The 288358-nt window shown below is 40.4% G+C and overlaps 4 protein-coding genes across 5 annotated transcripts; 2 read left to right on the top strand and 2 right to left on the bottom strand.

The window, feature by feature from the left end:
* Positions 1-70999: 70999 nt before the first annotated feature.
* On the bottom strand, positions 71000-113926 carry LOC139444704 (protein O-linked-mannose beta-1,2-N-acetylglucosaminyltransferase 1-like). Its single transcript, XM_071225633.1, has 26 exons — positions 113847-113926; positions 111312-111457; positions 110215-110292; positions 109449-109490; positions 107821-107923; positions 106997-107055; positions 106353-106403; positions 106035-106116; positions 105267-105393; positions 104723-104792; positions 101628-101811; positions 100241-100350; positions 99361-99445; positions 97590-97716; positions 95973-96042; positions 95241-95339; positions 94582-94677; positions 93802-93878; positions 92017-92110; positions 91246-91295; positions 90814-90940; positions 88866-88998; positions 87369-87518; positions 81358-81522; positions 79496-79627; positions 71000-79049 (listed from the first exon to the last, which is right to left on the bottom strand). Exons 2-26 carry the CDS (start codon positions 111415-111417, stop codon positions 78941-78943), a joined length of 2526 nt encoding a protein of 841 aa, XP_071081734.1. The 5' UTR covers positions 111418-111457; positions 113847-113926; the 3' UTR covers positions 71000-78940.
* A 10657-nt stretch (positions 113927-124583) lies between these two features.
* LOC139444811 (dual serine/threonine and tyrosine protein kinase-like) lies at positions 124584-169699 on the top strand. Its single transcript, XM_071225775.1, has 13 exons — positions 124584-124869; positions 127234-127751; positions 143781-144462; positions 144997-145149; positions 157036-157121; positions 161187-161270; positions 162091-162188; positions 163719-163927; positions 164240-164396; positions 164848-165003; positions 165426-165516; positions 166983-167232; positions 167762-169699. The coding sequence occupies exons 1-13, from the start codon at positions 124740-124742 to the stop codon at positions 167986-167988; spliced, it is 2841 nt and encodes a 946-aa protein (XP_071081876.1). The 5' UTR covers positions 124584-124739; the 3' UTR covers positions 167989-169699.
* A 50245-nt stretch (positions 169700-219944) lies between these two features.
* On the bottom strand, positions 219945-237459 carry LOC139445599 (non-structural maintenance of chromosomes element 3 homolog). Its single transcript, XM_071226759.1, has 9 exons — positions 237312-237459; positions 235101-235295; positions 233192-233255; positions 231911-231990; positions 230721-230821; positions 229329-229411; positions 226143-226185; positions 223993-224170; positions 219945-221632 (listed from the first exon to the last, which is right to left on the bottom strand). Exons 1-9 carry the CDS (start codon positions 237357-237359, stop codon positions 221549-221551), a joined length of 876 nt encoding a protein of 291 aa, XP_071082860.1. The 5' UTR covers positions 237360-237459; the 3' UTR covers positions 219945-221548.
* Positions 237460-237829: 370 nt separating this feature from the next.
* On the top strand, positions 237830-266893 carry LOC139445200 (man(5)GlcNAc(2)-PP-dolichol translocation protein RFT1-like). Of its 2 annotated transcripts, XM_071226330.1 has the most exons (15): positions 237830-238027; positions 239257-239352; positions 240359-240444; positions 243438-243554; positions 246301-246490; positions 249455-249556; positions 249800-249928; positions 251817-251895; positions 252601-252651; positions 254455-254585; positions 256569-256713; positions 259751-259856; positions 261051-261179; positions 262033-262153; positions 265760-266893. In XM_071226330.1, the coding sequence occupies exons 2-15, from the start codon at positions 239287-239289 to the stop codon at positions 265934-265936; spliced, it is 1629 nt and encodes a 542-aa protein (XP_071082431.1). In that variant the 5' UTR covers positions 237830-238027; positions 239257-239286; the 3' UTR covers positions 265937-266893. The 2 variants fall into 2 exon arrangements, with proteins under 2 accessions (XP_071082431.1, XP_071082432.1); XM_071226331.1 differs by lacking the exons at positions 249455-249556; positions 249800-249928.
* The last annotated feature ends 21465 nt before the right edge of the window (positions 266894-288358 follow it).

Genomic DNA, 288358 nt, shown 5'->3' with positions numbered 1-288358 from the left:
TTCTGGTCATACATAAATATATGTAAGTTACGTACATGGGGAGGCTAGATTATTTACAGCTTACAGCAATATAGTGCAAATATATGTTCAATAAAAGAAAACGTTGATAGATCTATAACACACTTTTTGTACTTTTAAACAAACTGTGGACTTTTAAGACATTTTCGCTTATTGTAATAACATCTAGCTAACCAATCATGTCTATCTATGAAATCTACAAGCATAGTTGCTGTCAAACCTAAAAAACATATACAGGGAGGTAAGTTTTGACTTGCCAAGCACCTTAAGGTGAGTTTACTTTTAAACTGTCAAAAGCTATTGTCCCTTCAATACTAGTATAAGTCTGGAAGCTGTCTCTCGGACTGTTATGAGTTATGATGTATTTTATGATATAACTGGGGAATGTTCAAATTAGTTACTGTCATTTAATCCAACGTTCTAACTGTCTCAACAGGATCATAGGTTTGGTTATATATCTCCTCTCTGTCTCTATGTCTTAAGTTGTTAATCGGTAACTGCGGTCCAAATGTATCAACTTATTCATCTATTGTTGCAAACTTGACTGATTTAAACATATCTTATTGATCATGAACTACTCAGTCAGTCAAGCACCTGTATCAGAAATGTAAAACCAGCCATGTTTCATGTAGTCCCAATATCACTGAAAAATGCCGATGTAACGTGACATATAAATTTATTCACAGACAATATATTTTTCGTGAGAGTGAAGCACAATTTTATTAAAGTTTTATTAACAATTTCATAAACTATAATAATATTAATATTAAAATTCATCATCACTTGCCAAGTTTTTGAAAATGTCCCCATTTGGGAGATGTCACATATAAACAAGGATTCGAACTAAATTTGATCGTACTTACTTACTTACTTACTTTGGAGATTTAACGTGCGCTTTCCGACTGACGCGTATTTCGCACACGGGCCCGGCCAGGCCATTTAATGTGTTTCCGAAAGGGGCGAGGGTGGTCTGTGCAACCCAAGAGGGGGCTTTAGGGGTTGCTTATATAGAATTTGGGAATTTTGAGATTTGGAATAGATGCTGATGGGGTTGGGGAGGAGAACTAAGGGAGCTGGGTATGGTGGATGATTGTTTGTTTATGTGATTTTGATTTGGTAGGTTATTATGGTTTTAGATGCGTTTTATTAGTTCCGTTTTTATTAAGAATACGCCTAAGGCCTTGAAGTTTTCTAGTTTATTTTGTGGGTTTAGTATTGCTTCTAGAGTGAGAGCCTTGTTTAGATTGAGGGTGGTTTGTAATGCGGTTCGATGTGTTAGGTAGTGTGTGCAGTGGATGAGTGCGTGTTCTGGGGTTTCTGGTTGTTTGCAGTGTGGGCAGTTACCTGTAGTGTGTTTTTTAAAAATTTTTAGGTGGTTATTTAGGTTGGTGTGTCCTGTTTGGAGTTTAGTGATTACTCTGTCGATTTTTTTTGATGGATGGAGAATTTTTGGTTTGGTTAGTGGTTTGCTGAGCACTCTTTTGATTTTGCTATTTGAGTTTAGATATAGGTTATGCCATTTTTGTGTGATTTTTTGTTTGTTTACACTTTTAATTTCTGTTTTTGAGATGGGTAAGTTTAAGCTTATTTCTGGGATTTTAAGGGATAGTTTAGCTGCTTTATCGGCGTTTTCATTACCGTATATTCCTACGTGGGCGGGTATCCACAAGAAGGTTATTTGTTTGCCTGCTTTTGTTAGGTCGTTGGAGCTTTTAAGTATTTGATTTATTAATTTAGGTCGGTTTTTGGTATTTTTGTTTTGTAGGGCTTGTAGTCCACTTAGGGAGTCAGTAAGTATTAGGATTTTTTGGTTGTTTTTGGATTCTTGATTGTGGAGGGCTGAGGCCATGCCCATTAGTTCGGCCGTGAATATTGATTGGTTATTTGGGAGTCGGAAGGATTGTGTGGTTTTAGTTGGTTGTGTGGTATGGACTCCGAAACCTGTGTGTTTGGAGGTCGGATCTGAGGATCCGTCCGTGTAAATGTGACACCAATTTGGCCAATTTTTGTGTATGTATGCTAGTGTGGTAGTTTTAGCTATGTTTGGGTCGGTTTGTTTATTTATTTGGCTAGCTAGTGTTGTGTCTATTTTGGGTATTTTAAGTTTAGGGGTGAAGATATTTGATTGTTTGCAGTTTTGTTTAAGATTTTTAATTTGGTGTTCATTTAGGTAGTTTGTTATTCTTTGGGATATTGGGGTAAGTAAGGGGTGTTTACGAGCTAGAGCTTGGTTTTTAGGGCTGATGTTTTGGTTTATTAAGTTTTGGATGAGAGGGTTTGATTGGGACGCGGCCCAGAAATTTAAGCTTAGCTGTTCCCTGCGTAGACTTAGTGGCATTTCTCCTGTTAAGGCCTGAAGTGAGGTGTAGGAGGTGCCATGTTGGGTGCGTGTAATGAGTTTGAGAGCCTGATATTGTATTGAGTCAAGTTTTTTGGATAGAGAGTTGTTTAGGGTGTTGTATATGGCGCAACCGTAGTCTAGTTTTGATCTAATTAGGGATATGTTCTAATTTGATCGTCTTTGACACTGAGGTTTATCCCCACTTTGCCAGCAAACTGCAGAAGATTAACAGTGAGTGAGTGAGCATCGTTTCTATGTTTATACAATAAAAGATGTCATGCCAAAAACGCTCACAGTAGTTAGTGAGTAAACTCACGACCTGTCATGACCTGGTTGAGTGACTTCCTCCAATCAACATGAAAGGATTACCCACAGAGAAAGAAAGGATTAAAGTCACCCATAAATCTTCTCCTAACGTAGTACTCCAACTTCTAAATGCCTCTCAAAGAAGGATTAAAATCCTAAAGATATCCTATCTACGTGGTATAGGTACTTACAACCTCTAATAATAAACTGTTACGTTTGGTATCCCCAGCAATACTCACCATGGTCATTGGGCAAATGTAAAAATCACAAACCCTAACGAGATTCTGTCAACATGGTCACACCCGGTGATTGTGAAGATCTCAAATTCTATCAACTGTCAGACAGCATGGCTGTTCATATTCATTTACAACATCCTCTTATAATTAGTATAAAAGTGTCCCACACAAAACCTTCTTTTATTTATTGTTTCAAAATACAACACAGAAAGTGGGGTGTGGGGAAATGGGACATATTCCTACGTGAAATAATGAGACATTAGTAGTGGTGACGGCTATATCATAATTGTACTGTCTAAAGCATAAATTTGGCGAACGAAAAACGTTATATTTGCAATCAAATGGAATGACTCGTGTGGGCAAATGAATATGTTCGCAATCCACAAACAATCATTTTATTAATGGCGAACATTTACCAACCCGCGACAATCGTGTCAACACGGGGGTTCCCCTAGCAATAAACTCGCATCTAAATTCACTACTGTTCTACTGTCGGTTAGCCACAATGGCTAGACTGGACCCTAGTGGAATGGTTCATGCCATAAAAGTCTAGCAACCGAACACTAATTAAGATGGGCCGACCTTGTATTTACGGTCTGGTGAGCACAGCTCAATGGCCGCTCATTAACTCAAATTTCACATCTCACTGTTTTGTTTTATCTCACTATTCATTTGATAAATTTGTCAACTTCAACTGGAACCCGGTCCCGTGTTACACGCGTGGCACACGCGTGTGCAACGGGTTGCACACGCGACGCACACCCGTTGCACACCCGTGTCCAACGGGTGCTCACCCCGTGTGCAACCCGTTGAGCACCCGTGTCACATGCGTGTTACACGCGTTCTCAACGCGTGTTAGGGGAATGAACTTTTAGGCAGTAGTGTACATTACTATTGATATATGAGTCTATCTCAAAATACAACATGGAGACAGGACACGCTACCTAAATCTACTGACGCGTAATATAAGAAACGATACCAGTACATTTAAGCACCTGGTACATTAAAGCACCCAGAATAGTTCTGGTATATGACATTTCATAATCTGTTTCAAATAGCAAGCTAAGAGTCGGATGCTGGCTTCTATTGTTTCTCCTTCTGATGTATAAATCCTCCATACTTTTTCCGCTACTCTTCCGTCATAAAACTAGCTTGTTCGATGATTTTATTGCAAAATATGAAATAAATTGTTTTGACCAAATTGTTTTTCCTTTGAGTCCCCCTGAAAGGCAAAAATCTGTAACCGACGGAGTAGGGTGAGAACAATACTTGACATAAATATGTAACGTCAGCATCAACAAACCTTTCAATCATAAAGAGTCAATTGTATTACCCCGATTATATCATGAGCATGATTCACTATCAAATAAGGATGATACCATGTGTTCGCGAAAAGGTGAGGATATCCTGCCCACCAGTGGCACTCATCACAAACACATGAAAATGCAAGCCAATTTTCAGCTGAAAAAACACAGGAACATATGGTACAAGTGAAATTTGGGAGTTGCATCAGACATCAGTTTTTATCACTAGTGCGTCATGTCCTTCCACAATATACATATTTGGCACATTAAATCCGAGTTTGATTTGTTGTACATTGAAGAAATTCAATAAATAGGTAACTGTTAGTTTTGAACTAAGAATACAACCAATGTCTTTTATTCGGCAAAATCTCATTGGCTAAATGTACTGATCGCAAACTTTACTGATGTACATATAATGATTACTGTCTAATAGATAATAGACGAAGAATAGAACAACCAATTCATCTTTTATATTTCGTAGTCATTATTAATGTAAAAACGAACAGAAACAAAATAATACCATAGGCTCATAAAAACAATTAAAAAATTACATGCGAATTTGTAATAAAAATGAAATTTATTACTCTTTCAAAACACTCATTTCGGTATGCAATGTGGTGTTTGTTAACGTCGGCATAGGGTGAAAGTGATAACGCGATTTTAAAAGTACATGCTATGGAGGGTATCTTCCACATGTTACACATAAGAGGGGAAAACCCTTCAAATATCGACATGTATATTATTTAACAGCCTATGAAATTATCCTTACTGCTTTATAAACAAATGGCACATATAATTGCACACACAACACACACACACGCACGCACGCACGCACGCACGCACGCACGCACGCACGCACACACACACATCAAAAAGCTAAATACAATTAATTTCCCAGATGACAGAGAAACTTATCTTGCCAAATCGTTTAAAATCACATCATATTCTGGGCCCCGTTCCACACAGCGATCTTCGTGCTACGTTGATTGTAAGCTTAAGGTAAGTAAGGGAGTTACGACCAACTTAGCACTAAGATCGCTTTGTGGAACGGGGCCCAGGGTCGTAACACGGATGGTCGTCTGAGCCAAATACACAAGCATAGAGAAGACGATAAAATAATGCTACATACCTCTTAAGATACAGTGTTTTTGCCAAAGCTGGTCATCTACTCTAATTAAATTAATTATATATAATACACTTCATATTTACATTATGATGCAAAATCCCACATTGACAGTTTCGAGTGAGAAGTGCCGTGCTGAACATCAACGCCTTCTGTTTCACTTTTCAGGCCAGCCGAATTCATCCGAGCTAAAGACTATACAGAGTTGCTGTACTTTTCAAGTCACTGTAAATGAACTCTATGCAGTGATCGTTCAGAAAACCACCCCTTGAAAAACTGAGCCTGGGCAGATTTGATATTGCACTCCGTTTGGTTGACACTCATTTTCCGTCCAGCAGTACAGCACTATCAACAAAACCATCACTAACACTGAGATTCAGTCCCACACTCTTGTCTCCTTTGAGACAACTGTGGAATGACTTCAAGGGATTATTCAAAAGAAGATTATCAGATAAATAAATGCACAGTAAAATTCTAATAAGTATCATGAAGAGCCTCCACATTAATCCCCCCCCCCCCCCCCCTCCCTTTGATTCACAAGGATTATATATACTCTCCTAAAAAGGAAACGCACAGGTGGTTTTCTCAATACACATTCTGCACCTTTCGCCTAAAATGTTTGATATAGTTACTATTTCACAAATGTTTTTGTACAGTATTTTCCGATTTGGATTACATCGCCTAAACGCACAGTTTGGTAATTTATTGGCATTTAATACGGATTTTTCGAATTTGTCACGACAAAAGCGTGAAATCAAATCTGCATGCATGCGTTTTTTCGGGAAATAGAGGCTGGGGCGTTTGGTATAAAAGCGTAGTCTTCTTTCGGTAAACTGTCTACTGTTGCCTTCTATATTCCACGTTTAGACCCTGCAACTCAAAATAACGCCATCGTATCTGTAGAGGTACACTCAGTCAACCACGTCACCAACACTGCACACTCCTTCCATTGAGTCGCCTCATACACCAAGTATGGGTTTATGTGTGAAGTCCATGTCACACAGTCTTGTGGATACACATCACTCTGAATCTGTATGTACCCGTGAAGATTCCGGGGTAGACTAGGTCTTCAGCAACCCATACTTACCGTAAAAGACGACTATGCTTGTCGTAAAAGACGACTAACGGGATCGGGTGGTCAGGCTCGCTGACTTGGTTGATGCATGTCATCGATCCCAATTGCGTGGATCGATGCTCATGATACCAATCACTGGATTGTGTGGTCCAGACTCGATTATTTACAGACCGCCGTCACATAGCTGTAATATTGCTGAGTCGCGTTAAACAACAAACCAACCAAACCAAACATTAGACAGGTTTTGAAGGCCTACTATTAGACGTAGTCAGCTTAATGTGGCCCGAAAGCCCAAATAGACGCAGCACAAGACGTTTACAATTTTGGTGAAACAAAGAAAGGGTCTTCTTCTAAGGACAAAATATCATCTTATCAAATCTTTGAACACGGTGAATTTACTTTTTATTATTATTTTTTATATCTATATATAGATACATGTTAGCATATGCAACTTCTATTCTATGGAGGGTTTGGCATTCAATGCAAGTTTGGAAAACTGTGAAATGTTACATTGAACATCACGATCGCATTAATGTCAACATGAATATGATATGAAGCTCCACCGAGCAACGGAAGCCAAACAGCCTGTCATCACTCGGGTCAATAAAACGCCTACTGTTCTTGATGAAGATATGGAAAGCAGTGTCTGTACTCCTTCTTTTTCGTGTGTAAGCACAGTCTTTTCCTTTCATCAGGCCACTCGGGGTTAAACCGCATACGTCGCTAAGTGACCAAAATGTCGGAGATCACTCTCATCGAACTGTGATAATGTTCAACTGACAAGGCTTACTGCAACTGAGACAGTCGTCGGTTACACAGACGTCATGTATCGCATGCCTGAAGCTTAGACCGAGATCAGTCACGTGACCTGTTGGATACCTCCGTCTGAAATACCTATCTGGATGGAACAACTGCAATGAGTCTTCTCCCACTAGAATCACGTATAAGTCTGTGTGAACGTTCTTGTTTGTGAGGGAATGGATAGATAGCGTTGGTATCTAGTTAACACTACATTCCCGATTTCCTGAAAAGTGAATAGTAAGCCAAAGCCAAATAAAATATATGAGTGAAGTTTATGTCCTAAAACTACTTAAATCTTATATGAGGTCTAAAATGACGCTTCCTCTGAAGAACATCAATTACTATTTGCATTTTTTAATCCAGCACAGTTTTGGTATTTGACGATTTTTTATTTGTTTCGGATTACATATTATTAAAAATAAATTGATTGTCAATGCGGGAGAATAACTAGTCTCGATTATCAACCGAAACAGTTTCCATTTAGCCTAAGGGGCAACATAGTGGTGAAAAGTATAGGAAAGGACCACTGGAAATTAGTGAGGACATCGGGTGTTCGAGAAGAAGGTAAGCATGTCCTGCCCACCGAGAGCACCTGCTGTTCACACAATTTGTATCTAAAAAGTACGTATTTATTGCCTGACGCGGTACAGCAGTACAGTCCCGTTTGCATGGCCTGTGTGTCGATGTTTTCTCTTTCAGGACGACAACGCCCGTGCTCACCGTTTTAGAATCGTTAATGCTCACCTCCAGCAGCACAACATAGATCGAATGCCATTACCAGCAATGAGGTCTGACCCTTCCCCCATTGAGCACGTCTGGGACATGATAGAGACACCTGTACGTCAACGTCAAAGGCCGCCACTGCTGAACGTTGGCAAGGCGCTGCAAGAGAAGTTTAACAGAATCCCTCAAATCGCTATTTGGAGACCCGACAGATTCCCTCAAATCGCCATTTGTAGTTTCTTCTCTACCTTGGGACCCGCTCGTCGCCTGCCTCATACTGTACTTGTAGTGTCGCGTTGCTCTTCGGGGATGAAACAAAGTCGTTCAGACCGCAATGTGCCATAGATAAGGTTTTCTTCAGACGTCTGTGTCAGCTTTTAATAGTTTGTTGTATTGTTTTCAATATTGTATAAAGAGCAATAATTATAGTCATTTATTTTACGATTTTTATCACAATTTAAACCAAATTCACATTCACAAGAAATAAAGACAGATACTTATTAGTGTATCTCATCATAAACTACAATTTACACTCAACCTGAAACATTTTGTTAAAATATATTTTTATAAATGGTTGCGCTGTGATGTCATTCAATTTCGATAATTGGGTAGGGCAGATCTTGAACATGCACTGCTAAGACTTCCACGCTTGTTTTGCAGGAAACCTCCGAAGCCCAATATTCTGCCTCCAGTTATATTCCGATAACTGTAGAAAAAAAACTTGCGCTCCAGAACTACTTTCTCAGAAGGTATTCCCGTACATCGTGTCAGTGCAGCCAACTTGCAACATTTGAAATAATGTCTAACGTAGTATCGGGAACGCCCATGAACCGGACTGCCATACAATTATTAGAGCCCCGTATGTTATGCACTGTCCATAAATCAATGAAACTGTTCAGAGGACATTATTTTATTGAGGTAAGAGCTTTTTGCACCAAACTGTACATGATATCCTCCGAACAGCACTCAGTGTCGTCGCTCGGTCTAACCTCGATCAGCTCGATTGTTCGTTTGTGTAAATCTGGGGTAAAACATGAGACCGCGTTTTCTAATACATGTATATGTGTCCAGGAAAAGAAATGATTCTTTGACATGGCTAATGACATGTGGAGCTTTGACGTACTGTACGCATAGAATGCTGTCCCTCATTTTTCATTGCCTTTCTTTCGGGTTACCTTTATAACTGATTTTCATTACAGTAATTTACATTTCTAAATACATTCACCTTTAATGTTTATAATTACCACACATTAAAACGAGCGCCACAATAGTAAGACTGACTAATTTAGCCTTGTTGGATGTATCCCATCACGACATAGGTTTACAGTGTTTACAAAAATAACTGAAACCTCACGTTCCGTTCATCCTTCGAATGGCTTCACATGTTAAATAAGTGTAATAATATCCAATGGAACGTCTCATTCAATTCATGCATGTTACAGTCACACCATTTCCAGAAAATTCTGCATACGCCAACAGTTGATGGTTGGCATAGCAAGCTTCCTTCAACGAGGTCTTGAGGGATACTAACGTCAAGGGAAGGTATACGCTGCAGCGTAATGGACAAGGTCCGGGTTCTTCATTTGGGGACACAGTCCACATTTTCAAAGCTTTCATTAATTTTGCTAAGATCTTGTTCAAGCATTACTGAAGTAAGATCAATTGATTATTAATACATGTACGACCTTGATTTGATTAAGGTTTGACATTCTCGGGGAAAGGTTGCCTCTCTATATGAGAAGTGACACATATGAGTGGCACGGCGTAGGCTGACAGTGAACATCATATACCCTTACGCCGTTTATGTACAAACACACCCACTTGTCCGACGCATTTTTTCTGAATATCTACAAAAGGAAGATTAACGTTGTAATTAATAGCATTTTTGTCCATTATTGAAGAATAAAATTAACAAATTGTATAAATCACGTGGCGTTACCCTGATGTATCATTATAAGTTTCATGCCAATTCATTTAGATTAACCCTCATGTCATGTAAACTGTAAATATTCTTAGAGATCCGATTTGTTTAGGTAACTTCAACTAAACGTTGTGTACATACGATAATTATTCAAACGCTGACCTTTCATGGGCGTCAGTGGTAAAGTGATTGTGGAATCAAACGCTGCAAACACTATACTAGAGGTATTTGACTGCTGACTTTTCTTAACATTTACATTTACATGTTACCAGATCTCAGCACTTAAATACCTACCTTTTGATCATAATGGATGGTAAAGACGAGTTTGGATAAGAGTAATATATAATAGCCGTGGTTTACGGAAAAAGCGAAAATTGTGAAGACACCACTGACAATAAACATACATGTACAACACACACAAAATGAACACACCATATATTAAAGTGTTAGACTGAAAAGACCGGCTTCATTAACACTAAAGTTTTAATATATGCAAATGACTTCCCAAAGAACAAAATATGAAAGAACAATTAATCATATTTCTGGTGCATTTAGCTATCGATCGCAGTGCAGGGCTGTTTCATTGTTCATAGAGATGTTTTATTGTTACAGAGCTGTTTTATTGTTACAGAGATGTTTTATTGTTACAGAGATGTTTTATTGTTACAGAGCTGTTTTATTGTTACAGAGATGTTTTAATTCTATAAAGGTAGCCTTTGCTTGCACGATCAATTGGAAACAATAAACATCTACTTTACATATCCGGATATGGGAATTCGGTATAGACATCTGACATACTCCAGGCTTTCCTGCATGTCGGGTATGGATTACACTTGATATTCGGCTTGATTGTGTGTTGGAAGATGAGAATCATCCCCCAACATGAGAAGGGTGATTCTTGAAACAAGGCCATGTTGCCTTCAGCGCCATGCAGCTTATGTGTGTTTACAAGGTGATATCGGTGTTACTGCAGCGTGGGAGTGGTGTCTGGTCTAACATGAGAATGATGCAAGACACGAGTAAAAGGACACTAGCAGAAGTCCAGATTCGCCGCCACAAGTCTTCTGTCAACAGAGAGCAAGGTTATTTCATCCCGCCCGCCTACTCTGAACTCTTCAAGCAATAGTTTGTTTTTTTCTAATCACCCCACCTTGTAATTAAATCCGAATTAAGTGGCTTCCCTGCGTTTCATGTCCGTTATGTTGTTACAATCTTATCCTTTTGTTGTCTTTTGTTAACCTAGACATGTTAATTCCTTTAATGTCTGAATCTTTCATCAACCATATATAATTCTGAATTATGTTCATTATTCATTCAGACGGCCTCCGTGGTCTAGTGGATGAGCGTCCGCCCGGAGAGCGGAAGTCCCGGCCGCGTGATACCAAAGGACGTTAAAAGATGGGACTTGTTGTCACCATGCCTGGCGATCGGCATCAAGGGGCTAAAACAAGGACCGGTCGGCTCGGAATCAGTGTACTGTGTCTGAGAAGGGTGTTAATGTTAAACTTCGGCATGGTTTCTCAGTGGGCTAGGACTATAAATCGGCATCAGTCCGGACTAGTACAAGCAGCACACGCACACACAGCCACACGTGCATGCAGATCGCTGTATAAGTGCAATTATCTTTGACGCGACGTTAAACCCCATTTCACCTCACCTCATTATTCATTATCTATATTGAATCGTCGCTATTACAGTATAATAAAGAAGTTGTTATCCACAAACCCTTTGTCTACTTTGTCATCCGTTACCTTGTAAGAAATGCTCATCAAACAATTCAAGAGTGATCTTCTTTCGACGTGAGAATGGTGCATTTTGTAGCTTACTACCGTTTTCGCTTGCAATCTGTCAATGATACCTATTATGAGGGTAACGCTAGTTTTTTCAGGGCATTATCATTTATAGAAGCCCCGTGCTTTTGATTGAAATGAATTAGTATCACATATGTTTGGCTAATAGTAATTTATCATGAGTGAAAACAAGCATTTAATTATGAATAATGCCAATGAAGCATTTTTTTTTATTAGTTGATCATTCTTTCAATAGAATCGGGTTTCCAATTGACAGTTATGCATTGTTCTTGCTGCTGATTTATATATAATGTATTCACAATTTGTTGTCTTAACTGACAATATGGCATAAGTGTGACATATTAGTGGTGCATTACCGTAATATTTCAAATAATATCTTTGTGTTGAACATGTGATTTGTTACTGTATTTTTTTATCTTAACTGTCACTTAATAAATCTAATTTCTCTTTCACTGACATTCATTTTCTTGCTGTAAGGGAAAAAATCACTTAATCAAATTAAATATGATCTCTATCAATGCTTGAGCTGAAAGTGAATGAAGAAGTTTTACATTTCACAATCATGTTTTAACATAATCAACTTGTAGGCTCTGAACACTGTCACATACTTCCAAAATGAAGCATCTGCTAAATTCTACATGGATAAACACGATCGCATTATAATGTCAACATGATGAGACATGAAGCTCAACCGACCAATGGAGATTATAAAAGGTTTTGCCAGTCACCCGCTACTGTCAACAAAACGTTTTCTCTCGTTGTTTGCGCTTTTTTCCACGTCCCTTCACCGCCCGCCCTTTACATCGGACAGCTCGGGGATTAAAAGCGTTGGTAAATGTATGACCCCCTGGAATCCGTTTCATCGGAAAATACTAACGTTCAGTTAGCAAGGTTAACTGCAACCGAGATCGTGTAACCGAGATCATGATGCATCACATATACACAAGGATCAATCGCAAGAACAGATTGATATGTACTCATTAAACCCCCTCCCCTATAATCTCTGTGCTATGTATAAGCGAACGCAGATCACCAGGTTTACGCATTGGTTTGGCATTAACTCGCAGGTTTCTGCAAATTGTATATATGTACACTACCAGGGTCGCTGCCAAGCCGGTAATGTCCGCTTGTAGTGAAGGACTGGGTCATTTAAATGTTTGTGTCATAGTCCAATTCCAGGTCATATTTGATGAGGAGGCACAGGAGTCCCAGACTCAGAGGAGCCACAAGTCGCTGCGCAGAGTCGCGTCCCTGGGCCACGCCAGAAAGCTACGATTGTGGGTTCTAATCCCAGTTCGCCCGAATATGTTTATAGGTTTGACAGCTCGTGCTCGTGGGTTTCACCGAAGTGGTAAACGTCTGAGACCTGCATCACTCTCCTCCCACATTAACTGGAATTCTGTTCAAAGCGGCCTTAAACCCAATCACTCATTAGTGATGAAAGCGACATTTCACTGTATGTAAAGCAAATCATTCAATGTTCCAGTACAGAAACTGGTAGATTGCCAGAGGTCCATGTACAATGATACTCCATGACGTATGCGTCAAGCCCCAGCACCATGCCACAACCCCATTCTTACTGAAAGATAGTCTGTCATTCAATTGATGGTGTTTTATCACCTTATATGTCACTGAGGATTACACAACGTAGAGTTTATTAAGTATAAAGCAGGCAACAAACAGACGGACCAATACCCATGCTCAGGTTTCAAAATGAGGGACCATGCAACAGTCTATATTTACACTATCATTTGTTATCGTACAGTATGTACTTTATGAATGATTGGCAATGGCACCAAGAACAGTAAACGGACGGGCAAAGGAACGTATACTTCCTTGTTTGATGGCGGTTAAAATTGAAACAAGCAAGAAATAGTTACTCGATGGTAAAACATTTGATTCGGGTATCATAGATGTGTTTTAGACATTACGTTGGTAGTGTTTCGGCGACTGAGTTCAGGCTAGTGAGTGAGTGAGTTGGGTTTAACGCCGCTTTTAAGAGTATTCCAGTTATATCACGGCGTGTCAGCTTAATGTGGGAGGAAAGCCCTAAGTGATGCAGGTCTCAGACGTTTACCACTTCTCTGAAACCCGGGAGCACGGGTATGGTGCTGACAAACCTAGAAACATAATCGGGGCGAGCCGGCATTCGAACCCACAATCATAGGTTCCTGGCGAATTTCGGCTCCTTAGACGACAGGGTTACTCGTGCTCCCCATTTGCAATAAGAATTAATCTGCCCGCGTCATTGAAAGCGACGAAACTCTGCACAGCGAATCGCGGCGCCTTAGACGACTGGGCCACCCGTGCCCCTTCAGACTAGTAACGTTTTGATAACAATAGTAGTTGTTTCGTTAAATCCAATTGTCAAGTGCATACTTCTTTTCGTTCGGCTGTTTAGTTTGTGTACACTGTAAATAAAAGCGACAAAATGTATGTACGCTATTATAAGCGTGTGTTTATAAATCACGATCAGTGATAATAACAGATGGCAGCCGACACAAACACAAGGAAATGCAAGTGAAAAGTTCACCTGCATAAGCACTAGGAATGCATGAAATTCAAAGGTTCATCTGTACAAACACATACATTCAATAGCCTAATGTCTTGTCCTCAGGACAGCCTCCGTGGCCTAGTGGTAGAGCGTCCGCCCGTAGACCGGAAGGTCCGAGGTTCGGTCCCCGACCGCGTCACATAGAAAGACCTTAAGAGATGGTTCTTGTTGTTACCCTTTCTGACGCTCGGCATTAAGAGGCTAAAACAAGGACTGGTCAGCTCGGAGTCAGTATACTGTGTCTGAGTGGGGTGCTCATGTTAAACTGCGGCATGGTATCTCTGTGAGCTAGCACTATAAATCGGCATCAGTCCGGACTAGTACAAACAGCCACAGACACACATGCACGTAGCTATATAAGTGCAATAATCCTGGACGCGACGTTAAACCCAATTTACCTCATCTCGCCTTGTCCTCAGATCCTCAAATCATCAAATACCATGGTCACCTAAACTAGACGGATGTTATATGTCACAGATTATTGAAGTACTGAATCTTGTACATTGCTATTTGGACACATGACACTACCGATGAGAAACTTAGGATGCATTCCATATATTATCCTGAATAAGTATTCTATTTGACCCTTTTTAATTTGTTTCCAATAACAAATTGCCTATGGGTTGGGCGTCTTCTTGAGAGAGTGCTTGCACGTTTAGATTGTTTACCAAACACGCTCATGTTTCGCTGCTGACACTCGACGCTGTGTGTTTATTTATCTTGTATCAATATGGCAAATCGAAATCTAATGTCATATGAAACATAGTTTAAGAAAGGATCTATACTAAAAATTATTCTGTGTGAAAATGAGATTCACAATCGGTTTTGGGTTAAGTTTACACCACTAAGAGTGTCAAAGTAATAAGAAAGAGAATTGCTTGAGAATTTTATGGCATTTTAGGTCATAATACACGTCCAATAAAAAATCAAATAGTTCACCGCGAGTGTCCTTCTTTTATAAAGTATGCTAAAACATTTTCTTATTTGAAGACAAAACTTTTTTTTCTGAAATCTACAAATGGGCAATAAAACCTACTATTCGTCTTTAATAGATACGTTTGTACCATACACCATAACACGAATAATTATGTTATCAACAGTGCTGTAAGCAGCACTAAATCCAGCATGCGAGTTAGGAAATTTATCTTATGCATCGTATAGATATAGAATACTAAACGAGCTCCTGTGTAATACCAATTTTATGACACGAGTGAATAGTTCTGGTATCTGACGAGCGAAAGCCACAACTATTCACGAGTTTTATTGAATTGGTTTTACACGGGCGCGAGTTTAGTATTCTATTTATTACTTGCCATTCATAACGTTTTTCGAATTATACTGTTGAGTATGAATAGGCTGACACCTACACGATCCACGGCATAATCCAATTGAGCTTCAAACAGAATAATACTTCAAACACGTCAAAAGTTGAAACGTACAAATTTTATATCATACAACGGTGCAGCTTTAGAATTCAGGGGTCCGTTGCACAAAATTATCGTAGCGCTAAGGTTATTGCAACTCACATACTTCAACTTAGACTAACGACTGTCGTTGCGCTACAATACGATCCCCTTTTCGAACGGGGCCTTGCACCTCAAAGTTTACAATCACGTCACAATATCCGATGACTTTATTTGTGGGATTTTGCTGCGAAACAATGCCATGTGACGTCAGCCTAGCACCAAGGTTACTGGGGTCATCGAGTGTGCATAAGCTTCTCTCAGTGATCTATCATCTCCACACGTAATGTCGTTGAATAAGCCTTGGTACGTCAGTGATACTAAGTATTTCAAACGTAATAGAAACCAATGATCGGAGGTGATATTTTATAACCAGCACGATGTGTAGTACAATTATTAATAATATCTCTCTAGGTCCCTTCCATGGGGCTGATTACATGAGTGAGTGAGTATGCTTTTACGCCGCTCTTATTCCAGCAGTATCATGGTGGAGAACACCAGAAATGGGCTTCACATATTGTACCCATGTAAGGAATCGAACACAGGTCTTCGACGTGACAAGTGAAGCTGTTAATATGACACACTGTTATACGACAGAAATACATGCATACACGGAAATCAAACAGTTTTCAAAATGATAAATAATGAACGTTATTGTCAGTCCAAAAGACCTAGGGAATACATCATCAATGGATTGTTAATTATATTTCATACAACTACAGTGGAGGCATATCCTTGGTCACGGACAGAAATTAGGTTAATCCCGATGGTGCACCGAATGTCAGTTTATACACAAATGGGATTGTACATTTCACTCTTGGTCCGTGCCACACATTTACATGCAATCACTGACGCCAATGAAGATGGTAATCCCGCTATTGTCTCGTGGATATATATGGAAAGAGTACATGTCTGGCTGATATATGTCTGACGCGATCAGACATTTAATCGATCCTTTTATTCACCGACAAATTCAGATCAAATATCCCTCTGACAGTCACGTTACTCGTGTCTCGTGTATTTTGAAATCAATATCTTCAGTGGTTTAATTACTTCTTTCGTTACTATCGTCATGAATGTTTCATGAAAACATCCTCTTTCACATGTCAATTGAGATTTGAGAAATGACATCTTGTGTCCTAGTACTTATTCATTTCAGTAATCATTTGCATTAAAGAGAGTAAATGAGTTGAGTTGAACGCCGCTTTGAACAGTATTCCAGTTCAGCTTGATGAGGGGGGAAAGCCTGAAGTGATGCAGGTCTCAGAAGTTTACCACTTTGGTGAAACCCACGAACACAGGTATAGTGCTGACAGACCTAGAAACATAATAGGGGCGAACCGGGATTGGAACTCACGATTTAAACAATACTAGTAACGAAGTAAAATGACATGCCCCACTTTTATCAGTTCATCTGGAAACCAGAACGCTCTTTCTCAACAGCTCATCAACCCCGTGGCCAAATAAAAACCATCATGAATATGATTATAATATGAATGTGTATTGACTAACGGACAGTATAACATGCGTTAGGCTGTCATCTTCCCTTGTCAATAAAACGTTTGCACTCCTTGGTGCGGACTTGAAAGCAGTGACCGTACACTTTCACCTTCACGTCTCATCCCAGTGTTGACGTGACACCAGACCGTTGGGGGTATACCATGTCAGATGGTAAGTGACTAAAACGTCGGAGATCAATCTCGCCGAATAGTGATAAAGTTCAACTTCCCACGCTTATTGCAACTAAGACAGGTATCGTTTACACACAGAGCGATTTGTGCGCATATTCCTTATATTGATCATTCCTATAAGCTCTTTGATACCTCTGTCGAATCAGGATGATAGCTCACCTTGCTCGTTCTAGAAGAAACATACATGCCACGCAAATTTTCTACGAAGCTCACGGTCATCCTCGATCGATTACCCAGGGTATCACATATCCATTCTTCTATAATATATACCCTAGATCTATTCGCCGTTATAGCTTCTTTTTGGTAACATCATCATCCTCCATACCTAGAATTTACTGTAGACTGACAACCCATTTTTCACATACAGTTTCTGTTGTTGGTTCGTGGGAAGGCATAAAACCTGAGGCCAAAGTATTTTGGCTTATGTTCTATCTAGCGTCCTCTTCAGACAATACAATTTTAGTTCCTCTCTATATAACCCTACGCATTGAATGTCTTTAGGATCTTATGATTAATGAAAGGGTTTTGTCGTTTCTATTTCCTACATACCATTTGTGATGGAGTAATTATTGCTTCCTGTAAAGTCAACATATTAGTTCTCGCAATTCAAAGCGACATTTGATGAAAGAAGGAGCTAACATGAAGGTCACCACGGGGAGCCTTGTCTTACTGTCAGTCAAACAAAATAAGGATTAGGGCAGATGCTCGGCTATCTAGGTTATGTCCTCTAACACTAACCAATCACATGACAGCACTGACGTTCCCAATAGATAGTATTCTTACATCCTATTTACTCTCACACATTGCTAGCTCATTTTCACCATCCACCTTTCAATCAGCCTCTGAAGAGAGTGGATGCTTTAACTGGACACACGACAAAAAGTATATTCAAATGAATGTTTGCAAGAAACAAGAAGAAACAAGGATACCTTGCAAATTTGCATTTAACAAGAAATGTTTACTTAATCAGATTGAAATGGTGAAATTGTAATAGTGGCATTCGATGTCATCGGAGTGTCGACTACGTCTTGTTATCAAAAAACAAAAGGTTCTGCATATAATGTTCCATGTGCACAGATAAACAAATAAATGTCACTTGGTATAGGTCCTTTTGAAACTGATATATGCGTCTTCATACACGAATAAGAATGATACTATCTTGTAAAGTGAACTCGATAGGATGCTGTAAAAGATATATACATATATTGATATTGAGTGTTTAGTGTTTGGCATGCCATAATGAAACACGTACTAGTATATACTCTTAAGAAAGTAGGGGAAACTCGGAAATAACTAATACTTTCCAAACTTTTAAGAAATATTGGTTTCTTGTAAGAGCTGTATGATCATAATGAACGCTTTTGGAACACATTTCAACTGGTAGTGAAGTATGACAGAACATTTAGATATTATGGTCGCCAACGATCTAGAATTACCACAAGGGTACAACCAGGAGTGTTTGGGTCTGTTGTGCTGGCGCCACGATTTGTCCAACATTCATGCACTTGAAGTATACTGCGTATGTGATTTGGTGATTTGAAAGACTCTGTCCCACTCTTCTTGCAGAGCATGGTCAAGTTCAGCCAACATGCTCGGCGGCCTATGACGTTGACGCACAGGTTTCCTTATCATGTCCCAGGAGTGAGGGAAAGTCCTCATTGTTGGTAATGGCATTCTAAAGATGGTGTGCTGCTGGAGTCCCTAAAGTAGAGAAGAAACTGCAAAAGAAGGCCACATTCCAACTCCTGAAATCCCAAGTTCAGATAGACTAGCTGACACTGGTAGAGCTGATGAAACTGCCTGTGTGCTATCCAATGAGAATAGACTTTTTATATGCCTTCCAATATATACCCTTCGCCCAATGCGTGCCTCTGGTTTCTTTAGAGACGCTCCTCTTAGCTCCCTATTGTTCCCTTCTAAGAATACATTGGTCAAAAGGACTACCAGTTTCACCAGAGCGACATTTTTCTACTTGATTTCAGTTATTTTTGTAAACACTGTAAACCTATGTCGAGATGGGATACATCCTACAAGGTCAGTCCTACTAATGTGGCGCGCGTTTTAATATGTAGTAATTCTACATCTAATTACTATGGAATACTGTAAGGGACATTCTCGCGATCTCGCATTCTCGCGATCTCGACCTGTGGAAACGAGGTAAATATGCCAAAAACACGAGAATGCGAGATCGCCAAAAACACGAGAATGCGAGATCGCGAGAACGCGAGATTTTGGCCAAATCTCGCGTTCTTGCGATCTCGCATTCTCGTGTTTTTGGCATATTTACCTCGTTTCCACAGGTCGAGATCGCGAGAATGCGAGAACGCGAGAATGTCCCTTACAGTATTCCATAAATTACAGGTGAATGTATTTAGAAATGTAAATTACGGTAATGAAAATCTGTAATAAAGGTAACCTGAAAGAAAGGCAAACAAAAATGGAGGCAGCATTCTATGCGTAGAGTACGTCAAAACTCCACATGTTACTAGAAGACCAACCTGTAGGTCCCGTGACCAAATCATGGAAACAAACGTTTGAAAGTGTTTTTGAGTTTCCTGATGTACACTGAACAATTTTGACTTGGGCTGCCCGGTTGAAAATCCCGGGCATTTTGGGGAAGGGTCAACAAAGGTCAAACAGGGGTCAAAATTCAAATTTGTGTCGATATGCATATCAAATTACTCGTCCGGTCATAAGGAACCTAGAATTATATAGTTTGTTATACTTCCGACCTTAAATGGGGGAGCTATGGCCAAAAACGTTGAATGGTCAACGCACTTTTGGCAGTCGGTGAAATTCACAAACACTGTTAACATTGTCCGATAGTCATGATTTTAGTGTCTAATAATATGTTTTCTGACATGACAAATTCAACCAAGCAACTTTTAAAAGTTAAAAGAGTTACCTTGACCTTGAAAATCGCAGTGCAGTGTTTTAGAAGTATTTATGGCTTATGTTCATTGATAGTTTGACATACACTCGCTTAAAGGTGAAGCATTGAGCGTCGAAACACACCAGTAATGGCAAAGGCCTGTTAATACTGTACATGCATCTCCTAAGAAAATGGACTGGGTCTAACAGAAAAAGAATCTGCAATAGAAATTCAAGGAAGTCGTACCTTCGCAAGAATCATGTCGTACAATAAATCCAACCACCATCATTCGCTTATATTTACCCACTGGCTGAATGAGTCGTTGAAGTCGATCCTGAATTATTCAATTCAAGCCCATTCAAGTGGGGGTTCGGATGGGGGGGGGGGGGGGGGGGGGGGTTAGCTCTTAGTCACGCCGGGTTGGATTTAGATAGAGCGATCTTGATGGTCATGGAAGCACAGTAATGTTCTGATTCTGTAGAAAATCCATAGTTACCCGGATGAACTTGTCTTGAGCTGCTTGTGAGTTGTGATCCTTGCTCTGCCAGATTCTTGGGAGATATCGCGTAGGCCCATACCGTTTATATCTGTCCCAAAGAAAGACATAAAATTGTGCTACTGTGGTCGTTAAAATTACAAGCAACTGACGACTGAGAATTTCAAGCCTCTATACGTCCGAGTTGCAGGGTCCAGTCGTGGCATACCGAAAATTACTCAGTTCAAGCAACAGTAGACAGCTAACCGAAAGAACATCACCCTTATACCCAAACATTTTGGCGAAATATGCAGAATGTTTACAAAGAAAATCACCTGTGCGTTTTGGGGAGAGAATATATAATACCTATGAATCAAATCGGGAGAGGCGTGGATTAACGTGGACGCTCTTCATGTTAGAATTTTATTGTGCATTTTTTGCACGCATTTATTTGTCTGATATTCCTCTTTTGAAACACCCCTTGAAGCATTTAAAAACATAAAACTCAATACTCAAGTCATTCCTCATTTTTCGTAAACGAGCCAAGGGTGTGGGGCAGAATCCTTCGCTTGGATGAAATCAGTCACTTCCCGCTAGAAACCTTCAATGTGTGATTTTGCATCAAAATGTAAAGATGAAGTGTAGATTATGTAGTGTATTTAATGAGACTTAATGAGACATGATCCTTTTGTTACCGTCTTCTTGTGATTTTTCGCTTAGAGGTCCATCCATGTTAAAACCCAGACAGTGATGTGAATTAAATCGATTTTTCAAGATAACGTTCCCTATTATCTGGGTAATGCTTTTAGCTTTGGAATTTTGGATTTTTGAAAATTCGCATGACTGATTGCTGCAATTATATTAAACTATTGTTATGAACCCATGGCATTATTTTGTTTTCTCTTTGCATTTACATTAATAAAGACAAAGTAGGAAAGATGTGTTTCAAATTTCAGGGTTGTTCGAATCCTCGTCTATTATCTCAATAAGACAGAAAGCATAATATAGTAGTATGTCGGTATACGGGGCGGTCGGGTAGCCTGGTGGTTAAAGCGTTCGCTCGTCACGCCGAAGACCCGGGTTCGATTCCCGACATGGGTACAATGTGTGAAGCCCATTTCTGGTGTCCCCCGCGGTGATATTGCTGGAATATTGCTAAAAGCGGCGTAAAACCATACCCACACACACACTTCCTCATATAAATACAACTTGCGATGAACACATGTAGCCGATGAGATGTTGCCGAATTGGTTGCATTCACAGTTCTAAACCAACAACTCCCTATTTGTTTAATTTCTTCAATGTACACATCAAACTCGGATTTAATGTGCAAAATATGACGCATCAATGTCAAAAATTATATCTGATGCAATTCCCTATTTTGAATTGTACCTTATATTCCCGTGTGTTTCTTTGAGATGAACAATGGACTTGTCTTTGCGTGTGTTTGTGATGAGTTCCACCCCCGGTACAGGATACACTCACTTTTCTCAAATACATGATGTCATCACTATTTGATAGTGAATCATAAACGCATGCTTATTCTGTAGTGGGAATCATTCAGTCGATTCTATTTTTGGCAGATATGTCTAGTGGATATGGAAAGTGTTTTGTCGCTTTTATTTAGATATGTGTTTTTGGAAAATACATACACGAATACATATTTGGATGTTCACCACACATAATTGTTTTTGACATGTACTTGATAGTGACTATAAACATTATACATAAGGTGCTATCGTTTTGCGCAGTACCTAACGTGCTTTTGTTGGAAGTGTCATTGCTGCTGTAAACAATTTTCATGGTGAACTATAACGCTCGGTAGGACAATATTGTCGCTTCTAATGACTTCCCACTCCACTTGCTAAGGGCAAATTGACAAGCCTAAAATACGAACAGGGTTCAAAGCATGTGATCGTCACACACACATATGTTCAAGAACCTTTTGTATTTTAAAACTGTTCTTCTCCTTATGCTCATTTGAGATAATGTCAAGTACTTACAAAAAATTATAAAGTTTCAGATAAAAATATGACATTATCTAACTTAGTATAGATGGTGGGAGTTATACAGATCCACAAGAAAAGTATGCTTGCAAATCTCTTCCTGCTTCAAATCTGTTTCCGACATTAACAAGCGACAAACTGAAGATTTGAAAGGATGAACCTACCTACGACATTACTTGATTTATACGTCCAAAAGCCTATCGTTGTTTTTGACACTACATTGCGCAAGAATGATGGCTGTAATCAATTCAGCGTATTATTATAGTTGTAGTCTGTGTTATGTTTTGTGCTGATAATTGCAATGCCAATTACTAGGTTGTATGAAGATGCCTAGTCTTTAATCTCAGTGTGACGCAAATGTTTAATTGTGGACCATGAGCTAGGGGAACAAAAAGCATCTTAATAGTCATGTTCTCTTGTATTACAATCTTGGTATCAAATCAGATTACCCGCACAAATTCTACTAATTTAATTTGTAATTTGTATATCATCTTGCACTCGCCTCCGTATGACAGTTACAATGTATCGCTGTCGAGCTCAGGGAGATAGGCATATCCATACTGATACTGACAAAGACGTATATAGACAAGGCGCACTCTAGTCTGAAGGTTCTGTCGATCATGAATAATATGAATATGTACAGTATATTTACTTGTGTTATCATAATGAAATGGAAAAGACAGAATGGTTAGTTCTCTTTGATAAAAAAAGTGGACGGTCGCCTACAGTTAGTGAATTCAAAATATACAGATAATGAAAACTTGACAGTGACAGTTGGGTAATTGAGAGGGAGGACAGTTTCAACCTACACTGCATTAGCGGGAACCTTGTCAAGTCAGACTGCCACTTTCATTGCAATAAACTGTCAAGCATAATTATGTGGGGAGGCTTTGTAGGAAACAGAGTTGTTTCCACTAAGCGTTCTTTGATTATCATACAGAACAATCTAGGTAAATGTATTTCTTATTTACTTTGGGTTGGTAAAGACTTGCGTATATTACTGAGACTGACATAAGATATATGTGTGTCTCCGTTTTCTGCGATATCATAAGAAAGTGCATCAAACACAATCTGGACTTCATAAAATGTTTTTTACTAATCCCTGTCATTAATATGATTGATTTTCTCTCAAGCAGGATATTCATTTATTTCCCAAATCACCAACAGAAAGACGAGGGGATCAAACAACCATATCTCTCTGAAAAAGCATCAATTTGTGATTTCATTTTTCCACTCCTAGGACAAAAACGAACAGGTGTAATAATATTTTCACAAATAAAGTTTCAGAGATGGAAAGTATTCTATGTCATACTGCTTCATGAAAATAATGTCTGCAGTATCCTTTTCACTGTCAAAGTCTTTTATTGTCTTTGATAGGGTTAACATTGACATTTGCATTATTCGTATTCTTTGGAAAATTGAAAAGTCGTTTTCTTTGACGAGGATTTTCTCAATGTTGTCCAGACCACAGCTGATGGATTTGGGGCACCGTCAGAGATCGTGCAAGATCAGTCCATGATCGCTAAGCCCGTGCCCTTCACTCTCGAAGCAGGGCTTTAACTACAACGTACACTGCAACAAATTCCTGGTTCACGTCTCATATCTGCCAAGACTGTATGTAACGGCTTTCGAACTGAGAAATCTCTTCATGGGCGCTATATTATCTCAACATAATCGTCTTCAGCAGAGTGGTCTACTCGGTTTAAACATAAGTGTCTTCGCGAAAGTTGACGTTGCTCTTGGTCAATGAAGATTCTTCTTGAAATGAGAGATAGGTGGACAGACTCAGTGGAAAGAAGTGTGATGACATCGGAAGATGACTCCTATGGGCGAATAACAGATCTTGTTCATATCCATAGTAACGTTACAAGTTTGCCGTATCGTGAAGCGATCCACGTCTTCTTCATGTTGTCCAAGATCTGCAAGAACCAGGAGCCATCTTTCATCTTGACAATGTCTCTGTACATCAAGTGTCTGAACTGATTCCCTGCGAGCTCCGAACATAACGATACTGTCGTGGCCGTCATGGTCACCTGGTCTGAACCCAATGGAGCACCTGTGGGATGACCTAGATACACGTTTACGTATACGTCAACGGGGATCAAATTAGTTACCTGCAAGATCTTTCGTTAGAATGGACTGACAGTCCACAAGGCGTAACCCACAGGTTTCTTGGTTCCATGGGAAGAAGGTATCGTGCATTCATTCATGCCAGTAGTGGACATACGCGGTACTAAGATTTATGTCGTTAACGTTAATACGAAGACGTTAACGTTAAATGAACTCCTGTTTCAGTTAAAATATTCCAAACACACACATATCCTCCGTATCGCTTTCAAAGCCTTGTTGAGGTCCCTTAATGAATCTCTTGTAAACCACATATGCGTTTCTTTCATTAAGGAAGTATTTATGCAGTAACGTACGTTTATAACGAACACGCTTATAACGTACTGACGGATAAAACGAACATATCTTGTTGGTCCCGATGATGTGCTTATAACGAACCTCGAGTTTTAACAAACTAAAATTCGGGACCCCTTTGAGTTCGTTATAACCGTAGTTTACTGTATTTATTTTGACCATTTGACCTATCGTGTTGAACAACGAATATATACCAAAGGCCTAATTATTATTCCCATAACAATACCGATCGCCCCATCGACATTGTTGTATTGCAACATTGTTATGCGTACATGTATACATGCCTGTGGGTATTCCGATTAAGAAAATGGCTCAATGTGTTTGTCTCAAGAGCAGACACAATTGAGGTTGTGTGGCATCGTTGTGTGATGTCGTCATCGATTATTATTGGTTTGACTAGCCCAGACTCGATTATTAAAATGCCACCACGATTGAGTTAGGCTATTGCGGCATTAAATGACACTTATTCGGTCCAATGGAGGGCTACACCCTTCCAATATATGTCAATTGGTCGTATAAAATAATTCTAATACCATAGTGTGATGTACATGAACAATATTGCCCTTGTGTGGACAATTTTCTATCATAGGTCAAGAGCGTAGGGAGTTTTTTTTATTAACTTTGGCTGCATCAATCTTCTGTAACTTCATTCAATAAAGCGACTCCCAAAAGGAATGATTACTTAAAATGTTTTACAGAAAATAACAGGACTTGAACTTGATTCCTCCTATTGTAGCAGTTAAAAATATTAAGTCTTGGCGATTGTAACCTGAACATTTGTGACTCGGCTTTGACAAACATGCCTTTTATTCTGAGTCGAGCTTTCATTCAGAAAGAGTAAACGTATGGGATTGATTCATCAGTCATGTCTGACATATCAAGTTTTAGCTCACACGGTGATGCATTATAGTAATGATTTCAACTTCTATATTCTCATGTGAAGTGCATATTTAATACCTTTTTGAAATTTAAAACTATTGATATTCTTTTAATATTGATTGATAAGATGACAGTCTACAACAATAGTTCTGTTTTGGACAGTATTTCAGTTCTATCATGGCCTGTCATCTTGAAAGTCCAACGCATCGCATGTTGTCTCACCTTTGGGTGAAACCCGCGAGTGGGATATATAGCAGACAGACCCTGGTCCATTATCGGAACAAATGTAGGATTCAAACCCACGACAAGCGGATCTAAACTCGGGTTAATGTAAAGATGTCATGTATCAGTCAAGGGTACTTTGTTATACACCATATATGCCCACGTCCTAAATCCATTACAAATATATGTTGTGACACGTGGAGTCAGTGGGATTGAAGTTGTATGCAGAAGATTTTAAACATCATAATAATGTGTTGCGTTACTGTTAGGAGGATATGATATATCTGTGTGTGTAGTCTGGCTTGAGTGGGAGGACAGCCGGCATCTATATAATACTTAACCAAAACGAAAACAAATATATTGGAATGTTTTATAAGCTTGATGTGCTGCTGGCGCTACTGCGAATTCTAAAAAAGCGACCTTTATTAAGTTAACAGATGACAAAGGTCTGTGCTTCTTCTGGAGATACTTTACTTAAGAGAATAAATATCTGGCAGGGAAAACATATGGCTCAGAGGACCTCATTATATCGAGCAAGAACTGAACAAATTATATGCTGTATTATATCGTTCATGTCATGAAAGCGATCGTGAAGTCTTGCAGTTTCTTGCACAGGGAGATACACTGTAAAACGAATGTGGGAATGCGTATTGTAAATTTGATCTGGACTTCAAACTCAGTTTGAAAGCTATTCTTCATATGGATATGCAGTTCTCAAACGCAAATCCTATTGTCATTGTGAAATGGATATCACATTCATTATAAACTGCCGGACAAAAACTATACACTTGAAAATTGGATTTGATTAAAAAATATCAAACGTTATCGAAACGTTACTAGGCTGACAACAGTCGCTGAAACACTGTCAACTTAAGCTCCAAACACAACCGTTTCTTGTTTGTTTCGTTATCAGCGACAATGCTTTCTTTTGCTTGGCAACTGGTATGACGTTTGATTAATAGTTATCAGAACGGCTTTATTTGTTCTGACTTAAGGTAAGATATTTGGGATGCAGATAAGGTACTACTATGTCTGTAATCAAGTCTTGAAAGGCATTTAGAAGTGATACACATAAGGAAGAGAATTTATGGATGTCACCTGATGAAGGTGAGGTGGGGTATAATGGGGTTTAACGTCTCGTCCAAGATTATTGTACTCATACACTTATATAGGGACGTGCATGCACATGTTTGTGTGTGTACGTGTGTGTGTACGTGTGTGTGTACGTGTGTGTGTGTGTGTGTGTGTGTGTGTGTGTGTGTGTGTGTGTGTGTGTGTGTGTGTGTGTGTGTGTGTGTGTGTGGCTGTTTGTACTAGTCCAGACTGATGCCGATTTATAGTGCTATCACACTGAGATATCATGCCGCAGTTGACATGAATACCCCACTCAGACACAGTATACTGACTCCGAGCCGTACAGTCCTTGTTTTAGCCCCTTAATGCCGAACGCTAGACAGGGTAACAACAAAAACCATCAATTAACGTCTTTTGGTATGACGCCCTGATGAAGGAGTAAGCATATACTCCGAAACGTTGTGTTACTCGTAATAAAGAAGTTGACATCCATAAATTCTCTTCCTTATGTCTCTAATGTTCCTGGTATATGTCTGATGTTTCCAAAGGGTTTCAACTGATACAACTCAGCTTGTAGAACATGTAGACACAATGTAGACACCTCTGGTCTCTACAGCATTCACCACTCGCAATATATAGAGTAATTAGATATAACATATCTGGTATTAGCACTCATGGTGATAGAGAATGTCTAGTTACAACCCGTCCATCCACAGAGTATTTATTCAGGCGATGAGGCGTGACAGACTTGTTACGTTATCTTGTTCTTCATCGCTTGATGACGGGAAACATGTCGACTTGGAAGATACAAGTATCAAGTTTATGACAGCTATATCGTGAATTTAAGTAACGAGGCCCTAGGGTTAAACTCTTTTTCCTTCAAACTGTCAATGTATGCGCTGTCTCACCATTGCTTTAATGTGTTTGTAAAAGACACGATTTTGCTTCTTCCACACAAACAACTCAACAGTTCTGAATTGTGTTCTTTCACCATGACAATTTATACCACTGAGAAGTGAAAGCATGCGTTGAACATGTTTGCTGATGACGTTATTTTTATTTCTGATAGAATAAGTGGGCTATAGGATCAACTGAATATTCCAGATGCTTACTGTTCAGCAAGAAAGTTGTATATCACCCTAGGTATCGAAAAAAAAAATTCTTTGGTTTTTAAAGTGGAATTGTTAAACAATGTGTTTGCTTGTTGTTTAACGCCGCACTCAGAACTATTCCAGCTATATAACGACGGGCTGTAAATAATCGATTCTGGACCCGACAATCCAGTGAGTGATATCGTGAACATCGATCTGCGCAAATGAGATACGATGACATGCATCAACCATCCCTTTAGTCGCCTCTTATGGCAAGCATGAGTTGCTGACGACCAATTCTAACCCCGATCCTCACAGGTTTGAGCAATGTGAGAAATGATAATGAAACTGTAGAAGTTGTTTGACTCCATCTTTAAATTTAACAAAAGCAGTGTCACGTCTTTAAAAGGTTGGTTTAGACATACGGAAAAATCTCTCAGGGAATATTCTTCAAAATACTTGATAAACAATTAAATGTAAATTGTCAATGCAAAAGAATAACCAGTCTAGATTATCCGCCAAAACAGATTCCATTTGGCTCAAAGGGAATACTAGCGGTGAAAATTATATGAATGGGCCCCTGGAAATCAGGGAGGATATCAGGTGTTTGCCAAAAGGGTATGCATGTCCTTTGCTACCGGTATTACCCGCCATTGACACAATTTGCATCATGAGTATCACGAGTATCGAACCACACAATTGGGATACGATGATATGCATCAACCAAGTCAGCGAGCCTGACCACCCGGTCCCATTTGTCGCCTCTTACGATGAGCATAGTCGCTTCTTACGACAAGCAAGGGTTGCTGAAGACATATTCAAACTCGGCTCGTAATGGCTTTGGGGGAATGTGGAAGATACCCCTTTTGTCTATGAAATGCATTAAGTACTGGCTAAGACTACTTCATATCCAAAATAACAGACTTACCTGTATATACAAGCGACAAAAACATTTCCATAATTTTTGGCTAAGACTACTTCATATCCAAAATAACACACTTACCTGTATATACAAGCGACAAAAACAGTTCCATAATTTTTGGCTAAGACTACTTTATATCCAAAATAACAGACTTACCTGTATATAAAAGCGACAAAAACATTTCCATAATTTTTTTTTAAATATCTGCTAAAAGCAGTCAATTGTACGATTGCGACGATATCATGGGCAGGTGTTCATGAATCACGATCAAATAGTGATGGTACCAGGTGGTCGCCAAAAGATGAGTGTGTCTTGCCAGACCGGTAAGGCCTACGAAATGTCATATAACACACCTGCAATGTGGCATTTACGTGATATTCTTCCGTGCCAAACTACACGTTCTATATCAATGTTGCATCTCACATCGGCATCCGCAATGCTTCAAACTCATTCCTTTGTTTCTTTGTTCGGAGATCAACATGAGCAAGATCCATTTACCAGTCTTCGCCTGTGTGCATCGATGATCAACGACACCCACGGATACATTTGTCAATATATACTGGTTGTGGACATGCGCGGTAATGATACCATTCCATTCCAGGTCTATTTGTTACAGTATGATGTGTTAACATACTTTGCCTTATGCGTCAGGCAACAAGACTCAATCATCACTGCATGTTTCAACTGACCACATTGTGGCCTTAGAAGCTTACAGTTTGTGATCTCTCCTTGGCTGCATTGGCTACATTGGTAAGCTTGGTATTTGTTGTCTGGGTTAACAGTTGATATATATATTATTTTCCAAACAAAAATCATGTCCCATTAAAGATTTTTATTTTGTTATATTATAGAATTACACTTATGAGATTGTAGTTGTAGTGTTACATTAACTCGTGAAAAGTGCATCCAAGTGAACATTGTCCTTATTACTGTCTGGTCCTTCGCATGTGACATTTCAAGTACGTTGATTTTTTTTCAATTTTCAGTGCAGTGATATTTGATTCCTATCAGTAATAACAACATATTAGAGACTGCTAGGAACACATATCAGTTACATTTGTAATTAATTTCAGTTTATATTGATAATGTGATAACACATTGGGTGGAAAAGACATCACGTCTAATTTGCTGTATTCGAACAGACGGTATTTTTTATGTGCAATTCAGAAATTGATTTTCAAAGGGTAGTTTTAAATTTCGATGTATCCAAGTAAATGGAATGGGACATTATCAATATCAGCACAACTGCGACAACGACAATCGAGGAAAGTTACTGCCGTCTAAGTTGACATGTCAGGATCCAGTGTTGGAATCTTTGTCTCAAACTAGTTCTGTTTGCAACAGACCAGCTATTGTCCTGAATTCAGAAATTCTACACACGGTGTGACTTTGGAATGAAAGTACATTAAAGGCTACACTTGAGATATATTGAGAATGTATCCAAATCTTCACGACTTTAATGACACGCGAGGCCAATACAATAAGGAACCAGCCTGTATGTGGAAAGTAGTATTGCACAGTAATTTTGCCTTGATAAATATACTAACAGAAAAAAAGTAGAATTGGGTCAGATTTGTTGTACACAAAAGGATATTGGAGGGTGGTTGTTGTATAAACAGAAAATATATATTAATAGGTTTGAGTTTTGAAGTTCTGATGTCACACATTTAAGCTGAATAACATGCTACACCTCGAATTTCTACATTAATAGCTTTCAGTTACTTGCATCAGCCAACACGGTGGCGCGACACCATGTTGTATTGTTGATGACTACCTGTCGTTGAGGCTGCATCCTGATGTAAGGTTTCGTTGCTATTCAGGAACAGATTACTGTCAGTAGTCATCATGATAACATGTAACTGTAGGCAACGTCTGATACCTCTACACATGGTATGTTTCTACCTGCGAACTATTTCAGGAAAGTGGATATAAAGTACATTCTGATGTGATTTCTAGTGGGGGAAGACACTTTCAAACGTAATCTCCTCTCTGTGTCTCCATAGCTCACGCACAAATCTACTTCATTTCTCCTTTGGCTTTCTGGGGAGCTTTTACATTTTTACTTGATTAATTTGTATCCTTGTCAGGATATGACGTGTTTCGAAGATTTGGAGATTTGGTGTTTTAAGCGTTCAATCGACTTTCAGCATTTTCTGAAGCCTGTGGCTACCAATTCTGCGATGTAACTTCAAACGTAAGAAACGATTTACGCGCATGGTGACCTTTTTGTTTCTAAACACAAGATAATTTTATTCGTATACATTCGGTGAATTTCATGCAATATATAAATGCTCTTTTTACGGAATATTTTTACACACATGTTGTAGGAATAATTACGAACATATATATCACCTTGAAACTGCAATGACAAATGATAAATGGTAATAACCATTCCCAAACTGCGATTGCCTGTGTTGTGTCACGCATGGCTGACAAAAGAAGTGTGAACATACATATTCGGCTTCATCTGATTCAACAGTTAAATCGCGCTGTGACATTAATCCCAAGAATCGGCACCGAATTTATCAAAATTTCTGTTGCACTTGCAGGGACGGGAAGAGAGGCGCCATCTTGTCGATTCGAGCTGATGGTCGGAATCAAATCATTTTGAATTGGAACTTTCTCCACGAAATGACCAAAGGCTCCCTGGTCTTCTCAAATAACTTTCCTTCAAATTAAACGTCGCATGAAAATGTTTTGCTGCTCATATTGAAGACAAGCGAACATGAAAAGTTCTTGACGGTTGTAAGCAGCAAATTAACTCGGATGCGCTCTTGGAGCGTAGTTGCTAGGAAAATCGCGTGGTCAGAAAGGGGGAAAACAAAAGGTTTTAGGAAGTAATAAAAGAAATCCGCGGTGCAATCCAAAAGTTCCATGTACGGGATGTTTTTTAATAATAAAATTCACGAAAACATTTCTTTCTTTCTAAAAATACAAAGTAATTTATTAAATCATCCCAAGGTCGTAGCCCTGATCACATGCGTTGGTGTTTGGAAGGAATGAGGCTGTGTGTATTACATTGTTGAAATCAACTGACCAGGAAGATTGTCGAGGCATTGACATTATGACAGATGCTCGTAATGGATTGAGAAAAAATGCATCTGAGAGAAACATAAACAGAACCGCAAAAGAAACTTCACCATGGATAGATATATGAGAAACCTTATTTGTCCAAACACTGAAAACATACTTTGAGACATATTAAAAAGATGAACTTGGCAAAACTGATCATCAAGGTTGATATTAAAGTGTCAAATGTTCTTAAAGTGAAACACAACACTGGTCTCTGAGAAAATGGCATCACAAGTGTTTCTCGTTTGTCCGGCATGTGCATTGATGACTGCCGTGCAACGTCGATACATGAAGTGGATGAGGGGGTTGATGAAGGCCATAGGCACTTGAGCCCACACTCTGAGGAACGCTCAGCTGCAGTTGTCGGCCTTGGTCGGACGTCATTCAGCAGCCTTTGAATCTCGTTCCACAGGTGCTCAATGGGTTTTACATGGAGACTGAGGGCAGGCCACTGCATGGTTCTGACGCCATTCTACTGGAGGAAGTCTCTTGTCGCTTTCGCAGTGTGGGTACGGGCGTTATCATGCTGAAACTCGTGGTTGAGGCACCATGATGCTCGGGCCACCCCACGAGTCTCTCTCAACAACACAAGCATCCGAATAAGGTTCCCCACGGCGTCGCCAGACTCTCTCTCTCTCTGCCATCTGCTGTGGAGATACAGTAACGGCTCTCGCCTGAGAAGAGGACTCTTCTCCACTGCTGGTGGCGCCAATGCTGGTGCTGTATTGCCCCCTCAAGACGGTCCCGGCGATGACGTGGTGTCAGAATGGGTCCTCAGTGTGGCCTGTGACAGTGGAGGTGTCTGCTCGTCAATCGTCGACGCACGGTGTCCGCACTAATGTGTCGCTGGTGTGTCCCCATGGTCTGTCGAGCAGTTTCCGCAGCAGTAACAAAGCGATCTTGAAGATGCTGTCGCACAATCTGACGATCCTGACGTCGGGTGGTGACCCTTGGTCTTCCACTGCATGGTCGATCATCTGCTGTGTTGGTGGTCTGGTACAGTTGCTGGAGCCTGTATATGGTCCTTTACGTGGACTTGAAATGCTTTGGCTACTTGCCGGTTGGTTTGTCCAGCTTGCATTCACCAAAGAGCTTGTTGTCGTTGATTTCTTGTCAATCTTGGCATGTGGTAGCAATTCAATAACGAATGAATGTTATTCGATCTGGGTGGATTTTTATAGGGCATGAAATGAGGGAACGCATGTGCATTTCAATTTACACAGAATTCACGTGCATCGGGTTACCATGGCCGTTGCCGTGATTCGTTTGGGCGTTCGTTTTTATTGTCATCTGCTTTGGGCGTTTTTATCACCAAATTTCATTTTTCCGGACAAAGTAATGTTAAATTTAAGAAACCTTGACAAAAATTACCCAAATATTTAAATGACAACTTTTCATGCAATGCTACTTGGGGTGACGTTTCCTTTTAGTTGGTTTGAGCTTCGAGACCAAACATGCGTTCATGTCGAAGTAGTTTACAAGAGAGATGATCTAAGTAGCCAGCGACCTGAATAAGTTTGATGAAAATAATGTTGAAAACCATGTTCATGCACATGACAGAATTAATGTGAACAAATATTTATCTGAACATCGTTTCGAAGTATATGAGGATGTCCGTATTTTATCTCCATTCCCACGTGACGTAATATACAGTTGTCGTGTCTTAAGATTTCCTGGGCGCCGTAGAAAATTGCAACACCAATAAAATAAAAGCAATACTACTAGATATATCCTTGCACCGTCATAAAAGAACCAGGTCAACTCTTTTTTCAGTTGTTTATTAAACATTCGTTTCCGAAGCAAAGCGACTCGATCTACATCATAAATTAATTCATAGACTAGCTTCTAGTACCAAGTGTTTAAACTTTTTTTTAAATGTCATAAAATAACTTACTCAGTTATTGAAAGGCATTTTATATTTGATTTATTTTATTTCGTCCGCCCGCTTTCTTGTTAGTTGCGGCTTTGAGGTGAGAAACACATGCAAAAAATAGGGATGAACTAATGCAACGGACTCTAGGCATGCCAATCAACAGGGAATCCGGGTGACTGGGACCCACCACATTTCACGTGACTGGAACCCGCCACATTTCATGTGACTGGGACCCGCCACATTTTTCGTGACTGGGACCCGCCACATTTCACGTGACTGGGACCCGCCACATTTCACGTGACTGGAACCCGCCACATTTCTCGTGACTGGGACCCGCCACATTTCTCGTGACTGGGACCCGCCACATTTCACGTGACTGGGACCCGCCACATTTCACGTGACTTGGACCCGCCACATTTCACGTGACTGGGACCCGCCATCAAGTGACTTCGGCATGAGGAGCTTTCGGACAAGTGTGACTTTACCAAAATACATTGCTACTGGGTAATGAAAACATGTGACGGAAACGACAAAACAATATGTACACACAATGCCATTTAGAAAGTGGTCAAATGTAACAAATGCTATATTTGGGATACCTTCAACTGAAAGAGATAGACATGTACGTTACACATGAGCAATCCACAGGACATACTAAGCTTCCAGAACGTCACTTTATTGTCGCTTACAAATGATGTCCCCCGTCGTGATATTCCTGGAATATCGCTTAAAGTGGCGTAAAACCTCACTCACTGACTCACTGACTCACTCAATGAATGTAGGTGCTTACATTTAATTGCTATATTGTAATCTAAGAAGACCAGTCTGAGGTTTATTACTTTAATACGAAAATTATTTTTTTATTCAGGATTGTTGAGCATTAGTCAGTCTACATCAATACATTCGTGGCACTGACGTCTTGTAGTCAGGCAAAGATAAATTATTGATTAAGAAACTTTTTCATCTTCGACTGTTATGAACTATCTAAAATGATTAAGTTCACGTTTCCTTATACACGTGCCACGTGCAATTTCGTTCCAGTTTCTATTTCTTCATTACTGTCGCTCAAAAGTGCCATTTCTAAGTAGATGTCATCCGACAAATTTCAAAATATTTCCACACAGGGATTATTGCATTACATTTTTGTGGTAAATCTATTAACATTGTCAACACGTTACACGATATTGCGGATAATGTGTTGTTGTGCGATGTGAAATGGGGTTTAACGTCGTGTCCAAGATTATTGCCCTTATATAGCGACGTGCATGTACGTATTACGGATAACATGTCGCCAAGGACGAAGGTGACAGCTGCAAAAACAGGTGTAAACTAAATATGCATAAATTGATTGATATTTATGTTATAACATGTATCATCAAACCACAACAATCAACATCACACAACACTGTGCAAGAGAGTGCCGCCCACATCATTACACTACCTCCGCTGAATAATATGTCAACTCTCTGTCGTCGACGATGACACCTTTTTAGTCACCATGAAGTTACATGGTTCAATACCTGGCTCATGCGTTCCTCACCTCCTGAGCTGACATAGAGCGCACATCTTCTGCAGATGTTGAAGTCCTTTGCTGAAGGCGATCAACCCGGATGTCCTGGGATACAGTGTCTGGCAAAGTCAGTCACTTGTTGGTTCTTGGTGTTGGTAATAATTCCAGAGTATTCTAATGGTGTTTGTTATTTCAACGGGGAAAACCAAATGTCCCAGATCATTCTTGAATACAATAACTGGTTTTTTTGTAAAAATACAAAACTTGTCTTAATTGTATAGTGGCCTATACCGCTACTTTCTATTACTGTGGGGCCTGTACTGTATGACACCGCTACTTACTATTACTGTGTGTCCTGTACTGTATGACACCGCTACTTACTATTACTGTGTGGCCTGTACTGTATGACACCGCTACTTACTATTACCATGTGCCCTGTACTGTATGACACCGCTACTTATTATTACTGTGTGTCCTGTACTGTATGACACCGCTACTTACTATTACTGTGTGTCCTGTACTGTATGACACCGCTACTTACTATTACCATGTGCCCTGTACTGTATGACACCGCTACTTATTATTACTGTGTGTCCTGTACTTAATGACACCGCTACTTACTATTACTATGTGTCATGTACTGTATGACACCGCTACTTACTATTACTATGTGTCCTCTACTGTATGACACCGCTACTTACTATTACTATGTGTCCTCTACTGTATGACACCGCTACTTATGATTGTTTTCAATTCCCTCACACAAACATCAACATCTTCAACTTATGTTCAACAAATGCACCCTATGACACGTTTCGCAAAACGATCGAAATGCTACGATTGTTCATCACTTTGTGGTACAAGCAGGAAATAAATTTAAGACGATACAGTTTCAAATTCATCAGTCCTCACTGAGCCACCGTGGTTTCCAGTAGAGACACTGTGGTCCAGTAGAGACACTGTGGTCCAGTAGAGACACTGTGGTCCAGTAGAGACACTGTGGTCCAGTAGAGACACTGTGGTCCAGTAGGGACACTGTGGTCCAGTAGGGACACTGTGGTCCAGTAGAGACACTGTGGTCCAGTAGAGACACTGTGGTCCAGTAGGGACACTGTGGTCCAGTAGGGACACTGTGGTCCAGTAGGGACACTGTGGTCCAGTAGAGACACTGTGGTCCAGTAGAGATACTAACCGGTGTCCTGCAGGAATATGACAGCCGATGACACTCTTCATCAACACACATCTTGTCGCTGATCCTCTCTCCTCTCCCTGGTCCATTTCATCCCGATGGCATCTCCTGTCAACTTGACGCGAACAACACCGGTGTTTTTCCACAACCGTGAAGGATCTAGCGTTCACTCACCTCTGCACAGACATGAAATCAGGATGATGAAGACGTTATAAACAGTCCTCGGGGGCTGTTTATGTTTGTGTACAGATATTCAGATCGCAGCTATACAGGGAATAAAACCACCCTTTCTCGCCGGAGACCGGTTTATATGTGACATATACATTATAACTAACAATCACATTAAAAATTAGGAGCTGGGGTTGCCTCGTACATGAAAATGTTTGCTCGTCACGTTAAAGACCAGGGTTCGATTCCTCACATGGGTTCAATGTGTGAAGGCAATTTCTGGTGCCCCCCTCGCTGCTATTGCTTGAATAGTGTTAACAGCGGCGTAAAGCAATACTCCCTCACATTAAAAATGTTCCTTTATTGCCTTCAGGCAATTTAGATAAAACACAAATTATCATATTTGGATCTGGCCCTTCAATGAAACATAATTGAGATTATAACAGTATACAAATATCTTGATGTATATAGGAAGCTCGGAACTAGACCGTTAGATATTCAAACAAATAAGCGTATGCTTCGTTGTGGTGTAAGTTGATATTTTGGCATCCCCAAAAACACAATTGCTTCATCGATACTTAACCATGTTACAGAAAACAGCAAATCGAAAAGTACCTACCCTTTGTTAACTCATATCAAATCATTTCTCTGTAGCTGTGCTACATCTGAAGTATTCGTCAGCCCATATTCATATGGTAAAAATGGATTGTCTCATATGTAGGAGGAATTGTGAAAGATATTTACAGGCATGGCATAGTGGGGTATTTAAATATTCTAACGTTCATTACTATAAAGTTATTAAAGATTCTCCATTTTCTGTAAAACTACCTCATCCTTAGCGAGGAAACATCAAAACCATCATTATACTTTAGAACCAGTAATATAAATTACTTATTGAAGTCGTCGGATGGTTGAATATCCCAAGGCATTTGAGAGTATGTAATGTAATTCCTACTGTAAAGACGACGATTCTAATTAAATTTTCATAGTTTTAGACATTAGAAACCGACGTTTAAATATTTACTACTACACATCCCGAACCTAACAAAATATCGTTAATTGTCTTCACAACCGCCGTCATGTAGCTAGATTATTGTTGAGTGAGGCGTTAAACAACAAACCAAACAAAAAACCAAAAAAACACAATTTAAGGTTTCGAACCTTAGAAGTTCCCATACATTAAAAATACATTAAATATACATTAAAAACAATTGTAATTGCCTATCGCCATGTTACTGTGCATTTATTACATGAACTCTGTGGTCATATATCACCGATGGTGTTTCTTTTAGTAATAAAGAGAGAGTATAAAAAAGGGAAGAAGATCTTGCATAGTGCCTATAGTATACACGTGCCATATGGACCTCAGTATAGGATATGTTGTAACAATATGTCAAGATGCCATGCAGTAAAAGTATTTAATGGGACGTGTCCTGAGGTGAAGGGTGAACAGTCGTTTATTGTAAGAAACAGCGCCATTTGCCCAACAGGGAATATGGTGAAAAATGACCTACAACATGCTGCATGCAGGACAGGCCATGCATTAATAATAAGTCAGCCTCCCATCTGTACATCAAGGAGTATATGTGACAAAAACATCCGTGACGTACGCTCTTAGTATAACTCGAGCTAACATCGTTGAAGACTGATCTGAGGACAAACCAACCCGCCCACCTTATTCAAATTTAAAAGAAATCAATCAAACAAAACCTCTTCAAACACAATCTTTTGTCGGGGTAATATCATTTAACTGTCTAGCATCGTTGACACCACGCTGGAACCTGACAACGTGAAATTAACTTGAGATGACAGTTTCTCTCCTGATGCAATGCGTGCTGTGACCTTTTCCGATCTTGGATGAAAAGTTCTCAGCCTGGATATGGTGTACTGCGTTGAGATGGTGTTAGTTGCTAATTATTTTTTTTACATAATCCCATCCGAAGTCCACACACTTCTGCCAACGATGCCGGGGTGTCTTGATCATACTGGTGTAGAAGGCTTCCTTTATGTCGTGTAGGCCATCCACGGCAGAATGATGTCATCATCTTTTGCATAATCCTTTCTAGACAGTTATTTCTTCAAACGTAAGAAGAAAGGGAAATCTGACGGTGTCAAATCTGATGAATACAGAGGATGTTTAATGAGTTTATTGCCACAATGATGCATTGACATCAGACGTATGCGCATGTGCATTGTCCTGGTCGAACAAAACACCTTTAGTGAGTTTTCCACCACGACGTACAGCCTTGATATGTATCCCTTGCCCAAGCAGATTAACATAATATTAGCCATTAATGGTAATCCACTAGTTGAAATCCCAGAAAACCGAACCCATCACCTTGTCTTCTGATGGACACACTTCGAATTCCTAGGAGGAGGAGATGCAAGGTGCTGGGTCACTGGCTGATGGTGGTGAATACAGGACTCACCCATGGCTACAAGAGATGATGAATCTGAAGAATTTCTGATCAAGAGTCAGAAGCCTTGGAACTCTGAAACCTGTCAAGTCCATTTCATTCCTCAGAATATTCTTAACTCTCTGGCAGATGCCTTCTGTATTGGCTATCTGGTGAGTCGTCGATCAATCATAAATATTTTTATGTATTTTATCAACATTCTCCTTGGTGGTGGTAATTGAAGGTCTTCATTATCCTGGAGCATCTTCAACTCCGCTGACCATCTCTTAACAATGGCAAGGAAGCAGTATCACCCCCTAAAGTCGACACCATGTCGGTATGGAAGGCTGCTTGAGTTGATGTCAGCGAGGTAGCTAATCTTGTCCATCTTCATCAACACGGAATACCTGGACGTTTTGTTGACTACAGACATATGCTGCCTGCTTGTGTATTTGGTTCAAATGCAGCCTGTTAGCATGGAAAGTATTGTTCTCAGTACACGGAAACTGTTAAGGGTGCACTATACATCGTTCTTTGACTCAGAGTTTTGCAGTCACCCCTCGTAGTTCCAGCGTTAGTACCATCATTATATTATGTGCTAAGCTTAGGTTTGTTAGCACATTTAACGTATCTAATTTCTCAAGAACGAAAAATATCACAACACATTCTTTGCCGTCAGCTGCAATATAGAACTTATATTAAGTATCCAATAATACAGTAGCGGCAAACCTTCCTGACACCATATGAAATCACATTAAAATATAATTGCCATGGAGTTTTCAGAATCATGCATGATAATCAGATATCGACACACTTTGTCGTGATTACCATGATGTCTTTGACATTACACGTGCATCCGGACATTGCATGCATAAATCCCATTGATGAATAATTCGTCACATATGCAAGCGTCAATTCAAACACAGAGAAATTCGTTGAAATGTTTCACGCAACTTTGTTTACGGCCAAACCTCGTAAACGTGATGCCATGTCTGTCTGTATATGACCGGTGTGCGTGCAGTTGGAATGTTTGAAACCCGATTTACACAAAACTTTGTTGCTAGGCAGTTTGGTGTTCACATAACACCATACAGTAACTCTGGGTTCAGTTTGAGACTGCAACTTTGACAGCCCGCAGCATTCCTGGCTTACGTCCGATTAGTGTAAGGACTGTGAGAAACTGATTACAAGAGCATAACAGCCGACAACGACGTCCCGCTGTACGTCCAATGTGGCTACCAAGTCATCGAACTCCACGCATGGCACGGTTACAAGACGGTTCATCCTCTTCAAAGATGACTTCCGGTTTCACCTTGACAGCAGGAATGTCCATCAGCGTGTTTGTCGAAGTTTGATGAAACGTCACACTGACGTTTGTGTTCAACATTCTGAATTTGGTAGTGGGAGAGTAATAGTGAAGTGAGGCTTCACTGTACAGCATACAATCACAGGTCCCCTGTAGTGGTCATCGATGGCAGTTTGACAAGTCTACGGTACCGAGTTCCTACGGACCCTTGGACAACACATCCCTTTACGGTCGCCCCTTGAACATGTGTGGGATGACAGTGATCGGGGACGTTGGCCCAGCTGCGACATCGGTGCAGATTTGGAATGACATCCCATAAGCCATCCTCTAGCATCCTGCGTCACTGAGGCGCCTTTGTCAAGCATGCGTCACTGAAAATGGTGGTCATACCTAATACTGACAATACTGACTCCACGCCAACTTTTACTTGAGGTGACGTTTACAGAAGACATGTGTTGACACAGTCGTAATGAATTCATATTTCATGGCGTTTAATATATTGTTCTGTCGTTTTTTATTAATTATGTCCGATGATATTGAATGATGCACAAAAACCTTTTGCAGCTAGTTTATATTACAATACGCAAACTCGTGCTTACAAGATATTAAGTCATTATCAATACACTCAAAGTCACACCTCTATTTGGAAAAGAAACTCATATCATCTTCAAACGGGGCATTTGTTTCTATTTGTATGGATATTTTAATCAATATTTTGTCAGTGCACTCAGTGGTGTTCAGAGAGTATCACGCACTCAATGATAAATTCTTCTGATGCCCAATACCACCGTTACCTATCCAATGGTGCACATCACCAAGAAACGTAGATACGGTAAACTACGTTTATAACGAACACGCTTATAACGAACTGACCGATATAACGAACTTATTTTTTAGTCCCGACCATCTGTTGTATCAATGCTGTATATATTCTTATAACGAACTACGGTTATTACGAACTAAAATTAGTTGTCCCTTCGAGTTCGTTATAACTGTAGTTTATTGTATATACAATTCTTAACATCATCAATAGTATTATGTATACATACTAATCTCGAAACAAATTGCCTTTGCACTGCAACATAATTCTCACGTGTAGACACGGACAATTATTACAACCTCATCAGGTCATGTTTCATTCATCGGAGGGGGCACGGGTGGCCCAGTCGTCTAAGGCGCCGCGATTCGCTGTGCAGAGTTGCGTCCCTTGGCACGCCAGAAACCTATGATTGTGGGTTCGAATCCCGGTTCGCCCCGATTATGTTTCTAGGTTTGTCAGCACCATACCCGTGCTCGTGGGTTTCATCGAAGTGGTAAACGTCTGATACCTGCATCACTTCTGGCTTTCCTCCCACATTAAGCTGACACGCCGCGATATGACTGGAGTACTGTTAAAAGCGGCGTTAAACCCAACTCACTCACTCACTCACTCATTCATCGGACAACACTGCCATATGAACAGTTCATGAAAAACAAAGCAAACAGTATCAATGTTTGGACTCAAAGTGAACATCAAACATAAAACTGTGTAAGCATGTGGTAATGTACATCACAATGTGTCCCAAATAAGTTAAATTTTTTGGTATGAAGTATTTCCATCCATCACGGGGGCGGTCGGGTAGGCTAGTGGTTAAAGCTTTGGCTCGTCACGCCAAAGACCCGGGTTCGATTCCCGACATGGGTACAATGTGTGGTATCCCCCGTCGTTATATTTCTGGCATATTGCTAAAAGTGGCGTAAAACCAGACTGACTCACTCCCTCACTCACCATCCTCCACGTCTTATCGGCGCTCGAAGTAATAGGTTTTTTGGTGCGGACTGTTAGACACTCTGTCATATGTATCCATACCATCATGAACCAGCAGAAGTAAGCGTTCTGGAAGTGGTTGGAGATGCCTTATTTGGTTGGTTATTTCCATGAACACATCTTCAACACCGTTTCATGACGTCACAATAATCGCATGCTCCTTTTTTGAACATCTGTACTTCCTGTGTCTCCCTGTGTGGACATGTGAAGCTAAATGGTGTTTTTACATTTGTGGTACACGTCTTGAAACATTCAAAAAATATATTTTAGTATTACATAAGCTTCTGTCACCAACCCCAATTAGTCGTAAGAAAATTATTATAGCATCAAAGCCCTTCAAATGTAACAGTTCGTTGGGTTCATGTAATGTATATTGTTGAGCTGACACTCCATCACCATTCTGCAGAGCCGACACTGCGATGACGATAACCTTTATTACGCGCTGACATCAGGACCCTTGCGGGGTTTCCGGGTTAAAGTAGGTCGCTCGATTTGGTCGTAAGTGTCAACTGAAATGGGGCTCGGGTGGTACACTTTGTTGACTGCATGCCAGTCGTTCCCCGATATATACACAGTTGTTGTTTGCGGGTGGGGTGGGGGTGGGTTCTTTGTTTTACGTTCTGCCTTGCCTTGCCTTGCCTTGCATGGCTTGTTTGCTTTGCTTTGCTTCGCTTTCTGGTTATTTTTGTTGTTGTTGAGTGTGGGTGTATGTGTGTGTGTGTGTGTGTGTGTGTGTGTGTGTGTGTGTGTGTGTGTGTGTGTGTGTGTGTGTGTGTGTGTGTGTGTGTGTGTGTGTGTGTGTGTGTGTGTGTGTGTGTGTGTGTGTGTGTACGTGGGTGGGTGTGGGTGTGTGGGTGTGTGTGAGGGGTGGGTGGGGGTGGGATGTTAATTACAACAATATTATGCTATGCAATGTTATGCTTAGATATAGATATAGATATAGATATATATATATATATAAGCATAATGTTGTTGTCATTACACTCCACCCCACACACCCTCACACACACATACACACACATACACACACATACACACACATACACACTCAACAACAATATATATATATACAATATATATATATATATATATATATATATATACATATATATATATATATATATATATATCATAGCAACGTTGCCATGCAGAACTCACAGTGTGTTCTATTAAAATGAAATAAAAAAACAAAAGGACTATTTTCAATTCGCTACGTTGATTCAGTTGTTGACGAAACACAATTTCTCCCAGTTTCTTGAACTGCCACTTAACAAAAAAAACGGTTAATGAATCTTGAGTGCTTCCTCCACCAAACTTGAGGTAAGTTGATGCAGCCCTGCGATACCAACTATGCCATAGCGAACGCCGCTGACAGAAGCATTAATTTTCTTTCCTTGTTTATTTCAAAGATTACTCTTTAATGATTGCCTCTTTCACATGTTTTAGTTTAACTGGTGTGTGTGTGGTGCTTGTCCAGTGCTCTCCTGTTGATGACAAGCAAGGGATATATTTTATTTACACATATATATATAGATGTACATAGATAGTAGATGTACATGTACTCAGTTAAGTGCAGTGAGTGAGTGAGTATGGTTTTACGCCGCCTTTAGCAATGTGCCAGCAATATCACGGCAGGGTACAACAGAAATGGGCTTCACACATTGTACTCATGTCGGGAATCGAAATCGAGCCTTCGGCGTGACGAGTGAACCTTTTAACCACTAGGCTACCCGACTACCCGCCCCAGTAAAGTGCAGGGTAAGGATAGACTAAGTGCATGTTACTATTGCCATGTGTGTACAATGTGCCTTTTTATGGCAATGTGACACATGTTTTCACTGACTATTTAAAGTGCAGGTGTTATTTCAGATATGAGAGTGGCAATTTGAATTTGAAAATATGTTGTTTTGCGCCGCAGTCAGCAATATTCCAGCTATATGACGGCGGTCTGTAAATAATCGAGTTTGGACCAGACAATCCAGTGTTAACATCATGAGCATCGACCTATGCAATTGGGATACGATGACATGCATCAACCAAGTCAGCGAGCCTGACCACCCGATCCCGTTGTTCATGGTAGATAAATCGTGGTGAGAGCATTACTGGTCGAGTTAATTATATCAATGTCACTAATTTAACCATAAATTAATCATATTTTTTATTTACGTTATTGCGAGATGAGTACAGACGATGTGCGAGGAAGGCACGTTGTAATGATTATCATGAATCTCTACTGGCTAACAGAGCGCTCCAAAAACGTCAATCAAACCTGGAAATATGAGCGTCGTTTGTCGTATAATTATGAGGTACATGGAGGTTCTTAGGTTTTGGGACAAATCTGAAGGGTGTCTATGTATATATTTCACCGCTAAAAGAAACGCGAATACCTTACATGCTGGTTAATATATGAAGACTTACTACTCATTACATATTCAAGAGATGTTAGATTGGTTCGATGTACAAACAAACATACTGGCCTATTGTGTGAACCGATGCTCAAGAACGCATCACATGTGACGTCATAGATCCATGACTCGAGATGCGATCTGTCTCGTGCACTGACTGATTGCTAGTTTTGTCATTAATTGGTACACATTGGAAACATCTCTTTCCTATAGTTATGTTAGTTTAAAATGATTTATCCCTGAGTGTTTATTTGATTTATTGGTGACTTGAATTTAACACCATATAATATCTGAAATATCTTAAAACATTTTGGGTGTCATTTGAAAGGGTTTCAATGTGACAACTCTACACTAAAGTGGGTGTTTTTTCTAAGATGTGAACATGATGAATAGGAAAGTGACGCAATTCTTCCCAGGCCGCTGAGGCACAAAACAAGACGTCATTGCATGTGGGTCCTTGTCATTAGATGAACAGATAAACAGCTGGAGATGTTTCTCTTGCCAATGACTGACAGTAGTAGTAGTAGTAGTAGTAGTAGTAGTAGTAGTAGTAGTAGTAGTAGAAGTAGTAGTAGTACTGTAGTAGAAGAAGTAGTAGTAGTGGCAGTAGTAGGAGAAATAGAGTTTCACAAAATATTCCTTTAAAATAGTTATCATAATTACTCTGACTGGAGAATACTCTAAGGCTGAAATCTATAGAACAGACGCATATGTTCTATAAGAATAGGCACATAAAAGGTGTCATAATCAAATACATGTTTGTTGCGATAATAAACACAAAATAATGACGGATTGGAAAACTGATAACCACACATGATTACGAAGAAAGCGTTTCATGTTTTTCTCATCTTAGTTTAAAGTACATAAATGGCTCCATGCGTGAAGAGTTGCGTCCCTTCCGTATTACGATCCAGCTTGAATTACAAAATCGCCACGATAATGATTCTTGCTCTTTCAGCACCACATCATTGTCGTCTATCAACCTCACTTTGGTCTTTCCTCCCAGCTTCAACTGACACGCTAAGATGTAACTGAAATACTGTTTATAGGGACTTTGAAAGACAACTCACCAGTTGCTTGTCTTAAGACCCACTAAGGGGAAGCGACTTTTTTTTGCCGTGCATCAAGACGGAGTGGTTGAAGAAGGAATGTTTTTTACTCGACACTTTGATTCTGACTTCTCCCAGATGAATGGTAGCATGGGCCTATCTCCATCAATTGTCTGGACTTTCAAAGACTCTGCCAGCGAGATGGAAACCAGAAAGTGTCAGGACCAATGAGCGCTCAGATTACATCGCACGAACGGCAATCTTTCTCATGTGCCAGAGCCTTTTACATTGCTTCAATATCAGGCAACTATAGACTACGAGGTAGGGCTCATTTGACTACTACAGCTACTTTTACGTGCATACGTTTACAAAATGTTCATAAATTATAAGCATAAAGAAATTAGAAGTTTATTCTTTGAAGTAAAACCTTATTGTCTAGCGCAGTTGGCGCTCTGACGGGTCAAACAATACATGTATAAGATAAGTAAGTGTCGCAGATTGACCTGTCCGTCCAGAGGGGCGGTGTCCGTCATTTGTAGTTAAGGATTGCTGAATGACGCCCCAATCAACATGCCACCTGTCATTCAGGGCAAGTCTCAGCTTCATTACTGACAGATAAGCAGAAATGTTTATCGGGTAAAGTTAATTTATTCATGTCCATTCAAATGAAATTGTTTATTCTACCATGAATTTGGAATTTACTCGACTCTGATTGGTCAATCAGAGGCTATTAAATCACAATAAACCCCCTCTGATTGAAACAGCTGGTTTGACGGCCGCATCACCGCGGAAGCTAATATTCACAGAATAGTACTATTTTCAGTCATTGTCGGTAGGCATATTTAAATAATTATATCTACAATTACAGGTTACGAAATGCACAGATGCGGTTACTACAATATTCAAAGGATGTGTGACAATACATTTCGTGCAGAAAAACACGACAGAAATCAACAAAGGGAATGTATTTACGTTTTGGAGACAACAGAGAGCTTGGAATTTTGGCGCTTTTCTATATACGACTGTGACGTCATATTTTTGCGTCACAATGAGCGATATGACGTCATAATGGTGATGCGCGATGTAGAGCGAAAGCCTTGCAAAGCCTGCTTTGTTTTCTTTAGGGATGCCCACGTCATGTTAGCTTACCAAGTTACCGTGCTTATATGCTTTCAATGCCTGTCATATGTTCGAGTGAAGTATAACGGTGTAAACAAACTGCTTGCGTATATACAGCACCATATTTTGTTCGGTGATTCCGTAATTCAGATCGATAACCCACTCAAAACACTGAACTCAACCCATGCCGCTTCACTCAGTATATTTGCTAACACCAAAGAGTTCGCGTTTTATTTAGTCATGGTAGAATGGAGATAAAGCGGGGTTAAATCTACAAGTAACCTAGCTCTACATTGAAAACACAGTATGTTTATCTCCTAAATATTCATTCCTTGTATTGGCCAATCATAATGTAGTACGTACTTCTGAAAGTCATGTATAAAACTGTATACTTGTACTTTGTAAATAGAGACACGGCCGGAGTGGCAGTCACCCACTGGACTCGGGACACGGGGGGTCTCACTCTTGCTCAGCGCCTACCAGTGTCAGTAATAAACGCCTTACGTGGTTAGTCTGTGGCCTTGTAGTGAGTGAGTATTGTTTTACGCTGCTTTTAGCAATATTCCATCAATATCACGGCGGGGGACATCAGAAATGAACTTCACACATTGTACCAATATTGGGAATCGAACCCGTGTCTTCGGCGTGACGAGCGAACGCTTTAACCACTAGGCTACCCGACCGCCCCTGTGGCCTTGTAACAACATTACTTCATTAACTATACTTCGGAAAAGTACGTGGCACAAGTAACACCATTGGCAGCCGTGCATGCATATGCTAACTGGTGTATGAACAAATCGTGAACAATTAACTAGCTAAGAGGCGTTCGGTACGACACATTAGATGTGGGATAGTATTGGTCATCGCGGTAATACTGGTAAATAAACACTCGGTTACAGCTGCGCTTCTAACTGTCAGGAATAACAGCGCAAAGAATGATTATTTATTCTTCTGATACTGTTGCCGCTGTGTGATACGCCGCTTTCTAGCAGTGATGACACTGTTAGATAGATTCATGGCATAGATATTTTCAAGAACAAGTCTTCCTCCGTGGTATAATGAAACTGTTGTCCCCATACATTAAGAACACTGAATGACATCACACAAATTAGTCTCAGTATCGCCCTACAGCACTAGGTAGCATATTACAATACTTTGCCGAGTCAAATCGCCTCCGTGGTCTTGTCGACAGAGAGCGAGAGAACGGAAGGTCGGTGTACTATAACCGGCCGCGTCAAACCAAAATGAAAAAAGAATGGAAATCGGTTCTTACAGTAAATTACCTCACAAGATCAAATAATAATTAACATATTTTATTGAAACAAACAGTTTTCGGTTTACAATCACAAAATGGAACGCAACGAGTCAAATAAGCGCCACCGGGTATACGTAACAGGCCCTAAAACACTCCTTGCTCTTATATAGGTAACGACAGCCTTCTAGAAACTGTCACCTCACGAAACGTCTCGAACGATGTGGTATGTCCTGGAGTTTATTTTAAATAAAGGCGAATAACTCGAAAGTCTTCTGACTTCTGCAGACCGCCACTGGAACATGCTAGAAACAGCAAAACTCGACCTTTTACGACTGCCTCGTTTGCAATCGTGACCAATCAGGCCTTAGTTCTCGCTACCGCTAAACAAAGCTTTGTTTCGCGGTAGCGAGAACTAAGGTCTGATTTTAATGAGATTGTATTCGTGACCAACTCGTGTTATTCCGGGACAAGCCGAATAGCGACTCGCGCCCCTCACGTGGCCATTTTTGCGACCGGGTTCCGTCTTAGCGCAAACAGGCATACCTTAAACAATTGTCAACTCGTTGCGTAAAGGTGCACATATATTTCCCCATATATTATATATTATTTCAGATGCAATTTCAAGCGCATCGGGACGTGCGGAATTATACAGTATGATTGAACACATTTCACTCTGTCCTGGGTATATTTTTAGATGCAAGACATATGTAAAATCGAAAATCATTTCTGAGGGATTCTTTGAAATCATAGAACTTGAAATCATAGGCGCATTCTGATTGATTTGTCGTATTGTCGCACATAACATCGATAGGGGGACGATTCTTCTTGCAGGTTACGGGAAGGGGCGAGTGGTGAAGAATGCCTCGTTTGCTGCTACATACAACACTCTATTGCCACATAACGCACGTCAGTGGTAATTGATAAAAATAAACTACTGTTTTTACTCTGTTAAAAAACATACATTGAATATGAATACATTGTATTCGTAGTATGGAATTCAGAAGAGACAAGAATGCATTATTTTTTCTCTTTGACTGGAGTACATGTATTGAATACAGCGATAGTTTATCTTCAAGAACCAAATATGATAAGCTACTTAACAACAACGATAAGCTTGTAGTTATAAATTGTGGTAAATCTATTAAATAGGTCCTATATTTAAAAACTCTTAGAAAAACCTAATCATCGTATACTGTATATATGTGTTATCTTATTCACGCTTTAATGTACACTAAGCATGTTTATTGCCCAAGGACTTCATATGTACATATATCTGTACGAACAGACACGACTTGAATTTAGAGGGACCAGTATTCTTAGACAGGGTTTCAGCAGTGTCCTCTTGGAGTACAAGCAGTGTTCAGCAGTGTCAATAAAGTCCTCGTATGTTCTATGAAAAACAGATTTAATATCTTTCCTGATACAGAAACTTTTTTTTGCACAAAAGATTATGATTAATGAAATATGTGATAAAGCCGACAAAATAATTTAGAGAACTAAGCCCTGTACACCATCACGACCTCAGCCACTGGGATTTCAAGACATCTACCCGTTGAAGGAATACTTGTAGATGTTGTTGATTCGTCTCTTGATGGTTGTGTAGAAATATCTCAACAATGCGTCACTAAATCCAACCAGCATGACGATGTTTGTCGTCCTCTCTGAAAGTGAATGAGTTTGATTATATGCCGTTTTTAGCAATATTCTAGCTATATCACGGCGGGGGACACTAGAAATGGGCTTCACACATTGTACCCTTGTCGGGAATCGAACCCGGGTCTTCGGCGTGACGAGCGAACGCTTTAACCACTAGGCTACCCGACCGCACTCTGTCTGAAAAGAACCGTTTCAGGAAATGTACGCTGTTTCCGATGAAACATTATATTACAGTCGTAAATTTGATCTAAACATCAGCTCTAAGTAATGATAATAATAATAATAATGAGTCCATTTGTATTAAATATGGTTTAATTGAACGAGGGCAGTTCAGCCCAACTTTGTCTCCGGACATAACGCTGGGCTTAACTGCCCTCGTTCAGTTAAACCATATTTCTCCCTCTCCAATTCTTTTTCCTTCCCCGTCAGACAGCTTACTTAACTCAATCAAGCATGCCGCCGTCCACCCAAACTGGGCCCCTTGTGAACCACACAAATATACAACGTCACTCATAACAAAATCAACATGGCAACAAATGATACTTACTGTTACACTTTCACTGATGGGTGAGAACGTTTACACTATTCTCTTCACTGGATTCAGAAACGAACAGGAGACAATGGGTTGTTTTTTAGCTAAGGTGAAAGCTGAATTCAACAACAAGGTTAGGCGTAGATAACTCTTGCGCCTCGTTACCAAGTCCCCCATAACAATAGCTTTCACAGCGAATATGTATCAGATTATATCGCATTAAATTATTTCCTCGTGAGGCCAAGTTCACTATCATTTTGCTTGATTGGACAGGCTTCACACTTACGAGAGGGATACTTTTACAAACCAGTCGATCTTTCATCATCATCATCATCCTCATCATCCTCATCATCATCATCCTCATCACAATGATGATGATGATGATGGTGATGATGATGATGATGATGATAATAATAATAATAATAATAATAATAATAATAATAATAATAATAATAATAATAATAATAACCAGTGTGTGATTTTGCATCTGAATGTAAATATGAAATGTAGATTATGCAATGAATTTAATGAGACAGTGGATTGTCAGTGGATGCCCAGCTTTGGCACAAACACAGTATCTTAAGCGACATGATGGAGTGGCTCGATCACTGTATTACCGTCTTCGCCATGCTTGTGGTTTTGACACATAGGTCCATCCATGGTACAACCTGGATTATGAAGAGGGCGTCTTTCGAAATGTCACGCTAGCAACCCAGTTGTCTACCTAGTTGTCCGATTCCCCATTGTTCTTGGTGCCGTAGGTTTCATTCCATTCTGTTGACTGACCTTGGGAGAGTACCCGGGTTTGCTGCCAGGAATACAGCCCTACTGATAATTTGGGTTATGCAGAAGTCTGCAGTGTTGGGGAGTCTTCACATTCTTCGAAAAGTTCCGGGTGGGTTCGACTAGGCAGCGCTTCCTAGGAGAAGTCCCATTCGCTGTCTGGGCTGCGTGTAGAGGGGGCATAGTTTCTGTACAATCACATGTCATGAATTGACACACAAAAATTCCAATTTGGGTTGTGGTAGAAATAGTTACTTCGATATTTTTCACTTAAATCATTATACACTGGACATACACTTACACAATATTCATCTTCAATACAATCAGTTTTACAAATCCTACAAAGTCTATATTTTTGGCAATACCTTCATATCTGACTGTTTCAGTAAATACATCATGTGAGCTACAACGAAATCGGGCACTGTAGACCTGGACAAGGGACCATGCCATTTTTGGATGTACATATCTTTTAAGCCCCGTGTCAAACGGGAGAACATCACGTGTCCCACTTTGCTGCATTTTTTATGTTAATCTATAAAACAATAATAATAACATGCATTTATACGCACAGTCGACCTTCGGAGAATAAGCTTTCTTGAATAAGAATGTCTTGATTTGTGATATGAATGCCGACATTGAGGGATTGATGGCCTGTGGTTATTTCATGTGAGAGCAGCGTTGTAGCTGAGAGTCTTGTGGCCAACGGCAGATCTCCTGGTACAGATTGTTTAATACATTTTGATTATCTTTTCAGTTGATTGCTTAAAAAGTGGCAGCCTTAAGCCTCGTGTCTATTTTGGTGTTGTTTTGTTGTGTTCATTGCAATATGGTTGGCACATTTCCGATAACACGATGTGGAATTCGGAATAACTTACTACACATCTTACCGAATATCGACAATGGAACGGTAATTGTTTAAAAAATAAGTTTTATGACAAATTACCTTCTACATGTCGTGTTTACCACTCGCCGCGTCAGCGTTTGCCATGTGCGCCAGTTAAGCTTTGCCTTTGAACCACTGCAGCTAAATGACAAAATCTCCAATAATCCAGGTGCCGAGGCTGTTACAATAATAGGGTTCTGTTGCTATTTATAAGCACTGGTATTAACTAAGTTGAAGGACATGTTAAAACATATCTATACATATCTACCTATCACAGTGCCCGGGAGTCAAGGGGGATGGTTTGGTTCCATCCTGGTCCTTCATCCCAGCTGTACAATACCGGGTTGAGGGAAATGTAGGTTGCAGGCAAACTCAGGTATCTGCCCTCACAATAGTATAATCCTGCTGTGGCGTCCTGGTGCTGTTGTCAAATAAACTCATGAGACGATATATTTAATTTTTGATGCACAGTGTTCGTTTATCTAAATGCGGCTTTTTTTATTAACCATAATCCACTATTGGTAATAATGCGTCCGGTCAGCCCTACTAATCAGTATATTGTGGTAGGACCAAGACTGCCGGGCTGGTGCATCACGAGGATAAACACGAGAGAGACTCCTGTGAGATTTAATTTTAGTAGCTGGACGAGTGAATGTTGTTTAACGCAGCAGTCAGTAACATTTCGGTAACGTCATGGCGGCCTGTCAATAGGTGAGGTGAGGTGAAAATGGGTTTAACGTCGCGTCCAAGATTATTGCAATTATATAGCGACGTGCATGCACGTGTGTGTGTGTGTGTGTGTGTGTGTGTGTGTGTGGCTGCTTGTACTAGTCCGGACTGATGCCGATTTATAGTGCAAGCACACTGAGATATCATGCCGCAGTTTAACATGGATACCCCACTCAGACACAGTATACTGACTCCGAGCCGACCAGTCCTTGTTTTAGCCCTTTAATGCCGAGCGTCAGACAGGGTAACAACAAGTACCATCTTTTAACGTCTTTTGGTATGACGCGGCCGGGGATCGAACCCCGACGTTCCGCTCTCCGGGCGGACGCTCTACCACTAGACCACGGAGGCGGTCGACTGGCAATAGAGTCTTGACAATGCAATGTAGGGGGTCAGAACATTGGCATCGACAAATGCCTTCGATTCGATGGTAAACGTTTAATCTGCTCTTGTGAAAAACATGGATTGCAGAAAAACGCCATGCGGTTGCGTATAAACGGTTGCGTATAATAAAACCCAGCCAATATACCCACGTAATTACACAACAGGGACGGTGTGTGGCCTTGTGGGTACATAGTTACTCGTCGATCTGAAGACCACACTTTGATATGATGTGTGAAAATCAAGAACAGAACAGAACTGTATTCACCCAAGGCTAGGAAAATATATTAATGAGGAGCTTAGGAGGTCTAAAAAAATTATGACATGGCGGCGCACCATACAATAGTTATATTTAAATTACAAAGAATGTGGCGACAGAAATGGTAGTTTAACGCAGCACTCAGCAATATTCCAGCTATATGACGGCGGCCTGTAAATAATCGAGTCTGAACCAGACAATCCAGTGATTAATATCATATGCATCGATCCACGCAATTGGGATCGATGGCATGCATAAACCAAGTCAGCGGGCCTGACCTGTTAGTAGCCTCCTACGACAAGCATAGTCGCCTGTTACGGCAAGCATGGGTTGCTGAAGATCTATTCTACTCAGTTTCCTCAGAGAAGATATGTTTTTACATTGAAATAACTTGATCATTTTGAAAACTGATGTTCGATTAATGTAATAAGTAGATAAAGAGCTTCTTATTGAATCATTACAAGGCACACACTTACACATTAAAAGTATTCCTCTGCAGTATCATTTGAGGGACATTTCCTTTCCAGGGCGGAAGGTTCTGCCATCTACCTGTTCCTGTGTGTAATTAGGGGGCACGGGTGGCCCAGTCGTCTAAGGCGCCACTGTGCAGAGTTGCGTCCCCTGGGCACGCCAGAAACCTATGATTGTGGGTTCGAATCCCGGTTCGCCCCGATTATGTTTCTAGGTTTGTCAGCACCATACCCGCGCTCGTGGGTTTCACCGAAGTGGTAAACGTCTGAGACCTGCATCACTTCGGGCTTCCTCCCACATTAAGCTGACACGCCGCGATATAACTGGAATACTGTTAAAAGCGGCGTTAAACCCAACTCACTCACTCACTGTGTGTAATTAACCGCGTAAAACTATACTCACTAATTGTTTTCTTTGTTCGGATATGAAGATAGCATGGCCAGATAGGTCTCCATGTTAAACAAAATAAGATGTTTAATGTATGAATCATTACATTGAACAGTTTATTGTTAAACACGTGCGACAGTCAATTGCGTGAAGAAAGATTTTGGTAACCCCCAAAACAGTACCAATTTGTCAGTGAAGTGATTGTTTCAGGTAGATTGTAATGGTCAAACGCCCAAACAAGCATGCAAGCACACGCACAATAGCTCGACTATCTCGTTTGCACGCGGACAAACATACACAGCTACCGACAGTATTCAGTTTCATGCTTGGTCGTGTAGAACTAAACTTTCCCGTGGTTCTTCAGTAGATGAAAATTAAACCGTTAGACCATCTCGGTGTTCTGATAGGAATATGCGGCAGTGAAGTCATCTGCAACACTAGACCGCATGCTCCTACTGACGCGCTGACCTTACGAATACTCCTTGTGTAAATGCCACAGGATTGAAAAACTGTTGATTGTTGAAATTTATGACAAGTGAGTTCTGAAGAACTTTTCTCTCCAGATATCATATCTCTCCTGTCCGCTTCAAACATTACACAGAATGGCAAATATTGCCAGACACCTATTAAAACGTCACAGGCTCGCTCGTAATACAGCGAATTTGAGTGAAGGGGTGTGTAATAATCTGTTCAAAGGTCCGCGGAGGCTGTGGCGATAGCGCAAACCCATGTAGCCTGTCCGTAAACACCTAACATGTCATTTCTAGGCAGTTCGTGTCTGGCTTCCTTCTCAAACACTCCGTGAGCGACACTTACATCTTCACATTATTGCCTATAACTTATCGTTGCCCCTTTTGTTTCACCAAGGCACTTCTGAAAGGAATCTCAGGGTTATGGAAATAGCGGTCCCAACAGCCCCAATAGAGTTGTGTCCAGTTGCTTTACACAGCATCTGCCACGTTTGAGATGACCATTACTGTATCGATCTTGAGTCTTCACCATTAAGTTTGCGAGTTTGCGCGACGAGACGGTGTTAAGCGTCGGTGATGGGTACTATCTCTGACTTGCAAGAGTGTGAGTTGGCGAGAGGTAGAGTGTGTTGACACAAACTTACAGTGAATCCCTGGAAGTTAATATGTCTCACAGACTGCCTGTTCGGCTTTCACATGATCTGTTCTTCGCATTTGTTAATCAATCCCAGCCGGTAGTGATATCACTGGTTTAACTACAACCATATCAAATATTTGTTCATGGTGATAGCATGTGTCTGTCGTCTATGGTGGCACATGTTTGTCTACGAGGATTTAGGTTGTCTTTGGTAATATCTACCGAGATCGCATATTGTTGCCTGCCATGACTTCATGTGCATCTTCGATAACGTCGTTTGACCGTCTCTGACGTCTGATGTAATTTGTTTTCCGAATTAACAGATTTGTTTTTAAAAGATATTTACCTTTTGGGGGGGGTGATATGGAAAGGTCGTTTAATATTTCATTTTCATCTTTGAGATAAATCAGCTTCTTCATAACATCTCCAAACATACATACATACTTGAACACAATAAATAGGATCATTTTCAGATGGTAACATTCCACTATATTTGGTAGGTCCTTGAAAGGCATTTAAAAGTGATTCACATAAGGAAGAGAATATATGCTATGTCAATTGTTTCACCCTTCAGTGCTAATGACCCCGGCCTCCCGTTTGCCCAGTGTCCATTACCTATTACTTATCTATGTTAACTTAAATACTGGCTTCCATACTATTACTGTAAAGTTTTGACTCACATTGTCTATTGCTAATCACCTATCAACGCCGATCATCTGTTGGTTTCCCTTGTTAGTTTCTACCCTTTGTTATTTTCCACCTTTTGTTATCTTTATATTTTGTTGTCCTTACATGTACATACGTGTGTTCTCTGCCTCATGGCATTCATTCACCTGATGAAGAAGTAAGCATATACTCCGAAACGTTGTGTTCGTCATAATAAAGAAGTTGACATCCATATATTCGCTTCCTTATATTATTTGGTTGGCTTGCATTATAATTTACCGACATGTTAATTGAAAGCTTCAACCAGTTCGATTATCTGCCGAAACAGATTCTATTGGGTGTAAACGGCAAAATAGTGAATGTAGAAATCGTGTTTGGCAATAACATTGGGGTGAATAGGGTTCGTTGGCTTTTTTCATTCAAATTATTACGCATCACATCAGCATTTACCATCTGATCGTGATATTTAAAGAATCGTGTCATTTAACTGCATTTCAACATTCTTGGGGATAAGATATTGAGTAAATCACCAATGTCTTCTTCAAAATATTGAATATATGTCCAGTACATATGTATTCATATCAACAGTAGAGAGAGTAAACTTGCGAAACTATTAAGTCCCTATTTCAACCCGCCAATTGATGCCTGAAATAATAAAAAATGCAAGTTAATATTTTTCACGGTTATTGGTTATTTCGATTTGACGGAGGTTAAATACACATTTCATGTCAACCACCCACACTGGGAAGATAATATTCTGAAAATATCTTTTGCAAATATTCCAAGTATTGCATTATTCAGTAAACCTGTCAAAACCTGTATGCTAATCCCTTATGTTTTTTGTCAGGAACTTGATGGATCTCAATTATTTAGATATAACATATAATTTAAATAAAAGCAACGAAGTCCCTACCATATTTATAAGAAATCTCTGCCGAAAGTGAGTGGATTGCTCGTAAGCATAAGCATGTGTTTATGAATCACTGTCAAATAATGATAATACCAGATGTTCGCGAAAAGGGGAGCTTATCCTGCCCTACGGGGGACACCCGTCACAAACACAAAATAGGGAATTGCATTCTTGTCACTGATGCGTCAAATTTGGAAATGTCCTCCACATGTTCACCAGAAAAGCCTGGTTGAAAGCTTTACTGAGGCCTTGAATGTTGTAACCCTGATCAAACAACTTTTGAGCAAGATCGCATGAAATGAATGGATATCACACTGTGAAGCAGGGCTACCCGTTAAATCAAGCATGTGTTCATCAATTAATAATTAAATTTTCGTTGTGTTCGCTGAAATTCCTGTATTCTGATTAGCTGAATTGGTCATGTGTTATTGCATTCATTTCCCAGTGAATGTATAAACTTAAGCCACGCCCAACGCGGCGCACTACTTTTATTACTTCGGAATGTCGGGGAATCCCAATATTACAGTCGAGGGAATTCCCTTTCTGCTCACGTGTATCGTCATGCGCAGGTCATTTAGCGACATTCATGCATACTCATTGTCCAAACTACCCTTTGAAACCGAAGGCCGAGAATGAATGAAACGGTTACATCCCATTAGTGAGACATCCCATTAGTGAGACACCCATTGTAAGACAGTGGAGTAGGTGTGATTAATTAAACAAACACAGCCAGTCTACCCACTTAACAATGGTCACAGCCCATGATTAGCGGATTAATTAATAAGAGTAGGCCAGTAATTCTGTTTGAAGATTCTCAGGAAATAAATGAGTTAGGAGCTAGTTGGAGCTTACTCAAAAATTTGAGATGCATGTTTTGTTAAAACTTACTCATTACACATTTAAATTCCCCCTAGTCTGTGAACATTTCATGCACAATCATGGCAGGTTTGCAGCAGGTTGAGTTCATTACCAGTAAAAGAGGTACTCTCCAGGTTCTCTTTCAGGGATATCTCCACTACAAGAACAAAGTAAGACAAACTGGTACTCATTGGCGATGTACCGTTAAGACCTGCATTGGCAAATGTACAATTTTGTTAGAAATTTCAATGTATACAACCACCCACTAGAAGACACCAGCAGAATCCGCTTCCTTGGCAGCTTAAGGAAGAGAGCAAGACAAGAACCAACCACTCCTATGCCAGCCCTCTACAACGACGAGGTCTTGAGACATGATCCGGAGGCTGCAGCTATATTTCCCTCCTTCAGCTCAGTCGGCAGCGCCATGTACAGACACCGCAGTCACACCAACCCGAAACTCCCTAAAACCAGAGCTGAAGTCGACATTGCAGCACCCCGGAGAGAGACCCATGGTGGTGAGCGGTTTCTGCTTTTTGGATTATGAAGCCAGATTCCCTCTTTCGCTGTGGAACCAGCACCAGACATTCCTGGAGGGTTTCCACAGATTGACAATCGACTTTCCAGACTAAAGGATCAGTTATCCCAGGGTATCAAGACACCACTCTAGTTCTTGGATGCTGTTGGCAAACTTCTGAAGATGGATTAAGGTTATGTCAGTGTGACAACCTCGATGTGAACTGTGATGTGAACTGTGGTATTAACTTTAACTGAACTCTAAGTGGCGAATATGTTAAAACAATGGATTTAAGGGATGAATGAATTAAAATGTTGAATGAAGTAAAAAAGGGTTTCAAGCATCTAGAGTCATTTCTTTTGTCTATAATAAGACAAGTCCATTTTCATGATAGGGGTTAATTACCTGATTAACATGTGCAACCAGGTATGACACTGTTGTTTTAAGGTGTCTCACAACTGGGCTGTCTTACTAATGGGAGGAGACCAATGAAACAGCAAACATGCAGGCTCGCTCGCCTGTTTATTTTCTGCTCGCCTCGGTTCAACTTTCATGTCTTCGGGTTTCATTTCTAACTAGCATTTTTCCAACTGTGTTTTACCCTATCAGGGAAGTAATGTTTAAATCTGGCGGTAACTGACCATGTAATTTTAAACGTCCGCCTTCTGTGTAGGCGTGTCAAGTTATGTGCATAAATCAAACAATCACCCGATTCATGTCATGCCACAGTATGTATTCCTACACCTGGATGTTTATCAATCTCGTCATTTTTGTCTGTTTTGATATATAGAACTGTTTTTGGTTAAACTATTGTAGAAAAAACATGTTTTATGTTGTCAAATTTATTTACAAGCATTGACTGTGTATTTTTTTCGATTCTTTGAGGTATAAATCCAAAAACCAATGTGCAAACTTTTGTAAGAATCCACTGACATTTTTTACAAAAGCACATCGGTCATTTGAGCCATAAAAATATACGTAAATACATATGGTTATCGTGTTATTTTCTATCGTTACTATGTGGAGTTTGCGTAACATTATTTCCTGTTTTGCGCTTCTTATATTGTGTTACATTATCATAGACGCGCTGTCGTGTAACGACGTAAGACAAAAGGATGCCAGGATCTATCATTGTTGACATTAGATGGACAGTTTCTCAACAAAGTTCTCTATATAAACTTCTCAACTTTGTACCCAAATCTAGAATAGGGATAAATTAAGTGTTATATTATTACAGTTGTTTGTTTGGTGTGTTTATTTATTTAAGCACTCAGCAATATGCAAGCTATTTGACGGCGGTCTGTGAGTAATCGAGACAGGACCAGACTATCCAGTGATAGAGAACAAGTGGTTATGTATTGAACTCCATTCTCCGTTCGGACCATCATTAGAAAATATTAATGAATGTATATATTTTCAGATATCGTATATAACGGTATTTTAGAATTCAATTAATATGCATTGTCCCGGGATATTATATCGCCATTCTTTGTGGCACAGAGACATGTATGAATCAAGATCGCATGAACAAAGTGACACCTTGTTATGCCAGTGCGTGCAGGTCTCACTGACCCACCGTTTCCGATCAGACAGCTCTCGTGCTAAGGGGACCGCCTCCGTGGTCTAGTGGTAGTGGTCTGCCAGGAGAGCGCAAGGTCAGGGGTTCGATCCCGGGTCGCGTCATATCAACAGACGTGTAAAGTTGGTACTTGTTGTTACCCTGTCTGGCGATCGACATTAAGGGGATAAACAAACTGGTCCGCTCGAAGTCAGTATACTGTGTCTGAGTGGGGTATTCATGTTAAACTGCGACATGGTATCTCAGCGTGCTAGCACTATTAAATCAGCATCAGTCCGGACCAGTACAAGTAGTCACACACACGTGCATGCAATAACCTTGGACGCGATGTTATACCCCATTTCACCTCACCTCGTGCAAGAGACACCAGCGTTTGAAACGTTCGTGAAAGAAAGACATACAAACTAGTTCAGTTGAGTGAGTGAGTTGGGTTTAACGCCGCTTTTAACAGTATTCCCTTTATATCAGTGCGTGTCAGCGTAATGTGGGAGGAAAGCCCGAAGTGATGCAGGTTTCAGACGTTGAGAGAGCCTGACACATTACAAATACCTTCTCGAGGCCCATAGGAAAAGAGATACAGTGGCCATCACAACAAAACCGAATATCCTGATGTGTCAAAAATGTTGTGAGAACTATTCAGATGAACTTACCAAGGAGGTGAGGTGGGGTTTAACGTCGCGTCCAGAATTATTGCACTTATATAGCGACGTGCATACACGCGTGTCTATGGCTGCTTGTACTAGTCCGGACGGATGCAGATTTGAAGCGCTAGCTCACTGAGATACCATGCCGCAGTTTAATATGAAACCGAGCCCGAGCCGACCAGTTCTTGTTTTAGTTCTTAATGCCGAGCGCCAGACAGGGTAACAACAAGTTCCATTTTTTAACGTCTTTTGGTATGACGCGGCCGGGGATCGAACCGCGGACCTTTCGCACTCCGGGCGGACGCTCTACCACTAGATCACGGAGGCGGTTACTTACCAAGGGACACGCATTAACTTGTACAGTACATGTATAATAAATGTAGTATAGCTTCAGGGTGATTGTCAAGACACGCTGGGTTGTCTCCAACAACAAAGCCACGCAAAGCTAATTCTTCAAAGGTTTTTCCAACAACGTAACTAATCTACCAATGACAATAATCTCAAATTATTGGGTTTTTTTAAAGCAATCCATCGGGTTTAACATTGTCGCCAATGATAACTTGACTGATTCTGTTGAGGTGCTTTGTTAGGCTGAATTCCAACATCGTGACTGAAGGAAATCTTACGCCACTCTGTAAGAGACACGCAATTCACTAGACAGCCCTATTATGATACTGATTTGCTTCGGTACTTATTTACAAATATATTAGCATGCGTAGTTTCAGCTACAGGTAATGCTCGTACAGGCACGTCTCAGAAAGTGATTATCAACAATAGATGACATATCCACGCTGCGTGATTACAATAATTACCTGAAGATAGAAATGAAATTGTATCACGCGTTGGTGAAGTTTCAGTAACATTCAGTAAAGTTAAATATTGCAGGACTTGTGGATTTCTTTAATTAACTCCAACTCATGTAACCGTATTCAATGCGTGTCAACGCGCTAGGTGTGATGTACTAGTAGACAGCATGTAGCTGTGTTCGTATCAATGTATTATCATCCAAAATAATAGTAATATTTAGTACAGTAAATTACGATTACAACGAACTCAAAGGGTCCACTAATTTTAGTTCGCTATAACCGTTGTGCGTTATAAGCATGTATACAGCAATGCAAACGTCCGGGACCCAAAACCAGTTCGTTATATCCTTGAATTCATAATAATCGTGTTAGTTATAAACGTAGTATATGGAATTGATGGTTTTAAGCAGCCATCACTCTATTACCCTTTCAACTGCTCTGAATTATATACACGAAAACTCATGCATGACGTGTGCCAAGTACCTACGCGTGAAAAAAGTGTGTGGAGCAGAATCTGCTCATCTTTTCGCAAATACTTGATATGATCACTATTTTATTGTGATTCAACAAAAAACTGATTGTTTGTTGTTTAACGCCGCACTCAGGAATAGTCTAGCTACATGACAGCGATCTGTAAAAAAATCGAGTCTGGACCAGACAATCCAGTGAATGACATCATGAGCATCGATCCACGCAATTGGTATCGAGGACATGCATCAACCAAATCAGCGAGCCTGACCACCCAATCCCGTTATTCGCCTCTTACGACAAGCATAGTCGCCTTAACAGCAAGCATGGGATGCTGAAGACCTATTCTACCCCGGAATCTTCACGGGTCTCATAAACAAATGATTATGGTACTGTTGGAAACGTGAAGTTGTTTCTCAGGAATCCAAAGCGTGTGAAAAGTTTCCTTTTCGACAAGTAAATTTTGAATTTGTATTCCAGAACATGCTTCTCCTCACACTCCAATGTAGTTACTTATTGTTGTGAAGATAGCTGTGGGATTGTACGTGCCAGCTTCATGACGTGTATGATCGTTCTGTTTACGGAGGACCAGCAACTTCAGCAACTTCCGTTGTTATCTACCACGTAAGACACACTCACTGCCAATAGTAGTAGGAGTGAGTTGTGGTAGTAGTAGGTTTAGTTTTAGTGGTGGTAGTAGTAGTAAAGTAGAAGCAGTAGTAGTATCAGTAATAGCAGAAGCAGCATCAGCAGTTGTAGTAAGAATATTAGGAGTAACAATAGCAGTAGTAGTAGCAGTAACAGTAATAGCAGAAGCAGCAGCAGTAGTAGTAGTAATAGTAGGAGTAACAATAGTAGTAGTAGTTAAGCAGCAATAGCAATAGTAGTAGTAGCAGTAATAGTAGTAGTAGTAGCAGTAGTAGTAACAGTAGTAGCAGCAGCAGTAGAAGTAGTAGTAGTAGCAGTAGTAGTAACAGTAGCAGTAATAGCAGAAGCAGCAGCAGTAGTAGTAGTAATAGTAGGAGTAACAATAGTAGTAGTAGTTAAGCAGCAATAGCAATAGTAGTAGTAGTAGTAGTAGTAGTAGTAGTAGTAGTAGTAGTAGCAGAAGTAGTAGTACACAATAAACTTATGATTTAATTAAATCACTGTTAAACTCAATCAATCATTATCAACCCAACATTTTTCAACAAATGTACAGGGGGTACGGGTGGCCCAGTCGTCTAAGGCGCCGCGATTCGCTGTGCAGAGTTGCGTCCCTTGGGCACGCCAGAAACCTATGATTGTGGGTTCGAATCCCGGTTCGCCCCGATTATGTTTCTAGGTTTGTCAGCACCATACCCGTGCTCGTGGGTTTCAACGAAGTGGTAAACGTCAGAGACCTGCATCAGTTCGGGCTTTCCTCCCACATTAAGCTGACACGCCGTGATATAACTGGAATACTGTTAAAAGCGGCGTTAAACCCAACTCACACACTCACTCAACAAATGTACCCTGTAATGACATCTATTCAACTTACGGCATTCAACAGTCCTCACTAGGCCACCATTGTCTCCAGTCAAGGCACTGTGGTCCAGTAGAGACACTGTGGTCCAGTAGAGACACTGTGGTCCAGTAGGGACACTGTGGTCCAGTAGAAACACTGTGGTCCAGTAGAGACACTGTGGTCCAGTAGAGCCAGTAGAGACACTGTGGTCCAGTAGAGACACTGTGGTCCAGTAGTGACACTGTGGTCCAGTAGAGACACTGTGGTCCAGTAGAGACACTGTGGTCCAGTAGTGACACTGTGGTCCAGTAGTGACACTGTGGTCCAGTAGTGACACTGTGGTCTGTGGTCCAGTAGGGACACTGTGGTCCAGTAGTGACACTGTGGTCCAGTAGTGACACTGTGGTCCAGTAGAGACACTGTGGTCCAGTAGTGACACTGTGGTCCAGTAGAGACACTGTGGTCCAGTAGAGACACTAACCAGGTGTCCTGCAGGAATATGACAGCCGATGACACTCTTCATCAACACACATCTTGTCGCTGATCCTCTCTCCTCTCCCTGGTCCATTTCATCCCGATGGCATCTCCTGTCAACTTGACGCGATCAACACCGGTGTTTTTCCACAACCGTGAAGGATCTAGCGTTCACTCACATCTCCACCGACATGTGCACATGCATTTTAATCGCAGTTGCAGGGACTGAAACCACATCTGTTAATCGTGGGGATCAGTGGGCAGTTTATTTGTGACATACATATTCTTAAATAACAAACAATTAAAGAATGTATATGGCTTCAAGTGATGGGTTAAGAAGGTCACAGCAATAAGAACCTCGGTACCGATAACTTCATTGTGCCCCTTCACATCCACACTTCGGGTTGGGGTGGGTGGGTGTGGGGGGTTTGTGTGTGAGGGGGGGTTGTCACATGTAGTCAATCCTTAACCACTATGGTACTTGTTATGTTTGTATATAGGTCTGGGTGTACGTTTTTGTCAAAATAGGGTCGCTCAGTACGTTTTAATGCTGCTTTGAAAGTTTTTCAGGAATGGCAGCTTAATATTGGAATAAATATAAGCGACAAAACGATTTCCACAATCAGTCCATTTTACGAGTCCGATTTTATCGTGAGTAAGAGTCTATGAATCTGTATCGAAAAGTGATGATAGCAGATGTTCGCGAAAAGGTGAGCTTACTCGTCGTCTATTTCTTAAATAAGATCACGCATAATCGACCAAGTCAACGAACCTGACCGCTCTTCAAATTGGTCCAGTTAAATGATGGAAGGACTGTCTCAGTCGCCATATTTTTAGCTACAAAAAATTTATAGAAGTTTTATATCCATGACAAACATATTGTGGATAAACGGGGGTTTTGTTTTTTTATAATCCCTATCCTGGTATATCGTGTCAGTGCATAGAGCTTTTTACATGTCAGCTGCACTCGATGACCATCAAAACGTTGAATCCACTGTAAAACACTTGAGCCTCGGACAAAACATTCAGAGACTTTTTTTGATCGTATATATGAACAAAATTGAAATCCCAAAGTATGTATCTACTAACACGTTGACAATAGGGGCTATTTCTCAAGTTATGTGGCCCCCTACGCAATCTAAACATGCTAAAACTAGTTCAAGTGTTAGTTATCCTAAATACTTATTTAGCTTTTAGATTAGGTAATATTAGGACTCTAAGGGGGAGCTTGTTGAGAGATGTCAACCCAGAAAAACAGTGATGTGTCTATTGATCAAGTATAAAATATAGAACTTTAAGAATATATTGAAGCTTATTGTGGTGAACACTGCAGTAAAATAAAATGTGTGTGTTTGAGTGTGTGTGTGTGTGTGTGTGTGTGTGCGTGCGTGCGTGCGTGCGTGCGTGCGTGCGCGCGCGATTGTATAGTGCTAACCCACTGAGATACCATGCCGCAGCTTAACATAAATACCCCACTCAAACACCGTTTACCGACTTCGAGCCGACCAGTCCTTAATTTAACTCCTTAATGCCAAGCGCCAGCCAGTGTAACAATAGGTACCATCTTTAAACGTCTTTTGGAATGACCCCCGACCTTCCGCTCTCCAGGAAGATGCTCTATCACTAGAACACAGAGGCGGTCAAAAGACAGATAGACGACTAATTCCAGTGAAAAAAGGATTTCCGGATAAATATGGTATTAAATCACAAAATATATAACCAATATAGAAAATATTCATGTCTTGTCAAAGAACATATTTATTTCACCAACTGTTGTTTATATTTTCCCGAATGATGCAACTTATAACGTGATGAGATAAAGATAAAAGTGAGTGTTATTTGACGAAAAAAGCCATATGTTTTATCTATTTTGTTTCTTTACTGATCTTAGTAGGAAAAAATATCATCGAAAAGGGGAGACAGTAATTCCGGTATTAAGTTTGATTTCAGTGTGTGCAAAAACATGTTATTCCACTCAGTGGAAATATTGATTTGTTTCAGATAAATATAGCAGTTCCTCGCTCCAAATATAGTATATCCAAATTCGATCACTTTATGTAAGTACACACATGTATATTGATCTTATGTGAGACATACTCTGTGGAGCTCTCCGTCATTTGCGCGTACACTCTTCAAAAAAAGAAATGCACAGGTAGATTTTCAGTAAATTTATTGTACCTTATAAAGTCGATATATTTAATTTAATATTTTAAATACAAATATGAAATTTTGGAGCTCGATAGTCATATGTTGTCGTTGTATAAAGGCATTGACGGCTGTTCATTGTCATGTCACATAAGGCCACAAGGTTGCGCTGAACTCGTGTGAGTGTGACCGTCCCGGGCACTGACTGGATAAGTGTACGAATTGTCCTGCGGAATTCTGCGCCATTCTGCCTGTAAGGCGTTGGCCAGTTGTGGGAGTGTCTGTGGCGTGTTCTGACGTTGACGTACACGTCGATCGAGTTCATCCCAGAGGTGTTCGATTGGGTTGAGAGCTGGAGATCTTGGCGGCCAGGGCAAGTGGTTGATGTTGGCATTATGAAGGTAGCCTACCGTGACACGAGCTGTGTGCGGTGGAGTGTTGTCCTGTTGAAACAGCTCCCTCTGGCGGTCAATGATTGGAAGAAAGTGATGTTGAAGAATGAAGCGATTTGCAGTCAAATTTTCCCGAACCACAATCAAGTCAGATCTCGCGGTGTAGGATATGCTCCCCCCCCCCCCCCCCCCCCCCCCCCCCCCCCCCACACACACACACACACACACCTCTCACACTCCCTCCCCCATCGGTAAAACTCACTCGTCTCCAGTTTCTCAAATTCCACGGCTATGTCAAGGTATGACACCATTGCGATGACGTAGGTGGAACAATCGAATGTAGCGATCCTGTGCAGGGGTGGTAACTCTTGGTCTGCCGGTTCTCGGACGGTCAGCAGTGGAACTGAACTCTGCCTATCGGTCACAAAGGCGGCAAATGGTGCTGTGGTGGACGTTGAAGTGGCGCCCAACAGAAGACTGCGATTCCCCTCTCTGGATACGTACTATTGAGATGTTCCCATCGGCAGCGCTGAGCCGCGGCATTTTCGAACATAAAAAGAGTTGACAACTGAATGACAAATTATTTGCTTTTGTTTGCCCTTTTATATAGCCACTGCCACGAGTTACGAATGCCATAACTTGCACGTGCATTTTGCTTTACTGTTTTCCTCCATGACATTTTTGAACAAGTGTAACAACAATGCCGTTTAAGACATTGCCAATCGACAATGGCTGCGTTTTGTCGAATATCAGGCCACCAACATTTTCCAATAACTTTTTTAGCAGTCGGGTTCAATAAACTACATACTACCTGTGCGTTTCTTTTTTTGAAGTGTGTATGGGTTATTCATTGATATTTGGACGTCATATTTTTGTGCCATTTTCACTCTTTTAACATATTAAGGCATGTTTCATATGTACGTCCTTCTCAGTGTTTTAATCGAATATATTTGTTTAACGCCGCACTCAGCAACATTCCAGATATATAACGGCGGTCTGTAAATAATCGAATTTGGACCGGACAATCCAGTGATCAATATCATGAACATCGATCAACGCAATTGAGATACGATGACATGCATCAACCAAGTCAGCAAGCCTGACCACCCGATCCTGTTAGTCGCCGCTCACGACAAGCATGGGTTGCTGAACACCTATTCGAACCCGGATCTTCACGGGTCGCCCAAATGAGTGAGAAGAGCCCAGGATGTCACAGGTCGAGGACGTAACACACAAGCATGTGGTAATGGTGTTGACAAAGGATCCTAATCGGGGCCAATAAAGGCTTCCGGTACACGGATCCTGGAAGCAAGATTCAGCAACACATGTCAAATGGGCAAACCGTCGTCACTTCCTCTTATATGTACTGACTCGGTCTGAGATACCTCTGTAACAACAACCTCATGCACTCGTTCACATTGCCTAACTCACCAAAACCTTAGTCAAACTTCTAAGTTCCCCACAGAGGACATGGACACTCTTACACACAAAAGTCTAGACATTGCAAAACCCCAAGGTATAACTATATCTGAGAGCTCTCCAATTTCTTACATGGTATGGTATAATTGCAACAACTCCACGCAAAATAAATTAAACAAGCATGACATACTCTAATCCCCCGCCAATATGACATGTCCGGTTGTGCACAATGCATTAGCTCCTGTGAACTATGTTCACTGTGCCTTTTTGTAAATGGCCTAATTGCAGCAGTAAAAAAATGTTATTACTGGTGTTGTTTTGCCATCTGCAGTTTATGATAGAATATGTAACTGTATTTGTAATGAGTAAGGATGAGACATATGGACGAACAACTTCTTTATTATCCTCCGCTCAACAAAGTTTGCGGGGGATATAGAAACGGGCTCCGTCCGTCCGTCCGTTTCCATAACTCAGAAACCTTTTAATAATTTTTCATGAAACTTTGAGGGTCTGTCAAGTACATGCTGAACTGGTGCCTTTTGCTATTTAGAAATGTTAGAATTTTTTATTTTTTACGTTTCCATGGCAACAAGATGGACTTAAGTTCTGTGAGGGTATGGTTCATTTCCGGAGCATAACTCATAAACAGTTCAATATTTTTTCATCAAACTTTGCAGGATTGTCAGGTACATGCTGAGCTGGTGCCTTTTGCTACTCAGATATTATAGAAATTTTTATTTTTTACGTTTCCATGGCAACAAGTTGGACTTAGGTTCCAAACTCTTCTTTTTTTACAATTTCCATGACAAGTTCCACCTCAGTTAATAAAGGTTAGGGTTTGTTCAGATTTAATGATGTCATAAATTCTGTAACAGGGGCGGGGGATATAGCCACGTTAGTGGCAAACTCTTGTTACAATTAGAATCGATGGTTTCGGTGTAGATTCTAACACCGTTATCAGGCAAGTGAAGTACAGAGTATGGCTGACAAGAATATATACAGGATAGGAGGCAGTGTTTATAGAGTTGAGTAGGTTTAAGATCAGTTATTTGTAATGAGTTGTGTTTCTGCATGAAGTTAGTCAGTGAATGCAACAACCATTGTCCATGACACTTTGGGACGAACCTACACACAAGAACACAGAACTTAACAACAAGAAAGGAAATGTATTCAATACTGCAAGATGACATTATGTGCCAAGTCTGGTGAAGAAATATGGCTCGGTTTTCAAGATCTGCTCCAGAAACGAGGACCACCGCAATTTTCAGTCTAAGTAAAAAAAAGTCGTTGCCATGGAAACTCGAAAAAAAATATATTTTTTTTTAAATCTCAAACTATCAAAAGGCACCAGTTCACCACTAGACCTATCTATGTACTAAGTTTGGTGAGGTGAAGTGAGGTGAAATGGGATTTAAAGTCACGTCCAAGATTATTGCACTTATAAAGCGACCTGCATGCACCTGTATGTGTGTGTGTGTGGCTGCTTGTACTAGTCCGGACTGATGCCGATTTATAGTGCTAGCACACTGAGATACCATGCCGCAGTTTAACATGAATACCCCACTCAGACACAGTATAGTGACTCCGAGCCGACCAGCCCCTTAATGCCGAGCGCCAGACAGGGTAACAACAAGTACCATCTTTTAACGTCTTTTGGCATGACGCGGCTGGGGATCGAACCCCGGACTTTCCACTCTCCGTGCGGACACTAAGTTTGTTGAAGAAATATGGTACGGTTTTCATGATCATTTAATAGTAGCTCTATTGAAAAGAGTATATTTAATGGAACATGATAGACTTTTCAGTGTCTGGTGCAAATATTGACCTATATATTCAGAAAACAATTTCCTGGAATGAATCCTGAGGATACGAAACCGATAAACACTGATGTTATTATTGAAATCCATGTTTGTTGTTTAATGCCGGCCTTAAATAATGGTGTCCTGTAAATAATCTGGACCAGACAGTCCAGTGGTTGACATCATGAACATCTATCCACCCAATTGGGATACGATGACATGCATCAACCAAATCAGTGAGCCTGGCCACCGAATCACGTTAGTATCTCTTAGGACAAGCATAGTCGACTTTTTCGGCAAACATGGGTTGCTGAAGATCTACTCTATCCCCGATCTTCGAGGGTCTCTGTGCAGATTCATAAAGAATTATTCAACCTTCAGAAACTACCATATAATATTGACCAAAGAGTGTGTACTGTGTAAATTAATCCAACTTCCAACAGGCTATTTGGTAATTGTATATCATGGTCTATATGTGCAACCAGTATTCCAGTTATGTCATGGCATGTCAGCTTAATGTGGGAAGATAGCCCAAAGTTATGCAGGCGTTTACAACTTTGGTGAAACCCACGAGCACCGGTATCCTGCTGACAAACCTAGAAACATAATCAGGGTGAACCCGCATTGGAGCCCACAATCATAGGTTTCTGGCATGCCCAAGGGATGCATAGCAAATCGCAGTGCCTAAAAGGTCTGGGCCACCTGTTCCCCTGTCAAAGAGATATGATAAAAAAACTAAAATCTTATTTTGAAAACAAGAAAAGAAATGTTGCTATGGAATTCTTGATGTTCTTCACTATTTCTGAAACCAAATATATAGATGCAGGTACATCTACTGCATATCAAAGACCACCATTGTTGCTGACCCAAGTCTGGCCTATTGCTCTTGCAGGTGCTCTGCTCACAGACTAAACTGTCTACAATACTCAGGGACAAACCAAACCTCATAATGTGATACAGTTTGTATCATTTTATTGGTCTTAACACCAAAAATTATGAAATATCTAACTTCTATGAAACACAATTAATTTGTTCTGTATTCCCCACAATAACTGCACCATGTCTGGGAAATATGTATCCAGTTGAACAAATCAAGGGTGAAAAACGCAAGTCTGATGTACGAAAAAGAAGCACAGAACCACATCTGATGACATAACATTATTTAATGTGACATGTTGGCGTTTAGAAGCAAATCAAACATACACAAACAGTATATCCTGTCAATCAAACATACACAAAAAGTATATCCTGTTTAATAAAAGCATATAGTTCATCGTGTTTATTGTTGATCTCTCAATGCTTTGCTTGAAGTTCAATGCTGTTTGCCAATAACATAAATTGTCCATGCCGAAAGTTCACAGCATTTCAGTCTGAATTAGCCATAATTGCTCATCACATTTACGATATTTCAAAGTTTGATGCTTTATTGAACATATCAACTGACTCACAAACACAACATGATCCAATGACCTCAAATTAAAGATGGAATATTTTTCCATCCTGTAATGGCATCATAAGAAATACCCATAGACCAAGACTATATAAATTGTTAGGACAGCTAGTTTTACCCAAAACAACGTTGCCCCAAAGCAAGATTGTGGACTATATGGATTTCGCATAAATTATCTTCCCTGAACAGGATAACAAATAAGTCTCTAGATGTATTATGCTTTCAAAACACAAGGTTGGTCCATCAACATCAACACCAACATCAACAGCACCAATCAACAAATACCCTATCCAACTTTCCTGTTGACCTGTTAAAATTAATTTCAGATAGTTCTGTTGACCATACTAAGTATCATGAAGTAAATACAAAAAAGTAAGTTGATTTGACGTTAACTTCCTATAAAGCTAACTCTTGAATATGAAATGTTAACAAAACGGTAGATTTGTCCATTAAACAGGAGCATTAATCCATCAGGCTTTTAATACCTTCTGGGAATAACCAACCTGTACATCTGGAATATTATACTAGTTAAAAAATTGGGAAAATGTTCATCTCTTGAAAATGAGAAAGATCAAATACTAACTGACAGATCTACTTTTCTCAAACAAAGGTAAAAGTGCAAACAATATTTCAAATAACTGATAAGGCTGAAAACACATCTAGACCAGGAAAATATTAAAGCATTGTGACACATGTAAGTAAGTGTGTTTGACTATACGTCACACTGGTAAAAACTTCCGAACAACCATTCCATTATCATGACAGTCATACTTTCCAGAACCTTGTGTTTGACATAGTGCTTTGTCATATTAAAACATCAACATCAAACAGATCTTCTACTCCAATATTATACTTGTCTGTGTGAATTGTGGACAAGCCCTTGATCCATAGAAGTTCTCATCAGGGGAACCCTGACCAAACATAGACTGCCCATTTTAATGTAGGGTGCCAATCAGATGTCAATTTTGTGAAATGATCTGGCTTACCTTCTTTACTCCCTCAATCCGGAAATTTCAATTTCAATAAATGATAACCCACACAGAACACAAATATTCCTTTCATGGTACTCCCTTTTGGGTGTAGATATGGTAGCATCCAGAAACAACAGAATGTATAACATATTTAATAATGTCACAGCCTTTATTATTTACATTCTGAATTAACTGATTAATTTACTCACAGTAATGTGAGTACATCAGTCAGTACATCAATCGGTATAGGCCAGTCAGTAGATTAATCAGTACAGACCAGTCAGTACATCAATCAGTACACCACCATCAGTACATCAATTAGTACTGTACTGTCAGTACATCAATCAGTACAGGCCTGTCAGTTCCTCAATTAGAACATCAGTCAGTACGGGCCAGGCAGTACATCAATCAGTACAGTCTGTACATCAATCAGTACAGTACTGTCAGTACATCAATCAGTATAGTACAGTCAGTACATTAATCAATACAGTACAGTCAGTACATCAATCAGTACAGTTCTGTCAGTACAACAATCAGTACAGTACAGTCAGTACATCAATCAGTACAGTACAGTCAGTACATCAATCAGTACAGTCAGTACATCAATCAATACAGTACAGTCAGTACATCAATCAGTACAGTACAGTCAGTACATCAATCAGTACAGTACAGTACAGTTAGTACATCAATCAGTACAGTACTGTCAGTACATCAATCAGTACAGTATAGTCAGTACATCAATTAGTACAGTACTATCAGTACATCAATCAGTACAGTACAGTCAGGACATCAATCAGTACAGTACAGTCAGTACATCAATCAGTACAGTACAGTCAGTACATTAATCAGTACAGTACAGTCAGTACATCAATCAGTACATCAATCAGTACAGTACAGTCAGTACATCAATCAGTACAGTTGGTACATCAGTCAGTACAGGCCAGTCAGTTCCTCAATTAGAACATTAGTCAGTACAACAAATAGTACATCAGTCAGTACATCAAGATCAAAGATTAGGCAGTTTATGAACTTATGGATTACCCTACCAATGTCTATGCCTCTTTATCTTGTCAACAGGAAACAAAATGCTTTCTGTTGAACAACCACAGCTGACATATGTCAAATTACCAGAATGAAAACAACATGAACAAAGTCACTTGCTGCTTATAATAATGACACTCTATGTACACCAAGGACATCTCATGAACATATCGGCAAGGATACAGATGAGTACATAAACAAAGCACCATAACAACATGGAACACATCATAACGTGTTCTGTGAATAAATAATACAAAAAACTTTGATTCAACTTGAATAAACTGAAATCTCATTAAAACCACATTTATAGCAAAAGTGATACAGAAAAATTGAGTACACCTGTAAATTAATATTGTATGTAACTGTATAGAGCTGTTGTGCAATGGCCATAACTTCCATGTCACTTCTGAATCATTGCGCTACTGTCTCAAACCACAATTAGTGAGTGAGTGAGTGAGTATGGTTTTACGCCGCTTTTAGTAATATTCCAGCAATATCACGGCGGGGGACACCAGAAATGGGCTTCACAAATTGTACCCATGTCGGGAATCGAACCCAGGTCTTCGGCATGACGAGCGAACGCTTTAACCACCAGGCTACCCGACCGCCCCCAAACCACAATGCCATCATATTCCAGTCACACTGCAATCTCAACTCAACAGCTAACAGGCGTCGATTTAAGGAGCTAGATATAGCTTACACGTAGTGCATGTTGACATCAAACCAGGTTGCACCAGACTAAACCAGGTTGCCCTTAAAACAGTAGCTATTAACCAAAAATGTGTGTAATTCGTAAAATACAATCTCAGATCACTTATCAATGTTATTTAGTTCTAGGTACATGAAGCAACAATGGCAACTGCGAAATGATTGTCATTAATTGGATCGTATTCATAACCCAAATGTGGTGTTCAGTGGTATATGAAGCTACTTAACCACAATTGAATGTCATTGGCAATATCATCATCACTGCTACAAGGCGATTCTTCAGCTCCTTGTCTTCAGACAGCTTGTCATGATAACTTTTCAATCATGGTTGGCTTTCAAAAAAATGTATGATGTATAACATAATCATAAAGTACCCAGAGTTTGATGACATCAAGCACAAGGAACAATGACAAATTACACATAACACTTGAAATAATGATGTACTATGGTATTTAAAGTACAAAGATTGATATTCTGTACAAAAGATGTTTAGTAGGTCAGTCACAATTTTGTACAGTTTTGACATAGACCTACACTGTATAAAAAAATATCAGGTTGCACAAGTACATGCTTTATATGTTTGTTTGTTTGTTTGTTTGTTGTTTAACACCACACTCAGCAATATTCCAGTTATATGACAGCCGTCTGTAAATAATCGAGTCCAGTGATTGACATCAATAGCATCGATCTATGAAATTGGGATACAATGACATGCATCAACATAATCAGCAAGCCTGACTATGCGATCGCGTTAGTATCGTCTTACAACAAGCATTGTCGCCTCTTACGGCAAGCATGGGTTGCTGAAGACCTATTCTACCCCACATGTTTCATGATTAAATCAAGCCCTGTTACTTTGCTGGGCATTGAGGAATAAGATAGCACACATGACATCCTAGTTATTGACATAACGTAACACACAGTTACAATAGGACAACATAACATTCACCACATAGCAGAAGGAACATCAAGGAGAAGGAAATATTGATCCACTATAGATCTCGAATCATAGTTACTTGTTAAACACATTTTCTCCATCTCAAAATGAAGCTCAAAATGACTAATGTTGAAAAAAATACAATTTCAGTGATCTTAAACAGTTGATCACAGAGCAAAATAAAACAATGGTCAGACTGAAACACTTCCAACAAACATACTTCTGAGGCCATTAGCTTGAATCAGTGTCCATGATATTCATACAAAATAGGGTATGATAATGTAAAACAGTTCCACATCAGCATCAGATGGAGGAAGACATGACTTAGACATTTTCAATGATAGATTTACTACCATTTTCAGTAAAACCAACATGATCAAGGATTAAACTTTTCATCACATCAACATGATCAAGTATACACTTTCATATTGACTAAAGGATTGCGTTTTCATGGTGATATCAGACACTGAATTTCACCTGGTATTGAACATTATCCAAATATGGCATAATATTCTGTATAAATATGATCTGAATGATCAGGAACAAACATACAAATCAAATATCACATGGTGACATTACCCTTGAGGACAGTGAGCAGTACGGCATATTCACAGATGCAGTGTTCCCACTGGCTTTTGAAACTGCCAGTCCCAACTGCCAACTATACAAATTACCAGTCCCACCCAATATTTGTCAGTCCCAAACTTTGAACAAACAAAAATGGTATGGAAATTATCTGGTTTAAATTCTTTCACCATCAATTTCAATGCAGTGTAACTTTCATGGCTGATAAATTTAGTGACGTCGTTTCTGAAGTAACTTATTCAGATCTACATGTCATTTAAACAAAGTTCAATCACAATTTTCTCTTTTTATCTGAATATTTCACTTTGATTGAAGTCAATGCAAAATAATATTTAAACTGAAGCAATGCGAAATATTATTTCCTTGCACTAGAAATAGACAAGCCGACTATGTTTGAAAAATATACTTGTTTAACTATCGATAATGTTTAGTTCAACAACAAAGATTTACAAGATAACTTTTTTGCCAGTCCAGAGGGACGGAAACGGAAACACTGAGATGAAGAATCACCGACACATTTGCTGGGCATTGAGGAATAAGATAGCACACATGACATCCTAGTTATTGACATAACGTAACACACAGTTACAATAGGACAACATAACATTCACCACATAGCAGAAGGAACATCAAGGAGAAGGAAATATTGATCCACTATAGATCTCAAATCATAGTTACTTGTTAAACACATTTTCTCCATCTCAAAATGAAGCTCAAAATGACTAGTGTTGAAAAAAATACAATTTCAGTGATCTTAAACAGTTGATCACAGAGCAAAATAAAACAATGGTCAGCCTGAAACACTTCCAACAAACATACTTCTGGGGCCATTAGCTTGAATCAGTGTCCATGATATTCATACAAAATAGGGTATGATAATGTAAAACAGTTCCACATCAGTATCAGATGGAGGAAGACATGACTTAGACATTTTCAATGATAAATTAATACCATTTTCAGTAAAACCAACACGATCAAGGATTAAACTTTTCATCACATCAACATGATCAAGGATACACTTTCATATTGACTAAAGGATTGCGTTTTCACCTGGTATTGAACATTATCCAAATATGGCATAATATTCTGTATAAATATGATCTGAATGATCAGGAACAAACATACAAATTAAATATCATATGGTGACATTACCCTTGAGGACAGTGAGCAGTACGGCATGTTCACAGATGCAATGTTCCCACTGGCTTTTGAAACTGCCAGTCCCAGTGGAGTGCCAACTATACAAATTACCAGTCCCACCCAATATTTGTCAGTCCCAAACCTTGAACAAACAAAATTGGTATGGAAATTATCTGGTTTAAATTCTTTCACCATCAATTTCAATGCAGTGTACTTTCATGGCTGATAAATTCAGTGATGTCATTTCTGAAGTAACCTATTTAGATCTTCACGTCATTTAAACAAAGTTCAATCACAATTTTCTCTTTTTATCTAAATATTTCACTTTGATTGAAGTCACTACCAAAAAATATTTAACCTGAAGCAATGAGAAATAATATTTCCTTGCACTAGAAATAGACAAGCTGACTATGTTCGAAAAATATACTTGTTTAACTATCGATAATGTTTAGTTCAACAACAAAGATTTACAAGATACCTTTTTTGCCAGTCCAGAGGGACGGCAACGGAAACACTGAGATGAAGAATCACAGACACAAAGTACCGCATTTCCTCTATTAGACGCTGGGCCTCTAATAGAAGCCGGGTCAATTGTTCAGGGCAAAAAAAAGAAGCCGGGCCTCTAATAGAGTTGATTGAGATATATCTACGGATATCTACGAACACAAAATATTTCCATTTCGTGATGATTCGGGACAATCGTGGTCATAGTGAAATGGGGGTATTAATAGAAGCCGGGCCTCCGATAGATGCCGGGCCTCTAATTGACGCCAGGTCAAAGGCTTGTTCGAAATAAATAGAAGACCGGGCGTCTAATAGAGGAAATACGGTAGGCTCTGTAATGTGTTACTCAAAACAACACCTTTACCTGATTATCTTCTGTAACAAATCCACCAGGTGTACAAAATCCCCCAATAATCACAGTATCAGATCTGAATCTCTTTTAAAGTCTTGATGTTTTTTCATACCCTATCATATGTGCATTTAGTTTAACATTGCTAAATCTATAACAGAAAGGGGATGAAGTACTATCTAAAATAACCTTTCCCTTAGCCTTCCTACCTATCCAGTTTAAGACCCCTGCTCAACTCTTCTACAGATAAAGTTCAACATCTCTCTCTTTGATTGATGTCATTCAGAGGCCATATGATTCTACATCAGTCCAAAATATGCCCAAAATAACCAAAGTAACTTATGTAGGCTTATACTATAGATAGGCCGATGTAATGCTTCTCTTAGTACATAAATAAGCATCTTGTAATTCACCTTCTTCAATGTTATAAGTGCCCAGGGTACATAAAAGTTCCGATGGGTTGGCAGTTATAAGAGACTACCTATTCTACCTTGTTTTATTGAAGTTGAACTTAACATACAAACACTGAAATACTGAAAACACAGACAAAAAGGAAATTTTCCATTTTTTTTTTACAATTGAATACTTTCGTTAAGAGGTTGTAAATGTTACGGCAGGACACTTAATACATCAAATATGGTCAATGAAATACAAGACCTGCCAGAATTTCCAAAACCATTAATAACCATCCTCAGGCTGGTGGAAAAGTGCATCTAAAAACGTGTCTCAAAATAAAAACAGGATTGACGAATAGATCTGTGCTTCTTTTCTTTCAATGCTATGTTGGCAGTGAGCGATAAACGCACATCACCTGTACTGAAGCATCACATTGAAGGAAGAAAGTGATGAAAAACCTTGAGTTAATCCTGTTTCATTTATACAACAGGTTTCAAATGCAACTTAAACATATAGCATCTCTAATACCCACATTAATTTAACATGTCTTCATGAAGGACTCGAGTCTGGGAGATGTAGGGAGTGTTGACACTATCCTGTGTGTGCATCTCCCATTGGATGTGATCCCAACATACAGAGACTACTTCCACCTCCAGCACACCGCCTCAAGTGGACAAGACTGTCTCTGTACAACAATAACCTGCTGCATGAAGCCAGGTAATCCTACAGGATCAACAGATAAGATGTCTGACATGTCACTCCCTGTGTCCAGTGGAAGCTGATCAAAGGCAGCAGTCCTGGAGCTCCTCCAGCCTACCTATCATAGAGCTCCGAATCAGCAAGTAGTCCTGCCTCCCAGCATCTGGGATTTCATTCACATTTGATCTTCAGTTGCAATTTGATCTTTCTCAAAATATGCCATGAATGTGAAAAGGTTTGAGTCAGTTGTGGCAAAAATATGATCCTTATGTTTAAATTTGTACCTGTATAAAGTCTCTCAGTGCAAACCTGAGAGAAAGGCAAGTTCTGTCAATCAGCTTTGCAGCAGATTCTTTGAAATCATGGAAACAAGAGCCGGTTTGTGTTTGAAGTACTCCGTCGCAGATCCTACCAAGTAAACATCATGGCCTTGAAAGAAAAATCTGAAAACCAAAACAAAACATTCAACAGCCTAAAGAATATTTCCAATCAAAAAAAGAAAGATATGAAAATGATTTTTTGGGCCAAAATGGAATACGCTACTAAGGGATAACAAATATTTTGAGGTACAGAACTGCAAAATGTGTGAATGAAACTTAACTACTCCCTGCAACCTGTCAAATAAATATGCATTCTGCCAAAATATATCAGGAGACATACAAAAAAGATTAATGACTTGTGACAGCTGATTCCTATTGTTGTACATCTTGTTCTAAACACAGCAAAAAATTAACTCGCAATCGAGAGATGATTACAGACACAGGCAGCCTGATAACAGACTCCCTATCATTTACTAAAAAAAAATTCATTTGTATTCAGATAAAAATGGTCAAGACATGTAACATTTGGATCCAAGCTGTCAAATCATGTTTTCTAAGTATATAAATACCGCAACAGTCCGCGGTGTAGGTTGCGGGGCTTATAATGCTCTGCAGCAAACAACCCGAAACAGCGACACAGCTCCCGTAACAAGGTATAGTCACTGGGAGAGTCCTGCGCATAGAATACCACCAGGGGCCGCCTGTAACAGAAGCAGATGTCATTGCAGGATTAGCCTAGTATCAGACAACATCAACACAACATATTTAAGACTAATTTCACGATATATTCTTGAAACAAACTAAAGTAACACTGTTACTACTGTAACACATTAACCTGAATGAAGTAACACTGTTACTACTTAACACATTAACCTGAATGAAGTAACACTGTTACTACTTAACACATTAACCTGAATGAAGTAACACTGTTACTACTAAACACATTAACCTGAATGAAGTAACACTGTTACTACTAAACACATTAACCTGAATGAAGTAACACTGTTACTACTTAACACATTAACCTGAATGAAGTAACACTGTTACTACTTAACACATTAACCTGAATGAAGTAACACTGTTACTACTTAACACATTAACCTGAATAAAGTAACACTGTTACTACTTAACACATTAACCTGAATGAAGTAACACTGTTACTACTTAACACATTAACCTGAATGAAGTAACACTGTTACTACTTAACACATTAACCTGAATGAAGTTACACTGTTACTACTAAACACATTAACCTGAATGAAGTAACACTGTTACTACTTAACACATTAACCTGAATGAAGTAACACTGTTACTACTTAACACATTAACCTAAATGAAGTAACACTGTTACTACTGTAACACATTAACCTGAATTAAGTAACACTGTTACTACTAAACACATTAACCTGAATGAAGTAACTCTGTTACTACTTAACACATTAACATGAATGAAGTAACACTGTTACTACTTAACACATTAAGCTGAATGAAGTAACACTGTTACTACTGTAACACATTAACCTGAATGAAGTAACACTGTTACTACTTAACACATTAACCTGAATGAAGTAACACTGTTACTACTAAACACATTAACCTGAATGAAGTAACACTGTTACTACTCAACACATTAACCTGAATGAAGTAACACTGTTACTACTTAACACATTAAGCTGAATGAAGTAACACTTTTACTACTTAACACATTGACCTGAATGAAGTAACACTGTTACTACTAAACACATTAACCTGAATGAAGTAACACTGCTTATACTGTTAAACACATTATCTGATTTAAATATATTAAGGAAAGAATGTTTAGATGTACTCTCTGTTTACCCACTTACAGTCGTGAAGTTTACTGATGTCCACTGACAAGAACTGGTCTATTTTTATGAAAAGTTTCAAACATCCTTCACGCTAATCATATATCATGCAAAAATGATCTTGACATTCTGAAATAGTAATAGGACATTGCATGCATGACACTGATCCAGTCTACATTCAGTGTCTTGGACCAGAGGCCTTGCATACAGTCTGTCTGGTCTCTCTGGTCTGTCTGTCTGTCTGTCTGTTATGCATTCTTCATATTCGTATCAGAATGTTTCAACCACATCTCATTCAAACTTTCTTTGTAATTTGTTTGTTTGTTTGTTATTTAACGCCGCACACAGCAATATTCAAGCTATTGACAGCGGTCTGTAAATAATCGAGTCTGGACCAGACAATCCAGTGATTGACATCATGAACATCGATCCACACAATTGGGATACAATGACATGGATCAAACCAAATCAGCGGGCCTGATCACCCGAACCCGTTAGCCGACTCTTTCGACAAGCATAGTCGCCTTTTACGGCAAGCATGGGTCGCAGAAGACCTATTCTAACCCGGATCTTCTCGGGTCCATTCACGCTTTTCAACAACCTACTTTTCATCTGGCGAGATTTTCAAGTCAAAGTCCTTGACCTTCTGTACACAGAGCTGAAGGTCAGTGATGGGGAAGCTGACGCTGCTGGCTATGTTGTGGTTCAGCTGCTGCTCGTACAAGACCATCGTCAAGTTACTCATCCCAGTCAGTGGAGTTGGTCCGTCCCTGCAACCAACAATAATTTGAATTTTTTGAATTTCTAATTTCCTTCAATATCATTACGCTGGATCAAACTAAGTCTACACTATCTAAAAATATTATTTAAAGAATCTATCTATCACTCACATTATTCATCGAATGAAACAAAAATGTTCACGTAAACACATTTGTTACTATTTTTGATTCAACAAACCGAAGTCTGAAATGTTCCACACCATAAAATGTAAAAGTGTGGCATAAGACAAAATTTCTTTTAATATTTCCCTCTAATGACTGGAGAAGTAACCAATTTGGGGAGCCAACATGATTTTCAAGACATCCACATGACCTACCTGTCCAACATCACCAATATTCTGTCTTTAAAATAATGCCAAATAATCTTATTAAACAAATTCTGTAACAAATTCTGTAACACATTCGTTTGCCACAATTCCAAGCACTCCCTTCTAAAATATCAAATGGTCAGACCTTAATAACTAAATACTTTTTATTGAGTGACAAATCTCTGAGTTAATTACAATGATATTGTTGAACTTTATTTGCCAAAAGTTTCACTTGAGTTTGAAGGCATCTTAGCACAAAATTCAGGCAATGTCATTTAATAGCAAAATGATACCTTGATTGAAACAAATTGAAAACATAAAGCATAAATTCCAAAACAACCTTGTCCAAATCGGATGCCATACACTTGGAATAATGCCCTGGAGAAATGACATCGTAATGTCAGTATGCCTCAAGGATAAACACTCAAGCTGAAGACTTCAAAAACATATCTGAATTGACTGTGTTTAATCTCAAACTGTCTTGTGTCACACATAACCTAAGCATCATAAGGAGAGTACTTTGAGTTTCATAACAAAACCAAGTCTGAAAACAGAGAACTGATTAGCAGTCTGATGTGGGTTGTCAGACTGAATCAAAGGTATCTGGATCAGAACAAAAAACATCAGTATCTTTTAAGTGGAGTTTTAATCACAAACAAGAGGGTTGACATATGGCTTGGCATCTCTGATTAAACTCTTTATTCTTATTTGCCTGAAGAAATTCAGAGCTTCTCCTTCGAGTGAGGAGTTGGCTTACAGACAGACATCTAATTGGATACACTATATTCTCCCAAGAAAAACCCACTCAGACAGAAAATTAACCATCTTTCTGTGACACACTCTTATATGCCTCCAACATGTAACAGGCCCTCAGTTTGCACAATTCTGACATCAAACAAATACTGAAGGCCTCTGAATATCACTTGGTCCACATGCGCTTCCATGAAACAAGTCAGTTTAGTCATTTGTAACTGTATTTCAGAAAAATGTACTACAATTACCCGTGTAATCAATCAAACCTCTTTGAGACCAAGGTACCTAGAACTCTATAGCTTGAAAGAAGAGGTGACTTAATTGGATTGGGTGGTCGATGACTTGGGTGATAGTGTGTCACCATGCCATGGCTTCCTCACACAAAGCCATCAAGTCACTGCCTCCCACCTGCCTGGTTCTGCCTGACTGAGGTGGAGCGTTGTCAGAGAGAGGGTTGGTTGGTTCAGACACGAGTACCCAAGGCAGACAAGCAGTGCTCCTGAGGTGGAAACTGCTGTTGTTATTTGGGGTGGCAGTACCTATTATGGGATCCTCTTGTGACCCAATGACATTGTGTCCCACTGCAACATGCCATGTACAAACAGCTTGGGCGTCTGCTGTCGGAGGAGAAATGGACGATACAGCTCCCATAACTTTTTTTTGTATTGCCACGAAAAACACTGGCACACAGACCCTAACCCATCTTCCTGAGGCAAGGGAGTTAACTGACTATAAAACTCCAGTTTCCAACCTTGCCAAACTAGGCTGGAATTATGGAGTTATATTTTGGCTGGACTAACGAGTCTAAGCACAGTCCAATCAAAATTTCACGTTACGAAATCAACATCCAGTCCGTAAACTGCCGTCCAGATTTCGGTCAATAACAGGGTTTGCAAAGCATGTGTACTGTCAACTTATAAACCTATTCATTGGGATCGCTATTAAGTAAGAGACTTCTTTCTATAGGCCTTAAAACCTATTGTGAGGTTTTACTTTCCAGTCGGGTTAAATCTCATAAACAGGGATGTTGTAATGTCCCTGGGATTTTATATAATATCCCAGGGATTTTATATAATGTCCTGGGTATTTTATTAATATAACTTCCGTTCAGATTGTAACATGTAGTGAAATGTAAAATCAAATGACGAATGTTTTCTTTATATTCCCGAGGATCGAACTCGCAACCTTCATATCTGTAGCCCAGTGAGTGTACCACGAGGCTATAGAGGTGTTGATAAGCCTCCCTGGTTTTTAGAATGTCCTTTTCAAGATCCGTACGCTCGTTTCCTAAGGTTCATGGAAAGTATGTTTGAAAAATAAAAATGTTGATAAATGTTGTTTTAAGTTTCTTTTTTCGGTTTATAAGTACTGAAAAACACTTTCCTTCGGTTTTGGTAGACAAAGCATGCCCTAGGGGTCAGGAAAAACCGTGGGGAGCTTCGCCCCCTTGGTTTTTCCCTCTCCTCAGGGCATGCTCTGTCTACCAAAACCTTGTGAGCGTGTTTTCTCCAATACATAGCATCAACAGATATTTTCCAAATCTTTTCATTTTTTTAATGAAGGTGCTCACGTGATTTGATGCACTTCGCGAAGTAAGAGTTTTTTATTTTATATGATATAGATCTTGATTTTCAATCAGATCGTAATCACTTGGTGCTGCCATTTTGTTTGAAGCAAATGCAAGTGATATCAGATGTGGAATCTGATTGGTCAATAGGAGGGACATAGAAGGGAGATAACTCATAATAGCCACTGGTGACGCTACAATCAAACCCAGAAATTCCTGCCAATTTCAGCAAGGGTGGAAACTGGACTTTAACAGTCTTTTTTTGTAAACTCTCTTGCCTCAGGAAGATGACCCTCACCAAACAATGACAGTTTACCAGTGCAGTACACTACTCTAATGTGTCTAATCAGAAAAAAAAAGGTTCACCTCAATGAGTCCAGACACGTCACCATCCAGAAGGATGATCATTGCATCACCCCCAGCCAGATCGTATCCGTGTGCCTCATAGAGGACGAGGACTGGCCTGGGGAGGGAATCACAGAGGGAGCCAGGGACAGGGAAATGGTCCAACTCACTGAAGGAGTATGGAGAACGCAATGTACCCTATTTAGGGTAGAATACTTGGAATCAGAATATTCGAGGCCCATTTCATCCAAATGATCACTTGCAGCTCCCTATTGGGGTTGGACGCGACCCTATAAAACAGGCACCTAATCTCTCATGGGCAGTGTCTTAGTCCAGTATGATGGCCGATAGTTGTATGGGGGCGTACTGCCTCGCAATTAAAGGTGTGTACTGGCCTGCCCTGTCGATGATAACCTGGGTAAAGATCCGAGGACTAGCTATTTAATTCTAATACTCAATAAAATTTGGTATTTACCAGACAACCCAAGAACAAGTCATGTTTTCAATTTGTAGAGATATTGCCCTCGAGTGAGTGAGTGAGTGGTAGCGATGTTACCAAGAGTGTAACGAAGGTGTCACGCGCTGGGAAGGAGCTTGATGGTTAGAGTGACCTGCCACTACTTGGATGGAGCTCAGCTTAACAGTTGATAGACTTTTTGTACACAACACAGGAGGACCTTTTCCTTGATACATTTCTAAAACAAGCCTGCAGTTTCTGAATCAGGATTGTCAAGGTGATGCTGCAGCATTTTCTAATTGTGGCTCCTATGGCAAACATTCATTACACAAGTCAACCGAAATGGATGGAAATACAAGACAGCTTTCAACCTTAAAACACATACTTTCAAACCACAAAATGTTCTCACAAGGACCTTGTAATATATTACATTCAAATGCATTATCATGTTTAACCCATTTACAAATGTATGTTTTAGAACACTGAGTGTATACTTGTATTACTGAACTGACATCAGTAATAGAAAGTATGGAAGTTAATGACTGAGGGGAGCATCCATCAAATCAAATTGATGCCCCCTTAGTAGGTGTCAAATTACTTAAAAATTACTTAGACATTTTACATGACTCATCAGTACTAGCAATAACTTTGACTGATTGCAGTTACTTAAAGATAAATTTTGTTTTATTTATTGCTTGTTTTAAGCTGGTTGGTTTGTTGTTTAACGCCGCACTCAGCAATATTCAAGCTACATGACTGCAGTGTGTAAATAATCAAGTCAGGACCAGACAATCCGGTGATTAATATCATAAGCATAGATCCACGCAATTGGGATCGACATTCATCAATCAAGTCAGCGAGCCTGACCACCCGATCCTATTAGTCGCCTCTTTCAACAAGCATAGTCACCTTTTACGGCAAGCATGGGTTGGTGAAGACATATTCGTAATTATAAGCTCTCATTTTATTGAGTGAATGTCATGTTTGAAGAATATGTTGGCACTTGACAGAAATTTTTAACCAAGCCATAAACAAAGTACCACAGTTACAGATGCTTACATATAAAGGATGACAGAATCATAAGCTTGAATTGTTTGGTCTAAATCCATGGTGCACATGATTTTGGACACACAGAAATTTCAACATCATTGCTTTCACAGTGTTGTCTGTCCGGTCACATCAGGATAGGCTGCTATTCATCATGTCTTCATCGTCAGTACAGTCATGGGAAAAACATATTAGAGTCATCAGAAAATGACAAATCACCTGACTGTTACTTTAAGTACAACTTGATGAGAGAATTTCTATGTAATCTGTCTGCCCGTATACAAGAGTAGTTATTGAGCTGTCAAAATCAACACCATGGAATTGGGACTCGCAACTATGTATTTCCATGTCAGGTGCACACCAAAATGAACAGAGTCAAAGTCAAACTTGTTGCCATGGAAATGGAACAAATATAAATTCTAAAAATCACTAAATAGCAAAAGACATCAGCTGACACCCTGATCTTTGTGTGTGCACAGTTTCATGAAAGAATACCTGTTACTTTTGGAGATATGGCCCGGACAAACACACTACTATGAACAGAGTCACAGTCAAACTTGTTGCCATGGAAATAGAACAAATATCAATCCTACAAATCCCTAAATAACAAAAGGCAGTTGACAACCTGGCCTTTGTGTGTGTACAGAGTACCAAATACTCTTACAGAAATGGTCCAGACAAACACACCACTATAAACATGATAAACAGAGTCAAAGTCAAACTTATTGCAACTGAAACAAGAAAATTTTATTTTTTTAAAAAGTCCAATATAGCAATAGGCACCACTTCAGCCCCTGATTAGTACAAGTTTGAATTAGAAATGTTGAATAATTCTTTTTAGTTCTTTTTATTTTGCTGCACAAACGACAACATCCTCCGTTTCAACTAAGTCTAACTTGTTTCCATGGAAACAGGAAAAAATCAAATTTTGAAAAATTTCTAGAGAGCAAAAGGCACCACTTCAGGACATGGTAAGTCCATGTACCAGCTTTGGATGAAAAGTTTTCCACATTTTCAAGTTGTTCTCCGGAAACAGAAGAGCCATTGACTATATCCCACCGGTATCCTCCCATTAGTTACAGGTCCCATTTGTCACTTACCTTAAAACAACATAGGTCATGGCTGCAGGCACTGACTGGTCTACCTTATGTTACTAAAGGAATATAGAGGCGTGTGACAAATGGGATCTGTAACTATCGGGAGATAACCATCCCACCGCATCATATACCGGGGAGATAAAAATGAGATGTCATCACGACATTGGTGTCTACTTCTTACAAGAGGTAACACTAGCTTTCAAATTTATACAGATCTATTTCACATCTGTTATATTAAGTGTACATACAATGAATATACTTACAGAAGTGTTGTTCTGGGTTTTCCAAACAACTGTGTCACCAGCTCTTTACTGGTGTCAGCTCCTTGATACGGCTGTCTGAAGACCCGGGACATGTCTGGGACAAGGATTTCTCCTTTGTAGTCCACGCTCAGCCGCCACCCTGCCCAAGCCCTGCACATAACATACAGACGGTTGTTATACAAGGGAGCTTCCTGTCCTGCACACATCACACAGACAGTTGTTATACAGGGGAACTTCTTGTCCTGCACCCATCACACAGACAGTAGTTATACAGGGGGACCTTCCTGTCCTGCATGCATCACACAGACAGTAGTTCTACAGGGGACCTTCCTGTCCTGCATGCATCACACATACAGTTGTTATACAGGGGACCTTCCTGTCCTATCTCATCACACAGACAGTAGTTATACAGGGGACCTTCCTGTCCTGCACGCATCACATAGACAGAAGTTATACAGGGGACCTTCCTGTCCTATCTCATCACACAGACAGTAGTTATACAGGGGACCTTCCTGTCCTGCACGCATCACACAGACAGTTGTTATACAGGGGACCTTCCTGTCCTGCACCCATCACACAGACAGTTGTTATACAGGGGACCTTCCTGTCCTGCATGCATCACACAGACAGTTGTTATACAGGGGACCTTCCTGTCCTGCACCCATCACACAGACAGTTGTTATACAGGGGACCTTCCTGTCCTGCACACATCACACAGACAGTTTTTATACAGGGGACCTTCCTGTCCTGCATGCATCACACAGACAGTTGTTATACAGGGGACCTTCCTGTCCTGCACCCATCACACAGACAGTTGTTATACAGGGGACCTTCCTGTCCTGCACGCATCACACAGACAGTTGTTATACAGGGGACCTTCCTGTCCTGCATGCATCACACAGACAGTTGTTATACAGGGGACCTTCCTGTCCTGCACCCATCACACATACAGTTGTTATACAGGGGACCTTCCTGTCCTGCATGCATCACACAGACAGTTGTTATACAGGGGACCTTCTTGTCCTGCACCCATCACACATACAGTTGTTATACAGGGGACCTTCCTGTCCTGCATGCATCACACAGACAGTTGTTATAAAGGGGACCTTCCTGTCCTGCATGCATCACACAGACAGTTGTTATACAGGGGACCTTCTTGTCCTGCACCCATCACACAGACAGTTGTTATACAGGGGACCTTCCTGTCCTGCATGCATCACACAGACAGTTGTTATACAGGGGACCTTCCTGTCCTGCATGCATCACACAGACAGTTGTTATACAGGGGAACTTCCTGTCCTGCACGCATCACACAGACAGTAGTTATACAGGGGACTTTCCTGTCCTGCATGCATCACACAGACAGTTGTTATACAGGGGACCTTCCTGTCCGGCATGCATCACACAGACAGTAGTTATACAGGGGAACTTCCTGTCCTACATACACATGATCAATACCGAATTTGTTGTTTACATGACATCAGCATAGACTCTCACCTGTCTTTACAACACTTGTGTATGGATGACGTGAGTATTTTCAAAAATGGTTTGCTTTTCAGAAGGAATCCAAGCCCAGGGAATTCCTCTACCCTATAGATGAGATTCTTATTCCCCGACAACTTCTCAAAACCTGAAAACAATCAGAAATATATTCATTCATAATGTCTGCAATTAAGCAGGGCATAAGGGCAAATGCTTGCTTTTAAACTACCACGTTTAGTAGATCTATGTAATTGATGTTGTGACTCCACCCACTGCTGTATGTTGACTGTGACCCCACCCCCTGCCATGTATTGACTGTGACCCCACCCACTGTTGTATGTTGACTGTGACCCCACCCACTGCTATGTGTTGACTGTGACCCCACCCACAGCTGTATGTTGACTATGACCCACTGCTGTATGTTGACTATGACCCACTGCTGTATGTTGACTATGACCCACCCACTGCTGTATGTTGACTATGACCCACCCACTGCTGTATGTTGACTATGACCCCACCCACTACTGTATGTTGACTATGACCCACCCACTGCTGTATGTTGACTATGACCCACCCACTGCTGTATGTTGACTATGACCCACCCACTGCTGTATGTTGACTATGACCCACCCACTGCTGTATGTTGACTATGACCCACCCACTGCTGTATGTTGACTATGACCCACTGCTGTATGTTGAGTATGACCACCCACTACTGTATGTTGACTATGACCCACCCACTGCTGTATGTTGACTATGACCCCACCCACTGCTGTATGTTGAGTATGACCAACCACTGCTGTATGTGGACTGCAACCCCACCCACTACTGTATGTTGACTATGACCCACTGCTGTATGTTGACTATGACCCACCCACTGCTGTATGTTGACTATGACCCCACCCACTGCTGTATGTTGACTATGACCCACTGCTGTATGTTGACTATGACCCCACCCACTGCTGTATGTTGACTATGACCCACTGCTGTATGTTGACTATGACCCACCCACTGCTGTATGTTGACTATGACCCCACCCACTGCTGTATGTTGACTATGACCCCACCCACTGCTGTATGTTGAGTATGACCACCCACTGCTGTATGTTGACTATGACCCACCCACTGCTGTATGTTGAGTATGACCCACCCACTGCTGTATGTTGACTATGACCCACCCACTGCTGTATGTTGACTATGACCCCACCCACTGCTGTATGTTGACTATGACCCCACCCACTGCTGTATGTTGACTATGACCCCACCCACTGCTGTATGTTGACTATGACCCACTGCTGTATGTTGACTATGACCCACCCACTGCTGTATGTTGACTATGACCCACTGCTGTATGTTGACTATGACCCACTGCTGTATGTTGACTATGACCCACTGCTGTATGTTGACTATGACCCCATCCACTGCTGTATGTTGAGTATGACCCACCCACTGCTGTATGTTGACTATGACCCCACCCACTGCTGTATGTTGAGTATGACCCACCCACTGCTGTATGTTGACTATGACCCACTGCTGTATGTTGACTATGACCCACCCCCTGCTGTATGTTGACTATGACCCACCCACTGCTGTTTGTTGACTACGACCCCACCCACTGCTGTATGTTGACTATGACCCACTGCTGTATGTTGACTATGACCCACTGCTGTTTGTTGACTATGACCCCACCCACTGCTGTATGTTGACTATGACCCACCCACTGCTGTATGTTGACTATGACCCACCCACTGCTGTTTGTTGACTACGACCCCACCCACTGCTGTATGTTGACTATGACCCACTGCTGTATGTTGACTATGACCCACTGCTGTATGTTGAGTATGACCCACCCACTGCTGTATGTTGACTGCAACCCCACCCACTACTGTATGTTGACTATGACCCACCCACTGCTGTATGTTGACTATGACCCCACCCACTGCTGTATGTTGATTGCAACCCACCGTTATAGTTCCAGGCTGACACGCCCATGAGGCTGTCATCAGCATCCAGCACAGGGAGGAAGTGAGACATAAAATGGAGGAAGTTAGGAGCTAACAGCAGCTCTTCCTCTAGCACAATCACATGACTCTGAAAGCACAACAAGATCACTATGAATCAAATATTCGAGACCCCAGCTAGGTGTATTATATAGGATGTTTCTTCAGTCAGCCCTTCAGGAGAACAATCTATTTTGTACCTACAAAACATTTTTATTCAGCTCACCTTGATGGTCCAGAGAAAATATTTTCTGGATGTTTTTTTGTAAAATCCATGGACAATTTCTTTTCCAATGAACTTTGAAGAACACTTTATGTGTTTAACAGATATATTTAGGACTTGGAACACTAACTAACATGACAAATATATATCCTATCCTTAAATGCTATACTCACAGAATCAGGATAGACCAGATCTATTTTTCTCAGAGCTTTGGCCATTTGTTCTGTGAAACAAAAAACATTCATTACAAAAATGGACAATAAACAAAATGCAAGTGATTCTTTGACATTTTACTGGCTAACCAAGCAATATTTTGGTGTTTATGTTTCCATAAACGTTAAGAAAATGTAGGCCACACACACTAGCTTACTACTGTTTCCCTATTGGGCGATAATAACGTGGGTGTAGCTTGTGTTGCGCTGAACCATTTCACTGATTTTGTAGAATTGTCTTCAAAATCAGGTCTGTGAGATTACAGGTGACAGATGTATTTACAAGAATTGACTACAATGTCTTTTCCTTTATGGAGGTACAAATGTCAAAAGTGGAGCGCACATGTTTACGCCATGCAGATTTACAAAGTGTGCACATAATTTTTTATAGTTTTTTAAGATTATACCAGCATAAAAGCAAAAAGTATTGAGTTCAATTCTCTACTAACAAATTTTCTTGAGAGAGGAAATACATCATGTTTGTCATAATTGAGATTCAAAAATGTCCTCATAGAACATGCTTTGTTAACAATGCACAACAATTAAAGAATCATTTGAAATTATAATTACCAGTGCTTCTGTTTACATGTAACTGACTTGTAAAATACAACTTAGACCAGAATTTTAAGACACTGTATACACGGTCAGTTATCCTTTACTACTGACAGCCAGTGCTACACTGTTCCTGCCGTTTACTGTTAAAATGTCCCTGTATAAGACAGTCCAACTCACCAAAATACTGCACACTGCCTTTTAAGCTGGCATTTCTGAAGCCGAACAAATCAGCCAATTCCCCGTGCTCTGGAAACTTCTCATCCCACATGACCTGTAACAAGAGTGAGCGAGTGAGTATTGTTTTGCGCCGCTTTTAGAAATATTCCAGCAATATCACAGCGAGGGACACCAGAAATGGGCTTGACACATTGTACCCATGTCTGGAATCGAACCCGGGTCTTCAACTTTAACCACTAGGCTACCCGACCGCCCCTGTAACAAGACCGTCACACATACTGACAGTCAACACTATCACCAACATAACATGATATACATGCCTGTCTTGCATTACAGTTGCACCAACATAACATGATATACATGCCTGTCTTGCATTACAGTTGCACCAACATAACATGATATACATGCCTGTCTTGCATTACAGTTGCACCAACATAACATGATATACATGCCTGTCTTGCATTACAGTTGCACCAACATAACATGATATACATGCCTGTCTTGCATTACAGTTGCACCAACATAACATGATATACATGCCTGTCTTGCATTACAGTTGCACCAACATAACATGATATACATGCTTGTCTTGCATTACAGTTGCACCAACATAACATGATATACATGCTTGTCTTGCATTACAGTTGCACCAACATAACATGATATACATGCCTGTCTTGCATTACAGTTGCACCAACATAACATGATATACATGCCTGTCTTGCATTACAGTTGCACCAACATAACATGATATACATGCCTGTCTTGCATCACAGTTGCACCAACATAACATGATATACATGCCTGTCTTGCATAACAGTTGCACCAACATAACATGATATACATGCTTGTCTTGCATTACAGTTGCACCAACATAACATGATATACATGCTTGTCTTGCATTACAGTTGCACCAACATAACATGATATACATGCCTGTCTTGCATTACAGTTGCACCAACATAACATGATATACATGCCTGTCTTGCATAACAGTTGCACCAACATAACATGATATACATGCTTGTCTTGCATTACAGTTGCACCAACATAACATGATATACATGCTTGTCTTGCATTACAGTTGCACCAACATAACATGATATACATGCCTGTCTTGCATTACAGTTGCACCAACATAACATGATATACATGCCTGTCTTGCATAACAGTTGAACCAACACAACATGATATACATGCTTGTCTTGCATCACAGTTGCACCAACATAACATGATATACATGCTTGTCTTGCATTACAGTTGCACCAACATAACATGATATACATGCTTGTCTTGCATCACAGCAGCACCTACATAACATGATATACATGCTTGTCTTGCATAACAGTTGCACCAACACAACATGATATACATCCTTGTCTTGCATCACAGTTGCACCAACATAACATGATACACATGCTTGTCTTGCATCACAGTTGCACCAACATAACATGATATACATGCTTGTCTTGCATATCAGTTGCACCAACACAACATGATATACATGCTTGTCTTGCATTACAGTTGCACCAACATAACATGATATACATGCTTGTCTTGCATAACAGTTGCACCAACATAACATGTACATCCTTGTCTTGCATTACAGTTGCACCAACATAACATGTACATCCTTGTCTTGCATAACAGTTGCACCAACATAACATATACATGCTTGTCTTGCATCACAGTTGCACCAACATAACATGCTTTATATCTTCCAACGTCATTGCCTGAGAACCAATTGTTTTATTTTTGTACGCCTCAATGTACAGTTTTACTCACAGCCACCATGTCCTGCTTCATCCCTGGCTGCATCAGTGTCGTCTCCAGAGTCCGCACCAGAGCGTTGTGGTTCAACCCTGACAAACAAACCGATTGTGTCAGCAAATATGATTCAAAGTATGCTTTAGTTTCAAAATATGAATCAATAGGAGGATCTACAATCTTGGAATATTCTGGAGAGCCGAAGGTCCTAGGTTCGATCCCCGGCTGATCATACCAAAAGACGTTAAAACATGGTACTCAGTTGTTGTTACCCTGTCTGGCGCTCGGCATTAAGTGAGTGAGTGAGTATGGTTTTACGCCGCTTTTAGCAATATTCCAGCAATATCACGGCTGGGGACACCAGAAATGGGCTTCACACATTGTACCCATGTCGGGAATCGAACCCGGGTCTTCGGCGTGACAAACTAACGCTTAAACCAATAGGCTACCCGACCGCCCTCTCGGCATTAAGGGGCTAAAACAAGGACTGGTCGGCTTGGAGTCAGTATACTGTGTCTGAGTGGGGTATTCATGTTAAACTGCGGCATGGTATCTCAGTGGGCTAGCACTATAAATCGGCATCAGTCCGGACTAGTACAAAGAGCCACACATATGCTCGCGTGCATGCACGTCGCTATTTAAGTGTAATAATCTTGGACGTGACGTTAAACCCCATTTCACCTTGTACAATATGTATTTGTTTCGTTTAAAAACCTTTCACCCAATAATGTATCAACATTTTTATCCCAAGACTGTATTTAAAAACAACCCAATGTGGAGAAGGCGTTCTGTACCCACCTGGCACCACAATGATGGGTGTGGAGAAGATACGATGGTTCTGTAATGCTTTGTCTACAACACCCACCGGCTTCAGGAAATCATCAACATGGGTAGCTGAAAGATAAGTTATATACTGAAACATAATCTGATATGTACTGTAAAATCATATATAACACATGAATGTCAACATTCAACATGAAATCATATAAAAATATCACATTTATTTATTTGCTACAATTCTAACCACTGTCATTACAAAGCCATATCATATATCATGTATATTCACAGCATTTCCTGAACACATCTTCTAGAATTTACAAAGAATCAAAACACCTAACACAAGTTAAGGGAGGTAACTCTGATTATTTTCCAAAACAAAAGTTCGTTTTCACAGACAAAGACACAGATTTATTTCAGAAATGTAAGGCCACAGGCCCATAATACATTTCAATAGGTAGGTTTTTTTTCCCAAGCATGTATTTCTAAATGCATATATGCTCACATTCCTCAAGTAAATACTGAACATTGTTGGCACCCATGTTCTCCTATTAACATAACACCAATATTTAACTCACAATTGTTTATAACTCATGTGATATAACCTGACCAAAAAACATGTCATTGATATGATGTCAACACACTCAGACAATTGCAACGTGCTATAGTTAGACACTTACGATCACAGAACTCTGGATAGCCATCATATTTCTTACAAAACTCCCTCCTTGCATCATTACGGTACACGTCTGGATCAGGAACAATCTTCTGACCTTTAACTGGAGGAAATAACACATGTCAGAAGCGTTCTGTGAATCAGTTGGGGAGGTGGGGTAGCTTAGTGGTCAAAGTGTTCACTCGACTCAACGAAAGCCTGGTTCGATCTCACACATGGGTACATTGTGTGAAGCTCATTTCTGCTGTCCCCTGCCATGATATTGCTGGAATATTGCCAAAAGCAGCGAACTCACTCACTCACTCACTCACTCACTCACTCACTCAATGAGTGATTGGTTACTGCAGTACGCAGAAATATCAAAGCTATATCACAGCAGCCTCAGTCTGTCATACAAATAAAACGAATATATCCAATACAGCCAATGAAAGTCTATAATAGTGGGAAAGTCTAGATTACTGCAATCTCTAGTATCCTTTTTCATATATTTCATTAAGATAAATTTACAACAGTTTTTCTGTAAAATATGTTCAAATCAGAGACTAGATGTTAGTCTACAGCAGCCAGTAAATAATCAGTCGGGGTCAGACAAACCAGTGTTTGATAATATGAGCAGTCAGGGTATGATGACATGCCATCAAGCAGGTCACAACTCTGAGAAAAAATGACGACTAACTGCGATAATAGTAACCATGGTACCGGTAATACAATTGGACAAAAGGTCTTGAAATCTTACTTTTTCTGGGAACACAGAATGATTTCTTTATAACCTTTGGCCATTCTCCCTCAAATCCTGCATAGCTGATCTGAAAATAGATATCACATCTATTACATACGGAAAGAAGGATATACCACTCAGTGGCAGGTGATGTGCTTGTACTACTCCGGACTGATGCCAATTTATAGTGCTAGCACACTGAGATACTATGCCACAGTTTAACGTGAATACCCCACTCAGACACAGTATACTGACTCCGAGCCGACCAGTCCTTGTTTTAGCCCCTTAATGCCGAGCGCCAGACAGGGTAACAACAAGTACCATCTTTCAATGTCATTAGGAACAACGCGGCTGGGGACCAAATTCCAGACCTTCCGCTCTCCGGGTGGACACTCTACCACTAGACCACGGAGGTGGTCAGAAGAGGGTTATACTATGTCATTAAAATTTTCGTCATTAAAGTCAGATCTTTTATTCCAGGGTGCCTATACTTGGTAGAAAGTAACACTTGATGGAACTTTACCCACAGTGAAGCTACACATCGTGGAATGTTGTGAAAGTTAGTGGTTACACTCTCCAAGGTTAGGCTCAGTGGAAGGAAATCTCAGTTAACTCTTAATAAAACGTCAAGTGACAAGAAACAAGAGAAATAAAATCCCCCATCACATCCAGGAACACTGAGATGATGTCACTGTACCAAAGTTGGGAACAGAACCCAGGCCATATCCAAAACTACAGCAACAACCTTTCAACATGACCAAAAAGAGAAAATATGGAACAAACTTAATCTAAACAAAGTGTAATGTCAACCCAGTCTTCTTAAAAAATATTAAAAAATAGTTTCAATTTTTTTACCTGCCTCCTGATCTATCTTTGCTGGATTAGAAAAATGAAAAGAGAAAACTAAAAAAATCAAAAGTAAAAGCTTACGTTAAAAAACAAATTGATAAAATGTGTGACAAACAAATAACAGCTTAACAGTGATAACAAACTGAACATTGTTCAAGGTTAATAATACACCTCCATAAAACATGTTCAACCTTAGAACACATACTCACAGTGTGACTGCTACCTGTAATATTGTTAAGTATGTTATAGTGACAACTAAGTGATAATGTCAGTATTAACATCTACCTTAGGCTAAAAAAAATAAAAGTCTTGGTTCTCAGGCAACGCTCGCATCATCATAGAGTTCGCTGCACGTTTTGTTTTAATTTCAATTTTTTAAAAATATATATAAAAAATCCTTAAATATTCCAAGTCAAACTTGTAGTCCAGTATTTTACTCATCAAGGAATACATTTATGTAGGGAGGCCCTTTCCCAGGTTGATTGTACACAATTGTTTATTGATTACACAACTGTTTATTCGTTACATACTAGTTTTAACAACAACAACAACAACAAAAAAGACACTGCCCGCCCACACTATATTTTCTAAAACCATTGCCTGAGAACCAATACTTTACAGACGGTGACATTTGGATTGTTTGTTTCAATTTTCAGGTTTCAGATCATCCAAGTGAACATTACAATCTCCTGCTATGACAGTACGGTGAACCAACTCTTGCAGTGACTATTAGCATGGAGTGGTTGATACAGTAACGTGGACTGCTACAACTGTCTGGGTGCTTACCTGCTCCAGCTGGGTGAAGCCCTCGATGCCCTTCTGTCCTACAAAGAACCAGACATCTCTGAAGCGGAGATTCTGTATCAGTCCGCTCCCCAGCTGGTTCATCAACTCCCGGGCCATATAACCCAGCCTGGAACAAAGGGAATGAATGAGTTCATGGTGCATGATGCAGTCAGTTATAAATAGTCTATGGCAACCTGTAAACTTTGGGTTTATTCTGTTCAGGTATAGTCTTTGGAAGACAAGCATGAGGTGTGAGGATCTTTTCTGACCCAGAATGTCACAAGGGAGACAAACATGAGGTGTGAGAGTTTTTAGTGCCCAAGAATATCTAAAGGGAGACAATCACCAGATGTGAGGACCTTTTCTGCCCAAGAATATCAAAAGTGAGAAAAGCATGAGGTGTAAAGATCTTTTCTGACCCAAAATATCACAAGGGAGACAAACATGAGGTGTGAGAGTCTTTAGTGCCCAAGAATATCTAAAGGGAGACAATCACCAGATGTGAGGACCTTTTCTGCCCAAGAATATCAAAAGTGAGACAAGCATGAGGTGTGAGGAACTTTTCTGACCCAGAATATCAAAAGGGAGACAAACATGAGGTGCTACGGCCTTTTCTGACCCAGAATATCTAAAGGGAGACAAGCATGACGTGTGAGGATCTTTTCCGACCCAGAATATCAAAAGGGAGACAAGCATGAGGTGCTAGGATCTTTTCCGACCCAGAATATCTAAAGGGATACAAGCATGAGGTGCTAGGACCTTTTCTGACCCAGAATATCAAAAGGGAGACAAGCATGAGGTGCTAGGATCTTTTCTGACCCAGAATAACTAAACGGATACAAGCATGAGGTGCTAGGACCTTTTCTGACCCAGAATATCAAAAGGGAGACAAGCATGAGGTGTGATGACCTTTTCTACCCAAGAATATCAAAAGGGAGACAAGCATGAGGTGTGAGAACCTTTTTCTGCCCAGGAATATATAGAGACCTGCACCACAGTCATAAATACATCTTACAAACAGCACTTCAAGCATCCTCATCCCGTACAGTCACTGAAGACAGCACATCCCTCTTACAGTGGACTTTGTGACAAAGCTGACCTTAACATGTTTATCAAAATTGACTCGTTCAATTATGCTGGTTTACATTTCTTCCACAACATTCAAAATAATGTGGAATCTGTCAAAACCGGAGTCTGGGCCTACTTGCACAAAGCGCTAAGATGATCGTAACTCCCATACTTTAATATGGGCTTACAATAGTCGTAGCGTTAAGATCACTTTGGTTGGTTGGTTGGTTGGTTGTTTAACGCCACACTCATCAATATTCCAGCTATATGACGGCGGTCTGTAAAATAATCGGGTCTGAACCAGACAATCCAGTGATTGACATCATGAGCATCGATCCAGGCAACTTGGATCGATAACATGTATCAACCAAGTCAGCGAGCCTGACCACCCGATCCCGTTTGTCGCCTTTTACGACAAGCAAAGTCGCCTTTTACGGCAAGTATGGGTTGCTGAAGACCTATTCTACCCCGGAATCTTCATCGCTTTGTGCAAGAGGCCCCTTGACTGATTCTGGATCTATGTCAAAACCTGAAAAGATTTATGGCCCAGATTTACACTGTTAATTCACAGTCAAGTAATATAACCTGGACACATGTCTAAACAAGTTTAAATTTTTGTTGCCACACAAATCCGGTTTAGACAAAATTGCACTTTAATATAATGTACAATAATAGGAAAGAGATTATTTCTCCACATCATTACTTCTTGGCACCATCGTCTGCGACGAGGGAGATGATGATGTCTCTGTCTCCCAGGGACTCCAGTAGTATCTCCAGGTCTGTGCTGTCTGGATAACAGAGAAGCAGACAGGAGTCAATAACAGCAGGGACAAACACAGGTTCCCAGCAGAGTGTTTGATAGGAAGTGTGAAAGTCAAGGGTCAATGGGCCCTGTTCATGAAGTGAAAAGTCCTTGATTCAAGTATTATCTGGGATTTATCCAAACTTAGCACCCTTGGCAAGAAAATTGGTACAAACTTAAGATATTCAATCATTGTTCAAAATTTGGTTATTTTAATGTTTTTTTATAGGAATTATGATATTTTTTATTCAATTTAGGAATTTTTACTTTTATTTGCAACAGACTTGGGGCCGAACATCAGCCTCTGAACAGGCCTCTACAAACCCCTGATCATTGGAGCAATTATCAAGGATCACATACCATCACAGATTAACTATAGTAATATGAAAGAATCAGGTGTTCCTTAACTTCTTTAGAGTAGTATACTATTTGTAAAGTTGACTGTTGTCGATATGTTTATCAAATCTTTGATGCCTTGCAACAGGTCAGGATATTATCTGGGATTCCAAACTGTGTGCTCCTTTCAATTTCAAGTTGAGACCATGTTTACAAATGTTACCACTAGAATTCATCTTAGACTAGTTGTTTCCAAAACATAGCTACATTAGGGAGAAAAATGTCTTTAGTTCTATTAACCGTTTAACCGTTCTGTGATTCCCAGCAAATATGTCCTGCAATGCTACATCCTAGTCCACCAACATCCAGGTACAATCAGAGTGTGAGAATCATGACAGTCTAACACTCTTCCCCCTGTTACCATTCTAACAACGGACAGTCTTACCATACGTATAGGTGTCCACTCGTGAGATCATCTTAGGAACACCATTATCTGGGTCAACAACGAGGACGTTAAACCCACGGCCTCCATTATTCAGATTCTCGGTCATCATCCTGCAGGAATAAAAGTTAACATGCACAATTTGGAACAGAAGTAAAATATCAAAACTGTAGGAGACATGATGCAGGCATGTGATTGAAGGACGACAAAGACTGATGAGACATGTCTCCTTCACTTGGAAAATTCAGAGACTCATGTTCGAAATTGAAACATCAAAAAGATCGAAAATTCTAACATTAGACGAAATATCACATGCCTGCTAATGAGATATGAAGACAAAGTCATCTACATCTTTCTTCATCCTTGTATACAGACAATTGTAAATGAATAACCTGAACATTACTGTGAGTGAGTGAGTGAGTGAGTGAGTGAGTTTGGTTGAATGCTGCTTTTAACAGTATTCCAGTAATAGCACGGTGTGTCAGATTAATGTGGGTGAAAAGCCCCAAGTGATGCAAGTTTCAGACGTTTACCACTTCAGTGAAACCCACGACCACGGGTATGGTGCTGACAAACCTAGAAACATAATCAGAGCAAACTGGGATTCGAACCCACAATCATAGGTTTCTGGCATGCACAGCGAAATTGCAGCACCTTGTACGAATGGGCCACCCATGCCCCATCATTACTGGGAAATCAACCCGTGAAGATCCGGGGTAGAATAGGTCTCCAGCAAACCATGCATGCTGTAAAAAATCGACTATGCTTGTCGTAAGAGGCGACTAACAGGAACGAGTGGTCAGACTCTCTGACTTGGTTGATGCATGTCATTGTATCCCAATTTCGTGGATCGATGCTCATGATATCAATCACTGGACTGTCTGGGTTAGACTTGATCATTTACAAAACTCTGTCATATAGCTGGAATAATACTGAGTGGGGCGTTAAACAACAAACAAACAAACAAACAAACAAACAAATACTGTGAAATCAATCAGCATCAGTACTGTCATGTCAACAGCAAACCAGCCTAATACACCTGCAAAGTTTCATGGAGAAAGAGGGATTGGCATCTGTAACAAACCCTTAACTCAAAGGAAGTTATTGCCAAGGAAAGCAAAAGCAAAACTGTTAATAATTTCTGAAAAGCAAATGGCACTTACCTAATGGGTGCACAAAGTTTCACAAATAAATATTAAAAAGTTTAAAAAAACATGATGAGCCTGAATTTCAGCCCAAAACACAAAGAAAGAAAAGTTCCCTACCCTCAACTGAACCTAATAACAAAACACTCTGGAAGTTACTTCAAATACAGTTCGATCACATCTGATCAGCCATTTAGTAAGTTTGTTACTGTGTTATCTGACTGACTGACTGACTTAATACTTACAGATGGCCACTGACGCAGATCTGTGGCTGGATCTTGTTGCCCTCCCCAGAGAAGACGCTAACAGGGAAGGAGTGTGGGCCGCAGGACTCCGGCACCCCACAGTTGGCCATGGTTGGCCCCAGCTCCATCTCCTTCTGGTGGATCACCCTCGGCAACAGCATCTGCAGGTCTCGCTTTGGGCCCACTGTAACAACCAATCGAGGCAGTGAGTGTGTTGTGGTTGGTTGGTTTGTTGTTTAACGACGCTCTCAGCAATATTCCAGCTATATGACAGCGGTCTGTAAATAATTGAGTCCCGACCAGACAATCAAGTGATATCATGATATCATGAGCATTGATCAACCCAACTGGGATCGATGACAAGTCAGCAGGCCTGACCGCCCGATCCCGTTAGTCGCCTCTTACGACAAGCATAGTCGCCTTTTACAGCAATCATGGGTTGCTGAAGACCTATTCTAACCCAGATCTTCACGGGTCATACGGGAGAGTATTTCAGTGACATCATGATGTTGGATGTCCGATATGAAACAGGTCACAGATGCTGACCACTTTGGTAAGCCAAAACCCCAAGTTAGTGAGTAAAGGCTTTGAAATTTGTTTTAAGACTAGTCCAGAAGACTGGTGTAAACCTTATTTCGGTCGTCATCAGTTTGTAGCTAGTTCTGATTGAACAAGACAAAACTTTTCGATATGTTTACATTCATTCAGTTACAGTAGGTAGGAAAATTGTAGCATTGATAATTGGTGCAGATCACTGCACATTTGAATAGTCACAGACTAGTGGACTGGCATGATTTTCAAAGTTGCAAGTGTGCAGGGTTTGTCAAGGCTTTGGACAGCATTTCAGTTACAACATGACAAGTCAGGGTACTGCGGGCGAAAAAGACCCAAATGATGGTTTTGCAGATGTTTACCACTTTGGTAATCATGGCAACGTCCATGGATATGATGCTGACAAACAAGGGATTATAATCACGATAATCATGTTGCACTTTGAGATTGACAAGCAGAATGACAGAGCCCGTTGTACTGATTTTCAAACTGATTTTCCTTCAATCAAAGCTGTAGAAGTTTCCTTGTATTTGTGTTAGTTGACATCTTCCCGAGGCAAGGAAGTTAACTGATTGTCAAAGTCCAGCTACCACCCTTGCCGAACTATGCAGGAATTTCTGGGTTCAATCGTAGCACCACCAGTGGCTATTACGAGTCCCTATTATGTCCCTTCTATATCCCTCCTATTGACCAATCAGATTCCACCTCTCACATCACTTGCATTTGCTTCAAACAAAATGGCGGCGCCCAGTCAAGACGATCTGATCGATAATCTATATCTATAATGGATTAAAAAGGATCTTACTTAAAAAGTACATCATATCAGCACCTTGATTAAAAACATGATTCGGAAAATAGCTGTTGATGCAATCAACCAAAATCTGCATTGCACCTTACGAACCGGATGTTGAAGTAGAACTCCATAATGCCAGCCCAGTCGGAAAGGGTGGAAACTGAATTTTTATTGTCAGTTAACTCCCTTTCCTCGGGAAGATGGTTAGTTCATTAATCAGTATTGGAAATGTAGCCTGAAAGTAAAGGGGTCCTTGTCATTATCCCAGTGTTGTTTGGGGTCCCAAGATTCAAACAAGCATAAAATACTCATATCCCCCCCCCCCCCCCCCCCCCCCCCAATATGACATGTCCGGTTGTGTGCAATGTATTAGCTCCTGGACCTTTCTGTAAATGGCCTAATTGCAGCACTACAAAAGTTTTTACAGGTGTTGTTTTGTCATCTGCAGTTATGATAGAATACGTAACAGTATTTGTTATGAGTAAGGATGAGACATATGGACGAACAACTTCTTAATTACAATTTGGAGGGACGTTTCAGTGTAGGTTCTAACACCATTATCAAGCAAGTGAAGTACAGAGTATGGTTGACAAGAATATAAAAAGGACAGGTGGCAGTGTTTATACAGTTGAGTAGGTTTAAGATCAGTTACACTGTTGTATTTGTAATGAGTTAACTTAAACAATAATCAGAGAAGTGAGGGAGTTCTTACTTTACTTAGAGATCAGTGAGAGCAGGGGTCACCATGAGGTGTACTGAGAAGTACAGCACCAATCATCTGATGATCTGAGTAGTAGACTGGAGTCTGGAATTCTACAGCACTGGCATGATCAGTAAACAAGTCCAGTGTAGCTCCAAGACATAGAGTTGGAGAGTGAATGAGTTGAGTCATTTTCCGCACATGAAAGAAATCTACAAATTTCAGTTTTTCACTCAGATCACAGTTATGTGCCAAGTTTGGTGAAAAATATGGTACGGTTTTCAAGATCTGCTCAAGGACTACCACCATTTTCAGTCTGTCGAAGTTGTTGCCATGGAAACTCGAAAAACATTTTTTTTTAAATCCCCAACTATCAAAAGGCACTAGTTCACCACAAGACCTATCTATGTGCCACGTTTGGTGAAGAAATATGGTACGGTTTTCAGGATCTGCTCCGGAAACGAGGACTACTGCCATTTTCAGTCAAAGTCAAAGTCTTTGCCAAGGAAACTCGAAAAATAATTATTTCTAAAATCCCAAACTATCAAAAGGAACCAATTCACCACTAGACCTATTGATGTGCCACGTTTGGTGAAATATTATTATTTGGTTTTCAAGATCTGCTCCGGAAATGAGGACTACCGCCATTTGCAGTCAAAGTCAAAGTCGTTGCCATGGAAACTCGAAATATGATTTTTTTTTTAAATCCCAAACAATCAAAAGGCACCAGTTCACCACTAGACCTATCTATGTGCCAAGTTTGGTTAAGATATCTCTCATGGTTTTTGTGTTCTGCTCCGGAAACAAAGTGTGACGGACGGACGCATGGATGGAAAGATGGACGGATGTCATCCATTCCTATATCCCCTTTCCACTTAGTGGCGGGGGATAATAACTAGGAGCAAGTCTCAAGGAGTCCAAGGTCTCCCTTAATTCCACATACTGCCAAAGAATGAAGGGGTTTCAGTTACATAGAAACTGTATACCAGCACATGAGAATAACAGTACAGGTCTTACACTGAATTCATTCACATCAAGCTGTTTACTTACTTGGCAGTGAAAAACAACCTGCTTTCTCCATCACATCTGAGAAGTCTTGATGGTTCTTTCTCTTCACAACCTGCAAGACATGTACTTCTGTGACAAATACATACACTCTGTGGGGATTACAGAGAGCTGGGTCTTCAAGAAAGAACAATTGGCTAAAACAAACGATCAGTGTAAACAAACTTCTCTTTCTAAAACACAAGCTAATAAACTATGCTTTTGAAAATAGATCCATGTCCTGAATGCGGACATGGTAAAATTTGCAATACTGGAAAATGTTGCCACAATTTGTTGACAGGTGCCAGTAAGTGGGGTTTAATGCTGGTTTGAACAGTATTCCTGTTATATCACGGCGTGTCAGCTCAATGAGGAAGGAAAGCCCAAAGTGATGCAGGTCTCTGATGTTTACCACTTCGGTGAAACCCTGAAGCATGGGTATGTTCTGACAGACCTAGACACATACGCAGGGCTAACCAGGATTTGAACACATGCTTATAGGTTTCTGGCGTGTTAGAAAATGAATCCAATAGGCTGTACACCAACTGACATATTCAATGGCATGGCCCTCCTGCAGCCCCTTCTGGCCAATCATTAGGAAGCCATCACGAAACTGCAAGTTGTCAGCTCCAGAACTCCCAAAATATTTCAGCCATCTTTTCCCATCTTCCTTCAGACTGAAAAGACAAAATGGTCAACTGTGATCTTGCAACGTAACAAGCTCTGACAGACTATTTCAAGATGGTTGACTTTTTTTTCTCAGCTACAGGACTCTTTAAGGAAACACATTCACCTTCAGGAGTCTTACTATGAAAAGACAAGTCAGTTGAGGGAGAACTCACTTGAAGGATTGTTACTAATCCCAAGGACATCTCACCTTGAGGAGACAACTCACTTGAGGGAGAGTGACTGATCCCAAGGACAACTCACCTTGAGGGAGAGTGATTGATCCCAAGGACAACTCACTTGAGGGAGTGTCACTGATCCCAAGGACAACTCACCTTGAGGAGACAACTCACTTGAGGGAGTGTGATTGATCCCAAGGACAACTCACTTGAGGGAGAGTGACTGATCCCAAGGACAACTCACTTGAGGGAGAGTGACTGATCCCAAGGACAACTCACCTTGAGGGAGAGTGATTGATCCCAAGGACAACTCACTTGAGGGAGTGTCACTGATCCCAAGGACAACTCACCTTGAGGAGACAACTCACTTGAGGGAGTGTGATTGATCCCAAGGACAACTCACTTGAGGGAGAGTGACTGATCCCAAGGACAACTCACTTGAGGGAGAGTGACTGATCCCAAGGACAACTCACCTTGAGGAGACTTCATCGTAACTAGTCATGATGACGACTGTCTCCGCTGGCATCTTCTTGAGGAACCTAATCAGCCCTGAATCTGAAACAGTTCAGGTAAGTACCTTGAATATATCTCATCTTTGTCCAACCTTCTCGGAGGACATGGACAGCCAGCATATACAACAACATCAAGTTCATGCATGTTTTCTCCACTATAAACGTGACAATTACAAGCTCCATGTGTAAACTTTCACAATTTGTATAAATAAATGCTCTTACTATTATGTTTGACAAATAGATATATGTTTTAATATCGTGCAACAAAGTAGCTCTTACCTTCAACGTAGGTGTCGAATGTCTTAATATCTGTCACATCAAATGTCTTCTCTGAAACATGAAACAAAATGTAAGCAAAGCTAATATGACAATGATGTATATATAATAATAATCTTGTCTATTTAAGCATTACAAAAACGCATACATTTTAACATCCACAAAGGTTGGATTATGAGTTGCAGGTGACACTAGTGGGTGTACGAGATGTTAAGTGAGTGAGTGAGTATGGTTTTACGCCGCTTTTAGCAATATTCCAGCAATATCATGGCAGGGGACACCAGAAATCGGCTTCACACATTGTGCCCATGTCGGGAATCGAACCCGGGTCTTCGGCGTGACGAGCGAACGCTTTAACCACTAGGCTACCCGACCGCCCGTACGAGATGTTAAGAGCTGAATGGACCTGTATATATGTATGTGACAATATGATCTATCTTGAGACCAGAGTAAATGGTGATGTCACAAGCAAGTGATGTCGCCTCAAACATGACGTCATGATATTCTGTACATGCTGGTCATGTATAGTGTAATAAGACGGCGACCAGTCAATCAGATAGATAGCCTTTATTGAGTAATAATAGTAATAAGCGAGTAATAAAGCATTCTTAACATCATCTCATCTACCACAACACTCCAACTCTTACCACTGATGGAGATGATGTTCAACCCCCTGCCGAAGTTCTTCATTTCCGGGCTTATTAAGCTGTAAAGAAATAAAACATGATACACATACACACTGATTCCTGGTCGTTTACTTCATTTGGAAGATCCTTACTTTACACCACTGTCAGGCAGTGGACCAGGCAAACAAGTGGTTGACAGCATGAGCAACAACACACATGGTTGTGTCACCTCATATAATACTCATATCTAAAGTAACAGTTTTCTGTAGAAATGTGTGTAATTAGGTAAGGTATTATTAAGTCTAATGTTGGAGTAAATGCAATCTCATTAAAATCAGATCTTTGTTCTCGCTTCCACTAAACAAAGATCTGAGGACATCCCATTACGGGTCACGTCAGGCCGACCTTGCGCGAACTTTGACCCACCAATGAAATGACCAATTAGAAGGCAGCTTTCTCGTGCTTTACGGAACAAATTTCAAATTGGCGACTACGCATCGAAACATATTTTGACAAATTCTCGATTACAAATTTGAAACCTGAACAAAAAACATTCTGGAATGGCTAATAGATGGTCTAGATTGTAAGGATTCAGTCATTAAACCCGTAACTATCGTTCGGAATACACCATGTTAAAGTTTTCGAGATGGAATGACTAGAAATCACATTCCGACTGTCACTTTCATAATCTGGTAAGGGACGCACTGATTGGTTGGATGAAAGGTCGTTCTGACGTGATCCCTAATGGGATGTCTTCAGATCTTTCTTTAGCGAGAACTAAGGTCTGATTTTAATGAGATTGTAGTAATTGAGAAAAACAACAAGTAAGATGGTAGAGCACTGACATTTCTCCCTCGAAGCAGATGGTGGGTCCTGCCTTGTTGCCGTCTCCGGTCCGGACATAGAATGCAAGCTGGTTGTTCTCACACTTAACTCCACAGCGAGAATCTGAAATATGACCCTTGTGTAACCATGTGCACAGGTGATTTCACTACATGCCTCAATACATGCTATACCTTTCTTATTTCAACTGGACAGGCAGATGACATCTTCTAAATGTTTAAAATGTTGATCTTACAAAAAGTTAAACACTCTGAATACTGACCAATAGTCATCCTCAACATGAATACTGCTCTATTCCATCAAAAATGTTGACACATTCAGAGTATGCAATCTATTCATAACCATCTTCCCGAGGCAAGGGAGTTAACTTACTATAATAGTCCAGTTTCCACCCTTGCCAAACTAGACAGGAATTATGGAGTAACACTTTGGCTGGACTAACGGACCTATGCATAGTCCAATCAAAATCACATAACGAATTTGCCATCCGGTTCATGATCAACAAGGCAACTGATGTGCAGATATCAGTCGATTGCAGGATTTGCAGAGCATGTGTACTGTCAAATGGGCATCGACAGATATTTCCCAAATATTTTTATGTTTTTAATCAAATCAGATCGTCTTGGTTGGGGGCAGCCATTTTGTTTGAGCAAATGCAAGTGATATGAGAGCTGGAATCTGATTGGTCAGTAGGAGGGACATAGAAGGGACATAACTCGTAACAGCCACTGGCAGCGCTACGTTCCAGCTACGAAATTCCAGCCAACTTTTATAGTCAGTTAACTCCATTGTCTAGGGAAGAAGATTTATGTCAGACAATAATCTGAAATGCCTCTGAAACAAGGATTTGGTTTTATCATGTTGAATAACACAAGGAGATGTACATTGTGGGAGCGAGCTCCTCATTCCATCGCTATACTACTGTGACAGCTGTACTATTACTGCCACAGTATCTCAATAGTGTTTGTAATGACTGCAATCCAGGAACCAATGGAATACTCTGTGAAAATCCTGCCAACAGTTATCACTTGCTGAAGATACGTAGGTATCATAAGGCTTTGATCACCATATTTAATATTGCACAAAAACTGTGCGAAATGGGGTTTAATGTCGCGTTCAAGAATATTGCACTTATATAGAGACGTGCATGACCGTGTGTGTCTGCTTGTACAAGTGCTAGCCCAAATGAGATACCATGCCGCAGGTTAACATGAATACCCCATTCAGACACAGTATACTGACTCCGAAACGACCAGTCCTTGTTTTAGACCCTAATGCCAAGCGCCAGGCAGGGTAACAACAAGTACCAACTTTTAACATCTTTTCGCTCTCCACGTAGATGTTCTACCACTAGACCACGGAGGCGGTCGAACATTATTTGAGACAGCAAAGGAAATTTAAACGAAAGCATTTTTAGTAGTATGTTATTTTGTATAACATTATGGTACATCACAGCATAATTCTTGTAAACAATGTAGGAGTCAGTTTGAGTCTTGTCTATAAAAATTTGTTGATACTTCTAAAACATTTATCACAGAGTTTTCGAAGTTTTGGTTCACAGCTTCAGATGAGGCTGTGATTCTTGGTGCATCAACCAGCCATTGATACTAAACTCAAACAACAGGATTACCTGACAGGTTCCATGAGCCCCGAACATCCCATATTTGTCTATCTGAAAAGGAAAAGATACCATTATATTAAACCGTTATGATGACATGATGCTTTAGTCATTGCAGAAATTCACAGGCCATTCTGAATGTCCATTTTGTGCAAGTAAAACTGACACGCCTATAGGTTATTATGCTTGAAATCACTCGAATCTGTTGATTCAAAAGATGCGAGTGATTTCTTCAGTAGATATATTTAACAACAAACAAACACCATGATACACTACTCGGTTTTGTTTCAAAGCTGGAGTGAAGGAATGTTGTTTTATGTTGGTTTTTGGGGGGGGGCCAGACAATCCAGTGATTGATATCATGCGCATCGATCCACGCAATTAGGATACGATGACATACATATACCAAGTCAGCGAGCCTGGCCACCCGATCCCTTAAGTTGCCTCTAATGACAAGCATAGGTGCCATTTACGGCAAGCATGTATTGAATGTTTTTTTCCGCCACAGACAGCAATTTTAAAGTTCATCACAGGAGCGGGTATATAATCAAGTGTCTGGGCTTAGAAATATGGCAAACTAGTGACTAGTGACAATTGCACATAATCAACCAGGTGACACGTACAGTGTAATCAGCCGATCCTCATCAGTTCTTGAGACAAACATGAAATACTGGGGACCTGCTCTGTCTCAGACACCCCCTAGGAGTTCAAGTTAGAACACAAACATGTACCCAACAAATACCTTTCTGTTAAAGGGTGATAAGGAAAAGCAACTTACTAGATCCGGCCAGTATAGCCTGGACACAGTACAGAATGACTCCAACACACACTGCGATCAACAGAAACCTCCTCATCCCTGAAACATGTATTGACATAGGTCATGCAAAAAACAAAACCATTAATTACTTGAATACAGACTAATATATACAGAAATTACATTTTGGGGCTAGGAGACTCACTGTTTTTTGGCACAGATTGGAGGTGCCATTATGCTTTGCGATCTTAAACAGGACAATATGATACACAATACGTCTACCCATGTATCAATTCATGGTTCATTCTGTATTGATTCCTGAAAGACATTCTATACCAGACAAATCAAATTGGTCAGGTAAGTACTAGGGCTGCAACGAATACACTCTGAGGCGAATACAATTTGTATCACGAATATAGGGTAATGAATACAAATATTAATTCACAAATACAATAACAAGTCAGCAGTTGATGTATTATTTGTTATATTCATTGAAACAAAAACAACACAATTATTTGACATGGTTTGTTAATTATGAATATATTATACATTTATATACTGCACTTTTCCAGGTAATAGCTCAAACGTGACAATGACCAGTGACCACATTACTGTCAAATTATATATCATAAAAGTGTTGTCTTTGAAGAAATATATGTATATAATATGTTCTTATGGGTATTTTTAGGCACAGGGAATGTAAATGCACAAGATTGCATATTCATAAATATTAGATTCTAGTGGCCATGAACATGATGAATAATGAATTCATTTCATGAATGGATACGGTTCGATCCACCGAATACACGAGTGAATCATAACAGCCCTAGTAAGTTCCAAGGTTACCATTATCTTATTACCATCACAACTAAATTGTGAAATCTTATTGCAGTATACATATCAAATGCGTATAGAACGAGACTGAGTCAACCAGTCATCATAAGGCTAAGTTATCTCATGTGCCTTTAAACTTTTTTCTCATGTGATATGCCATGTCTATGTCAAGTCTATAGAGATGTTTGATTAGAAGCATCTGCTACTTAGAACATTATATGCAGAGTTTGTGAGTGAGCTGGTTTTCAAACCGCTTCAAACAGTATTTCAGAATAAACAAAGCCCACCTCCAAATTTCTTGATGACAAGTCGTCGGAGTCCCCGCACCATCATGGTGAGGGTGTCGTGGCTGCTGCTGCTGTTGGAAGATCTCCTCTTGCTCTTCTTGGCCATTTTGTTACAATTTCTTCCTCACCTCTGATTTCATGCTACACTGGAAGCAAAGTAGGAGAGTCATTTCAGGCTGTTTGCATATACCAAGGTCATTGTAATCATATAAAAGGAATCACTTTCAGCAAATTATTAACCAAATAGTATTAATAATATTAACCAATAGGTGGTAACAATTACTCATTGAAAATGTAACAAGATGACATTTTTGTTTAATTCCTTAACTTTTCAAGGCATTTTGTCTGAATTCCAGGTCTTTACAAGCTATAACTCAGTTTAAGGCCTTTTAAGGCCAACATCTGCATAAACAGCCTTTTGAAGGCCTTGTGAACCATGTCAATACAGGAAACCGTCGAAACATGACAAGTCAGTGGATTGAGGATTTACACTGCATTCTACCACGAATTCGATATCAAGTATGTAAACCGTTATGAAGATTTCGGTCCATTGCAGGATTTCCTAATCTTTTCATGTTTTTATTCGAGCCTAGTTCGGCAAGGGTGGAAACTGGACTTTTAAAGTCAGTTAACTTTCTTGCCTTGGGAAGATGTCTATGAACAGGTGTTGACAAACAAACATAGACTACTGACACTTATACAGAATTTACTTAATCCCTGTCAATGAAATATATTTACTGTTTTTGTCTTCCTGTGGACGTAAGTAAAGTTAAACATGTTCAAGTGCAAAGTATTACAGTTTTATTCATGTCTTTCTCGCGAAAACATAATCAACATTAAATTTTGAACATGGTAAAACACTGACCATGTTAACTGATCTGTGATCATCAGCGGTAGAAACTAACAGTTTCAGTCCACTAGTCCTTATAATGATAGCATAAAGCAAAACCTTTAAAATTGTCAAAATTCTACAGGTCCTTAGGATACCTTTACTATTGGGCAGTTTGGCAAGGACTATAGGACTAGTGCCAATTTCTAACCCTGGATCATGCTGATTAACACGTGATCTATAACATTTAAGCCATGAAATACATGGTAAGTGTTCGTAAGAACAATACCTTATGTTCAAACAAAACATCCTGTAAACACGGTGAAGTGACAAGCCAACATGTCTGAATATGTTAAACAACATCCCTCAGTATCCAGTTTCAACACGATGGCAAATGGGTGTGCGTTGGTGTGCGTGAAATAATTCATATATTTTGTACCTCTATGATGAATAAGCTTTTAGAAAATGCTATATGTTAGTTTCTGAAAAATAAGTACATAGGAGAAAATCGCTGTCATAAACAGAACATTTTGCTCATTTTTTTCACATTTTTCGCCGAATTTAACCGTTTCTTATGACATTTTTTTTCATGTCATACGATAACTAGTATGATTATCAATGACTCTACGTAATTTTGTTTTATTATTTTCACAAATTACACTTGTAGAGACATTTATGTGCAACATGCAGAAATCCATGGTTCACTGACAGACTGTCATGCATCTGAGTGACCCCTCTCAGGTGGTCACTTGTACGCGAGACGGATGGTCTCTGTAGGTGTTATCTGGTTATCACATTATTTTAGAGAAGGGCTTCAACGAGTACTCGAGTACTCGGGGCCGGGTCAGTTTTACTGTCACTCGAGTCCGTTATCAAGGACTCGAGTACTCGATAAGGGGAGATCACTCTGTTTCAATGTTCAATTGTTCATCAATATATTGATTAAAGCTTCAAAAAATATTGTTTGAATAATGTATTCTTTGTAGAAAGTAGACGTACATTAGAACAATTGAGAATGTCACATAAAATAGACGTAATTTTTAATTATTGCTTCTTTGCTCCGACTCAAATGCCAAGTGTATTCCCTTACACAGATTAACAACTGATTAGCTGATATATATGTAATGTTTTTGAAGGTCGTGATTAAGATTAGTGCAGTTACAAGCAAACATTAACACTGAACACTTCCATACACTTTGACAGATAAACAAGTTCCGTGGACGCTCTCTATTTACATTTCAGTGTAGTTCATATACTTATAACATGTTTTAATACTTTTAGATGGCAATTTTGATCTAATGAACCAATATTCTTAAAGGACGTCCTATTTTCGGGTACTCGAGTACGAGTCGAGGTTCACCCCTCAGGTACTCGAGTCCAAAAATTTGGACTCGTGGAAGCCCTATTTTAGAGACATGAAATAGTTCAAATGAAGTGATAAAATAGCTGACAAAATCTCAGCACGTTCAACGATTGAAAGCAAATTAAAACAATTCCCATTTGAACTGATTATATCTCGGAACAATAAACAATATAGAATCACAGCTGATCTTGAAGTTTTAGATTCACGGTTTCAGATTTGACTGTTTCGCATAATTTCCGCCTGTAGCAATCAATGATCACAATATAATTATCCAGTATTAATTGTTTTTTTCAATATCAATCGGAACTTAACATCAGCTGTGTAAAATTAGCAAGATATGTACCTAAACTCGGGGAAATGTTCTCTTGAGGTCCATCTGATGAGAAAGAGACGGAAGATTCGCCATTCCTAAGGGCAATAACTCTGCCAATTGTCCTGTACTGCATACCTCTAAACATTATTGAGACTGAACACTCAACAGAAACCAGAGGTCTCTGAGATTCAAAGATTGCAGGTCCGTTTCTGATATTCGCCACGCTTACATGCGCTGTTATACTCTTTAAATCCCGAGGACTTGTTGTAGATCTTTGATATTTCTATCGTGGGCGCTTAGCAAGAAAATGTGTATTGTACTTATGCTAAGCAAAATTGAACATAGTCGAGCAATCAATTATCTAAAATCTTATACATTCATCAACAAGACATAGCTAATACGATTAAGATTGACTTCTAAATGCTCTGCGCAGTTAGACATTGTGTTCGATGGGGGCCGTTTCAAAATACTAATCGTGAAATAAACCGAAAATGGTGACATATGGGCAAAAGTATTATACTGCGCGAAATGTACGATTGAGAAGACGCACTACATTTCAGCGTACCCGGAGTATTCGTTAAACAAGAGATACGATAGATTATAGAGATTATTTGTCGAGTGTGTTTCTGTATTGTAAATATCTAATATTAGGAATAATAATAAAGGCCTGAATAATACAATTATTACAACTGGGTTACGATACGGAAACGCGAGGGTTATAATTTCTTTAAAACATAATATCATTTTAAATATATTCAATCGATAAGTTTACTTTCTCAATGAAGTAACTATATGAAACGCTTCTGAAAACAGATGTATGCGATTAAATTAGGTACTGTTAGCTAGGCGGCCTCAGTTGCATCAGACCGTGACATCAAGTAATAGGACTGGTTTGTCGCTTGGACAACGCTGTCTATTGTGTGATAAACGTACGTATCCAAGTGACGAATGTATTTTGAGACGGACCCTGTCACTCAACACTTCACCTGACAGGTGTATTGACATTGATAGGTTTGACACTGACGCCTTGATCTGTTGACTCATAAGTCACGCAACTGTCACTGATTTATACTTTAGTCGTCATGTTTTAATTATCCACTACTACTACTATTACTACTACTACCACTACAACTACTACTGCTACTGCCACTGCTACTGCTACTGCTACTGCTACTGCTACTGCTGCTGCTGCTCCTCCTCCTCCTACTACTACTACAGTCTCCTCTAATGTCTACTTGGTAGTTTGTTGCTTGCTGAAGAGTTTAGTATAGAGGCCATCCAGACAGTACCTGTGGTATCACTTTCTGTTAGAATGGCCAAATGCTTCCACACTTAAGAAACCTCATGTTACTGTGTGAATGTATATAACAGGATAATTATGATGTTATTTTTCAATCCGATACTTCACTGCTTCGTTTTGACCACACAAATGGGCCGCTATGACCATACCGTCTGGTCCGTTTTGAAATGTATGTGCAATACCATGAAGGGCTTTGGGGAAACGAGTTCTCACGCTACTTACATCGAAAACTGAATGGAGTACGAATCTGTTTTCAGGTTTTGGTTTGCAATGCCCACCTGCAATCATGTGCTTTGTCTTACAAAAACCCGTCTCTATATTTCCGAAACAAGGTCGATGCAACCAAAAAGGTATATAAACGTCTATATACGTCTTTGGTAAAACGTTAAATGTTGGCTCAAAGATTTATGTTTATTATTTCGTTTGTTGTTAAACGCCGCATTCAGCAATATTCCAGCTATATGACGGCGGTCTGTAAATAATCGAGTCTGGTCCAGACAATCCAGTGATTGACATCAGGAGCCTCGATCCACGCAGTTGGGATACGATGACATGCATCAACCAAGTCAGCGAGCCTGACCACCCGATCCCGTTAGTCGCCTCTTACAACAAGCATAGTCGCCTTTTACGGCAGGCATTGGTTGCTGCAGGCCTTTTCTAACCCGGATTTTCACGGGTCCATGACTTCATTAGAATTTGGGGGCGAATTAGCATATATCTTTTCCTCACCGAAAAATGTCATGCTTCTAAAGTAACCTAAAGCACGACCAAATACCACATTGTAGTTACAAAGCACGTGCAGCACAACTCTCTATGAGAAATATACTAAACAGCGAATTTCGTATTTCCTCTAATAAGTGTCATAAAGCCGATTCCTACGCGAGGTCATCGACGTGGCTTGTTTAGTCCACCTCGTTGCTCTAATTTCGAAACATTCATCAGGACGTGTTTAAGTATGTGTTTATACGATCTAATCACATGTTTTACAGTGTAATCGTTGATTACAGACACCTGGTCCATCACACAATAAAAGTGTTGTGGACCCATAAATGGACTTTTGTTTTTGAAGAACAGCTTTTTCAAACAATCTAGCATCATCATCTTGACTGGACATTTTTTAGCAGTTTTTCAACCGTGATAGCTTATGGGCCTTTCATCTTACAAACTCCTTCCTCTTTCATTCTTAAATGTTAAAATACAAATTGTCTTCAAACATACTAAGTAGACACATACATTATGCAGTGCTTTTATTATTCATAATCCCTTTTGATGTTTCCCGTATCCCGTACAACGTTGGTATTTCACCAAAAAAAACTAGACAAAACTTCAAATTACAGACAGATTGTTTGAGTCATTCCTCATATTTACATCTAAAACATAATATAATACGACATAAAATGAGCCCCTCCCCTTGGAGTTTTGACAGACTAAATGTATGTACAGAGTATATTTAACTTGATTAACGATCTCTTTAAAAATATGGGGCGTGTTTAATATTCGCTGTGCAGAGTTGCGTCCCTTGGACACGCCAGAAACCTATGATTGTGGGTTCGAATCCCGGTTCGCCCCGATTATGTTTCTAGGTTTGTCAGCACCATACCCGTGCTCGTGGGTTTCATCGAAGTGGTAAACGTCTGAAACCTGCATCACTTCGGGCTTTCCTCCCACATTAAGCTGACACGCCGCGATATAACTGGAATACTGTTAAAAGCGGCGTTAAACCCAACTCACTCATTCACTCACTCTTTAAAAATATACAGAATAACTGATAATATGAAATAGAACATACGAATATGTTAACTCTGATAAAAAAAATGTTCTTGCACGTTTCATTTCGAAACAGACAAGCGCTGATGTTAGATTTCTGTGTATGTATTACAAACAAAATCCGCAATCAGATTATTTATTGACACACACAATTTAAGCTTCCCGATCTAATGGGAATTCTGCGTGAGGAAATAGTGCTTCCAGGTCAGATACCACCAACTGAAACTGTCATTAAGTAATGTTATGGCAAATAAACATATATGACGATGGTAAATGCCCGCTCAAGAAAAAGAATATATGTCTTTCCGCCTTTTCAAACAAAATTTAAGTTTGAAACACAGGAACTCGATGATAGCTTGTATAGCATAATATATTTGTTTAAAAATATACATAAAGAGGGGTGAGATTTTTTTCTATACCGACATATTATGATATAAACGCTATCATCGAGTTCCTGTGGTTTGAAATATCACATCAATATAGATTTATTTAAAAATATGTTATATTTACACAATAATATCAATGTATTTCCTATTTGTTTCCATAAGTTTATAACCTTTCATAACTCAAGTATTGTACAAGAGAAACGCCACATTGGCGGTAATCTACGATCGACCTCGCAAACATATACATACATTTCAAAAATGTCAGACAAGAGTGAAGTCATCAGATAGCCCTGTATGTCAAGGCCACATCCGTGTTCTGTCTCCTGAAAGGACATTCACCAGCTCACCTACTGTATGTAGGACTCATGCATGCAGGAGTGATATACGTGTGCGCTCTTGCCCTATCACCTTTTCAAACCGGGTTATCAAGAACACTGATGAGAAACGTGTTTCCTGTAATAAATGCTGTTTTTAGGAGCAATGTTGACGATACCTGATTTTCTTGGCTGTCATTGTGGATTGGGTGGATTTCGTTGCTCTTTCGGGATGGTGATTGGTTGGATGTCCGTTCTTTCTACACAGAAGGCGGGTGAGACGACATGAATTCCCGCGTCATCAGCATATGGCGCGCATCCTCGAAGACCACTACTAGTGGTCTGGTGGATAAAGCGTCTTCCTGGAGAGCGGAAGGTCTCATACGAAAGAGACCACATCACATCATACGATAGAGACCACATCACTTCATACGATAGATACGCGGGGTAGAAGCCATGCTTGTTAAAGAGGCGATTATGCTTGTTTTAAAGGGGGACAAACGAGATCGGGTGGTCCGGCTCACAGACTTGGTTGATGCATGTCTTCGTATCTCAGTTGCGTGGACCGACGCTCATGATATCAATTACTGGATTGTCTGATCCAGACTCGATCAATTACAGACCGCCGTGAGATAGATAGGATAGTTCAGCGATAAATACAAACAAACCATGCATTAAACGTTGAATTGAAAGATGGTACGTATTGATAAAATGATGCATTGTAACTCAGTGGGCGTGCACTATGAAAACGGCATTAGTCTGTGCGCACGCACACACACACACACGCGCACACGCACATGCACGTCCCTATATACGTGCAATAATCTAGAACGTTAAACCCTACCTCACCTCACCTCACCTTATGTACGAGGCGAAAAACAAGTCAATCATTCATGCTCTCGATCAGTTTTAGATCAGGTCAGGTCAGATCAGTACATTCGGTAACTTGCCTGCTTACATAGTCTAACATCAATAGAATTACAAATTGACGTCATCACACTGATAATTCATATAATCTTACAGTCGCCCTTGATCTGTTAAGAGGGGACACGGGTGGCCAGTCGTCTAAGGCGACGCGATTCGCTGGGCACGCCAGAAACCTATGATTGTTGGTTCGAATCCCGGTTCGCCGCGATTATGTTTCTAGGTTTGTCAGCACCATACCCGTGCTCGTGGGTTTCACTGAAGTGGTAAACGTCTGAGACCTACATCACTTCGGGCTTTCCTCCCACATTAAACTGACACGCCGCGATATAACCGGAATGCTGTTAAAAGCGCGTTAAACCAAACTCACTCATTGATCTGTTAAGCCAGTGTACAGATTAGCCCAATTTGTGAATTACATGAACTGTTCAGTAAATTGATCACTCACTCACCCACAATACAAACAGCCTAAAGAAATCACTGACACATTGTCGGATTCTACTCATACTGTAGTAAAACTCTCTTTAGCGAGACTCACTTCAGTACCCGGCATCACATCCTACTTTGTCATCGCGTTTAACTACTGAACAGAATCTTTCAAATAAATCAATTGAAGAGCTTAGAGCTAAAAGGAGCCAAAATGCACTTTGGCCCTTTTTGCATAGTATTGCATAAATATCATCTATGAGTTCTTGTCGATAGTAGAAGAAATGTTGTATGTTTTCATTGATGCTTTTTTAAAGTATAGCTACTTAAAATTCTATAAAAGGGCCAAAGTCAAGTTCCAAACGGGCAAAAGTCACTTTGCTACATTTTGGCCGTTTTAGCCCTCATTTCCGTGTGTGGTTGAGACTGGTTGTCTGAGAGAGATTTTGAAAGTTTGGACACCTTATAATTATGTTTCAACTATTTCAACAAAGTTAGCATTCGTTTAAATCATTTAAAAGTACTTCAATAGTATGTGTTTGTACTTTCAGTAGTAGTTTACCAATCTCACATGTTAAATCCCATGCAAATGCCTGAGGGTAAAAAAGCGCCAAAATACGACATTGGCCCTTTCCACCCTTACACAAATTAAAAACGTAAGCTTATTTCCTTTTTTGAATGTTTTTTATAAAAACATTTATATCTCTGCTGTCAGAATGCGTTAATGTCTAGGAATTTATCGGTAAAACTATGGTTCATTAACATGCATAATATTATGTGTTTTCATCACTTTTCTCAAAACAGACTCCACATGAAATTGGCTCTTATGGCTCTAAGCTCTTCAATTGTATTTTCTGGTAATTTGTATTGTGACCGAGTGAAGTATTCAGTCAGTATACAACCATGGACTATATGTTAATACAACACTTGTACACAACCAACTAAATACAATCAGATCCAAAATTCGATTGCCGCAATCGACCACTATTTCGTATATGATAAATACGTCAGAAAACAACGTTTTTGTTGGTTTACAATATATGTTTTTGACGATATAAACAATTTCTATACAACATCTTTATAAGTGGATTTTAGATGTTGAAAAATTGGTCTTTAGCAACCGATACCTGTAAGAAGCGACAAATGGGATCGGGTGGTCAGACTCGATGACTTGGTTGATACATGTCTTCGTATCTCAATTGTGTGGATTGATGCTCCTGCATGGTGTCAGTCACTGGAGTGCCTGGTCCAGATTCGATTTTTTACACACCGCCGTCATACAGCATAAAATCATAATATCAAAAGCCTCACTCAGATACGTTTACTGCCAACAACATGCTACATTTGGTTGTCCCCCTGGACAGACAGTCGTCACATCAGCTGGAAAATTGTTGAGTGTGGAATTAAACAACAAACAAATTTGGAGCTTTAATATCATTGAAGACATGGTTGCATATTGATTTCAACTTCTTAATTATATCAATGCGACGTTTCTGCACAGGTGCTATAATACCTATAGTAAATGATCGCCAGGTAACCTCGGAATTGTCAGACATTGTTATAACCGGGATTAGCTAATGTTGATTGCACTTGTAATTGTTACCTGTTTACCTGAGTCTAAAGTGGAACATCCCTACACAAATGAGTACCAAAATATGAGGTATTTTGAGAAAATGTTTATGATACATTTATATTGATAACAAATTTAAACGTAATATAATATATTTGTCATTAATGTGACAGAATTCTGATACTATCATTCCATATCATTATCAACGTGATATAACTATATTTGAATCACAGTTCATAACAGGGGCCGTCGGGTAGCCTAGTGGTTAAAGCGTTCGCTCGTCACGTCGAAGACCCGGGTTCGATTCCCGACATAGGTTTAACGTGTGGAACCCATTTCTGGTGTCCTCCGCCGTGATATTGATGGAATATTGCTAAAAGCGGCGTCAAGCCACACTCAATCACTCAGTTCATAACAAATTGGTCCATCGCAGTTTTATTCATATGATAAGAATGCAAAATAAACTCCGAGGGGAAACGAACTTATTATCCCATAGTTTTATAGTCTCAGGTTCCTCACCACTCAAAAAATGCTCCAAAGATTTGTTTTAGAAAGCAAGCATCCGGGCACAGTTCAAATACAACTTATAAACACAATCATAATCTGTATCTACCGACAGACAGAGAGAGCTTATTTTATGAACGTCTCTCTCGTGAATAAACAGACATATAACATAAAGTTCGTAACAAATATATTTACATTTTGATCATGACCAATCATACAGCGATTTATGAGAGACAATAACATGCTACTAACGTAAACATACATATAATAAAAACAGACTTCATATTATTTATATCAAATAGCTCCTCTTTTGGGGAAAATGTCATGGCAGCTTCTGTTGAAAGTGAGCTCTTGGTTTGTAAACAGCACATCTTTTCTGTTAATTAATGTGAATATAATTGATTGTCTACGCTTTTCTCTAATGTCCTTATATAAAGGACATAATAATAAAACAAACATTTCATCTTCGAAACATTTTTTACCGTTAAAACATGTTCTCTTATCATACGGTATATTTTCACAGCGCACGTTTCTATTCTAAGGGGTGCTACTCCGCATTTCAATTTGGTGAGAGCGCTTCTCTGGGGTTGTGTAAGTGGGCTGTATAAAATGTCGATACGTTCGTTTGTTTGTCGTTTAACGCCGCACTCAGCAATATTCCAGCTGTATGACGGCGGTCTGTAAATAATCGAGTCTGGACCAGACAATCCAGTGATTGACATCATGAACATCGATCCAGGCAACTGGGATACGGCTGACATGCATCAACCGAGTCAGCGAGCCTGACCACCCGATCCCGTTAGTCGCCTCTTACGACAAGCATAGTCGCCTTTCACAACAAGCATGGGTTGCTGGAGACCTAATCTACCCCGGATCTTCACTGGTCCGATACGCTCACAGTTTGTTTCTTATCGCCCCTCGCTGTGATGTTGTCTTGTCGAGATCTTTACACTATTCATTGATGCATTTCTCTACTTTAGCATTCTGGACACAGTTAATGAACAGTGTTCCTCCAGGCAAAGTACAGTTAGCGTGTGTGTTAGACCAAGCTGCCTTAAATTATGTCGGTTTCCTGCAATCCAATTTTTCTTCCTCTAACCAGAGACCATATAATAGACAGGACAGGCTGCGCAGTACAAGCCGTAGCACTGATGGTTTCGCGCATAGGCTAGAGGGCCGTCCCCCTATTATATGGTCTCTGCTCTAACGAGTTGGAGTTGGGCGATGCTCATCGATTAAGTAGGTCAGACTATAGACAGTGATACTGGTCACACTTCACTGACCTGTCCGATGATTGGCACGTCCAGACATTGGGGCGCCAGACTATATTGGGAGTGAACTGATGCATTCGTGACCAACTCGTGTTATTCCGGGACAAGCCGAATAGCGGGTTACGGAAAGGGGCGAGTGGTGAGGAATGTGAACTGATGGTGACGGCTGAGATTTAACGAGCGCATCCGTTGGAACCGATTTCGTACGCGGGGTATAATAAGAACCGTGAATGGGGTGATACCAACATCTTACTTTGTAGCTATATAACCCAAAGATTTCTCGTGAAAGGGTTTGGTGGAGTAAGAAAAACTACATAAGGGAGTGCACTGCATATAATTTATTTAAATCTGATTTATATTTTGAACCACAATTTAATTTTTTGGATAATAAATACCATTTTCGAACTTTAAATCATCGACTTCCAATTGAAAAATGCAGATGGAACAAAATGCCATTAACAAATAGACGACATCCATTATGTGATACAAGAGATATCTGGAATGAGTTTCATTCTCTAACAATCTGTCCATTTTTAGGAGCTCATATTTTTAGGTGCTGGATTGTCTGGTCGATTATTTACAGATCGTCGTCATATATAGCTGGAATATTGTTGAGTGCTGGGTTAAACAACAAAAAACAAAAAACAAAATCAAGAACAGAAAACTATTTGTATCCCATTATATTATCGTAAATATCTCAACGTTCCGAATTTCGTCTTGTTATTTTCCACTAGAACAATAGAGGGAAAATTAAGTAACTGTTGTAATGTTTTGGGATCTTGCATCAACTATTATTTGTAATATTGCAACCACTGCCTGTTCTCTGAATGCCATCACACGTTGTACTTGTATTGTATATGTTCTTCTAATGGGCCAGGGGCGGTCGGGTAGCCTAGTGGTTAAAGCGTTCGCTCGTCACGCCGAAGACCCTGGTTCGATTCCCGACATGGGTACAATGTGTGAAGCCCATTTCTGGTGTCCCCCGCCGCGATATTGCTTGAATATTGGTAAATGCGGCGTGAAACCACACTCCCTCACTCTAATGGGCCACGGCCTGAAAGTAATGAAATTCAGTTCAGTTCAGATGTAAACTATATACCCGTGAAGATTCCGGGGTAGAATAGGTCTTCAGCAACCAATACTTGCCGTAAAAGTCGACTATGCTTGTCGTAAAAGGCGACTAACGAGATCGGTTGGTTAGGCTGACTTGGTTCATACATGTCATCGACCCTAATTGCGTGGATCGATGCGCATGATGTCAATCACTGGATTGTCTGGCCTAGGCTCGATTATTTTACAGACCGCCGTCATATAGCTGGAATATTGCCGAGTGCGGCGTTAAACAACAAACAAACTAATCATAAAGTTGGGTGGGGGTGGAGGGGCTTGGGGCTATCTCAGGTGGGAACATGCCATGGATGGGTTATATAACATGGGCGGTGGTATCGTGAGTATTTATTAGGTAGGGTATTTAGATTCGCTGTGTTAGGCGTGGCTAAATAGCGAAGATAGCACAGTGTTCAACAAAATTGTTACGCAATAACCGTATCAGAACATGGTTGTTACATGCGTCAAGATAAAAAAATATCATAGTCCCTGTTCCACAAAGCGATCATAGCGCCAAGATGATTTAACTCCCATACTTTAAAATAGACTTACGACAGTCGTAGCACTACGATCGCTTTGTTAAACGGGACCCAGTTTGTTTTTCTTAATCTCTATTGTTAAAAATCAACCCTGTCTTCAATTTATATTCAAACATAGAAGTAAAGACAATGGGTGAGGTTTCTTTGGAAGAAGAAGAAGAATTTATTTAGATGTCACATGCTATTCCAATACAATTATAGTTACAGTGAATTGGACGGACTTAGCTGCTATTATCGTTGATAAAAGTCAGAGAATTAACAATGTAATTAATGTTAGGTTCAGATAAGTTTGTTAGATACAGAGAAATATATAGTAATATTCAACTAACTTTTCTTCATCTTTCTTTTTTCTATTTAGAACATGGTTTGGCTTTAGAATGACATCAAATGTACCATTTCCAGTTACAGTAATGAGTTTCAAAATGTAACAGAGATTCATTTTAGAAGACCGCGTATTACCCAATCAGATAAATCAGGGACGATAAGAAATACAGGAGTGGCGTAGAATCAACAAACGTGAGGCGCACAAAACCGTAGTAAGTGAAGGCCGAATGTCGATCTCTTATTTTAAATAATGCGCGCGTCTAGTTTTCCAAACAAGGGAAGTAACTCCAAACAAAGTGCTCGCTTCTAACACTTCTTCCGCAAACACTGGTCACGAGAGTTGCCACAAATAACATAACCCGAGAGACACTTCCGACAGGGATTCAGACATTCAGTTTGTGGTGTCAATCGCTCTTGTACAAATACAGCCATGTAGTATTGTGGCCTTGTTCCAGTGGGCATTACCGGGTAATGTCAAATAAAACCAAGATATGAAAATGGCTGCCACTCTGCCGAATGAGCTCCACAAATTTTGTGGGCATGCTCAGCGACTTCGTCAGATTTTGGATGAAACAAAACGATGCTTCGAGGACATCAACCACAGTGGACAGTTCAACGGAAGTGAGTTATGCCTACTGTAACACACTGTCATTTAATGAATTATTGACCGATTTTAGAGTTCTCTTTACTGATATTGTCTGTAGTAGGGCTTACTAACTTCGTGATACTGATAGTACAGTTGTCAAGTTGCACCTTTTAGGCTTTAGTTTGTCGACATATTTTATATCAAAAACAATCTGTAAAAAAGGACATATCTTTGAAGTCTATTGCCTTTACATTGCAGTATCTTTGTATGGAACACAACATTTAGACATGTTTGAGGTTTCAAAGTGATTCTTCGAATTTACTATTTTCAACACAAGCTATTGTTTTTATCTTTGACATTCATTTGCTAAAATGTTTTGAACGCTGCTTAGAAGTTGTTGATGACTCTGATTCATTTAGTTTTACTGATAAACTTTTGGTGTAATGACATTGTTGTGAAACAATACCTGTCTTATGGGTGATGAATATATAGGTCTACATCCAGGGTGGAATAGGTCTTCAGTAACCCACACTTGCCGTAAAAGACGACTGCTTGTCATAAGAGGTGACTAACTGGATCGGGTGGTCAGGCTTGCTGACTTGGTTGATGCATGTTATCGTATACCAGTTGCATGGATTGATTCTCATGATGTCAATCGCTCTATTTTCTAGTTCAGACTTGATTCTTTACAGACCACCGTCATATAGCTGGAATACTGCTGAGTGTGACATTAAACAACAAACAAACAAAACAAACAAAACTAACAAACAAATACAAGAATGCTCTGCTACTGGGTATAGAGAGGGCATGGACTGTGATTCTGTGGGACTAGAGCCTGTGATGTTTTGCCTGGTGGCAAACATAATATTGTAAGCAGTTAATTACATTAATACTGATTGGTCACAGCTGGTTCATAAGGCTTGTTATCATGATAATGTAGGGACATCGTAACGATTATTGAAACTTAGATTAAATCATCATTCATTATCATGATTATGTCCAAAATAGAATGCAATCAATAACATGAAGGGTTTGTAAGTGATGGATTGAAGGGGTAGGTATCCAGTTGCAAAATATAAATAAGAATTAGATAGATTCATTTTGATAGATCTTTATGCATTTGACATTTTTTGCTGACTTGTTTCAAAGTTGAAAAAGAAAGTCAGATATGGGAATAAATAATGGTATCACTTCTGTGATTTTTTTGTGGTAGCCAAATGCTTTGATAATTTTGTGTGATTTCGGATAACTAAGTGAACAATGAACAAGCACTTTGACAGGGTTAATCTTTTTGCAGCCTGCAATGTTAGCTGCCAGCTGCCTCTTATGAGTAGTGAAGTACATTTTCTATCTGTCTAGTTAACTCGGCTGAATCACTCATGCTTTATATGCTACCGCTTTTTAAGTGAAACTGCTTCGATTTAATGTATTTAAATTTGGATTCATGCAACATGTGTTAATAAATGTGTTCAGTGCGATAATATAAAACTAAGCATTAATGCCTTTCACCTTTATTGGTCCTGTTGTCAGTGATGTACAAGTTAACTCCACGTAGCCATAACATTAGTTATAACTAGATTAACATGAATTAGGAAAGTTTTAAGCCTGATTTGGGAATTTTAGTTGACATTTGCTGGAGACATGGGGCTGAAAATATCAGTCTTTGAACGGGTCAGTTTAAATCTCTACATGACTGTCACCTCTTAGTATTTGGAAGACAGCATGTTAAATAATTGAAACTAATAGAATTCTGTGTAATATGAAGGAAGCGGAAGTTTGAGTTGTAACTTACTCGAAAACAACATGTTATCATTTCCTCATAGAATCTTGTATTGTTTCATGTTGACCTTTCCGACATTCCTGCTAAGATACAATTACTTGATTTGCAAATGTTTCCCCGTATATCATATTGGTGGTTAAATGAAAGTAATGATAAATTTAAGTGAGTGAGGTGTTACCCCGCTTTTAGCATTATTCCAGCTATATCACGGCGGGGGACACCAGAAATGGCTTTACACATTGTACCCATGTCGGGAATCAAACCGGGGTCTTCGGCGTGACGAATGAACTTTAACCACTAGCCTACACGACTGCCCCGATAAAGTAAAAAAAGTATTGTGTTTGATAATTCGTCTCTTATAAAGTAAGTTTAAAGAATGTTTTAGTTTAAATATCACGGCCAAATCTTACCTCTTTTCCAATATATTGGTTGAAGTAATTTAAGAAAACTGTGAGATATCTATAATGACATATTTCAATATTGTATCTATTAAGGCAGCCAAAAGTCAACTCTATCTTCATTGTAAGAAAGATTGATCTCAACATTTAAATGTTATTTTGGAATTGCGAAATCATGATTTGACGGATCAAATGTTTATTTTTGTCTCCATGTGTTTCAGCTCAGATTGTGACAGCCGAGCTTCTGAAGGAGGAAGAGTCGGAGGTGCTGTCAGTCATCGAGAAGCCGCAGACCATCATTGTGCTGGGCCAGACACCCTACGCCAAGTCACGCATTGTCAACGAGCTCTTCAACAAAGCTATATTCCCATCACTAGATGAAAGAGACAATGATTCAAAGTTTCGAATGGTTCGGTTTCGCCGTGGAGACACTCTCTCAGTCAGTCTGTCTCTGCCTGATGATTATGACTTGGTGGATAACTTAGAGGCTTACAACGGACCATGGAACACGATTCCAAAAAATGACCTTGAACTTTTGGATAATGGCGGCACCGATGTCGCCAACGGGACGGCCGTGTTGGAAGTGACTATTAACCACCCGTTGTTGAGGTTTGGTTCTCAGTTGGTTGTGGCGCCATCTAAATATGGGGATTCTGTGGAGGCAGTCCTACAGAAGTGTGTGGAGGATGCCACACCTCTTCTTGTGTACGGATTCGTCACAGAGCACCTGTTTGATAAGGTGAGATGTTTTGATTGCAGGTGTTTATTGAGCATGGTAATCATAATGGCACGATTATAATCCACACTTTTCTGTATATATTAGTGACTGGTCATTTATGACATTTATTATAGGAGGTGGGAAGGTGTGGTGAAAAAAAAACACAGCGAAAGAGGGGGAGGTGGCCAAAATTCATCACAACTATTAATTGTGTGTGTGTGTGTGGGGGGAGGCATGAAAACATGACTGCTACTTTTCCGAATAAAAAAAATATCAATTTGTTCATGATTTATGAACTGCCCCTTTATTTATTTATTTTTTGAGGTGGTGGGGGGGGGGGGTTCGGGTTCAGCTGGCTTTGAAAAATGTTACATTTATTGATGTATTGGGGGAAGGGTGGGGTTACCAAAATATATTATAGTCCTAAGGCCAAGCTCACCGATCCCACCTCCCCTGTAATATGTGACCAGCCTATTGCTTAAAACAAGTCGAAGCACACCCACAATTGGAAGGTTGTGTGTTGCACATGTTGCAATACTCAACAGCCATGACAGATTCTTATGTGAAGAAATTGGGTATTCTGTAACTTCTTTTCAGTTGTATGCATTGGGATGATGTTTATTAATAATATTATGAATCTAGAGAACACGCTAAGGGAGAGTATTGTACACAAAGTTAAGATGTATTTTCAGAAATTGAAAAGTTTCAATCTCAGTGAAATGGAAGAGTGCAAACTTTCTGAGTTACATTTATCTATTTCATGTTAAAACAACATTAGACCGCCTCCATGGTCTAGTGGTAGAGCGGCCGTCCGGAGAGCGGAAGGTCCGGGGTTCGATGCCCGACCGCGTCATACCAAAAGACGTTAAAAGATGGTACTTGTTGTTACCCTGTCTGGCGCTCGGCATTAAGGGGCTAAAACAAGGACTGGTCGGCTCGGAGTCCGTATACTGTGTCTGAGTGGGGTATCCATGTTAAACACCAGATATCTCAGTGTGCTAGCACTATAAATCGGCATCAGTCCGGACCAGTACAAGCAGCCACACAAACACACACACACGTACATGCACATCGCTATATAAGTGCAATAATCTTGGACGAGACGTTAAACCCCATTTCACCTCACCTGAAACAACATTTGTAAGTTTGAAGATCAACAGTATTATTTTTGTGGCATACTTAAATACTAAGGAGCATGTTAAACCATGTGAAATCTTACGAGTGCCCTAGTTCACACTTAGTAACACATACATTTCTATCTGTATTAATGCAGGTGTTCAGACTGCAAGTTTTGCCCCTAGTCTCAGACCTGAGTGAAGTATCTGTCTGTCTACAGGTGGAATGGGGTTTAACTTTGCTTTCAAGATTATTGCACTTATTTAGTGAGTGCATGCACATGTATATGTGTTGCTATGTGGCAAGTGTGTGGTTTTGTGTGGGCAAGTGCTTGTACGGGTCCAGACTAATGCTGGTTTATAGTGCTATCCCAAGATACCATGCAGCTGGTCAACATGGATACCCACTTACCCACAGTATATCCAGACTGACCAGTCCTTGTTTTTACCCTTTTTTCTGAGTGTCTACCTTTTAAACAGTTTTTAGTGTCATTCCAAAGTGAACCCTGTATACATCACATTGAATCAGAAATGATTCTTTATGATGGATTAAACTTGATACATTTGCAAGTTACCGTGTTTAGTCCTCAATTAACTGTTGCAGGAGTTACTTGTACGCGAGCGTAGCTACCATTTCTTTCAGAATATACTAGATTTATGTTCTTGAAAAATTACATAGGAGAAGTTAGATGGCTAAGTTTGCCTTAGTCTGTCTTACAGACCCTGATACAAATATATATCAAATACAGCCCATGCAGATCTATAATGTTTGGCAAGTCTAGATCACTGCAGTGTCAGGAAAATGAAGAGAGTCACTGGGCTCCTTTTTATTATATTTTTATTAAGATAACTGAACAACTGTTTTTTTATGTACGATATGTTCATTTCATATTTTCACCAAATTGACCATTAAATCCATATATCTTGTGTATAACTATTTCCATGTCATTTGGTTAAAGAATGTCAACTTTTTTAGTTATTGCACTTATCATGCTGATATTGTTTCATATTTTTGAGGGGCGGTCGGGTAGCCTAGTGGTTAAAGCGTTCGCTCGTCACGCCGAAGACCCGGGTTCGATTCCCGACATGGGCACAATGTGTGAAGCCCATTTCTGGTGTCCCCCGCCGTGATATTGCTGGAATAGTGCTAAAAGCGGCGTAAAACCATACTCACACACACTCATATTTTTGATAAATGATACTTTAAGAGACGATTTTGTGTGAGTTGCAGAAATGTGTGGTCCATTGACATGCAGTTACACATACAAATGACCCCTTTCATAGGACATTGACTTGTACCCGTAATAGGTGCCCTATATCACATACATGTTCTGTCCCCTACTGATTAGTTCAGGCAGGCCATTCGACACTACACTGGGTGGCCAGCTGGCAACATTCCCAGACATAACACAACCCCCACACGGGTTAGTCAGTCAAAGATTAAAAAATAGACTGCTTTAGTCAAGTAACCTCAGGTCATTCGGTCATATTGATACAGACAGTATCATAAAAAACATGATTCTATTGTTTCTCTACATGATTTGCTGCAGTGTTCCCATTTTCCGGTAATTACCAGTTTTTTACCGGTTGGACCAGTAATTCATGTGACTGCCACTCCCTGTTGACCGGCAGATAAGTACCTTATAAATCTTCGTTGTTGAGTTGACATTGGCGATATTCATATAAGTATATTTTTCGAACGAAATCAACTTGACTGTCACCATCAGGGTTTCCCCTTGTCTATTTTTAGTGCAAGGGAATAACAATCCGCTTTGCCTCGAGGTTAAATATATTTGTGGGGACTTAGTCTTGAACATGTTGAAATATTAAAAAGAAGAAGAAAAAATGTTACTCACCTTTGTGACGTGTAGATCTAACTGGCACTTCAGAGATGACGTCATTGCATTGAACATGATGTTAAATGAATTAAAACAAGGTAATTTTTATGCATTTTTTTTATTTCTTGAAAGTTGGGAAAATTAGGGGGGACTGGTCATTTTTAGAGTTGCCTGTCCTCCAGGTCTGGTAGTTTCAAAAGCCAGCGGGAACACTGTCAAAAACATTTCTCCACGCCTCTGATTGAATTGCATAGTTTGTGCTCCACTACAATTGTGATGGGGTGAGTGGACACCAAGTAAAAAAAAAGGTTCAATCTATGTCACTGTTTATTTGTTCAGATGATTATACCACCAACTTCCTGTAGTTGATTATGCAAGCAGTCGTAAACCTCTTCCTCCACCCATGTTTTAAACGTCTAAGACCTGCATCACTTCAAACTTTTCTCCCACAACAGTGTTCCCTTTGGCTTCGAAACTGCCAGTCCCAGTGGGGCATCTAAAAAAATCAGCAAAAGAACCCCCCCCCCCCCCACACACACACACTTTTATGGCTAACAAATCCAATGACGTCATCTCTAAAGTTTGGTTTGGTTTGTTTGTTGTTTAATGCTGCACTCAGCAATACTCCAGCTATATGACAGCGGTCTTTAATTAATCGAGTCGGGACCAGACGATCCAGTGATTTACATCATAAGCATCGATCCACGCAATTGGGACACAATGACATGTGTCAACCTAGTCAACGAGCCTGACCACCCGATCCCGTTAGTCACCTCTAACAACAAGCACAGTCTTCTTTTAAGGCAAGCGTGGGTTGCTGAAGACCTATTTTACCCCGGATCTTAACAAGGCCATCTCTAAAGTAATTTAGTTAGATCTACATGTCATCATGGTCATTCATACAATGTTCAGCCACAATTTTCTCTCCTTTTTTGGAGTACAGTAAACTACGGTTATAACGAACACGCTTATAACGAACTGATGGATATAACGAACTTACCTTTGGGTCCCGACTATTTGCTGTTGTTATATTGTCTATATGCTTATAACGAACTACGGTTATAACGAACACGCTTATAACGAACTGATGGATATAACGAACTTACCTTTGGGTCCCGACTATTTGCTGTTGTTATATTGTCTATATGCTTATAACGAACTACGGTTATAACGAACACGCTTATAACGAACTGATGGATATAACGAACTTACCTTTGGGTCCCGACTATTTGCTGTTGTTATATTGTCTATATGCTTATAACGAACTACGGTTATAACGAACTAAAATAAGTAGTCCCTTTGAGTTCGTTATAACCGTACTTTACTGTATTTCACTTTGGTTTGCTATAAATAGATATGTAACCTCGAAGCAAAGTAAAATGTTATTTCCTTGTACTGAAAAAAGACAAAAGGAACCATGATGATGTAAGGACAAGCTGACATTGTTAGGAAAATGAATTTTTTTAATTATAGCTGATATTTTGTTCTACAACAAAGATATGTAAAGGGGATGTGAAAGGTACCAGTACTTTATTTGCCGGACAGTTTAAATTAACAGTCACATTAATTTCCAATCGAAGCCTAACTTTAAATAAAAAATTATTAATTTTTGTTAAATGGGTACGCTGATTTTGCAATGCTTTGTGTCGTAACCTAGACTGACAGCTATCTCTGAAATGAACATATTTTACCGATAAAAACAGTTGTTATATTATAGTTATAAAAATATAATAAAAAGGAGCCCAGAGACCCGCTTAATTTTCAGACTGCAACTGTCTAGACTTGTCAAATATTATAGATGTTGCATGGGCTGTATAGAATATATTTCTTTCAGAGTCTGTATGACAGACTATTGGTGACCCTGAAGGCAGCAGTTGTTGATGTAAATCTGTTGCAAGTAGGTAGAAGATGCGAAACAATCATTGTAGGATATTATCGACTAATTTGACCAATATCTTCATGTTGTAATATTTCCAATACACATAGCTTATAATGGAGCAGCACATGTTAACGCATATGGTTCCTAGTTGGATTAGTGATAATATATAAGGACACTCCGAAAGATACCTGATTTTATTACAACCTCTAGGATACCTTTAATATAGATTAATGCTGGGAGTCGGGAAGGCTGACCGATATCTGACTCTGATAAATCTTTCAGCATATTTCAGTGCAGTGCCATTTTTACCGGAAATGGTCATGCGTTAAAGGATCATACATGATTAGGATTGTATGTATGCACTTGTAATTAGGTACCGGTCGGTATGGTCAACTGAAAAAGTTGCATCCGTTAACCCATATATGTTAAATCCTGGAAGGAATTTAAAGTTTGCTGCAAAATTGCTGATGTTGCATTAATTTGATTGATTATACAAGTGTTATGACGTTTCACTAATTCTTTCCGATGTTGTGCGAGACATGAAACATTATCTGAAGATAATTATGGCTGTGACTTATAACGTTATTCAGAAGAAGGTTATCACATATATCACCCAGCCCACATAATCACAATGTCCAAGGGTCTGACAACCCTGATAACAGTTGTTAACACTGCAGCCCAAGGTGTTGATATGATGACACATCTGTAAGCCAGGCATAATGACAATATGACATTGTAACTGGTTGTCACTAGGGCTGGGACATGAACTGTTCTGGTAGGTCCTGAGTAGGACCCCGGAACCCATGGGACTACCCGGACACGTGGTTAGTCACGTGATTAGTCACGTGATATTTTGTTTAATGACAATAACATTAAAACTCTTGGTTACACTGTAAGTTGTAGAAAAACAAACATGTACCCCGAGTGATCATGCTACAACGAACATATCTTACCAACGTGTTCTAATGTGACATCGTAGAGGAATTAGCCCAAGTTCAAAATTGATAGAAAACAGGCTATCTGATTGAGTTGAAGGTAACTTGTGCTGTGTCACATGACTTCCAATGACTCGGAAATAGCGTGCAGCTTTTTGCTTTGAAGCAGTGTACAAGGGATTTATTCTCCCTCTCAGAAATCCATGTGCAGGCTTACTTGCTCGTGGAGGGGTAAAAGAGATTTATTCCCTGCTGAGAAATATTTTACCCTTCAAGGCGGGTTACATAGTATTTTATCAAGATCACATGGACCAATCAGATCTCATCATTCATGACACAGAGGTATGATGATACAAGTTGTCAATGTTTGCATTGCTTTCGGATTTTTCACGCATTGCTTTTGACTTTTATGTGTCTGTATTGGTGAAGATAAACTTCAGTGTATGCATGGCCAGATTTTTAAATGTATGAAAACAGTTTTGCCACGACTCTCAATCGGACATTTTGTACCCATCTCTTGAGAAGTAAAGCTGGTAACTGGGTAGTAACTATGGACCTTCCCTAGTTGTCACAGTATTACAGGCATAAAGCACTTGATGATAAGCCTCTATTAGAATGATAAACATCAGCTAAATGGCAAGGGGAGGGATTATGAGGTTGATGGGCCATTTGTTTGTTCAAGATGTGTTTCTGGGAGTAAGTACTATGACCTACACGACAAGATAAGCGAAGGGGTTTGTAGCAAACATCACAGAAAGTCAAGTTGGTGTTGTCTCAGGGGTATTTATAGGGTTTGGGTGGGCAGGGTTATAAAGATAACATTGGCGTTATGGGAACTATTGCATTATATAAGATAGCTATGTGATAAATCACCAAGAACAATGAAGACAGAAGCGTGTTTTATTCAAGATAAAGCATTGTTCAGTCATGATGTCATATCTGGAGATTCATATATGCGCTCGCTACTTGATGACGTCATATGATGGATGACGTTATTTTTGAGAGGGAAGTGTCTCTAAAAGTTGGTCACCATAGATGTTGATGGGCTATAAAGATATAAAGATAAATGCACTGTCCGAATGATTGCTTCCAAAAGTGGGAGAGATAATAACAATCTGAGAATGTGCAGGAAATACCAAACTTAACCCACCTGTTCATAAAATGGACTTGTCCGACATTTCTAAGGTCAGATTCTATTCAGGGAGTCATCATTATTAAAATTTGGGTAAATATTTTTAAAGCTTGTATGTTTTTATCAACACCCTTAAACATAATGTCATATAAGTAATAAATGACTATTGGTCACAGCCCATGGTTTATTCTCTCCCCGTCGTTTATTTCTTAAATACAGTGAGCTGTATTGTGGCCTGAATTACCATGTTGTATAACTGTCGACTGTAAGGAAAATGTTTAATACTAATAGTTGAGTCAGCAAGATTTGTTGGTAGACTTGGACACATTTGTGTCTAATGTCTGGGTCTTGAAGGTAGAATATATGATGTTAGTGTTCCAAGTTCAGTTTAATTCAAAATAGGGTAGTTTCTGTTGGTATGCTCATCTTGTTTGGGGAACTTCAACAATTGTTACCATATTCGCCATATTATGCACCCCTAACCACCTCTACACCATGTACACATATATCTGTAAGTGATCTTTTCAGGCGTGACGTACATTTGAAAGACAGTCTGTAGTTTCTTGTGTATATTATAGGTTCATGTCTTTCCATAACCACAGCAATGTAGACCTGGTTAGACTAACATTTAGTCTCCGAAATCTAGTATTACACAATATCCTTCTTGACTCTAAGAGCTAGCTTGAGCTGGCTAGACTTGCTTTTGTATGCGTTTCTAGATTTATTTATTTTTTTCATAAAATAAATATATTCCACGGTCATGGTGCAGGACTAAGACATGGTAGAAGGGGTGTAAAATTGCCTTGTTACTAAATATAAAAAATATCTTAGTTCATCGCAGCTTGGTCAAGTTTGGCCCTACCACCGATCTCTGACAACAAATTGAACATGGTTTTAATAAGTATTGTTGTCAATTTTCTATGAGAACCCAGTTTGATTATTACAGCAAATGTGGTTTCAGTGTTTCATATGTACTCTGTGTTCTCACAAATGTATGTCTCAAGCGAACCTTTTTTGACGGAAGCCTGATTATATAAGACTGTGTAGGACTAGGGATGGCTTACAGACAGGTGCACAGAGCATGAAGTAGAACCTTATATAAATGCCACTACTGCTGTTGTCAAACGCACTTTACCATGAAAGGAATACCTGTTTGGCTGCTGGAGAAATGAAGGTTTGCGTCAATGTAGGACACTCAATTTATGGCATAGAAAACTTGGTGCCAGGCTTTGTCCTTGCCAAACTGCCCAATAGTCAAGGTATTATAAGGACTACTAGAAATATGACCTTTTAAGGGGTTTTGCTATATGTTATCATTTGAGGACTCATAAGTGGACTAAAGCTGTCAGTTTCTACTGCTACAAGGACGAACGCACTCATGCACGCACGCACGCACGCACGCATGCAAGCAGGCACTCGCACAGAGAAAACTTGTGGATTATATTTTTGGAGATAATAATTTTGTGTCATGTTTTCAACTAATATTCTTTTTGGCTAACAAATTCAAATTGCTTCCCAAACTATTTCCATTCTTTTTATTTATTTTAGGAGCAGGTTTTACCTTGACTAACAACACAAGGGTCCAAAACGACCCCAAAAAATTATTTCAAGGGTCCTTGTAGGAGCTCTTGTAAAGTAATGAAATGGTGGTGTGCACTGTACCGTAAGATTTGATAATTACTTTAGTTACAGGACCTTATATCTATTGTCAAGTAAGTGAGTACAATGAATATCATTCTACTATCCCTCGTGATGCAATATATTTTTGTCTGCATCATTCTATACATTTATGAATACTGGATGCACAGTTCTGCATCATGTGTTTTGCATTATGTAGGAACAGTGAAAAGTTGTTTTCAAATGAAGGGACATTATCATGCAGACATATACTTTGAAGGCATTTTGTCTGCTCCACATGCTCTCCTTATGCTCACATATATATTTCTAAGCTTGCTCAGCTTTTTTTTTTCTTTATTTTGGTTATAGAGAATCTCACCCGAGTGTCTTTCCAGATCAAATATATCAACAAGAGTTGATAAAAGTGGAAAAACTATGAGGCTTGCTGAGGATTTTTCCACTTTTATCAACTCGTGTTGATATATTTGATATGAAAAGACACTCAGGTGAGATTCAAATATATCAACACGAGTTGATAAAAGTGGAAATATTCCGAGTCTTGCTGACTATTTTTTCCACTTTTATCAACTCATGTTGATATATTTGATATCCAAAGACACGTGGCTGAAATTTTATTTATCATCCAACTTCATTCTTCCAACTTTTTCAATTTGTAGACAGTATTGAGCAGTGTCTTAAGAGTAAAAAGTACTGCTAACAGCTTGAGGAGCAGAGCCATTAGTAATGTCATTTGATTGTGACGTCATGGTAAGTAATGATGTCACAATGGTCTGCTAAGCATTCTGATGCATTTTCATTGAATCGATATCGACTATATCGCCTGATCTCACCCAAGGGATATCTCTTGTGGGAGCCAGTTTTGGATGATAATATTGGTTCACACTACACTGAGTAATCTTCCAGCTGTCAAGTGTCGGTAAACAAATGGCAAATCATCGAATGTGGACAAGACAATATAGCTGACTGACATGAGCAGTGATCAACACATTTGATACAATTGGGATGTGATGATTTGTAATCGACCAAGTCACTGAGCCTGACCACCTGATTAATTTAGTCACCTCATATATATGGTAATGGGTTGGGGACCTATATTCTAACCTGGAGTCCCTACTTTTTAGCAGGTTCTTAATATGTCAAGGAGACATTCTTGTCAGCAAATTTTCCTTTAGACATATTTCAATGTAACCATGTAAAGACACACTGTCTGTACCAGCATTTTCATGTTCTGTTTATTGCTCTTATTAGCCTAATGTTATTCATTTACATTTTCTATGTGAGGTGAGAAAGTAGATCATTAGCTTGTCAGGGTCAAAAGTCAAAACCTGATTGCCACTGTCAGATTGAGTCATTTGTGTTATATAAAGATGATGACAGACCTTGACATTTCAACATAGGGGGAGACTTGTTGAGGCTTGACATTTCAACGTAGGGAAAGACTTGTTTAGGCTTGATATTTCAACATAGGGGGACTTGTTGAAGCTTGACATTTCAACATAGAGGGAGAAATGTTGAGGCTTGACATTTTAACATAGGGGGACTTGTTGAAGCTTGACATTTCAACATAGGGGGACTTGTTGAGGCTTGACATTTAAACATAGGGGGACTTGTTGAAGCTTGACATTTTAACATAGGGGTCTTTTTGAAGCTTGACATTTTAACATAGGGGGACTTGTTGAAGCTTGACATTTTAACATAGGGGTCTTTTTGAAGCTTGACATTTTAACATAGGGGGACTTGTTGAAGCTTGACATTTTAACATTGGGGGACTTGTTGAAACTTGACATTTCAACATAGGGGGACTTGTTGAGGCTTGACATTTCAACATAGGGGGACTTGTTGAAACTTGACATTTCAACATAGGGGGACTTGTTGGAACTTGACATTTCAACATAGGGGGACTTGTTGAGGCTTGACATTTCAACATTGGGGACTTGTTTAGGTTTGACATTTTAACATAGGGGGACTTGTTGAAGCTTGACATTTCAACATAGGGGGACTTGTTGAAGCTTGACATTTCAACATAGGGGACTTGTTGAGGCTTGACATTTCAACATAGGGGACTTGTTTAGGCTTGACATTTCAACATAGGGGGACTTGTTGAAGCTTGACATTTTAACATAGGGGGACTTGATGAGGTTTGACATTTTAACATAGGGGGACTTGTTGAAGCTTGACATTTTAACATAGGGGTCTTTTTGAAGCTTGACATTTTAACATAGGGGGACTTGTTGAAGCTTGACATTTTAACATAGGGGGACTTGTTGAAACTTGACATTTCAACATAGGGGGACTTGTTGAGGCTTGACATTTCAACATAGGGGGACTTGTTGAAACTTGACATTTCAACATAGGGGGACTTGTTGAAGCTTGACATTTCAACATAGGGGGACTTGTTGAGGCTTGACATTTCAACATAGGGGGACTTGTTTAGGTTTGACATTTTAACATAGGGGGACTTGTTGAAGCTTGACATTTTAACATAGGGGTCTTTTTGAAGCTTGACATTTTAACATAGGGGGACTTGTTGAAGCTTGACATTTTAACATAGGGGGACTTGTTGAAACTTGACATTTCAACATAGGGGGACTTGTTGAGGCTTGACATTTCAACATAGGGGGACTTGTTGAAACTTGACATTTCAACATAGGGGGACTTGTTGAAGCTTGACATTTCAACATAGGGGGACTTGTTGAGGCTTGACATTTCAACATAGGGGGACTTGTTTAGGTTTGACATTTTAACATAGGGGGACTTGTTGAAGCTTGACATTTCAACATAGGGGGACTTGTTGAAGCTTGACATTTCAACATAGGGGGACTTGTTGAGGCTTGACATTTCAACATAGGGGACTTGTTGAGGCTTGACATTTCAACATAGGGGGACTTGTTGAAGCTTGACATTTTAACATAGGGGGACTTGATGAGGTTTGACATTTTAACATAGGGAACTTGTTGAGGTTTGACATTTTAACATAGGGAACTTGTTGAGGTTTGACATTTTAACATAGGGAACTTGTTTAGGTTTGACATTTTAACATAGGGGGACTTGTTGAGGTTTGACATTTTAACATAGGGAACTTGTTGAGGCTTGACATTTCAACATAGGGGGAGAGATGTTGAGGCTTGACATTTTAACATAGGGGGACTTGTTGAGATTTGACATTTTAACATTGGGGGACTTGTTGAGATTTGACATTTTAACATTGGGGTAGACTTGTTGAGGCTTCAAAAAATCAGACACTTCAACATGGGGAGAGATGTGGAGGCTTGACACATGCTGCTATGCTTATTGCTATGCTTATTGTGCATCACAATCTCTAACACACTGCCTCTTCAAGTATCGTTTGCACCTAAGTATCAATGATATCATAGGTATCGGTGAATCATTACAGCTGTACTGAAAGTACACTGAAGGTGAACATGGTCAAGAGATCACCATTTTTGTGTATATTAGAGCATAATTATCTTTTTGTGACATGATCCCCTAATAAATAACAATCATGACATGGTTTGACTACAGATTTGAAGAGGACATGTTACCTGAAATGTTTAAATTGACAAGTGTTTTGTTGATGAAATTAAACCACTGAAATATACTGACAGTAGTGAGTGCCTTGGCCGTGATGAACTGTACCTAGCTAACTGTCATTCATTTCCCAATAGAGCGGAGACATACAGAACTTCTTTAGGGAAACTCCTAAAATAAAATGTCTAAAAATATGATCAAAGAGGGACGATATCATCATACGATTCAGGCTATGATTGATGCTAGTCTTTAGAGCCAGACAGATCATTTTATGTCGGGTCACCGAAATGAAGCGTTCATTCAAAGTTACAACAGAGAATGCTCTAGGTCCACTTACCAAAAGAAATAACTAAGTTACACACTGCCATGTAGACGAATCCTAGTCCTTCAGGTTCTAGCTTTACTGGGCGCAACTTCTCGTCAAATGCATGACATTGCCGTTGGTGGCATTTTATGACTTTTGTAAAAACATGGGATGTAACTCCCATGTGATGTTTTGGACAGATGATGTCATAACAAACCAACTCAGTGCGTTAGTATAGGTTGCTTAAAATAATTAAAGTTTGGTGTTTAAATGGAATGTTTGTTATTATTACTGTATCTGTCAATATAAGGATTTATTTTGGATTTGTTGACATTCTGATCAACTGATGAAGACTCTGCCACACATGAGCCAATTTACTATGAAGCACTTTTCGCATCATAGAATTTGCTGACATGAGGCTTCATCAGCTGATGTGGGGCACGGTTGGCCCAGTTGTCTAAGGCGCAGCAATTCGCTGTGCAGAGTTGCATCCCTTGGACGCGCCAGAAACCTATGATTGTGGGGTCTCAATCCCCGTTCGACCCTATTATGTTTCTAGGTTTGTCAGCACCATACCCGTGTTCATGGGTTTCACCGAAGTGGTAAACGTCTGAGACCTGCATTACTTAGGGCTTTCGCTCCCACATTAAGCTGACAAGCCATGATATAATTGGAATACTGTTAAAAGCGGTGTTAAACCCAACTCACTCACTCATCAGCTGATGAACGTCAACTTCAATCCTTATATGAACAACTACTTCCCATGCTTAGTTGGTAATTGTTCCAACTGACTGACTCATGACATGGAGGCCTTTGAGTCAGCATGACCCGCCAATGTTTGAGTCACCATGACCCGCCAATGTTTGAGTCACCATGACCCGCCAATGTTTGAGCCACCATGACCCGCCAATGTTTGAGTCACCATGACCCGCCAATGTTTGAGTCACCATGACCCGCCAATGTTTGAGTCACCATGACCCGCCAATGTTTGAGCCACCATGACCCGCCAATGTTTGAGCCACCATGACCCGCCAATGTTTGAGTCACCATGACCCGCCAATGTTTGAGTCACCATGACCCGCCAATGTTTGAGTCACGGGACAGAATTATTATTATTGACTATCACATGAGTCATGCTACCTGATGATGCTTGACAGTGCAGACGGGCATTCATCACATATTGATGCAATGGCAGTTTGCATAATGAAGCATTGTTCTCAATAGACGTTACTAGCTGGTTATATGTGGAAGTTGTTTGAACACGATTTCCATCACGTGTGAGCCTCGTAAAATAAAATAAGTTTAGTTTATATTATCAATGATTATAGTGTCTTTTGATATACAGGGTCCCATGACATTCTGAGAATCAAGATTTGCCAACTAGTTTAGGCTTGCATTGGCTATTTTGGATATTATGTATTCCAGATTTTGTGGGAGAGTGTATTTGAACCCTGTAGGGGGATGGGTGTTTGTTTAATGAAAATAAGCAATAAGAAGATGTTACTTATTTACACTGAATTAATGTTAGACATGTGCATCAACAAGGATAATTCTAGGATGGAGCCTTGTGCTTCTATAATGATAGCCCCTAAATTTGAAAAAAAGCCCAGATTTTCAAATATGTTTGGGCATTTTAACATTGTACTGTATGGGCGTACCTCTGGAATATTTAAAATTTGCACATATAGGTCCCATGTCAGAAAATTGCTAGAGTGTACCCTGTATCAATGTTTCAAAACTTAAGGCTGAGAAGTGATATCGTAGTTTTTAGATTTTTATGTATGGATTACTTTCTAGTTTATTCCAGTATGTCATGATGAAGGAAATTTTGCTGGCAACTGCCACTTGTCAATAGGGAGATAGATGTTGAGATTGTTGTCATGGTGATGCTGATAGTCGCTGAATAAGGCCTGATGTCACATCCAGAGATTGTATATCTGGGGTCTGTTTGTGCAGATTATAACATTCAAGCTACATTAGAAGTGGAACTAGTGCATATCAATGTTTGATGTTGTGGTACCAGGGTTCTCATTGTGTGGTGTGCTATTGTCCCTGATGATGTGATAATGTTTTGATTGCTTTGAGTTGGAATCTATTTTTTGGATTGTACAAAGCAGATCTTTTATCATTTCAGCTATGTCATTATGATCATGTATCTAAATGCAAAATATACAAAAATATTAATATTCTTATTACAAAATATACAAAAATATTATTTTCACAGATATATGAAGACATATATAATGTCTCTGTGTGAATATAAAATTTCATGAGAACCTATTCATGTTATTGTAGTACTGATTATACATGGTTATTAATGTATGGATCATTATCCATGGACTTGTCTGCCAAGGGGAGATCTTACATTGAGTGGACTATAATACCAGGTTTCAGAATTCCCAATCTCATTAAAATCAGATCTTAGTTCTCGCTACCGCTAAATAAAGATCTGAGAACACCCCATTCTGGGTCACGTCAGACTGACCTTGCATGAACTTGGACTGACCAATGGAATGACTGATAAGAAGTCGACATTAGCCAATAAAAAGGCAGCTTTCTCGTGCTTTACAGCACTAATTCAAATTGGCGACCTCACTTCGAAACATATTTTGACAAAATCTTGATTAAAAATTTGAAACCTGAACAAAAGAACATTCTGGAATGGCTAATAGATGGTCTAGATTGTATTGATTCAGTTGTTAAACCCGTAACTATCGTTTGGAATACCCTGCGTTAAAGTTTTCGAGGTTGCACGATTAGAAATCACATTCTGACTGTCACTTTCATGATCTGGTAAGCGACGCTCTGAACGGTCGGATGATAGGTCATTCTGACGTTACCCCTAATGGCATGTCATCAGATCTTTGTTTAGCGGTAGTGGGAACTAAGATCTGATTTTAAGTTAACGAGACTGCAAAATTTCATTTAAATGCCAGTTGTATAGTTAAAATCATAATGGCTAAAGTAAAATACAGTGGAATCTGTCCAAATCAGACGAAATCATCGAAAATCGGACTTTTCCCTTAGTCTACTCAGTTCCTTAATAAATTATCATTACACAAAATGACTTACAACTCCCTCTTTCCGACTTTTTACACTTCGGACTAACATTATGGTCCCAACAGCCAATTTACTTTTTTTAACGCCGCTTTTAACAGTAATCCAGTTATATCATGGCGTGTCAGCTTAGTGTGGGAGGAAAGCCCGAAGTGATGCAGGTCTGAGACATTTACCACTTCAGTGAAACTCATGAGCACGGGTATGGTGCTGACAAACCTAGAAACATAATCAGGGTGAACTGGGGTTTGAACCCACAATCATAGGTTTCTGGCACGTCCAAGGGATGGAACTGTGCACAGCGAATCGCGGCTCCTTAGATGACTGGGCCACACATGCCCCCCCAAAATACAAGAGGTATGAAGAGGTATACCTCATGACACATTTAACCCTGTGGTTTTACACTTTTCTTTGCAGAACTGTGCCCTTTGATACCAGGAACCCCATATTGTTAGCATGGTTAGGGCCAAATCATTGTTTATGTGTACGTTTTGAAATGATAGGTTTTGTATGTAAACTTTTTCAGATGAACAGCATAGTCTATCTGCATATGCTTTTTGTCTCTTTCTGGTTATCAAGTTATGTATGATTATTTAAATGTTGAAATCTCTTCTGCTCTTTCAGGATATAAATGAGCTGAGTGAACTCGGTAAGGTCACAAATTTTCGTCCTGTGTTCTTTGTACGAGTTCCTCCCCCTGGGTCAAGGACAGTTGATACGGACCCACCAGATGGTGCCCCAGGATCACCGACCCATCAAATAAAACTGTCTTCCTCATGTGACCTTCCAACAAGTCCTACAACATGGTCTGGAAACAAAGACTTGTTATCCCAGGGTTTCAAACATGTGTCGTTTGTGTCGTCAAATTTGGCATACCAGCAACTATGTAAGCTTGGCTACCTTAGTGATATAGTTGCAGGAAAGACGCCAGTTAGAAAATCCTTAACACGAGACTACTATGAAGGTGAAAGTGATTACATAGAACGATTTCAAGAGATTCACCAAAAGTTTGCACTATTTACAAGAAGGACGCTACAGAGCTATCTGATCAATGCATCTTCCGTGTTGAACCAGTCTCACACCAGGTGCCTCAACATGTTTATCATGTCTGCGTTTGACATGGCCCGCGACATGCTCATCACGCCCAAGAAGCTGGACTTTGCCAAGGAGAAGGAAGAGGAGCTGTACAAGTCCCTCCTCAAAATGGCTGTGTCAAAACTGGATGAGATCAAATCTCTGATATCGGAAACTATTTCAAACATGAAAGACCAGCTTGTTCAAGAAGCTGGGGAATATGACTTTCTAGGTGAGATTGATTGGTTTGATGACAGTGCAAGGAGGGATTGGTTGGTTAGATGACAATGCAAGAGGGGGTTGGTTGGTTAGATGACAGTGCAAGAGGGGGTTGGTTGGTTAGATGACAATGCAAGAGGGGATTGGTTGGTTAGATGACAATGCAAGAAGGGATTGGTTGGTTAGATGACAATGCAATAGGGGGTTGGTTGGTTAGATGACAGTGCAAGAGGGGATTGGTTGGTTAGATGACAATGCAATAGGGGATTGGTTGGTTAGATGACAGTACAAGAAGGGATTGGTTGGTTAGATGACAATGTAAGAGGTGTTTGTTTGGTTTCAGTGGGAACCAGTTGGCTGATTTCACTGCAAGAAAATTGATTGGTTGGCTTGTACAAGTGCTTTTCCTTTTTGAAACTGGCTTCGTATTTCAAATTAAATATTGGATGCTCCCTTTGCGTATATCAGATATAGATACACATGCACTTAAAATCTGTTTATTTTGAACTATCAAGAATTATGTGTAAACCAAAATTGTGTATTGCAGGCGTTGACATTGATGACGATGGTCAGATTCAGACCAGCAAGAGCCTGAAGGTGTGTACAGGTCAGATCCAGGAACTGGTCCTCAGTCGACTGAATCATGCAGTGGCCGGCAAGCTCATCAGCTCCATCGACATCCTCCGCGACTCCTACACAGGTGTGTTTGAGATTTTGTTCTTATTGTACAATAAACATCCCAGAGCATCTGTTTGGGACGTTGTGACACTTGATTGGGACATAGTGACAGTTGATTGGGACATTGGGCCAGTTGATTGGTGCATTGGGCCAGTTGATTGGGACATTGGAACAGTTGATTGGGACATTGGAACAGTTGATTGGGACAAAGTGACAGTTGATTGGAACATTGGAACAGTTGATTGGGACATTAGGCCAGTTGATTAGGACATTGGAACAGTTGATTGGGACATAGTGACAGTTGATTGGGACATTAAGACAGTTGGTTAGGACATTGGGGTAAGTTGATTGGAAAATTGTGACACCTGATCATCTACATGCTCTGACACCTGATTTTGGCATTCTTCTAGTTGACTGAGACAGCAGACTCGTCAAGATCCAGGGTAGAATAGGTTTCCAGCAACCCATGCTTGCCGTAAAAGGCGACCATGCTTGTCGTAAGAGGCGACTAACGGGATTGGGTGGTCAGGCTTGCTGACTTGTTGATGCATGTCATCGATTCCAGTTGCGTGGATCGATGCTCATGAGATTAATCATTGGATTTTCTGGTCCAGACTTGATTATTTACTCACCGCCATCATATAGCTGGAATATTGCTTGGTGCGGCTTTAAACAAGAAACCAACGAACCAACTGAGACAGCCTATGCGGAGGAAGTTATAACTCAGTGCTGGTTTCATATATAGCACACATATTTAATCATATGAAACTGTTCCTGACATAGTTGAAATTGATGGGATATTCCCACAAAGGATGCCCAGCATGGAAGGGGGCGTGACATGACACAGAATTTGTGAAATAGTTTAGGTATAAGCTTATCAGCCTTATCTTTGAATGAGAGTAAGTCAAGGATAAGAATTAGCACTAACCCACTAGCCCGAGCCATTTTCACTAACGTTAAGGGCATCCTTATGGCTGATTACATTTTTAAGATTTTGGGGATGTTTCCACATGTTGACTTTCTCGGATAAGTTCTATCCCTTGTTACACATGTATGAAGGGTGTTTCCCTATTGCTGTTATGTGTGCCAGTAATGGTTAAGCCTCGATCACTGCTGGGTGCCTGGCCTTGATTGTGTGAGTGCTCCACTTGAATGATCAGCAGTAAGCCGTAGGCCTCCCTCGTGACCTAAGTAGAAGTGACAGGTGTGAGTGAACTTGATATGTCAGTTTGACTGTACATTGAACCCTGACCTTCACCTCCAACTCAACCCACCCCAACTAGCCATACCTGGTTCTCCCCTTAGCACACACCAACCACTCTACACATGACCTCTTACATAAGCCGCTGAATACTATCGATCGGTTGACTGGCATTTGATACAGGATACTTACAAAATTGATGTCAGTATGTCATTTGTTCACTGTATCATTATTTGACATGGAGGATGCAACAGATAAACTCTTAATTCAGAGATGTTTACAAAAAAGATTTGGTCAAATGCTTTGCATTATGTGAGTCAGTCTATGGACCTGTGAAGATCTGGGGTAGAATAGGTCTTCAGCAACCCATGCTTGCCATAAAAGGCAACTATGCTTGTTGTAAGAGGCGACTAACAGGATCGGGTAGTCAGACTCGCTGACTTGGTTGATGCATGTCATCAATCCCAGTTACGTGAATCGATGCTCGTGGTATCAATCACTGAATTATCTGGTCCAGACTCGATTATTTACAGACCACATATAGCTTGAACAAACGAACAAATCACCTTCACCGAGCATGCCAACACTGTATTGCTATGTATTTGTATCCTATTTGCCTGGATCAATGCTCAGGATGTCAATCGATGGATTTTCTTGTCCAGACTCAATTATTTACATTTTACAGACGCCATCATATAGCTGGAATATTGCTGAGTGCGGGGTTAAACAGCATACAAAGAAGTTGGTTGGTTGGTTGGTTGTTTTACACCGCACTCAGCAATATTCCAGCTATATGATGGCGGTCTGTAAATAATCGAATCCAGTGATTGATATCATGAGCATCGATCCACGCAATTGGGATCGATGACATGCATCATCCAAGTCAGCGAGCCTGACCACCCAATCACGTTAGTCGCCTTTTACAACAAGCATAGTCGCCTTTTACAGCAAACATGGGTTGCTGAAGACCTATTCTACCCCCGATCTTCACGGGTCTCATACAAAGAAGAAAGAAAGAGTCAGCCTATGTCTGGTTTTCCCAAGACTCAGCTTTGTGGTTGAGCATGCCTGTATATTATGGAATATTCATCAGTCATTCTTACATCTACAACATGTTGCATCTGGATTAGTTTTGGGGGAATCGTGATCATTGTCAAATTGTAGTACATATGCATGATGGCTATTGTTTTCACATAAATGTACTGGTAAACGAATATTAAGGTTGTAAACCAGATAAATGTTGTGCTGTCTTACGAAAACTATTTCACATTATTGTTAAAAAAATAGTAGAAAAGAAATCACATCAGTATAAATTCGTAGAAATCACGTGAACCTGATAAAATGTTACATTCAATCTGGGCAGTAGCACTTGGGGAATTTTCTGCCATGGAAACACCAGAGTAAGCCCTGCTTACCCCTGTTAGTCCTGCACCATGGCTGTTGAATATACGTGTTTTATGAAATCAAAACCAATCTAGATTTGAATAAACATGATAAAAGCAAGTCTAACACGTTCCTCAGCATCAGAAAGAAAGATTTGTTTCCAATTTTAGAGGAGAGAAATGTATTGTGTAACTAAATATTTCATAGACCCTGTGTTGTTGTGTAACTAAATATTTCATAGACCCTGTGTTAGTTTACAGTACATGTGTGTAGCCTTGCTGGTTAGTTAACAGGGTCATCTGTAGGTGACCGGGTCGCTGGACCACCAACTCAGCACAGCAGGATTTAAGATTTACACACCATGACAACATGCCTTGAGAGTTCAGACAGTCGCTGGCCTACATTTTTCAACAAGGCTATTTCACCAGAACAGTGACTTTACTGTACTGGTCCTCCCTGTTGAGAACTTATGAATTATTGTTTCCCCTGACATGACAACATAACAGTCGCTGGCCTCCATATTGCACCAGCATGGTGTCTTTACTGCACTGGTCCTTCCTGTTGGGGTCTTGTGACCCCTGCTATCCAATAATTCAAAGAGAGGGCAGTAAAACCCTCAGACCCCCTTAAACTCCTTCACAGTGTGATGATCATTGTCATTGGAACAATAAAATCAATTGCTTATTCGACCATGAATTTTAAATTTACTTGATTCTGATTGGTCAATCAGAGGCTATTAAATGACAATAAACCCCCTCTGATTGAAACAGCAGGTTTGATGTCCACATCAGCGCGGAAGCTAATATTCATAGAATAGTACTATGTTAAGTCATTGTCGGTAGGCATATTTAAATAATTATATCTACAATTACAGGTTACAAAATGCACAGATGCGGTTACTACAATGTTCAAAGGATGTGTGGCAATACTTGTCGTGCAAAAAACATGATAGCAATCTACTAAGGGAATGTATTTACATTTTGGAAACAACAGAGAGCTTGGAATTTTGGCGCTTTTCTATATACGACTGTAACGTCATATCTTTTGCGTCACTATGAGCGATATGACGTCATAATGGTAACGTGCAATGTAGAGCGAAAGCCTTTTACAAAGCTTGCTTTGTTTTCTTTAAGGATGCCCACCTCATGCTAGTTCACCAAGTTACCGTGCTTATATGCTTTCAATGCCTGTCATATGTTCGAGTGGAGTATTACGGTGTAAACAAACAGCTTGAGAAAATACTGAGCTATATTTTGTTATAATTCTGATGGAGAACCCACTCAAAACACTGGACTCAACCCATGCCACTTCACTCAATATATTTGTTAACACCTAAGAGTTCGCATTTTATTTAGTCATGGTAGAATGGAGATAAACATATTGTGTTTTCAGTGTAGAGCTAGGTTACCTGTAGATCTAACCACGCGTTCAGTTCCAAATTCAATTTAGGGCGGTTAAATCTACAAGTAACCTAGCCCTACATTGAAAACACAATATGTTTATCTCCTAATTAATATATATTTCCTTTCATTACATAAGTGGGGCGGTGGGGTAGCCTAGTGGTTAAAGCGTTCGCTCGTCACGCCGAAGACCCGGGTTCGATTCCCGACATGGGTACAATGTGTGAAGCCCATTTCTGGTGTCCCCCGCCGTGATATTCCTGGAATATTGCTAAAAGGGGCGTTAAATCATACTCACTCACTCACTCACTCACTCACTCACTCACTCACTCACTCACTCACTCACTCATTACATAAATATCGGGAATGCAGTGTATTACATTTTATATATACTCACCGCCAAATGAAACGTGGTTCACATTTCTTTTGGCGTTGAGTATATATCTCTCCTCAATTCTCGACAGTATCTATACATATTAATTACATTTAGCCCAATGATGACAGATGAAGATCACTTACTGTGGTATCAGATCAAGATTACTTTTCACGGTATCAAGTTCTTCCATATGAATTGTACATATTGACTGCTAGGAGCTACGTTACTCTTGTCATGTTTATAATTATAGCGTCGAATTGCAGCCATATTGCAACTTCCAGATGACTAAAATGCAATCAGAACTTCAGACCGGTGGGATAGCCTAATGTTTAAATAAAAGTGACAAAACCCTTTTTATATTCATAAGAAATCTCTGCCAAAAGTAGAGTCGTTTGTATAATTCTGACGATACCATGAGCATTTGTTTAGGAACCAATTTCACTTAGTGATGATACCAGGTGTTTCTGAAAAGGTGAGCGTATCCCCTGCCCCATCAGTGGCACCCTTCACAAACACATGCAAAGACAAGTCAATTATTTACCCAAAAATAGAGAACATCATCAGATATCATATTTGTCACTGATATGTGCCTTATGTGTACCATAAAACAAGAATTTGCTCAACACCTGTCCTGTGTTCAATTCCCCACATGGGTATACTATATATACTATACACACAAAAATTATGGGAACACCCCTAAATTTCATAGCCATGTATAAAACTTAACGTGGCTTGGTCATTAATTAACTTCAGTAAATGCAACTTTTTATGTGCACTGAGGGTACTTTAAATGATGTGTTGAGTCATGCATTTTTGCAAGTGCTTCATTTTTTGAAGAATTTGGTCAAATTGATTAAATGCCAAAACAGTAAAAAACTTTGGTGCAGAAAGACTCCCTCGCCATGTCAGATTAAAGCGCCAAAACACAACAACCTAGTGCATGTGAAAGTCAGAATTCCCATGCAGTTGGTGCCAACTTTTCTTTAAAAAGAAGCTTCAGACACTGTGAAGTTACACATTTCCTTAAACATGCCCCAGCGAAGACCATTAAGCATTCAGGACAGGAGTAGGGCCATAGCGTGGCTACAAGATGGTGCATCCATAAGGAATGTTGCCTGTCGTCTTCAAGTGTCACCGTCTGTCATTCACAGACTGAGGGAACGGTTCCAGACAACAGGGAGAGTGCAGGACAGACCGTGTTCTGGTAGACCCAGAGTAACATCTAGGGCAGTGACCGATACATTGTGCTGCAAGCCCTTCGAAACCGGTTCACAACAGCCAGTGCTTTGAGACTGCAACTCCGAAAAGCAACACCCACTAACGTAAGCGTATCGACCATCAGGAACCGCCTCAGAGCTGCTCATTTAAGGTCACGTTGTCCAGCTGTACGTCCTCATCTTCGTCCTCATCACCGAGCTGCAAGACTTGCCTGGGCCAGGGCACATTTGAGATGGGATTATCAATAATGGTCCAGAGTTCTCTTCACTAACGAGTCCCTTTTCTGTCTTGAGCATAATGATGGAAGGGTAAGGGTTATGAGACGTCCTTGAGAACGTTATGATGATGCCATTGTACGAGAAAGAAACAGGTTTGGCAGTGGCTCTGTGATGGTATGGGGAGGCTTCAGTTTGCATCACCAAACACCTCTCTATCTTGTTCAAGGCAATTTGAATGGAGTGCAGTATCGTGACGAGATTTTGCGCCCTCTTGTCCTACCACAGTTGAACAACATTGGTCCAGGAGCAATCCTGCAAGACGCTATTCTGTTAGTCACACGCTCAACACGCTCGTCTAACGTTGACAAATCGTTCGTCGCGCGCCAGTGGCACATTAGCACACGCTTATGGTTTTCAGGGGTATCTTACTTGGTCGCTGTTACACGCTTCTCGTGCGTTAGACACAAGTTAATCACACGCCAGATGTATCATCCTCATTCTAGAACACTCAAAAATTGAACGATTGAAATGTTCAGAGAACGTTGACCAGAACGTCATGGTGTGACGGCCCCTTTAAGAGTGACATGAATACCTGCACTCTGTTTGTGTATATTTAATGCTTATACACCTGAAGATATCACTTGTTGTTGGTGCCCCTACACTATGACACAGCAGGAATATTGCTAAAGCTACATAAAACTCATTCACTTGTTCATTCCACGTTCCTCTGCCAGGATCTACCGGTCATGGTTCAAAACCTGGCAAAACGAAATGGAGCAAGTTTCACATTGTTTACTTTGTCATCACGTTACCCACGATTGTGGATTTCACTAAACGTGACCCAGGTTCCTGTGACTTTACCTCCCACATGAAGTAGATGTCATGATTGCTAGATTCTGTGCACTGCGTTACACTCAACTCACACTCACTGAAGTCGAATAGGTCTTCAGCACCCCGATTCCCGACATGGGTACAATGTGTGAAGCCCATTTCTGGTGTCCCCCGCCGTGATATTGCTGGAATATTGCTAAAAGCGGCGTAAAACCATACTCACTCACTCACTCACTCTTCAGCACCCCAAGCTTGCTGTCAAAGGCGACTATGCTTGTTGTAAGCATCTTCCCGAGGCAAGAGAGTAAACTGACTATACAAGTCCCGTTTCCACCCTTGCCGAACTAGGCTGGTATTATGGAGTTACATTTTGGCTGGACTACCGTGTCTATGCATAGTCCAGTCAAAATCGCTCACCAAATTTGAAATCTGGTTCGTAAACTGTCGTGCAGATTTCGGTCGATTGCAGGATTTGCAAAGCATGTACACCGCCAACTCGTTGTTAGCAGATATTTTCCAAATCTTTTCATGTTTTTAATCAAGGTGCTCACATGATTTGATGCATTTCGCGATGTAAGACCCGTTTTATCACGATATAGAACTTGATTATCGATCAAATCGTCCTGACTGGGCGCCACCACTTTGTGTAAAGCAAACGCAAGTGATACGAGAGGTGGAATCTGATTGGTCCATAGGAGACGTTTAGAAGGGACATAACTGGTAATAGCCACTGGTGGCGCTACGATCGAGCCCAGGAATTCCAGCCCTAGTTCGGCAAGGGTGGAAACTGGACTTTTTAAGTAAGTTAACTCTCTTGCCTCGGGAAGATGGTTGTAAGAGCTGACTAACGGGATCGGGTGGTCAGGCTCGCTGACTTGGTTGATGCATGTCATCGTATCCCAATTGCATGTATCAATGCTCATGGTTTCAATCACTGGATTATCGTGGCCAGATTCGATTACATTGTATTTACAGACCGCATATACCATATTCGACGTAATAAGCTCCCAGGGCGCTCTCAAAATTAGAAATATGGGCTCTTATTAGAATATTATTTTGGTGAAAAAAACAGAGTTAAAGGATGTATTACGTGGTTTATGCTGACAGCCTGACATGTTTATATACAGCAGATCTATTTTTCCAGAATTTGCCCATAATTAAGGGTGCATATAACACACGAGTGCGTAATATATGCAAATAAATAAGTCTTGTGTACATTGATCAATCAGAAGGGGTGCTAATTGGGATTGTTCACTAGCCAATATATTAGCATATAAGAGCGGGGCGCTTATTACGTCAAATACGGTAGCTGGAATATTGCTGAGTGCAGCGTTAAACAACAAACAAATCACACTCACAGAGCATTGCTATATTTCGTCACTACCCCATGTTATGCTGTAATGAGTTTGCATTTCTTCAGTTGGATGTTTGTTCTCTGCTTAACAGTCTTTTCTTGTAGGGACTGGCTGTGTCCGTCTCTATAAGTAGTAGGGCTTGGACGGGTAACTCGGGTACCCGGGTCTGGTGGGTACTGAGTAGGACCCGGGTACCCACAGGACTACCCGGACCTGTTTTACTGACTAAAATTATCTAGAACTCAGTGGTTACACTTCAAGTCACTAATGTTCGCATTTCTTTCTGACTTATGCACCCATTCCTTCTGATTTTTTATACGGTTGAATAGAAATATAACTTAATTCAGCTTCAGTGTATGAATGACCAGATTGTTTAATACATGTATCTAAATACGTTTTGCCATGGCTTTGCTAAAAATGTTCCCAATCGGACACGAGATATCTTCTGAGACCTACAGTGTGTACCCGGGTAGGGTCAGGTAAAAAGTGGGTGGGTACCCGGGTAGTATATTTGGACTCGTCCCAGCCCTAATAAGTAGCATATTCAATTTGTATAAAACTGAATTATTTATCCTCTGCACATCCAAAAAGGATTCAAACATAATTTCTGACCATAATACATTAGGTAACAGTACAGTATCAGTGGAAAGTCCATGCACATACATTTAGCATGGCTGAGTGTGTGCAGAACGAATCCTCAAATTCCAAATACATTTTTGAGATCCTTAGGGTATTACCGCTTTGACTACATACTAGAAACTAGTAATTTGACCTATTTCAAGACAATTTGTTGTAGCCCCAGCTGTCCTGAGGACAATACTCAGAATCTGGCTGTTTATGTATCCTTCATTGAATCAATAAAGCTTTGGCATTGATATGAGTGGCACTGACACCTTGAGTCTCCAGTTACATGTTGCTGGAAGATTAAAGATTTAAGTAGCAATCCTATACCAGTCAATTTATCTTAAGTCCTAATTACCTAAGTCAGTTAAACCTCCAATATCTGTAATGTCAAAGTAAATTTGCCTGTAAACAGCCATACCAGTGATTTTGACCCCCAAAATGTATATAGGTCAATGACTTGGACCCAAGTAATGTCACAAGGCAATGAAGTCAGTAAGTCAAATCAAGAAAAATGCTGGACGAACCACAACAACAAGTCAAAGCAAAAGCATTTGTGATCAAATTAAATTATTTGATCTGGGCATGAGCGATAAGAAATTCACTTGACTAAGTCACCATAGCTCCTGACAGTGTTTCCCTATGATACAGGGGCGGTCGGGTAGCCTAGTGGTTAAAGCGTTCGCTCGTCACGCCGAAGACCCGGGTTCGATTCCCGAAATGGGTACAATGTGTGAAGCCCATTTCTGGTGGCCCCCGCCGTGATATTGCTGGAATATTGCTAAAAACGGCGTAAAACCATACTCACTCACTCACTCACCCTATGATACAGAAAGTATGATGCAAAGACACGCATTGCTCAGAATTTCAATTACAATTTTCGATGGCTATGCATTGTTTTGTTATATCGATACTGTAAGTAGGAGTAATTCTTACTGTGTAAGTTTTAATTACGAAGTTATGATTTGTGTGACACCTTCTGGCATATGGTGGCATTTCTATTGGTCAAAAGTCTGACTAGAACAAACCATCTGTCAAATTGAAATTTTATCGGTCAGTGGCCGGTAACCAGTGTCCATTTGAAACTCTGCATACCAAACTGTGTGCTCTTCTATGTAACCCATGTATCTGTACTCTTGCTGGAAATAAAAACCATGTGGAAAGAAATAGCGAATAGTTGCTGGGAAATGATTGTTAACTTCTAGGGATAGATGATCCTGCATCCTGTGTGTGGAACCTTAAGTACTCACGGAAATGAAAAAACCCTGTTTTTTCGACCTCAAATCTTAAATAAATGCAGTCAATATACAAAATATGTAAATATTCAAACAACTTAATTAGTACTAATTGGGCCGTGGCACAAATACAGCGTATCAAATGTTTTTATGCCTTTTTACACGTAAAAGTGTGTAAAAATGTGAATAAAACAGACTATTGTGAAACAGGGCATAACCAGGTGTAAGTAGATCAAGGTGACCTATGACACCTTGACGACAGGTGAGAACAGGTGCATAATGCCTATAGTCTGTTTCTGCTATGTCAATTTGGACTTAGTTTTATTTTTGAATGTTGAAAGTGCCGACAAATTACCTCCTGTAAAGTACATTTTGTATTGTTCACTGAGATCAAACTAGCAAATCCAGACTAGTACTTGTCCAGTTGTTTTGTTATTTCGTATTTACAGCTACGTAACACTTTGTGTCGATTTTTAAATTGAGAAAAACAGTTTTTGTTCATTTCCGTGAGTACTTTAGAACTGGGATGTTTGATGGCAGTCAGTGCAACACCACTTTGTTTTTGTACTAAGTCAAGTCTTGTCTCATGTGTAGCTGTCTCGCATTGACCGTGTACCTAACTAACAGAGACGATGTCTTAGTGTCTCGTGCAGAACTACCGTATTCGACGTAATAAGCGCCCCGCTCTAATAAGCGCCCATGGCGATATTTTCTAATATATTGGCTAGTGAAAATCCCAATTAGCACCCCTTCCGATTGATCAATGTACACATGACTTATTTATTCGTGTATAATACGTATGTTATATGCATTCTTAATTATGGGAAATTAAATTCTGGAAAAAATATATATCTGTCGTATATAAACATTTCAGGCTGTCAGCATAAACTTCGAAATTTACGATCTTTCAACTCTGTTGTTTTTAACCAAAATAATATTCTAATAAGAGCCCCCTATTTCTAATTTTGAGAGCGCCCTGGGCGCTTATTATGTCGAATACGGTAACTGCAATGTTTAGGCCTAGACAAGATGAACATTTAGGCTCAGAAATAAAGTTATCGTATTAAAAACTTGTAATTTTGTAAATTGCCAAGCCATAGAAAATATAAACACATGTTTGATGGTGGCTAGAAATGAAACAAACGAGATGGTGGGATTTGATGTGGGTGCCACAGTTGTGTTTTAGACCTCAAATTTTCAGTCTTTCAGCGACTGTTTCGGTCTAGAAAAGTTTTCATGACATTTGTAATTTTTGTGTCAGTTCCATTTGAAGTGTATTCTTTTTATTGCCCAGGAGTTCATCTTCTAAATAAGAAGCCAAATCCTTCTAGACATGAATTTGTTTTTATAATATGTTCTCATGGCTCTGGGAGACTAGACCTAGACCTAAACTGAGAAGGGGCTTTACATCGTGGATCATAGTCACACCCAGATGCTATTTTTGAATGAATGAGGCAATTGATAAGAGAGGCAAATAAACCTATTTCTAACCAGAGTCTAAGCAACATCTTTTCACATGGTCAACTATTGTCTTCATGTCATTTCCTTGTGGTCAACTTCTCCATGTTTTGTGTGAAGTGTAGATTGAATATAGTGAGATGTACATCGATGTTTGACCTGGCTGTCTGGGTCTGACCTTGATGATGTGGATTATTATGCATGCTGTCAACCACTTGCTCATACTAGACTTATCCAATGTACGGAAGCCTTTTAAGGCCATTTTTTTCCCAATGCTATCTTGAAATTTCAAGATACTAAGTTGAAATTTCAAGAAACTAAGTTGAAATTTCAAGATACAGAAGTTGATACTATCTTGAAATTTCAACTTAATATCTTGAAATTTCACCTTCTGTATCTTAAAATTTCAAGATAGTATCTTGAAATTTTAACTTAGTATCTTGAAATTTCAACTTTTGTATCTTGAAATTTCAAGACAGAATCCAAATTTTGTTGTTGTAAAAATGGCCCTAAAAGGCTTCCGTACCAATGTGATTATTTAGTTTTTGTGTCACAACCATAATTTCTGACTGCATAGTAAGACACTACTGATCCATGGACTCACATTTGCAGGGACGCTGACTCGGTGTTTAGAGAGCTTGGAGTGCTTGGACAGGGACAACCCTGAGGGAGCCAAAACAACAGATGCTCTCAAACAGGTACTTGTTCTTCCTTCTTTTGTGTTATGTAGGGGTGTGTACTGATGCTCAAAACATTATCTGGATGACTGCAATCAATGTAAAGATCGTGATGATTGGGATATATTACCAATGACAAATGTCTCTACAAGATACCGAAATACAGCAGCACCAGGGATTCAGCTAGGATTCCAAACAAAGTGCCCTTGGCAGGCAAATTGGGAAAAGTACTGTGATATTTTCAAAATTAGATTTTTTGAATATTCTTTTTTCATAAAATCTGAGGAATTGGGAATCTTGTAATTGAGTTTGGAAATTTGTACTGTCATTGGGACCGAATTGTGGCTGAATTGTGGCCTCTGAGCAGGTCTAGATAAATCGCTGAGTACATGCAGCTGTGTCCACCCGATATACTGTCAGTATTGTAAGTTGCTATGTCCACCAGATATACTGTCAGTATTGTAAGTAGCTGTGTCCACAGATATACTGTCAGTTTTGTAAGTAGCTATGTCCACCAGATATACTATCAGTATTGTAAGTAGCTATGTCCACAGATAACTATCAGTATTGTAAGTAGCTATGTCCACCAGATATATACTGTCAGTATTGTAAGTAGCTATGCCCACAGATATACTGTCAGTATTGTAAGTAGCTGTGTCCACCAGATATACTGTCAGTATTGTAAGTAGCTGTGTCCAACAGATATACTGTCAGTATTGTAAGTTGCTATGTCCACCAGATATACTGTCAGTATTGTAAGTAGCTATGTCCACAGATATACTGTCAGTATTGTAAGTAGCTATGTTCACCAGATATACTGTCAGTATTGTAAGTAGCTATGTCCACAGATATACTGTCAGTAGTGTAAGTAGCTATGTCCACCAGATATATACTGTTAGTATTGTAAGTAGCTATGCCCACAGATATACTGTCAGTATTGTAAGTAGCTGTGTCCACCAGATATACTGTCAGTATTGTAAGTTGCTATGTCCACCAGATATACTGTCAGTATAGTAAGTAGCTATGTCCACAGATAACTATCAGTATTGTAAGTAGCTATGTCCACAGATATACTGTCAGTTTTGTAAGTTGCTATGTCCACCAGATATACTGTCAGTATTGTAAGTAGCTATGTCCACCAGATATACTGTCAGTATTGTAAGTAGCTATGTCCACCAGATATACTGTCAGTATTGTAAGTAGCTATGTTCACCAGATATACTGTCAGTATAGTAAGTAGCTATGTCCACAGATATACTGTCAGTAGTGTAAGTAGCTATGTCCACCAGATATATACTGTTAGTATTGTAAGTAGCTATGCCCACAGATATACTGTTAGTATTGTAAGTAGCTATGCCCACAGATATACTGTCAGTATTGTAAGTAGCTGTGTCCACCAGATATACTGTCAGTATTGTAAGTTGCTATGTCCACCAGATATACTGTCAGTATAGTAAGTAGCTATGTCCACAGATAACTATCAGTATTGTAAGTAGCTATGTCCACAGATATACTGTCAGTTTTGTAAGTTGCTATGTCCACCAGATATACTGTCAGTATTGTAAGTAGCTATGTCCACCAGATATACTGTCAGTATTGTAAGTAGCTATGTCCACCAGATATACTGTCAGTATTGTAAGTAGCTATGTCCACCAGATATACTGCCAGTATTGTAAGTAGCTGTGTCCACAGATATACTGTCAGTATTGTAAGTAGCTATGTCCACCAGATATACTGTCAGTATTGTAAGTAGCTATGTCCACCAGATATACTGTCAGTATTGTAAGTATCTATGTCCACCAGATATACTGTCAGTATTGTAAGTAGCTATGTCCACCAGATATAATGTCAGTATTGTAAGTAGCTATGTCCACCAGAGATACTGTCAGTATTGTAAGTAGCTATGTCCAACAGATATACTGTCAGTATTGTAAGTAGCTATGTCCACCAGATATACTGTCAGTATTGTAAGTAGCTATGTCCACCAGATATACTGTCATTATTGTAAGTTGCTATATCCAACAGATATACTGTCAGTATTGTAAGTAGCTATGGCCACCAGATATACTGTTAGTATTGTAAGTAGCTATGTCCACCAGATATACTGTTAGTATTGTAAGTAGCTATGTCCACCAGATATACTGTCAGTATTGTAAGTAGCTATGTCCACCAGATATACTGTCATTATTGTAAGTAGCTATGTCCACAGATATACTGTCAGTATTGTAAGTAGCTATGTCCAACAGATATACTGTCAGTACTGTATTTTAGAAGGGCTATATCCAACAGATATACTGTCAGTACTGTATTTTAGATGGGCTATGTCCAACAGATATACTGTCAGTACTGTATTTTAGATGGGCTATGTCCAACAGATATACTGTCAGTACTGTATTTTAGAAGGGCTATGTCCAACAGATATACTGTCAGTACTGTATTTTAGATGAGCTATGTCCAACAGATATACTGTCAGTACTGTATTTTAGAAGGGCTATGTCCAACAGATACACTGTCAGTACTGTATTTTAGAAGGGCTATGTCCAACAGATATATTGTCAGTACTGCAAGAAGGGCTATGTCCAACAGATAAACTGTCAACACTGTAAAGACTGTGCTGCACCAGAAACACTGTTGCCTCACACAACAGGGCAGATTTAAGGAACTTGAATTTACTTGCACCAGATGCATGTTGATAGAAAACCTAAATTTATGAAAGTTAAAACACAAATGCATAAACTAGTCTAAATAAATATAATCTCAGATCTCTGATGCCTGGGTCACAATTTTACATGTATAAATGATGCTTCATAAAAAAACATTATAAGATTAAACTTATATAAGCTTGAATGATGTTAAGCACAGTTGGAGGATGTCATGCCCAGGAAAACTTAACAAATCACACATACCCTAAGCATTAGTGATGGTACATAAACTTTAGAGGTATTAAGTGTGTTTGCTGGGGTGTGGGAAAGGAAGGGTTAGTCAGACACATTTCTTTTTTTACAATCATGTAGACCATGGTAGACATAAATATTAGTTTGCACTGGTTCAACCATGTAGATTATAATGACAGGTTGCATGTTAATTTAGTATTTATGGCTGCTGCAGGTAACACATGAAATCGATATATTGTCGACCGCCTCCGTGGTCTAGTGGTAGAAAGTCTGCCCGGAGAGTGGAAGGTCCGGGGTTCGAACCCCGGCTGTGTCATACCAAAAGACTTAAAGAAGGTACTTGTTGTTACCCTGTCTGGCACTCGGCATTAAGGGGCTGAAACAAGGACTGGTCAGCTCAGAGTCAGTATACTGTGTCTGAGTGGGGTATTCATGTTCAAAGAGGGGTGGGGTAGCTCGTCATGCTGAAGACCTGGGTTCGATTTCCCACATGGGTACAATGTTTGAAGCCCATATCTGGTGTCCCCCGACGTGATATTGCTTGAATATTGCTAAAGGCAGCGTAATACCATACTAACTCACTATTCATGTTCAACTGCGGCATGGTATTTCAGTGAGCTAGCACTATAAATCGGCAACAGTCCAGACTAGTACAAGCAGCCACACACACACATGTGCATGCACATCGCTATATAAGTGCAATAACCTTGGACGCGACGTTAAACCCCATTTCACACCGCTTGTATTGTCTGAAGTCAGTGCAAGTCCCCAGTGGTACAAAGGCTACTGGAGTTCAAACCTGCCACCACTTCTGTTAAATCTGAGTTGAATTCTAGATTTACCCTGTTTATGAGCTTTAACTAATTGGCATAATACCTGAAGCTGCATTGTGCAGGGGTAAGACAAACCCCACCCCTAGTACCTTTGGATCCCAACTCATTAACTGGCTTTGAATTGATGGATTATGTCAAGATGGATTATGCCAAGATGGATTATAACCAGATGGATTATGTCAAGATGGATTATAACTAGATGGATTATGTCAAGATGAATTATGTCAAGATGGATTATGCCAAGATGGATCATAACCAGATGGATTATGCCAAGATGGATCATAACCAGATGGATTATGTCAAGATGGATTATAACTAGATGGATTATGTAAAGGTGGATTATGTTGTTCTGTTGTCAGATTCTGAATGCAGCGTATCAGGTGGAGATTACCGTGAGGTCCAGTTCATCCCTCATCAAGGTGTTGCTGGAGAGGATGAAGCAGGTAGGGGAAAGAGTTTGTCTACATCATGTCCTGCGTCCCTGGGGATTCAGGATAAGAATATGTCCCCAGCAGCCTGTGCTTGTTGTGATCGGAGGTCAGGCTCGGTGACTTGTTTCCCTTCGTGTCATCTTACCATGAGCACTGGCTCGAGTGAACGTGATCATGATAATACAAAATCATGTGGGAGGCATAGTTTCTTGACCTTAAATATTTTAGAAACAATATCTTGGGAACGTTTCTGCTAGGTTGGTCCCTGTGTGAAGTCGTCAATTTAACCATGACCAGTTAGGTACCAATAGAGGTGTGCGGTATTACCGGTATAATACGATTTGAAATTTTAATGAATTTGCATCACAGTACATTTGGAAAATAGGGGGCACGGGTTGCTCAGTCGTCTAAGGTGCCGCAATTCGCTGTGCAGGGTTGCGTCCCTTGGACATGCTAGAAACCTTTGATTTTGGTTTCGAATCCCGGTTCGCCCCGATTATGTTTCAAGGTTTGTCAGCACCATACCCGTGCTCGTGGGTTTCACCAAAGTGGTAAACGTCTCAGACCTGCATAACTTCAGGCTTAAGCTGACACGCCGTGATATGACTGGAATACTGTTAAAAGTGGCGTTAAACACAACTTTACTCAACTCATTTGGAAAATACTGGTGTATTGTATCAGGCAAGAGTACAAACTGAAAAGAGTCAGTCTTCAGTGAAAAAGATATGACATACTATACATGGTTCGTACACTACGCCAGTCTTTCATATCTGAGAGTTACAATAGGATGTTCCAAACATGTTGATGATTATACTGTTTTGGTTGGCCACAGATGGTTCAGTCAATGCCGTGGAAGACACCGCCCAAGATAGATGTGGATTGGAAGAAGAAGGTAGCCGCAGACATGCTTGGGAGTCTCAGTGAGGCCAGGTGAGAGTTGATTGTGTGACAGTGAGAGTTGATTGTGTGACAGTGAGAGTTGATTGTGTGACAGGCAAGGGTTGATTGTGTGACAGTGAGAGTTGATTGTGTGACAGTGAGAGTTGATTGTGTGACAGTGAGAGTTGATTGTGTGACAGTGAGAGTTGATTGTGTGACAGGCAAGGGTTGATTGTGTGACAGGCAAGGGTTGATTGTGTGACAGTGAGAGTTGATTGTGTGACAGTGAGAGTTGATTGTGTGACATGCAAGGGTTGATTGTGTGACAGTGAGAGTTGATTGTGTGACAGGCAAGGGTTGATTGTGTGACAGGCAAGGGTTGATTGTGTGACAGTGAGAGTTGATTGTGTGACAGTGAGAGTTGATTGTGTGACAGTGAGAGTTGATTGTGTGACAGTGAGAGTTGATTGTGTGACAGGCAAGGGTTGATTGTGTGACAGTGAGAGTTGATTGTGTGACAGGCAAGAGTTGATTGTGTGACAGTGAGTGTTGATTGTGTGACAGTGAGAGTTGATTGTGTGACAGGCAAGGGTTGATTGTGTGACAGTGAGAGTTGATTGTGTGACAGGCAAGGGTTGCTGGTGTGACTGTGAGAGTTGATTGTGTGACAGTGAGAGTTGATTGTGTGACAGTGAGAGTTGATTGTGTGACAGTGAGAGTTGATTGTGTGACAGGCAAGGGTTGATTGTGTGACAGTGAGAGTTGATTGTGTGACAGGCAAGGGTTGATTGTGTGACAGTGAGAGTTGATTGTGTGACAGTGAGAGTTGATTGTGTGACAGTGAGAGTTGATTGTGTGACAGGCAAGGGTTGATTGTGTGACTGTGAGAGTTGATTGTGTGACAGTGAGTGTTGATTGTGTGACAGTGAGAGTTGATTGTGTGACAGGCAAGGGTTGATTGTGTGACAGTGAGAGTTGATTGTGTGACAGGCAAGGGTTGCTGGTGTGACTGTGAGAGTTGATTGTGTGACAGTGAGAGTTGATTGTGTGACAGTGAGAGTTGATTGTGTGACAGTGAGAGTTGATTGTGTGACAGGCAAGGGTTGATTGTGTGACAGTGATAGTTGATTGTGTGACAGGCAAGAGTTGATTGTGTGACAGTGAGAGTTGATTGTGTGACATGCAAGGGTTGATTGTGTGACAGTGAGAGTTGATTGTGTGACAGTGAGAGTTAATTGTGTGACAGGCAAGGGTTGATTGTGTGACTGTGAGAGTTGATTGTGTGACAGTGAGAGTTGATTGTGTGACTGTGAGAGTTGATTGTGTGACAGTGAGAGGTGATTGTGTGACAGGTGTGGGTTAGTTGTATGACAGGTGAGGGTTCATTGTGTGACATGTTGAGTGTTTAATCTCAGTGAGGCACAGGACTTGTTTATTAGGCACCATTTGTGGGTACCGTAAGTGAAATTGACTGTTTGCCTCTATATCCTGGACATGCTGGGGCATTGCCTTAAGTGCAGAGTTTACCCTCATGTTCTCTGTCATTCTATATGTTTCTTAAGATGATTAAATGTATTTCAGGTTAGCCAAGAGTATTTCCTCCCAGATAAAGGACCGCTTGAACAAATCGCATGAGGCGTTTCTATCAGCTTTGAAACAACTGGAGACAAAGCACACCGGCCGTCTGGACAAGATAGAGGAGCAGAGGTTGAAGCTGAGGAAGGTTCACGCTCCCAAGGTGGCCAAACTTGCACTGGAGAGCACCTCGCTCAAGGATGTTGTGCTCTATGGTGAGTCAGGGATGTTGTGTTGCGTCAAGGATGTTGTGCTATATGGTGAGTCAAGGATGTTGTGCTGTATGGGGAGTCAGGGATGTTCTGCTGTATGGTGAGACAAGGATGTTGTGTTGTATGGTGAGTTAAGGGTGTTGTGTTGTATGAAGCATGTAAGATGGTGAGCTGCTTCTTGTAGAAACTGATAATTAGGATAAAAAAAGAACAATAATCAACATCTTCACTTGTCAGTTATTGTCATGTTTCCATTATTCCTGTAAGGCTTTTCAGTCATCACGTGAAAGTCATCCTTGTGTTCTTTATGTGCAGGTATGCCTCAGATGGGACGAGAGGTTGGGCGTGGCCAATATGGCGTCGTGTACGCATGTGACTCGTGGTCAGGACACTCCCCTTGTGCCATCAAGTCAGTTGTCCCCCCTGATGACAAGCACTGGAATGATCTTGCCTTGGAATTCTTCTACACAAAGTAAGAACGTCTGTATAAACATAGGTAATAAAAAAATAAATGAGTGAGTTAGTTTGGTTTTACGCCGCTTTTTTCGTTATTTCAGTCGAATCACATAGTGTCAGCTTAATGTGGGAGGAAAGCCTGAAGTGATGCAGGTCTCAGACGTTCACCACTTCGGTGAACCCCACGAGCACGGGCATGGTGCTGAAAGACCTAGAAACATAATCAGGATGAACCAGAACTTTAACCTACGTTCATAGCTTTCTGGTGTGTCCAAGTGATTTGCAGTGCCTTAGACAACAGGGCTACCAATGTACCCAAAATCAAAAAATGAATATCAGTTGTCATCGAATATGTGATCACTCACTGTCATACATGAACCCTCCATTTGGACTGTTTTTATGCAAACATGAAGCTTTTGTAGTCAGTTACTGCACAGATAATGTCAAAAGTCTGGTTTTGTTTTCAGAAATATTCCAGAACATGACCGGATTGTGTCCCTACATGGCTCTGTGATTGACTACATGTACGGTGGAGGAATGTCGCCTGCTGTGCTGCTTGTCATGGACAGACTCCAGCGGGATCTCTACACCGCCATCAAGCAAGGCCTGGACTGGATCAGCAGGTGTGTGTAGTGTGTAATAGGGGTCTTTGAGATCTCTACACCGCCATCAAGCAGGGGTTGGACAGGATCAGCAGGTGTGTGTAGTGTGTAATAGGGGTCTTTGAGATCTCTACACCGCCATCAAGCAGGGGTTGGACAGGATCAGCAGGTGTGTGTGGTGTGTAATAGGGGTCATTGAGATCTCTACACCGCCATCAAGCAGGGGTTGGACTGAATCAGCAGGTGGTTTGAAACTAGTGCCGTAAAGTTTGAGAAAGCTTCTTTCTGATTGGCTAATTCCAACTTCTTGTCGGTCATTTCATTGGTCGGTCAAAGTTTGTGGAAAGTTGTTTTGGCGTGACCAGTAATGGAATGTCCTAAGATACATGTAAGTGAGATCTCTACACAATCTATGTGTATTGTGGAATGTTTTTTTCCTCCAGATTACAGATAGCCATTGATGTCGTGGAGGGAATCCGCTTCCTTCATAGCCAGGGGCTGGTTCATAGGGATATCAAACTCAAGAATGTGCTCGTGAGTATACAGGAAGCTTTAGCTTGGTCCTTGTGCCTCGTGTATACATACATGACTACTATATCCATATCTTTATGTGACTGTACCCTGGTGAGATTCGGGGTCAGAATACATTGTGCTTGTCGTAAGAGCTGACTACAATGGGGATTGAATGGTCAAACTCTGATTGTCCAGGTGGCTGAACTGTTGATAGAATGGTCAAACTCTGATTGTCCAGGTGGCTGGACTGTTGATAGGATGGTCAGAGTCTGATTGTCCAGGTGGCTGGACTGTTGATAGGATGGCCAGACTCTGATTGTCCAGGTGGCTGAACTGTTGATAGAATGGTCAAACTCTGATTGTCCAGGTGGCTGGACTGTTGATAGGATGGTCAGAGTCTGATTGTCCAGGTGGCTGGACTATTGACTGGATGGCCAGACTCTGATTGTCCAGGTGGCTGGACTGTTGATAGGATGGCCAGACACTGGTTGTCCAGGTGGCTGGACTGTTGATAGGATGGGAATAATGTGGGAATATCACAAACTGCAGCATTCTTACTTACACTCTCACTCGTGTCAAGTGTATGCATCAAATGTTTGATCAAAAGTATGATGTAGAAGAGTATGTGTGGTCCTGTGAACTTGCCACAAATTCCCATGCAGCATTGCATCCCGTCGGATCACCTCAACTTGTGTTTAAATCCCAGATTATTGCTGGCTATGATTGTTGTCAGCATGTTTTACAGGCAAAGTAGATAAGTATGGATAACATCTGCTTTATCAGACTGTAAGTTGTTATCTATAAAATGTTTGTCTACTTTGTCATCCATCAACTTCTAAGAAATGCCTATCCAGCAATTAATGTTTCACAGGGTTTCAAGGTTTTAGCATCTCTGACACTTTTGGTTTTCCTTCAACATTAAGGTGATTAAGCTGGCACACTGTGATATTAATTTAATGCTGTTCAAAGTGGTTTTCAAATGAAAGACCAGAAATTCTGCTTAGATAAAAGACTGAAGGCATATTTATTGTTGTACATTTCTGACTACTTGGAACAATTGTTAATTTATTTTGATACTATTTTACCATGCTTGTTAAACTTTTGTTCATTTTATTATGTCTACCAGTATTCTAGCATAGTATCCGTGTCAGCCATTGACATCATAAACTGTCATTCCACAGTTACAATACATAAGTATAGCTAGTCAATACCCCACTGACCAACTTGAATTTATACACTTATCATGACCGTGAAGATCCAGGGTTAAAAATGATCTTCAGCAACCCTGCTTGTCATAAGACGCAACTAACAGGATTTGGGGGTCAGGCTCATTGACCCGATTGACACATATTATCGTGTCCCATTTGCGTAGATTGATGCTGATGATGTTAATCACTGGATTGTCTGGTGCAGACTCGATTATTTACTTCTCAGTGCGGCATTAAACAGCAAACATACAAACAAATCATTGATCTTTACCTCCCCAGCTTGACCGTGACAATCGGGGGAAGATCACGGATCTTGGGTTCTGTAAACCAGAAGCTATGATGAGCGGCAGTATTGTCGGCACACCTATACACATGGCGCCGGAACTATTCACTGGCCGCTATGACAACAGCGTAGATGTTTATGCCTTCGGTATCCTGTTCTGGTACATCTGTGCAGGTCACGTGAGACTACCCTCAGCCTTTGAGCAATGTGCAAATAAAGACCATCTCTGGCAGTCCGTCAAGAAAGGTATGCAAGTTATAAGGGCCATGTCAAAGCACTTAGAGCATACAGCGCCATAAAAATGGATTATTATTATTATTATTGTAATTATTATTATTATTATTATTATTATTATTACTAATATAAGTTATAAGTACGTGTGATTCACTGATAATCAAAGAAATTCTGTGAAGAAATTTTCTGATGTAAAATACAACTGGTAGGTATGGGATCCATGTTAAACTGCTGCATGGTATCTCAACATGCTCAATGGGCTATTACTATAAAACTGGCATTGGTCTTGACACACACACGTGCATACACGTCACTCTGTATGTTGCTGGAATACTGCTAAAAGCAATGTAAAACCATACACACTCACTCTATGTATGTATAATAATCTTCTATGACACTATAGACCCCATTTCACCTTACCTCTCCCTGGTTTCCCATCCTTGATGCTCTGAATATTAAAAACTCTCATTTGCTTTGATTTGCAAGGTTATCTCCCTTAGATTAAGACACCTTTGATCCTGTGATGTGATCTGTATTACAGGCCTGCGTCCCGAGAAGCTGGCAACGTTTGATGAGGAGTGTGCCAACCTGATGCAGCATTGCTGGGAGCGGGACTCCTCCAAGAGGCCGTACCTGGGAGACGTCGAGACGCAGCTACTCAGTATTTTTGAGAGATTCTACAAAAAGAAGTCCCCTGTGAACACTAAACAGGACAAACCACACAAGTCTTCACGGAACATTGCACGACATACGCGGGAGAACAAATAACTGGTTCGATACTCACACTAGACTCAAGCTTTGACAGAGCTGCTTTGTTTTCGTCAGATCTCCACAAGTTTCTGTGATTCCAGATTCTAGATGGATGTTAGCTTTATATATTCAGACAAACTACTGATAAATGCTCCTCTACACTTGCACTCCATATGCATCCTGCACAGTCTGTTGATGTAACCCGTGAATACATTAGTCGATCTTTGAGGCCATTGGCCATGTTTGCATGATAAAATATTTGAGTTAGTATTCCAAATGCCGACTGCTCAGTCAATGTAGGGGCTTGTTTGCCAGCACTGTGATAGTTGACTAGTGGTCTCCCTTCAAGAATCCTTGCAAATAATGTGACTGTGTGTCATTGACGGTATTCAGACACATACCTTCAGTTGCATGTGAGGCCTTGTGTGGACGTCCACCTCCTGGTGTCAGCACCTCATGTGTCATGACCTGTGTTGACAGCCATCTTCGAGTGTCATGATCTAGTTCAGTTGATATTTAGCCTAGTCTGTACATATTCACATTTGTCATCATGCTAATTGTTTCCTTGTTATAGAAAGCATTGTTACGCTGTCTTGCTAAGTGCTGTTAGCTTGTTTTTGTTTGAGTTTGTTACCATGATTACATATCATCCTGATCTAAGTGACTTAGTCTGTGGCCATAGCCATAGCCATAGAAAGTTTTGGTTAATTAATAATTTCCTCAATATCTGCTTATTTGGATCCAGTGAAATGTGTTCATGTTTACTGATTATCATACAGTGTTCTATTGATTGCATAATTCCTGATTGTAAGATTCTTATATTGCACATGATGTGGTCACTGTACATTGAACATATGCTCTAGTCTGCGGCTTGTGTGTAATATTTTTGAAATATATAACCATTCATTTCATTTACCCTTTAGAAAACCACCTCCTCACCCATATATGGTTTATCATCTGAGATAATCATCCTTGTAGTCGCCCAGTCCAATCACATGGTGTACGTGGTCCTCAAGTGCAGAATAACGCTCCAAAGCTTGCAGGATTCGGCACTGCATCTGTGCACATGGGTTTCACCATACTCGTATACATGTTTGACCTGGGTCATTTCTGGGTTTTCCAGGGGATCTATCGTCTAAGGTGCCACAATTTGCTCTGCAGAGTTGTGTCCCTTTCACATCAAGTACCCACTCCTCCTTTGACAAAAGTCACAAAATGAGTGTGTGTAGGGTGTGGGTTGGGGATTGGGTGTGAGGGGGGACAGGTGGCCAGTCAGGCATTGCAAATCACTAGAAACCTTTATTGGTTTTGAATCCTGGTTGTTTTTTTTTAGGTTTCTAGGTTTCTCAGCACCATATCTGTGAGTTTTGCGAAAGTTGTAAAGATCTTAAGACCTGCATCACTTCGGGCTTTCTGCTGCGAAATAACTGATATAGTGCGACACTAAACCAAACTCACTCACTCATGTTAGAATGGCTCTGACGAGCTGGCAGCATGACCTCATTCCCCGACACTGTGGATTGTTAGTAATATTACTGCACGTACACCTGGTACTTAACTTGCTTCCAAGCTGCCATGCCAGTCTCAATATTTCGGACTGTGGCGTAAGCAGCATTCACTCACTTACTCATTCCATACTTGATTCAAGGTCAGAGAAGGACCCAATGTTAGAGTAGGACCCAAGGTGGGAGTGGGACCCATTCTAGTTCTACGAGCAGACTGAAATGAAGTTTTGGTTGTGACAGTGTGACACCTGGCTCCTGTTCCACAAAGTGATGCTAGCGCTACGACTGTCATGAGTCTATGTTAAACTATAGGAGTTATGATCTTAGCGCTAAGATCGCTTTTTGGAACATGGCACTGGTTGATAGAGTGTCATTACCCAGATGGGATGGATTGTATTCTGTTCCACAAGCACAGTCTGCTTACCCAGACACAGGGTTTTACATTAAGCCGTGGTATTATACGAAACATTGACTGGAGTAAAATAACATTCATTCATTCATTCATTCATTCATTCATCATGCTCATCTGGGGCCCGTTCCACAAAGCGATCTTAGCACTACGATGATCGTAAACCTATGTTAAAGTATGGGACTTACGATCACCTTTAGCTCTAAGATCACTTTGAGGAACGGGGCCCAGGTCATTAGGTTTACGAAGCTTATAGATCTCATTCAGTAGTGAACATGTTAGTCAGCTTGGCACATTATTTTCCTTGAGCAATACCCATCTGTGTCACAACTACTATTCCCCCTTATTTAACCATTGGATATCAACATGACAGCGGTGTAGCAATATTGTATGGAATGTATTTCAGTCCTGATGAAAGGAAGATTGATGGAGCAAGTAATCCGATATAATGAAGTATTCAGTCCAGGGCGTGGTCATAACCTTACTGCCCAGCTGAAATGAAGAACTAATCTAGAGGCTCTGACATTCGCTTATGTTGTATTTAAAATCTTCTGAAGGTAACTAATGGCCTAAATTTCCTACAATATTTAATGCAAGGAACAGTATTACAAGATATTCTGTCTATCTTAATGGAAACATTGAAAGCATGTGTACTTGAAATACTTCAACAGTGATGTTTGGACGTTGTTAATGATTTCAACCTTTCTCCATTGGGACATTAATGTCTTGACAATGAAACTTTGTTCTCAGCTGTAGTTTATTTGAATATATCTATTTGGTAAATGACATGTATATTTGGGTATACATATTGAAGTTGTGTTTAAGTGAGTGATGTATTTATTGTCCTGTTTACTGTACTTAAAGTTGTATTTTTATAAAGCTGTAGAATGTGGGCTCATTTGAGATCAATAGAGTTTTAAATACAATAGTTGAATCTGTACACTGTTGTCATGTAACAATATTGTCTCAGATGACAGCTTGAACAAATAATGATTGATTTAGACTACAAGTATATTTGTTTTTTACACAGTCTGTCCTTTGGGACAGTTTGGCCAGTGCTCACTGAATACGGTCAGAAGAATAGTTTCAATGCAGTAACTGAAGTAGATGTGATCAGATTTAGACCTTTTGGGGGGAGGGGGGCGGGAGGCATCATTTGTTTGAGTCCAATAGCGTGCCAATAGTCACCTGATAATTAGTGCAACCCAAATCAAGATGAGCTTAAACTTGACTTGATTCCTAGACATCCATAAATTCTCAGCGGTAGAAACTAACAGTTTTAGTTCACTTGTCCTTATAATGATAACATGTAGCAAAACCCTTAAAAATGGAAAAATTTACCTTAACTTTTGGTCAGTTTGGCAAGGGCTACAGGACTAGTGCCAATTTCTAACACTGATTCTCTTCCTAATGTGTATCGCTTCTATATGCCTTTCAAAGACTGGATTCCAAGGGTTTATACCTATGTCGTGCTATGAAAGTATACTGTGTATATACAAAATGTAAAGATAATAGTGTTTTACATGATGCACAAATGTGCACCCAGTGTTAGAAATGTATAGAACGGCGCAGAAAAAATTATATTGCACCTCGGGGGGAAATACGATATTTATTGTACCTATTTCTTGACAAGAAATATAAAGGACCTAGCTGTAATTTAAGTAGATATCAAATCTTTCAGTGAAGAACACTTCACCATTTTTTTACTATGCTTGTCGTAAGAGGCGACTAAGGGGATCGGGTGGTCAGCCTCACTGACTTGGTTGATGCATGTCATCGTATCCCAATTGTGTGGATCGATGCTCATGATGTCAATCACTGGATTGTTTGCTCAAGACTTGATTATATACAGACCGCCGTCATATAGCTGGAATATTGCTGAGTGCAGTGTTAAACAACAAGCAAACTTAACAGGACCCTCCTATGTTCTGTGATGACACTTTAAGATAATTATTGGTTTGTGAGTTGTTGACCAAATTCGTAGTCACAAATGTACAGAGAAGCAATACAACCTGGCTCTGTGTTCATGAGGGCATCCTTGACCCTTGCGATAGAGAGGCAAGAGACACAACACTCTGCTACCCGTCTTCAGTACAGGGCTCACCAGCACTAAGCGACCCCAATGCTACGACTATTATAACTCCAATTGTTTAACAAAGACTTACATTAGTTGTAGTGCTACAATCAATGTTTTGCATGTAGGCCCAGATCTAGACTTATAGCTCTGCATGAGATGGAGACACAACAGCTATGTATTTTGGATAATCTTTAGCAGTTCGACTGATTAATGTTACTACTATGTGAACCACTTGGTATATTCAACTAGAACTGTGACAATCCAACATTTATTGTTGGGTGCTGTCAGATCTTGTACTTGAAGAAAGGCCTATTCTAAATAAATGGAGTCAAATCCATTTATAACATTGTCGTATGAAGGTAAGTGGATGCGAAATGACCCTGAAGTGTGAAACAACCTTAGGGATAGAAAACTACCACCTTACGAAATGATGCTTGTAATGGGTATGGAACTACTGGGATACGAAATGACCTGTGAGCTTCATCCTGATGTTGTCACCATCTCCAGATCCATACCTGGCTTGCACACATTAGGACACCTGTGCTAAATTGCCATGTCAGCAAATTGCTGTAGTGTCCCTTGCATGAGGAAGCAACCATTTGATATTCTGGAGCGGGAGGGGGTGCATGGGTGGCCCAGTCATCTAAGGGGCCGCAATTCACAGTGCAGAGTTGTGTCCCTTGGGCACGCCAGAAACCTATGATTGTGTGTTCGAATCCCGGTTCGCCCCGATTATGTTTTGAGTTTTGTCAGCACCATACCTGTGCTCGTGGGTTTCACCGAAGTGGTAAATGTCAGAGACCTGCATCACTTCGGGCTTTCCTCCCACATTAAGCTGACACGCCGCGGTATAACTGGAATACTGTTAAAAGCGGCATTAAACCCAACTCACTCACTCACTCACTCACTGGTGTGGGAGGCACGGATGGGATTCTGTATTGAGACCAGATGCAAAAGCTGCAGCTGCAGCTGCAAAACCTGATATTGTTTTTGATTAAAACTTTGAGCCAAAATATTGTTTTTTCTAAAAGACACATTGCAAAAATATTAGTTTTGTGGCAGACTATTTCTTTCTTTTTTCAAGAATAAGTTGCATAATTAATATTATTTTTCGATAAATTCCCAGGACCCGAAAATCAAATGGTCTGCCCCAAAAATCATTGGGCTGTCTAATACTTTCTAATTGAGAAAGATGACTTTCCAGGCTCTTTTCCCCAGAAGTTCACTGAGGGTAGATGTTCATAGTATTTGCAAGGTTGTATTTATGCTGTCAGTGATAGAGATTCAGGCATTAAGGTTACTTTCTTTCTGTGATATGATTGCTAAGACAACACTGTCACTATCTTTTAATGTTCAGTAAGTTGTGTCTTCTATCTTTACCAAAGAAGTCCTGTGTTATCAAGTATATCACCATGTAAGGTCAAGGTCCTTTCACACAAATACCGTAGTGCTATGACTACCGTGGTCTTATCGTAAGAGTTGGATATATTAAGGCCATGATGTGTGACCTGGTTGATACAGCACTATTGTAACGGTAATTTTATTTAACACAACTTACTGAATGCGTGCACTGTTCAAGATATGTAAGAAAATACATAATAGTTAGCATAATTATCTTTTCTTGTCAAGTAACATTTTATCTCTTGTGATCTGATACAATTGACCTTTTGTCTGCATCTCAGATGAAAGTATCAGCTTTGTAAGGTCTTTGAGAATAACACGTTATTTGATAAGATTACCAGGAACATAGATTTTGTATTTATGCAATATGCAGACACAGTTGAACATGAAGAAATATGTCTTTTTTGTCAATAATTATGGGGGACGTTCATAAGTTGGATATGCCGACAAATGTCAAGGTTGATCAAAATTAATAATGTGATGATGTGCTCAAATACAACAGTCTTGAATGGCTTAATCTAATTTTGATCAATTCTTAAACAGTGTTGAGATGTGTGAAGGGTTGAACTCTTTGTGGTTTAACATATGCAGTCCGTGGACACAATGAGGTGCTTTCAGGGCATGCAGGGTATATTTAAATACCGTCAAATACATCAAAGTTTGTATATTCATTCTCATTAAAATCAGATCTTAGTTCTCGCTACTGCTTAGCAAAGACCTGATGACATCCCATTACGGATCATGTCAGACCAACCTTTTGTGAACTCTGACAAGAAATCGTCATTAGCCAATCAGAAGGCAGCTTTGTCGTGCTCTAGTTTCAAACTGGCAACTACACTTCAAAATTTACTTTGACAAACTCTCGCTTCTGGAATGGCTTAGGTAGTATGGATTAAGTCATAAAGCCCAACGTTCGGAATACCCCGTGTTAAATGTTTGAAGTTGCATGATCAGAAAACACATTTCGACTGTCTCTTTCATGATCTGGTAAGCTATGCTCTAATTGGTCGGATGGAAGGTCGTTCTGACTTGATCCGTTGTGGGATGTCCTCAGATTTTAGTTTGGCAGTAGCGAGAACTAAGATCTGATTTATTGAGATTGTATGTATATTATGTTGTCAAATAAAACATGTTTGGACGCCATGTGTGTGTATGTGTGTTTTCTTCACCGTAAGATTGGTAAGCATCTTTCTAAGAAAAGATGCTTGGAAGGCTGGGAGGTCAAGCCTTGATCAAATTCTATTGAAGAAGCTATGTACAAGAATGACTGATCCTACATCAATTTGGACCCCTTGGGATCTGGGTCAGAGAATAGTTCCTCAGCGTTCCTCATTTTGACACGGATACACACGAATCATTCATCCAAGGACACACATCTGTTTGTACACCATAAATGAATGCCTACCTCACATTGTACACCACACACATGAACACTTCATCCAATGGCGTACACCACTTACATGAACAGTTCATCCACTGGCGTACACCGCACACGTGAACAGTTCATCCAATGGCGTACACCACTTACATGAACAGTTCATCCAATGGTGTAACCACACACATGAACACTTCATCCAATGGCGTACACCACTTACATGAACAGTTCATCCACTGGCGTACACCGCACACGTGAACAGTTCATCCAATGGCGTACACCACTTACATGAACAGTTCATCCAATGGTGTAACCACACACATGAACACTTCATCCAATGGCGTACACCACTTACATGAACAGTTCATCCAATGGTGTAACCACTCACATGAACACTTCATCCAATGGCGTACACCACTTACATGAACAGTTCATCCAATGGCGTACACCACACACATGAACACTCCATTCAATGGCGTACACCACACACATGAACACTTCATCCAATGGCGTACACCACACACATGAACACTTCATCCAATGGTGTACACCACACACATAAACACTTCATCCAATGGCGTACACCACACACATGAACACTTCATCCAATGGTGTACACCGCACACATGAATACTTTATCCAATGGTGTACACCACACACATGGACACTTCATCCAATGGCATACACAACTCACATGAACACTTCATCCAATGGCATACATCACACACATGAACACTTCATCCAATGGCGTACACCACACACATGAACACTTCATCCAATGGCATACACAACTCACATGAACACTTCATCCAATGGCGTACACCACACACATGAACACTTCATCCAATGGCGTACACAACTCACATGAACACTTCATCCAATGGCGTACACCACACACATGAACACTTCATCCAATGGCGTACACCACACACATGAACACTTCATCCAATGGCATACACCACTCACATGAACACTTCATCCAATGGCGTACACCACACACATGAACACTTCATCCAATGGCGTACACCACACACATCAATACTTCATCCAATAGCCTACCTCACTTTGTACACCACAAACACACACACATACGATCCACCAAACACATTACGCTACTTTGGACACCACACACTACCCTCACAAAGATCCATCCAGTAGCATATGCGATGATGAATTAACCAGGATTCCGAACGTATCTTTATTTCGAAAACTTCATACAGATCGAATAATGAGTATATTTGTAGTAACGAAACACAGAAACAAGAAACAGGCTTTACTTTCATTAAGGCATATAAATGATGTCAAACACATGCTCTTTATGATAACGAAACTGTGAACGTGGACAACTTCAGACAGCCAGTGCGGTAAGTTTATCACGTCACACTGACTTACAAAGTAACAGGTGTCTGTGATGGATTAACAGCATACAAGTGAGTGAGTTTGAACAGAATTCAGTAACATCACGGCGTGTCAGCTTGATGTGGGAGGAAAGCCTGAAGTGATGCAGGCCTCAGACGTTTACCACTTTGGAGAATCCCACGTGCATGGGTATGGTGCTGACACACCTGGAAACAATCGAGGCTAACCGGGATTCGAACCCATGATCATAGGTTTCTGGCGTGCCTGGGGGGCGCAACGCAGCGAATTGCGACGCCCTAGCTAGACGACCAGGTCCCTGTGCTTTCGTTCCATGGTGAGGGAAAGACCAGACCAGACGAGTTGGTACAATGACCCGTTTTGAGCGATTTTGTCCTGTTGAAACCTATATACACCAGCACAACATGGTATGTGGAACAAAGAACTTTGTACAAATGCGAAGTTTTTGGAAAATATTCAAGAAATCCCTTTGTATAGAATGTAAAACACAACAGTTGCGATAAAGCAATAACCGTGATCTCAAAAACAAAACGGGTTATAAATATCTAAGCAATAAACATCGTGACAAAACCGATAATATCAAAGGTATCGATAAACTCTAACCTGTGAATCAAAACTATTTATAAAAGACGTCCTTGCACTTTAAGTGACTGCATTAAAACCTTTCAAACGTACAAACTAAACATCTGATTTAAATAACCATGTATCAAATATCAATATCTATAAAATACTTTATTACAATAACTAGAAACTGGTAACAACAAATTATATTATATATTTTTTTATAACATAAACAACAGGCAAAGCCATTAAAAAACAAATCGCAAGATGGACGCCACATTATTGATAATATACACCCACTGCCACTCAATTCCTAACAACAATTGTTTTACGTACAACATCGCCAATAACGTTGAACTATTACAGTCTGCTTGTGTTTGTCAGAAGCAAAAACAAAACATACACAACTCCAACCAATTATTGTGCAAATGAATATTTATAAATAATCACACGTACTTAGGAATATACAAATCCCTTCTTTAGCACTTCATTTGAAAATATGTTTTGAACGTGCAGCGTTTTAATATCCTTGACATGTATGATATGTTTATCCACGTTTGTTGTTTTACGTCATAAACAACATTATTTCAGCTCTACCAAGAAGACCTGTAAATTATCGAGTTTGGGCCCGACAAACCTGTGGGAGATAGCATGTGAAACGATCCACGACATGCATTCAAGTAAGTCATCGAGTCTGACCACCTGATCCCTTTGGTCGCCTCAGATAAACAATAGCGTGCTAGGGGCCTCTTCCCTATGGGGTGGAGGTTTTTGTTTGTTTGTTTGTTTGTTTGTTGTTTAATGCAACACTCGGCAATATTCCAGCTATATGATCGAGTAAATAATCGAGTCTGGACCAGACAATCCAGTGACTGACATCATGAACATCGATTGACACAATACGATAATAAGATACGATGCATCAACCAAGTCAGCGAGTCTCACCACCCGATTCCGTTAGTCGCCTCTTACAACAATCACATGGGGTGGAGGTTTGTGAGTGACTCGGTCAGAAAATTTTCCCCGAACGTTATTGGCTTAACATATTGTACCCATATGACAAATCAAACCTGGAGTTCCTGTGTGACGAGCGGACGCATTAACTACTAGGCTACCCAACCGTCCCTGAAGGTGTATCAGGTAGGTGAAAGTATCCATACCCAAATGCCGTGAATAAAGATGAAATAACAAACCGATACCGTATTCGACAGATTAAGCGCCCAGGGCCCTCTCAAAATTAGAAATAGGGAGCTCTTATTGGAATATTATTTTGGTGAAAAAAGTTCGTAAATTTCATGGTTTATGCTGACAGCCTGAAATCTTTATATACGACATATATATTTTTCCAGAATTTAATTGCCCATAATTAATGGTGCATATAACACACGAGTGCGTATTATATACGAATAAATAAGTCTTGTGTACATTGATCAATCGGAAGGGGTGCTAAGTGAGATTGCTCACTGGCCAATATATTAGCAAATATCGCCGTGGGCGCTTATTACGTCGAATACGGTATCTTTAGTAGATGAGCGAGTATTACAGTATATTTGTTATATTAAATAAAGTAAAGTAGACTTTAATATAACTCGAGTGAATATTCGAGAAATGAATGTGAACACGAAACATGTGGTTGAGACCGCCGGATACCTTCGAGATATTGCATTACCACATTGGTTTATTTGTGGCTTATGCAATCGGAGATACGTTCGAGTTTGTTTGTAGTTCTTGGGTTAGACAACTGTTATCATGATACTGAACGTGCAGTGTACACAATGAGGTAGAACGACACATTAAACGTCACAAGTAACACATCCGTTCGTATTACAACACTACACGTGAATTTAAACACGATTTGACAAATGCAAGGATTCGATGCAGTCCAATGTCACGAGAGTGCAACAATTCCTAGAGGTTATGTATGTTACCGTCATAGTCTTTATGTTCTGTTCGGTACGTTCATTTTGGCAAGGCGCGTTTTGCACGAACACAATGTGTTCAAGAAGTGAAGCATATGTCGTAAGGACGAGCGATGCCTGTCGCCCTAAAGAATCCAGTGTAAAAAAAGTGTCCACCTCATCATCATCGCTCCCCGCGTCGGTTCCCCTTGAGACCAGTGTAAGCTGGACCCTGCCGATTGAAAACAAAGGTTAGACATGTTTATCATGTAATGAATAGTGCCATTGATGTAACAAAACCATGTGGTAAACTTGGTGTTAAGATTCGATTAATATGCAAAGGTCACCTTGCAGGAACTACTTTTTTATTCTACTCCCATCTATCGATGCGTTGTATCTTTGCTCGAAAATATTACCTACGTTCCCATAAAGTTCAGAGAGAGGTTTTCCCTTGGTGCGAGTGCTTATGCAAAGATCCGTGTTAAAAAGCTGCATAGTATCTGAGTGGGTTTGCACCATAAAGCCAGCATACACCCGGACCAGACCGCGCATGCACGCACACACGGGCATGCACGTCGCTGTATTAGTTCAATAATCATGAACGCGTCATTAAACCCCATTACTCCTCACCGCAACGCGAAAGTTACTTGAATGCATCTTCCCGAGGCCAGGGCGTTAACTGACATATAAAAGTCCACTTTCAACCCTTGCCGAACTAGGCTGCTTTTCCCCCGAGTTACATTTTGGCTGGACTAACGAGTCTAATCATAGTGCAGTCAAAATAACGTAACGAACAAGACATCCGGTTCGTAAACAACATGCATTTCAATGTGCATGATTTGCAAAGCATGTGTACCGCCAAATGGGCGTCAACAGATATTTTCCAAATGTTTCCATGTTTTTTTATCAAGGTGCTCAAGTGATTTGATGCACTTCGCAAGGTAAGACCCGTTGTATTAGAATATAGATCTTGATTATCGATCATATCGTCTTCACTGGGCGTCGCCATTTTGTTTGAAGCAATTGCAAGTTCTATGAGAGGTGGAATCTGATTGGTCAATAGGAGGGACGTAGAAGGGATATAACTCGTAACAGCCACTGGTGGCGCTACGGTCGAGCCTGGGAATTCGTGCCTAGTTCCGCAAAGGTGGAAACCGGACTTTAATAGTCAGTTGACGCTCTTGCCTCGGGAAGATGCTCCAATGAAAAAATGTCTTAAACCTCAATTATCTAAAAAATGACATTATGTGATAAAGACATATTATCCAGGATTTTTTGTTTCCGCACGACAAATGTCATATATAAGGAATTAAAAATACAATATGTATTCCTAAGATATGATTTTTACTACGCGAATAGTTTTGGGAACGACATTACTCAGATAATAATCTCAACGTCTTAACGACAATATTGTTATGGTTTTAACACTACAATTATCCTTAACCCTCGTTATAAACACCGAAGTCAAGATTATCATTTCAAATTTAAAACAGTATTATTCAAAATACTGATACTGATATTTGTAAAAATACTTTCTTAAACAAAATCATTTGTTTCCTATGTGTTAAATACACATTTCCGTATTATGTTAATCGTTTGTCTTCAAACTTGAAACAAGAAGAGGTCAATATATTTTACTCATTGCAATGAACATACCACTTGCTATTTCATTGCAGTGAACATAACACTTTCAAGGAACTATTGTTACCACCCCGCAAATTGTCTCCCTTTATAGAGAGTGTTGACTTCCCTTTACGTTAGTTCCACATTGACAAGGCAGAATAATAACATATGGTCATTGATGGAGTTAACCTGGCTTCTTTTCCGTTTTTTATTCTCTTGGATATGTTTCGTTATAAACTGTAAATTTCTCATTTAACTCGTCACTCGAGACTGTTCGTTTCGCAAATCGCCATTTTTGTTATTTGACCAGCGTGTATTGTGTATTCCTTGCTCCCAACAGCGGTCTCGTAGCTTTCAAGAATATTTTTAAGTTGATCTTGTACATAATCATATCCAAATGTTATCATTTTATTTTACTTTTGTTTATAGTTTTTAAACTTGGAACTACTCTTTAAGGCGCAATTACAATGGAGATGAAACGTCCCTGCGTGTTAGGTCGGGAGAATTTACATTTCAAGGTTTTACATTAGTAATGAAAACAAATTCCGGTAGACAACTATTACTAAAAGTATATAATAAAGGATATTCTATGTGTCTCGTGAAATATCATTTTCCCCGTCACTCGATGAGAGTGAGTGAGTGAGTGAGTAAAATTTAACGTCACATCGACAGTATTTCAGCCATATCGTGATGAAACAGTTATGATAATTATATCGAGATTGTATAAAAATCTGTCAACGATTCACTCAATGAGAGAAAAAGGATATTTCACTCGACACACGTGATATCTTCTATGTGGAATCTTGTGAAAGTACATTTACCATCCAAAAACAGCTTCCACAAGAGATATGGCTTGTAATGCAACACATCCTTCGAATATTGTACTAACAGCAAATTTACATTTTGTTACGTATAACTGTAGATATAATTATCTAAATATGCCAACTGACAATGACTGAAAAAAAAATCTGTTCTATGAATTTTAGCCTCCGCGGTGATGCAGCCGTCAAATCGGCTGTTTCAATCAGAGGGGGTTTATTGTGATTTGATAACCTCCGATTGACCAATCAGAGTCGAGTAATTTCAAAATTCATGGTAGAAAGTACATTTACACTCAAGACATGTTATTTAAGAAATAAACGACTAGAGGCGGTTGTCTATCGTACAATAAATAAACTGCAAGCGATTTCGTGGCATTTGATTGGCTAACCAAGCAATTTGCTTTGCTTTCATGTTTAAATAAACCGAAAAAAGTTAGGCCACACCCAGTAACAAACTACTGTTTCCTGATTGGCTGATAATAGAATGGGCGGGGCCTGCGTTGCATTTTTGCGCTGAACCACGTGTTCAAGTTGTTGTCTACAGTTTGTTTGTGTTAATCCTGAAATAAGCAGTCTGTGAAGTTATTATTGCTGACGTATTTATTCATAAGAATTGACATTAAAATGTATTTGTGTTTATGGTGTGCTATGCGGATTTACACAGTTTGCACACAGGTTTTACGTTTTTACCTCCATAAACACAAATGCATATTACCTTGTTTCGCTGTCTTCATATAGAGGCAAATTAACAAAATACATTCACAGAGAATGAAAAGCAAGATAATGAAACAGATGGAGTGAATGATTGACGTGGTTGACAAACATGACGTACCATTACCTACATAAACACAAAAGAGGTATGTAGAGGGAGTGAGTAAGTTGGGTTTGACGCCGCTTTTAACAGTATTCCAGTTATATCACTGCGTGTCAGCTTAATGTTGGAGGAAAACCTGAAGTGATGCAGGTCTCAGAGGTTCACCATTTCGATGACACCCACGAGCACGGGTATGGTGCTGACAAACCTAGGAACATAATCGGGGCGAACCGGGATTCGAACCCACAGTCATAGGTTTCTGGGGTGTCCAAGGAAGGCAACTCTGCACAGCGAATGTCGGCGCTTTAAACGACTGGGCCATCCGTGCCCCCGTGATAGACAGAAGTGCCTGCCTGACATGAGGTCAACCAGGTGAAACGGTTCAGTACACTGGTCAACCAGAGCAGGGTGTGCAAGATTTAGCAAAGAAACCAACATTTTTAAGATTCGGTTGATTATTTTGGGATATCTTCACAATATATATTACATTCCATAGATAATATAAAAATACGAATCTGATCTCAAAATTGTACCTCTATTTTCTCAAAACGCCGTGATCGGAACAAAATATAATACGTCAACGCCTGAAGAATAACCTGTCTCAATTATCTGCCGAAACAGATTTCATTGGGCGTAAAAGGCAAATAGCCGTGAATCACTAAAAATCAGCAAATGACACCAGGTGTTCGTGAAGCATCAACACATCAACGTCAGATTAACAACCAAAAATAGAAACTCACCTCACCTCGCCTTTTTATTAAAAAGATTCTAGTCGTCACTGAATGGCTGAGATGCTGCCGATGTGACGTTTTAAATTTTAACGCACTAGATTCTAATCTTTTTTCTCAAGTTTCTGATTTTTTTGGTCGTGTTTCTGGTACCTGGATCCAACCTGACCGTCTAATCACATCTACACCTCATCTGATTACGTTATTTTACAAATAAGGGAAGGTTGGAACAAATATACGTATTATTAAAAGCGGTTATTAGAGGAAATACGACACGATGCATTAGTGAGACTCGAAGCATTTGGTGTTGGCACGTCTTAACATGAAAATGATGTCACAAATGACAAAAGTGTCTAAACCCACCACCTTGGAAGTACAACATATGTTATCCCAATACCAATTTAACCATTTGAAAAGAAATTACGGAACTTACTCTGGTTATGCTTTGAAATAAAAAAAATACTTTTAAACGAGTAGTTGTTTTACAAGATATGGGTCGTGTAATCTGAGTACCTGATTGCCTCTGGGCTTTGCATCCCTCGAGTATCAGTAACGGTGACCTTTTCTCTGAATTAGAATAAACCATTAAACCATTAGCTGCCATCATATATACCGTTATCCAATGCAGGCTCAATTCATCAAACATACTTGACTGAAGTTCACGATCTACCGAAGAATACGCGAAAAGTTGGGAGATGTGATGGATAATGAAATCTCATAAAAATCAGGTCTTAGTTCTCTCCACCGCTACACAAAGATTTGAGGTCACGCCAGAACGACCTTTCGGAAACCTTGAAGGATCAATGAAATGACTAGCAAGAAGTTAACATCAGCCAATCTGAAAGCAGCTTTACGGCACTAGCTTCAAACTAGCAACTTACACTCCAGACTACGCTTTGAAAAGCATTTGAAAACAGAACAAACGAACATTCTGGAATGTCTAATAGATGGCGGAGATTGTATGGCAGTACTTCCTATGGGTTATGGAAAATCTCTCCCGTTTCAAAGTTCATCCAGACACCAAATGGTATTTGGTTTATCCTACTGAAGCGAGAGAAAGACGATGAAAGTAAGGGAATCACATGTGATTGATGTGACCCTTAATGAGATGTCCTCAGATTTTGATCGGCGGTAGTGAGAACGAAGATCGGGTTTTTATAAGATTGTGAATAGAGATGGAATGATGAGGACAGAATGATGTAGACGTTTATAAAAAAGGCGTTCTATCAAAACTCAGCTGGGTGATGACAGAATACAGAATGTGTTTTGACAAGAAATTTACAATAGTGCCAAAAGGAACTGAATTTGAATTATATGAATATTATACCACATTATCCATCAAGTCCTAAGGAATAAGTACATTCTTTATATTTTGGTGTAGTCGTAAAACGAGTGTCCTTTGGACAGAACCAAACGCCATTCGTGACTACATGTAGATGTGCTTGATCTGGGCCCATTTGCACAAAGCGATCTTAGCGCTAAGATGATCGTAACCCCCATACTTTAACATAGGCTTACAATAGTCTTAGCGCTAAGATCGCTTTGTGCAAGTGGGCCCAGGTTTTCTGTTGTACTAATGCAAGCAACCGTTTCAACTCTTCCAAATCGACATTTTGATAATGACCTTTAGGTCTTCCTCTACTAAATGACAATGGAAAAGCTTTGTTCAGTCATAACAGTGTAGCCGAGTAGAACGACATAAGAAGTTTCATGCCTCATATCAATATACTTCAGAATAATTTTGGGATTATTTGACAATATGAATAAATATGTGTTAATTTAAATAATTAATTACATATACTTTATGTCCATAGGTTATGAACTGAACAAATACCTAAGTCCATTCTGTGACATATTGACAGCTGACATATATGATTAATACTGTCATTTATTAAAACAGGTGTGACCTTATATATTATTTCATATTGGACAGAGACAACAGTTTGTAATAGCACATGGGCTTTTGAGACGGCCCCTGCTTACCATGCTGGAGATACTCTCCTGCGCATGTCCATCCTGTCCTTCGTCCACGGACTGCTGCGAAGATGAAATATGCAAGTATAAGAAAGAGTATAGACAGTGTATAACAGTCAGTTACTGCCAGGACCAGCAACTCCCGTCTCGGATGGATGTCACCGTCAGTTGTATAAACACATCTTGCTTCCAATGGGTGAACTAACTGTACATTCAACACTACAAGAGTATCTGACCAATGCCATCTGTGTCAAGCCGACCATCTTTCTCCCGACGTGGATGTTAACATTGCTATGGTTACTGACGTGTGTGTATATCAGGGATATTGGTACCATGATTATGGAAACAATGTTAAACTTGTACTTTGATAGTTAGTTAAACTGATTACAAGTATGAACAAAACTGGATATTTCTTTAAAATACAAGGTGTTTCTATTTTGTGTTTTATTGTCTTACAGACTGTGTAAAGCCGACAGTGATGAAGCGTACTGACGGAAACTGGACGGAAAGGGCGGAAACTGGACTTTTATAGTCAGTCAACGCCCTTGCCTTGGGAAGATGGATTATGTATGCTTTTTGTAAATATGTGTGATATAATATTACCATGTGATCATGTCTGACATGTATCTGAGTACACACATTATGTGTGATGATATGTGTAACATGTGTGACGCAGGTTTAACATGTGTGATTAATACGTCTCCCATCTACAATGTTTAACAAATAACGTCATTTTATAGTGTTAGGCTCATTCTATTTAAAACTGTCAGTCTGTTCGGATGTAAACTAATTTCCAACAGATTCAAAAGGTACACCTCTACCGAGATACCACCTGTACATAGAGTACACTTAAGGAAGTCCAATTCCGTCTTTATGCTCAATGTTTAACCCGTCTCCCTTTTTTAACATTTTCTAAATACTTTCGGGCCTCAATGACCATTTCTAACATGTTCCATATCTCGGAAGTTGAACACTCACTAGAGAAGTTATGCCCCCATGGTGTTGCACGCCTCCAGAGCGAACATCAATGTGCTGTGTCGAAGAAACAGTTAGTTTAGAGCATAATTCAATATTACTCGTATAACACAGATGAAGGTGAACTTATTTTCAATAATTCTTACCGAGCATTAATTCACCTTGCGCTACACCGCGCGTGCGCAGCCTACCCGTGAGACCAGGTTGATGTATACAAGATACAGTTTTTATAGATACCCAACACAACAGACTTTAATCAACTGCCTATCACTTCGTGGTCGTAAAGTATTTGGCCCATACTCACTGAAGGTACATACTTCAGCGAAGTTATTATAATTTGTATATAAATATTTTGGAAATGTGTTACACAGTTTCATTCGGTACGTGTATACACTAACGTACACAAGACAATAGATCCCTAAAGTGAGAGCTTTTACGAATGTATGAATGATAAAACACCATGTTATAGTTTTTTAAACAGCAAAATAGGTTTGAATAGAAGTATCACCAGAGTTATCAGAAAGTTGCATTGTATAATAGCAACACATTGACATCCGAGAATACTGAGAGATTGGACAGTATTGTCATAGGACTGAGGCTGACACAGCTGACATACATGTTTAATTGACCTGACACAACGGACATAAATGTTTCCTTGACCTGTCGCCGAGGCCATAAACGTTTTATTGACCTGACACATCAGCCATTACATTTTTATTGACCTGACACAGTGGACATAAATGTGTCATTGACCTGATACAGTGGGCATCATGTTTCACTGACTTGACTAAGAAGACACATGTTTCACTGACCTGACACAGAAGACACATGTTTCAATGACCTGACACAGAAGGCACCTGTTTCAATGACCTGACACAGAAGACCCATGTTTTAATGACCTGACACAGCAGACACATGTTTCATTGACTTCACACAGCGGACAAGCATGTTTCATTGACCTGTCACAGAGGACGTTAAATTTATATTGACCTGTCACGGAGGACGTTAAATTTATGTTGACCTTAGACAGATGACATTACATTTCATTGACCTGACACAGCGGACATTAAAATTGTTATTGACCTAATATATGATCAATTAGCATGATTAGAGGACAAAACTATTTTACTTGAACTACGTAAGACATAATATAAACCACTGCAAACAAACTGAGACGGATGATGGTGCTATGATGTGATTCACATAAAACATAAAAGTTTAAATCATAACAAATGTTAACAGTCATGTTGAAGAAAATCATTCTCTTTAATCTTACATAGTCAAATGCTAATTGCAAATGATCAGTGGTGAAGGAAGATCTGGTTTAAAGAAGAAATTGACTTGAATATAAACTGAGGTTCGATTTTAAGATATAGATATACAGACATGTACCATATTTAAAGCCTCAATGCAGCCTTTACCCATTACCATTTATATTTGGTTGTACTTTGTTTTGTTTGTTTGTGTGTTTCTTGTTTTACGACGCACTCAGCAATATTCCAGCTATATGACAGCGGTCTGTAAATAATGTAGTCTGGACCAGACAATCCAGTGATTGATGTCATGAGCATCGATCCACGCAATTGGGATACGATGACATGCATCAACCAAGTCAGCGAGCCTGACTACCCGATCCCATTAGTCGCATCTTACGACAAGCATAGTTGACATTTACGGCAAGCATGGGTTGCTGAAGACCTATTCTACCCCGGATCTTCACGAGTTTGTGCGTTGTGTCAATGTGTAATCAAGTATTTTTGTCGGGCTCACTTGCAACAAATATACACACCAAATTACCAACAAAGCCGTATTATGCCTCAATATATATATCTGAAGCATCCGTGCTGTCTTTAACCTTTACCATTTATATTTGGTTGTACAAAATGGTAGATTGAAAGCATCAACTTACCTGTGTCTGAAACACCACCTAACACGTATGCTACTTTCATATTTAGGTGTAAGCTACCAAGTAAATGTCTCGTAGTAATTGTCCAGAGTAGATTGAAGAGCGTCCGCCCGGAGAGCGGAATGTCCGGGGTTCGATCCCAGGCCGCGTCATACCAAAAGATGGTACTTGTTGTTACCCTGTCCGGCGATCGGCATAAAGGGGCTAAAACAAGGACTGGTGGGCTCGGAGTGAGATTTGTGTTTGAGCGGGGTATTCATGTTAAACTGCGGAATGGTATCTCATCGGAATTCGTCCTACTAGTACATGCATCCACACACAAACAGGCACACATGCATACACTTCGCTATATAAGTGCAATAATCTTTGACGCGACATTAAACCCCATTTCACCACACCTCACCAGGGCGGTGGGGTAGGCCGGTGGTTAAAGCGCTCGCTCGTCACACCGAAGACCCGGGTTCGTTTCCCCACATGGGTATAATGTGTGAACCTCCCCGTCATATTGCTGGAATATTGCTACATGCGGCGTAAAACCACACTCGATCACTCACCTCACAAGAGTTTATTCTATACGTGAATATTACGTACCTCTATGCCGGAGTTATCTGCCCTGTTCGTGACGTCAGGTGGCGGGGCAATGTTTATTACACGAGATCTGTTAACTGAAACTACAGAACGCAAAATATTTAACTTTAATTTGAAATCACAAATATCATACTTACAACAGTAATCCAGTGAAAAGAAGAAGCGTTTCGGTTCGTGATATAAATTATTTAAAAATTTGATAAATCATGTATTTTCAAATAATTACATAATATTATGTATGAGAGAACGTTGGTGATACATTAGACATCGAACTGCTGTACTATTCGTACATACGTATAGCCTCTGTAGGGAAAAGAATAGGCCCCTAGTACTCTAGGTGGTGGTGAGAGCCAGCTAATGATATGCCCTTTTGATATGCCCGATATGCGTCTTGTCACATGGGATTTCAGATGCCACAGTGATGCCATGAACTGTCTGTCTGGTACACGAATGCCTCTATTTTATGTTGATTATGTTTCGCCTTGCAAAGAGTCACAAATCAATAAGATGTTCAGCTCTAATTTTATAAGCAAACATGGCCATGCATTCTGTATGAAATCCCAATATAATTTACTAGTGCCAGTTGTTGACACGGATGTGTCTCAAGAGTAATTAAATATGATGCCAAGACAAGTTATGTGAAATGCTGGTGCCAAGAGAGGGGTTTAATTCCAGCCATTGAGGACAGGATGGCTTCGAACTGGTTGATTGTGTGCTATGACGTGTTCGTTGCTTGTTCATGCTGTCCTCCACTCGTTTGTCTGCCTCGATTATTTATAGTCAATTGTGATATAGCTGACATAGTACTGACTTCAGCGAAAAACAAAACTCCTTCACCTCCATTGTATTCACCTTCACGATACATTCTTAGTGGTGTGTTTACGAAATGATTTTTTAAATACATGATTTAGACTTAAATTGAAAATAAATATGATTTAAAGAGTGAATTACCTACCGTCGTCATCTGGCTTGTCCATATCGGGCCTGACCACTGAGGAGCATAAGCTGAAACAGATGACGTTTCCGATCAAACACAAGAAGTCTACAAAAGTGGCAGATGTGTTACTACAAAAAAAGCATGATTAATGCTATCTATAACTAATAGCTTGTCAAAGTTTGTCAATAATTCATACCATGCCTTCCTATCGCTTAAGTTTATAACGTAATACAACCTATTTATAAATAGAATCTTAAAGATTGTAATTATGTTCTGTCCTACCGAAATGACTTGTGGAATGCATGAACATGCAATGAAAGCAAAATGTGAGTTTTATCAACTAAAGGTGAAATGGGGTTTAACGTCGTGCCCAAGATTATTGCACTTATATATAGCGACGTGCATGCACGTGTGTGCGTGTGGATGTGTGTGTGGCTGCTTGTACAAGTCCGGACTGATGCCGATTTATAGTTCTAGCCCACTGAGATACCATGCCGCAGTTTAACATGAATACCCCTCTCAGACACAGTATACTGACCCCGAAACGACCAGTACTTGCCGAGCGCCAGACAGGGTAACAACAAGTACCATCTTTTAACGTCTTTTGGTATGACACGGCTGGGGATCGAACCCCGGACCTTCCGCTCTCCAGGCGGACGCTCTACCATTCTAACTATAGCATATTACTAACATATTAAGAATGTTATTTAAGTCGTGGTAATTTGGGGAGTCCTCGTACCCGTATTTCTTGGTCACGTAGAAAATGACCATGAAGAGAAGGATGAAGCCGAAGACGCCGCTGAGCATCTTAAACACCCACGGCCCGCTAGACTTGGTCCTGGCGTCTGTTGGAGATAAAAGCAGTCGGTAGATGTTGTACACCATTTATTTCTTCTCCTTGACAAAATGACTGGTCTTATATAACAGTCAATCTGACGTCCTGTTTCCCGTAAGTCTGTTATTCTTTGCATTGTCTGGTCCAGAATCGATTATTTACAGATCGCCGTCATATAGCTGGAATATTGCTGAGTGAGGCGTTAAACAACAAACAAACAATCAAAGCAATATAAGTAACAGTATTGACATTAACACATCCCGGAGTGGGGAGTTTGGCAAGTTAGTTTGCTTATTATTTCTATTCTAAAATGGACAAACTGGAAAAAAGGGTATGTGTCATACGGTAGTTCATGCGTTCATAAACTACGGGGAAAAGAAAGATACCCTTGAAAATTGGATTTGAGAATTGGCATTAAAGTTTCAGTATTGTATTACTATTTCAATGTATATTGACACCATTTCCATTTTTGGTACATGGTGTGCACTGAGAGTCGGCATTTGTCACCTCTTACGACAATCATTAGAGTGTTGGGAAGCAGTTCTGTCCAGGGTCATCACGGCGACTCTAACCAACCAACTCATAAATAAAGTCTGGGGTCACAGCTTCAGGTAACCAACTCATTGACTATAGCCTTGCCAGTGCTGGGGGTCCTCGCCAAGAATCTGAACGGGATCTACAAGCCTCTCTCCGCTCTGGTGATGAAGTCCGGCGTATAAGGCCGTATAAGTAAAACATCGTACCATTGTGTTTCTCAAAAGCAGCCCTTGAACCACGATCCTCTATCGACCAAAAATATACCATCCACATCAACTTTGATATCAGCATTAAAAACGCCCGTTCAGTAAAGCTTTTGATAAAGTTATCTGACAATCACGATACAGTGTATAAGTATATTACAAATTTGAATCAGTTCAAACATTAATGCCTTAAGCAGCCAACTCACCAATAGCGGCTCGGACCTGGTCAAAACTGTATTTCTGCGTGTGTATGATGACCTGTGTGGAGCTGGTCAACTCCGGAGTCCCTCCGTCCGACACACTGACCGTCAACACCTTGTAGGGCAGCGTCTTGTCCGGCGTCCCCCTTACCGTGATTATCCCCGTGTTTTCATGTATGTTGAACGTTGATGAATCACCTGTAAAGCAGTAGGGAATGAGTTGGTACGTTTGGTTTCAGGCATCCTCTGAACATTATTGTTGTTAAGTGAGTGTGTATGGTTTCACACCTGTTGTAGCGATATTAAAATAAATATCATGACGGGGTACACTAGAAATGGACTGGGAAATGTTGGGAATCAAACCCGAACTTTCGGCGTGACGAGCGAACGCTGTAACCTCTATGCTACTCCACAGTGCTATTCTGATTTGTTGAAGTAAGGCCTGAAGTAAAGGTGCGATTAGATGTTTACAACATTGATGAAACCAAGTTGGGGTATGGTGCTGACAAACAAAGAATTATAATCAGGGCAAATCTGGGAATCATGACAGTCAGATACTGGCACGACCAAGGGACACAACTCTAAAAACGAATTCCTCCGTAGACAACTAGGCCACCCGTGGACGTTGAACAAAAAGCTAAGTGTAAAATTAATATCAACAGGCTATGCCCATGTCTACATCTGCCTACGAGAGTAATACGTCTATCTGACAGTATAAGTTTTTCTATCTCCTGGATTGAATCTTTATTGAAGGAAGTTGAGGGACGTCCAGACCTGGTGTCGTTATCAAAGCTTGTTCTCCCAGCCCTAAACATAGCTGCCCATTTAACAGTGAAATAGCTTGGGCACTTATCCCCATATACTTGTGACATGCGGTCATGAAGTTCTTGGGGAGTACCGTTCTTAGACGTCGTTCTTTCCCTTTCTGTGTCCATTTGGACCCTATCACGTTCAACTGTGTGCCACTAATATCCAAACGGCCTCAACAGACCAAATACACTTGCAATGAACTACTCAAACAATTTACCAGTTGTTCACTTTGTTATTGCCCATAGTTCAAAGTTAGTCAGGCTTATAACATTTTGAACAGCCCTCCTACAAAACTTCTGTCTTGTACAGGCTTACTGTGTCAGATAACAATGTTAAATCCAAATCAGTGTCCCGGGTAATATCCACCAACCTTTGACGATCTTGAACTTGAAAGTCGCCTTCCTGTCGTGGTCCATAACAGCCAATTGGAGCTTCCAGTTGGAGAGTTCCGTCCACTCGGAGGGAAGAATGGCTTCATACAACTTCTTGACGAATTCTGGAGGGTTGTCATTGACGTCCACAAGGCTGATCCGCATCCTACCCTGTGTGGAGAAAGGGTTCTCACCGTTGTCAGAGGCAGTGATGACAAGATCGTAGTGGGTGACACCGCCAGTGCGAGGATCGCGATCGAGTTTCACAGCATTCGTCAGGGTTCCGGTATCTGGTTCGATGGCGAAGGCTTCGATGGCGGACTTTCCGTTGGCTGTCAAATTATGGTAATATCTGTCTTACATAGAAATATTACAAACAATATTCCAGCTGTGTAACGGTTGCCTGTACACAATCGACATAATACAATGATTGATATCATGAGGAACTATCCACACACCTTCAGGGAACAACCAACAACGACACCCTGAACACCAGATCCATTATGATCGGTTTTGGGGGAGCCAATTCTAGCCAGGACAAATTCAAATGGTCCCGTTCCGAATAATTGCAACGGGAACAAATTTTATTTCAGTAATGGCTAATCTCAGATATCATGGATGGGGAGGTCGGTTGTTCTGAACGTTAACACACTGATCACTTTTTACATGTCACTTTGATGCAACTCAACTCGCCAACAATAATGTATTATTATTCAGGGAATTCATTTCTTGTCTTTTTAAAAAAGAAGTTTTTAATAGTTTGAGATAAATAAGCAGAATGGTATGCTCATTAAAGATTTCAGAAAAAATTCAATAACATATGATACACCAATGACGTTTTTGTGAGTTTAAAACAGCTAAATAATTTTTACTGTCATCTTTTTGTTAAGTGAGTGGGTGAGTTTGGTTTTACGCCGCTTGTAGCAATATTCCAGTAATATCACGGCGGGGGACATCAGAAATGGGCTTCACACATTCTACCCATGTCGGGAATCGAACCCGGGTCTTCAGCGTGACGAGCGAACGCTTTAGCCACAAGGCTACCCTACCGCCCCTTTTTTGGTAAGCCAATGTCTCATTGAGATAGTGGAAGATCCATCAGCTACCATTAGTAAGGAGTTCATATGAAGATGACCGAAGCGTCCAGCTTTAAAAAGCCAGAAACTTAACAACAATGGGCCGCGTATGTACACATCACTGACTACTTACCTGCTGTGATCTGCGTCAGGGTGTAGGTGATCCTGCCGTCCTCCCCACCGTCCCTGTCTGTGGCCCCGAGGGTGATCAGTTTCGTCCCAACCGTAACGTTCTCCCTGACGAGGAGAGACGGGAACCACCCTGAATCATTAACTGGGTGGTCCGTCCACTCGGGGGTAAACTCATTGACAGGTAGCACCTGCAGAAAGGATGATGAACATATGGCACAGCTGATTCTACTCAACTTGTTACAACTCCCTAGGTCTATGGTGAGGTGAGGTGAAATGGGGTTTAACGTCGCATTCAAGATTATTACACTTATATAGCGACGTGCATGCACGAGTGTGTGTGTGTGTGTGTGTGTGTGTGTGTGTGTGTGTGTGTGTGTGTGTGTGTGTGTGGCTGCTTGTACTAGTCCGGACTGATACCGATTTATAGTGCTAGTTCACTGAGATACCATGCCGCAGTGTAACGTGAATACCCCACTCAGACACAGTATACTGACTCCGAGCCGACCAGTCCTTGTTTTAGCCCCTTCATGCCGAGCGCCAGACAGGGTAACAACAAGTACCATCTTTTAACGTCTTTTGGTATGACGCGGTCGGGGATCGACCCTCGGACCTTCCGCTCTCCGGGCGGACGCTCTATCAGTAGACCACCGAGGCTGTCTCCCTAGGTCTATGGACCACCCATACCAATAATGAATAAACATAAATATGATTTTCTAAAATCTGGTGTCATTATTCGTGAAATTATTATAATCAGTCAGAGAACGTGAAGTTAAGGAAATACAATTAGCTTGATGAAGAATGTATGCAAATGGATATATTCTCACCTGAACCAGCACCATGGTGGTCCCGGTCTGCGGAGACCCATACTCCGGTCTGTCTATGGCAAACACGGTTAAAGTGTAGGTGTGGTCACCCTCTCCCATAGTGTCGAAGTCAACTGTCTTACTATTGGCCCAGATTGACAAACCTCGGGCCTCAAACATGGGCTTTGCCATTTTGGCCGTGTCACGCTTGGGCAGGCGTCTGGGGCTGAGTGTCGGGTTGGACTGACGGCCTTGTTTCCACCAACTGGGAGAGAGAACCCGCTTTTTCACTTTCTCATTTCTCTCAGATATGAATTCAGAATCGTCAGTATCTCCTGGTCTTTTCCCAAGTTTCAAGTGTCCTGCTTGGTTATTGCTTTCTGGTGCGAAAGATTTAAACTGCATCAGATGCCTTAGGTAAGAAGAACCTAAACTGTTGATGTGCGATGTTTCATGGTTAGGTGCCAGGTCACTTTTGATCTTTTTGCCATCCATACCAACTGAACTGTGCTGCATATGCCCTCGTTCAACCTTTGGGTTTTTCACTGTAACAGCCGCATGTAACAGATTCTTAAGACTGGATCTGTTTGAAGATGTCCCCTGGCTCTTCCTTGCATCAGCCTGTGAAGTGCGTTGTCTACCATGAGAGGAAAGTTTGTCTTTGTTCCTGTTGAAAATCCTTTGATCAAGTTTATCAAGGAATCTACTTTTCTTGTAGGCCGAGACTGGAGGAAAGTGGGGGGATGAACTAATCATGCTGTCCTCTCTGGCTAAATCTACAAGTTCTTGTGGAAAAGAATGTTCATGACGTATCCTTGATGACATCCTTGGGCTACCCTTCAGGTTGTTGCTCTTGACATTTTGCCTTTTTACAAAATATGAATCCGACTGATGACCTACTCTGTTTCTTTTTCCAATTCTATTCTGATATTTGTAATCACTTTTCACAGAAGGTTCGCTTTGCTGTAACTGAATGCCCAGGGCATCTGCCTCCCTCTCAAGACTTTTAGCTATAGCATCCTTTGGAACCAGAACAAAATCATTCATCGGTACTTTATCCGTGTTTGCTTCAGGCTCAATGTGCAGTTTAGCCAATGATGACAAAGGTGGACCAACATAGTGTTTCGAGTCCACAGCATTAGATAGTTCCTCTAACCCATTTTGTTGATCATCATTGTTGCCTGGAATTTCTATATCTGCATGATTGAAAATTTCATTATATCCATTTGCTTTGGAATTCCCCTTCTCAGAATGTCTGTAATCTTGCGTCTTTTGCTGAGGACTATAAGGAACACCATTTGTTAAATAGTTAGATTGATCAACACCGTTGTATGACATGGCACCTTTATCAGTTGGTCTATATCCTGAGGGAGTTTGTTCTCCATCTTTCGTATAATCTGTTTCATAGATATTACTTCCTGTGTCCATTGGATCCAGATAGTCATAATCTAGATTCTGTAGGTTGGGTTCGAGGCCAAGTTCTTCATACACTTTGGCTCTGGCTGCAGATATTCCTTCTCTTCCATTATTAACATCGTTATTTAAAATTTCCGGTGACTGTCCAGACACACCAGTAAGATAATTATCTGGAACTGAATCTTGATATTCAATCTTCTCACTACCTGTGTCTCCATCAATCCCAAGTGCATTTGTATTTTCAAAATAATCTAACTGCTGAACACCAGTTCTAATATTGTTCATGTCGGTAAAAGACGAAGGCATCTGACCAAGGGACAGAGGTTGGTGTCTGCCATCATCCCTACTTGGCTGGACCTGTTGGTGATGAGAAGGTTTCAGCGGTTTATTTGGCTTATTATTGGGCAGGCGTTCATCTTGTATTTGATATTTCCAAGGTTCAAATCCATGCCTTTCAAATGGAAATGCGTCGTTTATGTCATGTCTCAATCTGTCATTGTGATTTGTTGAGGAAGAAGTCTGTTCCCAGGGTTCCAGATAGTATGGAAATTTCGATGTTTGTCTGGCAAATGGTGCTTCCCTTGGTCTATTAGGCCTAATGTGTCGCCACGAGGATGGGCTGTTTGGATGTCTTTGCTTGGGGCGTCTGTCATCATAGCTCTGTCTATCGTCATGAAAATGTCTGAAGAGAGATGGTATGTATTGTTGCTCAGGAATAAGCTTTTGTCCCATTTTCTGTGTCAGATAATCCTCCCGGTCTCCCTTAGATTGAGTCACTTGTGTAGGATCGGAAATGTACACCTCATCCATGGGAATTTCATTCGTCAATTTCTCACGACTATTACCACGTGATCGCTCATGGTGGACAAGAACGTCCCTCAGCAGGTGTCTGAATGATTCCCTGCCGGAAACATCTGATTGCACGTTATTGTCACTGGAAATTGTCTTTAGAAACTTTCGAATAGCCTTTTCCCATCTGTCATTCTTTCTTCTTCTATTTCTCCTTCGTGCGTTGGACAGTAGCCTACCTATTACTTTCAGTGCTGCTTTAGCTTTACGTAATTTTCTGGTTTTCTTTAGATACCTTCTGAATTTTCCTCCAAATATATTTTTCAGTGATGATCGTTTCTTCCTTTTACTGCTCATTGTATTACCAATACTGTTATTCTGATTAGTAGTCAGGTGATTGGGATCAGTTTTGTTGGTATTAACATCATTGTTATTAACATCAGACTCAGTACCCTCTGTTGTACCTTTATCATTAGTTGCTTCAGTGACACCATCGACTCCTTGACTATCTTCTGTTGTGTGGTTAACAAATTTGTTATACAATGTATCATAGTCAAAATCTGTGTTGGAAGAAGCGTTGGTTGAACTATTACCCCTTGAACTGTATTCGTCGATGGAACTCTCTTTATCCGAACTAGTGCTGGTTTCAGATGATGTTCCATTTACTAATGAATCATCGCTGTCATCAGTATCACCTAAAGCATCACCGTCATCAGTATAATCTAAATCATCCCCGATATCAGTATCGTCATTGTCCCTACCATCACCATCTTCCTTCACTGTTTTGTCCTCAACAGTCGTGTTGTTTTCAGTTCCAATACCGCTATTACCTGGGAATTCTGTTGTCGCTGATAGTGTATCCTCAAAATCTAGATAATCATCATCACCATCATCATCATCTTCGTTGTCATCATTATTATCGTAATCGTCGTCACCATCAATCAAAAAGTCATCATCTGCTGTTGTAATAACTGTGCTTGTTGTGTAAGGTAGTGTTGATGTTTCAGTTTCAGAATCATCATAAAGAAATCCGAGGGCATTTGTTCTCATGTCATTATCGAGGACATTTGTAGAGGTTGTGGTTAGCGGGTCATCGTAAAGGAAGCCACCAGAATTTACTCCCGTTTCCTCTGAAAAAGCACTAGTCTTACTTTCAGAATGTATCAACTGTTCACTCGAATCACTGAAGTCACCATGTGGCATATGTGGACTCTCCAAATCTTCGTTTGTTGTCATTATGAGAGAGGGGGTTGTATCTGAAGCATGGACTGTTGTCTCGTCACCAGATTCTGCAATGGATGATCTCATTTGATTTCTAATCTTTTCTTGATCAGCTTTAGTTATGATATTCATTGGTTCTTCATCACCAATGGCATTGTTTATAGATTTGCTTGGATTGAGGGGCTTCAGGACATCTTCCAGATGTTTGGGTTCATCATCACGTCTAGGACCTAGGTGGGGTTCATCATGCTTCAACAAGTCAGCCCAATTATCGGGAACGGGTGCTTTAACTGGGGCCCTGTGACTCTCACTATCACCCACCCAACTAGAACCTCTGATCTCATCTTCATGCCACCTCCTTCTCCTCCTATAATCATCGTTTGGGGGCCTTCGATAAGGCTGATATCTGTTTGGATTATTATCATAGTCATAGTAGTAATCATTGGATCTCCTGTCTTCATATCTATATCTTTGAGGACGCCCTGCGTAATTTCTCCTGTTTCGTTTATCAGCTTCTCCGCGGTGATGATCATCATCTCGATCTCTGCTTTGTTGCACATGGTCATAATCTGGTTTCCGTCTTTCATCCCTATGTCTTTCGTACTTCTCAGTGACTCTCTCATGACTGGATTTGTCTCTATGTCTTTCATTCCATTCATGTGGATCATATCTTGGCCTGTCCTTTCTCCCTACCGAATCATCCTTATAAGTGTTTTCACCGTTTCTTCTTGGCTGGTAATCATTGTCAAATGGCTGTGCATTCTTTTTGTTAAATGAATCATCATATGTTTTATCACCAAAGTAGTGTGGGGTCATTATGGACTCTTGAAAATTAGTCGATCGGACATTTCTCCCAACTACATCCTTCCCACCAGTATTCTGAGATGCACTGCTTTGAAACTGATCCTGCTTGTTCGTACCTCGTCTACTATCACTACCGTGTGGAAACCAAGGTCTAGTCAGTTCTTTACTTAAGCCATCTTCCATTTCACGTCCGCGAGAAGTTGTCTCCCTTTCTGCCCTACCATCTGTCATGACGGGTACGGTTGGTAACCGGTACTCTGGGTGGCCTTTGCTGGCATCAGATACAGGAGGGGACTCGCTCGTACTGTTTCCTTTCCCTGGACTGCTGCTCCGGTCTCCAAGGCCATTTGGGGTCGTGGAGCTCGGCGTCTTGCTTGTCTTCCCTGCCTTAATGGGAGTCTTCTGTGTCTCCACTGAGCTGACCACCAGGGAGAAGACGGAGTTGGCAGCGTCATCGATGTCCACGCATGACAGGTTGGCTATCACCATATCTGAAGACATAGTAAAGGTAGATCAGAAGAGCCGAGGTTATGCAGAACATCAGGCTGAAAACTATGTCAAGTTATCTGAACAACCAACATATATCAAAGTTATGGTAATCACATTTCTTGAAGAAGATGTGTGATATCACTCAGGGCAAGGATGTGATAGTAATACATGTTGTACATCATTCAAGTGAGTGAGTCATTATGAACAGTATTATATCACAGCCTGTTAGTTTGATGTGGGAGGGCAGTTGGCTGTTTATGTTTTTTAAGCACAGCAGCAAGGGCATGGTACTGGTAGCCTTGAACCATAATCAGGGCGAAACTGGAATTGGAACCACCACCACAGGGACGCCTAAGGGACGCGTCTGCACAGCGATTTGCGGCGCCAGAGATGACTTGGTCACCCATGCTCAAACATTCCTTTTAAACATTTTGGTGGATCACAATACTAGATTTGTGAGATAACAGAGACACGTAGAAAGCAGAACATTGGTTGGAGCGCCAGTAAGTTGGTTTCATAGCCACTATGGACAGTATTTTACTTATATCTCTGCGTGTTACCTTCAAGTATGGGGGACGCGTAAAATAGTGGAGGCCATGATATGGTGCTGTCAGATTAATGATGATAATAGAGGCGAATATGAGATATACGGATACTGATACAGCTAAGGGAGAAAATCCCACAATAATATTGTGGCGCCTGAGATTAGGCAGCCATCAAGGTCCCTTTATGATTAGGTGATGTATATAAATAAGAAGATGATTAGTTGGACTACATGGAAACGTCTATGTTTCCAGACATGGTGATTTACATCATCAAGAATTAGCCAATGTTCCTGGACAGTAGGGTTCGAAGGTATGAGCGTACCTTTAAACATGTTTTCTTTGACGGTGACCCGGTAAATGGTCTTGCCGAACATGGGAGGGTTGTCATTGATGTCGATAACCGACACGTGCAACTTCTTCTCTTGCAGGTGAATCTGGTCATCCACTGTCAAATACAGCTGGTCAAGCACGTGCCGGCCGTTACGTTTGTCTCGGTCCAGGCGTTTGCGCATGCGTACATCTCCTGTCTTGGTATTAATGTTGAAGTACTGGCTGTCACGGCCTAAAATGGTATTAGGTAAAGATATATTTGTAGATGACTGTTTCTATGTTTGATGGATGAGTTTATATATGAAGAGTATTTCAAAATCCACGTGGTCTGGACTAAGTCACGGTGTTACATGGTTGATAGAAACTCAGGTAATTATGCGAAAACTACTTTTTAAAAGTATAACCATAACTGCGTTCTTCTTTTAAATGGCAAACTGTTATTCTAGTTATAGTTCATCAGGTACGAATGCCTATTGGGGTCAAAATTGAAATATGGACAAGACACGAAAAGAAATTTGTTATAACGGAAAAAAGATTCGTTATTCCGGAAATAATTTCGTTATAGCGGAAAAAAGATTCGTTATTACGAAAGTAAATTCGTAATAATGGAAAAAAAAGATTCGTTATTACGGAAATAATTTCGTTATAGTTGGGTGTGCCAAGTTAGGTGAGGAAATATTACACAGTTTTCAAGATCTGCTCCGGAAAGGAGCACTACCGCCATTTCCAGTCTAAGTCAAAGTCGTTGTTATAGAAACTCTAAGAATATTTTTTTCACAAATTCCAAACTACCAAAAGGCACCAGTTCGTCGCTACGAGACCTATCTATGTGCCAAGTTTGGTTAAGATTTCTCTCATGGCTTTTTAGTTATGTTCCGGAAACGAAACGTGACAGACGGACGGACAGCACCCATTCCTTGATCCCCCTTCCACTTCATGGCGGGGGATAATAATCAATCCATGACATATGTTACATACCTCGGAGTGAGTACTTGAGCTTGGCGCCCCTGTCTCTGTCGACGACCGTGGCTAGATGTCCTATTGGCGTCCCGACCGGCAGTTCCTCCAAGATGGTGGTCAAGATGGGTGGGCCGATGACGGGCACCTCGTCTACCAGGTCCACCACGCTCACCATCATAGACTGCCGCACTTCGTGTTTCCCGTCACTCGCACTGATGGCCAATCAGACGGTTAGCGTACCTACTCTTCACTGGCTTGATAATGTCCTTCTCATTTTAAGTGTTTTCTTCATATGGATTCAGTTGAATTCTCTATTCAGTACTATACCATCTTCCCGAGGCAAGGGAGTTAACTGAAAACTTTAAAAGTTCAGTTTCCACCCTTGCCGAACAGGGCTGGAATTCCTGGGCTCGATCGTAGCGCCACCAGTGGCTATTACCAGTTATGTCCCTTCTAAGCCTCTCCTATGGACCAATCAGATTCCATCTCTCGTATCACTTGCATTTTTTTCAAACAAAATGGCAGCGCCCAGTCAAGACAATCTAATCGATAATCACGATCTATATTGTGATAAAACGGGTCTTACATCGCGAAGTGCATCAAATCACATGAGCACCTTGATCAAAAATATGAAAAGACTTGGAAATTATCTGTTGACAACGAGTTGGCGGTGCACGTGCTTTGCAAATCGATCGACCGAAATCTGCACCACAGTTTACTAACCGGATTTCGATTTCGTTGCGCGATTTTGATTGGACTATGCATAGACTCGTTAATCCAGCCAAAATGTAACTCCATAATACCAGCCTTGTTCGGCAAGTGTGGAAACTGAACTTATACAACTGTATAGTCCATCAACTCTCTTGCCTCGGGAAGATGGTACTATACAGGCCACAGGCCCTTTGTACAAACTGTATGACATATTTATGGCAACAGTCACAATGATAAAACACGTGTTCTTTCTTCTTTACTGTGATACAGATATTAAACGATTTTAATAATGAGCTTTGTGTTAGTTGCAGATAGAAGAATATTAAACTTATGGATATTTGGGTGTAGATAATACTTTGAAGGAATAAAGAGATGGCGCGGGTGAGTATATGCAGGGCACACTAGGAGGAAATGAAGTTCGTCTTCTATTAGGCCAACTTGACATAGTTTGCAAAAGCTTTCTTTGCAATGGGATGTAAAGTTTCTGCTTGTTTCTATTTCCAGCCACTTCAAGGTTAATCCATTACATTACATTACAGTCTATTACATAAACTTCTGTGCCATATTTGTTGACAATTGTCTTTCGAACGTTGCAATAACATCGAAGTAAATGCCTGTACATTACCGGGTGATTGTTTACTTGTGTCCAAGTTGAGTGAACCATTAACACACGAATAACCTCGTCTTTGTGGGGGACTTTAAAGGGAACTCGACTAAGTTGATAGTTCTGGATGAAGTATTACAGAACAGAACTTTATTCACTCAAGGTACGATTCCGACTATATGATCAGGTGTAAGGAACATAGCATAAGAAGACATTCATAGAGGTCTATCGTATTTTGACATGGGGGCAAAATATACGTGAGTTGTTCTGTTTAAATGTATCCCCGTGTTATGGGGCTTTGGACGCTTAAGAAATATTAATACGTTTCTCTCTATTCAAATGAACAACTGTAAAACATCTCATTCATTTTCAAAAGACAACCTTCTGTTAAGAACAAGCTACCACCTGAGTATTTACAATGTCTGTGTGATGCTATAGATACTATTGTTGAATCATATGATCACGTGTTAAATAATACAAAATCTTATGGTCAGTTTTGTCCATGGGTGGTGGGGTAGCCTAGTGGTTAAAGGGTTCGCTAGCCACGCCGAAGATCCGGGTTCGATTTCCATATGGGTAATATGTGTGAAGCCCGTTTCTGGTGTTCCCCGGCGTGATATTGCTGGAATATTGCTCAAGGCGTAAAACCATGCTTACTCATTCAGATGCACGCGAAACATGATATCCAAATTTTTATAGCCACAACAGTCAGTTTGTGCACTGCAATTTGTGTTAACCAAAAATCAAACAAAAAGTAACATAAAATTGCTAGATCATTGCACTTATATAGCGATGTGCATGCACGTGTGTGTGTGTGTGTGTGTGTGTGTGTGTGGCTGCTTGCACTAGTCCGGACAGATGCCGATTTATAGTGCTAGCCCACTGAGATACCATGCCGCAGTTTTTCATGAATACCCCACTCAGACACACACTCCGAGCCGACCAATCCTTGTTTTAGCCCTTAATGCCGAGCGCCAGACAGGGTAACAACAAGTACCATCTTTTAACGTCTTTTGGTATGACGCGGCGGTAAGACAAAAAAATTAAATATTTTGAAACTGAAGTGTAAATTATTAGCGTGTTCTTGTTTATTAACTACAGTGTGCCCAATATATCTAGGTGTGCAATTTGTCCATTCGGTGGAAATGTACGATGCATTCAAAAATAAAAAAAACAATTTCAGAATTTCTCCTAATGTCAAAAGCAAAAGTAGTTATCTCAAATATGATGATCATACACAACGTAATATCTCTCAGTGAATGTTATGAAACTTTAATGACTGGGTTTTTGTTTACATTACCGCACGTCATCGTCATGTGAGATGCACGAAGCATTCTTTCCGACCTTGTGATTGATTGTTCTGCGGTTGTGAAAGTCGAGTGGGTGTTTCTAATAATGTCATCCACACTATTGTGAAATAGCGTGGGCCTAGATTAACTGAACATTTGACATCACCCCTAAAAGGTCTGTGATTCAGAAACTGAAATATGGTGTATGTGATTCCACTAAGTCCAATCGTACACACAGTTAAGGAAACTGACAGATTTCCAAAGTAGACACATTTATGGATAACAGATCCTTATACCGTTGTCTTGCTTGACGCTTTAACCACTAGGCTACACGACCGCCCCCTTCTAAGTAATGTGAGTGGGTGAGTTGGGTTTAACGTCGCTTTTAACAGTATTCCATGCGTGTCAGCTTAATGTGAGAGGAAAGCCAGAAGTGATGCAGGTCTCAGATGTTTACCACTTCGATGAAGCCCTCGAGCACGGGTATGGTGCTGGCAAACCTAGAAACACAATCGGGCGAAACGGGTTTCGAACCCACAATCATAGGTTTCTGGCGTGCTCAAGGGACGCAACTCTGCAAATCTATTGACCAATCAGATTCAACCTCTCGTATCATTTGCATTTGCTTCAAACAAAACGGTGGCGCTCAGTCAAGACGATCTGATCGATAATCAAGATCTATATTGTGATAAAACGAGTCTTACATCGCGAAGTGCATCAAATCACGTGAGCACCTTCATTAAAAGCATGAAAAGATTTAGAAAATATCTGTTGACAACGAGTTAGCGGTGCACATGTTTTGCAAATCCTGCAGTCGACCGAAATCTGCATGACACTTTACGAACCGGATTTCGATTTCGGTGCGCGATTTTGATTGGACTATGCATAGACTCGTTAGTCCAGCCAAAATGTAACTCCATAATCCCAGCCTATTTCGGCAAGGGTGGAAACTGGACTTTTATAGTCTGTTCACTCACTTGCCTCGGGAAGATGGGTAGTGGCCACACACTCCCTTTATTACATCTGATGACATTGTGTTTGCACATTGCCTACCATGATAACACGTTGATTTGGTTGTTAAATCAAAATTGATAGTGGTTTGCATATGGTATTTTTGTTTGTTGTTGTTGCAAAGTCAACCTTTAAGCCATATTGACTTAGAGTGAGTGGGTGAGTTTGGTTCAATGCGTATTTGAACACAAATCTATTTCAGTTGTATCAGGGCGTGTCAGTTTGATGTGGGAGGAGAACCCGAAGTGAAGCAGGTCTCAGGCGTTTATCACTTTGGTGAAACTCACGAGCATGGGTCCGGTGCTGACAAACCGAGAAGCATAATTAGGGTGAAATGGGGTTCGAACCCACGATTATAGATTCCTAACGTGACTAAGGGACGCAACTCTGAACAGACGACTGGCCACCCGTGTTCCCGATAGTGTTTGGATCAGCAGAACACATACCTTATAGTAACGACATAGTTCTGCTTGCTTTCATAGTCCAGCCTCGTCAAGATCTTCAGATTGGTCCCAGTGACACCGAACACATCGGAGTATTGCCCAATGACGTGGTATGAGATGTCATCTTCGTCGGGATCCCTCGCCTTCAGCTCGTAAATGACGCCATGTGCGGGCGTGTCCTCTCTGACGTTGATCACGGTGCTCCCGTCCCTGTTTGGATGCACAAACTCGGGCCTGCTGTCTGTCAAACGGAGACTAACGTCAAGACACTACAACACAGCACGAGTGAGCGAGTTGGGTTTAACACCGCTTTGGTATCTCAATTTCACTAGCATACATTTGGAAGGCTGACCTTGAAAGTCGTCCCTTGCTTTGCGAGTCGATGGCAACGAGATTTCACTGAGGGTATATATTCCTGGGCCATTAGCAGTACAGTTAGTTATTTTGGTATGGGTTTATTGTGTTTAGAAGGGGAAAGAAAAGTCAGTTTTATGTTTGCGCATGATATTTAGGATCGATACAGTGACAACCAATTACTACTGTCTGTTAAGCTATTTCCTTATACACACTCTGAAACTAAACTACCCCAAACCTACGAAGCATGCCTACACTACTAGATTCTAGATTTCTGCAGTTTCAGGGTTTGAAAAAATAACTTTCTCGGGTCTCTTCTATTTTAATTATCAGCAGATCTCAATCTTTAAAAAATATATATATTTCATTTCAAAGACGTAATTTTAGCCTAGCAATTTGCCAGATGTTATACTTTACTCTATGATGTTGATCGGGTATTGTTAAACTTGATTCACAAATGTTTATTGCATGTTATATATAAGTGGTTATCGAATCCATCAACATGATTAAATAGATCTTTAAAAAAAATGAAATTATTTTGTTTGTTTGTTTTGTTTTATATTTTCTGATTAGACCCCATTATTGGGTTGGTAGATCCGAAAAATCCGAATCCAAAACAAAGTTGTTGGTTGCCTGTTTGGTTGGTTGTTTAACGCCGCACACAGCAATATTCCAGCTATATGACGGCGGTCTGTAAATAATCGTGTCTGGACCAGAAAAACTAGTGATTGATATCATGAGCATCGATCCACGCAATTGGCATCAATGACATGCATCAACCAAGTCAGTGATCCTGACCACCCGATCCCGTTAGTCGCCTTTTACGACAAGCATAGTCGCCTTTTACGGCAAGCATGGGTTACTGAAGACCTATTCTACCCCGGAATCTTCACAGGGCCCAAAACAAAGAGTAACGCGACCTGACGTACCTCTGAGGACCCTCCACTCCCCCTCATTACCCATGGCTGTGTACACAACCACGTAGTGGATCTCCACCGCATCCTCCACCTCCAGACTCAGGAACTCACGCACCCCGATGACGCTCCCGCTCCCCACGTGCAGCGTCCCCTCATCCTCCCAGGAGAACCAGAATGTCCTGTATGACGTCACAGAGATGTACAACCGATTGAGTTTACCTTTGTTTTGAATGATCTCAGGCTCTCACAACAAGACAGAGATCCCTCGCGAATTCACATGATCGAATATAATTATTATTTGACAGGTGACGTCACTTAAACAATTACGACGTCATGATATTCGTAAATACCAGCCTTATATGGGTCTTACATGACGGCCAATAAGATATCTGGATTATTTAACGAGAAATGATAATACTTAATATTCTTATTATCAATTAAATTCTTACGTAGTATCGATGGTCTTATCGTACCATTTGCTGTGTTAAATGATTAAAAATCTCAAATTGTTTGTAGACAAGTACTTTCAAGAATGGCGATTTCAAACAATGAATGTATAAATAGGGCCACCATGCTCTTTTGGGTCCCAGAAGACGTTACATGATTAAAAGGCACTATAAAACTATGAATTGAACACATATTTACAACACTAATCTGTTAATTAATATGCATTCAATATATTTCATAGTGATAATTAAATTGACAAAGACCAATGTCACAGCCGATTCGGGGTGGAGTGGGTGAACGTTCTTTTACCTGGCTGCAATCTGCTGTATTTCTTTCTCATGAAAAACCACAATGTTTTTGCTTGTTTTTTAACGTCGCACTCAGCTATATTCTGGCTATATGACGACGGTCTGTAAATAATCGTGTCTGGATCAGACAATTCAGTGATTGAAACCATGAGCATCGATCCATGCAACAGGGACACGATGACATCAACCAAGTCAGAGAGCCTGACCACCCAATCCCGTTAGTCGCCTCTAACGACAAGCATAGTCGCCTTTTACGGCAAGCATGGGTTTCTGAAGACTTATTCTACCCAGGATCTTCACGGGTTCCACAATGGTTATTAGGTGGACCAATTCAGATAACCCATTAAATAGACACCCGAAACACGTTGAATTGGAACGTCTTACCGAAAGTCCTTGCAGTCCAAGGGGCTACCGCGCACAGACTCCTTTTTCTTCTTCCCCGAAAACCTCACCATGGACATCGAGTTGTCCCGAGACCCCAAGTACACCTGAGGGTGGACAGCTTATGGTTAGCGTGAGTTAGTATTGTTTTACGCCGCTTATATTCCAGCAATATAACGGCGGGAGACATCAGAAATGCACACATTTTACACATGTGGGGAATCGAACGCGGGCATTGGCGTGACCAACGAACAATGTAACCACTAGGCTACCCAACCGTTCCCTTATTCTTGGAATCTGTTTCAAACCATGTACAGATGCAATTTGGTCACCAATAGTAAATGTCAATACAAACTGATGAAAGTTATATCATGTTTTAGGATGTAAAACAAATAAACAAAAGCCACAGGAATATATGTACAGTCATTCCCACCTCGAAGAATCCCCCCGTCAGATGCTGCGTTTGTGCGAACTGTACCACTGCTTCCGCGCACGCCTTGATATCCATAATAAGAGACTTCTCGCCAGCTACATGAACACCTTTGTCGTTGAGGAACACTGATTTAGTTTGATCACCGGACGTTTTGACAAGCATCACCTTGCCTGGAACAACGAGTGGGAGGGTTAATGTATGACAAGCATCACCTGGCCTGGAACAAAGAGTGGGAGGGTTAATGTACGACAAGCATCACCTTGCCTGGAACAAAGAGTGAGAGGGTTAATGTACGACAAGCATCACCTTGCCTGGAACAAAGAGTGAGAGGGTTAATGTATGACAAGCATCACCTTGCCTGGAACATAGAGTGGGAGGGTTAATGTATGACAAGCATCACCTTGCCTGGAACATAGAGTGGGAGGGTTAATGTATGACAAACATCACCTTGCCTGGAACATATAGTGGGAGGGTTAGTGTATGACAAGCATCACCTTGCCTGGAACATAGAGTGGGAGGGTTAATGTATGACAAGCATCACCTTGCCTGGAACATATAGTGGGAGGGTTAATGTATGACAAGCATCACCTTGCCTGGAACATAGAGTGGGGGGGGGGGGTTAATGTATGACCGACACTGACTGGCACATAGTAACACTGACACCAACATCTGGCGTCTACTGACAACACCTGTCTGACTCACCTGACCGACATTGACTGGCACATAGTAACACAAACACCAGAATCCAGACGTCCACGGACAACATTGCTGCAGTGGGGATTCTGAAATGTGTGCAAAAGGTAAAATGTTATTTCTTAAATCACACATTTCAAAATATAAATTAATATTTCATTTCATAAGTCCAAATCCAAAATTAAACGAAGTTGGCTGTAACGAAACACCCTTGCCATGGTAAAACAAGAATACCACAAAACGGCGTAAAATCATACTCACTCACTAACGTATAATATCTCGTTTAGAAACCACACACCAATGCATTCTCTATAATTACACAATCTTTAATGATGAATTTAAACCATCCCGTCTACCCCATACCGCCTCCGTGGTCTGTTGGTAGAGCGTCCCCCCAGAGAGCCAGGTCGGAGTCAGTATACTGTGTCTGAGTGGGGTATTCGTGTTACACTGTGGCACGGTATCTCAGTGGGCTAGCACTATAAAATCGGCATCAGTCCGGACTAGTACAAGCAGCCACACACACACACGTGCATGCACGTCGCTATAAAATTTCAATTATCTTGAATGCGACGTTAAACCCATTTTCACCTCACCTAAAACCAACCCCTGTGGTTAGGATAGACTCCCAACAACCTATTCAGGTCATTAGAGGTAATTTTATGAATCAGATGGTCAGCGTTGGTTGGTAGCGTGCCATCGTACCCCGACGGAATACAGCATTCCTCAAAACATATACTACTCAAATTGTGATAGGGATAATCAGATGAATGAATCTATTTAAATTTACACTTGACATATTATGATAATCAGTTTTGTGTGTTATGGAAGGATAAAAAATAACTTTGTCAAAGTGTCAAAAGTGGAGTAGTTTATATCACTCGTTTAACTGCTGTCCTGACTTTATTAGTTACATAGGTTATCGCTGGCACTATGCGCCACATGTACTGAACGAATTTTCCTTTCAGTCAAAGTCACGGTATACAAGTGTGACGATACTTAGCCCGATACAGCCGTTCCTCTGACGAACGTGAGACAAGTGTTCGTCTACACATTCAGAAGTTGAACTTAGGAAAATGACGAGTTCATTCTAAATAGAGGGTTACCTAGCAACTGCTTATTGGTTGCTAGGCGACAAGGGAAATGAAATAAAGAAAACTATTAATAATAAATTCATAAAGACAACACGCAGTCGTGAATTGACCTCTACCATTCGTCTGAGAACCATGGGCGGCACAATACGCCTGCCGCAATTTCAACATCAAGCATGCAGTTATGGAAATAATCTCTAACGTATCTGTATTGTCATGGCAAGTATTTTGAAATGTATTTCATTAATTTATGGAACGACGTCAAATGAAATTGAAAAAATACAAAGGTGAACAATAAAGTCACGGATGCGCTATGTCAAAGATGTTTTTGTGCATTTCATTGTATAACATTCCGATGAACATTATTGAAAATATTGAAACATGGAGTCATGATGGTGAGTATGTCAGGTAGGTGTAAAATCCGCCTGGAACAGGGTTTCACCCATATTCGTGATGGAGCACGAAGTGATGCAGGTCCTGAACGTTACCACTGGCACCCGAGGGTACAGTGGTCACTCCAATTATCATTAGCATCAAGTAGGTCCTATCTCTGAATTTCTTCTTGGATACACGGATCAATACCAGATACATTAACCTTTCCGCTGGTAAATATAGAACCGCCTTGTCTTCATTTTGTATTGCTCCGGAGCAGAGTGACAGTAAAATAATGTTTATTATCATGAGTCGTATCATTTGTTTACAACTGAGGCAAAGTTGGAGTCCCATTGTTGGTGTTCTACATTGATGACGCTGAGCAAATGGTCAAAGCGGATTAAAACAATACTCACGCAATGTTCATTTCTGGAAAGAAAATCGTGTTACACCGCTTGACTTTTTCAGTTTTCAACTCAGTCGTCAACGAATACCACGCAATTCAAGGACAATTCTATAGTTGATTGTAATGTACAGTAAATATTTCTTTCCCAATATTTGCCTGTGATTATTCAGTGTCCTTGCTCCCATTTTAAAGGTATATGAAATATTACAAAGTGCAGAGATTCAAAATGTTTAAACGGTCATGTGATGTAGAGTGTAATAGGGTGTATCACTGGATGGTATAGGACGTCAGGACGTCAGGGCATCAGGGCGTCAGGGTGTCCATGCTTCTGGCTGTTCCATTGTAAAAACCTACACACTGCTTCACTACACGACAGACTGCGTCCCTAGATATATGACACAGAACGCTGGTTGACGTGACAGCGTGTCACAGTCGCACTAGAAACTACCATTATACCTACATGTATAACGTATCATCATCATCATCATCATCATCATCACCACCACCACCACCACCATCATCATCATCATCATCATCATCATCATCACCAACATCATCACCACCACCATCATCATCATCATCATTTTATTTCTAAAAAAAGAACCACCAACGGAGGCCCAGGAGAAAAAGTTTCTTTACTTGATATTAATTAATATTTTAAAGATGTCGGTTATATTGTACAAATATTTGGCAATAAACATTTTGCTTGAAGATTTGTACACACATTTAAACAGAAACCCTTCCATAAACAAACACACAAAAACACAGTTACACTCAAAGGTTTATATGAATTTTGCAAGGTTCTTGATTTCTTTTACATTTCTGGTACTCAACATTTTTTTTGTATTTTATTATATTCGGAAATTGTGTATATTTATTCGAGATAAGTTTCGATCTATATTCATAAAACGCTTCAATTGAAACAGGTAGTGGAATTCATCGGCTATAGCTGGCGACATACACAGTTTACACGTCCTAAATTCTCTATCCATACCAAAGCAACGGCCAACTTCGACAGGTAGATTATGGTTACAGGTTCTATGTTTTAGAATAAGTAATAAATTTGTTTAGATAGTAGACGAAAGACGGGATATCTTTTAAATATTTATAATATAACCCTTTTGAACTTCTCTCGACGTCAGATCTCCAATTTTGATAAAACTGATCGTTTAAAGGTTTTTCTAACTGAGAAGTTAGCCACTGGCTGGAAATGCTTTGTGGGTCATGACCTACAAAGGACAGACCACACTTATTATCTATAGTCCAAATAGGAATATGTATCTAAGGCGTTCTTCATATGTAATCTAAGGACTTGACTGACTTACATGCAGCTTCTACCGCTCTTAGTGTTTGAGGAAGAGGAGAGTGACGCATTTGTAGACGCTAACCATCTTAGCAAAACCATCGAACACAAGTGTGGCACTCACAACCAGAGAATAAGTGATTCGCAATGATGAATTTCTTACCCTATAGCTAAGACACAACACGGTATGAGCCACTCATCCACTACCCCAGTTCCTCCGACTCAACAAGATTGTGTATTAAGTCCGTTGTTGTTTATATTTTTCATAAATGAACTTACTATAAAGCTGCAAAATAGTTGCCAACATGCGATATTTGTAACACAAGAAATAATGGACATTATGCTCCATCTCTTTGCTGATGATGTTGTCATTTTTTGCTTTTCTGTAAACGGCTTGCCAAAACAGTTAAATGTATTACGGAGTTCAAAATGGAGTATTGAAGTAAATCTGAATAAAACCAATACTGTAGTTTTTTTAGAAAAGGTGGTATTGTTGCAAAACATGAAAAGTGGTTTCTTGGTCCGTCTGCCTTGAGTGTAGTCACTTACTATAAATATTTAGGTCTTATGTTCTCCTCTAGATTGTCATGGTCTATGGTCTGTGAGAAATTAGCTGTTCAAGCGTCGAAAGCCATTATGCCTTTGAAAAAAAGTTGTGTGTCTTTTTTCACAGCATGTACCATTTTGGAAGGCAGAATTATGTCGATACTTTTGTATGGTACTGAAATATGGGGTGCTAAGTATTACGCTGCAGCCGAAAAATTTCATACTTCATATTTCAAATGTTTTCAAGATGTTCGTAAGTTTGCCTCAAACAAGGCAATACTTGAAACAGGCCGTAGTAATATTTTTGATGCAAGCCAATTAAGGGTATTTTAGTATTGGATTACTACCTGATAGATACCCATATCAGTGTTACAAAATGTTAACGGTACTTGATGATAATGGTAAAAATAATTGGGTTTCAGATGTGAGAAATCTATTATTTGTTAGTGGCTTTTGAAATGTTTTGATTTCCCAAGATGTGGGAGATCCACAGTTATTTCTCTATTCATTTAAGCAAAGACTAAAGAATATATTTTGTCAACATTGGCACAAAAGTATTTCTGAATCACATCATCTTAGCAATTACAGCAAAGTAAAATCACTGTTACAAACTGAAAGATATTTAACTTGTTTAAATGATAAAAGTTCAATCAGAGCTTATTTTAAACTTATGTAATATAATGTAAATGTATGTTGCAGGTCCAAAGACGGTGATATTGTGAACTCTATTTGTACAAACTGTTCATTCGGAGAAGTAGAGGATGAATACCATGTCTTACTTATATATGAAACGTATTTCCATTTAAGGTAAACATTTCTCCACATGTTGCAAGGTATGTTTAAAGACTGTCAGTTAATGATAAATCTGCTAAACTCTGCTGTTTCTGTATTCTTAAAACATGTCTTTATAATGAGGAATGTGTAACTTGATTTAAAATATAATCATGTACATCACGTGACTAATGTTAATATCCAATCTGCATTGTACTATTGGCCTTGATGCCTAAATTACTGAAATAACTGTCTGCCTGTCTGTCTGTCTGTCTGGTATTAGCCACTCATGCACTACCACCCGTAACTCCGACTCAACACTGGACCACACGTGCCTCTTACTCAACACTGGACCACACGTGCCTCTTACTCAACACTGGACACACGTGCTTCTCACTCAACACTGGACCACACGTGCCACTTACTCAACACTGGACCACACGTGCCTCTTACTCAACCCTGGACCACACGTGCCTCTTATCCAACACAGGACCACACGCGCCTCTTACTCAATACAGGACAAAACGTGCCTCTTACTCACCACTGGACCACAGGGGCCTCTTACTCAACACCGGACTCTTACACAACATTGGACCACAGGTGCCTCTTACTCAACACTGGACCACAAGTGCCTCTTACTCAACACTGGACACACGTGCTTCTCACTCAACACTGGACCACACGTGCCTCTTACTCAACCCTGGACCACACGTGCCTCTTATCCAACACAGGACCACACGCGCCTCTTACTCAATACAGGACAAAACGTGCCTCTTACTCAACACTGGACCACACGTGCCTCTCACTCAACACTGGACACAGGTGCCTCTTACTCAACACTGTACTATACGTGCCTCTTATCCAACACTGGACCACAGTTACCTCTTACTCAATACAGGACAAAACGTGCTCCTTACTCAACCCTGGACCACAGGTGCCTCTTATCCAACACTGGACCACACGTGCTCCTTACTCAACCCTGAACCACAGGTGCCTCTTACTCAACACTGGACCACACGCGCCTCTTACTCAACACTGGACCACACGTGCCTCTTACTCAACCCTGAACCACATGGGCCTCTTACTCAACACTGGACCACACGTGCCTCTTACTCAACACTGTACTATACGTGCCTCTTATCCAACACTGGACCACAGTTACCTCTTACTCAATACAGGACAAAACGTGCCTCTTACTCAACACTGGACCACACGTGCCTCTTACTCAACACTGGACCACACGTGCTCCTTACTCAACCCTGAACCACGGGTGCCTCTCACTCAACACTGGACCACACGTGCCTCTCACTCAACCCTGGACCACACGTGCCTCTTACTCAACACTGGACACAGGTGCCTCTTATCCAACACTGGACCACACGTGCCTCTCACTCAACACTGGACCACACGTGCCTCTTACTCAACACTGGACACAGGTGCCTCTTATCCAACACTGGACCACAGTTACCTCTTACTCAATACAGGACAAAACGTGCCTCTTACTCAACACTGGACCACACGCGCCTCTTACTCACCACTGGACCACACATGCCTCTTACTCAACGCCGGACTCCACGTGCCTTTTACTCACCACTGGACCACACGTGCCTCTTACACAACCCTGGACCACACGTGCTCCTTACTCAACACTGGACACACGTGCTCCTTACTTAATACTGGACCACAAGTGCCTCTTACTCAACACTGGACCACACGTGCCTCTTACACAACATTGGACCACACGTGCTCCTTACTCAACACTGGACCACAAGTGCCTCTTACTCAACACTGGACACCGGTGCCTCTTACTCAACCCTGGACCACACGTGCCTCTTACTCAACACTGGACCACAAGTGCCTCTTATCAAACACAGGACCACACGCGCCTCTTACTCAATACAGGACAAAACGTGCCTCTTACTCAACACTGGACCACAGTTACCTCTTACTCAATACAGGACAAAACGTGCCTCTTACTCCACCCTGAACCACACGTGCCTCTTACTCAACACTGGACACACGTGCCTCTTACTCAACACTGGACACACGTGCTTCTCACTCAACACCGGACTCCACGTGCCTTTTTCTCACCACTGGACCACAGGGGCCTCTTACTCAACACCGGACTCTTACACAACATTGGACCACAGGTGCCTCTTACTCAACACTGGACCACAAGTGCCTCTTACTCAACACTGGACACACGTGCTTCTCACTCAACACTGGACCACAAGTGCCTCTTACTCAACACCGGACTCCACGTGCCTTTTTCTCACCACTGGACCACAGGGGCCTCTTACTCAACACCGGACTCTTACACAACATTGGACCACAGGTGCCTCTTATCCAACACTGGACCACAGTTACCTCTTACTCAATACAGGACAAAACGTGCCTCTTACTCAACACTGGACCACACGTGCCTCTCACTCAACACCGGACACACGTGATCCTTACTTAACACTGGACCACACGTGCCTCTCACTCAACACTGGACCACACGTGCCTCTCACTCATCACTGGACCATCCGTATCTCCGACTCAATAGATACACGTTAGTTGTTTCACGTTGGGATGTCTCAGGCTCCTTCCACTACATCTCGCAAAAAAAACCGCGATCGTCAACACAATGTCATTGTATACTATTCAATTGTCAACACCGATGTGAATGCAATATATACTGGCAGTAACTACAAGTCTGCAACATTGTGCCGCGTTACAACTTAACGTCTATTGGTTTTCATCCTTTGATAAAAGGTCTCCCTTAAGAAGTCTACAACAAAGAAAATGCATCATACAATATACCGTAGGTTGTTCTTACTTACCAGACAATTCATAAGAAAGCAACTTTTAGTTCCGTTACGAATGATACATCGATCTCATCTTACAACACAGTTAACACTGTGCAAGATTTGATGCCACCAAAGAATTTCCAAGATGGCTACAGCAAGCAGCAATTCTTCTTCATCTGGGTAGATGGGAGAGTCTATCACTGACAAAGAGGGGTGCGATATTGAACAATACTACAGAACCCTGTACGGAACAAGGGGAAATCCGATATACCCACATATGAGCGTTCGCGCTACTTCGTTTTAAATATTAATATTTCAAAGCCATCCCGAAAGATGATACTTTCCTCTATCTTTGAGACAAGGCGTCGTTGCCTAGCAACTTTTTTGAAACAGTTGTATTTAAACTCAGTCATGATGGTTTCGTGTCCTAGGAACATCTCATCTTTATCGATATTTCCTGACCTCTTGGCACTGCTAATCGTGTGTGGCAGGTTTTCAGAGGCGAACATTATCAGTCAAGGATGTTTCTACATCAATATTTCGAGGACAGTATGGGTCTCGGCGCCCCGAGTACGCCACACTTGTCGAAAATGACAAAACAAAATGATGACCGGGTGGATGTCAGGGTCGGATTTGGAACCGCCGGAGGACGAAAAAACGTTTGCTTGATTTCAGAACCATGCCCAACTTGGTTTCTTCTGCTTAGACTGAAGAACCAGGTGGACGAAGACGTCCCGGCAGCTCAATGACGCTGCAACGGATCAAGCTGAATGAACTTCTACTGATGTGTACATACTAATGATCACTATACACTGAAATGCATGTCTGCGCTAATAGTTTAAAGGGCGGTCGGGTAGCCTAGTGGTTAAAGAGTTCGCTCGTCACGCCGAAGACCCGGGTTCGAATCGCGACATGGGTACAGTGTGTGAAGCCCATTTCTGGTGTCCCCCGCCGTGATATTGCCGGAATATTGCTAAAAGCGGCGTAAAACCATACTCACCCACTAATAGTTCAAAGCTGCAAAACCGGATATTGTTTTACTTAGAACTATCAGCCGAAATATGTTTTATCTATACAATACATTGAATAAGTTAATGCTTGTGGCTGTAAATTTCTTTTTTTTCAACGAACAATATGAAGCATTATTATTTTCTTCAAGAGTTGTCGGGAACAATACATTTTTCGATAAAATCCCATGGACTATAGCTGAGTGCGGCGTTACAAAACATACATATTATTCAAACCATAATAAACTCAGGGACACTAAGCTACAGAATGAGCCTCAGAAGAAACATTGTCGTCTTTTTGAATTCACCAAATGTGCGATTAATATCTTATTCCCGGTTAAAAATAAAGTACAGCGTTTATGAATACTGGGTGAAAATAAATATGTAACGGAAGTTTATACTGCAATGTGTTCAGCAAAGTAATGCTTGCTCAGGGACAATTGAGAAGATGGAATGTGAGTGTGTTAGTCATAATAAGGATTGACTGTATGTATTGCTATAGACCTTAGACCCGTGAAGATCCGGGTTAGATAAGGTCTTCAGCAACCCATGCTTGTCATAAAAGGCGACCATGCTTGTCGTAAGAGGTGACTAACACTAAGGGATCGGGTGCTCAGGCTCGGTGACTTGGTTGATGCATGTCATCGTATCTCAATTACGTGGATCGATGCTTATTCCAGGCCACAATGTTATAGTTGAGTGCAGACTGTATGTAAGTAATCGAGCCTGGACCAGACAAACAGGTGATCGCCAGCAGGCGCAGGGGTCCACGCTATTTTTAGCACGATGACACATAATCAGCCACAGAATCGGCTTCCATAATGAATCAATGACGATTTTGTGAATTTTTTGCGCTTCAAGAAACAAAAGTGTCTTCCTAAAAAACACATATCGATCCCTGAATTGTCTAGTCCAGACTTGATTATTTACAGGTCGACGTCAGGCTGGAATATTGCTGAGTGTGGCATTTAACACCAAACAAATAAACTTCTGGACCACCCTTGCAGTGGAGGACTGGACCCCGTTCCACAAAGCCATCTCAGCGCTAAGGTGATCGTAACTCCCATACCTTAAGACTGGCTTATTATAGCCGTAGCGCTAAGATCGCTTTGTGGAACATGGCCCTGCTTGGCAATTTAATAAACAAAATACCAGTCCTGTGTCGAGTTAACGTATACCTACAAACAGAATCTGACTATCAAAGCAATATACATCTTATACACTCTTTGATGTCCAACATTAATCACACTTAAACTTATGTCTTACTGTAGATTTAGAACTCATCGAAAACATCGTACAACAAACAGCCCCATAAATCGATACGGCCATTTTAGAACCTGTTATCAACTGCTTTATTCTAGAGAACAACACATCAATGACAATATAACCTCAGTACCGACGCCCACAGTGTTAATGTCCTCCTTCTCGTCTGCGATGTCTGGGTCGACGTCAAGGACGGATCTGAAGGGCGTCACAGCTACAGGCGTGGAGTATGATGTGCTCTTCACAAGTCAGATTTGGGGGAGAAAGGAACGCTTGCATGATTTCAGAACCAGAGCAAATTTGACCTCCCCTGCTTAGACAAGAGCCACGTTGCGGTGGGTGCAAGACGTCCCTGACGCTGCATCCGATCAAGCTGCATGAACTAACTTAATTTTACTGATGTACACATACTAATGATCAATATACTGTGAGAATGTCCATATATTAGATATTATGGCTCGTTTCCCACACCATACCATTGCCAATACCGCTGTCAACGCGCTTGATGTTGCACATACTGCACGTGAAGCACAATACCCATGGAAAATCTAAAAACACATATCTTGAACATTGCAGGCACACGATTCTCACCACAGGCTGCAAGCTCATTACAAACAAATATCATGGCACGTCGTTAATGTCTGAAGTATTAAAATGGCAGATTAAAGGAAAAAAAGGCAGGAATGTCTTGTAGGGAAACTAGACGTCCCATACTGCAATTACATGATTAGTGCAGAAATACCGAACAACAAAATAGGTAAGATAGGCCACGCCCTAGTCAGCCTCGTAAAGCATCCAGGAGAGAAGATGCAGTATTATTAAGGCTCGCTTTGACAACAGTACAGTATTAAAGGCACAGCTATTTCAACCAGAACCGTCTGCAAACAGCTGGATACATAGTCAGAAGACCAATCAAACGTCCCTTGTTAACTCATGCCCATAAAGCGGCTTGTTTGGCATGGTCTAATCAAGTCTGAACTTGCATACTGCATCATGGCGGCGAGTCCATCTTTCTGAAAGTCGGTTTCTTTCACACATGGTAGGCGGACGTACACGGTGTCTGGAGGCAGGCTAATACAGCAATTGCTGCACACAACATTCTACAGACTCATCCTAATGGTGGGGCAATTGGTAATTGTATGGGATGTGTTCCAATCAATTGTAAATTTGACTTGATCACTGCAGCTTAATCTGACCAGACCTCGATATCAGCTCGAATCTTGCAGAGGGCAGTTATCACCCATTTTGACAAGCACACGTTGGCTTTTAATGGTTTGATTTTTAACACCACACTCAGCAATATTTCAGCTATATGACGGTGCCCTGTAAATAATCGAGTCTGAACCAGACAATCCAGTGATTGACATCATGAACATCGATCCGTGCAATTGGAATACAATGACCTGCATAAACTAAGTAAGCAAGACTTGCTACTTTTGCAACCAGTGTATGTCGGTGTCCACTGTATACAGCTTTGGCTGCTCTCTGCACATCACTTGTTTCAATTTGATATATTCTTGACAAAACACTGTCAACAGTTCTATGAATATTTTATATAAACCAACAATACATCAAGGATGATCACATGTATGACTGCCAAATGATGATAGTCAAAAGTTACCAAATGACTGTGTTTTCTTTCAAAATGTAACAACCATTATTTGTATGCAGGAAACATATTGTGAAAAATCATCCTGAGGCAACGCCCGTGGCGTCCTGATGATACAACTACATACAAATTTTTGTTTATATTTATATTAAATACAAACATGATGTTTAACATGTTTAGTTCTGAAACATTTTGTTTGTTTATTTGTTTGTTGTTTAACGATGCACTCAGCAATATTCCAGCTATTTGATGGCGGTCTGTAAATAAGCAAATCGGGACCTGACAAATCAGTGATTGATGTCATAAGCATCGATCCACACAAGTGGGATACGATGACAGGCATCAACCTAGTCAGCGAGCCTGACCACCCGATCCCGTTAGTCGCCTCTTATGACAAGCATAGTCACCTTCTATGAAGATATGGATCTCTATGAATACAGTCTGGTGGTAGTTTAATGAATTAATTTCATTAGTTGGCAAACAATATCTGTCCCAATATTTTATCTGGGTGGTGGATTATTTTGTTTCTAAATTAAACTCTTAAACTAACTTCCTATTGAAACTTGGTCTGCTTGGGCATTGTATTTAGCACTGGTAGTGATGATTTGACACTTAAGTCAGCAGACGCCATCAACTTGCTCACACAGAAAAATATTTGCAATGAAGGTTGACGAGCATACCAACTGGTGTGTGAATGTTTTCTTTTATCCCGAATTCCAGTTTTTAGTGGCGATTGATTTTGTTAACAAACTCATACTGAACAATGAATGATCAAAAAAAGAGATGTGAGATAATGACTTGATGAGAGCTATGACAGTTTCAGCATGTCAAAGATGCGAAAGCATCAACCATACTGGCATCACCTTGAACCTTTACGCTCAGACACCATGATGAAGGGGAGACCACAAGGTTACCGAGATGTCCCTGGGAACATCAGCTGGACTGTTTTCATCAGACTACAGATGCATGTTTATCTCCTTGGCATCACCTTGAACCTTTACGCTCAGACACCATGATGAAGGGGAGACCACAAGGCTGCAGAGATGTCCCTGGAAACATCAGCTGGACTGTTTTCATCAGATCACTGATGCATGTTTATCTCCTTGGCATCATCTGGAACCTTTACGCTCAGACACCATGATGAAGGGGAGACCACAAGGTTACCGAGATGTCCCTGGGAACATCAGCTGGGCTGTTTTCATCAGATCACTGATGCATGTTTATCTCCTAATCAGGTTCAGAACTTTCACAGCGGACAAAATGACACTAAAAACACTGAATGTATTCATACACAGGCACAGACTGTTACATTTGGCACAAGAAACAGGTTCTCTAAGAATGACCTGTGAAGTATCACCCGACATCATCATCCCTGCATTGCTCATGTGTGTCTTCAGGACTGTAACATCTGTTAAGGCAGTGACTGATCTCCACTGTCTGGATTCTGGATTCCACATATTTCCAGTCTTCATGAGATCACGTGAGGTCTCCACTATCTCAATCACTTGTCTGGTTTTCGGGAACTCACACTTGTGTCCAGTCTATACTATCTAACAGGTAAGTCTAGTCACAGGATCTCACACACTTGTCTAGTCTCTGTGTTCTCACGTGTCTAGTATTGATCACCTCACATATATGTTTAGTCTCTGAGCGCTCACATGTGTCTATTCTCTAGGATTTTACATGTGTCCGGTATCATTCACGTCACATGTGTTAAGTCTCTGGGATGTCACATGTGTCCGGCATCAATCACTTCAGGTGTATCAGGTCTCTGTGATCACACACGTGTCAGGTATTGATCATTCACATGTGCTAAGTCTCTGTGATCTAACATGTGTCCGGTATCGATCATTCACATGTGCTAAGTCTCTGTGATCACACATGTGTCCGGTATCGATCATTCACATGTGCTAAGTCTCTGTGATCTCACATGTGTCCGGTATCGATCATTCACATGTGCTAAGTCTCTGTGATCACACACGTGTCAGGTATCGATCATTCACATGTGCTAAGTCTCTGTGATCTCACATGTGTCAGGTATCGATCATTCACATGTGCTTAGTCTCTGTGATCACACACGTGTCAGGTATCGATCATTCACATGTGCTAAGTCTCTGTGATCTCACATGTGTCAGGTATCGATCATTCACATGTGCTAAGTCTCTGTGATCACACACGTGTCAGGTATCGATCATTCACATGTGCTAAGTCTCTATGATCACACACGTGTCCGGTATCGATCATTCACATGTGCTAAGTCTCTGTGATCTCACATGTGTCCGGTATCGATCATTCACATGTGCTAAGTCTCTGTGATCACACGTGTCCATGACCTCATCAGTTGCCGTTCTCTACAGGTCCTTCTGACTCCTGCATGTCATGGAACTGGGACGTCCACCTCTCGGCATCCATGTCGTAGATCTGAAGCACAGTTAACACTTACATCAGTGGGACCTAGGACAGGACTGCCTAAGGAGACACCACATCAGACTCAATTCCTCTCCATTGGTAAAATACATGCCCCTTGACAAATCCATAACTTTAGGTATATTAACGTGAATTGGTAAATATTTAATTCCAATTAAGAATTTCAATTGACATTTACTGCAGACTTGGGGCCTAATATCGGCCTCTGTGAACGTGTAGATAATTCCCTGATTATACTCAAATCACTTCACATATTGTGATCACAAGACAAAGGGCTGCAAATTTCAAACAAAGACACCAACATGTGCTACGCAACCAACATTGCTCAACTTCACCTGATGCTGTCAACAGGACCATGTGCCCCAACAAACAACATGACATATTCCCGAAGCAAGGGTTGTTTTTGTTGTTTGATTTTTAACACCGCTCTCAGCGATATTCCAGCTATATAATGGTGGTCTGTAAATAACTGAGTCTTGACTAGACAATCCAGTGATTGACATCAAGAGCATCAATCCACGCAATTGGGATCGATGACATGCATCTACCAAGTCAGCGAGCCTGACCACCCGATCCCGTTAGTTGCCTTTTACGACAAGCACAGTCGCCTTTAAATGGCAACTGAGGCAAGGTTAAGTTAAGTCAGTTAACTGACTATAAAAGTCTAGGTTCCACCCTCTTCCTAGGCCGAAATTATGGAGTCACATTTTGGCTGGACTAACAATCCATGCATAGTCCAATCCAAATGGACTAACGATTTCAACATCTGGTTCGTAAACTGCCATGAAGATTTCGGTTGATTGCAGGATTTGCAAAGCATGTGTTCTGTCAACTTTGTGTCAACAGATATTTTCCTTATCTTTACGTAACTTGATGCACTTTGCGAAGTGTATTGTTATTACAATTTAGATCTTGATTATTGATCAGATTATCTTGACTGGGCGCGCCATTTTGTTTGCTACAAATGCAGTTGATATTAGAAGGGGAATCTGATTGGTCAAGAAGAGAGACATATAAGGGAAATAACACGTAATAGCCACTGCTGGCGCTTAGATCGAACCCAGAAATTCCAGCCTAGTTCGGCAAGGGTGGAAACTGGACTTTTACAGTCAGTTAACTCTCTTGCCTCGGGAAGACAACATGACTGATCACAACAATACAACATGGAGCATGTGGAGGCAAGGTGTGTTATTCCAGAAAAATCTTACTCAAAATAAGTCTTAAGGAAATCCATTATCCGACGGCTCTATCTTTGGTGGACAAGAACAAAAAATGATACAAACAGAAAAATCAAACAAATACACATTTTTAACTTCTGAAATAATTAGTGATCAAACGAACAGAACAGAGTCCCTGGCCACTGCAAAAACCTTATAGAGAACAATCACTTCTCTGACAGAAGTAAATGCATGTTAATGCCAAACCAGTTAACCATGTTAACATCCTGAACTTTAAGGCTCAACAACACAAAGAACTTTATGCCAAATCATTTAAGTACTGACTTTAATATTGTCTGCTATTTAATCCTTAACAGACAAAAATGGTTGACAACATTGCAAATCAGTGACGTCATTCAGAGCAACAATGCAACACAAGCCCGTCCACTCTAATATCAACCAATCAGAAAACAGTACTCTGTTAGTGGGCATGGCCTATTTTAATGCAGACATAAAAGCAAAGTAAATTGCTTGGTTAGCTAATCAAATGCCACGGAATCACTAGCAAATGCCCATTTATCTGGCCCAACACATCTTGCCGAGGCAAGAAAGTTAACTGACTTTAAAAGTCCAGTTTCCACCCTTGCCGAACTAGGCTGGAATTCCTGGGCTCGATCGTAGCGCCACCAGTGGCTATTACCAGTTATGTCCCTTCTAAACCTCTCCTATGGACCAATCAAATTCCATCTCTCGAATCACTTGTGTTTGCTTCACACAAACTGGTGGCGCCCTGATCAATAATCAAGTTCTATATCGTGATAAAACGGGTCTTACATCGCGAAATGCATCAAATCACATGAGCACCTAAATTAAGAACATGAAAAGATTTGGAAAATATCTGCTGACGACGAGTTGGCGGTGCACATGCTTTGCAAATCCTGCAATTGATTGGACTATGCATAGACTCGTTAGTCCAGCCAAAATGTAACTCCATAATACCAGCCTAGTTTGGCAAGGGTGGAAACTGGACTTGTATAGTCAGTTTACTCTCTTGCCTCGGGAAGATGGGCCCAACAGTACTGAGCAGCACAAACTTACTAAACGTGCTACAGCTGATTGGTAGGCCAATAATCTTAATACCATGAAATGTGGGCCTTGTTTTATGAATAATTAAAGAACAAACACAGTCCTCCCTACCTGGCTGACAAAGGTTAGACAGTGTCTTTTAGATGTCTCTAGTTGTGCCCTTTGACCCCACTTGAACTCGAAACTTGGCGGGTCCACATTTTGTAGGCGGATATATTCGATGTAGCCTTGCCGTACAAACTCCTGGGTAATTAGCTTCTTGGCATCTCCAAAAGTTGGATGAGGAAGGCTGAACAGGAGATAAGACACATGCTGTAGCACATCTTTGTTCATGATACCAATCACTGGTTTGTCTGGTCCAGACTGGATAACTTCCAGAATGACATCATATAGATTGAATATTGCTGAGTGCGGAGTCAAATAACAAACAATAGCTAGAATCACAGTACCCTGTAGATAATCAGGTTTGATATCACACAAACCTGTGGCCGATAGCATGAGCAATGTTCCAGTGTTTGGGGACACAGAATCAACCAATCCACACATTGTACCCTTCTGAGAAAGTCAGTATTGTTAACACTGCACAATGTTCTTGTTTATTTGTATATACCAGTTTTTCATCGGTAGAATTGGGCCAGTAATTCATGTGTCTGTCAGTCCCTAAGGATCAGCAGATACAGTACCTTACACATCTTTGTTGTTGACATAACATCTGTGATATTCATATCAGAACAGTTTTTGAACAAAGTCAGCTTGTCTGTTACCATCAGGGTTGCTTCGAGGTTAAATATATATTTGTAGTTACTAAGTCTTGAAATAGATAAAAAAAGAAGAGAAAAGACTGAACTTTCTGTGATTTACGTGTAGTTACTTCAGAGATGACGTCATTGTATTGATCATGATGTTTAAAGAATCACAACCAGGCAATTTTCAAAGGTTTTTTGATTTGTTGAAAGTTGTGACTGACAGAAATTAGGGGGTAGGGTAATTTTTAGGGTTGCCAGTCCTGGTGGACTGGCAGTTTCAAAAACAAGCAGAGAACACTGACTGCAGTCAGCATTATTTCAACTAAAAGTCAGGGCCAGGAAATCAAATTTACCCCTGAATCCACAGGGACAGCAAACAACCGATCTCCCTTTAAGCTGGGGTGTGTCGACAATCACAGGGTCTTGGTACCTACTGAAGCTTGCTGGGACAACGCAATTCTAACTCTGGATGTAATACCTGAGTGAGTGAGTGAGTTAACACCGCAGTCAGCAATATTCCAGCCAGATCATGTGGCCTGACAGTCTGACACTCCATAAGCCATAGAGCATCAGCACTCGATCTAAGGAAATGGTTTTAACTTGCACCAGGTGCATGTTGACATGAAAAGCTTGTTGCACAAGACAAAACCAGGCTGCACCCGGGTCCAGTAAATGTATTGAAGTTGATACATAGCTGCATAAACAAGTCTAAAAAAGTAAATTCAATGATCTCTGGTGTCTGTGTCATGTGTCATGAATTACACATACCACAGCGATCTGTGATGTAGCATGGTAACTAAAGCTAAGAGGTATGGATTAAGTTTAACAGCATTCCAGTCATATCGAGGTGTGTCAGCTTAATGTGGGAGGAAAGCCCGAAGTGATGCAGGTCTCAGACGTTTACAACTTTGATAAAACCCACGAGCACGGGTACGGTGCTGACAAACCTAACAACATAATTGGGGCAAACCGAGATTCGAACCCACAATCATAGGTTTCTGGCGTGCCCAAGGGACGCAACTCTGCACAGTAAATCGAAATACCTTGGACAACTGGGCTACCCATGCCCCCTAAGAGGTATGCAGTGTTTTCAAAGACCATTGTGTGGACAAGCAAAAGTTAGTCAACTCAAATTTTTTTCAACATGCATTTGGTGCTTGTGGACATATATATATTAGGTTGCCTCTTTCAATAACAGATTGAACCGGTGCATGTTTTATATTGTTAAATGGAGCCCTGAGCATATCCATCCAATCCATGGCTCAGATAACAAGTATGAAGTAACATCTCCTAAAATATACTACTCAAAAAGAAGTCAGAGAACAACTAAATCTTTAGTATACATCAGTAATGGGTTATCATCACCATCATTTTGACTGAGATTAAAGAGACTGAGAGTTGTAGAATTGTAAAGGATTCATAGCATCACCCTTGACACTTGCAGACAATTCATGTTAATTTTGGTACATTCCAGACAAATGTTGATAAAGACCTGAAATACGAGCAGCAACTTACTCAGGCTCAACTCCCAGTTTCTTCAAGGCGTGCCACATCTCAGCTGAAATATGTAGGAAATGCAATCAGTTATGCCAATCAATAAATACTTAATATGGTATAGTTATTCTGAATGTCAAAGGTATGCAATCATTAATAGAACTTGATGCTCAGGGTTACAACCATGCTGTCTAGCAAACAGTCTAATGAAGCTTATCATTATTTCACAGTGTTACTGTGTATTAAGAATATGTCTTGCCCCGCCAATGTCCCTCTACTCACAGGCCTGCCTGATGTCTACACTACCCCCATACACAGCCTACACTACAACCAGCCCCACCCTGCCTATTTCATCACAGTTATGAATGTAGTACCTCTAACCCAATAGACAGAATTCTATCCCCCCACACCCTCCACCTTTCAGGGCTACTCACCGTCCTGCATGTTAACCCTTGCCCTCTTGACAGTGCCCCACCCTGCCTTGCCCCACACTATCCAGGCTACTCAGTCCTGCATGTTAACCCTTGCCCTCCTCACAAAGCCCCACCATACCTTGCCCCACACTATCCAGGCTACTCAGTCCTGCATGTTAACCCTTGCCCTCCTTACAGTGCCCCACCCTGCCTTGCCCCACACTATCCAGGCTACTCAGTCCTGCAAGTTAACCCTTGCCCTCCTTAAAGTGCCCCACCCTGCCTTGCCCCACTCTATCCAGGCTACTTACAGTCTGTATGTTAACCCTTTCCCACACAGTGTCCCCACTCAGCCCTGCTCTGCACTATTTTGGCTACTGAAATCCTGCATGTTAAACCTTCACAGCCTCACATTGCCCCATCCCACCGACTCTTATCCAGGCTACTCACAGTCGTGCACGTTAACCCTTCACCTCCTTACAGTTCCCCATCCCACCGACTCTTATCCAGGCTACTCACAGTCGTCCACGTTAACCCTTCACCTCCTTACAGTTCCCCATCCCACCGACTCTTATCCAGGCTACTCACAGTTGTGCACGTTAACCCTTCACCTCCTTACAGTTCCCCATCCCACCGACTCTTATCCAGGCTACTCACAGTTGTGCACGTTAACCCTTCACCTCCTTACAGTTCCCCATCCCACCAACTCTTATCCAGGCTACTCACAGTCGTGTACATTAACCCTTCACCTCCTCACAGTGCCCCATCCCACGGACTCTTATACAGGCTACTCACAGTCGTGTACATTAACCCTTCACCTCCTCACAGTGCCCCATCCCACCGACTCTTATCCAGGCTACTCACAGTCGTGCACATTAACCCTTCACCTCCTCACAGTGCCCCATCCCACCGACTCTTATCCGGGCTACTCACAGTTGTGCACATTAACCCTTCACCTCGACAGTTCCCCATCCCACCGACTCTTATCCAGGCTACTCACAGTCGTGCACATTAACCCTTCACCTCCTCACAGTGCCCCATCCCACCGACTCTTATCCAGGCTACTCACAGTTGTGCACTTTAACCCTTAACCTCCTCACAGTGCCCCATCCCACCGACTCTTATCCAGGCTACTCACAGTTGTGCACGTTAACCCTTCACCTCCTCACAGTTCCCCATCCCACGGACTCTTATCCAGGCTACTCACAGTCGTGCACGTTAACCCTTCACCTCCTCACAGTGCCCCATCCCACCGACTCTTATCCAGGCTACTCACAGTCGTGCACGTTAACCCTTCACCTCCTCACAGTTCCCCATCCCACGGACTCTTATCCAGGCTACTCACAGTTGTCCACGTTAACCCTTCACCTCCTCACAGTTCCCCATCCCACCGACTCTTATCCAGGCTACTCACAGTTGTGCACGTTAACCCTTCACCTCCTCACAGTTCCTCATCCCACCGACTCTTATCCAGGCTACTCACAGTTGTGCACATTAACCCTTCACCTCCTCACAGTTCCCCATCCCACCGACTCTTATCCGGGCTACTCACAGTTGTGCACGTTAACCCTTCACCTCCTCACAGTTCCTCATCCCACCGACTCTTATCCAGGCTACTCACAGTTGTGCACATTAACCCTTCACCTCCTCACAGTGCCCCATCCCACCAACTCTTATCCAGGCTACTCACAGTCCTGCACGTTAACCCTTCACCTCCTCACAGTTCCCCATCCCACGGACTCTTATCCAGGCTACTCACAGTTGTGCACGTTAACCCTTCACCTCCTCACAGTTCCTCATCCCACCGACTCTTATCCAGGCTACTCACAGTTGTGCACATTAACCCTTCACCTCCTCACAGTGCCCCATCCCACCAACTCTTATCCAGGCTACTCACAGTTGTGCACATTAACCCTTCACCTCCTCACAGTGCCCCATCCCACCGACTCTTATCCGGGCTACTCACAGTTGTGCACGTTAACCCTTCACCTCCTCACAGTTCCTCATCCCACCGACTCTTATCCAGGCTACTCACAGTTGTGCACATTAACCCTTCACCTCCTCACAGTGCCCCATCCCACCAACTCTTATCCAGGCTACTCACAGTTGTGCACGTTAACCCTTCACCTCCTCACAGTGCCCCATCCCACCAACTCTTATCCAGGCTACTCACAGTTGTGCACATTAACCCTTCACCTCCTCACAGTGCCCCATCCCACCAACTCTTATCCAGGCTACTCACAGTTGTGCACATTAACCCTTCACCTCCTCACAGTGCCCCATCCCACCAACTCTTATCCAGGCTACTCACAGTTGTGCACGTTAACCCTTCACCTCCTCACAGTGCCCCATCCCACCAACTCTTATCCAGGCTACTCACAGTTGTGCACATTAACCCTTCACCTCCTCACAGTGCCCCATCCCACCGACTCTTATCCGGGCTACTCACAGTTGTGCACGTTAACCCTTCACCTCCTCACAGTTCCTCATCCCACCGACTCTTATCCAGGCTACTCACAGTTGTGCACATTAACCCTTCACCTCCTCACAGTGCCCCATCCCACCAACTCTTATCCAGGCTACTCACAGTTGTGCACATTAACCCTTCACCTCCTCACAGTGCCCCATCCCACCGACTCTTATCCGGGCTACTCACAGTTGTGCACGTTAACCCTTCACCTCCTCACAGTTCCTCATCCCACCGACTCTTATCCAGGCTACTCACAGTTGTGCACATTAACCCTTCACCTCCTCACAGTGCCCCATCCCACCAACTCTTATCCAGGCTACTCACAGTCCTGCATGACATTGCCGTTCATGTAGATGAGGCTGAGAATCACCATCAGCAGGCCTGTCTTGGTGTTGTCTTCTTCGGGCCTGAAAAACATGAATCATGGCAATCCTAGGAACATATTGGAATGCTGGAAAATGACAAGAATATATTTCAACAACCTGGGGATGGGAAGAAGCACTTCTGTCACTTTCCATTTTGGTCATTTTAATGCATACTGAAACAATCATTCCATTTCTTCAGTACCCTTGACATTTACTATTTTGATAATTACTATTTTGAATAAAAACAAATAAATACATTAGAATGAAGCAATTGCATTTGATGTACCTTTGATGTGAAATATTCATGCAAAGCAAATGTGCATGGTCTTTGAAGTCATGTTTTGGGGGCTATTTAATTAAAAAATATCAAATTATTGGTACTGGTTATTCAACTGATTTCCAGACCTTATTTCTGAAAGTGCCATAAAAGTGAGTGAGTGAGTGAGTTTTGGCTTTACGTCGCTTTGAGCAATATTCAAGCAATATCACGGTGGGGGACACCAGAAATGGGCTTCACACTTTGTACCCATGTCGGGAATCGAACCTGTGTCTTCGGCGTGACAAGCAAACGCTTTGACCACTGGGCTACCCGACCGCCCCAGTGCCATAAAAGCCAATCAGGGGCATCATTAATTAACAGGATATGCAGTCAGCATGGAAACTGTATTCTTCACTAAAATATGCTGCTGCTGCTGCTGCTGTGGCCATTTTGCATATTTCAAACTGAAAACCACTAAGCTGCAACTGGAGACAAGCAAACATATCTGTTTGCTTGCAGATGTGGATTGTCTGTGTCTATATCAACATGACTGCTAGCAGTACTACCTACCACAGGAGATGTGGGTTGTCTGTGTCTATATCAGCATGACTGCTAGCAGTACTACCTACCACAACAGATGTGGGTTGTCTGTGTCTATATCAACATGACTGCTAGCAGTACTACCTACCACAGATGTAGGTTGTCTGTGTCTATATCAACATGACTGCTAGCAGTACTACCTACCACATATGTGGGTTGTCTGTGTCTATATCATCATGACTGCTAGCAGTACTACCTACCACAGCAGATGTGTGTTGTCTGTGTCTATATCAACATGACTGCTAGCAGTACTACCTACCACATATGTGGGTTGTCTGTGTCTATATCATCATGACTGCTAGCAGTACTACCTACCACAGCAGATGTGTGTTGTCTGTGTCTATATCAACATGACTGCTAACAGTACTACCTACCACAACAGATGTAGGTTGTCTGTGTCTATATCAACATGACTGCTAGCAGTACTACCTACCACAGCAGATGTGGGTTGTCTGTGTCTATATCAACATGACTGCTAGCAGTACTACCTACCACAGCAGATGTGGGTTGTCTGTGTCGTTCTCCAGTCTGTTGAGCAGGATGAAGCTGCCCTTGTACTTATCCTGTAGTTCGACAACATCAACCCCAAAGACCTGAAATGTGGGAAAACATCAGTCCTAAGTCCCAACTGAAACCTCCCTGCACGATTCAGAGCTCCAGATAACTTTTGAGCTATTGAGTTTTTACTCAAAGGTTTCTGTTTTAATTGGGTTATTACATTTTTCATTGGGTAACCAATATTTTATCACTCATTTATTCAGCACTCTATGGGTTTTTCCCAAAATTACTGAACATTTTAAGATTAAAAAATAAAATAAATAATGTTTTAGATGTATATAACTGTTCTAAATATATAGGCTTGACTTGGAAAGTAAATTGGCTCGTAATTGTGTTTCGGAATTTCGCATGCTGAAAAAACTACACTGGGTATCTATGGGTGCTGTTTTCATACATTTTAGTTGTTCATTTAATGTATGCGTTTCTGTACGCAAGTTAATTGAAAGAAATTGGGTTTTGAATATTTTTGGCGGGTATTTTACGTAGATACACTGCTTATCTGTAGCTCTGATGTTTTGTACAGAATCATGCATCTGCTTGTTCTCTTATACACAGTTGTTTCCCAAGTAAGGTCTTCTGACTAACTCCTAAACTCTAGGATATTTTTGGTTGAAAGAGGATTCCTTTACTGAAAACATTCTCTAGAGTACCATGTTAATGCCATCTTGTCAAAAAGAATGCAAATTTAAAAAAAAAAGAATTATATTGTAGTGAACACTGTTTCAATGTTCGTGTAATGAAGTTAACATGACAACATTTAGCTGCATGTAGGTTCTGACTTTCTATCATCATGATCATGGTCTATCTTCTACCTGATAATTCAAGACAGCTACACGATAAATTGCAAAGAACAGTGAAGAACAAAGCATGGTTATTTTCACAACAGAACGTTGTCCTATCATGTCATTTCTGGAGTTGTTCGGTTTTTTTATGCGCTGGCAACTTGACGTCATATAGTGGATGACGTTATTGAGAGGGAAGTTTCTAGTAAGTTGTTCCCCATAGATGGGGGTGGAGTGGAGGGCAGGGATGAAATTCTGAATCTACACATTACTATTGCCTCATCGAGACAAAGTTATTAAAATGTTTTACAAACAAGATGAACTGTCAGTTGTCCCACTCACCCTGGCTAGCTTCTCCTGTGCCTTCTTCATTATATGCGCAAAGGCTGACCGGTGTTCTTTCAGCACATTCTTGTTGATGTCTGTAAATGTCAGTATTTCAGTAACATCATGGTGTGTAAGCTTACTATGGGAGGAAAGCTTGTAAGTATTAGATGTTTACCACTTGCTGACAAACTCTGAGTGAGCGAGTTAGTTGGATTTTTAATGCCGCTTTTAACATTATTCCAGTTATATCGCGGCGTGTCAGCTTAATGTGGGAGGAAAGCCCAAAGTGATGCACGTCTCAGGCGTTTACCACTTCTGTGAAACCCATGAGCACGGGTATGGTGCTGACAAACCTAGGGACATAATCAGGGCGAACCAGGATTTGATCCCACAATCATAGGTTTCTGACGTGCTCAAGGGACGTAACTCTGCAGAGTGAATCATGGTGCCTTAGACGACTGGGCCACCTGTGCCCCCTGACAAACTATGAAACAATCAGAGAACCCTGTATTCAAACCCATGATCATAGAATAAGGAGCACTGAGGGTGAAGAGGGACTGCTGGCAAAACAAGTACCATAATCAGAGGGAATCAGTGATTCAAACTTATGATCACATCGTGACAGCATGCCTAAGGGAGGTAACTCTTCACATCAATTTGGGTCATCATGGGCCTCCTTCAAAGTGTCAACAGTTTGTCATACATAAAAATAAAAACTGATGTTTGTTTGTTTGTTGTTTAGCGCCGCATTCAGCAATATTCCAGCTATATGGCAGCAGTCTGTAAATAATCTAGTCTTGACCAGTCAATTCAGTGATTGACATCATGAGCATCAATCCACGCAATTTGGGATACAATGACATGCATGAACCAAGTCAGCGAGCCTAACCACCCGATCCCGTTAATCGTCTTAAAACTGAAAGAGCTTTTATTAACCGTGTGTATCTTTAGGAGTCTGGTAAAGGTCTGTTCAGTCTAGTAAGCTTAGCTAACAATACTCAATATCATCATGATAATTACACAAAATCTACAGAAATGATGCTAAGTTCCAAAGTACTTAGCTGTGACTGCTCAATATGAGTGTCTATTTCATTTTTGAATATAACATGTAAATATCTGAGTAATATGTGAAATCTAAGGGCATCACATTATCTTACGACTGTGACATTTGAAACGTTATTTTGTCTTTCAGCATGTTCAGATACTGATGTAATTTGTAAAGAGCAGCAAGTAATTATTGCTATGAAATAGTCACTACTCTCTAGATCTTTCAACTGAAAGTAAACTTTGCCTTACCCAGTTTTTTGATTGGATAATTCTTCTGCCACACTATCAGCAAATATTGCACAAGATCATTTACCTGCAAAGAAAAGAATTGGAAAAGATTTGAAATTGGTAAAAAGACTGATGGCTGATTGAAAGTCCTAACTATTTAGAACATGATGTATGAATCATACATGAATTGCCTTCTTCTCTGTAGCCTTCAAGTAACCACTCAGTAACCAGTAGGTAGATATAGTTGTATGGAGGCGGGGAACTTTTCTATCCAAGACGCTTGAAGGATTGTGAGTGAGTGAGTGGAGTGAGTGAGTGGAGTGAGTGAGTGAGTGAGTGAGTGAGTGAGTGAGTGAGTGAGTGAGTGAGTGAGTGAGTGAGTGAGTGAGTGAGTGGAGTGAGTGAGTGAGTGGAGTGAGTGAGTGAGTGAGTGAGTGAGTGAGTGAGTGAGTGAGTGAGTGAGTGGAGTGAGTGAGTGAGTGAGTGAGTGGAGTGGAGTGGAGCGGAGTGGAGTGGAGTGGTGTGGAGTGGAGTGGAGTGGTGTGGAGTGAGTGAGTGAGTGGAGTGGAGTGAGTGGAGTGATTGAGTGAGTGAGTGAGCGAGCGAGTGAATTTGGTTTAATACAGCTCTAAATAGAATGTCAGTAAATATCATGGCATATCAGCTTGATATGTTAAGAAACCAAGACAACCAAACCAAGACACATAATCAGTTTGAACTAGAGATTCAAACCCATGATCTTAGGTTTCTGGCATAACTGCAAACAACTACAGTGCCCTAGACAACCGGGCCACCCGTGTCCCCAGGGGTTCAATGTTTTTTCAGAATGACCATATATTTTAATGAGTCAAAACTGAATTCAAGCAAGTCCAGTTCCAGAATAATATTACAGCAAAAGAATCAAACCAAATCCCAAAACTATACAACTCATTTTGTCAGTGGAAATACTAGTCTGCATGTGGGAAATACAAAAACTCTTACGCGTGGACAAACATATCAAATGACATACTGTTATAAATTATTCTTCACCAATTATCACGATCGCCAGAGAAACAGCTAATTGTTTTAAGTGTAATGTTAAATAAACTAGAACCAAATCAAACTTTCATATAGAATAACATATTTTGATTTGATTTTATGATACATAATTATTCCACATAATGTTCACACTTTTCATTCAAACACACTGGTGATTAGCGATTTGCTAACAGTGTGTGACTTCAGTTATGCATTCACATAGAATGTTGTGGCAACATGGTTGTATGGTTAATTGGGAGGACAAGCCTCGTCGGTTTGTTAAATAGAGAAATCATGTGTTAATGTTGTAAACAATGAATGTAAGAAGCAGGATTCTCTGTAATTTTCGATGTAGTAAGCTCGGCCATGGAAACACATACATCATGAAAATAAATAGGAAAGTCATTAGACTCTTAACCTATAATTTTAATTATGTCTAATATTGATGTGTCCGGAATGTCAAACTGACAGATTTTTTAACCCTGGGTCCCCACGAGGGTACCAACTTCAGCGTTCGAAATTAATTGATTACTGGGATCCTTGAGGTTATATCCTCGAGTATTTGAATCTACATACAACAATATTGACAGATTAAATATGAGTAAGTATTTGTTGTTTAACGCCACACTCAGATATATTCCAACTATATGACAGTGGCCAGTAAATAAGCGAGTTTGGACTAGACAATTGAGTGATTGACATTGCGATCATAAAACGATCCATGCCATCAGGGTATGGTGACACGCCAAGACCACCTGAACCATGTGGTTGCCTTTTACGACCAGCATAGGTTGCTGGGGGCCTATTCAATCTCGGAATCCACACAGAATTATGAACCTTGTCTTTCACGCTTAACTTTGAACTTTGTCTTTCATGCCTAACATTGAACACTGATACATCTATCACAACTCACTTTCCTGTCAAGTTCTGCCCTGTCAATGCCTGCGGCAGCCTTGTCAGCTTGTGTCTGACTGGACAGCTGTCTCTGGGTGGACGCTGGGGCCTGAGACGATGATGGACGTTGACTTGTGGACGGACGCTGACTAGACTGGGAACTTGTCTCTCCTCTTGAACTGCTGCGGTCATTTCTGGCAGCCGATGGATGAGCCTGATATTGGAGACAAATAGCGGACATTGGTGATATTGCATACAAAGGTAAACACTCACTGAAAATTATCATGTTAATGATTAAAGCTGATTAAACTAGTTTCTAAGGCTTAAAAAAACGAAAAAGAAGTGGTTCTCGGGCAACAGCTTTTGAAAACAACCAAAACAGGATGAAAATATGAAAAACTCTTAAATTTTGACCTTATTATTATTTTCTTACACAACAAAGCACTTTAAGAGTACTGCACTTACCCAGGTTCACTTTTTCAGATCCATTTAGCACTGTGCGGGCTCGAACGTGCATTAATTAGCCGACGCTCTACCATGGACCAAGTAAGTGAGTGAGTTGGGTTTAACACCGCTTTTAACAGTATTCCAGTTATATCATGGTGTGTCAGTGCGTGGGAGGAAAGCCCGAAGTGATGCAGTTCTGAGACGTTTACCACTTCAGTGAAACCCACGAGCATGGGTCTGGTGCTGACAAACCTAGAAACATAATCGGGGCAAACCGGGATTCAAACCCACAATCATAGATTTCTGGCGTACCCAAGGGATGCAAATCTGCATATCGAATCGCGGGGCCTTACACGACTGGGCCACCCATGCTCCCTACCATGGACCAAGAGTGCCATCAAATGTAATTAGTGCTCGTTTAACGGGTAACTAGCAACTCATTAACATGCATGCGCAATTATGGAAACAACGAAATGTGCATGCCTGTTACAGACGTCACAACCTCTCCATTCATCATTTCAAGGAAGCACTATCTGTCATTGTCCATCAAAATGAGTAACCAATTGAAACAGATTACTCTCATAGGATTATCTTAACTGGATTATTTGTAACACAGTGAAAAGGTAATAATCTATGGCTAACCCTAGCCCTCACCTGGCTAACCCTAAGGAAAAAAAAGAAGGACTTGGATCGCCAAGGTGTGTCAGCTCCCGAAGAGTGAGTGAGTATGGTTTTACGCCGCTTTTAGCAATATTCCAGCAATATCGCGGTTGGGGACACCAGAAATGGGCTTCACACATTGTACCCATGTCAGGAACCAAACCCGGGTCTTCGGCGTGACGAGCGAACGCATTAACCACTAGGCTACCCGACCACCCCCAGCTCCCGAAGATCAAAAAGGTGTGTCAGATCGGCAAGCGTGTCAGCTTTCTTAGATCTAAAAGGGGTGTTGGATCACCAAGGCATGCCAGTTCCCTGAGACGGATGCAAGTGCATTTGAACACAGTAATGGTACAGTGAGATAGCGGCAGCGCTATAGCCATAGCTACAGGTAAGCTGCATATTTGCGTAAAATACTCCCCCAAACTATTCAAAACCCAATTACTTTCAATTGACTTGCGTACAGAAATGCATGCATAAAATGAAAAACTCAATTGTTTGAAAACAGCACGCATAAATACCCAGTGAAGCTTTTTCAGCATGCGTACAACGGAGCTAATTTCTGAAACACACTTACGAGCTAATTTACTTTCTGAGTCAAGCCTATATTTAGAACAGTTATATACATTTAAAACATTATTTCATTTTTTTTAAAATCTCATAATGCTTACTCATTTTGGGAAAAACCTAATAGAGTAATGAACAGATGAGTTAAAAAATATTGGTTACCCAATGAAAAATGTAATAACCCAATTAAAATAGAAACGTTCGAGTAAAAACTCAATAATAACTCAAAAAGATATCTGGAGCTCTGCCAGCACCTTGATTTAAAGTGTAACAACAATGCAACAAAAATTTGACCTCTGATTGTGACCAGGTCGAGTAATCAATCATTATTCAGTTCTATTTTCACTTTAAACATTGACTTTTGTCTACGAGTTGGGAGTGGCAACGAATACTCGATGCCTACGAATTGGTTTGGTTACGAATGCACCTACATCCTATGGTCTCACATCTGAACAAGGATTTGAATTGTTTTTAGATCTTTCCAGGATTGCAGGAAGTGTTCGGTGTTATCCGACTGTGTAGAAACTAAACTCCTTGAATAAATGGATCTACAAACCGATGATTTGGGCTTTTCATGTTTCCCCGCTGGTCTCTTAGGAGGCATTGTGATTTTGACTTTGGATTATGACTGTTTAGGTGGACACATTTTCTTTTCTGATCAAGATAAATTTCGCTGTAAACATTTTTGAGTAGTGGCGGGAAGTTCAGAGTTACTTCCCTTCCAGTATTAACAGCAATGTTAGATTGGTTTGCCTGCCTCGGACCGCATGCGCTCCTCACCTCACTACATAAATGGCGAAGAAATTGTGCTTGGCTTGAACGATCTTGAGTTATATCATTTTTATTCAAATGAAAATAGTGTATATGATAATAATGTATATATAATTTTGTATATTTTATCAACCGTTGTTACTCATAGTTTTCGAGAATTTTAATGGACTGCAGGGCACTTTTGCAGAGGAAATTGTACTTAGGCTACGGAGACGGAACCGAGTCATCTACAGAACGCTTACTTTTATCATGTGACTACACATTGTCACGTGATAAGTTCAAGATGTCTGCGCCCATGAAAAGATGACACCTGTCAATGTGTGACTGGTTTCCTATCGCTTGATCAGCTTTTAATGTGTCCTTCATTGTGTTCGTTGCAAAAAAAAAAGCGAGAACAGTAGCGCCTAAAATGATTAAAATTAAATTGAATACACCCCGTGATCAATGCATTTGACAAATGTAATAAGTTATACCGAATCTACAAAATAGCCTCCTTCAAAGGTTTGTAGCTGAACTCATTTCTTTCAAATCTCGCAAATCACTTTATTAGCTTCGAGTCATAACAGGAAAGCAATGTAGTGTTTGGTATGAAAGAAGATAGAGTATTGCTAAAACGGACTCTCACTAATCGGGATCTCTGTCAATACCAGACGTTGCACTTCCGAATTAACTACCTTATGATATATCATCAAGTAAAATCTGTCATTTCTTCACTTCCTTCAATTCGGATTCAGGATAGAAATTGTGCATAGTAGGACCAACTTATCATGTCATTGATACTCTCCATTCCTGGTTAACTTGGACAGCCTCCGTGGTCTAGTGGTAGAGCGTCCGTCCGGAGAGCGGAAGGTCCGTGGTTCGATTCCCGGCCACGTCATACCAAAAGACATTAAAACATGGTATTTGTTGTTACCCTGTCTGGCGCTCGGCATTAAGGGGCTAAAACAAGGACTTGTCGGCTCGGAGTCAGTATACTGTGTCTGAGTGGGGTATTCATGTTACACTGAGGCATGGTATCTCAGTGTGCTAGCACTATAAATCGTCATCAGTCCGGACTAGTACAAGCAGCCACACACACACATGTGCATGCACATCGCTTTATAAGTGCAATAATCTTGGACGCGACGTTTAACCCAATTTCACCTCACCTCACTTTTTCATCAAACAGCTGTTGTATGCTGTTGGCTATTACTAAAAATAGCATTGTACTAAGTAGAAATATTATAGAATTTTCTATCTCTATTTTCCATGAAAGACTTGCAGCCTGCCTTATCATTCTGGAAATGGGTTAAATTTCCATATTAATACTGCGGTAATCAGGTTTCATATTCCAGATCAATATCACTGTTTAGACAGCTGATTATCAGTGTGGCCTAGCTTGTTCTGCATGAATCGTTGATTTGTTGGTGAACAAGCAGTAATACTGCATATGTTGAGTCTGTGTTCATGTGGCTTCATTTACTTCAACAAAGGTAGTTACTTGTCAGTGTTTTGAGATTTCATCGGACGTCCTGATCAGCAGGTAAATGGCAAAGGAGATATGTGTCATATTGGATTTAATCATGGATGGTAGTTGTAAGTATTTGTGGTCTACTGTTGTCAACGGTTATGACCTACCCCCAGTAGGTAGGAGGTTGGTAAGAGTTTAAGCACAGGCTATACATGATACCCACATGTAGACTTTGTAATTGTGAGTCCTTTTACCAGTATTAAAACATCTTGTTTTGCAGATAAACTGTCTGTCTACAGATTAAAGTACAATGAAATCAAGTTCAGACTTATTGGCTGGTGCTGCCAAAGCCACAACCTACAACATGGCACTGCAGGTAAATATTCCATTAAAAAGATAACATGTATGTTATACTGTTCTGTTTGTATGACAGGCTTCTATTTTCTTAAATAATTTCAACATTTTAAAGATAGCATAACATATACAGTAACTTGAATGTAAAATACGAGGTCATTTTTTTTATTTTCTGTTATATCATTATCATATAGTAATAGATATAGGTATGATTTGATATATTCCGATAACAAGAAATATGGTGCTTTTGCTCTACAAGAAGCAACAGTATTTCAAGCATTGTAGTTATTCTGAACTATCATCATGTTCAAACATCATGCCTTTTATCTTGTTATAGAACTGATCATGAAATTACTATGGCAGTTATCATGGTATTTCTGTACGTTTAAAATCAGTGTGTAAGTCTAAGTCTAATTTCCTGTTTAGTCGTTTGCAAAAAAAATCTAAAAAAAATTAAGTTCAGTAGGGACATTTTATAAACATTTATTCAGACATGTCAAGTGCAAATCATTGCGAAAGCAACTCCTTCTGCATAGTTGCGAGCATTGATGGCAAAGTTGTCTTGTTACTGTGTTACATGATTATAGTGATATATCTTTTTATTCTAACACAAACAAATTCAAGATCGGCAGTGATAAAAATATTTGTTCTAAGGGATAATGTTTATTTTTATTCCCCCCCCCCCCCCCTCCTGTTTTCTCAGTATATTGGGTCCTTGGATCTGTAAACCAAATTGAAATAGGCCTAACATATTGATATTCTTATTTATCTAAGTCACCTAGTATATTTGAATGACATTTAATTCAGGTAGAAGAAGACAAGATCTGTATGTTATATATTTTATGATCATGATAATAGCAATTACCATGTAGACATATTGATTCGCAACAGACAGATTCATGCGTCGGTACATCATATGGGAACATATCCAGCCAAAATATGACAACCAGTGATATGTATTGTCACAGCTGACTTATTAGTTCAAGTTATCTGTCCTCATATTTCACAAATGTTTTGTTATTTTTCAGCTGATGATACGGGTGATGACTTTCCTCTTAAATGCATTTGTTTTGAGATTTATCACCAGGGACTTGTTGGGTGTTGTTAATGTCAGGTGAGAGCTTTATGTCTAGTTGGATCCTCACTTCAGATAAACTGTATACTGACTCTCTTTATTTATCCCCTTAATGCCAAGAACCAGGCAGGGTAACAAGTACAATCTTTGGTATGGCGCGGATGGGGATCTAACCCCCAACATTCCGCGCTCAGGGCAGACCACGGGGGCAGTCACTTCAGACTGAGAGTGAATGTGTTTGATTTGATGCCTCTTGGAAAAGTATTTGTGTAATATCATGGCATGACAGCTGGATGTGGGAGGAAGGACTGCAGTGATGACACCCTCAAGCCAGGAGGGGCGGTCGGGTAGCCCAGTGGTTAAAGCGTTCGCTCTTCACGCCGAAGACCCCAGTTTGATTCCCGACATGGCTACAATGTGTGAAGCCCATTTCTGTTGTCCCCCACTGTGATATTGCTGGAATATTGCTAAAAGCAGCGTAAAACCATACTCACTCACTCAAGCCAGGGTTTTGAAATTAACTAAATTCCCCTTGTCCAATACTTGGAAAATGCAAGACGGACTTGTGACATTTCCTTGTGGACTACTATTTTTCACCATTAGGTGGATGACAACTGAAAAAGCAGATCAAGTTTGAGGACAAGTGAAAATAAGAATACATTTCTAACCCTGCATGGGTATGGTGTTGAAAAACCACAAAACATTATCAGGGTGGTTTCTGGCACTCCTAATGGAAGCAAATTTGTACAGTGAATTGCAACGCATTAGACAACTGGCCCACCCATGCCTCTGACTTGTATAAGTGTATAAATATATAGTATATTTCCTTCCCATCTCGATATGATAAGATCTGTATATCAACATGTAAACCAAATGGTGGAAATATCCTAATATTTATAAGCTTAAAAAAAAAAAATACTCAAGAAAATACGGTAGTCTTGGTTCTCAGGATGAAATGTCTGCTTCCTGATATTTCCCTGTGGGTGATAACACAAGGAATATATCTCCAGCATCCCATTCCTGTCCTGACGATTGGTCCTGCAGGGGTTCTTGGATAGAATTGAACTTTAACAACCTATGCTTTTCTGTAAGAGATGACTAAATAGATTGGGTGGTCGGACTAGTTGACATGTTTGAGTGCATGTCACCGTAGCCCAACAGTGTGGATAGTTGCTCACAATATTGATCACTGGATTGACTGGTCCAGACTTGATTATTATTCTGTTATGTAGCTGGAATATTGCTGAGTGCAGCATAAAACAAGAAACAAAGAAAACATGAGGATCAGGTAGTTACACAGTATGACTGACCTGTCTGTGTCATGTCAGTGTACCATACAGTGACGAGTCCAAATTTACTACCTGGGTACCCGACCCCTATTACCCGACCCGGATACCTGCTGTACTTGGGTTCAAAACGTCTGATTGGGAATTGTTTAACTGGAGCCCTGGCAAAAACTACTAAGATACATGCATAAAATGATATGATCATGCATGAAGTTGACTGAAGCTTCATGTTATCTAAAACATTTTAAAGTTCAGAAGCAATGTGTGCATAGTTATAAAGAAATGTGAACATTTAGTGACTTGTGTAACCATGGAGTTGTATTGTCATTGTCAACCACATACTGTAAAACGTGAAATTAATGCGTCTCCAAAAGAGTGTGGCCGCTGGCCCCTAGCCAAAAATGCGACTCAGTATGAATGCCACACCCCCTCCTCTCTAGGATCAGTGGATTTATATCTAAACAAAATGTCCTCTGTCAGGTTTACAGGAGAATCCTCACCTTAATCCAACCTTACATTAATCCAATCACACACTAAATAGCACCGCTTATTAGCGCTGAGTAAAGTACTTCAGCTAAAACTATACATGCGCGCTGGCTCGTGTAGGCCTTTGATGCAGTTGCAAAGAGCAAAGACACTTTGTTGGGTGGCGTCTGTCTGGACTTGCAGGTGTGATCAGTGATGACATGAGTGAGTAGAACGCTTGTCTTGACCCCAGCAGTGACAATTCACAGGTTTTAATTAGTGTTTGAATGACATTGTTTATATACTTGTTACAAGTGCTGCTCAATAAACATTGATGTGGAATACATAGTTGTTTGTTTTCAGGGTATGTCTAAGTTGGTATTTCTGCTATCCAAAATGTCTTATTGTTGATATAAATGCGATGTTTAATAATGCGAGCAAAGACCACTCACATTTTTCGCATTTAATTCACGCTCGCGTTAATTTCACGTTTTACAGTATCACATGACTAACCATGGGTGCGCGTTGTACAATGGGTACCCGGGTCCTACTCAGGGCTCACCTGACCCGAGTAAAAGTCATATGATCCATGTAAACATGTTATTTCCTGCGTGTTATATCTTTATTGTGGCACTTAACAACAATCTCTTGAAAATCAGATCTTAGTCTTAGCTACCACTAAACAATGATCTAAGAACATCCCATTACGAGGCACGTCTGGAAGACCTTTCACTTGATCAATCAGATCATCGCTTACCAGATCAGGAAAGTGACAGTTGGAATGTGTTTTCTAATCAATCAACCTTAAATGGGTAACATGGGGTATTCCGAATGACAGTTACGGGCTGTACAAGTCTATCTCTTGCTTCAATCATGTCAATTGGATAAACATTTGAAACAGACTTTCTGTAGCCCATGGGAAGTACTGCCATACAATCTCGGCCATCTTACTAGACATTCCTGAAGTCTCATTTGTTCAGTTTTCAAAATTTGAATTGGCATTTTTCAAAGCATAATCTAGAATGAAAATTGCCAGTTTTAAATTATTGCCGCAAAGCTGGAGAGAGCTGTTTTCTGATTGGCTAATGTCAATATCTGTTAGTCATTTCATTTGTCTGTCAAAGGTCGCGAAAGGTCGTTTGGCGTGAACTGTAAGGGTATATCCTCAGATCTTTGTTTAGTGGTAGCGAGAACTAAGATCTGATTTTAATGACATCGCACTTAAGAAAAGTAGGGAACCATTAATGCAGAATGTTGACCTCTGTTTGTTTGTTGCTGCAGGTTGCTGTTGCTGCATAGCACGTTGCTGTTCTTGTCTTGTGAGCCTTTTGACAAGGCCTGTCTCAGCAAGCAGGAGAAGAAAGACTGGCGTCAAGTCATCAACCTCATGTGGTGTGCGTGAGTATCAGCCCAGCTCAGTTACACGCCCAGGATAGAATGAACCTCAAGTACATGTGTCCTTGAAATGATTCCTGGGGAAAATTTTAGGAGGCTCTTTGTACGCATTGTTTCTTCCCCAGAGGTCATGGGATTAGAGGTCATCACAGACCCATGCATGTTGCTCAATCAAAGTCAGGGGCAAGGTAGGCCCAAATATAACATGCTTGTCTCCCTGAGGGATTCCGGGCAATGTAAGTCCTGTGTCTCTGCAAGCCATATGGGTATAAGGTTCTAGGCTTAATCAGTTCCAGACGACAAGTATCAAAACTCTGTCGTAAAATTACCAAACTTCTGCAGCTGAACTTACTTAATTCTGCAGTAAATTCTGCAGTAAAAACAACCATTTCCCCCTAAAAAATTTAAACCAAATTATATGCATAGTGTCACTAATATTTATGTATGGTTAGATGTAAACATAGTTTATGTAGTCATAATACCACAAGAAAATTTGAAAGAGAATTATTTACAGTGAACTACTTCATAACGAACATGCATTTAACAAACTGATTGATTTTACGAAAGTTTTTTTTAGTCCCATCCATTTGTTGTATATATCCTGTATAGATGCTTATAACAAACTACGGTTATAACAAACTAAACTTAGTGGTCCCTATGAGTTTGTTATAACCATAGTTTACTGTATTTGTGATTTTTTCGTGGGAATAAGTGGTTATCCTTCACTTGGGGTATTGATAGTATTCTTTGGGTGTTAAATATATTTCTGTCCTTTGGATCCTGTCTATTGGGTATTTTTAAATCAATGAGTGAACCTTTTTTAAACATAATTCTGCTTACAATGCTTTTTCAGGTGACTTCTAATTTGCATCTGTCCATGTGCTACCCAAAGTGTGTCACATGTTTCATTAGCTCAGAACAGCAACAGATGCCTAAGTAATAAGTTTGACATAGCACTGTTTTGCATAATTCACCTCAGTAGAATTAATTTGTGATACCTGCATGCCATCAGGAAAGAATGATCTGTCGAGACATACTGATGTGAAACCTGCTTTGTGTAATTACCCTCAGTGTGGTTATACTATTGGTTATTAGATTCTTTTATATTTGTACGCAAGCAACTCCAAGATAATTGGATTATGGTGATTTATTGTGAGTATTTGAAGCAAATACGCTGCTTATAAAGAGCTATGCTGATTACAGTAAAATTCTGACTGTCTATAGTGGGGCTGTTATGATTCACTCGCGTATTCGGTGAATCGAACTGTAACCATTCCTGAATTGAATTCATTATTCATGGCCACTAGAATCGAATATTTATGAATATGCTATCGTGTATATTTACATACCCTGTACCTAAAAATATCCATAACATATTATATGCATAGATTTCTTTCAATGACAACACTCTAATAATATTTAATTTGATAGTATTGTTTTCACTGGTCATTGTCTCATTTGAGCAGACACTTGTACCTGGATACGTGCAGTATATAAATGTATGATTTATTAATAATTAACAAACCATGTCAAATAAATAATGATGTTATTGTTTCACTGAATAGGATAAATAATACATAAACTGCTGACTTGTTATTGTAATTGTGAATTATTATTCGTATTCGTTACCCTATATTCGTGATATGAATCGTGTTCGCCTCATAGTGTATTCATTGCAGCCCAAGTCTATAGTAAGTTCAGCTCAAAACAGCCCACAAAATTTACATTGAGATCTACTGTTAATCATGCAATTCATTCAAAAAGGACTAATGTCCCTTTCTCACATTTATGAAGTGATGATTTGTTGCTAGACATCTAGGAGTTATTGTCATGTCAGGTTCACTGCACATGGGCGGAAACAATGACATGTGTAACAAGACTCATAATAAACAATGTATTTGAGTGCTACATATAGTCTTCCTCTCAATGTTCCCATAGTGTGTGGTCAGTTGATACAAGTTGCTTAAGCAGTTATGGCGCTTGCCATCTGTGTGTGCTGGCATCTTTGTTCTTGGTATATGGTTGGTTGGTTTAACGCCGCACTCAGCATTATTCCTGCTATATGTCGGCGGTCTGTAAATAATCGAGTCTCGACCAGACAATCATAAGCATCGATCACACAATTGGGATCGATGACATGCATCTTCACGGGTCCTTGGTATATGGAATTTCCTACTAGTGGGGGACATGGATGGCCCAGTCGTCTAAGGCGAATTGCTGTGCAGAGTTGCATCCCTTGGGCACGTCAGACACCTATGATTGTGGGTTCGAATCCCGGTTCGCCCCGATTATGTTCTAGGTTTGTCAGCACCATACCCATGCTCGTGGGTTTCACTGAAGTGGTAAACATCTGAGACCTGCATCACTTTGGGCTTTCCTTCCAAAAGCTGTTAAAAGCGGCGTTAAACCCAACTCACTCACTCATACTATTGAGTTAATGAAAGTTAGATCTATGCCAAATGGGAGAAGCATAGTCTTACTACATGGACTTTAAAAAAACCATCACTCACTTTTAATGGAATCTCATTTCAAAAACTATCAATACTGTAAATTAATTATATTTCATAAAAAATTTACATTAAAAAATAATTGGCAATACCTGCTATGACCATGGGGAAGGAATGTACATAAAAGGTAAAAATAACTGAGATCATAGGGTTTCTAGAACCTTCAGCACTTTCTATTCTGCCAAGCTACCAATGTGACCAGCTGTGAAAGTTTTAGTTCAAGGGAGACAACTGTGTTTCAGGGTCCCGATCTCGTTGGTGTTTGGCACTGTCCTAGGCTCTGTGTGGATGTTTGCCCTGAAGTTGCCTGACCCTGAAGCTGTACCATACTATAACATCGGTGTTGTCTGTTTTTGTCTCACATCCGTGCTGGAGTGCATCGCTGATCCACTGTGGTTGGTTGCAAGGGCACATCTTTTTGTCAAGCTCAAGGTAAGGCTTGTCTCAACAGTCTCTCATTGACGATGTCACCTCACGGGGATCCAGGCTAGAGTAGGATGCAAAACCCCATTTCCAGATGTAACATGCAACTCTCTGTGAAGATCCAGGTTCGAATTGGTCTTCGGCAACCCATGCTTGTCCCCTGTGAAGATCCAGGTTAGAATTGGTCTTCAGCAACCCATGCTTGTCCCCTGTGAAGATCCAGGTTAGAACTGGTATTTAGCAACCCATGCTTGTCTCCTGTTAAGATCCAGATAAGAATTGGTCTTCGGCAACCCATGCTTGTCCCCTGTGAAGATCCAGGTTAGAACTGGTATTCAGCAACCCATGCTTGTCCCCTGAGAACATTCAGGTTAGAATTGGTATTCAGCAACCCATGCTTGTATCGTGTGAAGATCGAGGTTAGAATTGGTATTCAGCACCCCATGCTTGTCCCCTGTGAAGATCCAGGTTAGAATTGGTATTCAGCAACCCATGCTTGTCCCTTGTGAAGATCCAGGTTAGAATTGGTATTCAGCAACCCATGCTTGTCCCCTGTGAAGATCCAGGTTAGAATTGGTATTCAGCAACCCATGCTTGTCCCCTGTGAAGATCCAGGTTAGAATTGGTATTCAGCATCCCATGCTTGTCCCCTGTGAAGATCGAGGTTAGAATTGGTATTCAGCAACCCATGCTTGTCCCCTGTGAAGATCCAGATTAGAATTGGTTTTCAGCATCCCATGCTTGTCCCCTGTGAAGATCGAGGTTAGAATTGGTCTTCAGCAACCCATGCTTGTCCCCTGTGAAGATCTGGATTAGAATTGGTCTTCAGCAACCCATGCTTGTCCCCTGTGAAGATCCAGGTTAGAATTGGTATTCAGCAACCCATACTTGTCGTAAGATGTGATTGGGTGGTCAGACTCGCTGACTTGTTAGATGGATGTCATGGTATCTCAGTTGTGTAGATCATTATGTCAGTCATTTGATTGTCTGGTCCATACACAATTATTTACCAAGCGCCATCATATAGATGGAATATTGCTGAGTGAGATGTTTAACAACAAACAAACACAAAAAGCAGACCACAAGAATAGATCTTGTGGTCAGTGTAGTGGTGTGGTGCTGAGACCCTATATGTCATAGTGCCCTGATGACATGGATGGTTGCTCATGTTTTCACTCACTTTTTGTTGGGTCAAAATTTGTTATCCACAGGCCCTGTAATACAGCGATCATCTGATCTAGGGTGTTGTAAATCAGTTCACACGCACCTTTGCAGAAATATTGAATAATATTGAATTAATCTTTTAATAAAATAGGTCACAAACATAAACCCAGATATACAATGACCGCTCTTAATAACCAGTAACAGAACTAACTTGTGTATTTCAGTATAGATCTGTTGTGATCTATGTGCTCATGGTTATGTCTTTGTGTTGGGAAAGTTAATCAAACTGTCTACATGTTTTACGCACACCCCCTTCCACACAGCTGTATTTGGGAGAAATGTAAGTGTGCACTATTCAAAAGAAAGAGTGCAATTTATCTACTCACTCTGGTTTATAATGCAATGCATGGTTTGGTTCCTGCATACTTACAGGAACTGACAGTACCATACCATCTTCCCGAGGCAAGAGAGTTAGCTGACTATAAAAGTCCAGTTTCAACCCTTGCTGAACTAGGCTGGTATTATGGAGTTGTATTTTGGCTGGACTAACGAGTCTATGCATAGTCAAACAAAATCGCGCACTGAGATCGAAATCCGGTTAGTAAACTGTTGTGCAGATTTTGGTCGATTGCAGGATTTGCAAAGCATGTGCGCCGCCAACTCATTGTCAGCAGATATTTTCCAAATCTTTTCATGTTTTTAATCAAGGTGCTCATGTGATTTGGTGCATTTCTCTATGTAAGACCCGTTTTATCACAATATAGATCTTGATTATCGATCAGATTGTCCTGACTCGGCGCCACCATTTTGTGTGAAACAAACGCAAGTGATGCGAGAGATGGAATCTGATTGGTCCATAGGAGAGGTTTAGAAGGGACATAACTGGTAATAGCCACTGGTGGCGCTACGATCGAGCCCAGTAATTCCAGCCTTAGTTCGGCAAGGGTGGAAACTGGACTTTTAAAGTCAGTTAACTCTCTTGCCTCGGGAAGATGGTACCATACAAGCCTGCACATTCCCTCTGACCAAATTGCCGATGTGACTTAAAATCTTAACTCACTCACTCACTCACCCTCTGACCAAAAGATCAACATCTGTTAGTTGTGCCAAAGTCGTGCACTTTAACACATGACGATCGCTCATTTCAACAACCTGCCACAAAAAATCAGAAAACAGATAATCTGACAAACTTTAAAAAGACACCAAAAACGTGTCTCTTCAAGAGAGCCTTTGATTAGATCAATCAGTGTCTAAGTGCATTTTAGCAGTTGTAAATTGGAAAATGCGCCGTACAAATTTTTAACTTGATAAATTTTAAAAATATGGCCGCTGGAATTTTGCGTTCACTCACCTATAATGAGCTTTTGTCTTTCTGATCCGTGAAGATCCAGGGTAGATAGGTCTTCAGCAACCCATGCTTGCTGTAAAAGGTGTCTATGCTTGTTGTAAGAGGCAACTAACAGGATCGGTTGGTCAGGGTCGCTGACTTGGTTGATGCATGTCATTGTACATCCCAATTGCATAGATTGATCCTCATGATATCAAACACTGGATTGTCTGGTTCAGGCTCGATTATTTCCAGACCGCCATCATATAGCAGGAACATTGCTGAGTGCGGCATTAAACAACAAACAAACAAACAAAAAATGCCTTGTCTTTCTGTTATGATTTCAACTGAAGCTATAATTTTGACAGAAATGAAGTGTTCCCTTTTATGTTGAATGTTTGAATTTGAATTTGTCATCTGGTGAAGTTTTGAAAGGTGTTTACATGAACATGTGAAATCCCAGACGAGAATGCTACTTGCAGGTCCTGGCTTTTGGGGCAAATCAGGCCACTAAGTGTGTCATCACAGTTCTGCTTATATACTTCGTCCCATCTCTCGGACTGCTGGCATTTTGCATTGCTCAGGTATGTGACAGAAAGCTGAAACAGATAATGCAACCTTTTTTTTGTCTCACTCTTGAAGTCATTGATTCATGACAACAGTTAAAGGACAAGTCAAATTAGACAAGCAGTAATGATTCTTCAGTGTTAATGATTGTTGATCTTACTCACTCACTCCCTAACAGCCCCTCATAGCTCGTACGAGCCACATCAATACTACTGCTCAGAGCTTGAATACGATTCCTCACTCACTGACTGTTCCCTCAGGTGACAGGTGCGGCCGTCTACTGCGTCATCTACTATGTCTACTTCACACTCTATGTTGCCAAGAAGAAAGATGAGGATTTCCCACTGAAGTCTGTGAGGGACTTCTTCCCACAAAGGATAGAAGGGAAGGTCTGTACTTGTTATTCATGATATACTGAAGAATCTTCCAAAACCAGACCACATTCCAGAGATAACTTGTACTGTAGAATGCATATGTTTGTTTCTTTAGTTATGTCTACAGTGCTCCCAGGGTAGAACAGACCTCAAGTAAACCATGTTGTCACCTTCTTGTCAGAATCTGGTCATTGTGTTGTCAGTTGTCACTGTCTCTAAACTGTCTTGTCATTATCTTGTCACTCTCTTTTCACTGTCATGTCACTCACCTTCTTGTCAGAATCTGGTCATTGTGTTGTCACTTGTCACTGTCTCTAAACTGTCTTGTCATTATCTTGTCACTCTCTTTTCACTGTCATGTCACTCATCATCTTGTCATGATCTGGTCATTGTGTTGTCACTTGTCACTGTCTCTAAACTGTCTTGTCATTATCTTGTCACTCTCTTTTCACTGTTATGTCACTCATCATCTTGTCATGATCTGGTCATTGTGTTGTCACTTGTCACTGTCTCTAAACTGTCTTGTCATTATCTTGTCACTCTCTTTTCACTGTTATGTCACTCATCATCTTGTCATGATCTGGTCACTGTGTTGTCACTATCTTGTCACTATGCTGTCACTTGCTGTCACTATGTTTTCACTGCCTTGTCACTATCATATAGATCATATAATGATGAATGGAGAAATATTTGCATTATCACAAGTGTCATTATATCAAACAAATCGAATGTTAGCCACAAGGTGTTAAGTTTTATAGAGCATTGTGCAGTGTCGTCTTGAACAACAGTTTCCAAGAAAGATAAAGGGAGATAACTTGTGCCATCTTATCAACTCAAGGCCACTGGAACTCTTAATTTCATTTGTTTATAGAAAGTACAATTGATTTCAGAGCTGTATTCAACAAGTTGCAAGGAAGTAAGATATGAGCTTACGAGGATGAAGACATATATGGATGGATGGATGGATGGATGGATGGATGGATCATCCATCCATCCATATATGTCATCATACTCGTGTATGTAATCCTAAATCCTAAACTATCGTTGATAGCAGTAGTTATTTGAATACTTTTTCATCTGTACTTAATTACTGACCATAAAAAAATTTGATATCGATCGTCCGAGAAAGCAAAATGGCGGTCAATCAAGATTCAATATACGACTAGCTACTGAAAACAATAAAATCTGCAAATCCTCGTTGTATGTCAACCAAGTGAAAGTCGTTAGCCACGACTTACAAAATGATCATTCAGACTTTGAGGGTTTGGCAGATCCGCTCGACTGATCTGCATTGGTCGACTGGCTGTCGTCACGCTTTCGCTTCTTGACTGAGGTTACGTATCGTAGCATTGTGAGGATAATGAGGTACATCGATGATGCAAGGTATTTATGTACAGTTGTAAACACATTTTACTCAAATCAACAAGATGTTCTCAGTAATAAATCCTCGATTAATCAGTGTCAACTCAGTTTATTGCCTATTACAGTGATTGACCGATTGGACTATCATTCTAGGTACGATGTATTTACAGCAATCAAAACAAACAAAGCTTGTCAGTGTAGATAATCTTCATTGTGTTACAACTGCAGACAGAAATTGCTCAGTCCTAACTGTTGATCATGTCTGGTCAAAATTTAAGAATGTCCGGACAGAAAAATTTAAATGTCCGGTAAGCAATATTTTAGACCGGACATTTGAGATTCCCAATCGGACATGTCCGGCGCATATGAGGGTTTCCGGACCCCTGGATGGATGGATACTTTTTTTTATAAAAAACAACAACAGATCTTATGTCAGTGATGAATATACATTCCTGTTGTTACTGACATTGCTTGAATGTTGCTTAATGTGGTGAAGGAATGACTACTCACTCACTTCATCACTTCATGCTTGTTATTTCAGCCATATTTTGACAGCCAGCTGACCAGTCTAGTGGGGAGTTTCTTCCAGCAGTCGTTGCTCAAACAGGTCCTTACAGAAGGTACTGCCGGGGGAATGTATCCCTTCTCCCAACCCTTCACTGTGTATGTCAACCTGAAATGTAGACAGATCAATTGTCTTTAGTTCCCAAATGTAGACAGATCAATTGTCTTCAGTTCCCAAATGTAGACAGATCAATTATCTTTAGTTCCCAAATGACAACTAAAGACAATTGATCTGTAACACTATTAAAGGTGCTATCCTCCTCCGACTCACAGAGATACACTGAAAAGTCTATCATCCATTCTGATGTGGGGGCACAGGTGTCCCAGTCGTCTAAGACGCCGTGATTCGCTGTGCAGTGTTGCGCCCCTTGGGCACGCCAGAAACCTATGATTGTGGGTTCGAATCCTGGTTCCCCCGGAATTATGTTTCTAAGTTTGTCAGCACCATACCCGTGCTCGTGGCTTTCACCGAAGTGGTAAACGTCTGAGACCTGTATCACTTCGGGCTTTCCTCCCACATTAAGCCGACATGCTGTGATATAACTGGAATACTGTTAAAGGCGGGGTTAAACCCAACTCACCCTCACCATTCTGCAGTGATAGATATTTGACAAAACACTATTAAAGGTGCTATTCTCTGCCAACACACAGAAAAGATTTCAGAACCTGAAAGAAACTATGATGGTAACCATGATATTTACTTTCACCTGTTCTCACGCTTGTACAATGAGTGAATGTTAAATTGTTGTTTTTCTGTTCAGGGGAGAAGTTTGTCATGACATTCCTTGGAGCTCTCTCATTTGCTGATCAAGGTAAAGTTCCACTGCTCTCACCAGGTGTAGCTACAGATCAGGTTGACCTGATAAGACCACATCAAATTAACTATTAGTTCCAACATCCAACAATCAGGAAACAGTTTTCATTTTCTTAAATTTGTCCCTACTCATATTTGAAAAATGCAAAAGATTCTTGAAAATTTGATGTGGTACATGGCTCCTTAAATGTGTTAATCCTGATTGTAAGCCAGTAATAAATCTGTTATACTAGTCTGGGTAGTTAGATTCAGCCTGAGTCAAATGTGCAATCAAATCAGTATCATTTATGAGGCTTGACATTTTATAGGATGAAGATCTAATCACTTATTCAGCCCTGTATTATCTAAGAATTGAGTTCTACCATGGAAGATAGAATATAAGGGGTATCATGTTTCTAACATGTGGCTTACTGTTATGAACACTGTGATGACATAGGAAATAATCTTCAAGAATTTCAGGTGTGACTCTTCTCAAATTATGACTTTATCAGTTGTGTATGTCATTAAATTATGACTTTCTCAATTGTGAATGACGTTCAGTTATGACTTCCTCAGTTGTGATTGACATTGAATTATAACTTTATCACTTGTGAACGACATTAAATTATGACTTTATCAGTTAGGAAAGGCATCAAATTATGACTTTATTAGATGTGTGTGTTGTTAAATTATGACTTTATTAGATGTGTATGACGTTAAATTATGACTTTCTCAATTGTGAATGACTTTAAATTATTAATTTATCAGTTAGGAAAGGCATCAAAGAATGACTTTATTAGATGTGTATCAATCTCAATAAAATCAGACTTTAGTTCTTGCTATCGCTAAACAAAGATCTGAGGACATCCCATAATTGGTCACGTCAGAACGACCTTTCATCCGACCAATCAAAGCGTCGCTTACCAGATCATGAAACTGACAGTTGGAATGTGTTTTCTAACCGTGCAACCTACGACTGATTCCGTCAAAATTATCGTCTATCTCTCGGTTCCGTAGGATAAACATTTGAATGGAGGAGGCGTTGCACAGTATGTGGGAAGCATTGCCATACAATCTAAACCATATATTAGACTTTCCGGAATGTTCGTTTGTTCAGTTTTCAAAATTTTAATCGAGAACCGTTTCGACATACTTTTCAAGCGTAGTCTGAAGTGGATGTTGCCAGGTTGAAATGAGTGCCATAAAGCTCGAGAAAGCTGCCTTCTTATTGGCTGATGTTGACTCCTTGTTAGTCATTTCAGTGGTCGGTCAAAGTTCGCGAAAGGTCATTCTGACGTGACTCGTAATGGGATGTCCTCAGATCTTTGTTTAGCGGCAGCGAGAACTTAGATCTGATTTTAATGAGAATGGATGTGTATGTTGTTAAATTATGACTTTATTAAATGTGTATGATGTTAAATAATGACTTTATCAGTTGTGTATGTCATTAAATTATGACTTTCTCAATTGTGAATGATGTTAAATTATGACTTTCTCAATTGTGAATGACGTTAAATTATTACTTTCTCAATTGTGAATGACGTTAAATTATGACTTCCTCAGTTGTGATTGACATTGAATTATAACTTTATCACTTGTGAACGACATTAAATTATGACTTTATCAGTTAGGAAAGGCATCAAATTATGACTTTATAAGATGTGTATGATGTTAAATTATGACTTCATCAGTTGTGTATGACACTAACTTATGACTTTATTGGTTATGAATTTCGCAGTTGTGTATGACAACAAATCAGCACTATCATTTGTGTTTGGCATCAAATTGTGACTTCATGACAATAAACTGATGATATTTTCAGGTGTGTACGACGTCATTAACAACCTCGGCTCGATGGCAGCCAGGTTTATCTTCCAACCAATCGAAGAGAGTGGGAACCTGTTCTTCTCTCAGCTGCTGGTACGGGGCATCCCTATTCACCAACAGAAGCAGGTACGTGGGTCCACTGTTGAGGATAAGATACAGACGCAGATCAAGGATTTGAAACAAAAAAGGGTGCACACTACTTAGGTCACATCCATGTAGGATTCGGGTTAGAATAGATCCACAACTACCGATGCTGATCAATGTTTTGGCTTGGGTTGTTAGACCAGGTGATTTGGATGACAGTGTGTCATCGTACCCGATAGCGTGGATCGTTGGTCATAATAATCAATCACTAGGTCTGTCATCATTTCAATGGAAAACTGATGAGTGCAGCGTTAAACGACAAACAAACAAACAACTTGAGGTGGACTAAAACACATATAGCAGCATGTATGTGCGTGGCTGTGTATACTAGTCTGGAATAATGATGGTTTAACAGTGCTAGCCCACTGAGATATCATGCCCCAGTTTAACATGAATACCCCACTCAGACACAGTATACTGACTCCGAGCCAACCAGCCCTTGTTTAGTCCAGTTAATGCAGAGTGCGAGGCAGGGTAACAGCTTGTATTACTAACCTTCTGCTCTCAGTGTAGATGCTCTGGCCACTAGGCCACAGAGGCTGTCAGATCGACCACTAAAGATGTGAAACCGCCTCCCTGGTCTAGTGGTAGAGCTTCCGCCCGGAGAGTTGAAGGTCCGGGGTTCGATCCCCGGCTGCGTCATACCAAAAGACGTTAAAAGATGGAACTTGTTGTTACCCTGTCTGGCGCTCAGCATTAAGGGGCTAAACCAAGGACTGGTCGGCTCGGAGTCAATATACTGTGTCTGAGTGGGGTATTCATGTTAAACTGCGGCATGGTATCTCAGTGAGCTAGCACTATAAATCGGCATCAGCCCGGACTAGTACAAGCAGCCACACACACACATACACATGCATGCACGTCGCTATATAAGTGCAATAATCTTGGACGCGACGTTAAACCCAATTTCACCTCACCTCACTGTTGAGGATAAGATACAGACGCAGATCAAGGATTTGAAACAAGAAAGGGTGCACACTACTTAGGTCACATCCATGTGGGATTCAGGTTAGAATAGCTCCACAACTACCGATGCTGATCAATGTTTTGGCTTGGGTTGTTAGACCAGGTTATTTGGATGGCAGTGTGTCATCGTACCCGATGGCGTGGATCGTTGGTCATAATATCAATCACTAGGTCTGTCATCATTTCAATGGAAAACTGTTGAGTGCAGCGTTAAACAACAAACAAACAAACAACTTGAGGTGGACTAAAACACATATAGCAGCATGTATGTGCGTGGCTGTGTATACTAGTCTGGAATAATGATGGTTTAACAGTGCTAGCCCACTGAGATATCATGCCCCAGTTTAACATGAATATACCCCACTCAAACACAGTATACTGACTCCGAGCCAACCAGCCCTTGTTTAGTCCAGTTAATGCAGAGTGCGAGGCAGGGTAACAGCTTGTATTACTAACCTTCTGCTCTCAGTGTAGATGCTCTGGCCACTAGGCCACAGAGGCTGTCAGATCGACCACTAAAGATGTGAAACCGCCTCCCTGGTCTAGTGGTAGAGCTTCCGCCCGGAGAGTTGAAGGTCCGGGTTTCGATCCCCGGCTGCGTCATACCAAAAGACGTTAAAAGATGGAACTTGTTGTTACCCTGTCTGGCGCTCAGCATTAAGGGGCTAAACCAAGGACTGGTCGGCTCGGAGTCAGTATACTGTGTCTGAGTATGGTATTCATGTTAAACTGCGGCATGGTATCTCAGTGGGCTAGCACTATAAATCGGCATCAGTCTGGACTACTACAAGCAGCCACACACACACACACACGTGCATGCACGCGCTATATAAGTGCAATAATCTTGGACGCGACGTTAATCCCAATTTCACTTCACCTCACTAAAGATGTTACTGATGAAGATAAGGATGGACACTATTGATGTCACAGTAAAAGATAAAGATGCATCTCGACAGGTGATACAGATCACTGCTACATCCTCCTCATAATGTTTTGCAGGACTCTGCACTGCTGTGTAGCCAGGTACTGGCCTATGTGTTAAAGACTGTCACTCTCATTGGTCTAACTATCCTGGTGTTTGGCCAGTCATATTCCTTCCTGGCATTGGATCTCTACGGAGGAAGTATTCTCAGCTCGGGGGCAGGTAAGCTGGCGCTCTGGTGACATCTGTCCTCATTGTTATTGCAAGACATTCAGATTTGGATTATTTTGTAAGGGTTTATTATCAGGGTCAATTTACCCTATGTTTCCCCCCAAAATACACACAATGGATTGGAATTTACTGTATTGAAGAATAATGTTTCATATTTTGTGACTGAGTGAGTTGGGTTTTACACCCCTTTTAACAATATTCTAACAATATTCCAGTGGGGGACACGAGAAATGGGTTTTCATACATTGTGTCCAGTTTGATATATAACTCCCCATCTGGACCATGTAGGCCTGTACATCAGTAGAGGACGTAACGTGTACGTGAGACGGCTCTCCCATCTCGCGTACAAGTGACCACCTGAGAGGGGGTCACTCGTATGCGTGACGGTCTGTCAGTGAACCATGGATTTCTGCATGTTGCACATAAATGTCTCTAAGTGTTATTTGTGAAAATAATAAAACAAAATTACGTTAAGTCATTGATAATCATACTAGTTATCGTATGACATGAAAAAATGTCATACGAAAAATAATAAACGGTCAAACTCGGAGAAAAATGTGAAAAAAATTGAGCAAAATGTTCTGTTTTTGACAACGATTTTCTCCTATGTACATATTTATTAGAAACTAACATGTAGTATTTTCTAAAAGCTTTACATGTTTGACTATATATACAACTGCCCAAGTTCACATTTCTATCGACTATTTCTAATTTTCAAAATGAGGTGAAGGATGAAATCCGTAATTTAAATTTAGCAATACTTTTATATAAAAAATTTGAAAAGAGACACTTGCTGGGAGTGTAGAGACTTTTCAAGTGTTAACTGTAGTTTTCGAACTACTTTCCATGCCTGTTGTGCCTTAGTGGTTTGAGCAAGATACCAAGAACCAGAGGAGGATAACTGCACACCTGGATGTTTATAGCTGGGGAATATGTCAATGACAGAATCTCAAGTCCTAAACTTTTCATAATATCTAACTTTGCCTCCATTCCTGAATACAATTTCTTCGCTTCCATTTATAAAAGAATAAAGAGAGTTGGTCAAGACACTTTTTGATGCCATTAACTGTAACATTTAACAAATTATGTTATCTGCAAGCAATTAAAAAAATAATGCCAATGGACAGTTACACCATCATGACCATGAGTGGGATCACAATTAAAGAATTCCACATGGATGAAACGTGAGAACAAAAAAAGGCGACAATTGGTATCCCTTTCTAACACCAGCTAGAGTAGCACTGGAAGAACTGTGTATATCCATCTTGTAGAGAAATACAGGTCTTTACAGATCCATATGTATATTACGGATTTATCTAACTATTTTTTCCTCCTTTCCACAATTTAAAGAGTAAGCCATTCCTATACACAGAGTCGAATGCACCTTTCAAATCATATGAATTATTACACGAATCCATTATTAAATAATCATCCATTTTTTTCCAGAAAAATGAGATGATATTTTATCTTGATTGTTCTAATAGAACTGAAGTTTTGACAAATAACAGATTTTAATGTCTTTCATTGCCCTAAGTTTTTCCAACAGTGTTATCTTGGCTTTTTTATTATGAATTATTTATTAGCTAATCACCTTTAAAAAAGGTTGTGTATTCATGTTCTTTCAACTTCTAAATTCCTATCCAATACTCGACCCGTTTTCTTTCTAAATATTGATAATTGCTGACCTTACATGTATTAAATCGTCATTTACTTTTCTAAATATTATGAGCAATCTAGTACATACTATCTCTATGTTCTCTTCATTGCCATCAACTCACTCACTCACTCACCATGTACATGTTTCCCAGGGCCCTCTCTCCTGCAGTGGTACTGTCTGTATGTTCTCTTCATGACCATCAACTCACTCACTCACTCACCATGTACATGTTTCCCAGGGCCCTCTCTCCTGCAGTGGTACTGTCTGTATGTTCTCTTCATGACCATCAACTCACTCACTCACTCACCATGTACATGTTTCCCAGGGCCCTCTCTCCTGCGGTGGTACTGTCTGTATGTTCTCTTCATCACCATCAACTCACTCACTCACTCACCATGTACACGTTTCCCAGGGCCCTCTCTCCTGCGGTGGTACTGTCTGTATGTTCTCTTCATGACCATCAACTCACTCACTCACTCACCATGTACACGTTTCCCAGGGCCCTCTCTCCTGCGGTGGTACAGTCTGTATGTTCACTTCATCACCATCAACTCACTCACTCACTCACCACGTAGATGTTTCCCAGGGCCCTCTCTCCTGCGGTGGTACTGTCTGTATGTTCTCTTCATCACCATCAACTCACTCACTCACTCACCACGTAGATGTTTCCCAGGGCCCTCTCTCCTGCGGTGGTACAGTCTGTATGTTCACTTCATCACCATCAACTCACTCACTCACTCACCCACTATGTACATGTTTCCCAGGGCCCTCTCTCCTGCAGTGGTACTGTCTGTATGTTCTCTTCATGACCATCAACTCACTCACTCACTCACCACGTAGATGTTTCCCAGGGCCCTCTCTCCTGCAGTGGTACTGTCTGTATGTTCACTTCATCACCATCAACTCACTCACTCACTCACCATATACATGTTCTCCAGGGCCCTCTCTCCTGCAGTGGTACTGTCTGTATGTTCTCTTCATCACCATCAACTCACTCACTCACCATGTAATATGTGTTTCCCAGGGCCCTCTCTCCTGCAGTGGTACTGTCTATATGTTCTCTTCATGACCATCAACTCACTCACTCACTCACCACGTAGATGTTTCCCAGGGCCCTCTCTCCTGCAGTGGTACTGTCTGTATGTTCTCTTCATGACCATCAACTCACTCACTCACTCACCACGTAGATGTTTCCCAGGGCCCTCTCTCCTGCAGTGGTACTGTCTGTATGTTCACTTCATCACCATCAACTCACTCACTCACTCACCATATACATGTTCTCCAGGGCCCTCTCTCCTGCAGTGGTACTGTCTGTTTGTTCACTTCATGACCATCAACCCACTCACTCACCATGTAATATGTGTTTCCCAGGGCCCTCTCTCCTGCGGTGGTACTGTCTATATGTTCTCTTCATCGCCATCAACGGCATCACAGAGGGGTTCGTCTTTGCAACCATGAGCAAGGAAGATGTTGACAGGTAGATGTTACAACACTTCAAGTTTATTGAAATTGTTACATAAGGCTGAAAAATATTTATCGATGATGCTCAACGGAAAGTATTTTGAATTTTCATTTCTAATGATTGCCATATATTGGGATGATAGTTGAGATGATTGCGAGCTGAATGACAGTATTTTAATTTGCCAAATGTCATTTCTTTAACAAGTAGTACAAGTCACATCATGTATGAAGCCATCTGATTGTTTGTTGTTTAACGTTGCTGTCTGGCAATATTTGAGCTATATGATGGCGACCTGTAAATAACTGGACCACACAATCCAGTGATATTATGAGCAGTCGTTAGTCACTTAATATATTGGCTAATGACAAAAATTATCTGGAACTCTATGGTTACACTACAAGTCACTAATGTTCGCATTTCTTTCTGACTATGCACCCCTTCCTTATGACTTTCACTGATTTGAATAAAGATAAAACTTCAGTCAACTTCAGTCACCAGATCGTTTTAAATGTGTATCTAAATACACTTTGCCAGAGCTACGGTCAAACTATTCCCAATTGGACATTTTGTACCCAATTCTTGAGACCTACAGCGGGTACCCGGGTAGGGTTGGGTAATAGCTGGTGGGTACCCGGGTAGGTTTGGGTAATAGCTGGGTGGGTACCCGGGTAGTACATCTGGACACGTCCCAGCCCTAATGATCCCCATAGGTTCAAGGGGACCTAGTCTGGAACAAGAATGCCCACATGGTGTCTGTCTGATGATGTGGCGTGTCCCTGTTCAAATCTTGCCACTTGCCTTGGGGTTGCAAATGTCCTTGCATGTTACAGGCAGCCTGGATTGTATACTCCCCAGGGAGCTGAGAAAGCAAATGAGATCTGTTGAATGGGGTTATAATGTCACAATCTTTAGGCAAGTGGAGTGTGGAGTCTTGTGCTATGTCAGTAGCCTTTTATTATTAATACTATTATTATTATTATTATTATTATTATTATTATTATTATTATTATTGCTTGTTCCATCCAGATGATTCTGTGTCCACACATCTGAAGCTATCTAACATGTGAGAGTCATTGGGTGTTTTGAGAGTTATATTGATTCACCCATTTTCAAATAGGGACATTGTTAGGAAGCGTGAACATGCCTATCAAAGTAAGATAAGACCGACATATATTTGCATTGTGTCCTACTGTTTGTTTTTGTCCTAAGGTACAACAGGAAGATGTTCATTTTTTCTGGAGTTTTTCTCCTTTCCTCGTGGCTCCTGACGAAGTACCTGGGCAGCGTCGGCTTCATCCTTGCCAACTGCTTCAACATGCTTGTCCGGATCTTACACAGGTGAATACAGCATACACAGTGTCGTCAGAGTCAGTGTCAGTCACAACAGTGTTAGTCGCATCACAGTGTCAATCACCAAACAGTGTCAGTCACAACAGTGTTAGTCGCATCACAGTGTCAATCACCAAACAGTGTCAGTCACAGTCAAAATAGACCAGTGAAGATCAGGGGTTTTCAGCAACCGATACTTGTTGTAAAAGGCGACTATGCTTGTCGCAAGAGGCGACTAAAGGGAACGGGTGGTCAGTCTCGCTGACTTGGTTGATGCATGTCATTGTATCCCAATTACGTGGATCGATGTTCATGATGTCAATCACTGGATTGTCTTGTGCAGGCTCGATTCTTTACAGACGGTCGTCCTATAGCTGGAATATTGCTGAGTGCGATGTTAAACAAACGAACAAATACAGTCAAAATATTTCACAGTTACAGTGAGTTCGATACCAGGATCACCCTCACCCAAACAGAATGTTAAGGCATAGGTCGCAGGGATTGACATGGGCTTTCCCCAACCTCAAGCTGACATGTCTTGACATAACTGAAAAACACTCACTCACTCACTCACTCACTCACTCACTTAAAGTTACTAGGTTGGGACTTGATATGCACGATACAGCTCAGTTAAGTAGTTTTACAACATCAGCCACTGTATATTTAATATCTTGTTGAAGGAATGTGCTTGACACCAAAGATTTCAATGGAAATATATACAGGTAGCCCTGGGAATAAACCTGATATTGCCAGTTATGACAAGAGGTCAGTTAACACAGATATAAGGTATGACTGAACCATTGCTCATTACACAGAAAGAACTTTTAATGTTTCTCTTCAAATTTACATATTATATTTCCAGTGTGTCTTTCATCCGAGGGTATTACCGCCAGAGTTCTGCCCTGCCCCTGAGAGAAGGCTTCCCTGCCCCACTGGTGCTAGTCAGCCTTGGGGTGGTCAGTCTCATCATGTACACATCAGAGGTGATGAACTTTTTGTTTGTTTGTTTGTTTGTTTGTTGTATAACACCACAATCAGCAATATTCCAGCTATATGGCGGCGGTCTGTAAATAACCAAATCTGGACCAGACAATCCAGTGTTTGTTTGTTCGTTGTTTAACACGGCATTCAGCAATATTCCAGCTATTTGAAGGTTGTCCATAAATAATTGAGTCTATACCGGACAATCCAATCAATCAAGTTAGGGAACCTGACCACCCGATCCTGTTAGTCGCCCCTTACAAGCATAGTCGCCTCTTACCACAAGCATGGGTTTCTGAAGACTAATTCTAACCCGGATCTTCAGGGATCTTCAGGGGGCATATGTTAAATTTTGTTTGTTTTGTTGTTAAACGCCACACTCAGAGCCACTTCATGAGCATTGATCCATGCAATTGGGATCAATGACATGCATCAACCAAGGCAGCAAGTCTGACCCCCTGATCCCGTTATTTGCCTCTTACTACAAGTATAGGCGTCTTTTACGGCAAGATTCAGTTGCTGAAGACCTATTCTACCCCGGGTCTTCATGGGTCGACAATCTAGTGACAGACATGAGCATTGGTCTATGCAATTGGATCATCACTGGTCGGTAATGAACTGAGCATCGCTGGGATTTGGTCATACTTTCTTTTTTTATAGTTTACATATTTTTTATTAATCAGTTAGCTTTGGCAGATCAAGGTAACAATACCAGAGAAACAACCATTTTCTTTTTAGTGGTGCAATATATTGTGATATAACATTCCTGAGATGTTCTGGTTCCTGGTGACTGTACACTCTGAATTGTCATGTATTGTGTTTTAAAAAATATTATTCTGTAATGGTGTCAACAATTTAACTCTGAGGCACATTAAGAATTGAAGAAAATTTGCTAGTCAGGCTCAGTTTTCTGAAAGATCAGTACACATACTCAATATGAATAATATATTTCCTTAAAATTGACTGTTTCATCCATATAAAGAGCTAAATAGTATGTTAATGGTACCAAAAATATTATTGACAAATATTGTACTAGAAGTAGCATTGTTGAGGGGTTTAATGTCACGTCCAGGATTAAGTCCACGTCCACTTATATAGCGACATGCATGCACACATGCGTGTGTGTGTGGCTGTTTGTGCTCGTCTGAACTGATGCCGATTTTATAGTACTAGTCCACTGAGATACCATGCCACAGTTTAATATGAATACCCCACTCAGACACAGTATACTGACTCCGACCTGACCAGTCCTTGTTTTAGCTCCTTAATGCCAAGCGCCAGTAGGGGTAACAACAAGTCTTGGACGTGACATTAAACCCCATTACACCTCACCTCACCCTCATCAAGCAATAAAGGCAGTTTTATACAAAACATTCATGCTTTACCATGTTTGTTTTTGTTATATGCCTTTGATAAATTTTCTGAATCTATTTTGACAAAGAATGGTATGCAGTATCTGAAGCAAATTCATCAGTATCATGAAGAATTCATTAAGTTGGGAAGTGAGATGAGATGTCTTTTTGGAAACATCTGTATAAGGAATGAATTACAGGAATGAAAGGTTGAATTTGAGATTAAACTTATATCAGTCATGTTGATATTGAAATATTCAAAAGCTTAAAAGAAAGAAGAGATTTTGTAACAGAATGTTTAACTGAAACACGATTGAATTTCATGCAATGTACACTTAATGAATTCATAATTGAGAACTCCAGGAAACAGAACAGCTTATGGGTTTTCTTGGAATTTCTATTTAGTTTTTCTTTACATTTTTTGCATAAGAGGTTGATATTTGATTTCTTACCATGGATATATTCTACATGGCATTAAGGAACTATTTCAGTACCTACAGTATTTCATCTATTCTAAGACTGCCTCTGTGGTCTAGTGGTAGAGCGTCCGCCCAGAGTGCAGAAGGTCTGGGGTTCGATCCCCGGCAGTGTCATGCCAAAAGACGTTTAAAGATGGTACTTCTTTCCCTGCCTGCCGCTCGGCATTAAGGGGCTAAAACAAGGACTGGTCAGGTCGAAGTCAGTATACTGTTTCTGAGTGGGGTATTCATGTTAAACTGCGGCATGGTATCTCAGTGGACTAGTACTATAAATCGGCTTGGAGTCAGTATACTGTGTCTGAGTGGGGTATTCATGTTACACTGGCATGGTATCTCAGTGGGCTAGCACTATAAATCGGCATCAGTCCGGACTAGTACAAGCAGCCACAGACACACACACATGCATGTCAATATATTAGTGCAATAATCTTGGGCGCGACGTTCAACACCATTTCACCTCATCTCATCTATTCGACTCCGGGCCTCATTTACATTTTGGTCTCTAATCATGCTAATTGACACCAGGTCTTACACTCTGTTAGAAAAAGCTGTGTCCATCATTTGATGAAATTAATGATCCCTATCACAATATCTTACGGCATGTAATGATTACTCCCTCATGTACCCTTTGTATGAAAGTAGAGATTTGGATTTTTGTAGGATTGTGAGTTTCCACTGCACCAGCATTAAACTTAATATATGCCACACCTTTAATAGATGCTAAGTCAACAGCTTGTGCGAATTTGATACACGCGTGAGCGTCTAATAGAGGAAATGCGGTATTATGAATAGATGAGGTAGTACTCAAAAGGAAAATGACCCCAGTTACACATTCTCATTTATGTTAATTGATTCTTTCCTCATCAATTGATTGTAACTTCTTTAGTATGGTTGCACCATTGCCTTTTTTTAAAGCACTAGAGTAAGTGATTGAGTGAGAGCCTGTAGGTTTCACACGTTGTACCATGTAGTAAATAAAACTCGTGCCTTTGGCTGGGTGAACAAACTCTCTAACCACTATGCTAATGGCTCAGTCACATTTGCTCTACGGCTAGGCTACGGCGGCCATAGCCCCCCAAAATTGAGAGATGCCTTCGACAGCCGCAGGGTCGCCCTTGGGTATATCCCTATATTTTAATGGGGTCACTGTGGGATTGTAGCTCAGAGTTATAACTATTTTAATTTCTAGGTCCGCTGTAGCAATTAGACAATTAGACACGCCATAGCCAACCTGTAGAGTGGTTCCAAGGCGACCATATGCGGGGCGTACGGTGGCCGTGCATTTGCCGCGTGGTTGCTCTGTGTAGCGGTAGCGTCAATCTGTCCGTTCGGTCGCCGTTTGGTCCCCCTGCAACCGCCTTGTGGCTACCTTGCTTGAGCCTGAGGCCGCAGCAGGGACGTGCTAAGATGGCCGTGCGTCATCACTTCAAATGCCATATGGCAGCCGCAGGTTTTCCATCTCCGCAAATTCAAAATACGCCGTGCGGCTACCCTAACATATGTGACTGCTACAGTATGGGACCATGGGAATCCTACGGCGGCCCTATTATTGCTATTGGCCATAGATATTGGCATAACACACCATCCTTAAGGCCCAAGAGTCTACAGGCGTGAACTTGGTTATATGAATGCATCTTAAGTCCTTGTGAATCAAATTTCAGTCTATTGGAGGTTTGGATGATTGTTAAATGAATCATTCAATACCAATTTCTTATCTTGTACGATCCTGTGACTTTTTTGTTGAATTTTTCAGTTGTTGCTATCTTATTGATTTCAGAAACTTCTCTGCTGTGACAAAGGCATTTTAAGAAGAATTCTCCATGTTGGTATTGGTGGTGTGTGTTTACTGGCGGTACTTTTAATAATATATGTTTCTGAAAAGAAACTTATAGCATTTGTCAAAGAACAATTTGACAAGAGAAAAAATATAAAAAGTGAAGAAAAATCCAGCTGAATAAACTTTTTACATATTTACTCATTCCATTTGTTGTTTTACTCACTGACTATACTGTTTGTTTGATCTGTTGTTTTCATGCAGTATATCAACATACTCCAGCCTTTTCATTATGGTTAATATAAGTTGTAGCAGGATCACGAGGGGTACATAGGGTTTTATGCATCTCCTGTTAGGTTTAAAACCCGTAAAACCTAACGAGGGACTCATAAAACCCCATGCATCCCAGGTGACCCTGCTGCAACAAATTTATCCTACAGACATGTTTTAATATGACATTGTAAAAGAATCAAAACAAATTTAAAATTGATAGAAAACAGCTGAGGGTAACTTGTGCTATGTCATTGACTGTCATTGACTCTGAAAAAGCAGGGGTCGAAGCGGGGTGTAAGGGATTTATTTGGCCTCTCAGTAATCCACAGCAGCCTGACTTGTTCATGGCGGGGTATTAGGGATTAATTCACCCACTGAGAAATATATTTCCCATTAAGGCGGGATGTCATATAGCTCGAATATTGCTGAGTGCGCCGTTAAACAACAAACAAACCATATTGTGATTTCAAAATGTCTATCCACATTGACTAATAAAATACTTTTCTAAAAATATTAGCGTCTGTGGGATGCTGCCGTCCAGTCAACTGTTTAAATCAGAGATAGCCACTGTGATTTAACACTGCTTACTGTTCAATTAGAATGGAGTAATTTCCCTTTTCATGGTAGAATATCTATTTACACTGTGGGTAGGTTTCCTGATAGCATATAATGAGGGGGAAGTGTTAAAGGGAAGTATTTGTTTGACACAATATTGTTCCTTGTTTATATATGTAGTATGTTATGTGTTATAATGATGACGAATGCCAGTGGTGTGATGGGTATCAAATGGATTTATTCCCTCTTGTTCGTTTATGTGGTGGTTTACATTTTTCTATATTCTTTTGTTGATATGATGAATCTTTATTCAAATGCAGCAGTAAACATCCTACTCATAATTTGTGTTCACTTATATTTCCCCCTTTATTTATGAGTTAGGGGCGGTCGGGTAGCCTAGTGGTTAAAACATTGGCTCGTCATGTCAAAGACCCAGGATCGAATCCCGACATGGGTGCAATTTGTGAAGCCCATTTCTGGTGTTCCCAACCGTGATATTGCTGGAATGTTGCTAAAAGCGGCGTAAAACCATACTCACTCACTATTTATAAGTTAAGGGTTCAAGGGAGGCCCAGTCAACTGAGATGTTGACTTAGATATGCCTGAGAAGCCCTGATTGTGGGTTTGAATCCAGTTTGCCTGAGCTATGTTTCTTGTACTGTCAGCACCATACGCTTGCTTGCGGGTTTCACTAAAGTGATGAAAGTATAAGGCCTATATCACGCATGTCTTTCCTCTGACTCGAATTTGACATGTAATATAATATCAATGAAATACTAAAGCGGGGTCTTTAGAAACCCAACCTTCTGGAGGCAAGGGCGTTAACTGACTGAAAGTCCTGTTTCCACCCATGTCATTCCACACACCATAATCCAGCTATATGACGGCCGTCTGTAAATAATGGAGTCTATATTGGACAATCCAATCAACCAAGTTAGCGAACCCGACCACCCGATCCTGTTAGTTGCCCCTTACAAGCATAGTTGCCTCTTACCACAAGCATGGGTTTCTGAAGACTAATTCTAACCCAGATCTTCACGGGGCGTATGTTAAGTTGGTTTTTTTTGTACAACGCCACTCACAGCAGTATTTCAGCTATATGGCGGCGGTTGTAAATAATCATGTCTGGGCCAGACACTGATTGACATCATGAGCATCAAACTACGCAACTGAGATATCGATAACATGCTTCAACCAAGTCAGCGAGCCTGACCACTCTATCCCGTTAGTCGCCTCTTACCACAATCATAGTAGCCACTTACGACAAGCATGGGTTGCTGAAGATCTGTTCTAACCTGCATAGGGGACGCGGGTGGCCCAGTCGTCTACAAGGCACCGCAATTCGCCGCGCAGAGTTGCGTCCTTTGGGCACGCCAGAAACCTATGATTGTGGGTTCGAATCCCGGTTCGCCCCAATTATGTTTCTAGGTTTCTCAGCACCATACCCGTGCTCGTGGGTTTCACCGAAGTGGTAAACGTCTGAGACCTGCATCACTTCGGGCTTTCCTCCCACATTAAGCTGACAGGCCGCGATATGACTGGAATACTGTTAAAAGCAGCGTTTAACCCAACTCACTCATTCACTCACTCACTCTAACCTGTTACAGTTACAGTAATGATTACTTTTTTACAATATATAAGATAATTAATAATACATAATCAGTATATATCATATCTATCTCACTAACTTAATTTCCCACAGTACATGAGTTTTTGGAAATACTACTTTCCCCGAGTGAACGTCTTTGCGGTTTTGATCCTCTTTCGTTGTTCTGGTTTTCGGGCTGTCTATGGTGTCTTTGGAATGTTGAGGCGACCATCCAACGAAACAGTATTGCTTTGTTGACACCTGGGGCCTTGCAGGAACTTTCGAAAATGTCTGTCTTACCCTGCAGGCTTTTTGATGTCCAACAGGCATAAGACAATTTAAAGCCTGAAAAGCAGGGTTTCAGTTGGTAGTAGAGGGCCATGGGTTCTCCTCCGTCATGATGCTTCCGTTGAGCCATTATTGATGAAATTACAAACACCTGGGAATCACGACTGAAAATGTCAATACATGTATTTTAATCCAATAGTAATTATGTTCAACGTGTTTCTTACCGCAACAAAGTGTATTTTTTAATGTGAATCTCTGCAGTATAGCACGTTCAGTATAAAGGAGTGACCCGTGAAGATCCGGGGTAGAATAGGTCTTCAGCAACCCATGCTTGCCGTAAAAGGCGACGATGCTTGTCGTAAGGGGCGACTAACGGGATCGGGTGGTCAGGCTCGCTGACTTGGCTGATGCATGCCATCGTATCCCAATTGCGTAGTTCGATGCTGATAATGTCAATCAATAGATTATTTACAGACCGCATTCATACAGTTGGAATATTGCTGAGTGCGGCGTAAAACAACAAACAAACAAACCATAACAGTATAAAAGAGAAGATAATTCATCCCCTGGTTTGTGTATGAATACATGGAACTGATTTTAATGCAAAATACATTCGGTGCTACCCATGAGCAGAATTTCTGCTAACTTCAAAGCCAGTTATGCAAGGGAAACTACGCGATGTGTGTTAACTGTCTCACCAGCATACTCGCATGTAATTAACACGCTGGAAGTTATTTTCTGTGCGTGAATACACCCATCCACTACATCTGTTCCTCCTATGCCTCGCTCACTCGTACAACCTCAGACATGATTTTTTAATAACGACCTGAATTGTTAGATGTTTAATTTTTCACCACAAACTGGTTTGGAAAGGCGGAATAAGTACGAAACATAGGCGAATTGTTTAAGGATGATACAAGCATGGGACTTTACATCTATATTCCTGTTGGTATATGTATTTAGAGTGAGAGAGTTCGGTTTCACACCGCTTTTAACAGTATTCCAGTTATATCGCGGCGTGTCAGCTTAATGTGGGAGGAAAGCCCGAAGTGATGCAGGTCTCAGACGTTTACCACTACGGTGAAACCAACGAGCATGGGTATGGTGCTGACAAACCTAGGAACATAATCGGGGAGAACCGGGATTGGAACCCACGATCATAGGATTCTGGCGTGCCCAAGGGACGCAACTCTGCACAGCGAATCGCGGCGCCTTAGACGACTGGGCCACCCGTGCATATGCATTCAAAGAAAAACATGAGCCACTTAAAAATCCAAGACAGCTGCCATATTTCAAGGTGGTCTCCAATTGTCACGATCATCTGTTTTTAAGAGTAATTATCCGATTTGGGCGATCTTTGTCTTGTTTTCAATGTTCTTTTACCCAAACTAGATTGATTGTTCGGTTAATCAGTTTTGAAGTCTGACTTGTAATGAGGCAATTTACAATAATTACTTTTGTTTTTATCAGACAGTGATTTAATTTAATTTCATATCGTCTTGGAACTATACCACACTTAGCGTGTACTGCATATCTGCATAAAAGAACACTTTGAGAAATCATATATTCGCTGAGGGAAATTCCAGTTTGTCTCCCAAAATCATGCTTTTTCTTCAAGGCAATCTTTTTATGTGAATATATTATCTGTCTCGTATACTCTAGTGACAACACGTGTAGGATCTTTGTTATGGACTCAATGCGTTCATTATCAGAATTTATGAAAGGATAAAATGCACATTTGAGAGTGAGTATGGTTTTAGGCCGGTTTTAGCATTATTCCAGCAATATCACGGCGGGGGGACACCAGACATGGGCTTCACACATTGTGAGGAATCGAACCCAGGATCTTTGGCGTGACGAGCGAACGTTTTAACCACAAGGCTACCCCACCGTCCCGACAAATTTCAGAAATCATTACAAATGCACTCTTGTAATCGAAATAGAACTTGCGAATTTATCTTTATACTTATTTTGGGTAACAGATACTTTTGTTAAGGTATATATAGGGCAACTATTGAAGGCAGTTTTACCAATGCAATAGTCAACATACCATTGTCATATTATTGCAAGGGTATCTTGACCCTCCGTAGTCTAGAGTATGTCCTTGCAATATTTGACACGTTTACCCAGCCTATTTCAGAGTGCTTGGGAAGATGTTAGGTAAGGGACATTTCTTACTTTTATCTGATACACATTTAGGAAGCGTTTACAGAATGGAAACGTACAAAATTGTCTTATTTTTTCCTGAAATGTGGAGCATTTTTTTCAAACAACGTAATTATTTATGGGTAATGATCAGATATATGGATGAACAACTTCTTTATTACATAAGGAGCGACGTTTCGGTGTAGGTTCTTATATATATATATATATAAATTGTTAATGACTATAAAATATAAATTGTTAATGATTAGTGTGTGAGTTGAATTTACATTGTTCTATCATTGTTCTATATCCAACAAAATTCCTAGACTCCAACTACTGATCGGTTGTCTGAATTGTATTTTGTAGGCTCTTTCATTATTGTATCTCCAACAAAATTCCTAAACTCCAACTACTGATCGGTGGTCTGAATTGTATTTTGTAGGCTGTTTCATTGTTGTATCTCCAACAAAATTCCCAGACTCCAACTACTGATCGGTGGTCTGAATTGTATTTTGTAGGCTGTTTCATTGTTGTATCCCCAACAAAATTCCTAAACACCAACTACTGATCGGTTGTCTGAATTGTATTTTGTAGGCTGTTTCATTGTTGTATCCCCAACAAAATTCCTAAACTCCAACTACTGATCGGTTGTCTGAATTGTATTTTGTAGGGTGTTTCATTGTTGTATCTCCAACAAAATTCCTAAACTCCAACTACTGATCGGTGGTCTGAATTGTATTTTGTAGGCTGTTTCATTGTTGTATCCCCAACAAAATTCCCAGACTCCAACTACTGATCGGTGGTCTGAATTGTATTTTGTAGGCTCTTTCATTATTGTATCTCCAACAAAATTCCTAAACTCCAACTACTGATCGGTGGTCTGAATTGTATTTTGTAGGCTGTTTCATTGTTGTATCTCCAACAAAATTCCCAGACTCCAACTACTGATCGGTGGTCTGAATTGTATTTTGTAGGCTGTTTCATTGTTGTATCTCCAACAAAATTCCCAGACTCCAACTACTGATCGGTGGTCTGAATTGTATTTTGTAGGCTGTTTCATTGTTGTATCCCCAACAAAATTCCTAAACTCCAACTACTGATCGGTGGTCTGAATTGTATTTTGTAGGCTGTTTCATTGTTGTATCCCCAACAAAATTCCTAAACACCAACTACTGATCGGTGGTCTGAATTGTATTTTGTAGGCTGTTTCATTGTTGTATCTCCAACAAAATTCCTAAACTCCAACTACTGATCGGTGGTCTGAATTGTATTTTGTAGGCTGTTTCATTGTTGTATCCCCAACAAAATTCCTAAACTCCAACTACTGATCGGTGGTCTGAATTGTATTTTGTAGGCTGTTTCATTGTTGTATCCCCAACAAAATTCCCAGACTCCAACTACTGATCGGTTGTCTGAATTGTATTTTGTAGGCTGTTTCATTGTTGTATCCCCAACAAAATTCCTAAACACCAACTACTGATCGGTGGTCTGAATTGTATTTTGTAGGCTGTTTCATTGTTGTATCCCCAACAAAATTCCTAAACTCCAACTACTGATCGGTGGTCTGAATTGTATTTTGTAGGCTGTTTCATTGTTGTATCTCCAACAAAATTCCCAGACTCCAACTACTGATCGGTTGTCTGAATTGTATTTTGTAGGCTGTTTCATTGTTGTATCCCCAACAAAATTCCTAAACACCAACTACTGATCGGTTGTCTGAATTGTATTTTGTAGGCTGTTTCATTGTTGTATCCCCAACAAAATTCCCAGACTCCAACTACTGATCGGTTGTCTGAATTGTATTTTGTAGGCTGTTTCATTGTTGTATCCCCAACAAAATTCCCAGACTCCAACTACTGATCGGTGGTCTGAATTGTATTTTGTAGGCTGTTTCATTGTTGTATCCCCAACAAAATTCCCAGACTCCAACTACTGATCGGTTGTCTGAATTGTATTTTGTAGGCTGTTTCATTGTTGTATCCCCAACAAAATTCCCAGACTCCAACTACTGATCGGTGGTCTGAATTGTATTTTGTAGGCTGTTTCATTGTTGTATCCCCAACAAAATTCCCAGACTCCAACTACTGATCGGTTGTCTGAATTGTATTTTGTAGGCTGTTTCATTGTTGTATCCCCAACAAAATTCCCAGACTCCAACTACTGATCGGTGGTCTGAATTGTATTTTGTAGGCTGTTTCATTGTTGTATCCCCAACAAAATTCCCAGACTCCAACTACTGATCGGTTGTCTGAATTGTATTTTGTAGGCTGTTTCATTGTTGTATCCCCAACAAAATTCCTAAACTCCAACTACTGATCGGTGGTCTGAATTGTATTTTGTAGGCTGTTTCATTGTTGTATCTCCAACAAAATTCCTAAACTCCAACTACTGATCGGTGGTCTGAATTGTATTTTGTAGGCTGTTTCATTGTTGTATCCCCAACAAAATTCCTAAACTCCAACTACTGATCGGTGGTCTGAATTGTATTTTGTAGGCTGTTTCATTGTTCAGTATTTACTGTTCTGCAGCAAGTTATTTGTGTACATTTCTGATATATTACTTGTCATTTACCACCCGTTGGTCGACAGGTGTTTCAATAATATAAAGTTATAACCTAGTGTAGTAACACCTTTGCCGAAACCCTGCTAAGTATAAAATTACACAGTTATTCTAGTGATATGCGTGAGTGAGTTGGGCTTAACGCCGCTTTTAACAGTATTTCCATGTGGGAGGAAAGCCCGAAGTGATGCAGGTCTCAGACGTTTACCACTTCGGTGAAACCCACGACCACGGGTATGGTGCTGACAAACCTAGGAACATAATCGGGGAGAACCGGGATTCGAACCCACAATCATAGGTTTCTTGTGTGCCCAAGGGACCCAACTCTGCACAGCGAATCGCGGCGCCTTAGACGACTCAGCAATATTCAAGCTATATGACGGACGAGACAATTCATTGATTTATATCATGAGCATCGATCCACGCATCAACCAAGTCAGCGAACTTGACCACCCGATTCCGTTAGTCGCGATCCTCTTTGCACGCCAGAAACCTATGATAATAAGTTCGAATCTCAGATCAACCCGATGATTTTTCTAGGTTTGTCAGCACCATACTCGTGCTCGTGGGTTTCACCAAAGTGGTAAACGTCTGAGACATGCATCAAGTCGGACTTTCCTCCCACATTAACCTGACACGCCGTGATGTACTGTTTAAAGCGGCGATAAACCCAAGTAATTCACTCACTCAAACAACCGTAAAATATGATTAGTATCATTTTAGTGCCAAATACCTTAAAACGGTTGTACATTACATTCATGTGTTCAAAGTTTTACAGATATGGTTTAATCGATAACAATACTTTCTTTGCTATTCCAAGATAGTTATAAGAAGTAACAGCCCCTAATGTATTACCATAGCATGTTCATTTCTCAAATTTCAATAATTGTCCTCAACTACAAAAAAGATATTTTCTGCTTTATTACGATTGAACAACTGTCACATTATCTTTCCAAAATGTTAATCTGTCGCTCGAATTACCGTATCTGAGAAAAAAAAAACATATTTGTTCCAGAAAATATTTTCATTTCAATTTCTTGAGCGATTCGTGATCAGAGTATCGTTAGCACTGGCACGTCTTCAAGCTTGGCAAGGAACGTCTTGTCACGTTATTGTGATAAAGAATTGGACAGGCTTGTGTGGGAAAGAATTTGACGAATGATTCAATTCTATCCAAAGGTTAGTTTAAACTTAGCTCATCGTCAAGTTTGATTGTCGTTTAACGCCGCTCACAGTATTCCAGCTATATGATGGCGGTCTTCAAATAATTTAATCCGAACATGACAAGCCAGTGATTGGTATCATGAGCATCGATCTTAGCAACTGAAATACGATTACATGCATCAACAAAGTCAGCGAGTCTGACCTCTCGAACTGTCTTAGTCGCCTTTCTTACGACAAGCATGCCTTGGTGTGCTGAAGACCAATTCAAACACGGATCTTTACTGGTCGCATCGTCAAACAGACCACATATAACACACACTCGGGGAATGCATATTTTAAGAATACACCAAGGGCGGATCCAGTAGTTTTAAAAGGGAGGGGCTCAAAATCTCAAAATCATCTCTGCCCACTAAACAAGATGTTAATGATCAGTCTTATTAAATCCGACAACACAGCTGTTATACGTTCATTAGGCAAATTGTTGAAACAAATATTCTCTGTCAGTTTTTATATATCACGTGACAAAACAAATGAAACTGAAAACGTCAACTGTAGAATGGGTCTTGTGGCCTTAATTACCGAATAAAAAAAGAAAATATCTACGACATCATGGTCTGGTTTCATCGAAAGATAGCGTCTTTTGTTCCGTACAACGAGCGCTCAGATTACATCGCACGGACGACAACGTTTTCTCGTGCGACATTGGCTACAGCCATGACGTCATCTACTCAATATATACCTTCAATGGCAGGCAACGGTGGTGTTCTGTCAAAATGCATGAGTTGAGCTCATTTGACTTTTGTGAGTTATAACTTTCAGTAATGGTAAAAATACGTTCGATTATATCTTTCAATAATGGTCAACTAGCCAATTCCTTATTTACCTTCCTGAACTAAAAATGACATTGACCAGTGAAACCGATTCGTATAAATCCCAATTTACTCTCCATGTTGCTTTTTGGCAACTCAATCACCCTCTATGCTTCACGACATCTCTCTCACCAACTTTGATGTTGGGCAACTCTCCCTCCATTTTTGATTTATGGCAACACTCTTTCCAACTTTGATTTATGGCAACTCTCTCTCCAACTTTGAATGAGCGAAACTCTCTCACCAACTTTGATTTAGGGCAACTCTCTCTCCAACTTTGATTTAAGACAACTCTGTCCCCAGCTTTGATTTAGGGCAACTCTCTCTCCAACTTTGATTTAAGGCAACTCTCTCTCCAACTTTGATTTAGGGCAACTCTCTCTCCAACTTTGATTTAAGGCAACTCTCTCTCCAACTTTGATTTAAGGCAACTCTCTCCCCAGCTTTGATTTAGGGCAACTCTCACTAACTTTGCTTCATAATACTCACTCACCCACTCTGCTTCACGACATCTCCCTCACCAACTTTGATGTTGGGCAACTCTCACCAACTTTGCTTCATAATACTCACTCACCCACTCTTCTTCAAGGCAACTCTCGCACCAACTTTAATTTAAGGCAACTCTCTCCAACTTTGATTTAAGGCAACTCTCTCACCAACTTTGATTTAGGGCAACTCTCACCAACTTTGCTTCATAATACTCACTCACCCACTCTGCTTCACGGCAACTCTCTCACCAACTTTGATTTAGGGCAACTCTCTCTCCAACTTTGATTTAAGACAACTCTGTCCCCAGCTTTGATTTAGGGCAACTCTCTCTCTAACTTTGATTTAAGGCAACTCTCTCTCCAACTTTGATTTAGGGCAACTCTCTCTCCAACTTTGATTTAAGGCAACTCTCTCTCCAACTTTGATTTATGGCAACTCTCTCCCCAGCTTTGATTTAGGGCAACTCTCACTAACTTTGCTTCATAATACTCACTCACCCACTCTTCTTCACGGCAACTCTCGCACCAACTTTAATTTTTGGCAACTCTCTCCAACTTTGATTAAAGGCAACTCTCTCACCAACTTTGATTTAGGGCAACTCTCACCAACTTTGCTTCATAATACTCACTCACCCACTCTGCTTCACGGCAACTCTCTCACCAACTTTGATTTAGGGCAACTTTCACCAACTTTGCTTCATAATACTCACTCACCCACTCTGCTTCACGGCAACTCTCTCAACAACTTTAATTTAAGGCAACTCTCTCCAACTTTGATTTAAGGCAACTCTCTCACCAACTTTGATTTAGGGCAACTCTCACCAACTTTGCTTCATAATACTCACTCACCCACTCTGCTTCACGGCAACTCTCTCACCAACTTTGATTTAGGGCAACTCTCTCTCCAACTTTGATTTAAGACAACTCTGTCCCCAGCTTTGATTTAGGGCAACTCTCTCTCTAACTTTGATTTAAGGCAACTCTCTCTCCAACTTTGATTTAGGGCAACTCTCTCTCCAACTTTGATTTAAGGCAACTCTCTCTCCAACTTTGATTTATGGCAACTCTCTCCCCAGCTTTGATTTAGGGCAACTCTCACTAACTTTGCTTCATAATACTCACTCACCCACTCTTCTTCACGGCAACTCTCGCACCAACTTTAATTTTTGGCAACTCTCTCCAACTTTGATTAAAGGCAACTCTCTCACCAACTTTGATTTAGGGCAACTTTCACCAACTTTGCTTCATAATACTCACTCACCCACTCTGCTTCACGGCAACTCTCTCAACAACTTTGATTTAGGGCAACTCTCCCCAACTTTGCTTCATATTACTCACTCGCCCACTCTGCTTCACGGCAACTCTCTCACCAACATTAATTTAGGGCAACTCTCTCTCCAAATTTGATTTATGGCAACTCACTTACCAACTTTGCGTTATAATACTCACTTACCACTCTACTTCACGGAAACCCCAACTCTCACCCACAGTGCTTTATAAACTCACTTATTCACTCTGCGGCACACCACTTCACCTTCAGTGTCATGGTGTAAAACACGTTCAATTCTTCAAACCCGCACACCCCGCTAGAAACACATGTAACATGTATTATTACCACTGGGCTACAACAGAACTCGATCCCACCACGAACAACGGCACCAACCGTCTGCTCACGTTGGCCACGCTCATCCATCAAACATATTGTAAGCACCGTTTATCGGTTTAGTTAATATTAGCGACAAGCAGGGAGCACAGGGGACCAATTAACCCCATCCCAACGGAAGAACACCCCATCCCAACGGGAGAACACCCCATCCCAACGGGAGAACACCCCATCCCAACGGAAGAACACCCCATCCCAACAGGAGAACACCCCATCCCAACGGGAGAACACACCATCCCAACGGAAGAACACCCCATCCCAACGGGAGAACACCCCATCCCAACGGGAGAACACCCCATCCCAACGGGAGAACACCTGGAAAGTACAAAGTCAACAATTAGGTCTCGTAGCAGAGTTAGATATTAAAAATTAAGACCATCCAATCGATCGTGTCTGTGGGTGAACGGTACAGTACCTACTACAGTATTTTGGCCGTGCTAAGGCTTAAGATCAATCTCATTCAGATCTCCGACTAGCCAACCCATGATGTAGGATGCGAGCCCTCCCAGCCCAACTCGAAAAGTGAAAAAAGACTAACAACTAGTCCGTTTAATTCGCTTTCTCATACACAATGATCATGATATAGTCGGAGTTATACAATCGACTCTGCTGTTAGCAGGGGTTTCTAATGAATATGGAACGGATTTCGTCGCTTTTATTTACGCTTGAATGAATTGATTTCTGACATGATCAGCGGCACCAACCCGCTTTTTACAACCATTTCAGACATTGTTCAACGTCATGCTCAAGTTTAAATATAAACATCCTTGTTCTTGAAGATCTTTAAATAAACTAAGTGTAATATTTTATTCATTGTGTGATGTAGGCCATAGCTACATTCTACATTCTACATTACAGGTATACAGGTATACAGTGTGTTACAGTATACACGCAATTTACCAAAGTCGCAACCGCATGGCTTTATACGCAAAGATAGGTAAGTTTGAACAAAAGATAAATCATTTGAAGCTATCAAAATATTAAACTTAAATAATGCAGAGTACAAAGAGAATTCATGTATCTTAAATGGCGACAGCGTCTTCAAGTTATCACGATAAGATAATTTTTTTATTCTTCTACTGGTAACATGGTCTACATTTCTCAGTCTCAATTCGAAGCTGGAGGAACCAGATCTTAACTGGGCAATGGCAGTCCGCTAGTTGATATTTTTGAATGCGTCACACAGGGTTGATTTTGAACTTAATGATAGGGCTGCGTGCCAATCTGCTCAAAAGAAGATTTTAGACGAAGTATAAATTCAGACATTAAGCTGTCAATGTCGCTTACACATTACTGTTTCCATACGTATCCAAAAAGCAGTAGAGAACAGGTGTTTACATTTTGATGTCCAGGTGGTCTTACCATTATCAATGTCTAACTTCAATAAATTATAACAATTCTTTACCGAACGTGATCCTGATATACTGATTATTTTACACCAGTACTCAATAACACGGTTACGTGCAAATATGTAAATAGGGTATATTCAGCATTCAGTTATATCAAGAGGTAAAGGCTACATCATGTACAGAGCGGTCGGGTAGCCTGGTGGTTAAAGTGTTCGCTCGTCACACCGAAGACCCGGGTTCGATTTCCCGACAATGGACAATGTGTGAAGCCCATTTCTGGTGTCCCCCGCTGTGATATTGCTGGAATATTGCTAAAAGCGGCGTAAAACCAAACTCACTCACTCACTCACTCACATCATGTATAACGATTCGAAAATTTTAGAGAGAATGTTTTGCCTGTACGGAAGCGTTATTAACGTGATTAGACCAACACAATGATATTTATTTTATTAAATTAAATGATATTTATTTAATGATACAATTCGAATTATGCTCGTTAAAAAAGACTTTTAACGACATGAGATAATTAAATTACACTTTTGAAGACAACAATTTATTCTTATCTAGATTATAAATGGCAGTTAACACAACACGATTTTAATATATTAAGACGTTTTTGCAGCCCATGGACATTATCAGCAAAAAGGACAGTATCATCTGAAAATAATAACAGAAATGCCAGAATGTAGCTGTACACATAAAACACAAGATGTTTTTATTTGTAATGCAAATTAAATCATAAATATTGAGATTAGGAAGGGACTCATCACACAGCCTTGCCTGAGACCTAGAGGACAATTAAAGCGACCAATAAAATGTTATTAGCTTTACCACATCCCCTCACACAACTACAATTAGACTCAAGTGCCTTCAACACCCCTATGCCCTAGAATAAAACCTAATTTCGATCTATCAACGAATTGGATGTTTCTTTTAAAGTCTACAGAAAGTGATAGCGTTTAATAACAGCTTGGAGAATGCAAATGGTTTCTACAGTGTTGTATCCTTTGTGATTCGCTTATGTATTCGCAAAAACAAGTGATATTCCTCCATAATTGTTAAAATTGAAGTAGTCACCTTTTTATGAAAAGGGATGATATCTCTATATCACGATTGAGGTAAATACAAACGTTCAAACATAAGGGTAAACATCAATGATTTATGTATGGCAGTACTATAGTCCAGTATGCAACTCGTGGCATTATCACTGAAATCAATGTTAGAATATCCAGTCTGCTCAGTGGAGTTGGCATCGCATTCTTCAAATACATTCTTAAAATGCGAAAACCATTCTGAATGTTTTATGTAAAGAACATCCCCAAAAGAAATTTGAAACAATTTATATATACAGATATGGTATTTTATATATACAGATATGGTACTATATATACAGATATGGTATTTTATAAATAAAGATATGGTATTTTATATATACAGATATGATAATTTACATATACAGATATGGTATTTTACATAGACAGATATGGTATTTTACATATACAATTATGGTATTTTATATATACAGATATGGTATTTTATATATACAGATATGGTATTTTACATACACAGATATGGTATTTTACATATACAGATATGATATTTTATATATACAGATATGGTATTTTATATATACAGATATGGTATTTTATATATACAGTGTGGTATTAGTTCCAAACCGATATGAAATTAAATTTAAATCACTGTCTAATAAAAACAAATGTAATTATTGTAAATTCCCGCATTACAAGTCAGACTTCAGAATTGATTAACCCGTCAATCAATCTAGTTTGGGTAAAACACATTGAAAACAAGACAAATATCGCCAAAATCGGAATCCGATAATTAATCTAAAAAACGGAAGATCGTAAAGCCTTGTGTCCTCCGCCGTGGTGAGCGGAGTAAAACCACACCCGCTCGCTCTCTCACATTCACTGTTTTGTTGTCCTTATTGTTAACAAGAACAATAGCCAAGGATACTGTTACACAAACGGATTAATACAAAAACCACCAGTGGATCGATATCATACACTTCATTAAACTGATTGGAAGATATGAGTTCCCATTATCTGAATGTGTACATCAATAATTTGTACATGATACTATCTGTCGCTTCCGTTATCAAGAAAAGGCATTTAGAAGTGATTCACATAAGAGAGAGAGAGCTTGTGCTTCCGTTATCGTTCTTTCGCTATTCATCATTACAATGCGCTACAATCATCATCGCATTTTACACTAGTTGATTTCCTGGACACATAGGTAGAAATTCACATAATTTGGAGATCGTTAGGCTTATAAAATGAGACATCAAAGCTGGCTATGCAAATTGACCCCTGACCCGAACTGTTGACCCACCCTCGGGCTGGCAGGGTATCATCTATCACACGGATGGAGGGACGCCGACAGCCTCACCTGGTAATACGTGCATAACTGTCTCACCTGTCTCTAGCCGGGCAGGACATAGCACAAACATCGTTTACCTGTCAAGTGTACGTGTAACATCTCGGTTATGGCGGTAGAGAAGATTGCATTTAAGGTACACGATGGGAAAGTGGTCATAAGATAAAGGATGGTAATGTTTCTCTGCATTCAAGGAACTGGTGAGTATTGAAGAATGTTGCAAGTCATGATGTTATGAGCATGATGATACATACTGATGATATATTTCCCAAACTAAGCGACCTCTACACCTCGAGCTGGGGAGTGTAATATTTGTGTGGATTGTGTCAGCATCAGGATGTTCCAGGATAATCTGAAAGACTTACATCTCATACATACACGTGTGTTCTTCCCATTCGTGTCGATTTGCTGAAACTGACATGAACTAATGGTATTTTGGAAAATGTAAATAATAAACCAGCAACGCAAATACATACTGTAATCATATTAGGATGTCCAATAATTTATCTCTAATAAGGCATTTAATTTTTAACTGTAGCTTGTATACGATGTCTACGATATGCATTTTGAAAAGGAACGTCAACTTAGTAGAATTTAAGATGTTACAATATCAGCTTTTGGATAGAAGAAATATGAATATTTTAGAAGCAGTTGTTTAATTGAGTAGTATTCGTATTATTTTTCTGTTGTAAATATGTAATAAGCATTACCATTGGCTCGTTTGAAGTCATATCGATATGATGTATGGATTCATATGCTGGTACGTGGTCCTGTGCACAGCGCGGGTGAAGTTAAGCAACGTCGGTCTCGGAGAGTAGTTGGATGGGTGACCACGTTCAGCAGCTTGACTCCTGAGAGTTTCTAGGGCTTCGGTCCTGCTCCACACTGAAGCACATGTACCACATGTGGTGTCTCCTTTCAACTTTGTTCGAAATGTGTCTCTGTTCACCCAGCAGTGAGTGGGTACCCGGTAGGATGAGATGGTTATATGGCTGTAGGGCCTCACAGGCAGCTTGGCTTGTATACTCCACAGGGAACTGAATGAAAATCGAGTGCTCACTGACCATGATCCATCGACCGGGGTAATAAAAGTATAGCGCTATGAGCATCCACTTACTGAATGGAACCTAGCGCATCATATAAATGCAATTATTATTATTATTATTATTATTATTATTATTATTATTATTATTATTATTAACTCATCCACTTGAGTTTACAACTCGTCCCCACTATTTTGAGGGTGGCAGTAGATCCGTCACGTCGCAGATCCGGTTCTATCACCGCAATGTGTTAAACCAATTTCAGTGTACTTGCTGTAATATTGTTTAAATCATCGTAAAATCCCACTGACTCACGAACCTATGATCAACTACTTTCATGCATAGCCTTTATAGCATATATAACTCTGGTCACCTACACCCATGCGTAGCCAATAAAGCCTTTATAACACGGATCACCTACATCCATGCATATCTGTTATAACATTTAACTAACATCACCTACATACATGCACATGCAACTGATCAACTAAATTCATATGTAGTCTTTAAAACATATAACCTTCATCAGTTACATTCATATGTAGCATTTATGACATTTAAACCTCATCACCTACATTCTTAAGTAGCCTTTATAACATATAACCGCCATCAGTTACATGCATATGTAGCCTTTATAACATATAACAGTCATCACCTACATTTATATGTAGCCTTTATAACATTTAACCGTCATCACGTACATTCTTATGTACCCTTTATAACACATAACCGCCATCAGTTACATTCGTATGTAGCCTTTATAACATATAACAGTCATCAGTTACATGCATATGTAGCCTTTATAACATATAACAGTCATCACCTACATTTATATGCAGCCTTTATAACATTTAACCCTCATCACCTACATTCTTATGAAGCCATTATAACACATAACGGTCATCAGTTACATGCATATGTAGCCTTTATAACATATAACAGTCATCACCTACATTTATATGCAGCCTTTATAACATTTAACCCTCATCACCTACATTCTTATGAAGCCATTATAACACATAACCGCCATCAGTTACATGCATATGTAGCCTTTATAACATATAACAGTCATCAGTTACATGCATATGTAGCCTTTATAACATATAACAGTCATCACCTACATTTATATGCAGCCTTTATAACATTTAACCCTCATCACCTACATTCTTATGAAGCCATTATAACACATAACCGCCATCAGTTACATTCATATGTAGCCTTTATAACATATAACCGTCATCAGTTACATTTATATGTAGCCTTTATAACATACCTGTCATCAGTTACATTTATGTGTAGCTTTTATAACATATAGCCGTCATCACCAAATTCATATATAGCCTTTATTACATATAACCGTCATCCCCTAATTCATATGTAGCCTTTATTACATATAACCGTCATCCCCTAATTCATATGTAGCCTTTATTACATATAACTGTCATCCCCTAATTCATATGTAACCTTTATAACATACAACCGTCATCAGTTACATTTATATGTAGCCTTTATAACATATAGCCTTTATAACATATAGCCGTCATCCCCTAATTCATATGTAGCCTTTATAACATATAACTGTCATTCCCTAATTCATATGTAACCTTTATAACATATAACCGCCATCACCTACATTTATATGTAGCTTTTTTATTACCATTATTTTTATTACTTTTTTATAACAGTCATTACCTTCACGCTACTGCTGCAAAACCAGATGTTTTCTCTTATTAAACTATTTATTCTAGGAAAATACCTTGCAACATTGTAATTTGTATGGCAGACAATTATACTGAGTCAAATTAAATACTTCACATTTTTAAAAGTAATCCCATATATGATATATAATCATTAATGTCCAAAGAAGGATTTTAATTAACGGTGGTAACCATAATGTGTTCCAAGCACCTACGGTATTCGGTAATAACAGTTTAAATCATAAGTCCCAAGGACGAGAATCTGATGGTACACAAGTTCAGTAGCGTGTATGGCCACCATGTGCGTTGATAACTGCCACACAACGCCTCCGCAACGTGAACACATGATTGGGAAGACGACGCCATTGTTGCTGCAAAATGGTGCCAAGATCTTGCAAATTCTGTGGTTGGTTCCGGAGAGTGCGCAGAGCATCCCAGATGTGTTCGATGGGATTGAGGTCTGGGGACCTTGACGGCCAGCCCATGACGTTGACTCCCGCATTCTGAAGGAAATTCCTTGTCAAAATTGCAGTGTGGGGTCTGGCATTGTCGTGTTGGAAGACCAAACCGGGTCCATGTGCTGCCATAAAAGGCAGAAGTTCTGGTGCCAGTACCAGGTCGCGGTAAGCAGCAGCGTTGAGGTTGCCACGGATGACAAGAAGCCTGGAACGTGCATTGCCACAGAAAGTACCCCACACCATGACACTTCCGCCTCGAAATCTGTCAACTTCCTGTACACAACACCGGGCGTAACGTTCATGACGGCGCCTCCACACCCTCGCCCTACCATCAGCAAATCAAAGATTAAATCGGGATTCTTCACTGAAGACGACTTGATTCCAATTCCTCCGAGTCCATCGTAAGTGTCGCGGTAACCACAACTGACGTTGACGTCTGTGTAATTGAGTCAGAATCGGTCCACAGTATGGCCGTCGTGCTTGAAGGTGAGCAGTTCTCAGACGGTCTCGAACAGCTTGCGCACTCAGTCTACCCCTAAACAGTTCTTTTCTGGTTGAAGTAGCCGTCAAAAATCGGTTACGGAGGTGACGTAAGATCTGACGATCCTCTGCATGTGACGTCACACGTGGTCGACCTGGCCGAGGGCGATCAGCGGTGGTACCCGTTTGCTGAAGACGCGTTTGTAAATCATAAACAGTCTGTCGACTACAACCCATAGTCCTTGCGACTTCAGCTACGGACGTTCCCGTCTGCAACATGCCGGTGGCACGTTCACGTTGCACATTTGAAAGGCGTGGCATGACAAATGGCCGTAAAGACTTTTGCTTTCTTGTGTTATTCTTTTTTTGTTAATGACTGCTAACATGTATGGCTGAAAACACGTGCGGTATTATGGCCACGTGACCAGATACACGTGAAAATGAGTGAGTTAAGATTTAACGTCACATCAGCAGTATTTCAGCCATATCGTGACGAGGCACGTGAAAAACCACTTTTGCCACTATAGTGATGTGCACATGATTTTGATCGATTCACCTGCACATAAACGGGTGTTATCTGAAGACAATACGTGGCCATTACTGTTTAAATACACAATGAAAACTGGTCAAAATGTTAAAATTTTAGGATTGTGAAGTTTTTCATTTGGTTCAGTATATTTTCCCGACAGTCTGAAGCATCATTATTCTTTGTTCATGACTTGATTGCCAGTCTTCAAATCCCGGCTATGTGGATCGTTGCTCATAATATCATTCTCTGGATTGTCCGTTCGAAACTCAATTACTGTAGTATTTACAAACCGCCGTTGTAGCTGGAAGATTGTTTAGTTCGGGTCACAAAACAGATGTACCTAAAACCTTTGTCCTGATTCATCGTAATTGTTTGAGAAAACAAAACCCATTTTGATTTTGTATTAAGAACAATCCTCTTCACATTGCTTAATCATATAATGAGTTTTTAAATGTACAGTATTAATTTTTTATAAAATTAATTATTCCTTAGTTTGATAAGAAGTCTTTACCCGTGATCAATACTGACATATCATCTCACGTGATGGGGTATCAGGTTTCTGCACATTTTTCTGGAATCAGAACGACAACGCTTTAGAACCTGAACGATTAATTGAGAAGAGATTTCCATGGGCATTGGTAAATTCCTTTATAAAGGGAGACAACAAGTGTAATGAAAGTTATGATGCCAAGGTTTGAAAGCAAACTGTGGATATTTATTGAGCGACAAGAACATAGATCTGGATAGAAACAGACACCCCTATTCTAAATACATCCCCTCAAACACCGTCAACATGGAGCGTTTCTCTAATCGATTGGCAATGGACTTCAACAGAGGTAGGATAACCACGCTGTTCATCGTGTTTATGGTCTTTACGATTTTAAATTAATGTGTAGTGCAAGCTCTCGTAAATTTAGATATTATTCTGTCTTCAAGGTATTCTTTGAAGAGGGCAAACATATACGTAGTAAGATATATACATTTATGATGCTGAAAATTGACGTGTTTTATGATATCATTTTTCTAGAAACAATAAGATTTTCATCGCTGTAAATTGCAATACATACAATAAATCCATACCCCCCAAAAGGTCAAAACCCTTCACTATTCATGAGAAATCTCAGATTGTGTGACTCATTCAAAATTCCTTTTGGCTTAGAATCTTAATTAAAAGTAATAACTATATCAACTAGCGGACTGCCCTTGCCCAGTTGAGATGTTGTTCCGCCAGCTTCGAATTGAAACTGAGAAATACAAAAGAGCGAAAATCTTAAAGGCTGTGTTTGTCTTGTAACCAGCGTCAAGTAGAAGAATATCATTTTGTAAAACAGTAAACTACGGTTATAACGAACTCAAAGGGACCACTAATTGTAGTTCGTAATAACCGTAGTTCGTTATAAGCATATGCATAACATAATTACAAGATAGGGCCTGGACTAAAAAATAAGTTCGTTATGTCGTTAAGTTCGTTATAAGCGTGTTCGTTATAAACGTAGTTTTCGGTAATTTGTAGACGCTGTCGCCGTTTAAGATGTAAATATCTATCACATGAATTCTATTTGTACCCTACAATATATCATTATATAAAGCGACTACACCCTTTCCATATCCAATAGAAATCTCTGCAAGAGCAGAGTCGATTGTTCGACTCCCGACTATATCACGAGCATATGTTAAGGAATCACTATCACATAGAGATAATACCAGGTGAGCGTATCCTGCCTCACCGTTGGTGCCAGACACAAATACATGCAAAGGCAACACATGCCCTAGATAAACCCTGATATCGGTCATAATTTATTGTTTTATGTGACATTTAAACTATATACGGCTTTATAATTGGACGAGAGGCCGGTCACGTGACCCCGAAATTACTGTTCATAGTGTTTGAACACTTGTTAATACGTTTTTCAAGAGACTGTTTCTAGTACTGTCGTCAATACTGGTGGACCGCTTCCACATTCCTTGGAAAACCCTGTGAATTTCTTGCCATACATAAAGACACAGCTGTTGGTAATCATCAAGTAGACAGTTTAAACTGGTACTCGTGTTTAGCATATATTGGGAAATGTCAGGCTGATTAAATGCATGTCTGTGACCAAATATCATTGCTAGGACCCATCTTGGTGAACAGCACAAAGCAATGCACACATTATCGAGCGTGTCTTGCTGACAGTGACAGTCAACATTCTGAACCAATTCGATTCTGTATTGTTCAGCACCTATTCGACACATCCTTATAATCACCTTCAATAGATGGGCCAATTCAACAGTGCTATCCCTTATTCTCCACACGTTCATTGTGTCAGTCGCGTTGACATCCTGTACGCGAAGTCAGTATGTGAGGACCCACTGGCACTTCGACCTGCTGAGGTTGCTCGGAACAGACATTGCTAATTTAATGATGATATTAATGAATTGTATTTCTTGTAACTGAGCTACCAAGAATGTCACTTTGTGTCATTTTGATCATATATTCGATCATACAATCCCTGAGAAACTGTTTGTTTCCAAGATACATCGTACTGTTTATGATTGTCAGTAGAAACATGAGGTCACACGTTCCAAATGAAACTGTGCATACAAACCTCGTGGTACCATGTAGGGCTATATAAGATAAGACAAGGTCCGGGGTGAGTATATAGGTTCAGAGAAAGTTTTTGATATAATGCATCTAATGATATTATTTATTACAAATGATGAGCACGGTGGGCCCTTTCGTCAAAGACTGCCGCAATTCGCAGTTCACAGAATCGTAAGATCATCCTGATAATGTTTAAAGGTTTGTCAGCACCATACCCGTGTTCATGGTAAATCACTTCGGGCTTTCCACCCACATAGAGCTGTCACGCCATGATAAATAAAACACTAGTCAATGCTCACTAACTTGTTCTCTACTAAGAATGACCAATTTCGTTTCAATTTTGTTGGGGAGCACGGGTGGCCCAGTCGTCTAATGCGCCGCGATTCGCTGTGCAGAGTTGCGTCCCTTGGGCACGCCAGAAACCTTTGATTGTGTGTTCGAATCCCGGCTCGCCCTGATTATGTGTCTAGGTT

The sequence above is a fragment of the Haliotis cracherodii genome, unplaced genomic scaffold (assembly GCF_022045235.1).
Source record: "Haliotis cracherodii isolate W230 unplaced genomic scaffold, xgHalCrac1.p SCAF_6, whole genome shotgun sequence".
NCBI lineage: Eukaryota > Metazoa > Mollusca > Gastropoda > Lepetellida > Haliotidae > Haliotis > Haliotis cracherodii.
The sequence above is the reverse complement of the archived record's forward strand: the minus strand, read 5'-3'. Positions and strand labels throughout refer to the sequence as shown.

Coding starts and splice junctions, on each gene's coding strand:
- LOC139444704 (XM_071225633.1), bottom strand. CDS start 111,417: ATGGCCAAGAAGAGCAAGAGGAGATCTTCCAACAGCAGCAGCAGCCAC. Junction 107,924..109,448: donor GGGCTCATGGAACCTGTCAG/GTAATCCTGTTG, acceptor GTCATATTTCAG/ATTCTCGCTGTGGAGTTAAG. Junction 94,678..95,240: donor CTATCCAGAGTTCTGTGATC/GTAAGTGTCTAA, acceptor CTTATCTTTCAG/CTACCCATGTTGATGATTTC.
- LOC139445200 (XM_071226330.1), top strand. CDS start 239,287: ATGAAATCAAGTTCAGACTTATTGGCTGGTGCTGCCAAAGCCACAACC. Junction 249,557..249,799: donor TGGCATTTTGCATTGCTCAG/GTATGTGACAGA, acceptor CTGTTCCCTCAG/GTGACAGGTGCGGCCGTCTA. Junction 254,586..256,568: donor CTATTCACCAACAGAAGCAG/GTACGTGGGTCC, acceptor AATGTTTTGCAG/GACTCTGCACTGCTGTGTAG.
- LOC139444811 (XM_071225775.1), top strand. CDS start 124,740: ATGAAAATGGCTGCCACTCTGCCGAATGAGCTCCACAAATTTTGTGGG. Junction 161,271..162,090: donor TGCTGGAGAGGATGAAGCAG/GTAGGGGAAAGA, acceptor GGTTGGCCACAG/ATGGTTCAGTCAATGCCGTG. Junction 164,397..164,847: donor TTGGAATTCTTCTACACAAA/GTAAGAACGTCT, acceptor TTTTGTTTTCAG/AAATATTCCAGAACATGACC.
- LOC139445599 (XM_071226759.1), bottom strand. CDS start 237,359: ATGCCTCCTAAGAGACCAGCGGGGAAACATGAAAAGCCCAAATCATCG. Junction 233,256..235,100: donor GGGCAGAACTTGACAGGAAA/GTGAGTTGTGAT, acceptor TTTTCTTTGCAG/GTAAATGATCTTGTGCAATA. Junction 231,991..233,191: donor TTATCCAATCAAAAAACTGG/GTAAGGCAAAGT, acceptor TGACATTTACAG/ACATCAACAAGAATGTGCTG.